The sequence below is a fragment of the Haliotis rufescens genome, unplaced genomic scaffold, assembly GCF_023055435.1.
Source record: "Haliotis rufescens isolate VD_foot unplaced genomic scaffold, xgHalRufe1.0.p SCAF_20, whole genome shotgun sequence".
NCBI classification, from domain to species: domain Eukaryota; kingdom Metazoa; phylum Mollusca; class Gastropoda; order Lepetellida; family Haliotidae; genus Haliotis; species Haliotis rufescens.
In genome coordinates this window covers 315665-602978 of record NW_025963891.1, presented here as the reverse complement: position 1 = coordinate 602978, position 287314 = coordinate 315665, and the positions used below count along the sequence as shown (strand labels likewise).

Sequence of the window (287314 nt, the reverse complement as noted above, 5' to 3'; positions counted from 1 at the left end):
ATCAACCAAATCAGCGAGCCTGACCACCCGATCCCGTTAGTCGCCTCATATACGACAAGCATAGTCGCCTTTTACGGCAAACATGGGTTGCTGAAGATCTTCACGGATCGGGAAAATGAAAAACTCACTGAATCCTCAATGTTGCTCCATCATTTCAGTATAGTAGAACACGGGTATAACGAACATGGATAGAACGAACAAACGGATACAACGAATTGTTACAAAATTATCTCCTCTATAATTCCATATAAAATGCGCATATAATATAACGAACTGACAGCGAACTAACGTGTATAGCGAACTGATATCTGATCCCTGACAAGCCCAAATACCACTTATTCGTGACGTGTATAGCGAACTGAGAAATCTCACCGAGTATCAAGTGTCACTGACAATTAGCGGCGAATCAACACACTCAGCGGGGACGACTTAACCCTGCTGAACTTGCTTTATGTTATGAATACACAAATCCCTTATAGAAAGTGCCAAGTGTAACAAATGTTATATTTGGAATAACACTTTCTTAGTAAAGTACAGATTCTAGAACATTTTGGGGGTTGAGCGATTTATTTTGTGTGCTTGCGATTAGGTGCCTAACTCTGGGAGTGTGGGTTCGAATCCCAGTTGGGACTCAACAAAAAGAAGTTCAAGAATCTGTACTTGATGAAGAAACTGTTGTCCGAAACATAACATTTGTTGCTTTATGTTAATCTTACCTGTAAAAATACTAATCATGTCTATCAAACAAACATTAAACATATAAATTTCACAACAAAGAGCAAAGCTGTCAGTGCAGTTACGAAACCGGATCATAAGTACTGTTTATGCTGGCAAAAAGAAACAAGAAAGACATTGTATTGGCATTTTATGTTCCCAAATCAGCATTGAGTATACCATCATTATGAAGAGAGAGTCCATTCTCGAATTCTGCGTGTCGACTGACTTTGGTCCCGCTCTCAAAAGGTTAAAAAACCAACCTGCCAATAACCATGTACATTTGGTTCAAGAATTTAAAAGATGTAGGGAAAGAAGTTCTTTGTAGAACATCTGTGTATTAAAGGGACATTCATAGCCCTGGAGGTGAGGTGAAGTGGGGTTTAACGTCACGCTCAAGATTATTGCAGTTACATGGTGACATGTCGGAGGCGCTGTGCAGAGTTGCGTCCCTTGGGCACGCCAGAAACCTAAGATCGTAGGTTCGAATCCCGGTTCGATCCGATTATGTTTTTAGGTTTGTCAGCACCATACCCATGCTCGTGGGTAAACGTCTAAGACCTGCATCACTTCGGGCCTTCTTCGGCAGTAAGCTGACACGCTGTTCAAAACGGTGGTAAACCCAGCTCATGCACTCTCTCACTAAGCACTTACAGGTCAGAATTCAACATACATAGCTCAGAACACAAAAAACATAGGTCAGAACTCAACAAGTATGGTATTATCATTAGTAGGAAGAGGTATGCCGTGCATGTGTAGAGCCATCAGTTCAGTAGCATCAGGGGAGATGTTAGACTAACATCTAGTTTCTGAAAATGAACGTATCGTACAGAAAAAAAACAGTTGTTAAATTATCTTAATAAAAATGTAATAAAAAGGAGCCCAGAAGCTCTCTGCATTTTCAGATACTGCATTAATCTAGACTTGCCAAACATTATAGACCTGCATGAGCTGTATTTGATATATTTGTATCAGGGTCTGTAAGACGTGAGCGGGGCAAACTGCTACAATGAAGGAAGTAACCTAATACTCCCTGGCTCATCCGCTGCACAGCTCTGCCCTGTTTACAGCCAGTATATGTCACAACCCATTAGACAGCATGTCAGGTTTGACCAGAATACAGATTTTGTTTCAAGGGAATACAATGTTTGTGATGCAAAGTCCTACTGGCAAGACACCAGATTTGTCTGTTAACATACATGATACCCCCCTATGTCAAGGTAGGTAATGGGGGCGAACTCTAAAATGTCTGCTGACCACGCACTCGCTAAGGACCTGCTGACAATTTTATTACAAACAGGAAGCTGCGACTTGCACTGAAGTACAGCACTGATGACATGCCTTTACCGACCTTGGGAATTCCGGGGCAGAAAACCATACACCCATCAGCCGATTTTAATCGTATCCCGATGGTTACACTCATTCGTCACCACTCGCCCCTTTCCGGCTTGTCCCGGAATAACACGAGTTGGTCACGAATGCGTATCTCACACCCCGATCGTTGAATGTTGCTAATGAAATGACAGTATACCATTAGTAATTCGCTTCCATTTGTTTCGGTTAGCAATGTCGTAGCGATATTGCATGTGTTCACTGCAAACCGCATCACGACCGATCACTCCGCATGTAGTTCTCCCAAAATGACGTGCGATTTTGAGAAACGCTTTAATAATTGTTACCAGAAAAGAGTTTTAATACAGAGTAACATTTATTTATGGGTCACGACTGCTGTCAGACGGCGTTGTATAATGCAGTCTGACACGTCGTCACGTGAACTAGAGAAACTAGTGAATTCAGATCCAAGAATGATTCCTCCCGCCTTCCGAAATGACGTATGAGAGGGAGCGGAGTGAACCACTGGCGTCATAGCTGATTATCGACAGACCGCTGTGGTGTAGCTATAAAAGTGGTGCTTGCTGACAACACTAATCACTCATTATGTGACGTTTATACAGTTTACCAACGGGTTTGGGTTTTAAATACATTTTAAACCATTCAATATGTTATCAAATATGGGATTATGACAACTGTTTTCGAATGAAGCGTGTTTGGGTTTATCACTTATAGAGGTCCGTGGGTTTACAAATCCTTATAATATCTATATAATGTAATGCACGCGTGTATAAACGTAAGTCAATGTGATGTTAATATCGCAGCATGAGTGTTGAAGATGCGATCTGGTTTGCGATGTTTGTTCAGATTTCTTTGGGACTGACACGAGTTGCTTCCCTTTACTAATTTAAAACCCAACACGCTCCAATGCATATGAGGAGATGGCAGGGTCGTCGTACATCTTTTTGAAACTTGGCATGTCTGGTCCAGATGTATTTATCCAAAGACGTATAGATATGTAGATCTATATTCCTCTTTGGTTTATCTTATCTTAAGTTTCCAATTTGGGGAACTAAGGCTTTGGATGTTCACTTCAATAGCAGCCCTAAAACAAATCATGCGATCATCTTGAAACTCAATGAATGTAGTAAAACTGCCCGGCACAAGAAAGCTTACAACCATGTTTGTTGGATGATGGCTAAAACTGCAACCAATAAATTATAGTTATTCGATGATGTGTTTGATAGGGGTGTCACAGGCAATGTGTCATGCACCTTTCAATGAGCATACCACAACAGGCGGCTGTTTTCAGTCTGGTAACGTTTGTCATGTTTTGGTTAAATCCAAGATTCGAGTGTATGCTTTCTTTACAGTTTATGTAGAACCTGGGGTTGGTTATTGTCATAAAGAAGGGGATTTACTTAACCTTTTTTGTGTTTTTTTCATTATTTGTTTATTTCTTCACCAAATCAAAAGAATGTCAAACTTGGGTTGCGTATGCAACAAGCTGTTTCACACTAAGAATACAACTTTTATTAAAAAATAACCGCGTCACTGTTTAGTGTTTAGGTGCAGATTTCTTAAGAATAAGGGCGATTCCTTCACTCCAACTACTGACTGAGATTTATCAATGGTTGCTGATGATAAGAATTCGCTGCATGGTACAGTACTGGGATAAAGAAATGTGTAAGAATTTAATACGATACGGCGCGAATGCATGGATCTCACAACACCCTTCTATAACCTTATTTTCCAAATAATGACTAAGTGCGGTCCGCCGGGTTAACAAGAAGTTAAACCCATTTACCCACGTCAAATTGGATTGTTGGAGAAAGTGAATAATTATTTTTATGAAACTGAATTCATTCAAATATAAACAAATGTATTTTTTTAATCTAAAAAAACCAAGTTCGTACATTTAGCATTACCAAAATACTTGCCATCTTTTTACTGACAGAACACATCATAGGACGTTCCTTTGCTAAATATGAGTCTCGATACACAGCCAATGTCCTGTTTAATATACTGGTATTTAGAAACAATTCAGCGGCCTGACTATAATCAGTATTCATCCAATGTGGAAGGATCATGGGTGGGTTGCCCAGTCGTCCGAGGCGCCGCTATTCGCTGGGCTCTTTGAGTTGCCTCTCGTAGGCGTACCAGGATTCAATGGTCGTGGTTTCGAATGCCAGATTTGTTTGACATTCTTTTTTTGCTGTAAAAAGACTTGCACTTCGGATATTCCTCCCACATTAAGCTGACACGCTGTGATGTTCTTGGAATGCAATTACAATCGGCGTTTAAAACCCATCTTACTCACTCCGTTTGTATTATGAAGACCTGGAATTTTTAATCAAGTTTTATTTGATTATAACCGGTAACCCTAAATGCACAGATAATACCCTCGTTTACTACAGTGCATCAATATTATAACAACTGTGCCAAGGAATATTGTGGATAACAACCTCATTACTTTTCACAGAGGCTGAGCGTAATAATCCGAGAAGATATCATGAGATGGACCAGCTCACAATTTTCAGACGGTCGCTCACGCCACAGAAACCACATGTAACTAGTAATAATAACACACAAACTCGCAGAAGAGTTTTTTATTAGTGTAACATCCACAACAAATAACATGAGTTATCTCCCCTTCCATGTTGCTTACTTTTCCACTGGTGGCGCTCATCCATGTGTTGTGACGTCATAGAACGACAACCCAACTAAGGCCCAGATGCAATCGAAGCATATTCCAGGTTGATTTCAGATTACTTGAGATGGCTACGTTCGCAACGCAAGCACAACAAGCTGCAGGATGGTAATTTTGTCTATGGAGAACATCACACACTATTTATAATCTTGATTACTTAGATTGTGTCGATTTAGTTGTCGATATTACTCATTCGATTTGCTTATACCATGAAAATCAAAATGGCGTCTCTCGTTTACAGTGAAGTTAATATGACGTACGAAACGCATTGTTTACTCTTTCGGAGCAACTACTGTTTCAAGATATGTTGCCAATGAAGTATTAATTTGATGTTGACCCTTGCCATAGATAACACACCATTTTCCGTTTAAAATGATCGAGGAATCGACATAATAACGCCATTCAGTTGCCATAGTAGACCACGCGGCAAATCAATATACTATATAGGATACAGTTGGGATAACCTACCAAATATAACTAACCCTGATTATTGTAAATATCTATTATATGTATATGTTATTTATATACCTGAGGCTAAATATCTTTTGTCAAGTAGAAATTTTACGTATTTAGGCAAACTTGAGAAATTCCTCTAGTAATACACTGCTGTCATAAGCACATGTGGTTTAACCTGTCCCGACAGACATTACCTGCATGGATGAACAGTTTGGGGATAACTGCAAATCACACCCGACACTGTTGACTTTGGGATAAATAATCTGAATTTTTGTGCTCACTTGATAGCAAGGTAGTTTACTGGGTGCAGCTTATACCATGTATACAGCTGGTTTGTTTATTTGTTAGATTTATGTGACCTATTTGTAAGTTGTGAGGAAAGCCCACAGTGTGATAAAGACTACAAACTCATTCAATGTTTCACACCCTCTGCTCTTGGAATATTAATGGATACAGATGGATATTTAACATGTTCAAGGCTCATATACCATATACAGATATTTTGCTATGATTGGCCAATCAAATATTACACCGCAATCTTTCTCGTGCCAGATAGTCATATCAGAACTTTTTGCAATATTTCATTTGGGAAACATGAATTTTAGTGATTGGTGTATTTCTGATCCTTTTTATCTTGCCTTTCATGATCACAACCATAGTTCTTTTCATAAAAATTTACCTCAAAATTAAAATAAAAACAGCTACTGAAGAGTGCAAGCTACATTACCTGATCAATACATTTCCTTGCTGACAACATGTTGAAAATAAAAAAATTCTAATATTGAAATTATTATTAGCATGATTAGCCGACCAGGATGTGATACACCATTTTGGTATTATGCCTTAGTGTATGATAGAATGTCCTGTGATTATCTCTGACATGCAGGCTTGTGAAGGACTAATCATGCTAAGAAGTCATCAAATGCAACTCCAAACCAAATGATTATTATTTATGATTAAAGTTATGATTGAGTTAAATTGAATTTTCAGATATTTCTTTTGTTGTAGGTCCCAACAGTATGGTGGAGGTAGTGCAGAAATGAAACCAGAATGGGAAAAAGCTAGAAAGGCTCTGGAAAATATGGGAGCAACCAGTGTCTCCCCACAGAAGGCCAAGAAGAATTCTCCATCTGTTGCACCACCCCCTCCCCCACCACCACCTACTGAATCTGATGGACCTCCAGGTCCTCCTGGGACATGGTCAATGTATGGTCACAACTACAACATGTATCAACCATATACTTACCAAAAGTGAGTTATTTTTCCAAATGGCAAACTTGAATATACAGTAATCAGGGTGAAAAAACAATAAAGTTATTTGAAGTTTTATTAAGTACCGGTTTACCTTTTAGGATGATTTTTTCATACCATTATTAACCGTATCCCTTTAATATTTGAACTGCTAGAGCTACAAAGTTTTAAAATGAAATTAAGGTACAGCTGGCAAGGAGTAAATTCAACTTGTGTAATTGTGTGTCAGTGTTGGTAGGATCAAGTTTGTTTTATTTTGCAGTTACTATGGAAATGGGATGCCTCCAGGGCCTATGTATGGTCAAGGTGCTGGACCAGGTCCCTATGATCAAAGGGTATGCTTTTTTCTATGTGATTCTTTTGAATTTTTATGTTAAATATGCTTTGGCCTATTTTAGCCAATTCAACCAGTCTATTGTACACTTATTCATCAACTTATTCACCTATCCAAATGATGTACAAGTAATTTATGTATGTTGAATGGGATGGCTTCATGATGAGCATTTGTAGTATTTGTCAGTTCTTGGATGTGTTCTCACCTCAGCCCTCACCAAACTGATGGCATGATCACACATTGAACATGCTGATAGTGTGGATTGTTTCTACCATTATTGACTTCATTCCTCGATCAGCTCATTGCCATTTCATTTTGCTGATACAGTGTGTCAGGTGTAATAACTATTGTTTTGCCATGTGTTGTAGCCTCCTTTCAATGGTTATGGTGGGCTGAGGATGTCGGATGCAAGAGTAGAGGATCAACGTCATCAGTCCATGGATGAGGACTTTAGACTAGAAGAAAGACAAGATGAAAGGAGAGAGATGGTACCAAGGCATCCCTCAGATGGCCCTTCAAATCAACAGAGGCCTTCATACCCATACCCTCATCAGAACGGACCAAGATTCCAACCTAGGACTAAGCGTGAGTAAATATGAACATATGGATACCTGGGTTAGAATAGATCCCTGTTAGTTGTCATAAGTCTAAATTGATTTGTTCTTGGTCTTGGACAGTGCCCACCGGGCCAGAATGACCAAAGGGGGATTATGTCGTGGCGCAGTCCGTCCGTCTGTCCCACATAGGGTACTTAAGCTTGTGCAATCAACTCCTCCAGCTTTTAGAGAATATCCCTGACACTCTACACACATAATGTCGACGTGTTGATGATACACATATTGCAGTCCCGTTTCATTTCGACAGTGGCGGTTGGGTAGCCTAGTGGTTAAAGCGTTTGCTCGTCACACCGAAGATCCAGGTTCGATTCCCGACATGGGTACAATGTGTGAAGCCCATTTCTGGTGTCCCCCGCCGTGATATTGCTGAAATATTGCTAAAAGCGGCGTAAAACCTCACTCATTTCGACAAATTTTGACAGAATTACTGCCCCTGTTTTACGGAGCTTCATTTGTCTAATTGTGAGAGAGGTTACTAAGTTTGTGAAATCAACTCCTCCTACAGTTTAAAAGTGCACATGTTTAGTATATCCATATCACAGTCACGTTTCATAAAATACAAAGAAAGTATAAAGAAAATATAAACTCGTTAAAAAATTCCATTTTGTTCGAAGCAAATGCAAGTGATATGAATGGTGGTATATGATTGGTCAGTAGGGGGGACATAAGTCGTAAAAGTCACTGGTGGTGCTGCAATCGAGCCCAGAAATTCCAGCCTAACCGGTAGTTTGGCAAGGGTGGAAACTGGACTTTCCTCGGGAAGATGTGATCCCCAGTGTGTCAGCATTTTTCTAGCATCATCTGTCAGCATGTTGTTTCCCCAGGCCATCTGAGTAGTCACGCTTTGTAGAAACAATGACATCACAGGGCTTAAAATATATCTTAAACTCAGTTTGCAGTGCGTGAAAAGTAGATGTTATGTTGTACTTGTCATGCAATATTTTTCCCTGTTAAATGTTTTCCTGTTGTTCTCAGTTATTATTACCATTTTCTGTAATTAGCCTTTGTGTTGAGGGTATTTATAGCAGTCACTGCCAACTACACTCATCTCTACCCATTCAGCCATGAAGATTTTGTTTTTTTAAAATTCCCTTTTTTTTGAGCCTGTGTGGTAATCAAGTTATGGTATTTTTTAGCCCTGCATCACACTCTGTGGCATTATCTTCCAGCGAATAATACCATAAACATAATACTAGTACTTAAATTTGTGTACCCTATGTGTTTCAGAGGCACCAGGAGCTGGAGGCATCAGGTTTCAGATTCCAAAGAGAAACATGCGGGGCGGAGGTGGAGGTGGGCCAATGAAACGTTTCATGGATCACCGGTCAGTTAGGTCAATTGCACCTAACAGTGAAAAGCCTGAATCACCTCGTCAATCTCAACATAATGATCGTTTATCACCATCTCCTCAAACCAATGGAATTAGCTCTAAGGCTGAGTAAGTAGTAGTCTTATCATTGAGGTTGTTTCAGAGGCGGTTTTTTTGTGCTGTGATTTTGTTGGGATGCATTTAAATCTTGTTATACTATGCTTGTTTGATGCATTTTTATCGGATATAGGGGATATAGCGATCAGCCAGTCTGTCCGTCCGTAGCTATTTCCTTTTCCAGGGCAGAATTCCAAAACCATTCAGTGTATTTGATTGAAACTTGGCAAATCTATCAGGCACATACTGAAGTGGTGCCTTTTGATATTTTTGGATTTTTCTAATTTTTATTTTTAAAATTTTTATGGAATGAAGTTGGACATAGACTCAATTTATGGGGTTTGTTTCCGGGGTGGGGTATGTCATCTTTCTGATGACTCTTGTTTAATTAGTTTAGTGCACGTTGGTGTACGTTTCCATAGGTGAACATTGTTGTTTTTCCTGGTTCATATTTCATAGGTGAACATTGTTTTTCAGGAAAGCACAAATGGCAGCTGAATGGCCACCAACCCTGAAGTAAGTAGTCAGTAATTCTCTATTAATATCTTGCTTCCTGCTTAACAATAGCCTTTCAATTGTGATGACTCATATTTTTTTAATTTCTCGGAAAACACTTCATTGATATTTTTCTTATCCAGACATTAAACTGGTGTTTTTTTTCATAGGGCATATGTACAGAGGGCGTTTGCAAGTGTGAAAAATGATGTGATGAAAGACCAAGTTGAGTCATGGTTAAAAACTCACCTCACTCAATTATTTGAGACAGGACAGGCAATGACAATGGATTGGGACAATGAACCTTTGCCAACGTACGTTATTTTTTCCCTTGATGTGTTTTACATTATTTTCATAAATGGCGGGATATCGTATGGGCTTAAGTATCTATGCTCTTATTTTATTATGTTTGCAAGAAATTGAAATAACTGGGGTTCTTGGTCTGGGATATAGTTCTGAATACTGATTTATACACATGATACAAGCGTTATGTGATGAAATAAGGTTTTGTAATGCAAAGAAAATGTACTATTGTGTTTTTTAACATTTTACTGTCTTGTATCAACTTAGATTTTAAACAATTTTTGAAGCTACAATGAAAGTGCAACACCCATCATGCCATTAACATCAGTTATACCCAATGCAGTGTGTCCAGTACCTCGCCGAGCCATGGTCCAAAGGCTAAGAGAAGTAGATGGGAGTTAGGCATGGAGCAGGCCAGAGGAAGAAGGGGGCGTGGCATCCGGGGTCCATACACAAACAATAGGGTTCCCACCTACAGAAGGTCTAGGTCAAGATCACGCTCAAGGTCCAAGAGCTTCAGTAGGTCCAGGTCACGATCAAGGTCACCACCAAATCGTAGGAAAGGACGTCATTATCGGAAAAGGTATTCCCAAGTTTTAAGGCACAAAAACACCAAATAGTTTCTCAGCAAATTTAATGTTGTCCAAAATGGTTGGCTCATTGTTTGACCGCATGGTTTACAGAAAAACTTTCATCTTTCCAGAATAGTAGTTGATACTTTACTCTTATAGAAGTGTTGCAGTGTTCATGCTGGTTGCCGTGAACTGTACGTGTCAATTTGATGAATATTGACTTCGCCTCAACGTTGAATATTGTTTCAGTGAAAGCTCCAGTTCCTTGAGTTCAGATGAAGATCGCTTTTCAAATCCTAAAGATAAGAGGAAATTTGGCAAGTTGCCAAGTAGGGGGCGGGGTCGAGGTCGGGGAAGCAGAGGTCGAGGTGACAGTAAGGATGACAAAAAAGAAAATACCAAGTCTGTTGGCAAAAAGAATAAAAAGGGCAGACTGAGGTGTGTAGTTGACATTAAAATATGCAGCCTGTTTTTGAATGTCTCAAATCAGATATAATCAGATTAGATACACAAAATAGACAAACATGAATGTTATACTTATCCTGCAATACTCCTTAATGTATATACTGCAAGATAAGTATACAAATATAAAAAATATTATGATTTTAGTTATTCGACTAAACATCTCAAAGTTACAGAGAATGTATCGAAAATGCTAAGATGTATTAATCAATTTCGGAAGTTTCATTTTTGTTTTCACTTTTTTTCTTTTTAAGTGACATCAAGTTAGATTTCCATGATCCAGAAAAAGCAGCAAGAATGCAGAGAAGAGCTGCCCGTTTTGGTGCTCAGTTAGATGATGATACAAGCAGGACGCCTCGCCAGAAGCTGACATTAACAATTAACAACCTTTATGTAAGGGCATTCTTCCATCTCTCATGTATACGATTCACAGAGTTTGTTTGCACCTTAATGACAGGATAATATGTATCAGATATACTGTGCATTCATGTGTACTGTGGGCTCCAAATTTATGAGTCTTCCAGAAGGGAACGAATGCAAAATTAAGTGGTGATGATATGTCAGTTAGCTGTGTGTATCATTGTTGACACACTTTCATCATCATACAAAGTTTCTTCTAGATTCAAGAAGGTAAGATCCAGATATGTGTGGATCAGTATTTGCTGCAATGAATGTTGGTTCCTGTTGTACGTTGTCTGGAACGTGTATTTGTACGAACATGTCAGCTTTTTTATGTAGAGCGAAGCTGTTGTACAGAATTCCATGCATTGATACTAGCTAGTGACCCATCCCTTTTACTATGCCATATAATAAGCACCAGTGATTCAGTAATTCAAGCTGTCAGGACATGACACTGTCTTCTTAAGTAACATTCATAGCATAAAACAAGAGGTCTTGAAACATTGTTTGTCACAGTGTATGTCACATCTTCTTGCATTGCTGGGGTAAGCTTCTCATATTTATACATGGTTAAATCGTGTAAATAATACTTAGCTAGTAAGTCCTTAAGAAAGGGATTCTGGAAAACCCTTTTTATAGACATGAAAAGATAATGATAGATAATGTTTCCCTATTTAATGAATTTGTTAATATTTTATGTATTTGATTGCTTGTGCATTCATGTGTACTGTGGGCTCCAATCCAATGGGTCTTCCAGAAGGGAACGAATGCAATATAAACCCGATATCGTCATTGTGGTTGTGAAGGAAATCGTCATCATTTCCATATGGTGATCATCGTACATTAACACTTTTTCTCTATCAGTTTGAATAGCATTCAATAGTACAGTGGTATCCAATCCAGTGAGTCTTCCAGAAGGGAACTAATGCAATGTAAACCGATATCATCATTGTGGTAGTGAAAGAAACACTCTTCATTCCCATATGATGATCCTCATACATGAGTGCTTTTAATGGACACTATAATATTGGCTTACAACTAAGAAGTCACAGAGCTCAAGATAAGCTGCATGTTTGCATAAACAGAAATATACAGACAAATCAAATTCTTACGGATTTGTATGCAACAATAACTATATATATGCTATTTAAATAAAACTAATGCATATGTTACAACTATTAGATAAAACGATTGCATTTATTACAACTGTGAGATAAAATAACTATCAGCTGATTACGAAAATCACTTGACATTTTTTTTTTATTAAAGTTTGTGTGACAAACACAAATAACGATTGTTTCCAATGGAAAAGCAAATCATGCCTCGTCCATGTATCTTATACAGTCGCTGATTGGTGAAAAAAAATAGGCCTTTCTTACTGTGCTAGGTTTTGCACACAAACATTGCTCCTTGGAGAGGGAGCCTCAAGGCGCAGACGGGTATACTCTTCATTTAGTTTTAAATGATTTACAGGGATTGTTATGGAACAGGTTTCGAAATTACGATACCTAAATGTCAACAAATAAGTGGGTAAAGACAATGGGATACCAAATCAGAATCCAATCAAACCCCTGGGTAACATACCCAAATATCCAAAAGCAAATTAGTCATTCACTGAAATATCTTTATTTAGCTGGTTTTACAGTTTCAATGTCTTCACCACTTTGAATGGCATTCTTTTCATGTACATCTCACATGCCTATGTTACCATATTATACCCTGGACCTAAAAGGGCGAGGGTATTAAATTATACCAAGGAATTTTGTCCGTCAATCCTCCGGAGGACATGTTATGTGTATGACCTATAGCTTGAAAAGCACAACATAGGTAGGTGCAGTGCGAAGTTTGATTTCAATATTTGGATTTTCTGAAAAAAATACAGCTTATTCATTTTTTTACTGAAACATTTGTGTGACCTATAACTTGAAAACTACTGCGTGGATTCTTTTCCAAATTTAGGGAACAGTTTCCATACTAATAGAAGAGGTGTAGTGCAAAGTTTGTCTTTGATATGTGTACTTTCAGAAAAAGTATGATCTTTTTCAAGTTTTGAGCTTGGTCTTCAACATTTGTGCGACCTATTACTTATAAACTACTTCATGGATTCTTTTCCAATTGGAGGTACATTTTCTATACAAATAGAGTTTAAGTGGATTTTCTGATAAAATATTGCTGTTTTTTTTTCATGTTTTGAGCTTCGAAATATCTTGGGAGTCGAAGTCAAGGGTATTAGTGAGCCAAACTCACTTTTTGTCTTCTTTTACAATCGTCTTTCTTTCATAAAGTTTTCTGAAGTATTGATAGTTAACTTTCTAATTCTTACTTTGAAGAGCAAATTATTTTTGCCACATTATTATTTGGGTGTTGAAAACTTAAGTGCATTTTTTGCATGGTATATTGATGTAGGATAATATGGATCGAACAGACCTTATTAACTGATGATTATTGCTAGTATTTTCGTGTTTTCAATTTTCTTTGCATTCATGTGTACTGTGGGCTCGATTTCTAATGAGTCTTCCAGAAGGGAACGAATGCAATATTAACCGATACTGTCATTGTGGTTGTGATCCATCAATGGATTATTTCCATATGGTGATTGTCATACATAAGCACTTCTGAGTGTCATAATGTTGTCTCCCCCGTAGCCTAGGAAAAGTAGGATTCTGGTTTAGAATGGACCCCCTAGCAACCTATGCTTGTTGTAAGAGGCTAGTCAATGGATGGGTGGTCAGACTGTGATTTGGATGGTGTGATCATACCCGGAACCTGGATCATTGCTCACAATATCAATCATTAGATTGTCTTGTCCAGACTTGATTATTCACTGGCCACTGTCCTATAGATGAAGTATTGCTAAGTGTGGGGTCAAGCAACTAGACAAAATTGTTGATGTTTAACCAAACAATGTATGCCATACAGACATTTTTTGTTTTAGAGGCTCTTTTATGTTTTTGTTTCCATTCAAACTGAAACCATGAAATCCAGGTAGAGAATAGATCTTCAGCAACCCATGCTTGTTGAAAGCGGTGACTAACAAGATCGGGTGGTCAGGCTTGCTGACTTAGTTGATGGATGTCATCGTATCCCAATTGCACAGATCGATGCCCATGATGTCAATCATTGGCTTGTCTGGTCCAGACTCGATTATTTGCAGACCGCCTTCATATAGCTGGAATATTGCTGAGAAACAGACTATTCAAACTGGAATAATTCTTATTGTATAGGTTCAAAATACTGATAATCTTAAGATTGTTGAAATTGTTTTTGTTGCTTTTTCTTCTAATTTTATTATGGGTACATCTTTTCAAACATTGATTCTTGCAAAACAAATTATCATTAACCTCCTAACTCAACCTTTCCTTGTATACAACATATTTTAACATCATTGTTGTTTGGTCATTATTACATTTTTGGATAAAATTTTGTTTATAACCAGGATCAGATCAGCTTTTTACATTTTACAAAATTTGGCATTCAATAGTACTGTGGGCTCCAATCCAATGAGTCTTCCAGAAGGGAACGAATGCAATATAAACTGATGTCGTCATTGTGGTAGTGAAGGAAATTGTCGTCATTCCCATATGGTGACATCATACATTAACACTCTTTAATAGCCAACATGTCTCCCATCCCTTACACCTGTGATAACAAGTTTTCGTATTTTTCCAGTCAAGTGATGAGTTTGATCTCAGTAGCTGCCGTGTTGTTGGAACATGCACAAACCTGGAGAAACAGTACCTCAGACTCACATCAGTAAGTGTTGTAACTGACAAACTGACAAGCATACAGAATACAATAGTTGAAGTATGAAAGAATCAGAATTCAAAAGAAAATCTTGTTCATGGAGTGATGTAAATGTTTTCTGGGAAATAAGTAATTTGTGTTCACACAGATGTCAGCATGGTTAAACACGCTTACAGCCTCTCTTCATGTTAGAATGATTCATGTTCAGAAAGGGATATGCCAATTCCTTATGGGATCTCATCAGCTTTCTTGGACGGACCGCACCTACTTTTGCCCATGGTCACCTCAATTTTGAACCAGTAGACCTTTACCATTTGTGCTACTAAATTGGACTTGTGTTCTACCACCAACGTATATTAGGTTAAAAAGAATACTGCCCACTTCATCATGAAGTCCACCGCTTGTTTTGTTTTTATTTCCATTTAAAAAAACCCAAACAAGCAAAAAAAACACCCCAAACCCCTGCCTGCCCATACCCCGCACTAAATTTTGGGAAGTAATGCCTGAGAACCAATTCTTTTATTTGTTAAGCCTTAACATTGTCTAAACCTGCGTGATGTGTCTCCAGGCTCCCAGTGCTGGCACCATCCGCCCACCTTCTGTATTGAAGCAGTCCCTGAGGATGGTACAAAAAGACTGGAAGGAAAAGAATGACTATAGATATGCATGTGAACAGCTCAAGTCCATACGCCAGGATTTGACAGTAAGTTGTATTCTAATTAACATTTTTTTCAAAGGCTGTTTCAGTTATAATTCATTGGACTGACTTTTTTTCTGCTCCTTTATTTTATTTTTTGGTGTGTAATTCTTGGAATTATTTGAGCTGTAATTTTCAGGTACAAGGTATCAGAGATCAGTTGACCGTAGATGTGTATGAAACACATGCAAGAATTGCAATGGAGAAGGCAAGTACCCTTATTTTCTGTCAATTTTCTATTATTTGTAATGGTTAAACTGGTTATTGTATGGAGATTGTTCAGTATTAATGTTTGTGAACACACATAGCAATTCCAGCATTTTCATTTAACAGGGTGACCATGAGGAGTTCAACCAGTGTCAGACTCAGCTCAAACTGCTGTACCAAGAGGGGATCAAGGGGAACCATCTTGAATTCACTGCTTACAGGATACTCTACTACATCTTTACATCAAACACACTTGGTATCCTTTACTGTAATCAGGCCAGATACTGTTGCGAATGGATGTCTTCAGTGCTATATTATGCTTTATTTTATGTAACGACTGATCATCTGAGGAGAAGGCAGCTTCTCCCAGGTGTGGCTTCCACTATTCTTTCCTCTAGACAGTCAAACAACATACGTATCATAGGGTAAAAAATACCAAAAAGCTAATGTATGGGCTATTTATGAGAGAATCATAATTTTCCTTAACTCCATTTTCAGATTTGACCACAGTGCTTGCGGCTTTGTCACCAGAACACAGGGCAGATGAATGCGTCAAACATTCATTGTCTGTTAGGTCGTCATGGGCACTTAATAATTATCATTCTTTTTTCAAGCTCTACAGTAATGCTCCAAAAATGTCAGGCTACCTCATGGACTGGTTTGTTGACAGAGTTCGGAAGAATGCCCTCAAGACTATTGTTAAGTCGTACGTATTTGTAAAAACATTTTTCTTCTTGGTTATATTATGTTTGAAATTGTTTTGGCAAATTTTTCAACAAAAATTAAATTTTTTACTGAAACAGCCTATCACCAATTTTAATAGAATTTTAATGCTACAAAATCCCATTTTAAGAAATGGTGGGGCAGTGGGATAGCATATTGGTTAAAGCATTTGTCATGCCAAAGGTCTGGGTTCGATTACTCACATGGGTACTATGTGTGAAACCCATTTCTGGTGTCCCCTGCCGTGATATTGCTGGAATATTGCTATTAGCGGCATAAAACTTTCCTCACTCACTTTATGGAGTGGTTCATTTGAGTCGTGCCTCATTTCAATGGGTAAGTTAAGGGTGAGTAACAAAGATACATTCAGTAGTTTGTGCTCAATAAAGGTAAGTATTCTAGAACAATATACCATGATGGAGGTTGATTTAATTAGGTTGGTAAGTACATATGTTTAAGTATCAAAATGCTCTGGTAAGTAAAAGGTAATGCAGATGCTTAATTGTTTTCTAATGCCATGAATTTGTGTTTAACTCTTTGTCCTCTCTTCTCTTTTTCATCATTGGTGTGTCTACCATCCTGGTGTAACCACATGTGTAGGTATCGTCCCTTGCTGCCTATTAGTTTCATCAAGAGTGAGTTAGCGTTCCCTGACCAGGAAAAGGTCATGGAATTTCTTAAAGAGAAGGGTGCTGTATTAAATGCTGAATCAAGCAAGGTGGACTGCAAGCAATCCAGTACAGCTGTCCAGAGCTGTTAGTGGTGGCTCATACACCCATGTGTCCGAGGATAGGGGCACAGTTTAATTGCAGGAAGTGTTTTCTCGTCAACATGGCTAACAGCTTTTGCCATGAACTTTGATTTGCCTGGAAGATACCAAAGCTCCAGGAAAGAGGAAGGGTCATTGGGTGGGTGGGTGTTTAATTGGGATAAATTGATGTTTCATGTGCAGAAGTTGAAGATGCAACAGAAGACCCACAGATGAACTTTGATATTTCTTGCAAGCGTTTGTCCCTGTTTCTTGAGGAGTGTTTGCTATGCTTACAGAAGATTTGCAATTGGGATCTTTGGTGGAAGCAAAAGACTATTCTTGTTGCATCTTTGCTCAAGAAGTATTTTTTTAGTTTTATTCAGGTGAATTATTTCTTTTTGCCAAGCATAAATCTTCCAAAGTTTAAAGAAGAGGGATAGGTGTACAGTGCATACGGTATGAACAATATCCTTTTTGAGAAGTCATGTCTGGTGTTTGGAAATCTTTTGATGTATGATTTCGGGTAAGCTAAGGCGATATTGGCCATTAAGGTTCAATCTGCAATCTTTCGTGTTTTTGATGAACTTTATGATAAAAATCGAAGAAGGATCAAATATCAAGATGAAGAGGACCTGTTTCCTTTGTTTTTCTGAAGACCAATGCTGATAAGTAGTTGGGTAAGCTGTTTATAAAGAAGGTAATCCAGTCAAGTGCCCTTAATCTTCAATGTGTTTTGGAATTAAAGTTTTGAAAATCATTTTCAAGAAGTAGGTTCCAGCCGTGCTATGGAAGTCAAGTCTTTCTGTTCCTGATGTTAAAAAGTGACTCTTAATTTTCTAAGGACTGGGCTGTACCATATATTTTTGGAAGCGATGAAGGGAATAAATCAGTCGGTTGAAGAGGATTAATCCCATGCCAGCTGTTTCATGCAAAGAATCAAGTCAGTCCTCTGGTCTTTGATGTCTTCAAGAAGTATTCTTTTATGGCTTCATTCAACAAGTTCAGGATCAGGATGGAGCCCACTACAGGGAAACAAGTTTTACGGGAGTGGTTTGGGTATGATTGGGAAGGGGGTTGGTGGGAGGGGGAGCAGCAGCAGCAGGTGGTCTTCACCGTTCGAAAGTTTCATATCATTGTTTGTTCTTAATCTTTCTTTCTGCCATGTATGTGCAGGTTTTCAGCATCAGTGAAGAAGAATCAACAGATTTTGAACATTATGAGATATCTGTATGAAGAAGTGCTAAGATTAAGTTTCTGAAATCCATAGTAAGAATGTGGACTATTTCAGATGATCCAAGATTAAATAGCCACCAGCAGTTATACATAATCCTGTGAAATGATCTACCTATCACATCTAGTTTCTTGATTAGTGAAATTGTTTTGTTAGCTTTCAAACTATGACATTAGTGATTCCTTGTGGAGTTGCCGTGTTGACATCCTGTGATATTTTCTCAACTGGAGACATAGACTCTACTTACAGCCTTCAACATTATGTATATTTATTTTACATGTATAATGTTGTAGGGTTCTTTTTCATGTACACATATTGATTATATTTATCAATAGGTATTTTTTTCCAGAGATAGATTAGTGTACATATTTGTACATAAAATAAATCGTGAAGCTAATCAAAGTGTTTTGTTGTTAAGTGTTACGTTACTGAGTTTCATGTTGATTTTCTGTTTCTTGTCAACAAGACCGTCAGAAAAAAGGCTCCGTATTGTCATGCTCATTCGTTATGGTACAGTTACCATGTTCCTGAATTGCCTCATGACTTTAACAACTGGTTTTGGTATGTACACAGACGTAGTTACAAACTATAAGCAATATTATAGTGCAACAGTTTCACCCCGGCAAATGTTTAAGTGGTACCCACCAGATGTTGAGTAAAGTTAAGCTTGTTAAAGCACCTGGTATGGGCAGACATTTCCCAGTCTAGATTAATTAACACAGTATTAAATTTATTGTTACATGAACCTTGCTTTCAGTATCAATCATATCTATATATGAAACACTTGCATCGTTGTAGACATACTTCGATATTCATAATTCCCTACCCACATAAGGTATTAATTATCCGATTCCAGCAATTACCTGTTTGTGTACAAGTTTTCAGCATTCAATGAATGTCCTGTACCAACATGTTTGTAAACGGCTCTACTACTTTGAGATGTGTGTTATTTTCAAACTCACATTTGTCCTGAAGACAACGGAAACATTGGTTCGCACATGATGAAAATGAATTATTGTGGTACAATGTCCACGATCTGCTGTAAATGCAAATAAATACGTGTAAATAAAGTAATTGAATTATTGCTGTTGTCATTTTTGAAGGTTCTAAGAATGTTGAAAACGGTGTTCAGTATTTACATTTATTGGTTTTTCATTCAAACACGAACAAAGGACTACTTGAAAACGTTTCAAAATACATGATAGAGAACTTTGTACATAAGAAACAGTTACTGTGATCAAGGAATGTAGATTGTGCCAGTGGTTTGGAAGTGAGGAACGCTATTTCAAACACTTTTATTGGTAAGGAAGACTAAATTCAAACATGTTGCTAACTGCTATGTTTGACAGGCAATGCTTTTAAGGTATTCGGCATTCATGTGTTGGTCAAATTCCTTATGTGCTTACTGTTGAGTTATTTTCGAACACAGTATACAACTCTTACAAGCTTTCTGCAGAACCAAAGCTTTTCCTCCCAATACCCAACCTTTATCATACCACATATATCACTCACAGATCAACATACCCTTCAGATCCGATTGATCATACAATGTTTATATCCGACATGTCGCCATCAGTGGGTGTGGTTGTATTACCTGACGAATGTCAATCCGTGCGAAAACGAAACCGGATTGTTCGCACTGAGATTCACATCAGCGTGGAATAGAATGCTCTATTGTCATATTTCGTCAAGGGCTTACAGATTTCTAAATGTTGAGGGCCAAATTGCTGACACATTGGATGGATCCTTGTCGACATTCAACTTTGATTTCCACATTGAGATGTGTGTATTTATGGTGGCGCAAACATGATCCAGGTGATGCCGACTACACTTTTGAAATGTTTAATGTTCCATATGGTGGTAAAAGCACACGACACAAGGCATAATTCTGTGGAGACGATATAAACACACAAGACCATGGTCCGTGTGACCACAACCTTTCATTCAATTCTGACCAGACGAAACAACCGTGATGAAATCCAGGGTCGATGTATCCGATAAGAAGATTATCACTAAGTACCTTGACCACTTTGGGCAACCATTTGATTTGGCTTACTAGCCATAATTCTCGACAAAGCGTTCATGTTTCGTTTCACCTTGAAACGATAGACCCAAGGGGCGTCTTTTCTTGGCAAGATTTTCTTTGGTGGGGGCAAACACGTTAGATCATTGTAATCGGCAGCCCTATCTGACGCAACATTCGGGTACAAAATGGGGGTTTCCATGTAGTCGGGAAGACAGAAATGTTCCTGATTTGAGTTGTTTGGCATTGCGAACCTTTCTTGAAACTTTACCCCTGACTCGGGAAATCTGACCCCAGGCTCTGGAAATCTGACCCCAGGCTCTGGAGACTTAATGCTAACTTTGATGCCCTCTTCTGCCTCTCGCTCAAAAGCAGAAGACTTATCTCTCGTTCGTGTACTCGACTTTCTTGTCCTGCTTGATCGATTTGACCTTGACGATAGACGTCCCGACGTTGACTTCTGTCGAGTACTGGATGACCTTGCTGGTTCCAATTGAAGGTCAGGAAGCTGCAAATAAAGATTTGTATTTGATATTGATGTCAAGTTGTAACCTCGAAAAGAACATTTGAAACGACCAAACAACGAATATTGAAAACAAATATAGATTAATTGGAACTTGTATTCTCAAAAGATATAACTGAATAGTTGGCTTCAAAGTTCTTGTTTTAAAGTCTCGCTCATTGTCATATTTTATAACTCGATGTTTCATTTCCATCTAACTTAGAGTGGTCCTAGTATCAAATACCAGATTGGATATAGGATTAGCTAATGATCTATTATAATAAAAGCGACAAAACCCTTCCCATAATCGTAAGAAGTCCATTCCTGTTCTACCGGTGATGCCAATCACAAACACATGGAAAGGCAAATGGTGTTCAAGATTATTGCTCTTCTTTTCACGTGTGTGGCTGCTCTACTAATGCAGGTTTTATAGTGCTAGTGCACTGAAATACCACACCCAGACACAGTAGATCTATACTGACACCGAGCCGACCAGTCCTTGTTTTATAGTCCCTTAATGGGAGCGCAAGGCATGGTAACATGTACCACTTTTAACGTCTTTTCGAACCAACGAGCAATCCCTTTCCAGGCAGATCCTCTATCAACTAGACCACGGATCCAGCACGGGAACATATAGTACAAGTCACAATAGACAATTGTCCTCCATATTTCTAGCTTAACAGTTTTGAAACGAAAGCTTTTGAATGGCGTGTTAAAGAAACATTCAATGGCTAGCCTGAATAACTTGCCTGTTTTTACCACATAGTCGGTCTCAGGAGAGATAACTTAGACAATATAAATGTCAAACTCTGACACCAACAGAAATACCCAATTTTTAACACTTTATACAAATGGGATGTTATGTTGCATTGCATGATTACACACTCGTGCGCACACACACACACACACACACACACAAATGTGGCGTCGTCATATAGTTGGAATATTGCTGAGTGCGATGTAAAACAACAAACCAACACACAAGTGTTCTGCCAGAACGTATCGTAAAATATTGATCATAATATCGCCTGGACCCTTATTTGTTTTATCTACAAGTAGTAGTATATCTACCACCGTTCTTTGACAGTCTTATACCAGAGGACGGGACGGAGATTACAACTGACATATACCACAATTCAGTGATAATTTAGTCCACCTGTTTCACTCAATGTAGTGTAGAACTCAGAGGACAGTTTAATCTTTTGTATCTGAAAATAATTATGATCTCTGATACAATAAATCCATCCGTGGAGACAGAACAAGTCTCCATTCTCCGAATGTATACATTAAGGGGGCTGGTTGTGAATGACACGGTCTCTCGAAGACTTGACCTAGTGCTCATACTGTTAACCTTTGGTTTGTTTGAGCCAGGCTCGACAAAGTGTAGATATATCAAGTTGACAACGAGTTATTTTAAAACCGACCCACAGTTTAGTTTCACTTTCAGATCATATCCCAATGGTGACTGGCAACAAATACGCATGGCTGATGTATGCTGGGCAAAAGAAAGTATACACTTGGAAAATGGATTTGACCAAAACATTACAAACGTTATTATAATGTTACTCGGATGAAAACAGTCGCCGAAACACTGCATACGGAAGGCGCAAAACACCATCAAACATGAATGGATACTTGTCTTTTGTCCGGCAGTGTATTTATGTTCATTTGCCTACTAAAAGGATGTTCTCACTGGACTAGTTTTAGCAGTATAGTTTAAGATGATGGCAGGGTCTCATCAGCCAGATACATCAAGACATCAGTGCTACGCCAGAAAGTGATTGTAAAACGTACTGTGGTAAGATGAACTGATGTGTGACACTTTAATAAAACCATTTTCTCTTTCACGATTAATTGGCTTCAACCGGGGCCTTACAGGATTTGTTAACGCACGGTAGTCAAAGGTATACACGATACCTGGTCCACAAAGAGTGGGCTGGCCCGTCACTGATGGCATTATACAAGCAAATCAATTCCGAGTGAACGAAACTGCCCAAGGGACGCCAGTACAGAAGTACGCCTACAGCTGTATGCTGTAACACATTGACTATAGGGCAGCCGGAGCTAGCCGGCTGTAGTACAAGGGAAGTATGTTCACTGAGTGTGATATATACTGAACCAAATTTAAAACTTCACAATCCTAACATTTTAACATTTTGACCAGTTATCATTGTGGGCCCTTATTGTGTATTTAAACAGTAATGGCCACGTATTGCCTTCAGATAACACCCGTTTTTGTGCAGGTGAATCGATCAAAATCATGTGCACAGCACTATAGTGGCAAAAGTGGTTTTTCACGTGCAACTGGTCACGTGGCCATACTACCGCACGTGTTTTCAGCCATACTTGTTAGCAGTCATTAACAAAAAAAGAAAACCACAAGAAAACAAAAGTCTTTACGGCCATTTGTCATGCCACGCCTTTCAAATGTGCAACGTGAACGTCCGTAGCTGAAGTCGCAAGGACGATGGGTTGTAGTCGACGGACTGTTTGTGATTTACATACGCGTCTACAGCAAACGGGTACCACCGCTGATCGCCCTCGGCCAGGTCGACCATGTGTGACGTCACATGCAGATGATCGTCAGATTGTCTTACGTCACCTCCGTAACCGATTTTTGACGGCTACATCAACCAGGAACTGTTTAGGGGTAGACTGAGTGCGCAAACTGTTCGAAACCGTCTGAGAACTGCTCACCTTCAAGCACGACGGCCATACTGCGGGCCGATTCTGACTCAATTACACAGACGTCAACGTCAATTGTGGGCACAGCGACACTTACGATGGACTCAGAGGGGGGAAACAAGTCGTCTTCAGTGATGAATCCCGATTTAATCTTCGATTTGCTGATAGTAGGGCGAGGGTGTGGAGGCGCCGTCATGAACGTTACGCCCAGTGTTGTGTACAGGAAGTTGACAGATTTCGAGCCGGAAGTGTCATGGTGTGGGGTGCTTTCTGTGGCAATGCACGTCCCAGGCTTTTTGTCATCCGTGGCAACCTCAACGCTGCTGCTTACCGCGACCAGGTACTGGCACCAGATCTTCTGCCTTTTATGGCAGCACATGGACCCGGCTTGAACCTCCAGCACGACAATGCCAGACCCCACACAGCAATTTTGACAAGGAATTTCCTTCAGAATGCGGGAGTCAACGTCATGGACTGGCCGTCAAGGTCTCCCGACCTCAATCCCATCGAACACGTCTGGGATGCTCTTTGTAGAAGTCTGCGCACTCTCCAGAACCAACCAAGATCTTGGCACCATTTTGCAGAAACAATGGTGTCGTCTTCCCAATCATGTGTTCACAAGCATCACAAGGTCCATGCGGAGGCGTTATGTGGCAGTTGTCAACGCACATGGTGGCCATACACGCTACTGAACTTGTGTGCCATCAGATTCTCGTGCTTGGGACTTATGATTTAAACTGTTGATGTTATTACCGAATACCGTAGGTGCTTGGAACAAATTATGGTTACCACCGTTAATTAAAATCCTTCTTTGGACATTAATGATTAAAAATTACCTTCTCTAATACATTTGTCTGTTGTATATCATATATGGGATTACTTTTAAAAATGTGAAGTTTTTAATTTAATATCACAGGAGTTGTTTCAGTGTTACATTCTTTTCCGTGGGACAGACATACGGGTGTGAATACCCGTGTAGGTATTGGTGTTCTGTAAAGTACACAGGAGTACTGTTGAAATCCCCCAGATTATCAAATGGTCGGTCCCCAAACACCAAAGGTAAACATGAGCATACTTCATACCTCGGTGGTAGTGTGTCCACGTACCCCGATGGCGTGTGTCGTTGCTCAAAGTCAGTCGCTGGCCAGTCGCTGGTCAGTTGTTGGTCAGTCGCTGGCCAGTCGTTGGTCAGTCGTTGGTCAGTCGCTGGCCAGTCGTTTGTCAGTCGCTGGTCAGTCGTTGGTCAGTCGCTGGTCAGTCGTTGGTCAGTCGCGGTCAGTCGCTGGTGAGTTGTTGGTCAGTCGTTGGTCAGTCACTGATCAGTCGTTGGTCAGTCGCGGTCAGTCGTTTGTTAGTCACTGGTCAGTCGTTGGTCAGTCGCTGGTCAGTCGCTAATCAGTCGTTGGTCAGTCACTGGTCAGTCGTTGGTCAGTCGCGGTCAGTCGTTTGTTAGTCACTTGTCAGCCGTTGGTCAATCGCTGGTCAGTCGCGGTCAGTCGTTTGTTAGTCACTGGCCAGTCGTTGGTCAGTCGCGGTCATTCGTTTGTTAGTCACTGGTCAGTCGTTGGTCAGTCGTTGGTCAGTCGCTGGTCAGTCGCTGGATTGTCTGGTCCAGACTGCTGCTGAGCGCGGTGTTCAACAACAACTACAATCAACTTCGGATGTGACGAATTTCCAGGGGCCGTCGTGTAAGCAACGAATTTATTTTGACGTCTCACGTCGAGGAAAACATTTATTAGCAACCATCCCTGCAGGTCAAGACAACGGCTCCTAGCAGCCTAAAATGCGTTTCTCCCAGTGTTTACTATTTCTGTCGGAACCAGATATCTTCATGTTGTAAGTCCATCTTGATAGCGATATATTGGTACAAAGCGTGGACATTATTGAAATCAATACATATGCAGTCCCGGTAGAATTCGGCCCAAGGGTTAAATATCAGTATCCTACGGATATCTCGAATATGTATTCGAATTAACGGGGTTATCTACTCTTCCCAGCACTTCGAGTGAACGGGGTTCATTTCTCTTCCAAAGCACTTCGAGTTCCATACTTCCTCTACATATCTCCAGCTGGTGTTGTCACAGCTAGACAACTAAGTCTGTCGGAGGACGCCACGGACGGTTTGTTCACTTGTGCTGTTCTGTGAAGCCCCTTTCAGCTGATTACAGTAAACCCTTCCACCGTGCCGCCATTAATTGGCTTTACGAAATAAGGGTATTGATGTCAACCGTCATCTATACAATAAAACGTGACGAGTAAGGTAGTCGACCGCGAACATATCTGAAAAGTACGATAGCGAGATCAGGTTTCTTAATGTCGTTACTGTGTACGTACACAGTCCTGAACATATACCTTCTTACATTAGGAGACAGGTACCCTATTTCTGGCGCTGCCAATTTCTCCCCGTGCCTGTGCCGAGTTGTCATTTGACTAATGCTCGAGATCTTCACCCAACACTGTACAAATATCTTGGGTTTTTTCTATACTATCATGTAGGGCTCGATAATGGTTTTGGAAAATGTAACATTGAATCCAAGTGTTAATTATTGTTAAGTAACTTAGCAATTGGAAATCTAAACTACAATATTCGTTATTGTCTGTGTGATTATCATAATGAATCATTAGAAATATCAAAAATGAAAGCTGTCTTAGACCAACACCATTTATCTTTCCTTGCCTTTTTAAAAATTACAGCTCGCCATCATTCATCCTCTCTAACCTTTGCTAACATAAATCCGTATCTAACAATCATTATTTTCTTAATTCGCCAATCATTAAATGAATAATTATCTCAATCAACGTACAAAACAGAGATAATACAACCCGAAAAAATGATTTAAATAATTTTAAACAACAGCTATAGCAGGCTGTTTAGCCTGGCTTTGCTCCAAAGGAAGATGGTATCACGCGAGAAATAGTCCTTAAGTTCAGTGTCACTGGTTGTTGTGATTATCAACTGTATCGTTGCTTTGGTCTCGTTAGAATCCCTCAAATACCTCCACGCCGAGCCCTGACAATACTCTACAACCCGGATCAGCTATCTGACAGGGACACAAAACAGTTTTTTCTTATAATTAGTGATTCCTATTGACTAGCTCCAACCTTGTAAATAGAACCTAAGTTACACAATAAATCAGCGGTTTAGTTGCCAACAAATCATGCTGTGGGTCCATGATCAGCTCGCACTAAATCATAGATCAAGTATAAACAGAGCGGAGTTCAATAGCAGTGACGAACTTAAGGCAATGGCACCTGGAGGGATTGCAATGACATTGTAACCGGACAAAAACGGACAACAGTGCGTCTTGAAGGAAACAGTAAACTTTTCATGGAGTTACACGATACGTTGCTTGCATTCTAGTAACACAACTCGGCAATTTATATCCTGCCTATCACTACTGAAACTGCCTTCTGAACGGGATTGACCTTTCATAAATATCTGCCAGGCAAAAGTAAACATTTGAAAATTGGAATTGACCTTAAAATTAAAATCATTATCAATACGCCACAAGGTTGAAATAAATATAACATGTATAAATATGTTTGCTACTTAACTATATATTATATAAAATACATATAAAATATCTTACATCGTCAAAATATGTCAATTAATTAAAAACGTGAATTAAAACACGTATATTGTCAGAATTATACAACTTCGCCAAAAATCTTGCTTCAAACAGAAATAACACACAAAAGGCGTGCATGTACAAAACTAAATCTCTAACACACAATGGGAACAGTCCCACCTGTGACATAAACACATGCACATAAATAACGATGTTTTTTCACTGTGTGTTTGTCTGTGTTATCTTAAGCCAGTAGACTGTCACCGAATCAGGAGTAATCCCCGGGAACAGAAAAGTCAAGCACAACATAACCACCCACGTATGCCCTGTCTTCTACAGCACACGAAACACGAGGGTGGACACTTTGGTACAAAGTCCGGACACTGACAGTGTCTTAGACTCGGTGTATGCTGATAAAACACCCCCTCTGGGGCCACTTAACTTAACTTGAATTGCCAGCACTCGAGGTTGTGGAGAAAGTAAACGCTTGACCTCATCAAACAGTTAACACAATGAGGAATGTGGATGATCTTGGATGAACTAACGTCCAGAGAACAGCCAGTCTCGATTATGCAGAATTGAATTGATTATGCACCGAAATAGATTCCATTGGGCGTAAAAGACAAAATAACGGTGGATCTTATATGTATTGGAAAATAACAACTATAGTGATGAGACCAGGTGCTCGCAGAACAGACAGACAGGATGATTCCAGTACATTGCCAGACAAGAATTCAAGATATATAGATTTTTGTCCTTTTGATAGCCTTCAAAGTCATAATTCAGTTCATGATTGTATATTGTCTAAAAACAGATTGTAACGATACGATATTGTATATAAATTTTATTCTTTGCGTTATTGAATTCGTATACTCACACTTAAAATATTGGATTATTGGTGTGTCGCAAACTTACTATTTATTCATTACTATTGTACCAATGGTTGTCATGGTTTCCAGATGTGTTTATTGGATTCTGATCGGGCTGACCTAATACTTTGTTCCATATACAATAAGGCATTTTGTCGCTGGCCCATGTTATACTAATGAATGAGTGTTTGTGTAAAGATGGTCTGTACTCTACACTCTCTGGTACATGTTATCGGTTGGTTGTTTCGATAGGAAAATATCAACAGCTGGACACTCAGAAATAGGATAGAACTGTTATAACTGATTATTGTACTGAAAACATCAATCAATTATTGAGTTGTTAAATATAATATATAACTTAATATGAATGAAGAAACAGTGAATGAAACCATGCGCCTTATTTGGAGATGGTGCATCGGAACTGCACACCACACCTAAACAAAAGTACTGACAAACTTTTTCTATAAGATGTTTGAATAACATATGAACATGTAAATGTATTTTTAATACACCTCAAAGCAATCCTTTGATGATTTGTAATGCTATGTTTGGCGTACAGACACAAGACATATTTCATGTTATATATATTTCAAAATGGAAAATATATTTAATCTCAAATATCGGCACTCCGGTTGTCTTGAAATGGTTATTGAGATGTCGACAAGAATGAATGTCTCTAAGGCCTTGTAATCAAAACTAGTTCCGGGACACGGGTTGCCAACGTCTAAGACACCGCAATTCCGTCCCTTAGACGTGCCAGAATCCTGTGATCGTTGGTTCGAATCCTATATTCACCCTATTCATGTTTCTTCTTATGTCGCCAAAGTCGCCACAATTCGCTCTGCACAGTTACGTCCCTTGGCTACACCAGAATCCTATGGTCGTGGGTTCGAATGCCGGTTTGCCCCGATTATTTTCAAGGTTTATCAGCACTATTCAAATATGTGTGACTCTCGTTTTCCATGTCCACAAAATACCATAAATAATTTGCCCCTCCTCACATAAAACAACACCACTGAATAATACAGCCATTCAACACGACTGAGGACAGTGTCGAGGTTTTGACCCCACGTGCTATGTCGGTGAAATGGGCCTCATATTCCTCTATACAGCCACACACACAGTGATTGATATAATTTCTACAGCCTAGAAACCCCATTCTTTAATATCCGACGTGTAAATTGGCCCTTTCAACGTCTGTCTTTCCCGCTTCATCATCAGCAGTGAGCGCATAGAATCCGAGCACAATATACACCAATAGGGTGTCACTGATTCTTCTCACATGATTGATGTCAGCTAACAGCACAAAGACGTCCTCTACAGGTCAACACTGAGATGTTACAGTCATAATGGTGTTTTAAAACCTGAACATGCTTATTGGACAAATCCCGCCAGACATCAGCGTCATGGAATCTTAGACAGGTTTGACACGATTGATTTAGTACGAACCAGCTAAATTTTGGCGCTGTTTTCTCGTTTCCTTTTGAGTGAGTATGGTTTTACGCCGCTTTCAGCAATATTCCAGCAATATCACGTCGGGGGACAACAGTTGTTGGGAATTGAAACAGTTTTTGTACTTCAAGGCTGTTGTACCAAGCTTGAATTTACCGGGTTTGGGTTTGTGCCAGACTTTTCACCAAGTTTCAATTTCTCGGTTTTGGTTTCTGCTGTTTAGGATTTTGGCCACTTTTTTGGAAACCACATTTTGTTTGGAAGTTGATAGCTGCGGCTGCGACTTTGACTTTTGTGGGGATTTGAGGCACCAAATTTTTGTGAGTATGAACGGAGAATGCTTTGTTTGTAGCCAATACATATTATTCTGCAGTTTACACGTTGTAAAAAGGTAAATTTTGTATATTTTATCGGCGAAAGATTTCGCTGCTTAAAATCCGGAAAATCCAACAATAATATCTATATTATGGAAACAATGCTGCCTGCATTATGCTGTAACAATATGGTATTTTCATGCTATTTTCACATTCGTGTGTTATTTCTTTTGAAGATTAATTTACTTGGTTTGAATTTTATACTCATTAGGCATTGTTTATTTTATTACAGCTTGTACCAGTCAATGTACCAGTCTCAGTCTTTCAGTCAAAGCCAACTTTGTAAACCAGTGAACGTTATGACAGTCGGTCTGTCAGTCAAGTTTGAACAGTCAAGACAGTCGGTCAACCACAATATGTTGTCAATGTCAGCCAAACTGTTTGAATGATGATTTGTAGTAATGTGAAAATTGTGACATTTTTCCTTCTGTCTGCGGTCAGTTGGAATTGTGACATGGTTCGAAAAACCATGCTTAACAGCTGCGGTTGTTGAAAAAATGACTGCGTACAGCCTTAAATTTTATTCCATACAACAACAGTAATGGGCTTCACACATTGTACCCATGTCGGGAATCGAACCCCTGTCTGGTGCTCCTCATTAAGGGGCTAAAACAAGGATTGGTCGGCTCGGAGTCGGTATACGCGAACACCTGGTGTCATCACTATTTGATAGTGATTCATAAACACATGCCCATTGCACCTCACCTCTCTTTGTGTAACTCACTCACTCACTCACTTGTGTATCGTGGGGATGTAAGGAATATGACCTGTCTGTGTCATGAAACAAAAATGCATTACGACCTTTGTGTATAGCAGAAGTATATGCAATATGACCTTTTTAGCTAGTGGAAGTATATGTCATATGACATATGTATAAAGGAAGTATATGGAATATGACCTTTGTGTGAAGGTAGTTTATGTTATATGATCTTTAAGTATTGATTAAATATATGCAATATGACCTTTGTTCATAGAGAAAATATATACATTATAACCTTTATGTATAGTGCAAGTATTTGCAATATGACCTTTGTGTAAAAAGGAAGTACATGCAGTATGACCTTTGTGCATTGTGGAAGTATATGCAAAATGACCTTTAGGTGTGTGAAGGAATTATATGCAATATGACCTTTGTGTATAGAGAACATATATGCAGTATGACCTTTGTGTATAGTGCAAGTATTTGCAATATGACCCTTGTGTATAAAGGAAGTATATTCAGTATAACCTTTGTGTATGGTGGAAGTATATGCAATATGACATTGAAGTATAGTGGAAGTATATATACATACACCTTTGTGTGTAGTTGAAGTACATGCATATGTAATCTCACGTTTGTAAATGGTCGAAGTTTTGCTATACGAAAAGTGTACACTGGAAAACTATATCCAACTGTTGATAAACATTGACTGCATGAATTAGTCTCTGAACTGACTGTACTTGTTCTGTACGCCAAACGTACAGACATATGACAGTATCCATATAACAATCATATTCAAACACGAACTTACAAAACATTGATTTTAGACTAAATTAAGTCTTGAAGGATTTCCATACTAGGTCAGTTTCCATTGCACTCGATGACTTGGTGTGTCCCTTTTAACGTGTATATTACACGTGTGAGCTGTTAAACGTCTTTATCCTGTTTTAAGATACCAAGCAAACATGTACACTTCTGTATAGGGCTTAAAGCGTGCGGTGCGTAATCCCTTGAACTAAACCTTTATTTACTATCCATTTGAAAAAATACGTACTGTTATTTACTTAAACGTGTTGTTTGAAGCTAGTTACTGGCAATCTTATACCGGTATACAAGTTATTGACATTATTGTAGAACTGCCACGTCTTACACCAACACAATAGTCCACTATAATAGACGTACAACGAAACGGATTTTTTGCTAAGATAGGCAGAACTTCTACGAATATTACATTTTATCTCGGAAATTGACTAAATGTATATAGAAAAATTTATATCCGCAACACAATTGCAATCAGTTTTTTCTTCAGTTTTCATTCCTTTTAATGAGTCATTTTGGGTTTTGTGTCTGTCATTTAAAGACACAATATGATTAGGCTTCGCAACATCTTATAGTTCTTACTTCTTGAATCAACTGAGAGCAAGCGAAGGACTTGCACTGAAGTTGTTAGTGAGTGAGTATGTCTTGTTTTACGCCGCCTTTAGCAATATTAAATAATATCATGGCGGGGACTTCACACATTGAACCCGCTTCTTTGTCGTGACGAGCGAACACTTTAACCACTAGGCTACCCCACCGTCCAGTGTAGTCATTAGCATGCACTAACTATCATGTTCTAACACTTGACTTTGTGTGACAATGAAAGGGCAGGCGGACCTTTTGTACAACAGATAACAATCGAAACAGTACAGCAATTATGCACATGAACCCCAGACTTACATCGTCCGGGGGGACACCGATATGAATGACGAGTGACTATCTATTCTCACCTCAACAGTCCTCGCACGCGGTTGCCCCGGGGGAAGCACTCGCAGTTTGACGGACGGGAGAAAACCAGGCACACCCCTCTTCTTAACACTCAAGTTGAAACTATTGCCATCGAACTCCACAACTTTAGGACGAGTCGTGGGTCTGGATTTAAACCGCTGGGCATATTCCTCTGGAGCGTTGGTAGAAACTGGCGCGGTCTTGGATCTAGATTTCCCCTGGGAGGGGTATGTCTCCAGAATGTCCGTGAACGTGTAGCTGAGGGGTCGAGGAGGAACGCTGCGGTAGATCAAAGATTGAGCACTTGTTCTCGACACCATCTTGGTTCCGAACCCTTTGGAGCCAAGTCTGTTTCTAACAGGTGGAAGAACAATCGTCGCCTTGCCCACATTAGCTGCCACCCTCACAGCGGGCTCCGCGCTCTGTTGTGTCATAACGCCGCGGTCTCGTACACAATCCGATTAACCAGTCTATCCTATTGTGATTAAGGGTGTTACAAAATATGTATTCATATTTATGCCGTCACAAAAACTGTGTGACCCTGATATCCACCAGAAAGGCTTAGCGCAACGTGAGTCTGTTACTCACGTCGCTTGTACATTGCATGCCCAACGCTATCCTCACACCGCCGATCAATAATCTATAGTCGATCATCCACGGGACACTACACTACATCTATCAACATATGACTGTCTCAAAGCATTATTCGGGCAATATGCCGGTCCTTGGCGACAGAGCGTATACATGACCTATACCTACTCCATGCGGAGACCAAATTACAAGGGCTTTTGTGCAAACGCATGAAAAGATTTTTAGAATCAGTTGTTCGTGTACATAGTGGCTTAGTGCTCTTCGCTTGGCCCCACAATATTTGACGTAGTGATTAGAACTTCCTACAACATAGAGGGTCATCCCTAGTTATTGAAGTAGTTGACAAAATGTGTGAACGCCCTTCTGGGAGGAGTTTGGGGACATGAGTGTTGGACTTTGGTTCAAAGAGAACAGGACTGCCGTCAATGTATTTTTTTTAGATATTGGCGATGTCGTGATCTGTGATCGTAAAGACTTTGTGTACTATCTATTGAACTGGCTGCAGTTCAAAGAGACTTCTGTTATATCTGTAGTGGGAAGTACTGGGTTGTTTCACAATGGACATGAACATTCAAGTTGTTACTGAGAGAGAGAGAGAGAGAGAGAGATAGAGAGAGAGAGAGAGAGAGAGAGAGTCTGATGCAGTTCCTTATTTTGAGTTGTCCCATTGTTTTCTTGTATTGTTTAAGGTGAATACAATCGGAATCGCACAATATACTCTGCTTTTAGTAGATATGTCTTATGATTATGGAAATGTAATACAAAAACGAGCTTCCACAAAACCTCAGAAACATCACTCACATTCAGCCTCCACCATATCTAGAGCCACAACTGTTCCTTTGAAGTTGGGTGTACTGTCAGAGTCCCTCTTTTGTATATCACGCAGGTTGTTCGGTCACTGTATCCGATCTAGGATAAGATTATCAGCAAAGAAGAATGCAGTTATGTCCCCTGATATGCCACCTTCAAACGTTATAATTAGGTAGTAAGACAACTCGTTAATAAACAATGAAAAAAAGAATTGCTCTCAGAGAACATCCTTGTCTGACACATGTACTTTCGAAATGTCGGGTATGTTTTTTCTGCACTCCGCTGTTGCTTTGATATCGCAATATGTGTTCTTATTCACGTTGAAGAACTTTCCATTCTGTACTAACATTCCTAGTCAACAGATCCAAGGCTTTATGAAAGCAAAGATCAATGTCTATACAAGTACAAAACAATTTACCAAATCGACTCTCTTGTTTAGAATGTTTGTTTGTTGTTTAACGGCGCACTCAATAATTGGAAGAAGGTGAGGTTGAAAAATTTGATTCATGTAACGATTTGCTGTCACATTTCCCTGAACCATAACCAAGTCAGATCTCCTGGTGTAAGATATGGCCCCCCACACCACGACACTAACGCCGCCGAAATTGTCGAATCACGTACACAATGTAGGGCAAAACGCTCATTTCGACGACGATAAACACGTTGTCTTCAATCTCGCCGGTGAAGCAGAAATCGTGAATCATTGCTAAACCACACTCGTCTCCAGTTTCTCAAATTTCAAGGCTGTAAGGTATGGCACCAACACAAACGTCGCTGTCGATGGATCTGTTGCAAAACTGGGACGATAACTGGTCTGCTGGGTCGGATTCCAGCCTCGCGAAGATGGTTCCTGACAGTCTGGTCCGATATCCTCCTCAAAACAGGGATGCGTCCTGCAGTCACCGTAGCTCTGGCATTGCGATGACGTAGGTGGAGCAGTCGAATGTAGCGATCCTGTGCAGGGGTAATAACTCTTGGTCCGCCGGACCGGTTCTCGGACGGTCTGCAGTGGAATTGAACTGAGTGTATCGGTCACAAAGGCGGCAAATGGTGCTGTGGTGGACGTTGAAGTGGCGTACAACAAAAGACTGCGATTCCCCTCTTTGGATACGTCCTATGGCTATGTTCCGATCGGCAGCGCTGAGACTCGGCATTTTCGAACTTGAAAAATGTTGACATTTTAATGACAAATTATTGACTTATGCTTGCCTTTTATAGCCACTACCACGAGTTATGAATGCCATAACTTGCACGTGCAATTTGCTTTACTGTTTTGCTCTATGACATTTTTGAACAAGTGTGAAAACAATGCCGTTTAAGACATTGCAAATCGACAATGGCTGCGTTTTGACGCACCGTTTGTCGAATATCAGGACACCAACATTTTTCAATATCATATATCCAATTTATATACCGGATTTTTTGTGTAATTTATATACCGGATTTTTTGTGTAGTCAGGTTCAATGAACTACACACTACCTGTGCGTTTCCTTTTTTGAAGAGTGTATTTTATAAAATATTATCATAAACAAAACCCTCCGTTACTAAGTTATTTGATGCATGACACTGTTGAACCAAATCTTAAAGACAATTTGAAAAAATCTGGAAATATTAATCTACCATTTTCACGCGAGTGTTTGGTAAAATACTCTCACAAGTACACACAATTCGGTAATTACGGCGTTCACATTGACAGAAACCTAAATTTATGTGGCAGTGCGAATCTCACAATAGATGAAAATGTTAGTATATTTAAAGTAGTGCATTCGTCCGTAGCCAGAACGAAAATATGTGTATAAATACCATGTTTTCTTCCCCCTCCCCCTACTCTTTCCGTGTGTTTGTTGTTTAGCGCCGCAATATCTAGCTATGTGATCTGTACACAATCCAGTGGTTGCTGTCAGTCGCCTCTTACGACAAGCAAAGGTTGCTGAAAGCCTATTTTAACCAAGGTCTTCATGCGAGGGGACAAGCAATGGTTTGCTGAAAGCCTATTTTAACCCGAGTCTTCATGCGAGGGGACAAGCAATGGTTTGCTGAAGGCCTATTTTAATCCGAGTCTTCATGCGAGGGGACAAGCAATGGTTGCTGAAGGCCTATTCTAAGCCGAGGCTTCATGCGAGGGGACAAGCATGGGTTGCTGAAGGCCTATTCTTACCCGGATCTTTGAGAGGGTCCTCTTTCCTTTCCCGAATGTTCTTCCAATCAGAAAATTGTTGCACAGGGTTCCTGTGACACCAATATTTTAGTGTATTTCTCAAACAAGTAAAGTTTGGTTTTCAATATTGTAATACATGTATGGAATCAAGTCACAAAAACGCAACTGCTACAGAAAAGCATGCATTCCATGCAAAGGTGACTTTTATGCAAGCCCCATGCATTTCACTACCCAAGAATGGGTATAAGAACATGTGCGTTAACGGGATTCAATATGCATTGTTTAGCATCGGTTCGGGGGCGACAGCGTTATTGTATGGGATGGGATTACAGCAAGACAGAGGACCCGTTTGATAGTGGTAGAGGGAAATCTCAATGGACACCGCTACCGCGACGAGATCATCAGCCCTGTTGTTCTACCGTTTTTGCGTCGTCATGGCCCAGGCATTACCTTTCAACATGACAAACGCCCGGGCTCATATTGCTCGAGCATTTTCAGGACAAAACAACGTGAATGTCGTCTCCTGGCCGGCTCGCTCCCCTGATCTCTCACCAAGCGAGCACATGTGGGATGAGATGGATCGGCGCCTTCGACGTCAACCACGTGTTCCACACTCCAGGAACTTCGAAACATGCTCATGCAGATATGGACAGATATCACACAGGACTTTGTGCGACGCCTGGTCCATTCCATGAGACGAAGACGTGTTGCTTGCAATGCAACCAGAGGTGGACACACACGCTATTGATTTGTAAATTGAAATTTTTGCATGTTCAAGTTTTTTTTAATAAAATCACGCATTTTCTGATTAAACCATTTAAACACTTACAGGAGTCTTTTATCTGTTGCAAACCGAAATTGTTCAAGATTTGGTAAAAAACATAACATTGCATTAAATCATATTCAATGTCACAGGAACTTTGGTTGTTCAGTATATAAAAAGGGATAATACAGATTCATTGAGAAACAATCCTAACACCAGTTGATTAAAACCTTTTATTGTGTACCAAATCAGTTTACGTAAAGAGGGCTGCATTTCGGTATTCGACATGTCTTTGGTAATAGCTGTTAGTTTGTTACACGAAATATATTGATAGTGTAAATCAGTAATACATCGCTGTGTATGGCGCGCCTGTCCCATCAATCCTGTGATGAGGATCATGAAATCAGTTTACAGCCAGCAGCAACACACGTGTGATTTTACGAATGTTTCTCGTGTCTCTGAATTGGCTGAAGTGACTTCAAATGTCCCGGTATTGCCATAACAGACTCAACGTCCGACCGCATAGACTATGACGCCAGGCCTGCCAGTTCATCTGGCTTAAGATACAAACAGAACCGTCCACAACAACTGCTGCTCTCCATCTTCCCGAGCCATTTCTCTTTCAACAACAAAACTGAGACCCGTGAAGATCCGGGTTAGAATTGGTCTACGGCAACCCATGCTTGTCGAAAAAGGCAACTAACGGGTTCGTGTGGTCAGGCTCGCTGACTTGGTTGATGTATGTCATGGTATCGATGTTTATGATGTCAATCGTTGGCTTGTCTGGTCCAGACTCGATTATTTACAGACCACCGTCATATAGCTGAATTATTGCTGAACAAACAACAAACAAACAATATAATCTATAATTTGTCCCCCTATCAGACTGGACCAAGCTGTAGAATGGAAGATGATAAGTTGTCTGAGAGCTGGAGATCGTTAAGATGTTACGCAAGAGAAAGCTCTGCGTGAATTAAACGTATTTAGCCCCCCCCCCCCCCCCCCCCCCCCCCTCTCTCTCTCTCTCTCTCTCTCTGTACGCTCCATGTTGAATGTAGTCTGACACATGAAGTAGCTTCGATCCCACAATTTGTTGTTACTCAAACACAACCTTATTATGTACAGGTTAGATGTGATATCGGATACTGATATTCACATTTAATTTAACCCTGCGACGGACACAGAGGAAGCATGGTTGACAGATGGGTTGATACAAAATGTCAAGCGTGATTCCAGAAGATAAAATAATGTTCGAGAACCTGAAGAAATAATAAGATCAACCCAAATGACTTGTCCTGAAATACGTGTACCCTACACCGTGCCTGGTTAAAGTCTGTCTACTATGGCACCGATGAGATAATCTCTCTCGAGGAATAAAGTGATTATAGCTGACACGTTCCATTTCTAAAACCGATGCCCATCTCACCCTGGGAACCCTGGGAACCAACAAGACAGAGATACAAGACGGAGACAGTTATTCCTGACATCCTGGTACTTGGAGGGGACTCACCATTCACATATCAGCATGTACATACACACACATGTAGTTCGACACATTACGTCCATCGGTGCATACCATAATTGTCATAGGATAAGATTAAGGTTTATCTAATAATGATGAGCCAAACGACATCCTCTACAGACAAAGGTTTTGTGTGGAATGTGTAATTGTGAAATATGGTGTATTCAATCAATAAAAGGACGTAACTTTCTTTAAAAAATATATTTTTTCTCGTACCTGATGAAAAGACAATATCTTTAAGGCCGACAATTGAAAAACGACTATAAAGTTTAGTGTAACCATTGCATATACTATAAAGAACGATATATGATATACTTACAACAAATAACATAGAAAACGACAAATAACGTGTACACATGTGCTGTGACGAACTTATGACATGCACACAACATATACTATAAAGAACGATATATGATATACTTACAACAAATAACATAGAAAACGACAAATAACGTGTACACATGTGCTGTGACGAACTTATGACATGCACACAACATATACTATAAAGAACGATATATGATATACTTACAACAAATAACATAGAAAACGACAAATAACGTGTACACATGTGCTGTGACGAACTTATGACATGCACACAACATATACTATAAAGAACGATATATGATATACTTACAACAAATAACATAGAAAACGACAAATAACGTGTACACATGTGCTGTGACGAACTTATGACATGCACACAACATATACTATAAAGAACGATATCATGCCTGCATACAGTATGTACATTGCTCGAAGTAACTTACAACGAAGTTGCTTACAACGATTACTTACAACGAAGTTGCTTACAACGAAGCTACTTACAAAGATTGTTTACAACGAAGTTGCTTACAACGATTGCTTACAACGAAGTTGCCCACAATGATTGCTTACAACGAAGCTGCTTATAACGATTGCTTACAACGTAGTTACTTACAACGATTGCTTACAACGAAGCTACTTACAAAGATTGCTTACAACGAAGTTGCTTACAACGATTGCTTACAACGAAGTTGCCCACAATGATTGCTTACAACGAAGCTGCTTATAACGATTGCTTACAACGTAGTTACTTACAACGATTGCTTACAACGAGATCTACAACGATTGCTTACAACGAAGTTGCTTACAACGATTGCTTACAACGAAGCTGCTTACAAATTCCAGGAAAGGCAGCGTTACATGATAACCTTCTTGTCCTGGGAAGCCAATTAAACTTTGATGGAAGTATGTCCGCACTCTGATCCGTCGTGTCAGTCTAATCTCTGGTACACCAGTTAATCATTAATCAGCTCAGAAATAACTTGTTTGCAGATGGATGCTCGAGGTTTTGATTTGACGTAACACCTCTTGCACTCACTAATTCATGGCGACTGATCAACTCGGGGTGAGAATCACCTGTGAAAGAACATACTCTTCATGGGCCTTTGTACAGAAGCCCGTTCAGAACGTTTACAAACATGGGCGTACATGCTTACTGCTGGTTGCTATTAAAATAAAGTGAGTGAGTGAGTGAGTGAGCGGGTGGGTGGATGGGTGGTTGAGTGAGTGAGTGAGTGAGTGAGTGGGTGGGTGGGTGGGTGGGTGGATGGATGAGTGGGTGAGTGAATGAGTGGGTGGGTGGGTGGTTGAGTGGTTGAGTGAGTGAGTGGGTGGTTGAGTGAGTGAGTGAGTGAGTGAGTGAGTGAGTGAGTAAGTGGTTGAGTGAGTGGATGGGTGGGTTAGTGAATGGGTGAGTGAGTGAGTGAGTTAGTGGTTGAGTGAGTGGGTGGGTGGGTTAGTGAATGAGTGGGTGGGTGGGTGAGTGAGTGAGTGAGTGAGTGAGTAAGTGGTTGAGTGAGTGGATGTGTGGGTTAGTGAATGAGTGAGTGAGTGAGTGGGTGGGTGGGTTAGTGAATGAGTGGGTGGGTGAGTGAATGAGTGAGTGAGTGAGTGGGTGGGTGGTTGAGTGAGTGGGTGGGTGGGTGGGTGGGTGGTTGAGTGAGTGAGTGGGTGAGCGAGTGAGTGAGTGAGTGAGTGAGTGAGTGAGTAAGTGGTTGAGTGAGTGGATGGGTGGGTTAGTGAATGGGTGAGTGAGTGAGTGAGTTAGTGGTTGAGTGAGTGGGTGGGTGGGTTAGTGAATGAGTGGGTGGGTGGGTGAGTGAGTGAGTGAGTGAGTGAGTAAGTGGTTGAGTGAGTGGATGTGTGGGTTAATGAATGAGTGAGTGAGTGAGTGAGTGAGTGGGTGGGTGGGTTAGTGAATGAGTGGGTGGGTGAGTGAATGAGTGAGTGAGTGAGTGAGTGAGTGAGTGAGTGGGTGGGTGGTTGAGTGAGTGAGTGAGTGAGTGGGTGGGTGGGTGGGTGGTTGAGTGAGTGAGTGAGTGGTTGAGTGAGTGGGTGGGTGGTTGAGTGAGAGTGAGTGAGTGAGTGAGTGAGTGAGTGAGTGAGTCAGTGAGTGAGAAATTCCAAACATTTAACCAAGCTTATGAAATTTGTCGTCGACGGATCCTTAAATCAAATAATTATAACAGCCTGATGTCCACTAACGGTTATGTCATTCAAGTAATTAAATTTGAGATTGTACAGACAAGAGATTGTCACAATACTTTCTTTTAAAACCCTAACTAAATATAGTCTCATATTGTAGCCACTTGAGACAGGGAAATATATCCCAGGAGACCTCGACACTAGCATGTCTGTAAGCTTCGTTAATGACGAATCCCATGGGTAGAGGTCACGAGTAATACGGCCACGTGTACTAACATGTTTGATCTACATGGACTTAAAAGATAACATCGTGTCAATTTCCAACTGTCAATGGCGTCAAGGGTTGACTCTGAATAGACTCCGACTTAAGTACGATAATCTTAGCGCTAAATTAGCTCTGTGGAGGACCGTAGTCGGGTGGATTTGCAAGGGTTGTGACCTTTACTAACTTTTAACTGGTTCCACTGTTGGTACACGCATATAAATATGCGCATTTAGCTTTTACATCATAAACACCATCGCAGCAAAATCAGTCTAACGAGTTACCTCGTTTAAATGTGGGTGGTTCACAATAGATATGTAATAGACGGGTTCTCGGAACCACCGCTTGGAGTCGCTGATGTTACTCTGCCTGCCAAGGAAAGAAAGAGAACCAGTCTTTAAGTGTGACGGCATGAAAGTCTGACGTCATTGTAATTGTGGCAACTGCAAATTAAAAAAAAACATATACTGCGACGAGAATGGAATCGAAACAAAGAGTGAGTATGAGTGAGTGAGTGAGTGGTTGGGTTGATGAGCGAGTGAGTGAGTGAGAGAAAGCGTTTCAGTTGATAATCGAATACATTTAAGGCAAATACGTTATTTTAAATGAAACATAACATGGGCATACACCTGCACAAGCGTTGTTGAAATAAATAACATATGTGTGTTGCACTGACTCGTACGATGTCTGTGTAATACATTAAGCAGTTACCCGTGAAGATCCGGGGTAGAATAGGTCTTTAGCAACCCATGCTTGTCATAAGAGGCCACAAACGGGATCGGGTGGTCAGGTTAGCTGACTTGGTTGATGCATGTCATCCTATTCCAATTGCGTGGGTCGATGCTCATGATGTCAATCACTGGATTGTCTGGTCCAGACTCGATTATTTACAGACCGCCGTCATACAGCTGTAATACTGCTGAGTGCGACGTTAAACAACAAACAAACAAACATTAGGCAGTACAATGTGAGTCCTAAATGACCCTGATGTTTGGTCATGGGTAGACTAGGTCAGGTGACAATCATTTGAATCAAACGAGAGAGAAGGTCATTTTTATAAGCCCGCAAAACGCATACCTTGTCTTGGACAGACAAACCAGTGGTCGATAACTTGAACATCCATTCACGCCGTTGGAGAACGATGATACACAATCAACAGTATCGCCACTGAGAGTTGGATTCCCTGTTTTGTCTTATACATACACAACCGCCATTGTAGCCACCGAATCCCCATTTCAGTCCCCTCTCGGGGGGAGTTCAAACTGGTAACTTAACTGCCTTTGGTTACATTTTCAACAAGGGACAGTATGCATACTTTAAAATATGGCGTTTGGACGCTTTGTTTTAAAGATATATAACAGGCCAGCCTTGTGATAAAAAGGTTATTTGGTCACACGGAATACCTGGTTCCCCCTCCCTGATACAACGTGTGAAAGCCACTCTTTGGTAATATGACTACAAAATACTAAAAACAAAGGTAAAGTTCTGTGATCGTATTCTTATTTACCATACACTGGATACTCGTAATTAGGACTGCGGCGTTAAACAACAAACAAATAAATATTCCTAATTAGCGGTACAGAAGTTTGAAAAGGTAAGACAATTTGAGAAGTGTTTTTACTAATTTATATGATCACAATTCTGCAGGAGTGATCAATACCATTATTTACAGTTAAGTGTTCTAATGGATCACAAGGACAATGGTTTACTGATTGTCTTAATCGGAGCCTTTCAGGATCATATAATTACCTCCCTTGGTGTCCTCGGGGGTCGGGATTAGTTAGGGTCGTTAATTATGTTTCCTTGGCGTATCTTAATGAGCTACCTCGTTTGTTGCCAAGGAAGATTGACAATGTAATTATTTTAATCTTTACCAGTGTGGCTATCGTCCGTTTGTGAAGTGATAGATCGAATTTTGAAAAAAACAAAACATTTGCAGTTAATGTTAACTGATTTGAGTAAAAGTTTGTTTTTTTTAATTGTTACAGGCGTTGCGGAGTTGTAAATGGCAAAGATATACATCAATATACGTAGTTTATGTTATATTATTCATCATTGTACTTTTCGACCAATATGAAGTATCGACATTTTGAGTGACGCTTTGAACAGTATTCCAGTTATATCTCGGCGTGTCAGCTTGATGTGGGAGGAAAGCTCAAAGTGATGCAAGTCTTAGCCGTTCACTTAGGTGAAACCCACGAGCACGGTTATGGCGCTGACAAACCAAGAAACATAATCGGGGCGAACCGGGATTTCAACCCACGATCACACACACACACACACACACACACACACACACACACACCACACCACACCACACCACACCGCACCACACCACACCACACACACACACACACACACACACACACATCGCTATATAAGTGCAGTAATCTTGAACACGACGTTACACCTTACTTCACCTCACCTATTGTTAGGATTGTCGGAAGTAACACACGACATGAGGCTTTTCATGTGACCAGTGCCGTTTAAGCTCCCAAGTTCAACAACATAAATACAGAAGGCTCCTTGTGTGCCTTGATTGGGAAGTTGTTCTGAAATGCCTTTCTTTGTAATTAAATGTGGTTTTATCTCTATATGTCTGTTTTCACGGACCATTTCCACCATGCTGAGCCTAGGAAGTAGGTCTGTTTTACGGCTCTTTCATTTCAGCAATATGTCTTGTGTCAGTTGGTTGTCAGTTGTAATTTCCGCTCCGTCTTTTGGTGTATGAATATATAAAAACGGTAGTATATATACCACGGAAAATAAATTAGGGTTCAGGTGATATTATGATCAATATGTTGAGATAAGTTCTGGCGTAACAATTGTGTGTATAATCTTGTATGTAATCATGCAATGCAAACTGGGGGTGAAACTTTACCGCAAGGCCACAATACGATACGTATCGCGATACATAGGTCACGATACGATACGTATCGCGATACAAAGGTCACGATACGTATCGCGATACATAGGTCACGATACGATACGTATCGCGATACATAGGTCACGACACGATACGTATCGCGATACATAGGTCACGATACGATACGTATCGCGATACACATATTTGCGTCTAATCGCGTGGAAACTTCATGACTTTTAATATTTCAAAGCAGGTTCAAAAGGGAAAAAATCTAGCTGTAGACACATGTTCGTGGAGGCTATTTGTATTAGTGAACTAATGCTAATTACAACACATTTTGCTGAATGTGACTGACAAAAACGCTGTGGTGTGTGTGTGTGTGTGGAGGGGGGGCATTAAATGAGTAGTAAGTTATATGTTTTAACAAGTATATCGTCTTGTATCGATACAGAGAAAATCGTATTGTGTATCGTATCATCGCATGAAAACTCACGATGCGCCTACGCACCGATGTACGTATCGTTTCACCCCTAATTATTGCAAATAGTACAAGAAATGGTTAACAACGCACAAACACTTCTATGGATTAATTTTGAGTATCAACAAACGTTTCTAACCGCTTTGATTGGAACATGACCATTGCATAAAGTTGTAAATGCATGTATAATAGGGCTGTGTAAGATGTATAGACCCATGTTTGATGAAGGCTAGAAATGAAACAAACAAGAAATGGTTATTGGATGATGATGTATTGGATACATGTATCATAGTTACTTACGTTTGCAGTGTTTCGGCGACTGTTTTCAGCCTAGTAACGTTTTGATAACGTTTGTAATGTTTGAGTCAAATCCATTTTACAACTGTATAGTTTCTTTAGCCTGGCATTTTGATAGAATTAAGTAGCGACTTTCTAAGTCACCAACGCTGTCCCTATGGCGTTATGTCGTATGTTGCCTACGATGGTTGAGGGTATATAGACTTCAACAAAAGGAGTATCTACTGGAGTCATATCAAAATACATTTTTATAACTAAATCATATATATTATACACTATTAACAAACTGCCTTCATTGTATACTATATATTTCAATATATTTGAACAGAGCAGACTGTGGATAAGTATGGTATATGAATGTAAAACACAATACATTGTATTAATAATACATTGTTTGCTACACGTATCATAAAAAGGTAATCATTATTGATAACGATTAATTTTTCCCGAAAGCATGTTTTAAACAAATACAATATGATCTTACATCGGTGAGTTATTCTCCTGCTTCCAAAACTTGGTCAGTTCATGGTTGTTTTCTCTACAGACAACGTCGGGTATAAGACGATACTGGGACTTATTATCTATTGTGCCCGGAAATCAAGACAGAGGTTTACACCTTTGTAGAATTGTTCTCTAAGCCCAGAGATAATCGTAGCTATATAACATCACTTCATCAATAACATGCAAAATACATAATTTTAATAATGTTGACTGCTTGTGACGGCGATTACAACGAAACATTTAGTTATCAATTTCCTGTGTTTAACCAAACTGCCGTATGCAGCTGTCCAGAATGTGTGGGTTCTGGAATCACGAGGTTCAAGTGTACACTAACAGTAAGGTTATCATACATAGCCGCGGCTGACATGTTCCCTGTTAATCTAAACTTGCCAACCATCAAACACTCAAAAATAGAACGAATGGTAAAGTAATACAATAAACACTTCGTAAGTGCATACAATTCCCCTCGACAGTGATTGATGATAATACCTCCCTGGACTTTTACTTATATGTTTCTCATGACTGTGTTGTGGGTATATGAACTTGAAACTACCCCACCCTAACCCTTGGGTGTTGTACTCCAGCCGTGCAAGACTTAATCTTGTATGTTATTGTGTAACCACGGCTGTATTGATTAAGTTGTGGTGCGCATGCATGTGCAGGCACCGTCTGTGGTCCCCCGCCTGTTGGAGCGCGAGACGGGATTAGTACAGTATACATCATAACGGAGCAGCCTTTCACCACTAGCTTAGTAATCCCCGACCACCCGCTAAACGTTAGATTAGAGTTACGTAGGTTTCTAAACTCTATTGTTCTACGTGAATCGGCAGTAAGGACGTAAGCCCGGGTAATACAAGGTGTGTGAGCGGGATCTATATAAAGTGGTTGGCGTGATTCCCCTTCAGCATTGCGCGTATACCAGGCAGGTCAGCGCAGACGTTGCCAACATTCCGTAGTGTCGTCTGCTATTACTGAAACGTTCATGGACTTACTGCTGAAGGACAAAACAGAAACAAGTCTGGATTTGACACGAGAAGGCGGCATTGCAAGCCTTGTAAGATTTTAACTCAAGGGCATTCAACCAGTTACCAACCTGGCATCCTGGTGCGAAATCGGCCTCCCTTCCCACAACCCCTTGCAACTTGATTACCCTCGTCCTATTCCCAGTAGCAGACGACAAGTTGCCGGCTTTGTTGAAATGTCGTACACGTCTATGTTTACAATATCTCCCCACGAAGTGGGGAAAATGGTGCGATTGAGACTAAAAAGCGAGGAAGATGAAAAACAGTGTTATATGCTACAAATCGTTCTGCAACCAGTGTATAGTGACTCCGACGTCCCCAACTCGTGTTTTAAAAAACTCCCTCGACTTGTGAATGGGATTCCTCTGGGAGCTGGACTGATGTCGAAGGATCAGCTGGGAAGTATACGATGGAGATACATAGAGGGAGGGAGGAAGATTCAGACATTCATATCGGAACCTATACACAAGGACGAAGCCGAGGAGACGAAACGGACGCTCAAGGATCGACTTGCAAAACAGTCGCAAGCCATTTTTGGCGATATGACGGTAAAAGCAACGATTGTGTTATCCCAGTGTTTGGACTATGACGATGATTTCATCATCAACGACATTGCAGTTTCCTTGGAGGAGGGTTTACATTTCCGAGACTGATACTAGCACTACACTAGTGCGTGATAGTGTATATCCATGTGTGTATGTGCCACTGTGATGGAGGTACGTGTGTAAACATAGCCTATATATGAAGTTTCTCGTGCGTGCATCACGTCCATGCACGCGCTGGTTGAGCCAGTGCCAATATAACATCTGTTTCTTCTATTACCGTCGTGGAATGCCACTTCCTAGTGATACAGATACCCAGACATCCCTGCTTGCTTACACACAGCCGCATCACCGGATCTCACTATATTGTGTCATGCCACCCAAACCGAGTTCTTCAAATCAAGCTGCTGATGTCATATTGACATATTTTTACCTTTTGTCATGTTTTCGTGTTCACAATGTTCTTTGTATTCTGTGCATTGTATTCTGTTAAAAGAAGAAATATCAGTTCGTTCAATAATTAGGGTTATTTTATCTAAAAAAATATTATAGTTGATCATATACGGGGGGTTTTCTTTTTAGGATACCGTTTTACATTTGTATACAAATCTACACACTTGTGAAGAACATTTCTCTTGAACGTTTTAATTAGATTCACGAGCTTATTTAGGCTTCTCAAAACCCATGTTACAATTGCATATCCAGGTTTGGTTCAACGATTAGCCTGAGCATGTACCGACACAGATGTTTGTAAACCCGATGCATTCGTGACCAACTCGTGTTATTCCGGGACAAGCTTGCAGCTCACGGAAAGAGGCGAGTGGTGACGAATGTACCCGATGATTTGGTAGTCGATGTACATTTCTTTATAATGTGTTTAGCGTGAAGGTCACCTTGGCCCGCAGTGAGGTCCCTAGACGCAACGGTCAAAACGCTTTGTCAAACATACATGAACTGTTGCCTCCTGGCTACAGGAATTTCACTGTAAGTTATAATTTAACTGTATGTATATGGAATGGTACTGAGACTTTCAAGCGCTGGCTTAAAGAGTGAAAATGTGTTAAAGTTTAATATAATATGTCAGATTTTATATTTATTATCAGTATTACATCATATTTGCATTTGAATAAAATGTTTTTGAAGCAAAGGCAGTGTATGGAAATATACGATCAAATATGAATTGTTTCATTAAATCTAAATTGCGTCAATGACACCACTTGAAATAGAATCACGAACTATCGCGATGATTAATAAACGAAGACAGCTGCATGTGTGCTAATACTTGTAAAGTGAAAACAAGCAATTCCGCCCATGGTGGATATTACTTACAGTAATAAGAAAAATTGCAAAGTGCGCTTTTCAAGAAATATTCAAAGGCAAGCGATAAACATCATCATTGAGTTTTGATCACGTGGTTACAACCCGGGTAAGAATCGGCAGTCAGGTGACTGCAAGCGGTCACATGACTTCGCAAGCTGACCCGGATAGTAGTCACGTGATCAGAACCAAACGATGATGTTTCTCGCTAGCAAAATGAATATTTCTTGAAAAGCGCACTTTGCATTTTTTTACATAACTGTAAGTAATATTCCTTATCGACGAAATGGCTTGTTTTCACTTTGTGAGCATATTTGCAGCTCACCTCGTTAATCAATAATCGCGATATGTCGTGGCGAGGACTATAATCCTATCTGTTATTGAAGTTCTTTGAAATTCTGGGATTCATGTCTGGCCTGATCCATACACTGACAGATGTGGTAAAACGTAGAATGGAAGAAATCCATCGTTGATATTTAATTGGATTTTATTTATTCATATACTTTGTTCAGGTCTGTGGAGCTCGCCGTGGCGTATGAATAGATTACTTGTTAAGCGTCACACGAAAGTGCTGAGTAATCAGTTATTCATGTCTTGTCGAAAACTGACATGATAGAATCACGTCACGTAGATGTATGCCATTTGTGGGGTCCACGTGATGTACATAATGTGAGAAATGAGGAATACCTTTACAAATCAGTATGAAAATTATCTGATGTGTTCAATTGAACTATTGCGTGTTTTGTACTTTCTAAAACACTAAGTCAAGGTTAAAATGTATTAAACTGGCTGATTTGAGAGGTTTTCAGGAAGCGTTTTTTTATATTTGAACACGAGCAAGTATTTTAGATAAATAATAAAGACAAAACCCTTTCCATATTCACAAGAAATCTTTGCTAAAAGCAGGGTCGATTGTACAATTCACAAGCCTCCACGATCATTTGTACTTCAAACAGTGCATGTGGCAAAATATTCATCTCGGGACATGGACGCGCTCATTGTTATAATCGTTCTTATGTCCCTAATTTTAGCCAAACTTATGTATTTGAAGGGGGCACGGGTGGCCAAGTCGTCAAAGGCGCCGCGATTCGCTGTGCAGAGTTGCGTCCATAGGGCACGCCAGAAACCTATGATTGTGGGTTCGAATCCCGGTTCGCCCCGATTATGTTTCTAGGTTTGTCAGCACCATACCTGTGCTCGTGGGTTTCACCGAAGTGATAAACGTCTGAGACCTGCATCTTTTCGGGCTTTCCTCCCACATTAAGCTGACACGCCACGATATAACTGGAATACTGTTAAAAGCGGCGTTAAACCCAACTCACACACTCATGTATTTGAACATGTCTTATACTTTCTACTCCAATAGTTAAACATTTTACGCAACTTTGATTTGACATTTTCAGTGGGTCAAATAGAGCCCTTATCCTACCTCGTTTTTTCCACCAAATCTGAAATTATGTAAATGTGTTGGTTTGAAACGATATACATGTATATACATTCGCCTATGCTTACGGTACAATGTGTTTTCCTTACACGCAAAATGGACGCGTAAATTCATCCCATGATATTCTTAGTCCAACCGGATCATTGTGAAGCAAATGACATATGTTTTGACGCATTCTATGTGATATGAATGTATACTAGTATACAGTACAGAGAGCTCACATCCTTGTAAATGGGTACAATAGGCCCTCAGCAACCCATGCTTGCCGTAAAAGACGGCTATGCTTGTCGTAAGAGGCGACTAACGGGATCAGGTGGTCAGGCTCGCTGACTTGGTTGATGCATGTGGCCTCCATCCTCGTTTATCCAGTGTATCAAATCGCCAAATCGCCATTCTGTTATGATTAATAACGTAATTGAATGGAGATGTAATTCACTAGATAATCGAGAATGCGGCGGTATGGCTTTAAATAGGTATCGATCAGGTCAGAACGACATTACGTGGCTACATTTCTTGGCCCTCTGAAGACGTGTTTACGCATATCTAGGGTAAACAAAACGCCACACTCAAAATATATTCCCCCGAAACTCCTAAATTTTTATTAGGAATGTGTGCACTGTTAATCTTCTGGCGCCTTACAAGCAGCTTTGGTACTATACTCCTCAGGGAGTTGAGAATGACCGGGGATATAATCAAGCACTTTGAGCATGATTTAGGGTGTGAATTTGGAGCATTATGAATACATGGATATCATTATTATTATTATTATAATTACTATTATTATTGGTAATCAGGTTGTGGATTTGAAATTTGATTATTTCAATTTTCATGTAAACATCAATGAAAAACTAACGGGGTTCTTCTTAAATAGGGCAAGGTCGAGGATGTACGTGTGTGTATGTGTGTGCGCGCGCGTGTGTCAGGCAGAGTGTGTGTGTGTGTGTGGTGCCCCTAGACAATCCCACTATGATAATGAAGCACATAACACAGTTACCCCTTCCACAGTCTATTCACCCAAGTCGGTCAGTGTGTGAGGCCAGAGTGTGTCAAGAAATGTTCCATTGTAAATAACCGCTGTATTGATATACATATTGCGTTATTCACCAGCATACAGCACCGTGACATCAGCGGAATACCGAGCACCTGGTTTAACCCCAACTCAACCGTCACCACAGACAGGGTAGACCAGGGCCCTTGCCTCCCTTAGGCGTGCCAGAATCCCATGATCGTGGGCTCGAATCCCAGATACGCCCTGATTACCTCTCTATGTTCATTAGCACCATGCCGGTGTTCGTGGGTTTCACCTCCAAGACCCACTCACTTCCGGTTTTCCTCCCACGTTACCCTGATACTCAGTGATATAACTGACATACTGTTCAAAACGGCGTTAAACCAAACTCCCTCACGTACTCAAGTCGGGCTTTAGCCCAGTTGGAGTATTTGTATATGTTGGTGTTAATATTTTTACTGTGTGTTGTGCTTTAAGTTATTGATACCGTGTGATACTGCTTAACATATGCATTATATCCTATGACTTGTTTTTAATGATTTTACAGATGTTATTTCTATTTACATATTGGAGAACGAAATATAATCTACGTTTGTTAACTCAGGGTTGATGCGAGTAGCATACATTTATATATACTGGTGTGTGCTCGCATGTCATGCGGTGTTCAAGATGACATTGATCTCTGGTCATAAATGTGTGAAATCAAACTCTGGAGTTGGTTTTGAGTTTATTATTCTGCACAGAATGCAAAGCGACCCTGACTCTTCACTATGTCGCCATATGTCAGTTCAAGAAGCCATCAACCTATACCCAAAGGCCGGAGGATCGAACGTAAGTCGTGACCTACATACGTCACAATGTTATTCAATTTTTGCACACGACATGAGCGTTATATATTGTTTATAAACACCTCGCGCAAGGACCTATGGGTAGAAAACACCCATGAATGACGTTCGCTCGTCACGCCGAAGACCCGGGTTTGATTCCCGACATGGGTACAATGTATGAAGCCCATTTCTGGTGTCCCCCGCTGGAATATTGCTAAAAACGGCGTAAAACCATACTCACCCACTCACCCATGAATGAACGCTCGTTGGCTACCGTTAGCGGGAAGAGACCTACCTCTGTGTGTACACGTGGAAGTATGCGTGGGGATCAACCTACCGTATTACCTCATCACAAAGACCGGGATTTGTTGGAGATCCGGCGTTTGATATTTCCGGTCCTGCAATACCCCTACATTTACACATATAGCTATAGACTGGTGTTATTCAGCAATAAGATATGCGAATGTAACCCACTTACATGGCTTCTGGGGCGGCTATGATTGTCGCAAGAGGCGACTAACGGGATCGGGTGGTCAGCCTCGCTGACTTGGTTGATGCATGTCATCGTATCCCAACTACGTGGATCGATGCTCATGATGTCAATCTCTGGATTGTCTGGTCCAGACTCGTTTATTTACAGACCGCCGTCTTAGAGCTGGAATATTGCTGAGTGCGGCGTTAAACAGCACACAAAGATAACAAGATGTGTGCTTTGAGAAAGTGGTTAATGTCAGTTTAAATATATACTGTTCCCTGAAACGTGCATACCTTACTGTCCCATCACACAATGTGACATCCTACATACATCTCAATGTACATATTTATGTATACTACTCAAAAAAGTTCAAGAATACCCGATTTGTTTCACATGACAACGGCGTTAAACAACAAACAAAAATACATGGCTTCTGACCTGACGGTACTTCCGATATTTATAGGTATCAGTCCAAATTAATGATAGTGAACTGTTTAAACGTATCGTATGATATAACGTTGTTGGAATACCACCATGTGTAGCGCTTTGAATTTGTAATCGTGGCTGTTGGCCAGGGCACTCCATCAGTACAGTTCTCTCAATGTGTACAGGTCCTATCTTCAATGATGCAACTGTATGGAGCTCATGTTTTCTCGAAGTGGGACTGATCGATGTGGAAATTTCAGAGAATCGGGGCTTCGATATAGACAAACATACATACAGAGAGACAGACAGACTGATAGCTGCCATCGAGAGACAAGAGGGTAGGATACGGCGATGCCTCCGCGATACCGGAATGAGTGAGTGAGTACGGTTTTACGCCGCTTTTAGCAATATTCCAGCAACATCACGGCGGGGGACACCAGAAATGGGCTTCACACATTGTACCCATGTCGGGAATCGAACCCGGGTCTTCAGCGTGACGAGCGAACGCTTTAACCACTAGGCTACCCGGCCGCCCTGATACCGGAATGAACTGTATTAAGGTGATCGGACAGCAGAACGAGTGGGCGAGATGTTTTACGCCGCACTTAGCAATACTAGTGGGCTTCACACACTGTACCCATGTGGGGAATCAAACCCGGGTCTTCGGCATGACAACGAAGGTTTAAACCACTAAGCTACCCCACAGCCCCTCCAGAAACGAATGGACACTATATGATACCTATATATTGTGTAGCAGGGCGTGGAGTCATCCCACAGATGACATCCTTACCTTGTCTGCTTGCTGACGGGGCTAACCTCTTTGGTCATGTGGACAAGGCGTCCGACCTCTGATCAGAAGGTCCGTGGTTCGAATCCCATCACGGGACTCGGAAATTTTATGGCCGCTACAATTGTATTATTATATTACACGCTACGATATCTATCAACCATTAAAAAAGTACGTCTCGATTATCAACAACATTTAGATGTGCCGTGGTTTTCTTTTTGGTCGCCATAATCAATTGAAACGGCAGTTTTGTACAGCTACTTCTAACCAGTTGGGTCAAACGAGGGCTTCTTTTCGAGCAGAGACTAGATCTCGCTGATAACTAATAACTCAATACTGCTGACGTCACGCACGCAATCCTCACGTGGCATGCATACATATTACCTTACACGACCTCAGCATTTGGGTACACTTAAATTGCAATAGACCGAATCATTACCTGCACGTGTCTCAGTTGACTGAAAGATCCCTTTTCAGCGCCAATAACCGATCTAGTGTTGAGATTCGTATCTTAATCTACAGTTGTCCAAAACGTCTATTGATGAAGATTTAGATATGATTACCTGGCGAGAGCAAGTGGAGACGAATACCCAAGTTCCTCCTATTTCCGCCTTGTTGTCCGGGCACACAGTCGTCTCAGCAGACAAATCATACCTGCTGCAAAAATACACTGTTCATGACGGTCTGAGTCCCCAAGGGTATCCTGCGCTACCTAAAAGGCATCAGTCACAATGCAAATAATAAAATATTCACATTTAAAACAATAATAAAACAATACAATATGTAATTTATATATCAAATGTACCCCCCCCCCCAAAAAAAAAAAACAAACCCAAAAAACCCCAAAACCCCAAAATAAATAAATAAACAGCAACAAAAAACAAACAAAACAAAAACGAAAGAAAAGAAAAAAAGCGCCACTCAATCGTATTAATAATAGAACCTCGAAGACCAACGCTAAGAAGATCCTGGCACTGATCCAGAGCTTTATCCGGCTAATCCAAGGACTGTGATTGTCTGAATATGAAGGCAACTTAGAGAGTTTATCGGCTGGCCATAACAACTATATTCATAAGGGTAGAGGGAGTAAAGGTTATAACACATTATAGTTAACCCCTAGCGCCACAAACTGCAGCCTGTGTTATTGTAGATGTTTCTCACACTTGTTATATACTGATAACCAAAAGTTGAGCGTAGGGGGATTTTTCTTCGCCACAAATATTCAATTTCAAATTTTACAAAGTTTTGTTGCAGCCTCGGTGACTGAGTGGGTAAGATCGCTAACTTTGTGTGCTGGCGATTAGATGCCTCACTCTGGCAGTGTGGGTTCGAATGCCGGATGGGACTCAATCCCCAAAGTACTAGAATCTGTACTTTACTAAGAAAGTGTTGTCCCAAATATAACGTTTGTTACATTTGACCACTTTATAAATGGCATTTTGTGTTCACAAAGTTAAAGCTAATTATTCATAAATTAAACAATGACCAGTACTGAATGGAACATTGTATCAGATCACCATGTGACAGAAAGAATGTCAGCTTGAAAGAGCATTATTTGGTAGTGTTTTCACATCCAGTAAATCACTCACAACGCTACCTTTTTCGTTCTGTAATCTGGCAATTTGGTAGTGATTGAACAGTGTTTCACCAAGTGGTTGGTCACTGTTTCGGCCAAATGAGTGAGTTAGTATGTCGATTGCCCTTTGGGTGTCAGACAAGGCTGTGTACTTAGCCCGTTCTTGTTCCAGTTCTTCATAAATGAAAACGTTCCGGAGATGGAAGAGGAGTGTCCGTTTGGTGTACAGCTCCATCCAGACATTGTCCACATCCCTTTACTTCTATTTGCAGATAATTTGATACTCGTTGGTGATAGTTTTTCTAACCTCCAAGAGAAATTAAGCATCCTTGAGATTTTGTGTAACACTCGGAAAATGTCAGTTAATATGTCTAAGACCAAAGTTGTTGTATTTAAAAATTGGTGGTTGTTTGTCACGTTTCGATAAGTTGTTTTACAAAGAGAAAAGGGTTGAAGTTGTTTGCGGTTATACTTACCTGGGTTTGTATTTTAATAATAGGCTTAACTGGTCTAAAACTCTTGATAAGATGGCATGCAGGCGAAAAGGGTATGGATAACTATCCTGAGAGGTATACATTCACTACAACCTTTTTCACCAGATTTCTACTTTCAAAGTTTCGGTGCGAAGATCATGCCAGTGCTTCTGTATGGTGCCGAGGTCTGGGGGTTTGAAAATGTTGAAAAATTTGAAACTGTGCAGTTATTATGCTTGTAAACGGTTTTGGGGATTAAAATTATCTGCTTCAAATAATGCTGTAGTAGGCGCGTGTGGCAAATACCCTGTTCGTGTATATGCTTTGATCAGATGTGTCACATATTGGCTGAACATACTAAAGATGCCAGACTTCCGTTTACCCAGAAAGTGCCACAATATGTTGTGCCTGTATGATGAACATGGTCGTGTCAATTGGGTAACTAAATTAAGGAACTGTCTTTGTAAACTTGGGTTTGGAGATATATGGATGTTTCAAATGTATGGAAACCGAAAGGTTTTTCTTAATATGTTTCAACAACGTCGAAAAGACAACTTTCAGCAGATCTGGCATAGCGAACTTCTTGCAAGTTCAAAAATGTCATATTGGGCGGGATGTACACATCTTACACATCCCGCCCAATCAACACCAGAATGAAAGAGCACAAAACCTCCACCATTAAATCCGACAGCAAATGAGCCATCTCGGACCATATCAGCAACTGTCCCAATCACAACATCAACTGGGACAACGTCCAAATCCTCGCCAACAACCTCCATGATTTCACTAAAAGAAAACTCACAGAAGCAGTCCACATTCGCTGCCACAAGCCATCAATCAACAGAGATCAAGGCTATTTCATCCCATATCCCACTCATTTATGCAATTGTTGTTACTGTTAATCCTCTACTGTTAATCCTCCACCTACTATATATCTTCTGTACAATGTCCCTCATTCAGACTTGCTTGACAACGGTTTAAGGATCTATACCGAAACGTCCCTTTTCACAGTATTAAAGAAGTTGTTATCCATCAAATTGTGTCTACCTTGTTATCATAGTTTGGTTTGGTTTGGTTTTGGTTTAACACCGCATTTAGCAATATTCCAGCTATATGACGGCAGTCTGTAAATAATCGAGTCTGGACCAGACAATACAGTGATTGACATCATGACTATCGATCCACGCAATTTGGATACGATGACATGCATCAACCAAGTCAGCGAGCCTGACCACCGATCCCGTTAGTTGCCTCTTACAAGCATAGCAGCATTTTACGGCAAGCATGGGTTGCTGAAGACCTTCTCTTCTTCAGGAGTCCCTTATCATAGTACTCACACTCTTTGCGAATATGCAGTATATGCATGCATACTGGTTCGAATCCACATGGAGCATTATCAGCCCAAGGAGTGAGTGAGTGAGTCAGTTGGAGGTTAAATGGGTATTTCAGTTACACCAGGGCATGTCTGCTTGATGTGGGAGGAATATGGGGGGAATGTGGAAAGTGATCAGGTCTGATGCTTATCACTTTGGTGAAACCTATAAATATAATCAGAGCTAACCAGATTCATAGGTTTCTGGTATTTCCTGGGGATGCAACTCTGTGAATTTCAGTGCCTTAGACAACTGGGCCACCCGTGGCCCCCCTCCCCCCAGCCAAACTGCATACCATGGGTACTGGTGCAGGTACAAACCAGACCTATCACCATATGCATTACCAAGTAGGATTCAAGGTGAACAACCTAGGTCTGTAGTACCAGGCAACTTAACGTATCAGGTGACTGGTTGAATGGTGTGGGTTGTGGTTCTTAATATCAACCACTGTTTTGTCTGGTTATGTCCGTTATTTACAGACCTCCATCATTTCAGCCAAAATATGAGACATGTTGTAAGGGCACCCATGTAATCATAGGATGTATATCACAAATAATATAATTCTTCATATGTTGGTATTCAGTCAGGAGGGCTAATGTATGTGAGTGAGTGAGTGAGTGAGTGAGTGAGTGAGTGGGTGAGTGGGTGGGTGGTTTGTTGTTTAACGCCGCACTCAGCAATATTCCAGCTATATGACGGCGGTCTGTAAATAATCGAGTCAGGACCAGACAATCCAGTTATTGATATCATGAGCATCGATCCACGCAATTGGGCTCGATGACATGCATCAACCAAGTCAGCGAGCCTGACCGACCGATCCCCTTAGTCGCCTTTTACGACAAGCATAGACACCTTTTTACGGCAAGCGTGGTGAGTGAGTGAGTGAGTGAGTGAGGGAGGGAGGGAGGGAGGGAGGGAGGGAGGTTTTACACAGCACTATTCCAGAAATATCACTGCTTGGAACACCACTAATGAACTTCACACATTTTACCCATGTGGGGAATTGAACCTGGCCTTCGGTGTGACAAGTGGCAACCCCAAAGAACAGGCATAAACAGGCATAAACATTATACAACACAGATACAAAACATTTTATAAAATATTTATTCAAAATAAATACAGTAGTTTGTGATATTACATGGCACTACCCCTTATCACTACTATGTCCTCCATCTTTTGTTCCATCGTCTGTAACGACACAATCTTTCTGAACACCGGATACAGCGGTGTTTGTCTCTGTATTCCTATGGGACAGCTCTGGTGAAACACCACCATGACTACTAGTGTCGGCCATTTTATCCACCTTGGCTGAATCTGACAGACTTTCTAATTCACCTTCATCGTTGCTTTTAATCTGTAGGTTCTTAACATCTGGAATCTTCTCCTCTGTGTCACTCTCCTTTTCTTCTCCATTCTCTTCATCTAATTCTGTCCCCTCCCCTTCACCTTCACCTTCTCCAGCTTCATCTTCTCCGTCTTCATCTTCTCCCTCTTCTTCCTCTTCATCGTCAGTTTCTTCTTCATCCGAGCTGGAAACAGGAACACTTACAGAGGTGTCAAACTGTTTCTTTAAATAAGGTGAGATACTGGCTTTAAACTCTATTTGTTCAGCAGTTTCACGGTTTCATAAATTTTCGCAAAACCACAAAAAAAGACAATAAACAGTTGAACAGTAATTTGTCATGTACACAAAATTACATTTTGTATATCCTACAAATGCATTGAGATTGTAATCTTGGGTACCGTATATATAATGGTAGCAAATAAATATTACATGTTATTCCACTGCAGACATGTTTTTACAACGTATCAGACAACGTGACAGACATCGATGCTCACCTGTATCCTGGAGGGAGGTCAGAGCCTCTGTTTGGATTGCACATATCTACATCCATGTCAATATCCGTGAAATCTGAAATATACAAACATCCCGCTAAGGCTGTTCATCATCCAGTGATATCCATCCCACACAGACTGAGAACTGTCTATTAATAGTTTGTTATCCCTTGAACAAAACTTTCATCCACCTATGCATCCGGCTTTTGACAATATTCTTATGAAGTATACAATAAAGTAATAATTCAACATAAAATCAGTTAGCTGGTTCCTTGCATTTTGTGTCAATATTGATGACTTTTATTTCCGTTCCTAGTTTCAAATTATTCATGACTCACAAATGCATCACAAGTTACACTGTACTTATATCTGACCATCCTCTATTATACAGGATGTTATATTTCTCCATTCCACGAGAAATACCCTGGACCCATTCACAACCATAGCTTCGTTTTGAGTTCAGTTCCAGTGACACAACAAAAAAACGGACACCCAAACAAACAACACAATATCACCAGTCTTTGTCATGTAGCATAAAGTCTTCCTCCCCACTGCCTTACCTCTCACAAAAACATCTGTCGAGCTAAAACTTAATTAATAACAGACTTCTGGCTCGCACAGTAGAGGTCATGATTTTGAATGTAGATCCTAGCCAAGCTATGGTCATGATTGGGTCCAGGGTATAATTATATCATTATAGAAGGGAGATAATCGAGGAGGATATCTGACTTCCACTCTTACCTGTGTCTTTCCTTGAGAGTTTTTCCTCTGCAATTTCTGCCAGATAATCTTGCTGGACTTGCACAATCTCGGCACTGGTTTTACAGGCGACGTATCTCTCCAACAGAGCTTTGTTCACCTTGTAGAAGTTACTTCCCCACTTGAACTTGGACAAGAGAATTGTTCCTAGTTCCTTAAATCCTGAAACGTGGAATTTAACCAGATCCTGCAATTATTCTAACAAATAGTCATGGTAGATACTTTTGAAATAATTACAGTTTTTCTCATTCACAATCGGCAATTTACATGACATAACTTTAAAACTGAAGTTAGTTTCAATATGAATTACAATAAAAACATCCCTAGTGTTTCCTGTGGCCATCATCCCTGGCATGTATGAACATGCCAAGAGTTACTTCCCTTAGAACGTACACCAAAGCAATGAAACGTGTTTACATGAACTAGAGTCCTCCTTCTTTAGCAATGTAAAATGTAAAGTAAGACGGTATCCCGTAAGTAAATAGTGGGATGAATATGGTGTAAAGTTTTAGAACAAGGATATAGCACACACATTAACTGTGAGGCATCACTGGGGCTGTATACCTGAGAATGCCTGCTGAGTTCAGGCAGATAGTCCCCAGTATCCAATGCTTGTCATATTTGTGAGTGAGTGAGTTTGGTTTTAACACCTCTTTGAACAGTATTTCAGTCATATCATGGTGTGTCAGCTTGATGTGGGAGGAAAGCCTAGTGATACAGCTCTTAAGATGCTTACCATATTGGTGAAACCCTCGAGCATGGGTATAATATTGTCATATAGGAACATAATCACCAGGAGTCTGGCATAGGTACCCACGATCACAGGTCCTTCTGTGCCAATTTACGAAGCGATCTTAGCACAAAGGTGAACATAACTCCCATACCTAAAAAGACTTACGACAGTTGTAGCGCCAACGTTGTTGTTTACAACGGCTCCCTGGTGTTCCACAGGGACAGAATTGCTTGTCATAATAATCATCTACCTGTTGGGATAGAGCTGTAACAATGTGTCACCTAGTCCACCGGGGATAATCAGATCTGTATGGACACTGTTGTTTGTGCTATAAACTAAAGGTTTATCTGATCCAGACATGATATTCACCATTACTATACATGCTGCCAGGATATACATGACTGCAGAATATAACACTCATTCACTCACTCACTCCTACCTGTGAGATAGAAAGCAGCTGCATATGCCTCTACACAAGACAGTTTGCATGGACGGCCATAGTTGACCGGGTTGGTAGCTATGAGATAGGGCAGCAGACGAGGGTGACCGGCCTTCATCTTGGAAAAGGGAGTGTCCTCCAATCTAGCCCAGGAACAGTCTACCACAGCCAAGCCGCTCTGCGCAATGATGTCACTGTAACCGAAAACCAAGAGATCATAAATATTTTTGAGAACTACAGTTATATGGATGAATGGTTTGTTTGTTGTTTATTGCCACACTCCGCAATATTCCAGCTATAAGATTGCAACCTGTAAATAATCACATCTGGACCAGGCAATCCAGTGATTGACATTGCTGTGGTATGATGACACACATTCCATCAAGTGACTGAGCCTAACTACCGGTCCATTAAGTCACCTGACTCACCTCTGACAACCAGCATAGGTTGCCCCGGACCAATCCTAACCTGGAATTCCTACTGGAGTCATATGGATGAATAGATGATAAGGTCTACTAGTTCACAGTTAATACGGTCCATCTATGTGAAGACAACATCTTCCACATCGGCAAATATACAGTGAAGTCTCATTAATCCGACAATCGGCTTTATCCATCACTAATGATGGGAACCAATTAAATCAGTGTAATTTGGACCCTTGACTCAGACAGCCTAGCACTCCAACTCCGACACACCTAATTTGCAACAAATTACCGAAATCACTCATTAATCAGTCTTGTTAATATTTCTTCATGACTATCAATTAGATTATGTACCAGGAAAAAGAACCACCTTACAATGGTCCCATCACAACATAATATTTCAATGTTCTTGACTGAAACATGTAAACAATACACACCACTTACCTATCTTCTGGGGAGACACATCTCGTACCAACTGGTGTAAGCACTATTCCATCAAAGCGCTGCTGAAGTCTCAGTGTGCGGACATAGCCAAGTCGTCCTAGCTTCCTGCCCGAGCATTTCTTGGGGTCACACTGCTCCAAGTCCCACATTGCCAGGGGACACGGGAATTTGGCCTGAGCAGTGTCTGTAAGATGAACATGACATGATTCATGGACAAATTGCTAAAATAATAGTTAAAAGTTAGCAAAATTCTAAACGGAATTTCACATCTTTGCATACATGGTATAGTTTGCAATACAGTCCAGCTTGATGCCAAGATATATGAAGAAATATCCTTATTCAATAAAGAACACATCATCCCTTATCATTTTTTAAATATCAAGAATGAGCTGAATTTGTGATAATTCTTCACAATCTAATGTCCAGTTAAATGCATAATCTAAGTTCGTTGTCATTATGATAACGATTATGATCAAAGAATTATGAGAGTCTACAACACTCTTAATAAGAGTCTACAACACATGATCATTATCAGAAATCATGGCACCAATATTATTTAGCTGCATATTTGTTTGCAAACATTTTATTCACATAAATCACAAGATTTTTCATGTTAATAAATCCTATACTTATAAATCTATAAGTATTACCATCAACAGCAGCTTGAAGATTTTCGGAAAATCTTTCTGGGTCAAATTTTGAAGTTCTGTTTTTCCGATGATCATTTTTATAGTGGTGATGACTACCTCCCTTGCCTTGCTTCCCATGTGGTTTATCCTGCTTGTGACCTTTGCTCTTACCCATGATGACTTTTATATAACCTTCAAAATAAACGCATGAAAAACCAAGATAAACAAAAAAGTGACAAAACAGTATTTCCGGAGAATAAAAGTAATATGTAACGTTACATAAAATCCATGTGATATAAACTCACTGTGCACTCAATAACGGTACAGAGGGCCATGCAGAGTATGTGTGCTTAATTCTCAGCACAGGTACTACAGAGAGTATACCCTGCATACACAAAATAAACACCAAAATCAGAAATGTACCCTGGCATGCTAATTTTGTGGGGGATTAGACAAACAGCACAATTGTGTCATACTGCTAATGCAACTCAGTTTATGTCACCGTCAAAATGAAACTGGTTGTTATGCAATAATGCATTGTGAAAATATTTGTTTACAGGAAGGTACCAGTGATACATTCTGGAGTACGTGTACCAATAACGACCCTAACCGGCTCTGATAATAGCATAGAATAGCAAGAGCGAGCAAGAATAGCATAGGTTCTTTAACCTAAAATCTTTCAGCGGGAATATGAATAAACATTTTGGTTTAGAATGAGGGTCTGTCATGTCATGCATGGTCTGTCTAAATTATGTTTACCCAGTGTAACTAGATTCCTCCTTGTCAATTTCCTGTTATCATCTGCTTATGTTGTTAAATATCGTAGATATGTGACAAACAAACGCTAAAGAGGGCCACTGTTGTTGTGCAATGTGATCAGTGGTTGATAAAAAATATGATCACATTTCAACACTATGCAACATCGTGTTTGGGCAACATGGGCGCCGCCATCTTTACGTCACGTGACAAAACATTACCTGAAAGATAACAAAAATACAAACTAGGTTGAAATTTAACGTGTCATGCATATGTATATATTCTTCAGATAAAATCAATTGTAAATATACACTACAACATGATTGTTAGGGTTTACTCATAGATCTCGTAAAATATCGTTTAGTCGTGATGAAAACAAACGACGAATTCTGAATTTTCCGTACAGGGGTGATAGGATTCACATAAACATGGAAATCAGTAGTTATTACCTCTATGAATGAAGTTGAGAGTTTAGAAATTGGCCACATGACTGACTGAACACGGTCGAAGCAATGGGGCTTAGATTTGTTGTGACGTTAATGTTTATTTTATCCTTTGTTAAAAAAGGTATTTATAATGTTCATTATTCCAACTTTGCTATCTGGCAAAACTCCGTCTCGGTGCAATTATTGTCACGTGGATTACTGAGTACTTTGATTATGCTTGTTGTTGTGATTGTGTTTGTGATGCTGGCTTACTTTAAGTTTAACCATGTGTAAACACACACGCACGCACACAAACACACACTTGAAATTTCACTTCCCCTCAGCTCTGCTGTGAGATAGCAGTATATACCGCTTACCGAATTTAAACACCATGTACACACTCTGGGAAAGCAGATAATAGTAATATGTTAAAAGGGTTTTGTGCAAAAGGTTACTCACTTTCTAAGTATCCACTTTAACCTTTCAAGTTTTGGTTGTTTCATAATTTTAATTCCCATGGTTACAATGATATTTCTTCCTTACCAGATGTCTTCGGTAATATGGTCAGTATGAAGATAGTCGATGAACCCTCAAGCTATGGGTGAGTACCAGAACTACAATGTTGTATTTGACTTTTTGACGAAGTATTAGTGTTAATGTGCTGTATTAATAATTGCATCATTCTTCAAGTGACATTCAGTGACAACCATCCCCAAGCCCCATGTTGTTAATTGCTATTTGACCCGTGAAGATCCGGGATAGAATAGGTCTTCAGCAACCCATGCTTGCCGTAAAAAGTGGTTATCATGTCGTAAGAGGCGCCTAACGGGATCAGGTGGTCAGGCTCTATGACTTGGTTGATGCATGTCATTGTATCCAAATTGCGTGGATTGATGCTCATGATGTCAATCACTGGATTGTCTGGTCCAGACTCGATTATTCAAAGACTGACGTCATATAGCTGGAATATTTCTGAGTCAGCGTTAAACAACAAACAAACAACAGACAAACCATGGCTAGTGACATGTACTGTATTATCTACCCTTCCCTTTTCACAGTTTAAGCAACAGTTTTGGTGGCCTGTACCAGTCCCAGGAAGACAAGCTGCAGATGAGGGTTCATCCAGCCAACTTCTCGGGGCCTGCTCATCTCAAGAGGCTGGTGGGGAAGTGCTTCAGTCTGGTGGACAACAGGTCAGTTCTCACATCCTGTACATTGATAGCATTGGTCATGTCTTTGAGCATGAACCCACCACCTCTTCATGTATTTTGGATCTCAATTTTAAATCTAAACACCAGTTTGAAAAAAATCTCTTTGTGATCAATGAGCTTTGAATGTAGCTCACCTGGACCAGCCTAGATGGCAGCCAAGTCGCCCAGTAACAGCTGTCATAAATTAGACAATTAGCGCCTTATTAGTTATTCTTTTTTTATTGTTTGGTATATATCAACGGGAGGTCAGTGGTAATTTAGTCTAATGCCCAGTTACATAGATAGAGACTTCAGCATTATCATGATGATTTATGTTTAATAACTTGGCACCAAATTGTTTTCATGACAAAGAAATTTATTTCATACACTTCTCAAGTATGTCAGCTGTGATTTAGACCTGTCATTACAGTCCTATGATGTCTGTTGGACTATTGTAATTTTGTGGAAGTTGAGTCACCTCATTGTCAGCCACAGCCACTGTCCATGCAGTCATGGCAACAATTGTTGTCTTAAGGCCACAGTTTCCGTTCTGTACATTTCCTTGTGTCTGTTTCCAGCTATAAGTATGAGTTCTGTCCCTTCTACAACGTGACCCAGCATGAGCAGAGCCTGAGATGGAATCCATACAGTGGAGTTCTGGGGTAAGCTGTGATGTGGAGCTTACACCAGTGCACAGTACTGGCATGGGAAATGTTCTACAGTATCATACCATATTAGTCATGCCCTGTTCCAATAAACACCCCCTGACTAACTTCTAGACCAATCTGTAAGTAATCTTTAGAGTATCACCTGCAAAGACCAAAAAGATACAAGACAGTCTTTATTTCTTCAGTATATTACAGGTTATTTTTTATAGAAGACTGTGCAGAAGGGGTATATAATTATATAATTGCTTTGTAACTGTTATCTAAAATGTTTTTGTGTCATCAACATTTGAATCTCTGAAAACAGATTTAGCTTGTTGAGTATGGTTTTAATAAGCGCTGTGTTGCTAAGCAACCTGAAATAATGCCGATGTGACGTTAAATTTTAAATCACTCTAAGCAACCTGGGCACTTATTATGACAAATATGGTGTTTAGTATTCAAATCATTGACAATATAGACCTGGTAAATGTGTGTCTTGTTTGCAGTGTTGACATGATTCGTTTAATATAAATTTACAAGTTTACATGCAGTTGTTTAGGACTTGTAAACAGGATCGAATTACCTGTATGTACATGAATCTCCTGTTCACAGTACTTGTTCTTCAAGTGTACAGAAGCTTTGCATCAATGATGATTACAATATAGGGTGGTACAATACATGTAGCTAATTGTTTTGTATGTTATATCATGTGATAGGAGTGAGTTACAAGTTTAAATGTCATTTCCACAACGATGTGCTTTAAATCAAATTCAGTAAAGGGTGAAAAAAGATACTTTTTCTGATTTATCAATAAGAAATAAAGTGAGATTTAACTAAGTTTAAGCAGTGAAATAAATAAATATTTAACCCAAAACTAAGTCTAAGAAAAAATGCCTCTGGTAAGAAAGGCATTGCAGTTGTGTGAGTCCATGAAGTGTTGATGATATTTGTTTGTTTGACTGACAGAGGGTATCAGGAGTGGGAGATCGAGAACAACACATTCCACGCCATGGTGATGAGGGAGGGCGATGCATGTGGGGAAATATTCAGATCAGTGAAGGTTAGTGTCACGTGCCACACAGGGGACGGAAGGAACTCTGTGATGTATGACCATGTTATTGTCCGTCCCCAGTTACAGTAGGCTCACATGACACATCACTAGTGTAACTCTGCTCACATCTCTCTCATAGATTCTAGACAAGAAATAACATCCTGACTTGCGGACAACTTTTAGAACTAAAGAATTCAAGGTCACATGCCCATAGAAGACTGTAATAGTCGATACAGGACACCTATCAATATGTTCAAGTAGAACGTTCATTCATGAACTGTTACAGTGTTTATGTGATGGAACATGTTGCATGTTATTCTCATGATTCCTAGAGTGACACCTGGTGAACTACTTTGGCGACATTTTTTTTATTTCTTGGTTTACGGATGCGCTACTCTTTCAAGGTCCAAATGCGAAAAAACATAAAAATACATATTACTCCTTTTTTTGATACCGCCAATCTTTACTTTAAGAAATGCATATAAAGGTTAAACAAAAAAGATTTTGTTTCCTTGTCGAGTGTAAAGCAAAGGGAAGTCACTCTAATATTTCTAGCTGGGATCCTTCTCTGATACCATCAGAGCTTGTCAATCCAAAGTGCAGTGGTGACCAGTTTAGTCATCGCCCATACTGCCAAAATGGCGGCGTCTTTCATGCATTTCACCATAACATGAACATTGTTATATTGCCATTTGTGCACAAGCTGTGTGCCAGGGATATAATAAAATGTACTTGAAAAATTGAGTTGTTTTTCTTTTGTTACTCCTGAATATTTTTTTTTATACCTACCTAACATTTTAGGATTTAAGTCGAGTAAAAAAAATCGAGGTTTTTTTTTTTTTTTTTTTAATTTGCCAGCTCACTTTTGAAATGAGTTTGAAATCCGTAAACCAAGAAATTAAAAAGAATGTCGCCATACTGGTGTTTGAAATGTTGAATTGCAATAAGCTCGCAATTCCTAACATAAGTTTTACAAATATATCCAATGTCTTCCCCTGCTTGTTGTCAGGTGTTCTTCAGGTGCAGCAACCACAGCCACGTGACTAAAGTGTCCGAGCCTCACACCTGTCAGTATCACATGGACTTCCTGACCCCCCTGGTCTGCCACAACCACTCCATGCTGGTGTACCCCACCCTAGCGCGGGAACTGCAGGGGGAGTGGGACAGGGTTGAGGGGGAGCTTGTCAGGGAGGAAATTACTCAACAGGTAAGACGTGTTGGTATGCATCATGGTGCAGGAATATTGGGAATTCTTTGTCTAGAGTTCTGTCCCTTAGGCATGCCAGAAACCTGTGATTGTTAGTTTGAATCCCAGATTTGCCATGATTATGTTTGGAGGTTTGTCAGCACCATACCTAGGTTTCTACAGAGTGATAAATTGACTTAGGCCTTCATGCCTCAGCTCTTCCCTCCCCCATACTTCCACATCAAGCTGACACGCCGTGATGTAACTGAAATACTTCCACATCAAGCTGACATGCCGTGATATAACTGAAATACTCCCACATCAAAAGCTGACATGCCGTGATATAACTGAAATACTTCCATGTCAAGCTGACATGACGTGATATAACTGAAATACTTCCACATCAAGCTGACATGCCGTGATATAACTGAAATACTTCCACATCAAGCTGACACGCTGTGATATAACTGAAATACTTCCACATCAAGCTGACATGCTGTGATATAACTGAAATACTGTTCAAAGCAGCATTACTCCAAAACTTGATAACTCTAAGAATTTGGATGTTGAACATTTGAGCACAACACAATTTAGATCAATATGTTTGCTCTATCAGTCTATAGGTATTGTTGTTATTTTTTATGTTTCTAAAATAAGATATTTTTATTATGGTATTCATTGTGAATGGTCAATGGTGTGTCTGTTTCAGGGCTACAAGAAAAAGTTACGAAAAATATTTGAAGATGCTGGATATTATCTGTCAAAAGAAAAACATAAAATACTTTCCAAAGTACCAGAGATTAAAAAGGAAGAACCAGCTAAGCCTGTGGAGGAGCCAAAGGGAGAGTTCTCATCGATGCAAAAATGTACAGAGGTAAGTATGTATAACTTACACAACATGCTCTACGTTGACCAACTGTGACAGATTGCTGACCTGTGACATGACCGACAGATTGCTGACCTGTGACATGACAGACAGATTGCTGACCTGTGACATGACAGACAGATTGCTGACCTGTGACATGACAGACAGATTGCTGACCTGTGACATGACTGACAGGTTGCTGACCTGTGACATGGCTTACAGATTGCTGACCTGTGACGTGACTGACAGATGGCTGAAAGACTCTGTGAGACAAAGGTGTGACATTCTGTTTTACAGGAAGTCGCCAAGTTACGAGAGGAGCTTGCCCAGCTGAAGGAAGGGCTGCTAGTACGAGGGATCAAGGAGTTCGAGCTAAGTAATAAAAAAGGTGAGGTGGTCAAGGGAGGTGATACCACCAGCATATTCTGTGTGTAAGCAGAACTCAGATTCCTCAACATCACTAAGCTGTACCATTCCTCCAGCATTTCTATGTAGTAGACTAATTATCACATTGGTAATATCTCGTTTAATTCTGAACTCAAAACGGGGCATGTTTGTTTGTGTTACTGCTCCAGGACATACAGCTTGTTTCTCTGCAAGGAGCAGCCTAGGTGTTGTCCAGCATTTCTAAACGGGTTTTGTTAAAACCCAAGACATAATTACTCCTTTTCTGGAACAAAATTTAAAAAAAACAACAACCCCATTATAACTCTTTTCCTAAAACTAGACCCAACACATGATGTGCAGGTTGTTTGTGTTTGAGTGGGATGTGGAAACTATTTTTTGTTGAAGAAAGTTACAGATCAAATGTTTTGTTTCGATTCAGCTGAAAAATAACATGATGCAGTGTATGTTACCATGGTTACTGTGTAAGTATATCACGTGTTGTCAAGGTTGTTGTACAGTGTCCTTATTATCAATCTTCTTATTGATCTACCATTTAAACATTTATGTATCAGAAACATGTTTGCATCTGTTTGCTATGCAGTGTTCCTTATTAAGCATAACATGAAAGGGGTCCTGGTCTCTGATTTAGGGGTCCCTAGATTCCGGTAGTACAGGTGCAGGCTTCCAGGACCCCAGGACCCTTCTTCATGTGTAGGGGCGGTCGGGTAGCCTAGTGGTTAAAGCGTTCGCTCGTCACGCCGAAGACCCGGGTTCGATTCCCGACATGGGTACAATATGTGAAGCCCATTTCTGGTGTCCCCCACGTGATATTGCTGGAATATTGCTGAAAGCGGCGTAAAACCATACTCATTCACTCACTCACTCTTCATGTGTAACTCTCTATGCAGTCTGTAGTTCATGTGAGCTTTCATATACGTCATGTACCTCTCTGTGTTGGACATGGACTACCAAATAGAAGCTAAGAACATACCATGACAGATTAACTATAGTAATATGAAACAATCTGGTGTTCTTTAACATCTTTTGAGTAGTATATACGAGGCTTTGTATGGATGATTCTTTAGGGATGCTGCCATGGAGGCACTATTGGATACATCGCTTTTCGTACATATTGTGATGGTTAATATGCAGTTGTAAATATATAACAAAGGAAGTGTTTTCACTTTGGTCTTTGTTTATTTCATGACCTTTGATCCTCTTCTACTGAGTTGTGTACCCTAGAATCTATTCTCTGAAATCATAGGTTTGGAAGCTGAAATATTCAGTATTTAAATTTCAATCCTAGTAACACTGTCTCCAACATATTTTGACTAATCTGGTTTTGAACATTGGCCCAATTTACAACTTTTGAAAGAATTTCAATCCCGACTTCCAAACATCCAAATGAAACCATTCTGGTGAGGAACCTGTTTGATGCTATGTTACCATGGTTACCCCTTGTTCTGTTGTGCTTGTGTACGTGTCACACTGTAACCCTGTGTAATGATGTCGTATGTTAGATACATATATACATTCATCATACAATATTTGTATGTTGAGTAAATAATGAATGATTTTGTAGTTCATTTTCAATCACTTTCCTGTACACAGATTCTACACCAGTTTGTACACAGCAATGTTTCAGTAGTTTTAGTTTTGTTGTGATGTGTCTGTTACAACACAGTGTTGATGTATTGCTCCAAAATATTGTCATGGTATTTCTAATGGTGAATGTATTTGAGGAGTCATTATGCCATAACAATTTCATATCTCATGTGAAGTGTGTCTGTGTCAGATGCTGGGTGTGACCTTGACCTACAAAAGTGGGGATCTAGGGGATCCAGGGGATCCCAGGTATTAATTTTAAAGGTCCTTGCAAGCAGTATGATGGTCCTGTAAAGTAATGAAGTGGTGTTGTGTACTGTACATTTTGATAATTACTTTAGAGTCTGGAATTAATAGTAGTCATGATTTGTGGATGAAATAACAGACACTCCTAACTGCTCTTGATGTGCTGTAGGTACAATGACTATTACTGTGGGTCCTTTGGGACGTAGTATGTGTTTTCTCGGTGTCCAATCTCAACATTACTGCATACTGGACTCACATTTGTGTGTAACGTAAAACCCTGCAAAACATAACTGATTGAGTATTGAGATAACAGCGGCAGGGGACTTTTCTTGCAGCAATAATATAGGCACATTCAGATACATTACATTTTGTTTGTTGGTTGAAGCCTCACTCGGCGGCCTGCTTATACGATACATTGGATACTATGTGGATGAGGATGACAGGTGAAACTAGCTATGCAAGTCAATTGTTTAAATGTATGCCATGTTAGGTAACCATAGCAACACTACATCTCAATATTCAGGGGCCGTGTGGTAAGCTAGTGGTTAAAGCGTTTGCTTGTCATGCCGAAGACCGGGTTTGATTCCACACATGAGTACATTGTGTGAAGCATTTCTGGTTTCCCCTGCTATGATATTGCTGGAATATTGTTAAAAGCTGTGTAAAACCATACTCACTCACTCTCTCACTCACTTTTCAATATTCACAATTACTGTTATCATATTATTGACTTTAACACGTCAGTATTTCTGAATGTGTGTGTATGTATATAATACATAATTGTAGAAAAGAGTAATACTTTTTGTATGCAACATTAAGATGATAGCAGTGAAGGTTTACTGATACATTCCAGCTCTGTGTAGGGCATTTTTCAGTGGATTGTTGTTGGGATTGTGATGACAGCTTTAGTTGTATACTCCCCAGGGGGTTCAGAATAAAAAACCAACCTGAATGTACACTGACCCATTGACTGAGGTAATTGTAATAGTAACATGAGTAATGCAGTGCTTCAATGGTACATTGCCTATGGAGTTACATGCTGTACTATTGGATTATTATTATTATTATTGTTGATTGATGATGATGATGATGATGATGATGATGATTTATTATTATTATTATTATTATTATCTGTCAACAATGACAGTAGACCCAGACAACAAGCATGGCAGTGTAGCGGACTGCCTTATCTCTAGTTATTTTTGATGCCATTTCACCATGTTGGCCTTTGTTTTCATTTCCACATTGTTATTTCAGGATCACGGCTTCCGGCTTTGAGAGTCAATCCACCAATACAAGATCACCAAAATGTCACCGCAATACAGAATGGAACTGAAGAAAATAAACATGAATCGTTGTGATCTCAATTCATCAACATCATAATCATCATTTTCAATTGAAATCCACAGACATCCACGTGAAGCCGGTGTTGTTTATATGTGTTGTGTGACATCTGGAGAACAGTTCGTGTTGTTCCCATCTCCTACCCAGAGTTCCAAGTAGCCAGCCTGGTACCTCCGCCACAGACCAGAGACATGGGATGATCTGTCACATTTTACACAGTCCATTCAACTGAAGATACTGCATCTGTTTTTCATCGGTTTCATTTTTCACAAGTCTACACATTTAGATAAAGATATATCATAGCGTGGTTGACATTCATTGAGAAAATATCCTTAAACATGAAAAACTATTTGCATACTATCCTTTGTTTACATTGGTTGTACGTCTCCACGTGCTATCATCGAAGCGCTACTTCGATGTTTAAAGATACATTTCATGCAACTCACTGTTGCAGTTGTAGCAGCATATCTATATAATTATGCAAAACAATATCTAAAGTGCACTGAAAAGCTCCCATGAGGCCTGTACTGATTTCAGAATTAGCATGTTTGTTTACAAACAAGAAAGTCAAATTAGCCTGTGGCAATGGTGTAATGCTGTCATCACTGCACCCTTGTCATGGCAAGGAGCCAGTGGATGCATACAAGTTGGCCCATATTTTGAGAGGAACATGAAATTTGTCACGTTATTACATACAACTAAAAAGTTATGTAATGTGAAAGAATTGGGTAATTTTTTTTGCGTCATATATGTAGAATTGGTTTTGATTTGTTGCTAAGTTATTGTGTATTTTTCCTGTTATACTGACCTGTTGTCTGTCAGTAGAGCATCATGTGAGACCACTGTGGGAATTCCAGGTTAGAATAGGTCACCAGCTACCTATACATGATGCATAGGGTGGTATCATAACCCAGTGACGTGACGTTGCTCTTATTATCAGTCACTCAATTGTCTGGCCCAGACTCAATATATTTTGTTGTTTAACGCCACACTCAGCAATATTCCAGCTACATGACAGTGGTCTGTAAATAATCGAGTCTGGACCACAGATTCAGTGATTTACATCATGAGCATTGAGTTTGAGGCCAGTTTCCAGGTCAGGTATTGTGATTGTACATATTTTCAATGCAAAATCCTAATGATGTGTGGAAACTTGATTCTTTTCATGACCTTGTGATGACTCTACTTATAGTTGATAACCCTGTTAGGATGATTTTGCACCTTTAAGTCATGACTTTAATACATACAGCAGAATACATTCCAGTTTTTAATTATTAAATAGAATTTGAGTTTGGGGGGACAGTATTCTGCATTCATCAGGGCTGGATACCTGGTAATCCAGATTAATCAGGTTCCACTACTTGTACAGAGATGGGATATTCATATTACTGTGGGAATAAATATTTTGTTTACTGGGTTTCATCTAGTTCGGTTCTACTTTGATGTCTCAAGAGCGATGTCTCCAGATCCCTCTGATCATTATTGGGTATATCCTTGGTCACCAGTACACACCACTTGTCATACTAAGGTGATTATTTGGGGGCCTAGGATTTGTATGGAGACTAGATTTTTTTTCATCTACAGCTGCAAAACCAAATACATATTTTTAATTAAACCTATGAGACTAAGTATTTTTCTCTCAAAGGACACCTTGTAACTAGGTAATTTTTGTGGCAGATATTTCAAGCATTTTTGATTTTTGGGGACTATTTATTTTATTCCATAAAATTCCAGCTCCCCTGACCACACCCTAGAATATTAAAGGCTTGCCGCCTTGTTCTGTAGCTAATCTGCTGCATGCTTACTCATGCAGATCATGGATATGTATGAATATTTATCACACAACGCTGGAGCTGGAGAGGAGGTGGATGGGTGACTTAACCTTCTAGCGCCTCTTTAGGCAGCTTGGGTTGTATACTCGCTAGGGAACTTAAAACAATTGTCAAGTGAAGGCTGACACCATAATCAGGGATGTGGATTTGGCACATTATAAATATGGACATTTATTATTATCATTATCTGCAAAAGGAACTGTTAGTTTCCACAACTATAGAGTTAAGACACTTTTAGCCATATCATGGTGGGGAACATAGAAATGGGCTTCGTACATTGTATCCATGTGGGGAATCGAACCTGGGTCTTTGGCATGGTGAGTGAATGCTTTAACCACTAGGCTACCCAACCGCCCCTTTTCATTATGACAATTGATATCAAATGCTTGATGATGAGCATATGTTCACACTGAAGCAATCCTTAATGATGGTAATCCATGAATGAAAAGAAACACATTGAATTAGAATTGATTTTATGTTGTGAAAATATATTGTTAGACATGACATGTTTACAGATGATAAATCAAGAATGAATTGCGAGCACTAAGATCTGTTTTTAGTGAGACTGGATCTGGGGTAGCACACCCATACAAATACGGTCACATCCACACCAATTATTCACACGCCACTGCTTGAGAACCAGTTGTTTTGCACTAGTCAACCAAACAGCTCAAAGACTATCTGTGTGCCAATCCCTGCTTCTGATCATCAACATACAGAGATATTAGATACGGACATTGTGAAGCCATAAGATAATTTTATAACCAGCTTACCAGATGACCGCTGACCTCAAGTTTACACATTCATATTTGAAACAATGCAAAAATATGTAAACGGAAAATGAAATACTTAGGCCATTTAAGAAATTGATCCCACTTGATAAATTGTTGAGCTTTTGCATCTTTTTGAAAATTTGACAATCAGATGAAACGGATCTAATAAATATGCAAATATATTTGAATTCATCGATAAACAAAAACTGTTCCAATCAGTGTGGTTAATTTATACAGAGATTACAAATATCAGCCAGTCAGGTGTCACCTCATTTACTATGCCTAACAAACATATCCTGCTCAATCATGCTAGGAAGAGTTTTTTGGTGTGAGAAAAGTCTTTTTGGAATGACAAAGACTACTGCTATTTGTTGCTTTGGAATACCTAGTTTCAATCCTACCAGAAGGTGAAAATGGAGCAGGTTTGGAGACGACATCTATCCTGTAACGGTGGTCATCAAGCACCCATTCCAAGAGCTGCTCAATCCGGGATTAATGAGCTGTAAATTATTGTGCTCATTTTGGTACCTCAGGGTTTTCTACACACATACCAACTGGTAGTAACACCAGTGACCTGTGATGACAGGGAATTCCATTGTTCATTGTAAGGTCACATGTTACTTTAGTTCTTCAAGCCCTTGGGTATTGCTTGATGGCTTCCTTTTACTGAGCTGCCTTCTGGGAGCCTTTAAAGGTTTCCACTTGGATGGACTGTGCAGCGCCATGACTGTCTACTTCACCGAACAGAGGTGAAGTTCTCAGAAACCATAGCAACTACAAATTCAATGTTGTATTTCCGCCAGAAGTGGTTTCCAGTGTGTAGCACCGTAGACCAACCATGTTCACCGTCAATGGTTGATTTAATCCCATGACCAAACTGAGGTACATCAGGGCAGAATAGAACACTGAACTATACACATATGAACACGCCTTGTGTTATCTAGCTGACTTGGATGTGCTTGGTTCGGTATCTTCTGACATATCTGAAAACATACATACAGGCATTAATCTCATGTAGACAAGGCTGGTATATGCCTACACAGTCATCACTGATCATTGTTTAAACCGCTGTTACAATGAAAGATCATTGTTTGATCATATAAAGTACATTCACATCCCCTAGAATGTTCTGTAGACCACTCATGTCATAGAATTGGAGGCAGCATGTTCATTTCAGGCAACAATTCTAAACAGCATTATTAAATGTTGTAAATTTGTCATTAACATAATAACAATCTGGCTGTGGAAGTCTGATGGAAACTTGTGAACTTGTTTTGAGCAGCAGTACTATCAGTCATTCTCGATCTGATACTTATGTTCCTGTATCAAGATAATCGGTTCCACCTTTTGTGTTGTCAGGTCGTCGTTTCCTACTTTTCAGAAATGGCTGATGGAACACGTCATGGAGGCGCTGGGCCTGAAGTAGATATAAACACTCACTAGACAAATGAAGTAATAAATAATGAAGCTAGCAAATACTGATCTAAGAGACAAACATTACTGTACTCATTAAGCGCCCAGCTCCAATTACGCCTCTGACCCACTTTTACATCAAAACGTAAGAAATCTTTATAAGCACCCTTACAAATACCAAATATTTATATGACACTCCATACTTTCTTGTGGATATTACAGATTTATATTATAAAAAAACTGCAGCAATATATTTGCCTAGTAACTATTATCAAAAAGGTTTTAGTATCATCGCCGTTTGAACTTAGTTTGTTCGATCTCTGAAAACAAATTTAACTTGTTGCGTATAGTTTTAATAGGAGCCCCCTTTGTCAATTTTCTATGTGACTGAGGTACAGCCTCACAGCTTCTCACAGTACATACATGACTTAGAGTAGTTGATGCTTGGACCAAAGATGTAAACAGAACAACTTGGGCAGGAGAGCTTCCAAGATTGATAAATGTTAAGAAGCTATCTGCTGACAGACATCTGTTTGCCTCATACCTTCTGAGGCCCGAACCCTGGACACAGTGACAGCTCCTCCCTTCCCGCCTTCATCACCTTCTCCAGGCTCTACCATATAACAAGTAATTGAAGTTCAAGGTCATCATATAGCAAGTTCAAGGCCATCATAGAGCAAGTTCATGGCCATCACATAGCAAGTTCATGGCCATCATAGAGCAAGTTCAAGGCCATCATAGAGCAAGTTCATGGCCATCACATAGCAAGTTCAAGGCCATCATAGAGCAAGTTCATGGCCATCACATAGCAAGTTCATGGCCATCACATAGCAAGTTCATGGCCATCACATAGCAAGTTCAAGGCCATCATAGAGCAAGTTCATGGCCATCATAGAGCAAATTCAAGGCCACCATAGAGCAACTTCATAGCCATCATAGAGCAAGTTCATGGCCATCACATAGCAAGTTCAAGGCCATCATAGAGCAAGTTCATGGCCATCATAGAGCAAATTCAAGGCCATCACAGAGCAAGTTCATGGCCATCACATAGCAAGTTCAAGGCCAGCATAGACCAATTCATAGCCATCATAGAGCAAGTTCATGGCCATCATAGAGCAAATTCAAGGCCATCATAGAGCAAGTTCATAGCCATCATAGAGCAAGTTCATGGCCATCACATAGCAAGTTCAAGGCCATCATAGGGCAAATTCAAGGCCATCATAGAGCAAGTTCATGGCCATCACATAGCAAGTTCATGGCCATCATAGAGCAAGTTTATGGCTATCACATAGCAAGTTCATGGCCATCACATAGCAAGTTCAAGGCCATCATAGGGCAAATTCAAGGCCATCATAGAGCAAGTTCATGGCCATCACATAGCAAGTTCAAGGCCATCATAGAGAAAGTTCATGGCCATCACATAGCAAGTTTATGGCCATCACATAGCAAGTTCATGGCCATCACATAGCAAGTTCAAGGCCATCATAGAGCAAGTTCATGGCCATCATAGAGCAAGTTCATGGCCATCATATAGCAAGTTCATGGCCATTTTGAAACAACACAGCTAGTAACACTTCAACTGCACATTCAAAAAGTTACGATTTCGTTTACTCATCAGATCTTAAATAATTTATGGGAAAGAATAACCTGATCTGAGTAAAGGAAGGCAGTCTGGATGAACTTGTGAAGCTATCAATGTTGAATATATCGCATGACAAGATTAATCAACTCACCCCAAACGTGGTCATGAGAGTCATACAGTCTGTTTTGTTGACGGACTTCACAGTCGTCAGGCAATCTGTCATCTGTCAACAACAAATCAAGCATGAAATACTCACATCCCCCGCCAATATGACATGTCAAGTGTGTGCACTGCATTAGCTCCTGTGAACTATGTTCACTGGGCCTTTTTGTAAATGGCCTAATTGCAGCACTAAAAGTTATTACTGGTGTTGTTTTTCCATCTGCAGTTTATGATAGAATATGTTACTGTATTTGTAATGAGTAAGGATGAGACATATGGACGAACAACTTCTTTATTACAATTAGGAGCGATGGTTTCGGTGTAGGTTCTAACACCATTATCAAGCAAGTGAAGTACAGAGTATGGTTGACAAGAATATATATTGTTTATACAGTTGAGTAGGTTTAAGATCAGTTACACTGTTGTATTTGTAATGAGTTGTGTTTCTGTATGAAGTTAGTCAGTGAATGCAACAACTGTGTCCATGACACTTTTGGGGGAACATACACTCAAGCAATGCAGAACTTACCAACAAGAAAGGAAGTGTATTCAATACTATGAGATGACATTATGTGCCAAGTTTGGTAAAGAAATATAGTACGGTTTTCAAGATCTGCTCCGGAAACGAGGACTACCGCCATTTTCAGTCTAAATCAAAGTCGTTGCCATGGAAACTGGAGTATTTTTTTGTTGAAAAATCCCAAACTATCAAAAGGCACCAGTTCACCACTAGACCTATCTATGTGCCAAGTTTGATGAAGAAATATGGTATGGTTTTCAAGATCTGCTCCGGAAAGGAGGACTACCACCATTTTCAGTCTAAATCAAAGTCGTTGCCATCGAAACTCGAAAAAATTTTTTTTTAAAATCCCAAACTATCAAAAGGCACCAGTTCACCACTAGATCTATCTACCGGTATGTGCCAAGTTTGGTGAAGAAATACGGTACGGTTTTCAAGATCTGCTCCGGAAACGAAATGTGACGGACGAACGGACGGACAGAAGGACCAGAAGGCACCCATTCCTATATCCCACTTCCACTTCGTGGCAGGGGATAATAACGGGAGGTGGAAATGATAACACCTATGAAAAACTGATAAAAATTGTGCCATGTCTTTCAGTCCTTAATGGGTTTCATGGGTTTTGAACTATTTCCAGACACACACCCTGTGGGGATTAGAATAGGTCCCTACCATCAAAGCTGGTTGTAAGACGTGAAATATGGATTTGGTGGTCAGACTCGTGACTTGTCGATAACGTGTCAGCCTACCCTGATGGACTGGGTTGTCATAACTGGGTTGATATATCATAACATCAATCACTGGACTGTGGTAATTAGACTGGACTGGAGTGATAATTTAAAACAAACACACAAACAGTTACCTTAGCCATGAAGTTGTTCTCTGTTCTCTCCATGATGGCTTCTGGTGGTTTGTTCTCATACACCTTGTACGTCTCCAGATACCTCCCTGCCTCCTCCGGGCTGGCCATCACAAACAGAGATGGAACCTTTTAGCCACTTATGAAAACATGTCTTACAAACACTTTCAACCACTAGTGGAGATAACACATCTTTAAAAATCTTTCAGCAATTACTGGAAACGCTTCACACTTTATGCACACTTTCAGCCACATACCACTGAAAAAGGATCCAAAAAATGTTTTAAATCATATCTATTGAAATTCAGCGTAGGCCTTTCTGGGTGAACAAACAAGGAAATGCAATGCCAGATCATGCATCTGATCTAGAGACTGATCTAAGACTAGAGGACCCATGGAGATCTGGGCTACAATAGGTCTTCAGCAACCTATGCTTGCCGTAAGAGGCGACTAGCGGGATCGGGTGGTCAGGCTTGCTGACTTGGTTAATGTCATTGTATCCCAATTGGGTGGATAGATGCTCATGATATCAATTACTGGATTGTCTGGTTCAGACTTGATTATTTACAGACCGCCGTCAAATGGCTGGATATTGCTGAGTGCAGTGTTAAACAACAAACAAATCTAAGACTACAGTCACCTGAAAGCCAGCATGAGCGTGCAGTCGGCCAGAATACACATCTTGGCCAGGTCCTTCAACAGGTGGTGAGGGTCTTTCTGAAATAAACAGGAAGTGAGGAACTATTTACTGAAGGAAATTCCTGCCATGGATCAGTTCATTGGTGTACGTATCTCATAATGTCAACACATGCACATGATACAGTACAATAGGTGCTGGGAATTGGTTATAAAATCATGATCATCATCGAAATTATTCGGTTAGCGACATGTTGCTGTTTTTCAATGTAAAGTTCAGTAACATTAGCAGGTCTAACCTGTGACTCGGGTTGAAGACTGCAATACCTACAAGTTTAAGGGAGCAGTTCAGAAGTTCTATGTTCTTTAAAAATCATAATTCCCTAAGATTGGGGGTGAAGGGATAAAATTGTTTTCAATTTTCTATTGCAATTTTTTCAGGGAATCAACAGTTCAAGTCAACACTAACAGCTCTTATCCTATATATTTTCCCATTGAAAATGAGTGAGTAGCCAAGCATACACCAAAAGCTCCGCCCAACCACCTTAAGGTAAAGGACAGGAGTTTCTGAGGATATCAACAAATCTTTTTTTTTGGGAATGTCTCAGTTTTCTCAAATATAACGATTGAAAGTAGTTGTAGAATGAGGCTCGCCAAGACACCAGTCAGCCAGTTTCCATCACATTTCTACATGGATATGTTCAACTCACAGGGATTACAGTTGCCTAACTGTGATCAACTCACAATATCAACTTGGACAAGCAGTACCCTCAGATCAAAACTCTTGCCCAGAAGGTTAAGCCGTTTGTGGACATATTCTGGGTTAAGTTGATGATATCGAAGACTGAAACATAACAAACTGTGTTGATAAACATGTCACAAACACCTGGTAATAGGATTTCATTGGTTTGTTCGTTGTTTGTAAGTAAAATTCCAGCTATACAACTGTGGACTTATACAACTGTGGACTGAAATAATGGAGTCACCAGACAATCTAGTGATTCATAATATGAGCGATGCCCCAAGCCGTCAGGTAATATGACATGCGATAAATTAATGATAAACATAATAGTTTTGAGGTCAGGGATCAGCTTTATCATTTAAAGTTATGCCATCAGGATTACTAATTTCAGGATCAACGAACTCGAATGATGGGTACTAATAGAATCCCTTTGATTAAGTATAGACACTCCAGTTGTAGATGCCCAGTGTCTTGACTGACAAGGCCCAGACTAACAAGGTGACACTAAACTATCCACCACGTCCTCTACATCTACATCTGAAAATCTCAAAGCCCTCCCTAAATTTATTACAGTGATCCCTAGCTACAAAGCTACCCTTGGGGTCTAAAGACAATCAGCGGTTTAACCGAGGTGGAGTCATAGGGGGTACATGACCAACAAAACAGTATACATGCTCTGCCTACCTAACACCATCTAGGTTTCACGTTTCAGCATTTGAAAAAGATTAGAATAGTAGTTGTTTATGATTCATAGTGTAAACAAAACATTTATCGAGTGTTATGGGCTTACAAAAACTACATTGTACAGCAAATTTTGGTGAACGAACTAGTATAACAAACTAAATGTCTGAGATATCTGCTGTAAAGACACACCTGAGGAACAGCGCACATGTTGATTGCCCCATAACGTAATCTGGTACAATGTTCCCGTATTCCCAGGGTATGTTTCTCACATGCTTCAATATGGGGTTTCCTCTCTGAAATAATATTGAAACACTCATAGATTTACAGAGAGAGAGAGAGAGAGAGAGAGAGAGAGAGAGAGAGAAAGAGAGAGAGAGAGAGAGAGAGAGAGAGTTTACAGCAGTCACAAGTGTTACTCCCATATGTGTGTCAAATTATCAAGTGAGTAAGTGATTGAGTGAATGTTGTTTTACTCTGCAGACAACAGTATTCCAGTCATCTCATGGCATCCTGTAACTAGACAAGTCTCAAATTAGCATGAGGAATGATGACACTGAATCAGCCAGGGTACAAACTATAACTACCTGATTATCATTTCAGGCCTAGCTTTCAATATCACAATAGAATGGAGAGTTAATACACTGGACAATCGAGGATAGCAATGTTCTAGCTAAGGCATAAGCAATGATCCATGATGATGCTGTGACATCAGCCAGGTAACACTGAACCATCCAACCCCCCTTTTGAGTCTCTTACAACCATGATGAGGTGGCGTCACATAAACAAAGATTATTATGAATTTGGAAATGACTCAATTCTGACTGAACACAGTAGGTTTATCTCCTAAATACTTACCTGTCTCTGGTTAACAATCAGGGAGTTTGTTTTTCCTATTTTAGCAAGTGTTGGTAGAGATCTGTAAACAGAACATAACAATGATAGCAACTGAATGACCAACCACACTGAACGTACCTTGCTGTTTCAGTACAACATAATGCTGACATCAGCTTCATGGTATTTCAAATGATATTGGCTATGGTATTTACTTCTTCAAAAGTCATGGATTATCACTGCAGCTGCAACACAAATACTAACATGGTCAGTACCTAATGTGAAAGATACCTACTCTACAGGTTGTTCTTCTGCTAATTTCTCTGCTTCCTTTTGTAAACTTGTGGATTTTGCTGCAACATCCAGCTTACTAGCTGTCACTTTTGTCAAATTGTTAGCTGTTTGTGATTTGCTAACACCTTCTTTTGCAGAATTTATATTTTTATCTGAAACAAAATTGTTAAGTAATGTAAAGCAGTCAATAAATCATTATGGCTGATACATGATGGTATTTAATCAGTTACCTGTATCAGTTTTGTTTCAAAAAGAGGTCAATTAGCAAGATTAGCTTTAGAGTACACAATTCAATATGAATAAATTATATATGATGAAAAACATGATAAAGAAGGTTATGGATTGGGATTTCAGGTATAGCTGGCTTTGAATTTGTTATGCATGGGAAGAGATTTTTTCGACATTGTGAATAGAATAACATAGAGGATGATTAACAGCTGTGTTTATTCTCTTAATCTGCAGAAGGATATCATGTAAATACATAACATAAGATGTAGATGGATTGATCTCCTAGTGCAGGAAAACATGTGGACTTTTCAGAGTTTTATTGTACCATTACTGGATGCAGCCTTTGTGTCTGTTGAGACTGAGCTTGATGGGTGTGTGTTGGAGTTGCTACTGTTGGTTGGCAGTCTTTTCTGTGGTAAGCTGGAAGCTACTGATGGTACGACTTGCTTGGGCAATACACCATCACTCTTAGACTCCTTGACAGTCTTAAAGAGAGGCTTGACTCCTTTCTGTAAAGAATACATAGTGACACTGATCATTAGTGCAACTGCGGACTCACCAAACAATGTACACTGAACTTCTATATTGTCTTGTTTACTTCTCAGATTAGCAACTGCACTCATTTGCTTGGGTCATACTATATTACAATACGACTGTCCTGAGTGCATATTTAACACCCTGACTCATTATTATGTCATATTTAATGTTTTTGATAGGATTATTCTTGTTTATCTTTAGTTACAAATGCTTTCAGTTTAGTGACAGCAGTGCACAGATACCAGACAAACGTAAACTACCCTAGAGCCATTTAGCTAATTTTGCAATACTGTGTAGAAATTAATTTATGTGATGCACTATTATAAACGAACCACAGATTTCAATCAGTTTTGTGTCAACCAGAAAAAGAGGAATTAGTGTGTTACGTAAAGGGGGAATGGTAGCGGCTATAAAATGTTCTTGCCCCGTGATGGGATTCGAACCACGGTCGGACGCCTTGTCCACATACTCCGTCAGTAGGCCGACAAGGTGAGGATGTCATCTGTGGGATGACTCCTCGCCCGACCCTGCTACATCAGCAAAATGATACAGATAAACCTGTACTGCTGACTGTTGACACTCACTTTCAAACCTGATTCAGCTTTGTCTTTCTCATCTAGAGTTGGAATTCTAAACCTTCCTTTTCCAGCCATGTTTTGACATTCATGCGCTACAAGTAGATACACCTAAGGTTGTTGATTTCTGTTGAAAATACACGACTATGGTCAACTCTATTGCAACAAATTGAAGTATCAAAGGGGGATAAGTCGCTCTGTTAATAGCCTTTGGGATACCACAAAACAAAATTCAGATCATGTTGTCACCGATTGATCGATTGGTTTTAAAACTAATTAACGTGAACATGGTGAAGAAATTACATCTGGTATAATAAAATTGAAAAATCTTAAACGTTAAAAATTTTAAAGCAAAACAAAATACAACAACACGGTTCATTTGTCGAATCGTTCACCAAACAATCATAAATGTTACGAATGTTAGATATTTAACGAGCGCTTCCATCGAAGGTGATTTCTCTCTTTGTACCACACTTGTACAAAGTAAAAAACTATATGAAATATTCAACCATTTTGAGCAATTTATCCACATATACAATGAACTCGGATCCACCTAAAGTTGATCAACTCAGAAATAATAGATGTTTGATAATCGTAAGCATATAAAGAAATACGAGGTATTGGTTTTTGAGTTGTTACGAAAGTTGGGTAATATATAACACTTAATCCTTGTTTATACAAAACATTTTAATTTAACGGGACACAGGTTCTTTTTCTATTTAAATCAAAACAAAACAACAAAAACAACAACAACAACAACAGTATCTTACTTCCACAGGTCCGGTGACCAAAATGTCCCAAATGTTGAACTAATAATACTTTCGTCTTCCCATAGAGCCTATTTCCCAGCATCCTTCATTGTATAATTCTCTGGGTATTCCATGGCGTTCTCTCCGAACAACACGTTTCTATTATCTAATTTGTTTATCCCAATACCGATACAGTCTTAAAATACCCAAACGTGATTTTGCATATATGATAAAACAAGTAATATGAACATGTATTAGACAAGCACTGTCTACCATGATAAACGTACAATATTATGTGGTAGTATTATTGGATGCCGTGTTGCTGCATCTAGTTTGTAGTCATTCTTGACATTCTGCGTGCGCAATAAATATAAAACGTCACCGCTAGAGAAAGATCAGTCTCGACAGACAGTCTCGGCGCAAAAGGCAAGACAGCGGTGAAAATTATATGAAGGGATAACTGAAAATCAGTGATAACACCAGGGCCCAATTGCACAAAACGATCTTAGCGCTAAGATGATCATGACTCCCATACATTAACATAGGCTAGTCTGTCTTACAGACCCTGATACAAATATATATCAAATACAGCCCATGCAAGTCTATAATGTTTGGTAAGTCTAGATCACTGCAGTATCTGAAAATGAAGAGAGTCACTGGGCTCCATTTTATTATATTTTTATTAAGATAACTGAACAACTGTTTTTTTTATGTACGATATGTTCATTTCAGAGACTAGATTTTAGTCTATAACATAGGCTTGCGATAGTCGTAGCGCCAAGATCGCTTCGTGCAAGTGGGCCCAGGTGTTTGTTTGTTTTTGTTGTCATTGTTTAACGTCGCACATATGGTACAATGTGTGAAGCCTATTTCTGGTATCCCCCGCCGTGATATTGCTGGACTATTGCTAAAAGCGGGGTAAGACCTCACTCACTCACTCACTCACTCACTCACTCACTCACTCACTCACTCACTCACTCACTGACTCACATATGAGAATCACTTTTGTGCAGCATGGAAACATACAAATATCCTTATCTCAAGTGAAGTAGCATATATACCCTTATATATGTGGTTCCTCAGCGGTATATATCCATGTACAGGACGTTACCATGAGCACTTAAGCAGGTATATTGAAATAATGGATATTCTCATAGCAGATGCAGCTTCAATCTGAACCCAGATGCCAAAGATGATTGGTTAGATTCCACTGGGTCATATCAGCCCTAGTATCAGCAAGGAAATATGCCTGTGTTTGATCGCCAGATAAACGTTGACCTCAAACATTTGCACCCACCCAGCCATGTGGATTTCAAGTCATGCACAGATATGTAATCTCTGCTTCTTGTTGCATTCATTGCCTGTTCCTCATCCCATGCTACCTGTGTGTACATAGTGGAATGACTTTAACATCTTAACATTTATAGTTTGTTTCTGAATACCTCAAGTTATGTTTACTGTTAAAGCATTGGGCTGTTGTATTCTGTTATGAGGTGGTGTATGATGTTGAGGCCATTCAGTAGTACAGTGGATAGTGCCATCTCTTATCATTCTGCAGTCCTAAGTTTGATTCTTTGAGTTGGTGCAGTCTGAGATGTCACTTAATAGTGACAATAGTTTAACTTAGCGACAGTATCTTCTCAGATATAAAGAGCCCTACACTGTTTGAGGTATCATTAATCTTCAGCATTTTTCTGCTTTGGGCAAAATATTATTGTTTGTTTGTTGTTTAACGCCTCACTCAGCAATATTCTAGCTATATGACGGCGGTGTGTAAATAATCGAGTCTGGACCAGACAATCCAGTGATTGATATCATTTGCATCGATCCACGTTATTGGTATACGATGACATGCATCATCCAAGTCAGCGCGCCTGACCACCTGATCCCGTTAGTCGCCTCTTACGACAAGCATAGTCGCCTTTTACGGAAAGCATGGGTTGTTGAAGACCTATCTAACCCGGATCATCACGGATCTACACACGGTGTTAAAGTATGTAACGGGGTAATTTTGAAGACATTTTTACAGGATAACTTACATTATTAATCATTATTTCACATTTCATAATAGATTTGTTTTCTCCCGCCACGTTATTGCTGGAATATTGCTAAAAGCGGAGTAAACCATACTCACTCACTGATATACAGAAGAACACGGAGGCGTCTGTATTTCCGATGAAACGTGTATACTTATCATTATGTGTCGAGTGAGTGAGTGAGTTGGGTTTGACGCCGCTTTTAACAGTATTCCCGTTATATCACGGCGTGTCAACTTAATGTGGGAGGAAAGCCCGAAGTGATGCAGGTCTCAGACGTGTACCACTTCGGTGAAACCCACGAGCACGGGTATGGTGCTGACAAACCTAGAAACATAATCGGGGCGAACCGGGATTCGAACCCACAATCATAGGTTTCTGGCGTGCCCAAGGGACGCAACTCTACACAGCGAATCGCGGCGCCTTAGACGACAGGGCCACCCGTGCCCCCCCCCCCCCCCCCCCCCCCCCCCCCTTATGTGTCGAGAGTGGCAGTGGTGAGCCAGGTGTGGTTAAGTTTAGTATACGTGTTGATTCTTATCTTGAGTGCCAAGATGGCAGGAATGAGTATATAGATATCTACACAACAGATCATGCACCATCACGATCTCGCACTGAATTACACTCTGGCAGCATTTATCTTCAAGGTCAAGTAACAGGACAAGTAAAGTAGGTCAAGGTAATGTCGGCACCTTTCGTTTCTAATGTCACAACTTACCGTAAATATTATTCGTTTAGAGGCCACGGATAAAAAAAGCATACCTGCCGGATATATTCCCTGTAAATGCAGCTCTGTGCTGTCACTAAATGTGTAGCTATTACACAGTCATTGACCTTCTATCCCCTTTGTTTACCTGGCTGAAACTAAAAGATGCCGACAGGCATTAAATCAGGCCAACGGTAGAAGTCAGGGAATTACTGGTAAGGTGAGGTGGAATGGAGTTTAACGCCGCGTTCAAGATTATTGCACTTACATAGTGACGTACATGCACGTATATGTGTGTGTGTGTGGCTGCTTGTCTTAGTCCGGATTAATGCCGATTTTTTAGTGCTAGCACCGCTGAGATCCATGAGATACCATGTCTCAATTTAACATGAATACCCCACACAGACACAGTCCTTGCTTTAGCCGAGCGCCAGACAGGATAGCAACAAGTACCATTTTTTTTACGTCTTTTATAGTATACGCTAACGGGGATCGGACCGACCTACCGCTCTCCGGGCAGACGCTCAATCCACTAGACCACGGATGTAGTTTGACTGGTAAGGAATAATGTTATTGGATGATGAACTTATAATCGAGGAAATAAGGTACTGATAATCTTATCTCGTCTCGTTCATCTAGATGTGTTGTAGTTCAGAGTGAAGTTCTGTTATTTGTGAGCTAGCTTTCACTTTGAAGAACGATGTCTGGAAAAGCGCGAGAGTTCCCCCGCGTCAAGGCAGTGAGGGCCTATACAATGGCACCTAGCATGAAGGATCAGGGATCCGACTGCCATGACGTTGTAGATGATCACTGGATTAACGGAGGACTGGCACCAATCGCCAACCCTATGTCAGGATATCTTCAATACAGAGCTTTCAGGAAATCCTGGGGAATCAACGCACTTGGAACTTTGGTAGTTGAAGTTGAAGCAGACGATGGAACTACGGGCGTTGGCGTCACCATCGGCGGAGAACCCGGATGTTACATCGTCGAGCGGCATCTAAGTAGATTTGTTGAAGGTCAAGATCCTCGTGATGTGGAACTTATGTGGGATCAGATGTTCCGAGCTACACTGAACTATGGGCGGAAGGGGTTGCCAATACAAGCTATAAGTGCCGTGGATTTAGCTCTGTGGGATCTTCTGGGCCGTTTGCGGAATGAGCCAGTGTATGCGTTGCTTGGCGGGAAAACTAAAGATCGTCTGCCAGTCTATTCAACAACGGGTCGTCCTGATCTCGCCAAGGAATTTGGGTTTGTCGGAGCGAAGATTCCATGTCCATACGGTCCTGATGAGGGAGATGAAGGATTGAGGAAAAACGTCGAGTTCTTCAAAGGATGGAGAGAGAAAGTTGGACCCGATTTCCCATTGTCTCTGGACTGTTACATGGCTCTGACAGTTCCTTATGCTATTCGTCTAGCAAAGGAATTAGAGCCACTTGGTCTGAAATGGATTGAAGAATTTCTGCCTCCAGACGATTATGAAGGCTACGGCGAGGTGAGGAAGGCACTGAGAGGTTCGAAAGTTCTTCTAACGACTGGAGAACACGAATATACAAGGTATGGATTCAGGCAACTTCTTAGTTCAAGATGTGTCGATGTTATTCAACCAGACATCACATGGCTTGGAGGGATTACAGAAGCCAGGAGGGTGGTTGCCATGGCGTCAGCGCATGACATCTTGGTCATTCCCCATGGTTCAAGCGTCTACTCGTATCATCTTCAGTATGCCTTCAGGAACTGTCCACTAGCGGAATTCATCAATCTGAGTCCGAAAGCCGACAAGATTACGCCCTATTTTGGAGGGATATTTCCTGACGAACCTCTACCTAAAGATGGCTTCATTGACCTTCGACCAAGAGCTGGATTTGGTGTGACATTGTGTAAGGACAATCTGACCAGACCGTACCAAAGGTCAGAGAAAGAGTCTTCCCAACAGGCAAACCAGAACATAGAGAGAAAAGTACCAGAGAAGGCCTCTTTTCCATTTTAAGATTGACAGTTGGATTGCTCGGTTCATTGCCTGTGTGTCATCATCTATGCTCAATACTTTGTAAAATAACAGATGTTGAGACTACCATTCGATTATGATATAAAATGAAAGCATACTGCAGCTTCTAAAATGCCACTTAAAGACATCATAAAATAAATGTCAAGAAATTGTAGTCTTTGTTTTGTTGCACATCTATTAGTGAAGACAACAGCAATTCCTTTACACATAAAGCATCAACACCATAGTTGGTGTTCAGTAAACAGGAGTTTGAATATATGTGATAGTTGTTTATAAGAACTCTCTTATAGCTTTGACCCTGTTACAAACTAGGGTCCTTATTACTATTCAACAGACCTGTGGTGATAAGGGGTAAGAATATAGGAGCTTGCAAGACACGACAAAATGGATAATGTTGTTGGGCTTGGTGACATCGTATCGTATATTGTGTGGATCCTCATGACATCAATAACTGGCTTGTCTGGTCCAGACTCGATTATTACATCGTGTGGCATTTTGCTTTAAAGCGGGGTATGCGATTTATTCCCCACTGAATAATTTATTCCCCTCCAAGGCGGGATACACAGTATTTTATCAAGATCATATGGACTAATCAAATCTCATCATTCTGACATGGAGGTGTGATAATAAACTATTATCCCCATCTCCCATACAGAGGGTAAAACTGGTGTTTTGACCTGAATCAACTCAGGAAGACGTGCAAAGTGTTTGGTCCAATCAGAGTGGGTGAGTTGGGTTTGACACCGTTGTTAACAGTATTCCAGTTACATCTTGGTGTGTCAGCTTAATGTGAGAGGAAAGCCCGAAGTGATGCAGGTCTCCGACGTTTACCATTTCGGCGAAACCCATGAGCATGGTATGGTGCAGACAAACCTAGAACATAATTGGAGCGAACCGGGATTTGAACCCACAGTCATAGGTTTCTGGCATGCCCACAGGATGCAACTCTGCACAACGAATTGTGGTGCTTTAGACGACTGGGCCACCTGTGGCCCCTGGTCCAATCAGAAGGACTAGCACAATGTCTAGAGGTAACAAGACACCTGTAGAATAGGTCTTCAGCAAACCATGCTTGCTGTAAAAGGTGACTATGCTTGTCAGAAGAGGCTACTGACAGGATCGGGTGGTCAGACTTACTGACTTGGTTGATGCATGTCATCCCAATTGCATGGATCGATGCTCATGATGTCAATCACTGGATTGTCTGATCCAGACTTGATTATTTACAGACTGCTGTCATATAGGTGGAATATTGCTCAGTGCGGTGTTGAACAACAAGGAAAGATTACAAGATGTGTGCTTTGAGAAAGTGGTTAATGCCAGTTTAAATATATACTGTTACCTGAAACAAGCATATCTCACTGTCCCATCACACATCTCAACGTACGTATTGTGTAAACTAATCAAAAGAAGTTCAAGAATATGTGACTTGTTTCACATGACAAAACTGAATCTGTCCTAGCTGTATTGCAATGCCCTCCAACTGTTGATGTTCTTTAACTTATATATTGAATGTGTCTGGGATACTGGGAATGTGCAACAGTAGAAATACTACTTATCAATATAAGCCTGGCACAGGACATCTCTTATATGCAGGAAGATACAGAGCATCCTGACACATGGAATATTGTTTGTTTGTTTGTTGTTTAACGCCACTATCAGCAATATTCCAGCAATAAGAGGACGATCTGTAAATAATTGAGGCTTGACCGGACAATCAAGCGAGTGATATCATGAGCATCGATCTATACAATTAGGATATCATGACATGCATCAACCAAGTCAGCAAGCCTGACCACACGATCCTGTTAGTCGCCTCTTTTGACAAACATAGTCGCCTCTTACGACAAGCGTGGGTTGCTGAAGACCTATTCTAACCCACATCTTCACGAGTTGACAGATGGCATTAGTACTACAGTTTAACGATTATGAGTGGATGAAACCTACCACTGTCTTCTCATGTGCACGTTCCACAACGATACAGTCTCTAAAAGGGGGACTAGGCAGCTTATTCTAATACTTCAGTCTCATTACAATCATATCTTATTACACACTCCCGCTACACAGATGTGAAAACATCCCATTACAGGTCAAGCCAGATCAAGATTGCAAATACCTGACACACCACTTTGCTCGTCTGCTGGGTCTATTTTTCGGATGTTGATTGATGCAGTCGTTAATGATTACCCTTATGACACAGAGACGGCCACAAGTGGATGTAAATACGTATGGGTCAAGGAAAAAACTGCATCAAAGCTTGGACATTATCTCCCACTGAAAGGCAATGCTCATTGATTGCTCATTTTTTTTGTGAAACCCCCAAACTAACTCACTCACTCTTGAGGATTAATGAATGAATAGGAACACTCACACACTGCTTGTATAAATCATAGTTTATTCATGTGATTCCAGCATTATATTTAAATATATATATGTTGTAAAGTGACTGAAATATTTAGGCTTTTTGGAAATTGCCTTTGTGAAAATTCCAGTCATTTTACAACTTGACTGTAACATATACACTTGAACAAATGAGCCCATATTTGAAGACTCAAATTGTAGATTTAGGACAAAGCTTTGCTTGCAAAATAATTCTTCCAAGTTCAGTATTTCCAAAAAAAGTGAAAAAAGGAGCAAATTTGGCATTTTAAAAGGAAATAATCTGTTAAAAAAGAAATGGACGGACAAACACATTAACATATCACAATACCTAAATTTAACTTAATAACTTATATACAATAGATAACTTTAATGTACAGAACAAAATATACAGACATTTTCATTGTACAGATTATTTCACACAAGGTCTTGACCATAGCATTCAAACCAGAATGATATTTATAGAACATAAATCTCAAACAGACCGTCAACTACAAGCAATGCATTAAACAGTAGGTGATGACTTGCTAGAAAAACTGTTCCAGATATTGATTGGCAAGCAAAAAATCAATCCTGTAGGTCCTCGATTACATGCATCGATGCTGGTGAATACATTAATCCTCATCATGGGGCACTCCCCGGGAGCTGAGAGCGATGGTGACGTTCCTCAATGCTGGTTGTACGTGTGGGAACTCCTGGTTGAGCCTGTCCACGATGGTGCTGAGCGCCTGCATGCGATCTATCTGCTTGTTGTGTTCTGTCTCCAGGGAGGACTCCGACTTGCACAGCATGGTGTACTTGCCATCCTTCACTTGCTGGTAATATTTGTGTTTCTGCTGTTTGGCAACAAGGTCCTTCATATTCTGGAACATATTCAATCATATTGGAATTACATTTACTTACCATATTTTCTTGAGTATAGAGTACCCCTTACCCCCTCTAGGTGATGCAGTATTTTGGAAAAAAGGATTTTTTTAGCCTTATGCGCAGTCAGATATTTTCGACTCGTTTCAGGTGCAGTCATGATATGAAACATCAATTAAGAACTTTGCCATTGTGCCATTGTGTGAATAAAGGCAACTGCAAATTGCAGATTCAAATAAATATATTATGCATTTGAATATTAATGATATTGTAATTACATCCGAATTGACTCCATGATCTATGACATTGTTTGTTTACCTCTCTCCTGTGAACAATGGATGCAATCACTTTATTTCATTATATATTTTATATTTTTGGATGATAATTGCTAAATCAATTTTCATTCATAACGTATGCAGGTTAATCTGTGTCTATTTACCTAGGAATCTCCACATCAAACCAGTGATGATATCCTATTCCTTACACAATATCATTGAGGTAAATTCTCAGCCAAATCAATTACTTTTCATTGCAGCAAGCTTTAATTGTTGTATTACTTTACGATTGATTAAAATAACAACACTGTCAAAACATGTGAATAATAAAGTCTCACAGTGGAGTGCTGACTGTGACTGGACATGTGATCATTTCCTCTATATAAAACCTTTGTGACACAACTTAATTTTTCTCTGCCCTGATACAGGATGCAGTCACAGACAATTTTATTAATAATTAGATATGAATGTGTCTGCTTTGAAACATACTCCCTGGAGCTGAAAACACGATATATTCATATATTTCTTAGATAATGAGAGTTGGCACTATAACAATTTTTATTTTAAGAATATGCTAATCAGGGTGGGGAAAATGAAAAATTGATACGAAAGAGGGGTGGCCAAACAAAATTCACAACTATAGGGGGAATGAAAAAATGAAATTTGAACATTATTTTGAGTCTGGTCATTTGTTATAGGCAGGGAGGGGGGAAAATATGATACAGATCTACAACCAATTCCACCAGCCCACACACCCTCTATAAAAAATGACCAGTCCCTTAATTCAATTCAAACACTTTCATGCATAGTTCAAATACAGTACGTTCAACTGGGGCTGGGACGAGCCCAAATTTACTACCCGGGTACCCGATCCCCTATTACCTGGCCCTACCCAGGTACCCACTGCAGGTCTCAAGAGTTGGGAACAAAATGTCTGATTGGGAATTGTTTTATAGCAGCCCTGGCCAAAACTATTTAGATACATGTATCAAAAGATCAGATCAGGCGTACACTGAAGTTGACTGAAGCTTTATCTTTACTCAGACATATACAAGTCAAAAGGATTGTGTCACATTAGCGAACATTAGCGAACATTAGCGACTTGTGGTGTAACCACTGAGCTATTGTGAGTTTTTGTCATCAAACAATATATCATATGTGACTAACCACGGGTCTGGGTAGTCCTGTGGGTACCCGGGTCCTACTCAGGACCCCCTGACCCGAGTACCCGAGTTACCCGTCCCAGCCCTACGTTGAACCCTTACATAAAGTGCTATTTCCATAGGCTGAATGCTTTAAGCCTACATACACACTAATCAACAAGAGGATAAATATCAATGTTCCCGACTCAGCAGCCACGACACCATGATAAGACACAATCCACACCTTTAACTTGACATCAAGGAGCCTCTCGATGTCCCCATCCAGGGTGTCTGCAGAGCCCTGGAGTTGCTGACAGTTCACCTGCTTCTCCTCGAGCTGCCCACTCAGCTCCTGCTGGTGATCGCGCAGCTCATGAATGTCACTGTCACAGCTTGAAGCATCCTGTAGTATAGAGAGGGCACACAGAGTGAGTGAGTGACTAGGAGAGAGAGGGAGGGAGGGAGAGTGAGTGAGTGAATGATAGAGGGAGTTTAACGCCACAGTCAGCAATATCCCAGATATATGATGGCAACCTGTACATAATTAACCTGAACCAAACAATCCAGTGATCGATATTGTGAACAATGATTCACGCTGTTGGGTATGATGACACGCTATACACTAAGTCACCAAACCTGACCACATGATATACTTGGTCATCTCTTATGACCTGCATGAGCTGCTGGGACCTGACCACACGATATACTTGGTCATCTCTTATGACCTGCATGAGCTTCTGGGACCTGATCACATGATATACTTGGTCATCTCTTATGACCTGCATGAGCTGCTGGGACCTGACCACACGATATACTTGGTCATCTCTTATGACCTGCATGAGCTGCTAGGACCTAACCACACGATATACTTGGTCATCTCTTATGACCTGCATGAGCTACTGGGACCTGATCACACGATATACTTGGTCATTTCTTATGACCTGCATGAGCTTCTGGGACCTGATCACATGATATACTTGGTCATCTCTTATGACCTGCATGAGCTGCTGGGACCTGACCATACGATATACTTGGTCATCTCTTATGACCTGCATGAGCTGCTGGGACCTGTTCTAACCCGGAATGGTTAAAGTGGTAGTCAACAAGGAAATGTCATCAGTGCTTCCTGAATCTTAATTCTGATCCCTGGTCAGTGATATATCACTTTCATGTCTGCCTGTATTAGTGTGACCCAAGCAATCCAGCAACTGACGGCATGAGCAGCGATCTATGCAACTGGGGTACCATGACACATGATAGCCAGGTTACATTCTTGTAATCAACCGATCCTCGCTGGTCAGCTTTTAGTACAATCATGGGGTAATGGCGAGTTCATTGTAATCAGCCCTAGAACAGGCAAACAATCTAACAGGAGCACTGTTTGAGTGAGTGTGAGTGTGAATTGGGCTTAACACTGCTTTTAACAGTATTCCAGTCATACCACAGCGTGTCAGCTCAATGTGGGAGGAAAGCCTGAAGTGATGCAGATCTGGCATTTACCACTTTGGTGAAACCCCAAAACCCACAAGCATGATGCTGACAAACCTGGAAACAAAATTCAGCTTGTCAGCTCAATGTGGGAGGAAAGCCTGAAGTGATGCAGATCTGGCATTTACCACTTTGGTGAAACCCCGAAAAACCCACAAGCATGGTGCTGACAAACCTGGAACCAAAATTGGGCCGAACCAGGATTTGAACCCACAATCATAGGTTTATGGCTGGCCCAAGGGACACAACTCTGCACAGTGAATTACCGCGCCTTAGGTGACTAGGCCCTCTATGCCCCCAGCACTGTTCGAAGTAATCATATGTGTTCAATGACACATTTTCAAAGTGACCCATTCTAGTACCATCATCTCAGCCGCCATTATGGTAATCTTTACAAGCACTAGGGATCTAATGTGCACAAGGCTACCAACTTAGTCACATCTGAATGACTTCCCTGATTTGCATTTTCAAACAAAATTGACAGAGGAAGAAACAAAACTTACATTTGTTGTTTGTTTTATCTTTCTACGATGCTCAGCCATCTGTCGTTCAAACGTTCCCTTGGTAACAACTTTCTGCTTCATCTTGGACTGAGAGTCACCTCGGGTTACAATGGTGTCTCTCCTGAATATATAGATGGATGTATTTAACAGGAAATATAAACAACATACTAACTGGACACCGAGTATGTCATGAACAAGTAAAGTATTGTTTTAAAGCCACTTTTAGCATTATTCCAGGATTAACCAGTGGACTTCCACAAACACCCCCTGGCCATCCCCCCCTCAAACCCAAACCATCAACATCAAAAACACAACTTCGCAACATTGTCATATTTACTGTTACAGCAAATGTGTAATAAGATATCTAACAGGTGATGAGAACTCCTACAAATACATTACACAGCTGACATACCTGGAGACGGCCTTCTCCATGTCCTGGATCATCTTCTCCTGCTGCTTCATCAGCTGACTGTACCTGACCTGCATCCGATGGATCTCGGACTTCATGGCTCTGATCTCCCCCTGTCCAATCTCAGAGTCTACAGCTGCCCGGGTCTCCCTAGCCAGCTGGGTCTTCTTCTCCCACAACATGATTTGACGCCTGAAACAAGAAATATTGGATACTTGAAAAAACTATATTTTTCCTTTAGCAGAGGATGTTAAAATATGAATAAAATTGCCAACCATCTGTCTCTACTCACTCTGCCTCCACCAGACTGTTCAGTAGCCTCTCTACCACCTGTCTCTATTCACCAGACTGTTAAGTAGCCTCACTACCCCCTGTCTCTACTCAGGCTGTTAAGTAGACTCCCTACCACCTGTCTCTACCCAGGCTGTTAAGTAGACTCCCTACCACCTGTCTCTATTCAGGCTGTTAAGTAGACTCCCTACCACTCGTCTCTACTCGGTAGCCTCACTACCACCTGTCTCTACTCAGGTTGTTCAGTAGCCTCCCTACCACCTGTCTCTATTCAGGCTGTTCAGTAGCCTCACTACCACCCGTCTCTACTCGGTAGCCTCACTACCACCTGTCTCTACTCAGGTTGTTCAGTAGCCTCCCTACCACCCGTCTCTACTCGCCTCCCTACTACCTGTCTCTACTCACTCTGACTCCACCAGACTGTTCAGTAGCCTCACTACTGCCTGTCTCTACCCACTCTGCCTCCACTAGACTGTTCAGTAGCCTCACTACCCCCTGTCTCTACTCAGGCTGTTAAGTAGACTCCCTACCACCTGTCTCTACTCAGGCTGTTAAGTAGACTCCCTACCACTCGTCTCTACTCGGTAGCCTCACTACCACCTGTCTCTACTCGGTAGCCTCACTACCACCTGTCTCTACTCAGGTTGTTCAGTAGCCTCCCTACCACCTGTCTCTACTCAGGCTGTTCAGTAGCCTCACTACCACCCGTCTCTACTCGGTAGCCTCACTACCACCTGTCTCTACTCAGGTTGTTCAGTAGCCTCCCTACCACCCGTCTCTACTCGCCTCCCTACTACCTGTCTCTACTCACTCTGACTCCACCAGACTGTTCAGTAGCCTCACTACTGCCTGTCTCTACCCACTCTGCCTCAACTAGACTGTTCAGTAGCCTCACTACTGCCTGTCTCTACTTACTCTGCCTCCACCAGACTGTTCAGTAGCCTCTCCTTCTCCTCCTTCACAGAGTCCAGATTGTCCTGCATCTCTATGGATGATCTCTCTGCTTCCTTCAAGTTGGCGATGAAGTCATTCTCAAGCAACGATGTGCCCTGCTCAAGTTCCACCTCATAGCCCTTCTCTCTGTGTAGCAGTGTGTTCAACTTGATCATGTCATTCTGCATGTTGCGGATGTGGCGGTCAATATCATATGTCTCACGTCTCTGCTGGTCAATGTCATCTGTTGATTGATATCACAAAGTATGTATCAATGTCAACTGCCATGTTTGGTGCCAAGTTTGGTGCCATGTTTGGGCAACTGTCATGCTTAGTGCCATTTCTGGCAACAGTGAATACAAGTTTACACAATGTTTTTCACAACAATGTAATTGTTCCAATTTAGAGCAGATAGATGTTGTTCGTAAAAGTATTGTGAATCATTGTCTTGAGCACAATATTATGATATGATGACACAATTACACTAGTGTTCCCACAGGGTCACACAAGCCACTGTGCGCATCTATTTCCCTTATCATTAGTAGGATGTAGTTGACAAGGGTGCACACAGAACATCAACAATGAATGACATGGGTTTCTTGTAGGCACGTACAGCAACACTATATAATGATCAGTTAAAAATTATATCCAACAGTTAAAGATTATATCCAACAGTTAAAGATTATATCCAACAGTTAAAGATTATATCAAACACATTCCATCAACAACCCATATAACGTCTATCCCAACGTACGCTCAGTCCTGATCTTCTTCTGTAAGAGGATGGTGAGCTGCTTCTTGTGCTTCTCCACGTCCTGCGACTGGTCTTCCTTGTCCTTGGTCAGTCTGACCAGCTCACTCTGCTGCCGCAGCCACATCTGCTGCAGTTCTGTGATCTCCTGCTGCGTTCCGTCTATCGTCTTCTGCAGGGAGGTGATGGTGACCTCCAGCGGACCCAGCTCCACACCCTGACAAACAAGGCATGAGGACTTATAGGGAGAGACACAGTTGGGGCTAATGCCAATTTTAACAGTACATCAGTTACATCACAATGTGTCAGCTTAGTGTGAGGTCAAAACATAAATTCTGAATTGGACAGATTCCACTGTACATCTAAATACACTCCTGGAAAGGAAGTCTATGAACATCTCCAGTAGACAGTACCCCAAGTATTGAGAACTTGCCCCAGCAGAGACATGTCCAGTAGACATCCCCCCAGCAGAGAAATGTCCAGTAGACATCCCCCCAAGTATTGAGAACTTGCCCCAGCAGAGACATGTCCAGAAGACATCACCCCAAGTATTGAGAACTTACCCCAGCAGAGACATGTCCAGTAGACATCACCCCAAGTATTGAGAACTTACCGCAGCAGAGACATGTCCAGTAGACATCACCCCAGCAGAGACATGTCCAGTAGACATCACCCCAAGTATTGAGAACTTACCCCAGCAGAGACATGTCCAGTAGACATCACCCCAGCAGAGACATGTCCAGTAGACATCACCCCAGCAGAGACATGTCCAGTAGACATCACCCCAAGTATTGAGAACTTACCGCAGCAGAGACATGTCCAGTAGACATCACCCCAAGTATTGAGAACTTGCCCCAGCAGAGACAGGTCCAGTAGACATCACCCCAAGTATTGAGAACTTGCCCCAGCAGAGACATGTCCAGTAGACATCACCCCAAGTATTGAGAACTTGCCCCAGCAGAGACATGTCCAGTAGACATCACCCCAAGTATTGAGAAATTGCCCCAGCAGAGACATGTCCAGTAGACATCACCCCAAGTATTGAGAACTTACCCCAGCAGAGACATGTCCAGTAGACATCACCCCAAGTATTGAGAACTTACCCCAGCAGAGTTGATCATGTCCAGTAGACACCACCCCAAGTATTGAGAACTTACCCCAGCAGAGTTGATCATAGACACCACCCCAAGTATTGAGAAATTGCCCCAGCAGAGACATGTCCAGTAGACATCACCCCAAGTATTGAGAACTTACCCCAGCAGAGTTGATCATAGACACCACCCCAAGTATTGAGAACTTGCCCCAGCAGAGACATGTCCAGTAGACATCACCCCAAGTATTGAGAACTTACCCCAGCAGAGTTGATCATGTCCAGTAGACACCACCCCAAGTATTGAGAACTTACCCCAGCAGAGTTGATCATAGACACCACCCCAAGTATTGAGAACTTACCCCAGCAGAGTTGATCATGTGCTCGAGCTTCTTGTTGAACTGATCAATCAGATTCTGTTTGCGTTCAATGATAGCATTTCTCTTGATAATCTCATTCTCACTCTTGGAGATGATGTCATTCTTCTGGCGGATCTCATCGTCTAGACCCTGCAGGATCTTCTTCAGTCTCTCAGTCCTGGCCTTCACATTGGACGTGTCCAGAGCATTCCGGGCAATGGTGTTCTCTACCTCTGCCATTTGGGTCTCCTGAAAACACAAACACATAAGTTGATAAAATAGATGCAAGTTACATACCAATACAACAGCATCAGCACCTTTCTCAAAGGCTTTAGAAAAAAGTGCATCATCAGTTAGTGATTTGGTGCTATTTACAGTGTAAAATAGCTAATATTTGTGACCTTTTCAAATACACAGGGTGAGTGTGAGTGTGAATTGGGCTCAACACTACTACACTGAACTGCAGAAGAATGAGGAGAATTGATGCAGACATTTGACATTTACCACTTCTGAGAAACAATTACAGGTATATATGGTTCTGACAAACCAAGATTCATACTCAGGGAAAATCCAGTGTTTCTTGCAAGCCTCAAACCCAACACTTGTGGTGCCTTAGTCAACAGGGCAACCATTTGTGAATTATTATTGCTTATAAGAGAATAACTGCTAACTATTATCATGATCATAATTCATATGATTACCAATCGATTGTCTGGATGTAAAAGCCATGAGGCTTGCCAGTTGTCTGATGGGAAGCATGTGGTGTGTGACATCTGTATTTGTATTTTGGTGGTTGTTAGAAATAAACTTGAATGAACATTATAGACAAAAACTTTGTTGGTCTTTGTCTAAACCTAAATACTATCCAGGTGAACTCACCAGACTCTTGGTGAGGTCCCTCATCTTTTTGGTCAGTTTCTTGGTGTACTGGGAAGCCTTGTCCATGGTCAGCTGGTCCCGGATCTTCTCCATGATCTCATCCTCCAGCTTCACCTTCTCCTGGTACTCACGCTCGATCTGCTTCCGCAGGCCATTCAACTCATTCATGCGCAGGGTCTTGTCCTGGGACAGAACAGATGGCGATAAGGTACGATTCCACAGTTTTATTCTCACAATCCTGATACTGCCCAGCACACAGTCATGAAGAGATTGTAACTGAATAATTGTTACTAACAAGTACCCTAATAAGAATCGTAGCATATCATAATTAATATCTATTTCTTTATTTAAGATGACTTTAGAAATGTTCAACACTTTAATTATCAAATGACTCAGCAATGGACGAATATTGGTAAATGAATGATTGCTAAATATTTTTGATCACATCAAAGTTAATCTTTCTTAGCATAGTTCAAAACAATATCAACAAAACTGCCAGAATGAAAGTAAATCTTTGATTTGAAATGTTATTATTTTAGTGTTACACACAAATGCCTTGAGCCATCATCTCAACCTACTGTTGTGGCCTTGTTGAGTGTCTGCTCAGTCTCATGCAACATCCGGGTGAAGGTCGTGTACTCGGCCTTGAGAGCGTCGTGTTTAGCCTGGCAGGTGGTCAGCTGCTTCTTGACCATGTCGATGTCCCGGTTCGTCTTGGCCAGGATCTGACACAGCTTCTCATTCTGCTCCTGCTCCTTCTGAATGGATTTCTTGAATCCCTCGATCTCAGTCTCCAGTGACAGGATCTTCTGCTGCTGCTGACTGCAATGCAGGGTTAGAAACTAACTGTGTTGGTCCACTAGTCCTTGTGATGATAACATATAGCAAAACCCTTAATAATGGCCAATTTCTACTAGTCCTTGGGATACCTTAACTATTGGCCAGTTTGGCAAGGACTATAGGACTAGTGCCAATTTCTAACGCTGCAATGGTGGGCAACAGTCAGGTGACCCATAAAATCATATTCATCCCAAACACCTTAGTGACCCATCATTTGCTGTTGGGGGGAGCTGGGATTTTGTATGGAGATATTTTCAGCTAAAGCTGTAATACCAGATATTTTGTTAGTTAAAGTTATGAGCCTGAATATTGATCTAAACTAGCTAGGACTGCAAGTTTACCGAACCTAGTGCCCCTGTGTAAAATTACCTGCGTGTACACCTTGCACATAATAAGACCCTCCTAGCTCTGGGACTAAAAATCTCCCCAATTCCTGAATTCACATTCTTACTTGAGAGCCTCCTGCATGGCAGAATGCGCCTCGTCTCGGCGCCTCATTCCAATCAGACTGCTATTCCACTGCTGAAACAGCTGCTTCTTTTCAAGGGTGATTGCCTGCAGGGAGACATTTTCAATTCAAATATACGTATCAATAACTTCAATTTTCTAAAAGATTTCAATCAAATTACAATCCTTGCCATTCTAATACCCTCCTACTGACTCACCTCAATTTCCATGTGTGCTTCCATCAGCGCTTCCTTTGCTGCCTTTGTCTCGTCCGATTGGGCGATGATCTGAGCTTCAAACATGGCCATCTCCTCCTTCAGCTTGTCCACCCTCTCCACCAGGCGGTCCACGTACAAGTCCTAGGAAGAAAATAGAACAATTCTTCAGAAATCATTACCTGAACCAAATTAGTCGATATTAAATCTTGTTAATCCTAGTTCCTTATATCATACATATTATTCATTATGCTTTCAAGAATTTGATTTTTTTTTGTAAAACTAATATATCTGACCTGTTTCTGCTTCTCCATCTCGACCTTGGCCACTTCTGACTCTGCCTTTTCCGCAGCGCGTCTCATGATTGCGATGTCACCACGCACATCCTCCTTAGCATTGTCCATGTAGAAGAGACGCAGCGCCAGGTTCTCAACCTCAGCCTGGAGTTCAGCACCTACAGGACAGCCCAGATACAGTGAGTGAGTGAGTGAGTGAGTGAGTGAGTGAGTGAGTGGGTGGGTGGGTGGGTGAGTGAGTGAGTGAGTGAGTGAGTGAGTGAGTGAGTGAGTGAGTGAGTGAGTGAGTGAGTGAGTGAGTGAGTGAGTGAGTGAGTGAGTGAGTGGATGGGTTAGTGAGTGAGTGGGTGGGTGGGTGAGTGGGTGAGTGGGAGGTTGGGTGAGTGAGTGAGTAAGTGAGTGGGAGGTTGGTTGGGTGAGTGAGTGAGTGAGTGGGAGGTTGGCTGAGTGAGTGAGTGAGTGAGTGGGAGGTAGGGTGAGTGAGTGAGTGAGTGGGAGGTTGGTTGGGTGAGTGAGTGAGTGAGTGAGTGAGTGAGTGAGTGAGTGAGTGAATGAGTGAGTGAGTGAGTGGTTGAGTGAGTTGTTGAGTGAGTTGTTGAGTGAGTGAGCGTGCATGCGTGGGTGGGTGTCTTGGTGAGTGGATAAGTGATCTGGTGTTCAACATGCATCAGCAGGTTTTTAATTAACAACTGTAAAACAAAATAAAATGGTCTAGATCCCATTCCACAAAGCAATCTTAGCGCTAAGGTGATCATAACTCCGGTACTTTAACATAAGCTTACGACAGTCTTAGTGCCACGATCGCTTTGTGGATCCTTTGTGGAACCCTGCCCTTACAGATGTTGATGTTCAGCTTAGTAGCTTCACACATAACTATCTTCCTCCCTTACCCCTCTTCTTCTCCTTGTTGACAGCCAGCTGGTTGTCCTTGTACAAGGAACGGACCTCATCCAGCTGCTGCTCTTCGTGCTGGCGATCCTGGTTGAGTGTGGAGTATTCGTCGTGGTTCTGTTCCAGCATCATCTGGTACCGAGCCAACTCCTGCTGGACTCCATACAGCTCCACACCCAGGTCCTCACGGTTCCTCTTCTTGGAGCGAAGGTTCTCCTCCTGCACACAAAATAATTATCATAGAATCAGAGTGTACCATTTGAAATATTTTGGTTGTGTTATATTGAAATATATTAGTTTCAATTTTATAAGATCCAAACCTGAGAGACTAGTCTTGATTTCACGTCAAATTTGACTAATTTGTCTATTAAAAGTTTTGGAATAATTTTCTGAGTGCTCAACATTACCATTCAAATATGCACTGATTATTCTTACCAATTCCCTCAGTTCAAGAGAGACTTTCTCGTTCTGCTTCTCCAGGTGATTCTTCAAAGCATTCTGAAATCTTCTCATCAGGGGCTGAAAAAGAGATTGTTTTAAAGTTAGAGAATGATTGAAAGAACAAAAGAATTTTGTTAATAAATTAATGTTTTAATTTTATTTACTATTTTAAAATATATCTGACATGTTGAAAACCGTAAACATTTTTGCAACAATGCATTCACATTATTCATATTTTACAAACAAATGGCAAACTTTTACCAAATATTATTAAAAAGGATTACAGAAGCCATTTATGGTCCAAACCTTACATGAACAGCTATCAAGATGATAAAACATGACCACCTTGGAGCGTATATATACAATCAGCTGTTGAAACGTACATGAACAGCTGTTCCTATCAACACTTACATGATCAGGGTCCAGGACCACCATATCAGTTTCATTATCGCTGGCATCATCAGTGTCTGCGCCAACTTCATCTACAGCTTCCTCTTCATCATCACTCCCTCCATCACTGTCGTCCCCCTCAGGGTCGGAGGGTGGGCGGTCCAGGATGTCAGTGATATTGAAATGGGTCTGAGGTGGCTCAGAGGGCATCTTGGGCTCAGGGTAGTCACCAGGTTCACCGTCATCATAAACTCCAAAATCATACTTTTGGGGGTCATCCTCATCTTCAGCTGTATCAATGCAACAACATTTCAACATTAAGTGAGTAAGATGAGTTTAAGGAGCCATGTAAGTTATATTTTTTAGGATAGCCCAAATTAAACAGATCCTTGTGCTACCACTTGGCGAAACCAATGAGTGCTGTTATTCAAGTAAAATTTCCATGACCCAAGGAACCCCTATATGTCACACTCTCACAGAGGCATAGGTGGCCCAGCGTCTAAGGTGCTGCGATTCACTGTGCAGAGTTGCGTCCCTTAGGCATGCCAGAAACCTATGATTGTGAGTTCGAATCCCGGTTCACCCCGATAATGTTTTTAGGTTTGTCAGAACCATACCCATGCTTGTGGCTTTCACTGAAGTGGTAAATGTCTGAGACCTGCATCACTTCAGGCTCTCCTCCCACATTAAGCTAACACGCTGCGATATAACTTGAATACTGTTAAAAGCGGCATAAAACCCACCTCACTCACTCACACTCTCACTGGTGGTGAGCGGATATAGGCCAGGTGACTTACCTGCCAACTCTAAGGCCATTGTATTGTCTGGTTCTTTCTCATCAGCTACATCTGTAACAAGGGCAATTTTCATCAAATCAAGGGTCAAGCAATCAAGTAATCAACACCATTACACATTTGCTTCGTTCTCCTTGATTATCCATTCTAAGATGCTTCGCTAAAAGATCAAAGGTGCTGACTGTACTTTATCCGATAAAGTACACTTTTTGACTTACGTCATAATGGACTCATGTCAGCAAGTGTCCTCATGCTTGAACTACAAAAGTTCAGGGCAAACTATACTTCATTACACTACACATGGGGTAGAGCAAACTTTATTTCTGAGTAATGTATATCCCTATTCTATTCTCTATGTACCTCTGTAACTGTAACTGTTAGCCAGTTGCTGTAACCTGTATAATGGGCCTCTTAACGGAATACACGGTGGCATCGTATAAGCGGGCCCACAATACATTTAATCAAATCAGAAGACTGTTAATTAAATTTCAGTGTAAAACATGTTTTCTGAGCACATAGACCGGGTAAGGATAGTCCTGTTGCAACAAGAATTGTATTTGTATTTTAAGATGGCACGCAAATGTCAAGTCAAATACTGGCAATATCGTCACTTGTTTCAATTACCAAAGAACTGTGTAATTTCCATATCTTATTCCTTGATCAAGAAGATTAAATAATGCAAAGAGCTCACTGGTCAGGCCTGGGTCTAAAGTGGGCTTTGTGTGCATTCTGGAGCCCTAGTCTGTTTTCTTAACTAGTTCATTACTTTGGATACATTTAACTACATAGCTCTCTCGTAGTATTAGCACAAACCTTTCTGGTACATCGTGTTTAAGTCTCACCCCTACAAGGTCACGTTTCCCCATGTTTCATGTTTTCTACTCTTGTGATGTGAGAGTGATGCTCTAGGGGTAATTGCCCTGCTAATCAGTGTTGGCTTTCTCCTCATTGTTTAAGTCCCTGGCCTTGCAGCAATATTGTAAATTTCACAATAAATTGTATATTAATAATACTTATCCAATCTTACATTATGAATTTCTTCCTTCTTCTTTTGATCCTATGTGGAAACATGCTTGAACAAAGTTTCCGGTTTCTCAAAAACAATTCACCTGAACACATCCCAACATCACCATGGTTACCACTCAAACAAATCAACTACACATTACAATCATTCTCTTTTGCAGAGCTTACAGGCTAGAGGAACTGTGATGCAGGGTTGGTTGGGAGGGCATATAGCGTGATATACTTATCCTATCTCACACTATACATTTATACCACAGTTAGGTGGTGGGGCGCAGATACAACCATAAGACATACACAAGGAAGCTGGTGCTAAACACTGGAATAAAAAATCTATCACACTGCCTAGACAAAAAAATGGTGAGTGGGAAAAATACACTATAACAGGTGATATGATCCCTATACGTTAGTTGGACATTTAAGAGTTGACTTTCTCTTTGTGTGAGTTCATTGGAGTATGAACCTTCATAGAGCGAGGGCCAAACTGTATGAACGTCGAAGCTTGCGACGATGTTCATACAATGTTTGGCCCTCACTTTATGCAGGTTCATAATCCAATGAACTCACACAAAGAGAAAGTCAACCCTTATAAATTTTTATATCACTATTTTTACAGCAAATAATGTAGACCTAGATCCATACACAATGATATTTAGTAATGGATACATGTGATTTAATGTTTACAGACACCAAAACAACAAACCGCTGTATTGCGGAATAAAATAGTTCTCAAAACAAGAGTTGACATGAGCGTATGTATGCTTAACATGCTCTACAAGAACAACTTTTGTAGTTTCTTTACAACAAAATTATTCAAATCATTGGACGAGAAAGATCTGTTAAGAACTACCTCAGTAAGTCAGTCACAATGACAGCACATTGTAATACGTTTACTTCAAGGACCACCGTCAAAATGGCCGACACGATAAACGTGACGGGAAAGATTTCGGAAGTTGTTAATGAACCTGTGGCGGTTACTGTACATGTTTTAGTCATCATTGATCAATTGGCCGGTCATTGAAAGATGATTGTAAAGATGTGTCCAATAGATACTCAGGTAAATTAATAGATTACTGTAGACTGTCACTGTAGTCTAGCCACAGATCGAGCCAATACTACAATACTTTGGATGTGCGTTAGTTTGTTTTGTTCACTAGCATGGGTCGTAGTGAGGATATTTGTTAATGATCATGCAGTCAAACTCTATGACTTTGATCAATGTAAACTAAAACACTGAGTTCAAGATTAAAGGATCTAAATGATCGGTAGAACGCTTCTGTATTTATTCGTGCTACGGAATTCCTAGGGGATCCCCTAGGAATGTGGAAGCAGTCCATCAGTGTTTACGTCATTTCAAGATTTCGTGTAAAATGTATGAGCGTCAAATAGTGTCATTCATACACTTATGAACGTCAATTTTGGGGTCATGTGACTGACCTCTCGTCCAATGGAAAAGCCGTATATCGTGTAAACTTCAAAATAAAAAATTATAACAACATGAATTTGGGTAGATCATGCGTTACATCGTTACATGAATGGCTGCATAGCTGTAAATAATAATTGATACAGCGTACGACTTATAATCGATGCGGAATGGGTCTCCAGCCAATCAAGTCTACCAGACAAGAATTGGTGAAGACCCTAGAGGTCAGTAACAGAGATGTCAAGGAGGGAGTGGGAAGCGAAGACCATATTGGACTTCCAGAAACAGCCTTCCATAATGGCAGAGAGAGACAAAAGTTTGAAAATACAACACAACACCATTAAACCTAATACTAATAAGCACATCTGCATATGTCACCTGGGTTTCCTTCCACAAAGCAATCTTAGAGTTATGACTATTGTAAGCCTATGTTAAAGTATGGTTACAATCATATCAGTGCTAAGATCACTTTGTGGAATGGGCCCCTGGACAGGATACTAATATAAAGCTTGACTCACCGATCTCTTTCTCAGTAACTGAGTCTGTCCTCTTGATACCTGATCCAGGTCGGCTACCTGCGTTAGATGCAGGTCGACTCCCTTGACCTGACTTGGCTGCAGATGCAGGTCGACTCCCTTGACCTGACTTGGCTGCAGATGCAGGTCGACTCCCTTGACCTGACTTGGCTGCAGATGCAGGTCGAGACCCGTCCTGTGGGGAGACCTTGCCTTCTGCTGTGGGTGTGGTTGACCCTACCCTCTCTCCTGTGACAGCAAGGGGGCTAGTGGGGCTGACTGACTTAGCAGCAGATGCAGGTCGACCTGCAGCTGAGGATGGTCGAGCTGTGGCTGATGATGGTCGAGCTGTAGCTGATGGAGGGCGGTCGCTTGTGGGCGTGGGTGTACGTCCAGTCTTGGCTGCTGATGTTGGACGTGAATCAGCCTTAGGGGTAGCTGATGTTGGACGTGAATCAGCCTTAGGGGTAGCTGACGTTGGACGTGAAGCAGCCTTAGGTGTAGCTGACGTTGGACGTGAATCAGCCTTAGAGGTAGCTGATGTTGGACGTGAATCAGCCTTAGAGGTAGCTGATGTTGGACGTGAATCAGCCTTTGGAGCAGCTGATGTTGGACGCGAACCTAGTCATTAAAGGATATTTTAGAACAACCACCAGACTATCAAACTCCTCCAGCTAAAAGGGACAGTATGGAAACATTCAGAAAAGAATGTACAACTGCCTTCTACAGGCATATAGTTATGTGCCATTTTTGTTGCATATTTAGCAATATTTACTGCAATATTCAGTATTTGGAGATATCCATATCCAAAATAACAAGATCAGACAGCTGCAAATCATTATGTTCATCCATGTTATCAATATTATGAGCCATGATAAAGATTATCATTAAGTGGTTAAGAGGCAAGGGTTACACAAGATGCCATTGGTTTGATAACAATTTCTGCAATTTTCCTCAAAATCCTTGACAATGGCGTTGTGAGAGGTAGAACATTTTAAGGCAACTGAAGGCAGTTTGTATGTGTTAACACATTAAAAAAAGTGTAAAAAATATTTATTAGCTTACAGATTTAAAAAAACAACAATCTTGGTTAGTAGGTGGGAAAAAATAATGTAATGGCACTGCTAGTAGCTCACCTAGATATGTAGTCTACAATTAAAATGTCAACAGAAACAGACACTCTACAAAAGTTGCTGTCGGCACTGCTATTCAAATATTGTCGGCATAAATAGTATCAACGAATGTGAAACAAGTAACTAGCTACATGTCTTCATGATGTTTGTATATCTTCAAGAATAAATGTACAATTACAGAACATTGTTGAATAACATCTGCTTGTCTACATAAATAGAATTAAATACAAAATGGTTACCCCCAGCAGATTTTCTCCCTGACTGTGGTCTTGAGGAGGGTTTGGCTGACCCTGGTCGGGACGAGGGTTTGGTTTCTCCACCTTCCTCCATGGCGTCTGTTTCAAACTGTGGATAAAAGTCTCCATTACTGAATGTCACACTTCAGGTTCGTCACACTCCCATTAGACGTTAGTCTTCAATCAGTATGCCCATCAAGGAGCTCTTCAGCCAAAGGGAGGGTTTAGCATTGTGCTATTACTACTTACTGGACCGCCTCCGTGGGCGGCTAAGGGGCTAAAACAAAGACTGGTCGGTTCGGAGTCAGTATATTGTGTCTGAGTGGGGTATTCATGTTAAACTGTGGCATGGTATCTCAGCGAGCTAGCACTATAAATCTGCATCAGTCTGAACTAGTACAAGCAGCCACACAAACATACACACGTACATGCACGTTGCTATATAAGTGCAATAATCTTGGACGCGATGTTAAACCCAATTTCACCTCACCTCACCTATTACTACTTACTGACTTTTATTAACATGATTAGTAATTTAATAGTTTGGTTTACAGGACAATAATTCAACAACTGTATCATTCATGATTATCATTTGCTCATCATACTGTTGTACAAATCATACATTACAAAGTAAGGCATATCAAAGTCAATACGACTATTTAGACCAGTGATGCTGTTCAGATTGCTTGGAAAATATCAAAAATGTAATACCTCTTTTAGAGCTTCTGTTGTCACCTTGGAGACAACATCCTGAACTTTAGAAGAAGAGGGTCTGGAAAACAGGAAATTATAAAAGATGAGAATGAACATGAAATTGAAAAATATAATGGAAACATAAAAACAAAGATCGTGGGAGTGAATTGGTGTTTTATTAGGGTTTTATCAGTCCCTTGATTTCCACTTGCATGGAGTCAGGGAAACACATTGAAAAAATACATGAAAGATCTGACGTCAAAGTAATGAGAGTAACATTGTGAACACATTAACACCATGCTCTGACAGTTAAATGGTATTGAACACAATGCGCCTGTTTAGAAGACTCAAGCAGTGATAGAAACTAACATATTAGTCCACTAGTCCTTCTACTCAGTTGACGATGTAACATGTACGTGAGACAGGTTTTGTTACTTGTAAGAGTACCTATCTGACTGCATGTGCATGGACAACGGATTTCTGGACAAAAAAAGGGTCTACAATAATGATAACGTGATGATGATAACATATAAGAAAACCCTTAAATATTGCAAATTTCTACTTGTCCTTATACCTGTTGGGCAGTTTGGCAAGGACTATAGGACTAGTGCCAATTTCTATCACTGGTGTGTCATCAAGTTCTAGGTTGGGAAGAATGTTTAAAAGGGTGTCATCAAGTTCTAGGTTGGGAAGAATGTTTAAAAGGGTGTCATCAAGTTCTAGGTTGGGAAGAATGTTTAAAAGGGTGTCATCAAGTTCTAGGTTGGGAAGAATGTTTAAAAGGGTGTCATCAAGTTTTGGTCTGAGAAGGATGTTTCAGGGGGTGTCATCAAGTTCAATGTTTGTCATTATCTGTACAATACTGAACATCGGGCAATTCTTCTACCCTTAAGACACAGCACGAGAGTTATGGATTGTAAACAAACAGCAGAGGTAACCACTTCATCATATGCACTACATGGTAAATACACTGTTATTTATGTTTGTTAGCCAAGTGGTAATGGAACATTGTGAAATGAAAAGTATGCCATCCACAGATTTTCACAATGGCAGATGCCATGCTGGGTTGTTTTTTTTGTTTTTGTTTAACCCCCACTCAGCAATATTTCAGCTATATGACAGCGGTCTGTAAATAATCAAGTCTGGACCAGACAATCCAGTGATTGGTATCATACGCATCGATCTAGGCAATTTGGATTCGATGACCACGCAATCCCGTTAGTCTTTAATATTTTCAAACCTAAGTCCTTGTTTATTAGGTTGGACAGTGTGAAAACCACTTGCCAAATATTCTTTAACCTTACTAAGTTTTGTGAGAATCAGATGGAAAGAAAGGTAACAGCAGTAAGATGTACCTAGCTCTTAGTCTTACATTATTTACTGTGATAATCAGAAAGTCAGTTTCTTGGAAAATAAATTCATCACTATCTCCGTCGCCCATTAGTCATAAATTTTACCTTTGACACAGATCTGGACACCATTATTATTGAAAAAACAAACCTGCATAGTTTCAGATTTAAAGCTATAAACAAATGCAAGATATTTTCGTAAATATATCCGCAATGAGTTCACAACAAACCTTTCCTGTTTGTCCGCCATACTGTAAATTGTTGCTATGCGTCAACAACAACCTGTTGTGGAATTGTGGGTAAAACTGTCGAACCAATAGAAATCGTCGTTACAACATTCACTGGGAATTATTCAAGATGGTGGCGTGTGACAGACGGTAAGTAGTTGAACGCCGATTTTCTAACACAAAGTTTGTTTTGCGCTCTCATTGTGTTATCAGCGATTTTTCAAGACATTTAGAAATTATGTTAAATATTTTTCTGTTCAATTCATCATAAGTATGTGTATATACGTGTGAATTTGCCGCTTTGGCGACAATACTGTGTGTTGTTTTTATTCCTTATCCGCCCCCGTCAATGCTGACTTGTTTGACATCAATGGGCAGTTAGATGAGAATGCAACATTTTTTTTATTTAACTCGGAGCTTTCGAATTCTTAACTTCGGGAATCTAAACTGTTTACTATGTTTGTTCAGAGGGAAATAGGCATTGCTGAACGGACCAATCAGTTCATGTAACTTGGAAACAATTTCACCCCAAGCACAACTGTTGTCTTATGCTAGGTGCAAAGATTATAACTTGTGTTTACATTGCAAGGTATTCAAGCTGGTAAACTAAAGATTGGACCCCAGCCAATATGTAGTTTCAGTAAGCTGAATCAGGTCATTCAAACAACACTTTACACATCTGCTGACGCAAATGTTATGATGAAGATCAATCTACCACTGAATAATCCATTTCCCTTGTATTACAGAGAGACAATGTCCCATTTTCGCACAGGAATCTATTACTATGTCTAGACCTGCACAGAAATTGGAAACCAAACTTTGTAGCCTAGTCACCATTTATGTGTCACTTAGTGAATTACTTAGTGGAATAACAGTAGGTTGGGTTGAAGCAACATTCATATTGATGATGATGATCACATCAGCTCTGTTACCAATGTAGAGTACACATCATAGGGTTCAACACTGATTATCTATCTGTTTAGGAGACTCAACACCCGTCACATTTGAATATTAGTCTAGAAACTCTGCCTTCAAACACATTATTGGTCAATTTCAACAAAAATGAAAACAACAGCAGCATAATACTTATAAATACCTATCAAAAACTCATGTACTATACTGTTAAAATACTCTTTGCTATTTGAGAATGTAACAAATATGTCATAAAATAACCAATGTATTTTTTATTTAATCATAATTATTTGTGTTTAGTCTTCTACCTTGTTTTGGTCAGTCTTTTGTATTGGACAGGTATCTGCCGGTGGATTATAAGTCCACTCAACCATGACCTATGTGATTATTAGCTGTCTGACAAGTGGGGTGTCTGACAAATGAGGAGACACCTGATATCGCTGTTGTAACAGCTTAATTGACCTTTGACTTTTAAGCCGACAATCAATTACCTTAATTGCAAATGAGACTTCATGGCTCACTGCTCACATGTGTTTCTATCAGGTTTAATTTGTCTGTTTACATTCCACTATGCATGTACCATGTAAGCTGCTAAGTTGTTACTGGCAATACTCTTTGTCTTATATAATTATGGTAATTGACACGAATTTGATTACCCCAAGCAATGTGTAGAAATGATTTAATCTGATAAGATATAATATCCTGAAGTGATATATAAAATACAAATGTCTGCTAGCCGGAGCAGAATGTTGTTTCAATTAATCATTATAATTCATAATTAAATGGTTTAAGTTTCAATCAAAGAATCAATCAAGTAATCTGTGTAATGCTTATGCTTTTTAATTTTTTTAATTTGTGGGAGATAATAAAACAGAATGTTACATGAATACCAAGTGTCCCAGTGTATTGCTGTTGCAACAGTTCTTATAGATAAATGGTAGATGTATTTGTGTTAAAGAATAGAGCAAACTATCATTTGAAGGGTTTTCTATTATTGTCATGACAAATAAAATGAAACATTGCTTTGAATTTATGATTTTTTTCACTCCATCATGAGAAATCATTAATTGATCATTGATTGCTTTTTAAACCAAATGGCAATGCTAATTTTAAAAGTGTTAACCAGTTCCCAGCACTTCTGAACATGTCTATATTTGTTCTAATCCCCATGAAATACCAGATGTTTCAGATGAACAGGGTTTCACTGTAAATGTTCTAACCCTCACTCTACATGGACACTTGAGATACTGGTTCCTGTGTATACAACTACTATTTGGTGCTGATGAAGTTCTTGTTGATTGCTCCATCATTTCATTATGTTAATTGGATTATTGAGGTCGCCACGTTACACAAAGGGTAGTTTTCTACCTACCATACACTGCTTACACAATTTGTCAATCTACCCTATCAAAATATTTATCAATCTACTTACCTGACAAAGAGCAAGATGTTTATGAAATTGAACTTTACTTTTAAATACTAACTATCATGCTTATTTCTTGTCCTGTATTCATGGTATTAGATTATCGGACATTTGGAAAAATGTTGTTCTTCATCAGGAATCAAAGTTTGTCATATGAACCTCTTTGGGTTTGGATCCATCTGCTTTATGAGAGCAAGGAACCAGTTATTTAATTTTATTACTGTTTCAAATTGACTGAGGAGAGGTGAAGACTGTCAGAGTACTGATCCACCTGACAAGTTGACCGAGTGATAGACAAGTCCTGAATTCTTTTCCATTGTATCAACTGAAAAGGCTGGTAATTGGTGACTAACTTTCAGTATGAATACAATACTTATATTTAGTCTATATGTGATACAAGGAAAGAATTACCAACTATTGTAATGCTAGAAATAGAATGGAAATGGTTTAAACATAACATCTGTGACAAACGTCCTTGTTGTCGCATCAGGGAATAGGGATAAACATATTCTGGTTTTAAGTGTTCTACTTTTAGTTCATCTTTACCATATTAACCAGTTTCCCCTGACATTAAAATCATATACATTTGTATGCATATTAAAAAACTGAGGAATTGCATGAGGGGAGGTGAAATGGAGTTTAACATTGCATTATCAGATTATTTTCACTTCATATTGTTTCGTTGTTTAATGCCACACTTAGCAGTATTCCAGTTATATGACAGCTGTCTGTAAATAATCGAGTCTGGACCAGACAATCCAGTGACTGACGTCATGAGCATTGATCTACACATTTAGGATACAATGACATGCGTCAACCAAGTCAGTGAGTCTGACCACCAGATCCTGTTAGTCACCTTTTTTGGCAAGCATGGGTTGCTGAAGACCTATTCTAACCTGGATCTTCACGGGTCTTCACTTATGTAGTGATGTGGATGTATGTTTGTATGGCTGCTTACAATGCCATTTATTGCAAGAGGATGATGGGGAATTGTTGCTTTGTGACAGTAGTATTCATTGCGAGACAATACATGGCACTAGTGCAGAAATGGCAAGTAAACAGGCATCATAAGGTAGGGGAACTTATTCAGACAAATTGCTAATGATTTCAACAATCAGTTTGTATGATGAACACGGGAGATGGTACTATGGATATACAACATTTTTATTACAATTGATACAATGTTTCGATGTAGATATTAACACCATTATCAGGCAAGTGATGTGCAGTTAAGTGAAGAAACTGTGTGCATTTCACATACAGCTGCAGGATGAAGAAGTTGCACCCACTGAATCTTCATGACAAATTCAGGAGTTTGTTGTTGAGGCAGAGGCCATATACAGAGGGACAGGCGTCAGCAGTAGATTATCACTTATGGCCACTGCTGTGCCCATGAGTGAAATTGATACATTGGGTCGTCCTGCTGCTTTTCTCCTGCCAGTGGTCAAGATGCACGACTCATGTGCAGATGCTCTTATTTGAGGACTTCCATAGTCTGGTAAACAATCTTACACAATGCTTGAATGCTGAGAGTTCATTCCCTTAGCTTCCCCTCAAGTGCACATGCTGACATAACAATGATATTTCAAGTATTAGGCTGAGTGCAGTTAAAATCAGATATACTTTCTGATGGATGCCCTTTTCAAAACACCCAAATAAATAAGAAATAAATTATGCAACCACAAAGAAATATAATAAATCTTCCGATTGACTCCTGTAAAAGAACTTTGTTTCATATTTAATGGAGTATTTTCATTTGCAGGCGCCATTTTCTTTTTGTGAGATAGAACACTGGGATGTGGTACAATCTAACCGTTCGTTAATTCGCAAGAATGTTAATGTATACATATAGTTACTTATATGTAATAAACGCCCTTTAACAATTAGGAAAACTAACATAACTCAACTTAGTAAAGGGTTGGACAGCTGATTAGTCTATTCACGAAAAGCCTCTCATGTAAATCTTCAAATCAAGTCTCGTGTGAAAGTGCTGCTTGGTCTCGCACGGCAGTGATCGGTCTCCCAGCTAGTCCTGAGGCCGGTTCCTTGGTAAATGGTCTCTGGATGAGGTTATGAGGCCAGTCCTTGTACCCTTTGCACATAGGATTGATTTCAGTTTGAATTCCAACAGGATAATGCCCATCCAAACAAAACTTGTCTTTCAATGGATATTTCGAGAAATGGGAACACCTGTATGCTGCCTTGGTCAATTATGTCTTGACTTTAACTCTCAACCCCCTTGAATGTCTGTGGGAGGAACATGATGAACTTTGATATCACATGCACCAATGTCCTGTAGCGCTTCACAATCATGACCAACCCGTTGCAGCTCTCCAAGAAAAGTGGACCGGGATCCCCGTGCTACCATGATGTCATGCAGTTGCCTCATGCTAACACTTATGCCAGTCGATCAATCAATGATCAGTAAGTGGTCAGACAACCAATGAACATTTAGACCACATAGATCTCTTAACTGGAGTTACGAAAAAACAATTCTGCTTACATATCTCCCACTGAAGTCAGGGCCCTGTTCCACAAAGCGATCGTAGCGCTAAGATGATCGTAACTCCTATACTTTATCATAAGCTTATGACAGTCGTAGCGCTATGATCGCTTTGTGGAACGGGGCCCTGGACTGGATAATATATTGTGATACACAGTCACTGTATTGCTGGTATTGATGAAGTTTGTTGAAACTGCTGTGGATTGAATGTTTTTAGAATATGCTATGTGTATGATACGTTTGCTTCCAAATTTGTCCATAAAAATTGAAAACTGTGACTTAATCATTCAAATGTAACTCTTAAACATCGTGAATGTCAACAGTCATTTCAACTTCAGATTAATTGTAAACATTTTCTGACTGCTGCACGTGGCAAACACGCTGCCTTCTGTGTGAAATAAATGACTTATTTGTTACTAATTAAACAAGAGGGTGAACCTGGAGCAATAGTCATTGTAAAATGAACTGTCACTTCTAATTAATTCAAAAGTCCATATTGATAAGATTTCATTTGATACGGTCAGAGACCCAAATAATATATTTTATGCCAACAAACTGTAAAACCATTTACAACAGTTGCTATTTCATGTCATGACTCTATATATATTGAATTACTGGATGTCTGGAAGAATGTTTTTATGGTTGCTGTCAACATTTTCATTCATAAATTTAAATTCTTTTCCATATGAACACAGTGAGATAGTATGTCAGCAAATTCAACCTGTCAACCATTACGAGTGACGTCTTACACAATGACCTATGACCTTGCATGAAACATCACAAGATTGTGTACACAGCACATGGTCTATGAACTGCTTTGGGGCATGAGAACAGACTTGTTTACGTTTTTATTTCCAGGAATTGATTTTAATCTGATACACATGATAGGAGTAGACATTATTTACAGTAAAGTTATACGATAAAACTGCTGCCATTCACTTGTGGTAGGAAATGTTACCTGCACTGGGTGCAACCTGACAATAAAGGTTACCTGCACTGGTGCAGCTTGGATATAGCGAAATCGATCCCTGGTATAGCATGGCTTTGTAATTTTACACATAAACCAAAAGTGTATCACATATGTAACACACTATTTGATAAGCCAGGGTATGAAACTCCCAAAGATTTCAACCAGACCACAGGACTGGCTAGCTGAAATACTTGCCCGCCCTGACCAAAACCTGCCTGCCCACTATAATCATATGTTTCTCAGGATAAGCTAACGGGGTTTCTTTTTGGTTACATTTTATCATTCATCTTTACATGTGAATTAATGCTTATCATCGGGAAATATTTTGAATATTTTCACATATGAAATATAACCCGACTGTCGGGCAGGGGGATTTGAAAATCTGGCAGCCCGAGTTGAAATCAACCCGTCTCGGACGGTCGGGCAGGCAGGTATTTCGAACACTGGATAAGCACTTGCCATTAGCTATGGCTTTTTAACTTATTCTTTGATAATTTTAGTTTATTTTGTTGACTCAGTGGTTTATTATCTTCTGTGCAGTTTGAAACAGTTGTTATATTCTATTGTTGTAGCAACACATTATTGGGGAATAATCAATTGCAGTTGTTGCAGGAGACATGTCATGTTACGCATGGATCATTGTGCATCATTGACGAGCGTAATGAAAATGTTCATTGATCTGCTCAATATTGCAATACTACACCTACTGACAAGAAATTCATGTTAGCTATTGATGTTTTTTTCATGTTTACAAGACTGAAGTAGTAATTTGTCATAATTTCACGGCACATCTGTCGTGTTGGATTATTGATGAACAGGTAAAGATAAACATATCTTGAAATTGGATGCTTTGTTTTTTTCATGACAATGCCAGAACAAGAATCGTGTGTAACCAATTGACGTCGAGATGATGAGTTTGTTTCTATGAAAACAAGAGTGAAGCTTATCAGTTGAACCGATTCTTAGATTCATATTGGCAATGGAATCGGTCAAGTATTTTCATTTAGATTTCTGTATTGTATTTTTGTATGAACATGATCAGAATATCATCAATAATTCTGATAGAATAAGAAAATAACAAATCCATGCAAAACTTTCTTTTTTGTGTGATATATACTATGTACATCTGGTATTATCATGAGTATTGCATATGTTGTATTACGAGATGAATATGACTGAATATGTCAAGTTTTGTATTGTAACCCATCTAGTATATATCTAGTGCAACAGAATCTGGAAGATGTACAGTAAACTAAAGTTGAATCATATCGACATGGTCAATGCATAGTTCAATGTCATCTCATTCCACATGATTCAAGACAGTTCATGGCAAATGACAGGAAATATTAAAAATAATTCCACGTAAACATGTTAAAAGCAGATAAACATGGTAATATGGTGAACTATTCTCAACAAGACAGGTTTGTCTATGCATTTATACCAGGTGGGAGGCAACATTGGGAAATAGGGAAATATGTATTTCGTTCAAATTTCCGATACTGTATCATGATAATGATGATGCATGCATGCAATGTGTAAAGCTAAGTATCTTGTCTAGTTTATTATTCCAGTTATAAGTGAAATACAAGTCACATTTGCAAAGCTTAAATATTTATTGTTATGATAATTGTGGTAATGATAACATGAATTGAGAATAATTTTATGCAAATTTGGGGCTTGATACTACATTTTGCCAGCATAGCACAACATATTGCTGAGTATCATGTACAAGTATGATCTTGTCCCTTTTCTCAAGTGTGACATTTTCCATATTAGTTTGTTTTTAGCCAAGTGTCAGAGTTTTGCCACAACAGCTGTGTGTACTGTGTGGTGTATGTGTATTCATAGCCAATCAGTCAATAGTGGTGCGGCCAGTTGACAAATGCAGCGGCAGAATATGCTGTAACATGTTTTAATTGTACTTCGGACCGAGTTCTAAGGCAGACTTACAACCACCTTCGACCAGAAATTAAAATTTTGATGTACATGTCAATTGATATTCAACGTAATAAGCGCCCCTCTCTAATAATATAGATATTTGCTAATATATTGGCTAGTGAATAATCCCAATTATTCCGATTGATCAATGTACACAAGAGTTATTTATTCGCGTATAATACACACTCTAGTGTTATATGTACCCTTAATTATGAGCAATTAAATTCTGGAAAAATATATCTGTAGTATATAAACATTTCAGGCTGTCAGCATAAACCACGAAATTTATCTTTCAACACAAATAAGATTCTAATAAGAGCCCCCTATTTCTAATTTTCAGAGTGCCCTGAGTGCTTATTACGTCGAATACGGTATTATATGTCAGAATAAATGACTGAAAATATTCGACACTTGCCTACTTGCCAGTAGCAATCTGCACTTATGAAAGGTATACATCCATACAGTCAAGTCTCAAGTCAATCCGACACTCGTTAATCCGACACTCGGCTTTATCCGACACAGATGATAGGAACCGATTGATTCAGTGCTATTTAGTCCCGTTAATCCGACATTCTTGCACTCTGACTCCGACACACCTAATTTGCAACGAATTACTGAAATCACTCATTAATCAGTCTCGTTAATCCGACACAGTGGTCAGCGTACTCCGTGGTCATCTCCCCGCGAGTACACAACCCCGTGTTTTGACACGCACTGGCTGCAGAGATTAACTTTAACATATAACAGGAAAAGCTATTCAAACCTGTATGTACAAAGCTATACAAATGTAGTTTACAGATTGAAGCCAGATAAATGTGCATGAAGCCAGTTTAAAATACGAAGAGGTATATAAATCATGGTCGACTGGTATGTAAACAAGAAAGCATGGATGACTTCATTAATATTCAAAGCCTGGCTACTGATCTTGGATCGGCAAATGCGATTGGAGCGACGCCACGTGATATTGCTGTTGGACAACGCCCCATCCCATGCTACTGTCGACACAACTAATGTGAAATGTCACTTTTTGCCACCAAACACCACATCGCACATTCAGCCACTAGATGCCGGGATCATAAAGAAGTTCAAGCTTTATTATAAGAAACAGCAAATGAAATTACACCTCGACAATGCTGATGCTGAAGAACCACAAGCCCTAGACGTCAAGCGAACAGGAGACTTTGAGAAATGTGCCTTCAAAATGTGAGAAACAGAAAACACTGACAGACTATTTTAAGTAGATGAAGCAAGTTGTTAAGACAGTAGCACTTGCATTTACACGAGGAAACGTGTGTCGTTGATGTGATATATTCAGTGAGTAATGTCTCTATTGTTACGTATAAATGGGAAAATTATTATTATTATTGCAATGTCATTAATTATAAATTAAGGAATGAATGAATAAACAACATAACAATATAAATATTTCGTTTTTAATGATTTTATTACAAGGTACACACGGTTATTATCTATCGTGAAGATGTCCGATTTTCGATCACAAATCACTTAATTTCGTTAACATGGTTAATCCGACATACTCGTTAATCTGACACAATCATGTGCAACCAACGATGTCGGATTAACGAGACTTGACTGTATATGTATAGTGCACAGGTCACAAATCAGGTGACGTTAAGCAAGTTTGGTCATGGAGAGTAGTTGGATGGGTGACAGTGTTGGCAGCTTGACTCATAGAGTCATAGAGAGTTTCTAAGGCTTGGTCCTACCCCACACGGAAGCACATTTAGCACATGTAGCATGTGGTGTCTCCTTTGGTGAATGACTTTGTTCTAAATATGTTGCTAATCATGCAGCAGTGAATGGGTACCCGGTAGGATGAAATAGCAATGTGACTGTTAACCTTCTAGTAGACTACTTTAAGTTCTTAGTAAGTGCCTCACAGGCTGCTTTGGTTGTATACTCCCCAGAGAGTTGAGAATGCAAATCGAATGTTCACTAATCCACTGACCAGGGTAGTAATAATGTTGCCCCATCATCATTCACTTGGGGAATTTGGCACATTATAAAGGGATTTATTATCCTTTGGGCAAGTGTAAACTTGTTATTCATAGTTTGCCTAGATATGTTGTCATTATTGGGATGAGTTCTAAGCAAGTTGAATTGTTAACATGTAAATGTGTTTCATGTTGCAGAGAATTGTTAATGTTTACTTGTTAAAGAATGTAGCTTTCTTAACAATCTGTCGCTGTCTTGTATAGACCCATAAAAGTTGGTTGGCAGGCCTAAATGGATATCAAGATGTCATATTGTTTAATCTTTAGTCACAACACAAATGTGTTACCTTGTGTTACCATGTTGAGAGTCTGATGGTGATCAGAAGCTAGATCTAATCATCATCCCTAAATGTTTCACCCAAAATAAGTCTTGCAGTGGTTAATTTGTTACATGTAACACTTGTGGGATGCACAGGATTTTACTGACTAATCACTGACATGGGTTTCACACCCCTCGACCTTTTGGCCTCATGGTGTACATGCCCATTCAGCTTGTACAATCCAATACAGCCCGCAAGTGACACATGTATCTCAGCGTAATCCCTGTAATGTGAGTGTTGAGGATATGCTCTGGATGGCTGCAGCATCCTGACTCCAGCTGTTGCACAGTGTGTTGTAATGCTTTATGTGTCTTCAATTGCTCTATGTATGTAGTATGTGTAATGGGGTTGGATTACCATTGATTATAATGATGCTGATACACCTTGTGTCATGTGTATGAATTTAAGAAGGCATGTGGCAGGTACCTGAAGGCCTGGTCTAGTTTGTTTGGAAGTAAGCAATCGTAATTATGATACAATGATTTATAGCTGAAGGTTATTCAACAATATGTGTATTATTAAAGGGGGCGCTGGTGGCCCAGTTGGCAAATGTTGCTGTAATAAGCATGCCAGATTCCTATCATCACAGGTTTGAATCCCAGTTTTACCATGATTATGATTCTTGGTTCCTCAGCGCCATACCTGTGATCGACGACGCGTTGATTTCACCAAAGAAGATGTAACATCTTGAGACCTTTATCACTTTGAACTTGCATGCCACATTAACATGATTTAGCTAACATGCCGTGACATTTTTAAGATCTAACTTATTCTCTCAACATGCTGAATGATTAAATTACTGCTACAGTGGAAACCCGCTTATCTGGACCCCAGATATCCAGAAACCTCGCCTACCGGACAATATTTACTACATAAAATGCTTTATTTAGCCGGAATCCTGGTTCCCCGGATCCAGAGAGTGAATTTCAATTACCAACAATTTTACTGGGTATAATACTCCAATAATCTTATAGAGGTTTGTTTGCCTCAGTAGAATGTGGGTAGAGGAGGGAACAGACAAGGGATTCATATATCCAGACCGTATTTGAGAAAATGCAAGTGTTCTGATAAACAAGGTTTGACTGTATATCCAAAGCATGAATAGCTATGTATGCAATATTTGCTGCTGTCTGCTTGCCTTGGGTGGAAGTGAAAGAGCTGAAGTATGTACATGATGTAGGCCAGAGTAACAGCTGTTGTGGCACATCAGACAGATAATTGTATTACCATTTTAATGTATTCAAAACAGTATCACAAGTACCGGTATACCAGCATTTGTTTCATGCCTGTAGTATTAAGTATAATAATTTAATGGCAAATTCATTAGTTCTGAGTATTCTGTTATCAGAATGGTTTATGCATCATATTAATTGTGTATGAAGTGTGATGATAAAGAAAATGTATTGGAATTGTATCACAAATACAGTCTTGGCTAAGCAGTTTAGGTTTCTGGACACAAAAGTCTCCTTTCTCATCTTTTCTGACTGCGTGCATGTTGGATGTCATTAAATATACACAATAGCCTTTGCAGCGTTAGAAATTAGCACTTGTCCTATAGTCCTTGCCAAACTGCCCAATAGTAAAGGTATCCTAAGGACTAGTAGAAATTTGACGTTTTTAAAGGTTTTGCTATATGTTATCATTATAAGGACTAGTGGACTGAAACTGTTAGTTTCTACCGCTGCTTTGCTGAACTGTCAACTCAGGCTTTGGACGAGTTGCTAAGGTCAGTAACTCAGTTTGATGTTGAATGCAGCACTTCTTAATATGCCAGCTACAATACTGCATTGTAAATGACAATGTTTTAACCTGACAAACCAGTGATTGAAATTATGAGCAATATTCCACATTGATGGGGGTACGATGACATGTTATCAACCAACGTTCAAATCACAAAGCCAACCTCATCCATTAAGTTACCTCCTGTGACTAGCATTGGTTGCTGGGGACCAACATTCTAGCCCGGAATCCCTAGTGGGAAGCATAGTGATCCCTCGCTACCACGATACCTTCGGGGTACAAATAATTGATGAGAGTTATAGACGATCAGCAGTGTAACCAAGGTGGAATCGTATGGGGGAGATGACCAACAAAGCAGTATACATGCTCTGCCTACCTAACGCGATCTACGTTGCTCGTTTCAGAGTTTAGATTAGAATAGTAGTTGTTTATGATTCATTGTGTAAAAAAAAAGATTTATCGAGTGTTATGCGCTTTATAAAAAACACAATCATATCCCTTCAGCGAATTCAGGTGAATAAACATGTATAACAAGCTTGGTCAATAAAAATATGAAATTTGATATAAAGTCTAAAAGCTAAAGGTGGTATGGAGAGAACAAAGAGTGAACTTCTTTGCCATGTTTACAGGAAGATGATGTATGGGCAGTGATTTTGCAAGAAACAGATTTTTTAAGACATTTTCATGATTTTAGCAAATTTCTATATCATTATCAAAATTGCAAAATGTCACAGACTTTAGGCTATTTTGGATGACAATTTGTCCTAGTAATTGAACTAATGACATTTGGCATCTATAATTAGGGGTAGGAGGAGAGGAGTATTCACCTATAGATTATGACATCACTTTAAGTAGTGTTCTAGTTGTACCTGTATGCCTATGTGGTCAATGGGTCTATTGTTTTTTAAGTTAATAACTAGGTCCTTGATTTAGCTACTATTGCAGAAAATCCAATTTCTAACACTGACCTTGTATATTCATGAGAACAAATGAAGCATCCAAACGTTACAGTAGCAGCAATTAGTTTCAGTAAATAATGATTGTGAACACCAGTGAACATGGTAAATGACAGTGTTAGGCCTGTACCATGGCAGTGTGGAAACAATGAGTCTGACATCACAATTTATTTACAAACAAGAGGTTGATAGCATGTGCATCAACCCCACTGCCAAGTACAATGACAAACAATCAGCCAATTTACGTATTAAAACACTTCATCACCTTTTAATCACAATTTACCAAATGGGTTACTTGTGATCTATTCTGCATTGGAATCCCAACAGACCTTCAAACCTTTTTGAAATGATCACATCATATGAATGTAATAGAGGCTCCTGACACTACATTTGATTGATTAAGTCATGATGAGGCCCGTACATGATGATGTTCTGTACTGGAACGAGGTCTTGGACAGTCATTCCCAACACTCACAATATATATTGTATGGGTAGTTTAGCATGTTGAGGTAACTCATCCCTTGTGTCCATGAGGCTCCTTTAGTCTGAGCAGGGATGATGTTTCTCCGTATTCACCATCAGCTAAATATATTTGTACTTAATTCATTGTCTCATATAATGTTTTGAAGGAAAACAGGAACCAGGCTTCCATTATTCCTTTGTTCTTCTGGGAATGTGTCCCTGAGAAGGGAAATCTCATCATATGCCATCTTAGTTATTGATCTCTAAAGTGTATGGGCTATTACAGAGTTATGAGGCTGACGATTTTATCCCGTAGTGAAGGACACTGGTGGGTTTAATCAATCTTATCGGTCATATTGTCCATCACACTGGGTTCAGAGAGACTCCTTGCTTCCTAAAAGTCTGCCATTAGCATTCCTGTGGTTTCTCTACATCCTAGCAGTGTCTTGTCATATTGTTTATATGCTTCATAAATCCATAACGGGGAGCTGCTGGGGAATGAAGTTATCTTCTTGTAACTACCCTGTATGTCACCATTGCCATGTTTATTGATGCACGTTCTAGGCTTGTGTTTGTATTTAGTCTGGTCATTGTTTGGAAAGGCTTATTTTAAACATTTACATATTTCAGTAAAGACAAGATATTATTATCCTTTACAACTCTATGTCAGGATCTATACCAAAACTTCACATCATAATAGAATAAAGAAGTTGTCATCCATGAGAATGTCCTGTTTTTACTGTTACCAACTTCTGAAAGTAAAAATGCCAAACAAACAGTTCACCTATCTATTTCCTTGACAACTGACTTTAGTTTCACATCCAACTGACACATCGGTGTTATGACTGCTGTTAATGGTATGATCATTCATTTTCACATGTTGATTGTTCATTGTCATGTGTTGATTGTTCAGGGTCACGTGTTGATTGTTCTGTTATCACATATTGACTAAACTGTTAACGTCTTCATTTGATGGATTATCTTAATGTAATGTAGGTTAAAAGTCAGGTAGGTATTACTTTCAGTGTATAACAAATATGTGACTAATATGGCGCTGGTCTTGTTGACTGGTGATTGAGACCAAATTGACAATCAGGGACCAGGACAAACTGTTAGGATATTTATTATCATTATCAAAGTAACAGTTTAAGATACTAAAAATCACCAACGCTCGCTAAATACAATGTTTATATTCCTAATACAGGATGTTTACCATCCCAAAAGATACTCACGTGATAACGTCTATATGTCCACTAGCCTGAGACTAGTAAAATTCAGGACAGGTGACATTTCCTTGTGGACAACCTCTTTACCATAAGGTTAATGGCACCACTGTAGCAGATCATTTGGTGGACTGGTGAAAATAATTATTTATTTCAAACTCTGATGCATGTTGTGTATTGCTATGTTATCTATAACTGGAACTGCATTGTCAGATTGTAGATGTGAAACAGTAAATCACTGATAGAAACTAACATTTTTAGTCCACTAGTCCTTATAATGATAACATATAGCAAACCTCTTAAAAAGGGCAAATTTTTACTAGTCCTTATGATACGTTAACTATTGGGCAGTTTGGCAAGGACTGCAGGACTGGTGCCAATTTCTAATTTTGTATTCATATGTATTCATAATTTCATGGACATAATGCATTTTGCAATAATTATGATTGTGATGACTTATCCTTTAAAATCCTAAGTTACATATTTGACAACTTATGGTGATTTGGAACATACCCACAAGAATTGTTATTATTCATAAATCTGTCCTACAGCTCCTGTTCTGACATTAACATGTTGAATATGGATGTGATTTACAGCAAGGTTTCAAAGGACTTCCACATGTCAGTAGCTTCAGCACTGCATCACTATCTTTCTTCTTCATTGATAAACCAGTGTCTCCGAACACTTATATATAAATGCACAGCTTGCTCCGGCCACTCCCCCGCGGAACTCAACCCTGCTTTGTATAGTACAGAAATACGGAGCGAGCTTTTTCAATTAAGTTGGCCGTTGGAAGAGTATTGATTTTCCTATGGACCGACAGTAATGGTGGCTAGCGATAGGGAAAAGGCCTTTGCTTCATGCATCATGTTAGGTGTGTGTCCATAGTCGTCTTTCCGTTTTCTCTCAACTGCCACATGGTGTATTATGTGTAGATGTTTTCGGATCTATGTGACACTGAGATATGTATACAGGAAGACTGCTTGTCCATTGGAGGTAGGTATGTCTATGTAATGCTTCATCCATCAGTCAAGGCACATGGGCCTGTTTATAGGAGACTTGTATGGGTGATTATTTCTGTCAAGTTGTCTTTTATCTTCAATTACACAGAAGAGGCTCTGTCATGTGTCTGGGGAAATATCAAAGATGATGTATATGTAATGATTTCAGAAGGAGCCATGATGAATGTGTTATTAATATGACTGGGCAGTGATGGGTCAGTTCCTGTAGAGGTGCAATCAATGTGTACCTGGATCTTGCATGTCCAGATGTTCACAAGTCTATCAAGGTTAAGTGATATTGACAAGTGCACTCATTACCAGCTCCTCTGTCCAAGGTATTGATGGTCCCAGAAGGGCAGCCATATTCCTGCATGGATACCATGGTATTACATAAGGTGTATAAATAGTCACAGATGTTCTCATGAAGTTATTTATGGTGTTTGTAGTCACCATTGCTATGGTTTGGTTGGTTGAGCATGTTTACTATGTTCACTGTTAGTTTTATTCTGTTTATGTCAGTAATGTTAGCACTGAGGAGAGACCAACTTTGGTTATCGCTCATTACGTACATATGTTTTCTGGCAATATTCATGATACAGTGACAGTAATTTTTTTTTGTTTCAGAGTATTAATCAGAAAATGTTCCTTATTTCTGTAAAAACAAACTAGTGGTCCGAGGGATTTACTTGGGTCTATATATTTTCAAGTCCCGCGGACTTTCAGGTATGATCTTGCTGGCGACATGTGGCACTCTTCTTTAGATTTCCAATAATTCTCTTTATGTCACAATATCGTTCATGCTCAGAAGCCTATAATATTGGGATTTCAAAGTTTGATTGAAGAAAAACAATCATTGATACATTGCTTGAATAGAACTGTCAGTTATATGTAACATGCATTCTTATATTTGGATAGGTTTTCATTAAATTATGAATTATTTCCATCCATTGTCAATTTGTATTTGTAAATATGTTGCATCCAGTATATCCTGTAGTGGAAAAGATTTTAATTTCAGTATTTCTTTTCATGGAAACAAATTGTAGATTTAACTGGCCATGCTGATTGTGGGATTTGTGTTCAGAATTGAACTAAATACCAATATTTCTTAAAGAAACTTTGTGAACGACATAAAACATATTGATGAGGTGGTATCATCCTTAATAGACATTCACACATTACTGGTGTGATATATTTCAAGTATGCCTTCAAGAGCAGAAATGTACTTAAATGGAACATATGAACCTACTTGTACACTGATCCTGCACTGTATAGTATGCACTTCGTGTATTTAGCGTGTTTAGGTCCAAGGCATTTCATACAATAAACATTTGAACATTTGAATTTTGCCGTATTTTCTTTTTGAGGAATTTCGTATTTTGCACTTTCAGTATGTTCAGTATCTTATATGGCACCAAGAGGGCCATAAACTCTTGAATTTAAGCTTTCTTTCTGAAGCAGAAACAAAACTTCATACACATATCACCTTTGCAGATTAGGTAAAGTTTGAAGTATTGAATTTTTAGTCATTTCCAGAGACAGGTGGGTGAGCATGAGTTGAACTTGGCGTAGGCTGCTTTTGTTTCTGGAACTTATCTCAACATGCTCAGAATCATTGAAACATCATGCCTCTTGAGAAGGAGCCAGTCTGATACATCATCTTCTGATGACCAGGATTAAGTGGCGGATAGCAATAGTTTATCTCTCCTACACACAACATGTCTGCTTAGCATGCTGTTCCAGTCTGTGTTTATGTGCTTTATATATTTACAGTCCATCAAATAGGTAACATGAGTAAACAAGATAAAGTTGTTCCCATGGTGACAGAACTTGTCTAGACATCAGTGAGCCGGAAGATGGTCCATTGTCCCGTGTGTCTATATAACCCCATGTAACACAGACAAATGTGATGTAGAAGATGTAGAAAGCATTTGTAAGTTACTAACCAAGGTATGCTATGTTGCATCATGCTTTCTTGAGGAGTATTTCATGTCCTGGCATCAGACCTCTGATGATGATGATTATGATGATGATGATGATGATGATGATGATGATGTACAGATTAAAATAAAAAATGCAGCAAAGAAGGTTTGGGTGATCCTGGCACAGTCAGGATGGTTAGGCTCATCATCAGCTCAGGGCTCTTGCCCTCTACACGCAGCCCAGACAGCGAATTGGACTTCTCCCAGAAGGCCTAGTCAAACCCACCCAGAACTTTTTGAAAATGTGAAGACTCCCCAACACTTCAGACTTCTGAAGGTTTGTTGGCCTGGACAGGTCTGAGGCTGAATATGGGCCTATTCCAAAGAATTTTGTATTTATCATTTTCCATGACATATTATTGTTGTTGTTATTATTATTATATGCTGAAGAGAAAAAGACAGAACATTGTGAGAGAAATCTGAAAAGCCTTAATTGTTTATTGTCATTAATAGAAGTGTCATATTCATTCTGTTATTTGATAGGATTGAGCTTGGTTGAAATGTTTTCTTTATTTCAACACATTCAAATACCAAGTGTGGAATAATGCCTTTGAAAAACACATGTTGATTATACATGTTCTCAGCCTGCAAACAAGTCTAAAGCCTGAGAGTTTTATAAAATCACAGTTCCTTTTCTTTGGTTAAACTTCTTAAGGGACTGTAGTCTGTAGTATGATGTGTGTGTTCAAGCATAATATCCTACTTATGGTAATAACCTGTCAGTTTGATAGGAGCATGTCATGTGTAGTATCTTGGGGACTTTCACACGTAATTACAATTGACAGTTAACATAGTTACTGGAAATCAATTTGGTTTTGACTTGATGCTTGCATACCAATACTTATAATTTCATTGTCTGATGGCTTAATCTCAACATGCTCACAGGGTTAGAAACTAACAGTTTTGTCCACTAGTCCTTTATAATGATAACATATAGCAAAACCCTTAATATGGGCCAATTTCTACTAGTCCTTAGGATACCTTTACTATTGGGCAGTTTGGCAAGGACTATGGGACTAGTGCCAATTTCTATTGCTGGCTCAACATGAAGCATGAAGAGAAACTGTCAGTTGTCTCCTGGCACTGAACTGTATGCTTTCTGTAGCTTGACTTACTGAAGTGACTTCAAATATGTTATTGTCACAAATACCCCAGCAGATAGTTGTACCTTTTTGATATCCCCCAGTTTTGAAAAATGGGGGGGGGATATTGCAATCACCATGTCCATCCAGTTTCCCTTTCTGGAGCAGAACTGAATAATTGTTAAATAGTTCTTGTTGAAACTTTCTATATAGATCATGAAGTGTGTGTGTGTGTGTGGGGTGGGATCGTTTGTCATGCTTGGTTATAGTCAGTGGGTGATAATGTTAAAAGACTGATAGAATGCCACCATGGCCAAATTGAAGGCTGGCTTGAAGGTCATCAGTATTTATGATGTGAACCAGTTGAACAATGAAGCATGAATGGTGGAATGATAATTGATACAGACTTGAATGAACCCTGAAACTGAAGCTTAATGTGTTAATTATTGTTAGGTCACTGATGTTATTATTTGTTATGCCAGCTGTATTATGTTAACAGAAACAAGGAAAATAAATGATGATCAAGAAGAAAAACAAATAGAAGCAGCATAAGACAGCTGGATACTTCCTTCAGTAGGCTCAAGGACTAGTGATCACATGTTATAAACTAGTCTGTAAGATAATTCACTAGCCTGAAAACTTTCAGATTTAAGGACTTTTAGAGTAAAAAATCTTGGTATGATGCTAAGAGTTTAAGGAAGCCTTGTTCTGAATTCCAGATGTTCAGTGTCACTGTTGCATTTTGTTTCGGATCACAGAAATGTGAAAGTTGAACTAAGATTTTAATGCAAAATGATCATGTGTAATGACAGCAATATCTGTGATTCTCCACATATTTATCCTGAGTTTACTTGTGTGTACATTTATCACTGACTCCTTATAATAAACATTATCACAATGTACTTTTGTGAGAGATTTTATTTCTATAAGTGTACTCTTCCGGCACCAGGAATTATTTTAACTGAGCCATTGGCACACTAATACAAGGAATTTCAAATCCTGAATCAGTGGATTCAGATAATTTCATGCTATAGACAGGTTCATGCTGGGTTCTAAATCATGCAGATATGTGTGCTTCCAGCATGCACAAAAGTGTCAGTGGATGCACAGGAAAATAAAGTTTGCTTCCCAAGGGACACACAGTGGTATTCTTTGTACTAATTCTTGACAAGAAATATTAGGGTCCTGTAATTAAAATGATTATTAAATTATACAGTACAGTCTGCTACAATATTCAAATACTTTACAGGATCCTCATATGTTCTGTAAGACCCTGAAATTAAATATTAGGGGTCCACTTGGTTATGTTTCTAATTGGTCACAACCAGAACCCTTCCTTATATCTCTCCTTGATTATATGAGGACTGGCTATTCATGGTTCTGTTCAGTTCTGATATTCTCTGAGAAAAACCCACCACTGGTGGTACATGAGAAAAACATATAAGTTAAATTCATATATGATAATATATTATAATAATAATAATAATAAAAATACATATAGAGATTGAAAGTTTCAAGGAAATATGCCAAAATTAAAGTCACAGGAATCTCTTACATAATTTTTAACCGCTTCAACATTTCAAAAATGGTATTCATGAATTTAGACAACTTTAGAGATCTTCAGATATGCACATAGACCGTGACTGAAAAGGTACCTATCAAAACTTGTCACTAACCGTTGGAAACTACATAAATTACACAAATGTTCCTCTCGATATATCAGACCAGCATCTGGTTTCAATTGGTAAGTTATCGGGTTATCAGGTTGTCAAATATTTCACAGAGTCACTGTTGTTTAATATTTTCTTAACAAATGTTGTCCATGGAAGTTTTTCAGAGATGCCAGTGTAGTTATGTGTGATAAATTTATAAATAATGTTTGTTAATTTTGGAGTTTGATAATAAATTGCCATTTTATATCAGAATAGAATAACACCTGTGTACATTTTGATATAGAGGGCTTCCCTTCCGAGGTCTCCATAACTCAGAATATATTTTGGTGTTGCATTTTGAGGACCTGCTGCCAGTTTAGGAAGTTTCAAATGATGTCTTTGATTAGTTTAATGTTTGCAGTCATGTCGGTTAGTGAACTGATGCACAGAGGTGTGAGCTCACAGTGCACTTCAGCAGTAGAAACTAACATTTTTATAATGATAACATATATGATATAGCAAAACCCTTAAAAATGACAAATTTCTACTAGTCCTTATGGTATCTTAACTATTGGGCAGTTTAGCAAGGACTACAGGACTAGAGCCAATTTCTAAGGGTTCACTGCTCAATCCAGGATCTGCCAGTGGATGCTTGTGGTGCATCACCTTATTTTTAAACATAATCTATGAAAATGTTGAAGCTCTATTTACCATATTTTTCCTATGACCACATTGTTAATTTTTTTACTAAAGCTGTTATGTTGGTAGCAAGATTTATTTTAAATCTTTTGCACAGATAAGAAGATAATTTTCTCTGGAAAAATTGTTTATTTTGTTTCATCAGCCAAATTACAGTCGACTTTTGTTATATCAAACATTGTTATTGGTTCCAATCAAAACAGTGCTTGTCATGACTCAACATTATCATGATGATCTTAAATCCCAGCTTCATCATCAATATTCATATTGATGTGTTAGTTACACCCTCTGGAGGATAACACTAACAGGGCACCAATAAAATAGGATATTTCTATGAGACTTGTCGAGTCATCTGAGAGTAACATGTGAAAAAAATTACAGCTTATAAATTTCAGTAACCATGGTAACAGAACAGTTGATAAAATATACATCCATTTTCTAGTCTTCAAAGAGAATTAGTTCAATTATGCATTGTGTTTGTGATGTCATGCATGTGTCATGCAATTAACAGGCAGGAAATGGCCTGACACCAGAGAAATCAAAGAACCTTAAGAGCTGTTCCGTTTTCAATGATTTAGTCATGTTAGTTGGTATCTGTCTTTTTTTTGACGGAGGTGACTGCGTCACCGTTTGCTTTTTGCCTCTGTCACTGTCTCAACATCCTCTGACTTAATACCAATTTGCATTTGAAATATTAGGATTGATCATTTGGAAAACTGATGCTAGTTTTCTCACCAAGCTACTCATCACTAATAAAAAAACCACTAGCCACTTAAGCGTGTTATCCAAAGTTGTGATGTGAAAAAGGTTTTGTTTTTTAATCTCTTAGTCACGTTGCTGGCAATCGATCACTGTCAACTGTTGGTGTCATACTCCCACTGATAATGGTGATGAGGCATTCCTATTAGTTATTGGAATTTATTTTTGAAAAAGTGAGATTTTAAAAATGTATAATAAAGTCTGGGAATCTTTTGTGATTGTGTCAAGAATGGCTCTTTGTTGTAGGGCTCTGAATTGGGTTGTTGTTTTAATGGGCAATTAACATATTGCTTAAAACCTGGCAAAAGACCCTAGAAGATTAAAAGTTGATGCTAGGAATTAGAATGTTTTTACCACTAGTGACTTGTTTTCAAGCTTTCTTGACCTTTTCAGATGTACAAAGCAACTGATGAAGCATAATAGGTGTTGTATGTCTCATAAGAATATATAAAGGTGACTAAGCTTGTCGTGTACAGTGACTAATTGTAATGGGTGGTCAGGCTCGCTAACTTAGTTGATGAATGTCATCATATCCCCATTGCATAGATTGCTGTTCATGATGTCAGTCACTGGATTGTCTGGTCTAGGGTTGATTATCTACATACAACCCTCATGTAGCTGGAATGTTGCTGAGTGCAGCGTTAAACAAACAAACAAACAAACAAACAAACAAACAAAAGAATATATGACACATGGCACTTACTGTAACCTAAAATGACTCAGCTATATAATTAACTACTGACTACATCGTTAGAGGGTGAATTGTGATCTGCTAACGAGCAGGAGAGGGCATATTTCGTATTGATGGCTCAATGGGGTTTGTTTCCTTGATTCCCATGATTAGTAGTTAATCCAGACAGATGTTAACTAAACTCTAGTATGTATGCTTGACTTGGCTGCTTCATCCCAACCATTCAACAAGCCTTGTTGCTCCCTCTTGGAAGAGAACAATTGAGTTATGGCATTGATTCTGGACACCGAGATGTTTGGGAATACACTTAAATGCAGCAGTTGTCAGTTGTGATGTATTTTGTGGCTGTGTTGTAAAGGTCAGTAACTCACACAGGGATTGTTACATTCATGAAGGGCATTTAGAACAGGCCAGGAAATCACTGAACTAAGTCTTTATTTAGTGAGAGATTGTTGTGGGTATTGAGACCTTGGTGTTATATACCCTAGGCTATGTTTTAGCTGACACGGACAGATATTTGTGAATTATATTTTTTGGTTGGACTTGTGTTGTTTTCCATAAATGGTTTTTGGTTGTTATGGCAACCAGTCATTCTCCTTTCAGTGCCTTATGTGTAGAATATAAGGTTTGTGCTTGGGACTCTCTGAGAACCAAATATGCATGAATAATCTTTGTTCATTTAACAGGTAGGAATTGTATATTGTTATGCTGATATATAGTGTTATGTATATCAAATACACATGTAGTTACATTTTGTGATCATGATGTTAATACTAAGATGATTTTGACATTATTGTAGAAATGAGTTGTATGAACCTCCTGTTCACCAACTACAATTACAAATTGGCACATATTTAATGAAAATCTACCATTTGATTCGTCATTTTAGTATTAACAAGAATATGTTCATGCAGAACATCAAAGTTCCCTGCCATATGTGATGCCTCAGAAATGCACAATTATGATGTTACTGAGGTAAGAAATTAATATTTAATGTATGGAAAATTAATTGGGAGTCAATGTAGGTTGAATATGCTACACAGAGCTTCTTCATGGCAGAAGGGAAACGCATGAAGCTGCATAATTATATTTACCACAAACGAAACAAGGCTGGTATGCAAAAAATAATATATATTACTAGTCTTTCTCAAAATAGTTGCTCCATTTGCTTAGGGTAGGTGTATTTTAAAAAAGGTAAATTGTATGACATGGATGTGGAAAAGGTAAACTTTGACCTATCTGCTACCATATGTCATACAACCTATGCTTGTTGTACTTAACAGACCCTGTGTCAGACCTGGTTGATTGTGTAACATGATACCCTGACTGCGTGGGACATGAAATATCAATTGCTGGATTATCTAGTTCAGACTAAATTATTTTCAGGATGCCTTAATATTGCTAGAGTATTGCTCGCCATGCTTAGTGTGGTGTTGTTTAACAAACAAATTTATTTAAAAGGGTGGGGATATTGATGATTCTACCATGAATTTGGAATTTACTCGATTCTGATTGGTCAATCAGAGGCTATTAAATCACAATAAACCCACTCTGATTGAAACAGCTGGTTTCATGGCCGCATCACCGCGGAAGCTAATATTCATAGAATAGTACTATTTTCAGTCATTGTCGGTAGGCATATTTAAATAATTATATCTACAATTACAGGTTACAAAATGCACAGATGCAGTTACTACAATATTCAAAGAATGTGTGGCAATATATTTCATGCTGAAAACACGGTAGAAATCAACAAAGGGAATGTATTTACGTTTGGGAGACGAGAGAGCTTGGAATTTTGACGCTTTTCTATATACGACTGTGACGTCATATCTTTTGCGTCACAATGAGCGATATGATGTCATAATGGTGACGTGCGATGTGGAGCGAAAGCCTTGCAAAGATTGCTTTGTTTTCTTTAGGTATGCCCACCTCATGTTAGCTTACCAAGTTGCCGTGCTTATATGCTTTCAATTCCTGTCATATGTTCGAGTGAAGTATTACGGTGTAAACAAACTGCTTGCGTATATACAGCGCCATATTTTGTTTCGATGATTCCGTAATTCAGATCGATAACCCACTCAAAACACTGGACTCAACCCATGCCGCTTCACTCAGTATATTTGCTAACACTAAAGAGTTCGCGTTTTATTTTGTCATGGTAGAATGGAGATAAACATACTGTGTTTTTAATGTAGAGCTAGGTTACCTGGAGATTTAAACGTGCTAAATTTAACATTTGAAACCACACGCTGCGCGTTCGGTTCCAAATTCAATTTAGCGGAGTTAAATCTCCAGGTAACCTAGCTCTACATTTAAAACACAGTATGTTTATCTCCTAATTATCTTCTGACTTCGCTCTTCTTGTTATCATAATGATCAAAGGCGAAACAGAAATTAAATTTCAGTTAAAAAACCCCACAATGTCATTTACATCAGACCTTTTCCTCCAAAATGATACCCCCTACGTGAAGATCATAGGAAACTCGATTATTAACATGCTATAATCAGCAGTATAAAACAAGTCTCTCTCATGCCCAAGAAATGTATTACTGCATTAAATGCTAACTACTGTGTTTATAACTCTACTGATTCTTCATGATGGATCTGTTTATCACATGGTAAAGATGTTTACCTCTTCTTAAACATGTCAATGTTAAACAGCAGCAGACAGCTATATGTCATTACAATGTGAAAAGGTTTCCTTTGCATTTCTAGTTATTAGTGCTGAGGAATAAGGTCTAGACAATATTGATCTCTGTAGTGGAAGGAAACTCAGTGTAATGTATCTGAATTAGACAGATCTTTTGTCGTACAGCTGCAAGTGCTTCATGCTTGTCTAAAACTTGGTTAATAGTACATCATGGTACATAAAGGTGAATGGTGGTGGTGGGGTAGGCTTGCTGTTGCCAGGTTATCCTGCTAAATGGGGACATTATCACATTGGGAATACACAGTTATTTTCAGTAGGACTGATATTGAACAGTGGTTTATGATGTGTATTTCCATTTTGAAATAGAGGTCTTTACTCGTTGTCACCCATGTCAGTTGTGCAAGGTATTTAGGAGATACATATGAACTGTTGTTTATTATTAAAATGGCTTCCACTGGTTCAGTACTCTAGTCTCCTAGGAGCACTGATTGTGAAGATATTGCCAACATGGCCAAGTATACCATGGGTTTAGAGGTTATTTGACTAGAAACAGTCTGTGGCTTAATCCACTAGTCTGAAGCTTGAGTCAAGTGGAAATTCTGTTTAATTCATTTTAATATAAAACTAAAACTTACTGAAATGATATTATAAAGAGCCATATTTAAACTAATAGACACAGATTTGTTTTGTAAAGAACACAAGACAATGAGACTTTTTGCCTTTAACATACCCAATTACATTGTATTTTGGATTATTTTTAGTTTTGATATTGGTTGGGTATGTTGGTATCTATGTAACAGTTATCTTTGTCAGACAGTTATAATCAGATGATGTTCAGTTGTAATTGTTGCCATCATAAGTCTCATTTGCAAATACTTACATTGGATGAAATGGACACCAGATATATTATGTGCAAGTCGAGAAGCACCATTTCTGGTGATCCTTGTTTTTGTCTGTCCTGGACCCATCAGATCCACGATAAGGTACTGACCAGGGTCCACTTGCACATTTGAAGCGATCTTAGCGCTACAATTATCGTGAATCTATGTTGATGTGTGGGAATTACGATCGTCGTAGCACTAGGATTGTGTTGTGGGATCCAGTAGCAAGTGTTCAGATTGTGGTTGTGTATTGCTGCAATAGTGTAGTTTGTTAGGCTTTTTATTGTCATTATACCAAGAATGGCCTGAAATATCAAAACCTAATATATGTTCTGTCTTTTGCAGGAAGTAGAACAGTTCCTCTTGGATTGGTCCACTTTGATGGGTTTATATTGGAAACCTGAATCCCCTGTTCATGGAGATTGGTACATTCCCAGCCATGGCCTTCAGCAATATATTCAAGAAGGCAACAAGTCTGCTGGGGATTGGGGGTGATGCACTCAAGCCTCCACCCCTAGATGGAGAAATCATCTACTGTAAGAACAATGTGTGTGTTCATCCGCCCGCTCCTCTCTCTTTGGATGCAGAGCATTATCCAGGATACCTCACCCTCCGGGCACATGAAGACAAGGTACTCGACTTGTCTGATCTATGCTTTGGTTTGAACATGTTAAAACTTCATAAAGTTTCGCAAGTCTTCAACATTATGTTTATGATCATTTCTTTATTCTGTGGCATTTGATACAGAGGTTGTATGGTACAATCCATGTTATCCCCGCAAAAAACTTGAAAAATAGAAAATTAGCACAAATTCAAATAATAATCTCAACACTATTACTTGTTGTGAGAGGTGGCTATGTTGCATGGGGTGGTCGGACACAGCGACTTGGCTGATTGTCTCATTTACCCAGGCTGCATGGTAGAGCTGAGTATCGCCTGGTGATACGATTCGTATCATGATACAGACTGATGATACTACCGGTGTCGCAATACACCACATCAAAGAGTAAGAAATGGTGAAATCACTGAAATACAGCTCTACAACCTCTTTCGTCATTCATTTATTTGTTGTCATTTCAAAAGAAAACCATAAGAACAAAACAGTTTTAAATGAAGGGATGATTATTAACGTAACAGTTAGACTGCACGTCCTCGTCCTTGTGTGTGTTCTGCCATGCTTACAGGTGGTGCTATGCTACTTCTTCTAATATGGGAGGTAACTTTTACTTCCCGGTTTTAGTGTATCGCGATCTCACAAACTGACGATTCAAGCATCGTGTGTACCTTAGTATAGATGATATTGAAGGTATCGTGAATCGTTACAGCCCTACTGCATAGTATGTTGCTAATTCTATTGGTCACTGGTTTGCTAGCCTCAATTTGATCATTTACCAGCTGCTGTGGATAGCTGGAATATTGCTGACTTGTGTAGAACAACAAACAATTCAGACAACATGTTGGAGAGGCTGGAGTGATTGATTTAACAACTGACTGTCATATTTTATAGTAGTAGTTTATATTCATGATATTTTAACTATGCTACTCATTTCATGGGGATATTCCTATTCAATCACATGTCCACCTGATTGCTTTTGTTCCATGAAATATGAGCAGTGATGAGTTTGTCAATAGCAGTGAATTATATGTGTATAATATTTCACTATCAATTTCAACAGATGAATAGTATATTTACAAAACTGATTAACAAATGATGACATGTTTTGAAAAGAATGAATTAATATCTTTTGCATTGTTACTTATAAAAACAATTAAATGGCAATTAGAGCTAAGTCCCCATCAGAAAGTAGATGCAGCACATATTACTAAGGGTAATAGATTGAGTGTAAAAAACTTTCGGATCATTGCACATATGGATGTCAGTGCTGATCATGCTGATTGGTCAATGAAATTATATGACATCACATTGCTTCATGACATCACAGATTGATTGCATTATGTCACTTGAACATATATAAACTTCCTATTTATGGTGGGAATTTCAGACACTTTTCTTCATCTTGAGTATTGTGAAGAATAATCTACTTGAAATTCAGAAGTAGAGATTATCTGTCACTTGTGGATGCATGGTGTAGTACCTAACCACAGGCACCATTGAATCATCACTCATTGTAGCTCATTGGTTAGTCTCTCTATAGCTTACAGCTAGCTTCCTCACCTTGGCTATCATGGTTACAGTGGTGAGTTGTATGAATCAAGTCGTTGTCAGTATAGACAATATGATCACGATATGAGTGATAGCCAGCACCACTAGCTGCTCAAATTTTCATTTACCTTTGCTCATTTTAAGGACAAAAAAGACTGCATGTAAACAAGTGTAAGACAAAAAATAATTACTTCTTGCTTTTAATTAGTTTCCATTTTGAGCAAATTGTTGAATCATTTCTGTCTGGGAATTATTAACTTGTATTAATTTCATGGTGTCCTGTCCATAACTTGTTAAATCTACACATTAATCTATGATTATTTCAGGCATGTGGGCCAACTCTGATTCTCACCTGGATACCTAATGCAACACTAAAAAAGAACCCAAGGAGCATTGAAAATAGCCCCAACAAGTCAAAGGGCAATACACCCCGAGCCAGTCCAAGACGAACACCCAAACAAGAGTTTGCCAAACTCGACCACGGTTCTCAGCTCACCCCTTCTCCCAGCGAGTCGCAGTGTGACTCAGGAATTCTGGGGGGATCGGACATTTTCGAGCGACTTGAACGTTCCCTACCTCGTAGAAAGAAACACAGTACAGACAACACGAGTCTGAGCTCTGAGATATCGGTGGGATCCCGAGATGATAGTGTTGAGAGCTGGAACCCAAGTGAAGAGTTCACCCGGGATGGTCATCGTCTCAGCACGAGCAACAAGTCGCAAACAGATTCAGGCATCGGACCAGAAGAGATTATGACGAGTCAAGGTTATGTGCAGAATAACGAGAAGTCCCTGCCAATAGGAACAAAGCCAAACAAGGTTGGGATTAATGTTAATGATCTGCATACTGAGAAAGGGAAGAGTAATATGGAACAAAGGAATCTCATGAATACCACTGTTAAGGAGGAAGAACTCTCTTCTCCTGATAGTGATGGACTTACATCAGAAGAACAACTGGCAGCCATGTTGAAACGAAATAAACTTCATACAAAAGCTAGGGAGAGAACAGACTCCAATAAATCTGTCAGTATTGAAATGGATGGGGATAAGTTGGTTGTTGTTACAGAAGAAGTTGGTGATGATGCATTTGTTGATAAGAATACAGATCTTTCCGAGAGGAATCTAAACAAGAATGAGAGCAAGTTTGATATGAGTAGCTCCCCTTCCACTGACGTAGATTCTGCCAGTCTTAGTTCCGACTCAACCCATCCTTCCCCTTCAGGGGCCCACTATGACACTATGCTGTCTGAACTGAAAAAAGACCTGGAATCACAAAATGGTTTAAGATCCGGTGAATATCCCTCGAAAGAATACCCCTTGAAAGAATACCCCCCTAAAGAAACAGTACAAGTTATGCCAACTGCGAGTAAGACTCCCAATGAACTTGATTTGAGTGGGTTTACTCACCCGCCACCAAATACCCCAATTCTTACTCCTGATATTTCTGTTACGCGGTGTCGGAACACATCTTCCTCTTCCACAACGACTTCTGGTCCGGATTCTCGACCTCCGAGTCCGTACACGTCCGATGACTCGGCCCCCAACTCCCCTGGTAAGGAGTACTCATCTTCCAGTTCCTCCGCAAGTGTGTCCCACAATCTCACCTTCCCGGAAAACTCGGTGGCCTATTCTTGTAATCGGAAAGATAAGAAATCAGCCAAAGAACAGATCTGTGGAGTCTTCTCAGTTGATTTAGGTAAGTATAGATCTGTATTCATATATTGTGGTTTCGATAATAATCAGTGAATGTAACAACTGCAGGGCCTGCTCTACCTCCATAAACATGATGCAGCTGAAATGTATATTAGCTGCATGAGCAGTGATAAGTCAAACAAGAATTTTTGTTACCATTTTATGGCAATTAATGTTGGTTATGTCAAAAGTGAATGAAAGTTGTATGACATCATTCTTTTGGTGGAGTCATCACTCTGTGCAAACTTGTGGGATGGCTGTGGAACAGTATCGTTTTTTATATTCATTAGAACAGCATCATTATGATTTATTTTAAAGATGTGGGTTTGGTGTGTATGTAGTAAATATAATCAAAATAATTTTACTGTAAATAAAGGTAGTCTCTTCGTCTAGTCTCTAGTCTACCTAAGTTATTTTTGTTGAGACTATGAATAGCGTATGCACATTTAAGAAATACTTGTTTCAAAAAAATGTAAATACTTTTGATTTAGACCTGGTGACATACTTTAACATAATTTACTGGAACTAAATGTACCAAGTAATACATGATCAAAAAGTTGTTGCTCTGAAACAAATAATTGATATCATTTGGTTTATTGTTGAACAGCATCGGGTTTTTTGAGACATTTGATAAGTTACTGATTCTTCTGTTCTGTTCATGTGTACCATGTGCCATGTGTCACTGTAGCAGTTCTACACCATGGTAGGGACCATGAGAGTGGCTCAGTTGTTGAAGGCAGCACAATTGCCTGTGCAAATTGCCCCATTAAGCAATTGCTTATGTATTCCAGAAACCTATGAATGTGGTTTCGAATCCCAGTCTCCCAGATTATGTTTCTAGGTTGTCAGTCCTATGCTCATGCTTGTGGGTTTCACCATAGGGGTAAATGTCTGAGACCTGCATCACTTAGGGCTTTCCTCCCACATCAAGCTGTAACACTGTAATATAACTGGAATACTGTTGAAAGTGGTGTTAAAACCCAACTCGCTCGATCTCTCCCTCACTCCCTCACTCACTCACCCACCCACCCACTCACTCACTCATGGGTATGATACAGAAAGCCGCCAAGACCTGCATCCCTTTGGGCTTTCGCCTAGCATTAAGATATGTATGTTGTATGTGTGGTGTTATGAGCAGTGTTCCCGCTGGCTTTTGAAACTGCCAGTCCTTGTGGACTGGCAACTCTAAAAAATACCAGTCTCCCCTAATTTTTGCCAGTCCCAACTTTCAACAAATAGAAAAATGTATGAAAATTATTTGGTTTTAATTCTTTCAACATAATGTTCAGTGCAAAGATGTCATCTCTGAAGGAACTTAGTTATATCTGTACGTCATTCACACAAACTTCAGTCACAATTTTCTCTCTTTTTTTTAATATTACCAGACGAGGTTGCTACAAAAGGATATTTAACCTAGAAATAGACCAGGGGAACCCTGATGGTAACAGACAAGCTGACTTTGTTCTAAAAATATACTTATACAAATATCACCGATGTTTTGTTCAACAAAGAAGGATTTATAAGGTGCTGTATTTGCTGGTCCACATGGTCCAGTCCATGGGGACTGGCAGTCACATGAATTACTGGTCCAAGCCTTATTTTACCGGTAGAAAACTGGTAATTACCGGTAAACAGGAACACTGTATGAGTCTGTTGTGTACAGGTCAGATGCGGTCTCTGCGGCTGTTCTACAGTGACAAGGAGTGTACACGGGGCCAGGTGGTCATCGCCAGCAGGGAGAGCCAGTACAAGATCCTCCACTTCCACAATGGAGGCTTGGATAAGTTGGCCGAGATCTTTGAGGACTGGAGCTTGTTTGCCAAGGCTAAGGACAAGGTATCAAAACGAAAAGTAAATACAAAGACATGTCCAGCTACTGTATGGTGTGGCTGTGTTCGTAACAGTGGATTCATCAGTGTCATAAAGGATAGTGTCATGTAATGTGTGAACTTTAAATGTTGCTGCTGTTTGTTTGTAACAGTTTTAAAGATGTAAATGGACTTTCCATGCAGTTGTTGTCAGTCTTGTACCTTATTGTCTTTGTTCCTTGTGTGATTTGAGAACATATATCTAATCCTGACACATAATTATTCCATTGACAAATATATGTTATATTTCTAGTCCCTTTTTTACTATTTTTCACCATAACATAAGTATGATGTTTGTTTTATGTTTGATATGTCAATTTCATGGAAACTGACATGACAATTAAGGTACAACACTGATTCAACGTCATTCAGTATTGACGTACCAACCAGTGTTATTGTTCAACAACATTTGATGGTATGTCTGAACCCGACAGGTGAAGGAAGGTGAGACCCCGTACCGCCAGTTCCTCATTGTGAAGCCCCAGATCACAGACGACCAATGCCACCCCGAGGAGGGCGTGTACGCCACAGTCACCGAGGAGATCTGGAGGGTGCACATGAACAGGGAGGGCATCATTGAGGATGACTATCAGCTGAGGAAGGTTAGGATACTACATCCTTTATAAACATAGTTAGATCAAACAAATCATGTTAAAGGCAGTTATTGCAGGACAGCAGCCAAAGGGAAGTCAGTTATGTTCCTACAGCTTTGAGTTTCTAACCGCTGCTTTGAATAGCATTTCAGTTATGTCATGGTGTAAACTTTATCTGAGAGGGAAGCCCAGTTGATCCTGGCTTGAGTAAGGGATATAACTCTGCATGGGGGAATTCTGGCATCTTGTGCACCTCTGCTTGCCGCCTACTGTTCTTGTCTTGTGCCTTTCGAATGTTGGATAATCAAAAAGAAATTTGAGAGGACAATAGGTGCTGTCAGAGACTTTCAAAGAGACAATATTTGTATTGTACTACATCATTATTTTCTTTATATAAAAGAAGGGAAGGCAAAGAACCTCCAAAAATATGTTTTGGTCAAAAGAATATTATGAACTCCATACCAGGAACTGTCCTGATACATTGTTGTGCTGTTTCATGGCCACCTGCTGCTTCCTTTGAACAGTGTGAGTTTCCTGTTAACAGTCGAGTATCCTGTTTGATGATCAATGGTAGTCCGTAACTTGCATATTCCTTTCATTTTTAATATGCCAAAGTTTATCAGGCCAGAATAAAACCTTTTTGTAAATTGTTGAGTCTGACAGTAAAGTAATATGTTTCATCATTGCTGGGGGGCACAGGTGGTCCAGCTGTCTAAGGTGTTGCAATTTGCTGTGCAGAGTTGCGTCCTTGGGACACGCCAGAAACCTATGATTGTGGGTTCTAATCCTGGTTCGCCCCGATTATGTTTCTAGGTTTGTCAGCACCATACCCGTGCTCGTGGGTTTAAAAGCGGTGTTAAACCCCAACCACCCACTCAGTCACTCACTCAGTCACTTACTCAGTCACTCACTGCTGTTTTAAAATATATCAATTTCTAAAAACTTTTAAATCATGATGTTATCCTTAATTGGAACCATTTTCCAGGAGGCTATTTTTATCAGATGCATTTTTGCATACTGCTTACAAATATACAAGAATTAATGGAGGTCTGACATTATTTGTGACCAACCAGGAGGAAATGGACCTTATGGGTGCTAGGCTACAAGTGTACTGCGATGTCATAAAGATGTTTTGACATCAACTTACTTCAGTGAAGATTGCCATGTGTGATGCCATGTATCTCTGTTATAAATATGAATTGAAGCCTGTGAATTGTATTATTGTGTTCAGAAGATGCTGTAGTTTTAAAATATAATGAAAAGTAAAAATGTGATTTTTCACCCATAAGATCCCTTATCTCATGGTTGGTCACATTCGTCTTATATTTTTCTTCTTGGGTTGGCTTCTTTCTTTTTGCCATTATTGCTTCTCATAGAATTTTATTACAGGCTTAGATAATTCAGGCTGTTATCTTTGTCCACTTGTCCTGAACATTTTTGTTTTGGTCATTTTCTAGGCTATATTTTTTGGCGGCCTTGATCCGTTGTTACGTCACGAGTCCTGGCCGTACCTCCTCCACTACTTCCCCTATGACTCCAGTTTCGATGAACGGGAACAGATCCGCAATGACAAGTTCATAGAGTATCAAAATATTAGGAAAATGAGGTGAGTTACTTCTGTATTTGTTGATCTAAATGTTGACTGTTAGACTTCTATTTCCTATTGAACTGATTATGCACGAAAGGGAAGTAATTTGGTTATACAGAATATTACCTACCTTTGGCCATAGTTGAAAACTTGTTTGTTGTTTTGTCACAGGGACTCTATTTATATTAAGTCATGTATTTTTTTAATAAGTCATGGACATGTGCTCTAATATTACCTAAGGAATCGATCCAGGTTAGAATTGGTCTTCAGCAACACATATTAAAATTCAACAACAATCAAACATCCTGAATATTTTTGAAACAATATATAACAAGTACTGTCCATTACAAGAATCTCCCACTGGGAATTTTTGTACACAATGTATCTACAATTGTGATTTGCAGCTGCAAAGTTTAGATTTTTGATGTTTAAAAACAGCTTGGATGTGTCTGAAAGTGGGTTGTCCTTGTACTCCAAACAAGTGGATTAATTGTCACACTATAAACAGCCACATTGCCACTTGGGTTTGTTCACTATCAGGCAACACTTTTTTTATTTCTTGGTTACGGATTTCACACACTTTGACACGCTTTGATGGTATCAGAGAAGGATCCCAGCTAGAAATATTAGAGTGACTTCCCTTTGCTTTACACTTGACAAGTAAACGAAATCTTTTTTTGTTTGAAATTTTTATACATTCTTTTAAAGTACAGATCGGTGGTAAGAAAAAAAGGAGTAATTTAAAAAAAAGAAATTCAACATTTGGACTTTGAAAGAGCAGCAAATCTGTAAACAAAGAAATAAAAAAAATGTCGCCTAAGGTGGTAGTTGTAGTTGAGTACCTAGCTGATGCATATCACTCTGTATGTATGATTACAGAGAGTTAATGACATTCGAGGAACAGCAGCAGTTCTGGAGGATGATCCAGTGCACTGTGGAGAAGGATGTGGTGCGAACTGACCGAAGCCATCCTTACTTCCGCGGGGACGACAACCCCAACATTGAAGTCCTCAAGTCAGTACACAGATCAAAACACTTGTAGTGCAGCACATTGATATGTTTATTAATAATAAAAAGTACTCTTGTGCTTGATGGCATGAATATCTTTTCGATATCTTCAACATGATAAAGCTTGATGTGGTTTTCAAATATTGTAGCATGTGTTTTCTCTATAACAGTCAAATCCAGGGTCCATTTTAGTGCCAGGTGCAGTCTATGGTGCTGTAAAACATTATCATGTTTTTGGCTAATCAGGTCAAATCATGATACCTCTATTAACATGTTTATCGGTAACAATGGGGATTGACATTAGCAAGCTGTCATATAGCTGGAATATTGCTGAGTGTGGCGTTAAACAACAAACCAACCAACATTAGCAACTTTGTTCCCCACAATTAGTATAGCAGCTGACTATAATGGTGATTGGGTGTAACAGTGTCCCACTGAATCCTGAGTATGAACAAAGCTTCGATGACCACTAAGTAAGAAACCATTTGATTATCAAAGGTAGGGTGGGGTTAGGGGATCGTATTTGTTTCTAAAGAATAATCAAGCCCCTATTTTACTGAAAATATGTTACATGCTTGCATTGTAGGAAAAGAAATAGATGTGCCCTTTCCTTGCAGGGGTGTGTCCCAGGAACAGTTATTTCCTATTTATTTGAAAACAAATTGAGCACCTGTTGGGAAAAAATAACTGTGCTGCTAAACATAAATAAAACTGGTGTATCATGTATGTGTATCATAGCTCCTGCAAAACAGCCACACAACATCTTTATCATCTCCTTGCTGGTCTTCCATACAGGACAATGTGATTACATATTGCTATAACACTCCCCTTGTATTCAGGAACATCCTACTGAACTATGCTGTGGCCAACCCCTGGATGGGCTACACACAAGGCATGTCAGACCTGCTGGCACCGGTGCTGGCCGAGGTGCAGAATGAGGTTGATGCGTACTGGTGCTTCGTCGGACTCATGCAGAGGACCATCTTTGTCAGTTCCCCCCGAGACAGTGACATGGACAAGCAGCTGGTAGGATGTTTGACTTATGTTTACTCGCTATAAGCTGTAGGTAGTTGCTTCTCATATTACAGTGGGTTTCATTTTCTTGTCATTCCAGCTGCCTGCACATCTTATTAGTTGTTTACCATGATTACTTGGTACCCAGGAAGAAATATTTTGAATTCTTCTGGAAGAAATGTGTACCCATTTTTCCTGTTTTGTCTGGATAGCACCTCTTTGATAACTGCTGTGTAGAATTATGTGTCTGGGATGATTGTCAAATGCATTATGTATGTGATAATATCCATTGCCTTCCAGAACTACTTCCGTGAGTTGCTGCGTTTGATGGAGTTCAAGTTCTTTTCTCATCTGGTGAAGTTGGGGAGTGATGCTATGGAGCTTCTCTTTTGTCATAGGTTGGTAGCAAGTTGTTTTCATATTGTCAGGTTACCAGTAAATTACGTACTGTATTCTAAAATAAAATGATGGACTTAAAAGCAGATAAAAGTTTGATGACAGAGAGTAAGAAGCTAGAAGTTATGGTTAATTCTTCCCAAGTGATTGAGATAGAATTGATCAACTTAAGAACTAATTTCAGTTTGACTTGAATACAAATCGTTTTTTAATCATTACAATATATCAGATGTGTGGATGACCCAAAGTGTTTCATTTAGCAACCTTTTTTATTTGTAGGTGGATCTTGCTGTGTTTCAAGCGTGAGTTTCCTGAATGTGATGCTCTGCGTATCTGGGAGGCGTGCTGGTCCCACTACCAGACTGACTACTTCCACCTGTTCCTGTGTGTGGCCATCGTGTCCATCTATGGGGACGATGTTATAGAACAGAACCTGCCTGCTGATGAGATCCTCCTCCACTTCAGCAGCCTTGCTATGCACATGAATGGAGATCTCGTCCTGAGGAAGGTGAGGCAACTGATGATGAAATCAGGAATCAGAGAAGAGATGTTACAGCTCGCTCTTGGACTATTGTTGTTCAAACGTGTAACCAGTGTTGACAGTAGGTTGTTCTTGAGGATCAACATACACAACATTGCACAATCAGTGTGGTTAGGCAAAGGAGTTGTGATTGGGCGATCACTGAAGTTAAAATTGTGAAACAAATATACCGTATATGACCGCGTATAAGCCGAATTTTGAGGACCAGAAAAAAGATTTTGTAGAAAGGGGTCGGCTTATCCACGGGATACACTTTCATGATAGTATTTTTCAGATCGTGATCTGTCAGAACATCGGCTGAATGACGGTCCGATAGATTACAACTTCCCGAAAGTTTGGAAGTTGCCACGACTAGAGCCATTATTCTTTTAAATTATCAATAAAGTTATTATTATACACCAATGTTGTCATTATTAAAAAATTGTTATGCATGTTACTCCTTCCGATAATAAGTTTTCAATTGAATGTTCAAAGTTTATCGTTCTTCGTAAACTCCACAATCTTTACATGTAACAATATATGTAATTCACAGCTATAATATATAATCCCCAGATAAAATCGCCAATAGCTATTACGTACGTTTTGCAAAGTTCATAAATTGATAGTGAACAAGTGTCTACCTTTATTGAAAGAGGCAAATAAACAACTGTATCGGCAAGTTATTCCGTTCGCCATTTGCAAAAACATGTGATCAGCTGTTACCTGTGACGTCACGAACGGTGACCACTATGATTGCTTCCTGTTGTTTAAAGTAACACGGTACACAAGGAAATGAGCATTGATAATAACGGGCCGATTGGTATTGTCATGTTGTTTACACAAACATTTTCAAGTTGTGGGTGCTTAGCGATCGTGTTGGGAGTAGGGGCTTAATTCCTTTGTTTTCGAGAGATTAGTTTAATAAACTGGAGAAGCCTGTGAGTAAGTGATGGTCATTCAATGTGTTCATAGTATGATAGTTTATTTAATTCAATTGGATTAACATACAATAGTGGTGTAAAGGGGGTTATAAAAGTTGGTATATTTTTACAGACTGAATTGCCTAGGCAGAAGGCGACCTCTTAAACACCTAATGCAACAACAACAACAGACTGACATTTTCATCATGAGTTTTAAACAAAAACGCCATGCTTACGATGCTGAATTCAAACTGCGAGTCTTCGCGCCGGCTGATATATTTTCTCACGGGTTCATAATTCTATATACACCGATTCACAAAATGGCGCTTGGTTGTTGATGGCAACATATAACGATCATTATGAGATTAAAAAACCCCACGAGAAACAGCTTCCCACATTATGAAAGTGGATGACTGGTTTGTTAAATCTTTTTTAGAAATAATAATGACTTTTTCAATATAATTACAACGTTTTTCATCTTATATTTTTGAATATTTGCGAGTACCGGCACATGTCTTGCAGTCCGACTTCGCAGTGTTTTTTGTCTTTCAATTCCTGATTCGGCTTATCTGCGGGTCATATCATTTTCTTTCGTATTTCAATGGTCAAATTAACACCTCGGCTTATCTACGGGGTCGGCTTATCCGCGGTCATATACGGTAGTTGAAAATGCCTGCTGAGTACTTTCATAAAGAACCATATTTTTTTAGTGTTACCACTTGGAGAATTGCCCCTCTGTGTCTTTACTATCTGTGACTGATTTGGTGGCACCATACCAAGACAGAAAGACAATCATTTTGGTTGGTCATTGGTGTGTCTATTCCAGAGACCCTTGAAAATTTAGCCATTTAAAGTAATAATAGTGAGGGAACAGTTCCCAACATTATATGTGTATCCTATTCTTCCTGTTCCTTGTGTAATATGGTGGAACATTGCTCTCTTATCTTCTAATGGCTTGTGTTTCTCCCACTAGGCCCGAGGTCTTCTCCACCAGTATCGGAAGATGAGGAAGATCCCGTGCACGCTGTTTGGTCTGTGTTCTCGCTGTTCCCCTGGTATGTGGGACAGCGGTCACGTGCCCACCGTGGAGTGTGTGGGGCACAGGGAAGGAGATGAATGTCTCTACCAAAGTCAGCCCAGCACACCGGTCACCCCCACACACTGAGGCAGAGGGCACCTGTAGTCTGGGATATACAGAACGAATACAGTACTAACAACACTCACTCTCAAACATCATAGGACAAAAGTGTTACACACCAGAGTAGTAGGATTCAGCAATGATTGATGATAGCATCTTCTATTCTAAACAATGTCTCTCCCATACACTTATTAATGCCTTGGTCGTTCTCTTACAACACACTGAAGGCATCGCAGTGCATTTATTAATGCCTTAGTCGTTCTCTTACAACACACTATAGGTATCTCATGCAGTCATTAATGCCTTAGTCGTTTGCTACAATACACTGGAGGCATCGTCCATGCATTTATTAATGCCTTGGTTGTCCTCTTACAACATATTGTAGGCATCACTCACGCATCCATTGAAGCCTTGGTCGTTCTCTTACAACACACTAAAGGCATCATTTAATCAGGAACGGCTGTTGCAGATGGGAAACATGCTTGGTAGGTCTTTAGACCTTGGGCTGTCCAGCTGAAACTTTCTCAGCCTCTTCATCCCTTGTCATGCTGTTAATTTCACAGTCCACTATCAAATCTTGGTACTTCACTCGTGCAGTATTTTTAGAAATTGTTATGATGAAACTGATAATGGACACACCAACAGGGTAGCTATAACAGTCATCACATTGATACCCAGTTATATTTGTAAAGGGATGATACATGCAGAGAAAACATCCAGTATATGTGCTGGCTTGATATACATAGAACAGTATTGTGGTTTTGACAAACTGGATAGAGCATTCACATGTGTACATAAAAGATGAATTCCAAATACTAGATCATTGTTAGAATATTGTTCTTCCAAATATCCTACACATCATATAGACATCTCTTGATGTCTCCATTAGTGATTGTGTGTCTGGTGTTTGTGTTTTTAGAATACATATAAAGAGTACCTGATATGTTTGCATTGCTTTAAGTTACATGTAACAGAAATGCAATGTCTGTTTTTTTAGACAGGGAATTTAAGCCTGAGGCTGATCTTACATATGGCAGGGATTGACGATAACCATTAGTAACCAATGCCAAAGTAGATTTTCAGATATGAAGACATTTACAAATTGTACAACAGACAGTATTTAAATTTCACACTGTGAAGCAGTTTCATTGAATGTAGGATTTCAATCGGATATTAAAGTGTCAAAGTGTGACATCAGTTGTGAGTTATTAGAGATTATTTTGTTGTTAAGACAATGGATGTTTGTTTATGATGTATAAGCAATGATGTTGAAGTTCTTGTCAACTGTTGTGTTTCTATGGTTACTGCCATGTTATGCTGAGAGATGTTGGGATCCACTTCTCTGACAGGGGTAAAGTACACCCAGAATTACTCCCATGTTATATAGAATTATTGCTCACAGATTGTCAACATATCCAGGGTTGATTCAAGTAGCAGCTGTACATCATATTCACACTGCTGTTACTTTCTTGACTGTGGAGAACTGCGGTTTAGAAAATAATTTTGATTTTCATTTCTTTGCAAAAGCTACTGGTAAAAGTGGTATGCAATCCACAAGAAAATATCACTTGTCCTGAATGATTACTAGTCTCAGACTAGTTGAACTTAGTAAATTTCAAAGCCTGCACCAGTTGCCATGGATAAGAAGACCCTGGTTCAAGTTATAAGAACTGAAAGGACATCTTGCTCATGAAACCAAACCAACATGTATTCTGTCCATTGTATTCTTGACCAAGAGTTTTGATGACAAAAACAGATTGGTCTAGGCTTGAGTAAAACTATATAAAGCTGATTTATGAATTTTATGATTGTTTTACAGTGAGTAAAGAGGTGAGATTTTGGATGTAGAGAAGGGAGTTGTCAGTGATTGGTCCAGTCATATGGTGATACATAATTACATGTATTGTTTTGTGTATATAATGTAGATATATATTAAGGGCAGCAAATGTAAACCCGACTTGTTCACCAGTTGATCAGTGTTAGTCAATATTGATAGTTGATGTGAGAGAGTTCTCTTCCTGTTCTGAAAAAAATTACCTCTTATTGATCTTGGAGATGATAGGGGAATGTCACTGTAGAATTATTCTGTAGGAAGAAGTGTGTTTGTTCATGTTGTTTTCTTTTCAGTATACATGGTATAAATCCAAAAACAAAACTTTGTGAATATTCAACAATATACTGCTATTGGCCATGAATTTAGCAAGGTTGAGTCTTAGAGAATGAATCTTTAACATTAAAATCATAAGTTGTTTTTTTTGTAATTGAGCAAGTAGGATAATTTTGACCAGTATATATGATTAGCTACAGCTCCATACTGGTATGAATATAGTACCAGTAGTAAATGAAGATATGCATGATTTTAAAGTTTTTTTTCGTTTCGAGTTTATATTGTGGTCTAAACCTACAGTTTAGTAGATACTGCTGCCCTTGCTAGGTTTTTGGCCAGGAATGTTCAAACGTTTCATTATTGATTGTGTTGTGGTGTTTGAAACAATTTACAACATGTAACAGTATTCATGTATCATGTATTAAGATCAATTTATTGACGTAGACTAGCATGGCATATGACATGGGAAGGTGTGCAATATTATTTTATTTTGGTTCTGTGATATTCGGTTTGTGACCAACTAGATACTTTAGTTCTCCATACTATATTTATGTAGGTGCTTCATTACAAGAAGGGTAAGATGGAATGTGGTGGGAGGCATGACAATAAGCAATATGATTACAAGGAGAAAGATTGTGTTCTATATTTTCAAGGTGATATACATATATATATTTACAGCCTGCCAAAAGCTTGTTTTGTGTGACTTTTAGACTGCTCATCAACTTGTCATGATACACTGAGATTATTCATTATGGTAATCATTAAATTACAAAATACCACACACCTTGTTGAATGTATTGCTATCGGTTCATATTTAGGCCCTGTTGAAGAACTTCAGTAACATTATATTTGTACAACACAAATGAGATTATTTTGTTTATTTTGTTTGGTTGTTTATATCAATATTTGGTTGTTTGTTTTTATGCGTATTAGTTGTCGAAAATGAATATGTCTGTGTCCAAGCTTGGTTTGAATGTAAACATCCTAAAAGGATTGTCTGGTACTCTGCTGCAAATCATGAATGGGATCCTACTTGAGATTAAAATAGATTTTCAGAGTGGATTGAGAACAGAATCTCTAAAATGCCATATGCCCACAAAGTTCTTGCAGCCCATAGACAGCTAAGAAACAGTCTGTGTTAGAAGTACTGCCATTTGTTTTCATCAGTATTTCCCTGTATGAATTGCTTCGTTTTAATTAAGTCTTCTGGGCAGTTTTATTTGCAAAATAACTGTACAACCCCAGAGAAATGTTGCACATGTTGGCTTTTGAGATCTAGTTAATTTTCACTTGAGATAATTTGATACTGATAAAAAGCAATTAATATGAGTTCAGATCAAATTACCGGTAAGGATTTGTTTTTCTTAAAAAAAAATAATGTTTTATTTACATGATTGACAATCATTGTTTGCATACAAGATGTACTGCCATTAAAAAACATTCCAGGAAATTGATATCTTCGTTTGATGAATAAATTTGCACTCCAATTTGCTTTTCATTATTATATACAAGATTAAGAAAAACAAAAAAGAAATAAGAGGTTCCTGAAATCATTGATTAAGATTGAAAGGGAACATCAAAGACCACTGTGCTCAAATGTTGGAAGTAAAGAGATAACAATCTATTGTTTTTACCTTTTACCTTCAATTTGGGTTTCATAGTTAACAGTATTTTTGTGATGATTTGTGATAATATGAAATAGTGCATGTCATATATTTAGAACGAAATCCTTTACTCAATAATGCTCATTCTTGTTATTATTTGCAATTTATTTCATGTCAGGCCGTTTGTCCTGTGTCTGTTCAAGGGGGAGTTTAACTCACCAGCCATGCATTCCACTGTCCTCCTGGGACGAGGATTTCTCCACTAGTCAACTAGTCAGTCATGTCAATAAATAGAGTCACAATGTTCTGTTTCAGTAGTTTCTTTGTTCTGAATTACACAAATGCGGTCTGTGAAGTCAAAATGCAATTCACCGTCCAGAGTATTATGGTCACCTGCTGGATACACTCCAATGTTAGTCTGTTGGGCCTGCCCTTGTATGAAATGCCAATACACACGCACAAAAAACACATATTCCTCACATTTGCTGTGGTAATAATTTATCATAACACATGATGAATGATTTCAAAGCACAAGCACAAATATTATGACAAGCTGCCACAATGCTCATGGCTACACCAACAACACACTTCCAACATGCATCCCAACTTGATATTTAGATAATGAAAAACACGCAAGCCCAATTTACCATCCAGAGAATTATGGTCGCCTTCTGGATGCACTCCCTTTTTAGTCTTCTGGGCGTAGGTTTTGTTCAGATGCAATTTTATATTGGTTTTCAAGAAGGGAATGGAGGACCTGGCTTACCTGAGTTCGACCCTTGTCACTATCTTGTCACTATTTACCTCTATAGTACAAAAGTGTTGTTACTACAGCAACAAGCCCTCCAGCCCTGTTCAGCCTGCTTGCCTCTGACGTCAGCTGATTGTTGACGCAATCGCTCTGTGATTTCAACATGGGTTGTGACGTAGCTCCATTGTCTGCATCAGCGGTTTCTGCTTGGCGACCACATCGTTCCGTTCTCGGCCGTTTGCCAAACCGTGTGTATCTTGGCGTCGCTCACCAGCATTCTGATAACTGGACCGGGTAGGATACCGTTTTTATACCCATCCTGCTGGCAATGTGTTGGTTGTGGCGACGGCTATCCGAGTACAGGCACTGTACATAGCTCCAATCAGTCCCTAACAAGCACATTGAAGTCCCGGGAGGAAGAATGCAATCTCTATAACATATGCATCACACTGCCTTACCCTGTACACTCACCACTACTATGCATCAATGCCGTCATGTTTGATCAACGTCTGTGTCTGCCTGCTGCGTTTTCAAACGTAGGAACGGTGAACCGTTCAGAAAGTGTCTACTCTTTGGCACGTGGTAGTTACGACACATAGGGATTCATATTGACTGCAACTGAGTGATTTTAATTCCTTAACTGGGACGCAAATTCTCAGATAGGGATATTGGCAAACTTCGCTTCCGTTGTATACACTACTTTGTGCAATATGAACCAACTGCCAATACACACACACAGAAATATACATTCCTGACTTTAACTGTGATATCAATTTATCTTTACACACGGTAAATGATTACAAAACACAAGCGCACATATTTTGACAAGGTAGAACATAATGCTTAAATGCATGCTTCAAACAACATTGTTCAACATCTACTCCAATTAGTTGTGTCATGGGTTAGATAACTTCATTATTCCTCTATTATCTTATCAATCACCACACACGGGTTAATTTGTACAAATAACAATTAGTGCTCAACAAGTAGGAAGATCTTGCTTCCAACACCCGCTCCAATTTGTTAACACATTTAGATTTGGAAAGAAAGGCGTCAGACAAGCGCAATTGTACATCAAGAGAATTATGGCCACCTCCTGAATACACTCCCAAGTAATGATGTATGTTCTGTGTCACTATGTGTGATTTTTTTCAGAATGTATATAAGTTCTATTCTCATGTTGATCTCATGGCGAGTGGTCTTGTTCAGATGCGACTTTAAATTGGTTTTCAAGAAGGGAATGGAGGACCTGGTTTACCTAAGTTCAACTCTTGTCCCTATCGTGTCACTATTTGACTCTGTAGTACAAACGTGCACAACAGCAACAGTAACAAGCCCGCCAGCCCTTTCAGTGCCGACAGTCTGCTTGTCTCTGACGTCAGATGATTGTTGACGCAATCGCTCTGTGATGTCAACATAGGTTATGACGTAGCTCCATTGTCTGCATCAGCGGTTTCTGCTTGGCGACCACATCGTTCCGTTCTCGGCCGTTTGCCAAACCGTGTGTATCTTGGCGTCGCTCACCAGCATTCTGATAACTGGACCGGGTAGGATACCGTTTTTATACCCATCCTGCTGGCAATGTGTTGGTTGTGGCGACGGCTATCCGAGTACAGGCACTGTACATAGCTCCAATCAGTCCCTAACAAGCACATTGAAGTCCCGGGAGGAAGAATGCAATCTCTATAACATATGCATCAAACTGCCTTACCCTGTACACTCACCACTACCATGCATCAATACCGTCATGTTTGATCAACGTCTGTGTCTGCCTGCTGCGTTTTCAAACGTAGGCAAGTGTCTACTCTTTGGCACGTGGTAGTTACGACAGATAGGGATTCATATTGACTACAACTGGGTGATTTTAATTCCTTAACTGCGACGCAAATTCTCAGAAAGGGATATTGGCAAACTTCGCTTCCATTGTAAACACTGCTATATGCAATATGTACAAAGTGACAATACACTCACAAAAACACATATTGCTCACATTTGCTGTGGTAATATTTTATCATTGCACATGATGAATGATTACAAAAGACAAGCGCAAATATTCTGACAAGCTAACACAATGCTCATGGCTCCACCAGCAACACATTTCCAACATGCACCCCAACTTGATAACACATTGAGAGTTCAACTCTTGTCACTATTTACACAGAACAGAACAGTTTATTCTCAGAAAGGGATATCGGCAAACTTCGCTTCCATTGTAAACACTGCTATCTGCAATATGTACAAAGTGACAATACACTCACAAAAACACATATTGCTCACATTTGCTGTGGTAATATTTTATCATTGCACATGATGAATGATTACAAAAGACAAGCGCAAATATTCTGACAAGCTAACACAATGCTCATGGCTACACCAGCAACACAGTTTCAACATGCACCCCAACTTGATAACACATTTAGATAATGAAACAAACGCACACGCAAGCGCGATTTAGCATCCAGAGAATCATGGTCACCTCCTGGATGCACTCCCTTTTTAGTCTTCTGGGCGTAGGTTTTGTTCAGATGCGATTTTAAATTGGTTTTCAAGAATAGAATGGAGGACCAGGCTTACCTGAGTTCGACCCTTGTCCCTATCTTGTCACTATTTACCTCTATTGTACAAACGTGTTGATCACTACAGCAACAAGCCCTCCAGCCCTGTTCAGTGCCGACAGTCTGCTTGTCTCTGACGTCAGCTGATTGTTGACGCAATCGCTTTGTGATGTCAACACGGGCTGTGACGTAGCTCCATTGTCTGCATCAGCAGTTTCTGCTTGGCGACCACATCGTTCCGTTCTCGGCCGTTTGCCAAACCTCGTGTAGCTTGACGTCGCTCATCAGCATTCTGATAACTGGACCGGGTAGAATATCGTTTTTATGCCCATCCTGCTTGCAATGCGTTGGTAGTGGCGACGGCTATCCGAGTACAGGCACTGTACATAGCTCCAATCAGTCCCTAACAAGCACAATGAAGTCCCGGGAGGAAGACTGCAATCTCTATAACAAATGCATCAAACTTCATACCCTGTACACTCACCACTACTATGCATCAATGCCGTCATGTTTGATCAACGTCTGTGTCTGCCTGCTGCGTTTTCAAACGTAGGAGCGGTGAACCGTTCAGAAAGTGTCTACTCTTTAGCACGTGGTAGTTACAACAGATAGGGATCCACAGCTACTACAACCGAATGATTTTAATTCCTTAACTGGGACGCAAATTCTCAGAAATGGATATCGACAAACCTCGCTTCCATTGTATACACTACTTTGCCAATACACACACAGAAATATACATTCCTGACTTAAGCTGTGATATCAATTTATCTTTACACACGGTAAATGATTACAAAACACAAGCGCACATATTTTGACAAGGTAGAACATAATGCTTAAATGCATGCTTCAAACAACATTGTTCAACATCTACTCCAATTAGTTGTGTCATGGGTTAGATAACTTCATTATTCCTCTATTATCTTATCAATCACCACACACGGGTTAATTTGTACAAATAACAATTAGTGCTCAACAAGTAGGAAGATCTTGCTTCCAACACCCGCTCCAATTTGTTAACACATTTAGATTTGGAAAGAAAGGCGTCAGACAAGCGCAATTGTACATCAAGAGAATTATGGCCACCTCCTGAATACACTCCCAAGTAATGATGTATGTTCTGTGTCACTATGTGTGATTTTTTTCAGAATGTATATAAGTTCTATTCTCATGTTGATCTCATGGCGAGTGGTCTTGTTCAGATGCGACTTTAAATTGGTTTTCAAGAAGGGATGGAGGACCTGGTTTACCTAAGTTCAACTCTTGTCCCTATCGTGTCACTATTTGACTCTGTAGTACAAACGTGCACAACAGCAACAGTAACAAGCCCGCCAGCCCTTTCAGTGCCGACAGTCTGCTTGTCTCTGACGTCAGATGATTGTTGACGCAATCGCTCTGTGATGTCAACATAGGTTATGACGTAGCTCCATTGTCTGCATCAGCGGTTTCTGCTTGGCGACCACATCGTTCCGTTCTCGGCCGTTTGCCAAACCGTGTGTATCTTGGCGTCGCTCACCAGCATTCTGATAACTGGACCGGGTAGGATACCGTTTTTATACCCATCCTGCTGGCAATGTGTTGGTTGTGGCGACGGCTATCCGAGTACAGGCACTGTACATAGCTCCAATCAGTCCCTAACAAGCACATTGAAGTCCCGGGAGGAAGAATGCAATCTCTATAACATATGCATCAAACTGCCTTACCCTGTACACTCACCACTACCATGCATCAATACCGTCATGTTTGATCAACGTCTGTGTCTGCCTGCTGCGTTTTCAAACGTAGGCAAGTGTCTACTCTTTGGCACGTGGTAGTTACGACAGATAGGGATTCATATTGACTACAACTGGGTGATTTTAATTCCTTAACTGCGACGCAAATTCTCAGAAAGGGATATTGGCAAACTTCGCTTCCATTGTAAACACTGCTATATGCAATATGTACAAAGTGACAATACACTCACAAAAACACATATTGCTCACATTTGCTGTGGTAATATTTTATCATTGCACATGATGAATGATTACAAAAGACAAGCGCAAATATTCTGACAAGCTAACACAATGCTCATGGCTCCACCAGCAACACATTTCCAACATGCACCCCAACTTGATAACACATTGAGAGTTCAACTCTTGTCACTATTTACACAGAACAGAACAGTTTATTCTCAGAAAGGGATATCGGCAAACTTCGCTTCCATTGTAAACACTGCTATCTGCAATATGTACAAAGTGACAATACACTCACAAAAACACATATTGCTCACATTTGCTGTGGTAATATTTTATCATTGCACATGATGAATGATTACAAAAGACAAGCGCAAATATTCTGACAAGCTAACACAATGCTCATGGCTACACCAGCAACACAGTTTCAACATGCACCCCAACTTGATAACACATTTAGATAATGAAACAAACGCACACGCAAGCGCGATTTAGCATCCAGAGAATCATGGTCACCTCCTGGATGCACTCCCTTTTTAGTCTTCTGGGCGTAGGTTTTGTTCAGATGCGATTTTAAATTGGTTTTCAAGAATAGAATGGAGGACCAGGCTTACCTGAGTTCGACCCTTGTCCCTATCTTGTCACTATTTACCTCTATTGTACAAACGTGTTGATCACTACAGCAACAAGCCCTCCAGCCCTGTTCAGTGCCGACAGTCTGCTTGTCTCTGACGTCAGCTGATTGTTGACGCAATCGCTTTGTGATGTCAACACGGGCTGTGACGTAGCTCCATTGTCTGCATCAGCAGTTTCTGCTTGGCGACCACATCGTTCCGTTCTCGGCCGTTTGCCAAACCTCGTGTAGCTTGACGTCGCTCATCAGCATTCTGATAACTGGACCGGGTAGAATATCGTTTTTATGCCCATCCTGCTTGCAATGCGTTGGTAGTGGCGACGGCTATCCGAGTACAGGCACTGTACATAGCTCCAATCAGTCCCTAACAAGCACAATGAAGTCCCGGGAGGAAGACTGCAATCTCTATAACAAATGCATCAAACTTCATACCCTGTACACTCACCACTACTATGCATCAATGCCGTCATGTTTGATCAACGTCTGTGTCTGCCTGCTGCGTTTTCAAACGTAGGAGCGGTGAACCGTTCAGAAAGTGTCTACTCTTTAGCACGTGGTAGTTACAACAGATAGGGATCCACAGCTACTACAACCGAATGATTTTAATTCCTTAACTGGGACGCAAATTCTCAGAAATGGATATCGACAAACCTCGCTTCCATTGTATACACTACTTTGCCAATACACACACAGAAATATACATTCCTGACTTAAGCTGTGATATCAATTTATCTTTACACACGGTAAATGATTACAAAACACAAGCGCACATATTTTGACAAGGTAGAACATAATGCTTAAATGCATGCTTCAAACAACATTGTTCAACATCTACTCCAATTAGTTGTGTCATGGGTTAGATAACTTCATTATTCCTCTATTATCTTATCAATCACCACACACGGGTTAATTTGTACAAATAACAATTAGTGCTCAACAAGTAGGAAGATCTTGCTTCCAACACCCGCTCCAATTTGTTAACACATTTAGATTTGGAAAGAAAGGCGTCAGACAAGCGCAATTGTACATCAAGAGAATTATGGCCACCTCCTGAATACACTCCCAAGTAATGATGTATGTTCTGTGTCACTATGTGTGATTTTTTTCAGAATGTATATAAGTTCTATTCTCATGTTGATCTCATGGCGAGTGGTCTTGTTCAGATGCGACTTTAAATTGGTTTTCAAGAAGGGAATGGAGGACCTGGTTTACCTAAGTTCAACTCTTGTCCCTATCGTGTCACTATTTGACTCTGTAGTACAAACGTGCACAACAGCAACAGTAACAAGCCCGCCAGCCCTTTCAGTGCCGACAGTCTGCTTGTCTCTGACGTCAGATGATTGTTGACGCAATCGCTCTGTGATGTCAACATAGGTTATGACGTAGCTCCATTGTCTGCATCAGCGGTTTCTGCTTGGCGACCACATCGTTCCGTTCTCGGCCGTTTGCCAAACCGTGTGTATCTTGGCGTCGCTCACCAGCATTCTGATAACTGGACCGGGTAGGATACCGTTTTTATACCCATACTGCTGGCAATGTGTTGGTTGTGGCTCCAATCAGTCCCTAACAGGCACAATGAAGATGCGGGAGGAAGATTGCAATCTCTGTAACATATGCATCAAACCTCCTTACACTGTACACTCACCACTACCATGCATCAGTGCCGTCATGTTTGATCAACGTCTGTGTCTGCCTGCTGCGTTTTCAAACGTAGGAGCGGTGAACCGTTCAGAAATTGTCTACTCTTTAGCACGTGGTAGTTACAACAGATAGGGACCCACAGCTACTACAACCGAATGATTTTAATTCCTTAACTGCGACGCAAATTCTCAGAAAGGGATATTGGCAAACTTCGCTTCCATTGTAAACACTGCTATATGCAATATGTACAAAGTGACAATATACTCACAAAAACACATAATGCTCACATTTGCTGTGGTAATATTTTATCATTGCACATGATAAATGATTACAAAAGACAAGCGCAAATATTCTGACAAGCTAACACAATGCTCATGGCTCCACCAGCAACACATTTCCAACATGCACCCCAACTTGATAACACATTGAGAGTTCAACTCTTGTCACTATTTACACAGAACAGAACAGTTTATTCTCCTCAAACTACCGGCGGTGGTTCAAAAGAGTGCAGAAGAATAAACATATACAGATCACGTATTAATATGTGACAAGATGACATTATGTCATGCATGGATATATTATGTCTTTTCTGTTTTTTTGTTTTCGTACTGCTTTAATTATTTATTTCATCAATAAATCTAGATAAGTTTTTAAGATCTCTGGTATTTTCACTGGACAATTACCTCTTAAACGTATACAAATAAGACCATTTATTTTGGTAAGCAGCTGGAAAGTATACAAATCGGTGTTCCGATGTTATGCCAGAATTTAATTACACGTTTTGAGATAGTTGTGCGTAGACGTTTCCTGCCAAATAAACCATTCGGTTGATTCTATTAATCCAGTAGCAAATTTCTTCTTTTTAACATCAATAATTGTAAATTTTCGTATCCCCATATTTCTGAACCATTTGTTACAATCACGCTTTATTGAAAAAATACGAAGAGGACTAAGTGATTCCACCCTCAAAGGAAAAGGATGACGGCGGTGCCAATTCCCCCTGTATCTGCGTCTTGGCCGGATGCAGCAGCTAGCACTAACAAATGCTTGGAGGAAAGGTCACCCGGAACCAGCTTCTTTTCTTTTCCACCCTAAAAGGAAATAGTATGGTTTTGCAGTTTGCTATGACGAAAAGCCCCAAGTGGATTGAATGTGTGCACAGTATGTAATTTTTCACTGTGCCGGACACTAATCCTTCGCCATCATGCTAAGATAATAGGCCCAATCAACAGCTTTTGTCAGGCGATCATCTTGCAGTAGGACACCACTCAACGTGCAGTGACATGTGCAGCTTATTGCCGTGTCAGCGTCTCCTCTCTGTCATGAGAGTTGGCTATATTATTGGAATGCATTTGTTTGATGGACAGTTGTATATTTCCATTGCAATACAGACAACATAGGAAGAATGAAGTCCAATCAGAACGCATGCCACTTGATTCTTTGCATGTGCCTGGTGCTTGTTGGATAAACATGACTAGCACTAGCGTATGCTTGGGGTTACTCGGTAACACTCATCCTATTTCCCGTAATGGTAGCAAGAAGAGGTTTGGAAATCTCAGCAAGCAAATGGACCCTGTATGCGTCCTGCATCTGTTTTGTGCATGCTTGGATGAAAGGCTAGCACTAGCGCATGCTGGTGGTTTACATGGTCACTGATCAAGGCGACCTTTCTGAGTATTCCACATGAAGAAAATGGAAGCCATGTCTGTTTGACTTTCCCTTGCGTCTGTTCTGTGCTGGTACAAAATGAGAACTAGCACTAGCATATGCTGGGGCAAGTTGGAAGGCAATTCAACTCTCTCAAGTTCCAGCATGCTTCAATACATTTGGTTGAAACCGAGGTTACATCGCTGGTATTTGACACGTGCTTGCAAAAGTTGCAGCTAGCACTATCAAATGCTAGGGGTTTTCCAAGGTATTTTCTGCAAGGTTGTTCTGTATATTATATCATTTCAGATATTGATGGAGGTGGCCATTCCCCCTGGTATCTGCGTAGTATTGGCCGGATGCAGCAGCTAGCACTAGCAAATGCTAGGAGGAAAGATCAGCCGGAACCAGCTTCTTTTCTTTGCAGATGACGTTTATTGCAAAACATACCAAGAGGACTAAGTGATTCCACCCTAAAAGGAAATAGTATGGTTTTGTAGTTTGCTATGACGAAAAGCCCCAAGTGGATTGAATGTGTGCATAGTATGTAATTTTTCACTGTGCCGGACACTAATCCTTCGCCATCATGCTAAGATAATAGGCCCAATCAACAGCTTTTGTCAGGCGATCATCTTGCAGTAGGACACCACTCAATGTGCAGTGACATGTGCAGCTTATTGCCGTGTCAGCGTCTCCTCTCTGTCATGAGAGTTGGCTATATTATTGGAATGCATTTGTTTGATGGACAGTTGTATCTTTCCATTGCAATACAGACAACATAGGAAGAATGAAGTCCAATCAGAACGCATGCCACTTGATTCCTTGCATGTGCCTGGTGCTTGTTGGATAAACATGACTAGCACTAACGTATGCTGGGGGTTACTCGGTAACACTCATCCTATTTCCCGTAATGGTAGCAAGAAGAGGTTTGGAAATCTCAGCAAGCAAATGGACCCTGTATGCGTCCTGCATCTGTTTTGTGCATGCTTGGATGAAAGGCTAGCACTAGCACATGCTGGGGGTTTACATGGTCACTGATCAAGGCGACCTTTCTGAGTATTCCACATGAAGAAAATCCAAGCCATGTCTGTTTGACTTTCCCTTGCGTCTGTTCTGTGCTGGTACAAAATGAGAACTAGCACTAGCATATGCTGGGGGAAGTTGGAAGGCAATTCAACTCTCTCAAGTTCCAGCATGCTTCAATACATTTGGTTGAAACCGAGGTTAAATCGCTGGTATTTGACACGTGCTTGCAAAAGTTGCAGCTAGCACTATCAAATGCCAGGGCTTTTCCAAGGTATTTTCTGCAAGGTTGTTCTGTATATTATATCATTTCAGATATTGATGGAGGTGGCCATTCCCCCTGGTATCTGCGTAGTGTTGGCCGGATGCAGCAGCTAGCACTAGCAAATGCTAGGAGGAAAGATCAGCCGGAACCAGCTTCTTTTCTTTGCAGATGACGTTTATTGCAAAACATACCAAGAGGACTAAGTGATTCCACCCTAAAAGGAAATAGTATGGTTTTGTAGTTTGCTATGACGAAAAGCCCCAAGTGGATTGAATGTGTGCATAGTATGTAATTTTTCACTGTGCCGGACACTAATCCTTCGCCATCATGCTAAGATAATAGGCCCAATCAACAGCTTTTGTTAGGCGATCATCTTGCAGTAGGACACCACTCAATGTGCAGTGACATGTGCAGCTTATTGCCGTGTCAGCGTCTCCTCTCTGTCATGAGAGTTGGCTATATTATTGGAATGCATTTGTTTGATGGACAGTTGTATCTTTCCATTGCAATACAGACAACATAGGAAGAATGAAGTCCAATCAGAACGCATGCCACTTGATTCCTTGCATGTGCCTGGTGCTTGTTGGATAAACATGACTAGCACTAACGTATGCTGGGGGTTACTCGGTAACACTCATCCTATTTCCCGTAATGGTAGCAAGAAGAGGTTTGGAAATCTCAGCAAGCAAATGGACCATGTATGCGTCCTGCATCTGTTTTGTGCATGCTTGGATGAAAGGCTAGCACTAGCACATGCTGGGGGTTTACATGGTCACTGATCAAGGCGACCTTTCTGAGTATTCCACATGAAGAAAATCCAAGCCATGTCTGTTTGACTTTCCCTTGCGTCTGTTCTGTGCTGGTACAAAATGAGAACTAGCACTAGCATATGCTGGGGGAAGTTGGAAGGCAATTCAACTCTCTCAAGTTCCAGCATGCTTCAATACATTTGGTTGAAACCGAGGTTAAATCGCTGGTATTTGACACGTGCTTGCAAAAGTTGCAGCTAGCACTATCAAATGCCAGGGCTTTTCCAAGGTATTTTCTGCAAGGTTGTTCTGTATATTATATCATTTCAGATATTGATGGAGGTGGCCATTCCCCCTGGTATCTGCGTAGTGTTGGCCGGATGCAGCAGCTAGCACTAGCAAATGCTAGGAGGAAAGATCAGCCGGAACCAGCTTCTTTTCTTTGCAGATGACGTTTATTGCAAAACATACCAAGAGGACTAAGTGATTCCACCCTAAAAGGATATAGTATGGTTTTGCAGTTTGCTATGACGAAAAGCCCCAAGTGGATTGAATGTGTGCATAGTATGTAATTTCCACTGTGCCGGACACTAATCCTTCGCCATCATGCTAAGATAATAGGCCCAATCAACAGCTTTTGTCAGGCGATCATCTTGCAGTAGGACACCACTCAACGTGCAGTGACATGTGCAGCTTATTGCCGTGTCAGCGTCTCCTCTCTGTCATGAGAGTTGGCTATATTATTAGAATGCATTTGTTTGATGGACAGTTGTATCTTTCCATTGCAATACAGACAACATAGGAAGAATGAAGTCCAATCAGAACGCATGCCACTTGATTCCTTGCATGTGCCTGGTGCTTGTTGGATAAACATGACTAGCACTAGCGTATGCTTGGGGTTACTCGGTAACACTCATCCTATTTCCCGTAATGGTAGCAAGAAGAGGTTTGGAAATCTCAGCAAGCAAATGGACCCTGTATGCGTCCTGCATCTGTTTTGTGCATGCTTGGATGAAAGGCTAGCACTAGCACATGCTGGGGGTTTACATGGTCACTGATCAAGGCGACCTTTCTGAGTATTCCACATGAAGAAAATGGAAGCCATGTCTGTTTGACTTTCCCTTGCGTGTGTTCTGTGCTGGTACAAAATGAGAACTAGCACTAGCATATGCTGGGGGAAGTTGGAAGGCAATTCAACTCTCTCAAGTTCCAGCATGCTTCAATACATTTGGTTGAAACCTAGGTTAAATCGCTGGTATTTGACACGTGCTTGCAAAAGTTGCAGCTAGCACTATCAAATGCTAGGGGTTTTCCAAGGTATTTTCTGCAAGGTTGTTCTGTATATTATATCATTTCAGATATTGATGGAGGTGGCCATTCCCCCTGGTATCTGCGTAGTATTGGCCGGATGCAGCAGCTAGCACTAGCAAATGCTAGGAGGAAAGATCAGCCGGAACCAGCTTCTTTTCTTTGCAGATGACGTTTATTGCAAAACATACCAAGAGGACTAAGTGATTCCACCCTAAAAGGAAATAGTATGGTTTTGTAGTTTGCTGTGACGAAAAGCCCCAAGTGGATTGAATGTGTGCATAGTATGTAATTTTTCACTGTGCCGGACACTAATCCTTCGCCATCATGCTAAGATAATAGGCCCAATCAACAGCTTTTGTTAGGCGATCATCTTGCAGTAGGACACCACTCAATGTGCAGTGACATGTGCAGCTTATTGCCGTGTCAGCGTCTCCTCTCTGTCATGAGAGTTGGCTATATTATTGGAATGCATTTGTTTGATGGACAGTTGTATCTTTCCATTGCAATACAGACAACATAGGAAGAAAGAAGTCTAATCAGAACGCATGCCACTTGATTCCTTGCATGTGCCTGGTGCTTGTTGGATAAACATGACTAGCACTAACGTATGCTGGGGGTTACTCGGTAACACTCATCCTATTTCCCGTAATGGTAGCAAGAAGAGGTTTGGAAATCTCAGCAAGCAAATGGACCCTGTATGCGTCCTGCATCTGTTTTGTGCATGCTTGGATGAAAGGCTAGCACTAGCACATGCTGGGGGTTTACATGGTCACTGATCAAGGCGACCTTTCTGAGTATTCCACATGAAGAAAATCCAAGCCATGTCTGTTTGACTTTCCCTTGCGTCTGTTCTGTGCTGGTACAAAATGAGAACTAGCACTAGCATATGCTGGGGGAAGTTGGAAGGCAATTCAACTCTCTCAAGTTCCAGCATGCTTCAATACATTTGGTTGAAACCGAGGTTAAATCGCTGGTATTTGACACGTGCTTGCAAAAGTTGCAGCTAGCACTATCAAATGCCAGGGCTTTTCCAAGGTATTTTCTGCAAGGTTGTTCTGTATATTATATCATTTCAGATATTGATGGAGGTGGCCATTCCCCCTGGTATCTGCGTAGTGTTGGCCGGATGCAGCAGCTAGCACTAGCAAATGCTAGGAGGAAAGATCAGCCGGAACCAGCTTCTTTTCTTTGCAGATGACGTTTATTGCAAAACATACCAAGAGGACTAAGTGATTCCACCCTAAAAGGATATAGTATGGTTTTGCAGTTTGCTATGACGAAAAGCCCCAAGTGGATTGAATGTGTGCATAGTATGTAATTTCCACTGTGCCGGACACTAATCCTTCGCCATCATGCTAAGATAATAGGCCCAATCAACAGCTTTTGTCAGGCGATCATCTTGCAGTAGGACACCACTCAACGTGCAGTGACATGTGCAGCTTATTGCCGTGTCAGCGTCTCCTCTCTGTCATGAGAGTTGGCTATATTATTAGAATGCATTTGTTTGATGGACAGTTGTATCTTTCCATTGCAATACAGACAACATAGGAAGAATGAAGTCCAATCAGAACGCATGCCACTTGATTCCTTGCATGTGCCTGGTGCTTGTTGGATAAACATGACTAGCACTAGCGTATGCTTGGGGTTACTCGGTAACACTCATCCTATTTCCCGTAATGGTAGCAAGAAGAGGTTTGGAAATCTCAGCAAGCAAATGGACCCTGTATGCGTCCTGCATCTGTTTTGTGCATGCTTGGATGAAAGGCTAGCACTAGCACATGCTGGGGGTTTACATGGTCACTGATCAAGGCGACCTTTCTGAGTATTCCACATGAAGAAAATGGAAGCCATGTCTGTTTGACTTTCCCTTGCGTGTGTTCTGTGCTGGTACAAAATGAGAACTAGCACTAGCATATGCTGGGGGAAGTTGGAAGGCAATTCAACTCTCTCAAGTTCCAGCATGCTTCAATACATTTGGTTGAAACCTAGGTTAAATCGCTGGTATTTGACACGTGCTTGCAAAAGTTGCAGCTAGCACTATCAAATGCTAGGGGTTTTCCAAGGTATTTTCTGCAAGGTTGTTCTGTATATTATATCATTTCAGATATTGATGGAGGTGGCCATTCCCCCTGGTATCTGCGTAGTATTGGCCGGATGCAGCAGCTAGCACTAGCAAATGCTAGGAGGAAAGATCAGCCGGAACCAGCTTCTTTTCTTTGCAGATGACGTTTATTGCAAAACATACCAAGAGGACTAAGTGATTCCACCCTAAAAGGAAATAGTATGGTTTTGTAGTTTGCTGTGACGAAAAGCCCCAAGTGGATTGAATGTGTGCATAGTATGTAATTTTTCACTGTGCCGGACACTAATCCTTCGCCATCATGCTAAGATAATAGGCCCAATCAACAGCTTTTGTTAGGCGATCATCTTGCAGTAGGACACCACTCAATGTGCAGTGACATGTGCAGCTTATTGCCGTGTCAGCGTCTCCTCTCTGTCATGAGAGTTGGCTATATTATTGGAATGCATTTGTTTGATGGACAGTTGTATCTTTCCATTGCAATACAGACAACATAGGAAGAAAGAAGTCTAATCAGAACGCATGCCACTTGATTCCTTGCATGTGCCTGGTGCTTGTTGGATAAACATGACTAGCACTAACGTATGCTGGGGGTTACTCGGTAACACTCATCCTATTTCCCGTAATGGTAGCAAGAAGAGGTTTGGAAATCTCAGCAAGCAAATGGACCCTGTATGCGTCCTGCATCTGTTTTGTGCATGCTTGGATGAAAGGCTAGCACTAGCACATGCTGGGGGTTTACATGGTCACTGATCAAGGCGACCTTTCTGAGTATTCCACATGAAGAAAATCCAAGCCATGTCTGTTTGACTTTCCCTTGCGTCTGTTCTGTGCTGGTACAAAATGAGAACTAGCACTAGCATATGCTGGGGGAAGTTGGAAGGCAATTCAACTCTCTCAAGTTCCAGCATGCTTCAATACATTTGGTTGAAACCGAGGTTAAATCGCTGGTATTTGACACGTGCTTGCAAAAGTTGCAGCTAGCACTATCAAATGCCAGGGTTTTTCCAAGGTATTTTCTGCAAGGTTGTTCTGTATATTATATCATTTCAGATATTGATGGAGGTGGTCATTCCCCCTGGTATCTGCGTAGTGTTGGCCGGATGCAGCAGCTAGCACTAGCAAATGCTAGGAGGAAAGATCAGCCGGAACCAGCTTCTTTTCTTTGCAGATGACGTTTATTGCAAAACATACCAAGAGGACTAAGTGATTCCACCCTAAAAGGAAATAGTATGGTTTTGCAGTTTGCTGTGACGAAAAGCCCCAAGTGGATTGAATGTGTGCATAGTATGTAATTTTTCACTGTGCCGGACACTAATCCTTCGCCATCATGCTAAGATAATAGGCCCAATCAACAGCTTTTGTCAGGCGATCATCTTGCAGTAGGACACCACTCAACGTGCAGTGACATGTGCAGCTTAATGCCGTGTCAGCGTCTCCTCTCTGTCATGAGAGTTGGCTATATTATTGGAATGCATTTGTTTGATGGACAGTTGTATCTTTCCATTGCAATACAGACAACATAGGAAGAATGAAGTCCAATCAGAACGCATGCCACTTGATTCCTTGCATGTGCCTGGTGCTTGTTGGATAAACATGACTAGCACTAGCGTATGCTTGGGGTTACTCGGTAACACTCATCCTATTTCCCGTAATGGTAGCAAGAAGAGGTTTGGAAATCTCAGCAAGCAAATGGACCCTGTATGCGTCCTGCATCTGTTTTGTGCATGCTTGGATGAAAGGCTAGCACTAGCATATGCTGGGGGTTTACATGGTCACTGATCAAGGCGACCTTTCTGAGTATTCCACATGAAGAAAATCCAAGCCATGTCTGTTTGACTTTCCCTTGCGTCTGTACTGTGCTGGTACAAAATGAGAACTAGCACTAGCATATGCTGGGGGAAGTTGGGAGGCAATTCAACTCTCTCAAGTTCCAGCATGCTTCAATACATTTGGTTGAAACCGAGGTTAAATCGCTGGTATTTGACACGTGCTTGCAAAAGTTGCAGCTAGCACTATCAAATGCCAGGGGTTTTCCAAGGTATTTTCTGCAAGGTTGTTCTGTATATTATATCATTTCAGATATTGATGGAGGTGGTCATTCCCCCTGGTATCTGCGTAGTGTTGGCCGGATGCAGCAGCTAGCACTAGCAAATGCTAGGAGGAAAGATCAGCCGGAACCAGCTTCTTTTCTTTGCAGATGACGTTTATTGCAAAACATACCAAGAGGACTAAGTGATTCCACCCTAAAAGGAAATAGTATGGTTTTGCAGTTTGCTGTGACGAAAAGCCCCAAGTGGATTGAATGTGTGCATAGTATGTAATTTTTCACTGTGCCGGACACTAATCCTTCGCCATCATGCTAAGATAATAGGCCCAATCAGCAGCTTTTGTCAGGCGATCATCTTGCAGTAGGACACCACTCAACGTGCAGTGACATGTGCAGCTTATTGCCGTGTCAGCGTCTCCTCTCTGTCATCAGAGTTGGCTATATTATTGGAATGCATTTGTTTGATGGACAGTTGTATCTTTCCATTGCAATACAGACAACATAGGAAGAATGAAGTCCAATCAGAACGCATGCCACTTGATTCCTTGCATGTGCCTGGTGCTTGTTGGATAAACATGACTAGCACTAGCGTATGCTTGGGGTTACTCGGTAACACTCATCCTATTTCCCGTAATGGTAGCAAGAAGAGGTTTGGAAATCTCAGCAAGCAAATGGACCCTGTATGCGTCCTGCATCTGTTTTGTGCATGCTTGGATGAAAGGCTAGCACTAGCATATGCTGGGGGTTTACATGGTCACTGATCAAGGCGACCTTTCTGAGTATTCCACATGAAGAAAATGGAAGCCATGTCTGTTTGACTTTCCCTTGCGTCTGTACTGTGCTGGTACAAAATGAGAACTAGCACTAGCATATGCTGGGGGAAGTTGGAAGGCAATTCAACTCTCTCAAGTTCCAGCATGCTTCAATACATTTTGTTGAAACCGAGGTTAAATCGCTGGTATTTGACACGTGCTTGCAAAAGTTGCAGCTAGCACTATCAAATGCTAGGGGTTTTCCAAGGTATTTTCTGCAAGGTTGTTCTGTATATTATATCATTTCAGATATTGATGGAGGTGGTCATTCCCCCTGGTATCTGCGTAGTGTTGGCCGGATGCAGCAGCTAGCACTAGCAAATGCTAGGAGGAAAGATCAGCCGGAACCAGCTTCTTTTCTTTGCAGATGACGTTTATTGCAAAACATACCAAGAGGACTAAGTGATTCCTCCCTAAAAGGAAATAGTATGGTTTTGCAGTTTGCTATGACGAAAAGCCCCAAGTGGATTGAATGTGTGCATAGTATGTAATTTTTCACTGTGCCGGACACTAATCCTTCGCCATCATGCTAAGATAATAGGCCCAATCAACAGCTTTTGTCAGGCGATCATCTTGCAGTAGGACACCACTCAACGTGCAGTGACATGTGCAGCTTATTGCCGTGTCAGCGTCTCCTCTCTGTCATGAGAGTTGGCTATATTATTAGAATGCATTTGTTTGATGGACAGTTGTATCTTTCCATTGCAATACAGACAACATAGGAAGAATGAAGTCCAATCAGAACGCATGCCACTTGATTCCTTGCATGTGCCTGGTGCTTGTTGGATAAACATGACTAGCACTAGCGTATGCTGGGGGTTACTCGGTAACACTCATCCTATTTCCCGTAATGGTAGCAAGAAGAGGTTTGGAAATCTCAGCAAGCAAATGGACCCTGTATGCGTCCTGCATCTGTTTTGTGCATGCTTGGATGAAAGGCTAGCACTAGCACATGCTGGGGGTTTACATGGTCACTGATCAAGGCGACCTTTCTGAGTATTCCACATGAAGAAAATGGAAGCCATGTCTGTTTGACTTTCCCTTGCGTCTGTTCTGTGCTGGTACAAAATGAGAACTAGCACTAGCATATGCTGGGGGAAGTTGGAAGGCAATTCAACTCTCTCAAGTTCCAGCATGCTTCAATACATTTGGTTGAAACCTAGGTTAAATCGCTGGTATTTGACACGTGCTTGCAAAAGTTGCAGCTAGCACTATCAAATGCTAGGGGTTTTCCAAGGTATTTTCTGCAAGGTTGTTCTGTATATTATATCATTTCAGATATTGATGGAGGTGGTCATTCCCCCTGGTATCTGCGTAGTGTTGGCCGGATGCAGCAGCTAGCACTAGCAAATGCTAGGAGGAAAGATCAGCCGGAACCAGCTTCTTTTCTTTGCAGATGACGTTTATTGCAAAACATACCAAGAGGACTAAGTGAATCCACCCTAAAAGGAAATAGTATGGTTTTGCAGTTTGCTGTGACGAAAAGCCCCAAGTGGATTGAATGTGTGCATAGTATGTAATTTTTCACTGTGCCGGACACTAATCCTTCGCCATCATGCTAAGATAATAGGCCCAATCAGCAGCTTTTGTCAGGCGATCATCTTGCAGTAGGACACCACTCAACGTGCAGTGACATGTGCAGCTTATTGCCGTGTCAGCGTCTCCTCTCTGTCATCAGAGTTGGCTATATTATTAGAATGCATTTGTTTGATGGACAGTTGTATCTTTCCATTGCAATACAGACAACATAGGAAGAATGAAGTCCAATCAGAACGCATGCCACTTGATTCCTTGCATGTGCCTGGTGCTTGTTGGATAAACATGACTAGCACTAGCGTATGCTTGGGGTTACTCGGTAACACTCATCCTATTTCCCGTAATGGTAGCAAGAAGAGGTTTGGAAATCTCAGCAAGCAAATGGACCCTGTATGCGTCCTGCATCTGTTTTGTGCATGCTTGGATGAAAGGCTAGCACTAGCATATGCTGGGGGTTTACATGGTCACTGATCAAGGCGACCTTTCTGAGTATTCCACATGAAGAAAATCCAAGCCATGTCTGTTTGACTTTCCCTTGCGTCTGTACTGTGCTGGTACAAAATGAGAACTAGCACTAGCATATGCTGGGGGAAGTTGGAAGGCAATTCAACTCTCTCAAGTTCCAGCATGCTTCAATACATTTGGTTGAAACCGAGGTTAAATCGCTGGTATTTGACACGTGCTTGCAAAAGTTGCAGCTAGCACTATCAAATGCCAGGGGTTTTCCAAGGTATTTTCTGCAAGGTTGTTCTGTATATTATATCATTTCAGATATTGAGGGAGGTGGCCATTCCCCCTGGTATCTGCGTAGTGTTGGCCGGATGCAGCAGCTAGCACTAACAAATGCTAGGAGGAAAGATCAGCCGGAACCAGCTTCTTTTCTTTGCAGATGACGTTTATTACAAAACATACCAAGAGGACTAAGTGATTCCACCCTAAAAGGAAATAGTATGGTTTTGCAGTTTGCTATGACAAAAAGCCCCAAGTGGATTGAATGTGTGCATAGTATGTAATTTTTCACTGTGCCGGACACTAATCCTTCGCCATCATGCTAAGATAATAGGCCCAATCAACAGCTTTTGTCAGGCGATCATCTTGCAGTAGGACACCACTCAACGTGCAGTGACATGTGCAGCTTATTGCCGTGTCAGCGTCTCCTCTCTGTCATGAGAGTTGGCTATATTATTAGAATGCATTTGTTTGATGGACAGTTGTATCTTTCCATTGCAATACAGACAACATAGGAAGAATGAAGTCCAATCAGAACGCATGCCACTTGATTCCTTGCATGTGCCTGGTGCTTGTTGGATAAACATGACTAGCACTAGCGTATGCTGGGGGTTACTCGGTAACACTCATCCTATTTCCCGTAATGGTAGCAAGAAGAGGTTTGGAAATCTCAGCAAGCAAATGGACCCTGTATGCGTCCTGCATCTGTTTTGTGCATGCTTGGATGAAAGGCTAGCACTAGCATATGCTGGGGGTTTACATGGTCACTGATCAAGGCGACCTTTCTGAGTATTCCACATGAAGAAAATGGAAGCCATGTCTGTTTGACTATCCCTTGCGTCTGTACTGTGCTGGTACAAAATGAGAACTAGCACTAGCATATGCTGGGGGAAGTTGGAAGGCAATTCAACTCTCTCAAGTTCCAGCATGCTTCAATACATTTGGTTGAAACCTAGGTTAAATCGCTGGTATTTGACACGTGCTTGCAAAAGTTGCAGCTAGCACTATCAAATGCTAGGGGTTTTCCAAGGTATTTTCTGCAAGGTTGTTCTGTATATTATATCATTTCAGATATTGATGGAGGTGGTCATTCCCCCTGGTATCTGCGTAGTGTTGGCCGGATGCAGCAGCTAGCACTAGCAAATGCTAGGAGGAAAGATCAGCCGGAACCAGCTTCTTTTCTTTGCAGATGACGTTTATTGCAAAACATACCAAGAGGACTAAGTGATTCCTCCCTAAAAGGAAATAGTATGGTTTTGCAGTTTGCTATGAACAAAAGCCCCAAGTGGATTGAATGTGTGCATAGTATGTAATTTTTCACTGTGCCGGACACTAATCCTTCGCCATCATGCTAAGATAATAGGCCCAATCAACAGCTTTTGTCAGGCGATCATCTTGCAGTAGGACACCACTCAACGTGCAGTGACATGTGCAGCTTATTGCCGTGTCAGCGTCTCCTCTCTGTCATCAGAGTTGGCTATATTATTAGAATGCATTTGTTTGATGGACAGTTGTATCTTTCCATTGCAATTCAGACAACATAGGAAGAATGAAGTCCAATCAGAACGCATGCCACTTGATTCCTTGCATGTGCCTGGTGCTTGTTGGATAAACATGACTAGCACTAGCGTATGCTTGGGGTTACTCGGTAACACTCATCCTATTTCCCGTAATGGTAGCAAGAAGAGGTTTGGAAATCTCAGCAAGCAAATGGACCATGTATGCGTCCTGCATCTGTTTTGTGCATGCTTGGATGAAAGGCTAGCACTAGCATATGCTGGGGGTTTACATGGTCACTGATCAAGGCGACCTTTCTGAGTATTCCACATGAAGAAAATGGAAGCCATGTCTGTTTGACTTTCCCTTGCGTCTGTTCTGTGCTGGTACAAAATGAGAACTAGCACTAGCATATGCTGGGGGAAGTTGGAAGGCAATTCAACTCTCTCAAGTTCCAGCATGCTACAATACATTTGGTTGAAACCGAGGTTACATCGCTGGTATTTGACACGTGCTTGCAAAAGTTGCAGCTAGCACTATCAAATGCTAGGGGTTTTCCAAGGTATTTTCTGCAAGGTTGTTCTGTATATTATATCATTTCTGATATTGATGGAGGTGGTCATTCCCCCTGGTATCTGCGTAGTGTTGGCCGGATGCAGCAGCTAGCACTAGCAAATGCTAGGAGGAAAGATCAGCCGGAACCAGCTTCTTTTCTTTGCAGATGACGTTTATTGCAAAACATACCAAGAGGACTAAGTGATTCCACCCTAAAAGGAAATAGTATGGTTTTGCAGTTTGCTATGACGAAAAGCCCCAAGTGGATTGAATGTGTGCATAGTATGTAATTTTTCACTGTGCCGGACACTAATCCTTCGCCATCATGCTAAGATAATAGGCCCAATCAACAGCTTTTGTCAGGCGATCATCTTGCAGTAGGACACCACTCAACGTGCAGTGACATGTGCAGCTTATTGCCGTGTCAGCGTCTCCTCTCTGTCATGAGAGTTGGCTATATTATTAGAATGCATTTGTTTGATGGACAGTTGTATCTTTCCATTGCAATACAGACAACATAGGAAGAATGAAGTCCAATCAGAACGCATGCCACTTGATTCCTTGCATGTGCCTGGTGCTTGTTGGATAAACATGACTAGCACTAGCGTATGCTTGGGGTTACTCGGTAACACTCATCCTATTTCCCGTAATGGTAGCAAGAAGAGGTTTGGAAATCTCAGCAAGCAAATGGACCCTGTATGCGTCCTGCATCTGTTTTTTGCATGCTTGGATGAAAGGCTAGCACTAGCACATGCTGGTGGTTTACATGGTCACTGATTAAGGCGACCTTTCTGAGTATTCCACATGAAGAAAATGGAAGCCATGTCTGTTTGACGTTCCCTTGCGTCTGTTCTGTGCTGGTACAACATGAGAACTAGCACTAGCATATGCTGGGGGAAGTTGGAAGGCAATTCAACTCTCTCAAGTTCCAGCATGCTTCAATACATTTGGTTGAAACCGAGGTTAATCGCTGGTATTTGACACGTGCTAGCAAAAGTTGCAGCTAGCACTATCAAATGCCAGGGGTTTTCCAAGGTATTTTCTGCAAGGTTGTTCTGTATATTATATCATTTCAGATATTGATGGAGGTGGCCATTCCCCCTGGTATCTGCGTAGTGTTGGCCGGATGCAGCAGCTAGCACTAGCAAATGCTAGGAGGAAAGATCAGCCGGAACCAGCTTCTTTTCTTTGCAGATGACGTTTATTGCAAAACATACCAAGAGGACTAAGTGATTCCACCCTAAAAGGAAATAGTATGGTTTTGCAGTTTGCTATGACGAAAAGCCCCAAGTGGATTGAATGTGTGCATAGTATGTAATTTTTCACTGTGCCGGACACTAATCCTTCGCCATCATGCTAAGATAATAGGCCCAATCAACAGCTTTTGTCAGGCGATCATCTTGCAGTAGGACACCACTCAACGTGCAGTGACATGTGCAGCTTATTGCCGTGTCAGCGTCTCCTCTCTGTCATGAGAGTTGGCTATATTATTAGAATGCATTTATTTGATGGACAGTTGTATCTTTCCATTGCAATACAGACAACATAGGAAGAATGAAGTCCAATCAGAACGCATGCCACTTGATTCTTTGCATGTGCCTGGTGCTTGTTGGATAAACATGACTAGCACTAGCGTATGCTTGGGGTTACTCGGTAACACTCATCCTATTTCCCGTAATGGTAGCAAGAAGAGGTTTGGAAATCTCAGCAAGCAAATGGACCATGTATGCGTCCTGCATCTGTTTTGTGCATGCTTGGATGAAAGGCTAGCACTAGCACATGCTGGTGGTTTACATGGTCACTGATCAAGGCGACCTTTCTGAGTATTCCACATGAAGAAAATGGAAGCCATGTCTGTTTGACTTTCCCTTGCGTCTGTTCTGTGCTGGTACAACATGAGAACTAGCACTAGCATATGCTGGGGGAAGTTGGAAGGCAATTCAACTCTCTCAAGTTCCAGCATGCTTCAATACATTTGGTTGAAACCGAGGTTAATCGCTGGTATTTGACACGTGCTAGCAAAAGTTGCAGCTAGCACTATCAAATGCCAGGGGTTTTCCAAGGTATTTTCTGCAAGGTTGTTCTGTATATTATATCATTTCAGATATTGATGGAGGTGGCCATTCCCCCTGGTATCTGCGTAGTGTTGGCCGGATGCAGCAGCTAGCACTAGCAAATGCTAGGAGGAAAGATCAGCCGGAACCAGCTTCTTTTCTTTGCAGATGACGTTTATTGCAAAACATACCAAGAGGACTAAGTGATTCCACCCTAAAAGGAAATAGTATGGTTTTGCAGTTTGCTATGACGAAAAGCCCCAAGTGGATTGAATGTGTGCATAGTATGTAATTTTTCACTGTGCCGGACACTAATCCTTCGCCATCATGCTAAGATAATAGGCCCAATCAACAGCTTTTGTCAGGCGATCATCTTGCAGTAGGACACCACTCAACGTGCAGTGACATGTGCAGCTTATTGCCGTGTCAGCGTCTCCTCTCTGTCATGAGAGTTGGCTATATTATTAGAATGCATTTGTTTGATGGACAGTTGTATCTTTCCATTGCAATACAGACAACATAGGAAGAATGAAGTCCAATCAGAACGCATGCCACTTGATTCCTTGCATGTGCCTGGTGCTTGTTGGATAAACATGACTAGCACTAGCGTATGCTTGGGGTTACTCGGTAACACTCATCCTATTTCCCGTAATGGTAGCAAGAAGAGGTTTGGAAATCTCAGCAAGCAAATGGACCCTGTATGCGTCCTGCATCTGTTTTTTGCATGCTTGGATGAAAGGCTAGCACTAGCACATGCTGGTGGTTTACATGGTCACTGATTAAGGCGACCTTTCTGAGTATTCCACATGAAGAAAATGGAAGCCATGTCTGTTTGACGTTCCCTTGCGTCTGTTCTGTGCTGGTACAACATGAGAACTAGCACTAGCATATGCTGGGGGAAGTTGGAAGGCAATTCAACTCTCTCAAGTTCCAGCATGCTTCAATACATTTGGTTGAAACCGAGGTTAATCGCTGGTATTTGACACTTGCTAGCAAAAGTTGCAGCTAGCACTATCAAATGCCAGGGGTTTTCCAAGGTATTTTCTGCAAGGTTGTTCTGTATATTATATCATTTCAGATATTGATGGAGGTGGCCATTCCCCCTGGTATCTGCGTAGTGTTGGCCGGATGCAGCAGCTAGCACTAGCAAATGCTAGGAGGAAAGATCAGCCGGAACCAGCTTCTTTTCTTTGCAGATGACGTTTATTGCAAAACATACCAAGAGGACTAAGTGATTCCACCCTAAAAGGAAATAGTATGGTTTTGCAGTTTGCTATGACGAAAAGCCCCAAGTGGATTGAATGTGTGCATAGTATGTAATTTTTCACTGTGCCGGACACTAATCCTTCGCCATCATGCTAAGATAATAGGCCCAATCAACAGCTTTTGTCAGGCGATCATCTTGCAGTAGGACACCACTCAACGTGCAGTGACATGTGCAGCTTATTGCCGTGTCAGCGTCTCCTCTCTGTCATGAGAGTTGGCTATATTATTAGAATGCATTTGTTTGATGGACAGTTGTATCTTTCCATTGCAATACAGACAACATAGGAAGAATGAAGTCCAATCAGAACGCATGCCACTTGATTCCTTGCATGTGCCTGGTGCTTGTTGGATAAACATGACTAGCACTAGCGTATGCTTGGGGTTACTCGGTAACACTCATCCTATTTCCCGTAATGGTAGCAAGAAGAGGTTTGGAAATCTCAGCAAGCAAATGGACCCTGTATGCGTCCTGCATCTGTTTTTTGCATGCTTGGATGAAAGGCTAGCACTAGCACATGCTGGTGGTTTACATGGTCACTGATTAAGGCGACCTTTCTGAGTATTCCACATGAAGAAAATGGAAGCCATGTCTGTTTGACGTTCCCTTGCGTCTGTTCTGTGCTGGTACAACATGAGAACTAGCACTAGCATATGCTGGGGGAAGTTGGAAGGCAATTCAACTCTCTCAAGTTCCAGCATGCTTCAATACATTTGGTTGAAACCGAGGTTAATCGCTGGTATTTGACACGTGCTAGCAAAAGTTGCAGCTAGCACTATCAAATGCCAGGGGTTTTCCAAGGTATTTTCTGCAAGGTTGTTCTGTATATTATATCATTTCAGATATTGATGGAGGTGGCCATTCCCCCTGGTATCTGCGTAGTGTTGGCCGGATGCAGCAGCTAGCACTAGCAAATGCTAGGAGGAAAGATCAGCCGGAACCAGCTTCTTTTCTTTGCAGATGACGTTTATTGCAAAACATACCAAGAGGACTAAGTGATTCCACCCTAAAAGGAAATAGTATGGTTTTGCAGTTTGCTATGACGAAAAGCCCCAAGTGGATTGAATGTGTGCATAGTATGTAATTTTTCACTGTGCCGGACATTAATCCTTCGCCATCATGCTAAGATAATAGGCCCAATCAACAGCTTTTGTCAGGCGATCATCTTGCAGTAGGACACCACTCAACGTGCAGTGACATGTGCAGCTTATTGCCGTGTCAGCGTCTCCTCTCTGTCATGAGAGTTGGCTATATTATTAGAATGCATTTATTTGATGGACAGTTGTATCTTTCCATTGCAATACAGACAACATAGGAAGAATGAAGTCCAATCAGAACGCATGCCACTTGATTCTTTGCATGTGCCTGGTGCTTGTTGGATAAACATGACTAGCACTAGCGTATGCTTGGGGTTACTCGGTAACACTCATCCTATTTCCCGTAATGGTAGCAAGAAGAGGTTTGGAAATCTCAGCAAGCAAATGGACCATGTATGCGTCCTGCATCTGTTTTGTGCATGCTTGGATGAAAGGCTAGCACTAGCACATGCTGGTGGTTTACATGGTCACTGATCAAGGCGACCTTTCTGAGTAGCCATGGAAGCCATGTCTGTTTGACTTTCCCTTGCGTCTGTTCTGTGCTGGTACAACATGAGAACTAGCACTAGCATATGCTGGGGGAAGTTGGAAGGCAATTCAACTCTCTCAAGTTCCAGCATGCTTCAATACATTTGGTTGAAACCGAGGTTAATCGCTGGTATTTGACACGTGCTTGCAAAAGTTGCAGCTAGCACTATCAAATGCCAGGGGTTTTCCAAGGTATTTTCTGCAAGGTTGTTCTGTATATTATATCATTTCAGATATTGATGGAGGTGGCCATTCCCCCTGGTATCTGCGTAGTGTTGGCCGGATGCAGCAGCTAGCACTAGCAAATGCTAGGAGGAAAGATCAGCCGGAACCAGCTTCTTTTCTTTGCAGATGACGTTTATTGCAAAACATACCAAGAGGACTAAGTGATTCCACCCTAAAAGGAAATAGTATGGTTTTGCAGTTTGCTATGACGAAAAGCCCCAAGTGGATTGAATGTGTGCATAGTATGTAATTTTTCACTGTGCCGGACACTAATCCTTCGCCATCATGCTAAGATAATAGGCCCAATCAACAGCTTTTGTCAGGCGATCATCTTGCAGTAGGACACCACTCAACGTGCAGTGACATGTGCAGCTTATTGCCGTGTCAGCGTCTCCTCTCTGTCATGAGAGTTGGCTATATTATTAGAATGCATTTATTTGATGGACAGTTGTATCTTTCCATTGCAATACAGACAACATAGGAAGAATGAAGTCCAATCAGAACGCATGCCACTTGATTCTTTGCATGTGCCTGGTGCTTGTTGGATAAACATGACTAGCACTAGCGTATGCTTGGGGTTACTCGGTAACACTCATCCTATTTCCCGTAATGGTAGCAAGAAGAGGTTTGGAAATCTCAGCAAGCAAATGGACCATGTATGCGTCCTGCATCTGTTTTGTGCATGCTTGGATGAAAGGCTAGCACTAGCACATGCTGGTGGTTTACATGGTCACTGATCAAGGCGACCTTTCTGAGTATTCCACATGAAGAAAATGGAAGCCATGTCTGTTTGACTTTCCCTTGCGTCTGTTCTGTGCTGGTACAACATGAGAACTAGCACTAGCATATGCTGGGGGAAGTTGGAAGGCAATTCAACTCTCTCAAGTTCCAGCATGCTTCAATACATTTGGTTGAAACCGAGGTTAAATCGCTGGTATTTGACACGTGCTTGCAAAAGTTGCAGCTAGCACTATCAAATGCTAGGGGTTTTCCAAGGTATTTTCTGCAAGGTTGTTCTGTATATTATATCATTTCAGATATTGATGGAGGTGGCCATTCCCCCTGGTATCTGCGTAGTGTTGGCCGGATGCAGCAGCTAGCACTAGCAAATGCTAGGAGGAAAGATCAGCCGGAACCAGCTTCTTTTCTTTGCAGATGACGTTTATTGCAAAACATACCAAGAGGACTAAGTGATTCCACCCTAAAAGGAAATAGTATGGTTTTGCAGTTTGCTATGACGAAAAGCCCCAAGTGGATTGAATGTGTGCATAGTATGTAATTTTTCACTGTGCCGGACACTAATCCTTCGCCATCATGCTAAGATAATAGGCCCAATCAACAGCTTTTGTCAGGCGATCATCTTGCAGTAGGACACCACTCAACGTGCAGTGACATGTGCAGCTTATTGCCGTGTCAGCGTCTCCCCTCTGTCATGAGAGTTGGCTATATTATTAGAATGCATTTGTTTGATGGACAGTTGTATCTTTCCATTGCAATACAGACAACATAGGAAGAATGAAGTCCAATCAGAACGCATGCCACTTGATTCCTTGCATGTGCCTGGTGCTTGTTGGATAAACATGACTAGCACTAGCGTATGCTTGGGGTTACTCGGTAACACTCATCCTATTTCCCGTAATGGTAGCAAGAAGAGGTTTGGAAATCTCAGCAAGCAAATGGACCCTGTATGCGTCCTGCATCTGTTTTGTGCATGCTTGGATGAAAGGCTAGCACTAGCACATGCTGGGGGTTTACATGGTCACTGATCAAGGCGACCTTTCTGAGTATTCCACATGAAGAAAATGGAAGCCATGTCTGTTTGACTTTCCCTTGCGTCTGTTCTGTGCTGGTACAACATGAGAACTAGCACTAGCATATGCTGGGGGAAGTTGGAAGGCAATTCAACTCTCTCAAGTTCCAGCATGCTTCAATACATTTGGTTGAAACCTAGGTTAAATCGCTGGTATTTGACACGTGCTTGCAAAAGTTGCAGCTAGCACTATCAAATGCTAGGGGTTTTCCAAGGTATTTTCTGCAAGGTTGTTCTGTATATTATATCATTTCAGATATTGATGGAGGTGGCCATTCCCCCTGGTATCTGCGTAGTGTTGGCCGGATGCAGCAGCTAGCACTAGCAAATGCTAGGAGGAAAGATCAGCCGGAACCAGCTTCTTTTCTTTGCAGATGACGTTTATTGCAAAACATACCAAGAGGACTAAGTGATTCCACCCTAAAAGGAAATAGTATGGTTTTGCAGTTTGCTATGACGAAAAGCCCCAAGTGGATTGAATGTGTGCATAGTATGTAATTTTTCACTGTGCCGGACACTAATCCTTCGCCATCATGCTAAGATAATAGGCCCAATCAACAGCTTTTGTCAGGCGATCATCTTGCAGTAGGACACCACTCAACGTGCAGTGACATGTGCAGCTTATTGCCGTGTCAGCGTCTCCTCTCTGTCATGAGAGTTGGCTATATTATTAGAATGCATTTGTTTGATGGACAGTTGTATCTTTCCATTGCAATGCAGACAACATAGGAAGAATGAAGTCCAATCAGAACGCATGCCACTTGATTCTTTGCATGTGCCTGGTGCTTGTTGGATAAACATGACTAGCACTAGCGTATGCTTGGGGTTACTCGGTAACACTCATCCTATTTCCCGTAATGGTAGCAAGAAGAGGTTTGGAAATCTCAGCAAGCAAATGGACCATGTATGCGTCCTGCATCTGTTTTGTGCATGCTTGGATGAAAGGCTAGCACTAGCACATGCTGGTGGTTTACATGGTCACTGATCAAGGCGACCTTTCTGAGTATTCCACATGAAGAAAATGGAAGCCATGTCTGTTTGACTTTCCCTTGCGTCTGTTCTGTGCTGGTACAACATGAGAACTAGCACTAGCATATGCTGGGGGAAGTTGGAAGGCAATTCAACTCTCTCAAGTTCCAGCATGCTTCAATACATTTGGTTGAAACCGAGGTTAAATCGCTGGTATTTGACACGTGCTTGCAAAAGTTGCAGCTAGCACTATCAAATGCTAGGGGTTTTCCAAGGTATTTTCTGCAAGGTTGTTCTGTATATTATATCATTTCAGATATTGATGGAGGTGGCCATTCCCCCTGGTATCTGCGTAGTGTTGGCCGGATGCAGCAGCTAGCACTAGCAAATGCTAGGAGGAAAGATCAGCCGGAACCAGCTTCTTTTCTTTGCAGTTGACGTTTATTGCAAAACATACCAAGAGGACTAAGTGATTCCACCCTAAAAGGAAATAGTATGGTTTTGCAGTTTGCTGTGACGAAAAGCCCCAAGTGGATTGAATGTGTGCATAGTATGTAATTTTTCACTGTGCCGGACACTAATCCTTCGCCATCATGCTAAGATAATAGGCCCAATCAACAGCTTTTGTCAGGCGATCATCTTGCAGTAGGACACCACTCAACGTGCAGTGACATGTGCAGCTTATTGCCGTGTCAGCGTCTCCTCTCTGTCATGAGAGTTGGCTATATTATTAGAATGCATTTGTTTGATGGACAGTTGTATCTTTCCATTGCAATACAGACAACATAGGAAGAATGAAGTCCAATCAGAACGCATGCCACTTGATTCCTTGCATGTGCCTGGTGCTTGTTGGATAAACATGACTAGCACTAGCGTATGCTTGGGGTTACTCGGTAACACTCATCCTATTTCCCGTAATGGTAGCAAGAAGAGGTTTGGAAATCTCAGCAAGCAAATGGACCCTGTATGCGTCCTGCATCTGTTTTGTGCATGCTTGGATGAAAGGCTAGCACTAGCACATGCTGGGGGTTTACATGGTCACTGATCAAGGCGACCTTTCTGAGTATTCCACATGAAGAAAATGGAAGCCATGTCTGTTTGACTTTCCCTTGCGTCTGTTCTGTGCTGGTACAACATGAGAACTAGCACTAGCATATGCTGGGGGAAGTTGGAAGGCAATTCAACTCTCTCAAGTTCCAGCATGCTTCAATACATTTGGTTGAAACCGAGGTTAAATCGCTGGTATTTGACACGTGCTTGCAAAAGTTGCAGCTAGCACTATCAAATGCTAGGGGTTTTCCAAGGTATTTTCTGCAAGGTTGTTCTGTATATTATATCATTTCAGATATTGATGGAGGTGGCCATTCCCCCTGGTATCTGCGTAGTGTTGGCCGGATGCAGCAGCTAGCACTAGCAAATGCTAGGAGGAAAGATCAGCCGGAACCAGCTTCTTTTCTTTGCAGATGACGTTTATTGCAAAACATACCAAGAGGACTAAGTGATTCCACCCTAAAAGGAAATAGTATGGTTTTGCAGTTTGCTATGACGAAAAGCCCCAAGTGGATTGAATGTGTGCATAGTATGTAATTTTTCACTGTGCCGGACACTAATCCTTCGCCATCATGCTAAGATAATAGGCCCAATCAACAGCTTTTGTCAGGCGATCATCTTGCAGTAGGACACCACTCAACGTGCAGTGACATGTGCAGCTTATTGCCGTGTCAGCGTCTCCTCTCTGTCATGAGAGTTGGCTATATTATTAGAATGCATTTGTTTGATGGACAGTTGTATCTTTCCATTGCAATGCAGACAACATAGGAAGAATGAAGTCCAATCAGAACGCATGCCACTTGATTCTTTGCATGTGCCTGGTGCTTGTTGGATAAACATGACTAGCACTAGCGTATGCTTGGGGTTACTCGGTAACACTCATCCTATTTCCCGTAATGGTAGCAAGAAGAGGTTTGGAAATCTCAGCAAGCAAATGGACCATGTATGCGTCCTGCATCTGTTTTGTGCATGCTTGGATGAAAGGCTAGCACTAGCACATGCTGGTGGTTTACATGGTCACTGATCAAGGCGACCTTTCTGAGTATTCCACATGAAGAAAATGGAAGCCATGTCTGTTTGACTTTCCCTTGCGTCTGTTCTGTGCTGGTACAACATGAGAACTAGCACTAGCATATGCTGGGGGAAGTTGGAAGGCAATTCAACTCTCTCAAGTTCCAGCATGCTTCAATACATTTGGTTGAAACCGAGGTTAAATCGCTGGTATTTGACACGTGCTTGCAAAAGTTGCAGCTAGCACTATCAAATGCTAGGGGTTTTCCAAGGTATTTTCTGCAAGGTTGTTCTGTATATTATATCATTTCAGATATTGATGGAGGTGGCCATTCCCCCTGGTATCTGCGTAGTGTTGGCCGGATGCAGCAGCTAGCACTAGCAAATGCTAGGAGGAAAGATCAGCCGGAACCAGCTTCTTTTCTTTGCAGTTGACGTTTATTGCAAAACATACCAAGAGGACTAAGTGATTCCACCCTAAAAGGAAATAGTATGGTTTTGCAGTTTGCTGTGACGAAAAGCCCCAAGTGGATTGAATGTGTGCATAGTATGTAATTTTTCACTGTGCCGGACACTAATCCTTCGCCATCATGCTAAGATAATAGGCCCAATCAACAGCTTTTGTCAGGCGATCATCTTGCAGTAGGACACCACTCAACGTGCAGTGACATGTGCAGCTTATTGCCGTGTCAGCGTCTCCTCTCTGTCATGAGAGTTGGCTATATTATTAGAATGCATTTGTTTGATGGACAGTTGTATCTTTCCATTGCAATACAGACAACATAGGAAGAATGAAGTCCAATCAGAACGCATGCCACTTGATTCCTTGCATGTGCCTGGTGCTTGTTGGATAAACATGACTAGCACTAGCGTATGCTTGGGGTTACTCGGTAACACTCATCCTATTTCCCGTAATGGTAGCAAGAAGAGGTTTGGAAATCTCAGCAAGCAAATGGACCCTGTATGCGTCCTGCATCTGTTTTGTGCATGCTTGGATGAAAGGCTAGCACTAGCACATGCTGGGGGTTTACATGGTCACTGATCAAGGCGACCTTTCTGAGTATTCCACATGAAGAAAATGGAAGCCATGTCTGTTTGACTTTCCCTTGCGTCTGTTCTGTGCTGGTACAACATGAGAACTAGCACTAGCATATGCTGGGGGAAGTTGGAAGGCAATTCAACTCTCTCAAGTTCCAGCATGCTTCAATACATTTGGTTGAAACCGAGGTTAAATCGCTGGTATTTGACACGTGCTTGCAAAAGTTGCAGCTAGCACTATCAAATGCTAGGGGTTTTCCAAGGTATTTTCTGCAAGGTTGTTCTGTATATTATATCATTTCAGATATTGATGGAGGTGGCCATTCCCCCTGGTATCTGCGTAGTGTTGGCCGGATGCAGCAGCTAGCACTAGCAAATGCTAGGAGGAAAGATCAGCCGGAACCAGCTTCTTTTCTTTGCAGATGACGTTTATTGCAAAACATACCAAGAGGACTAAGTGATTCCACCCTAAAAGGAAATAGTATGGTTTTGCAGTTTGCTATGACGAAAAGCCCCAAGTGGATTGAATGTGTGCATAGTATGTAATTTTTCACTGTGCCGGACACTAATCCTTCGCCATCATGCTAAGATAATAGGCCCAATCAACAGCTTTTGTCAGGCGATCATCTTGCAGTAGGACACCACTCAACGTGCAGTGACATGTGCAGCTTATTGTCGTGTCAGCGTCTCCTCTCTGTCATGAGAGTTGGCTATATTATTAGAATGCATTTGTTTGATGGACAGTTGTATCTTTCCATTGCAATACAGACAACATAGGAAGAATGAAGTCCAATCAGAACGCATGCCACTTGATTCCTTGCATGTGCCTGGTGCTTGTTGGATAAACATGACTAGCACTAGCGTATGCTTGGGGTTACTCGGTAACACTCATCCTATTTCCCGTAATGGTAGCAAGAAGAGGTTTGGAAATCTCAGCAAGCAAATGGACCCTGTATGCGTCCTGCATCTGTTTTGTGCATGCTTGGATGAAAGGCTAGCACTAGCACATGCTGGGGGTTTACATGGTCACTGATCAAGGCGACCTTTCTGAGTATTCCACATGAAGAAAATGGAAGCCATGTCTGTTTGACTTTCCCTTGCGTCTGTTCTGTGCTGGTACAACATGAGAACTAGCACTAGCATATGCTGGGGGAAGTTGGAAGGCAATTCAACTCTCTCAAGTTCCAGCATGCTTCAATACATTTGGTTGAAACCGAGGTTAAATCGCTGGTATTTGACACGTGCTAGCAAAAGTTGCAGCTAGCACTATCAAATGCTAGGGGTTTTCCAAGGTATTTTCTGCAAGGTTGTTCTGTATATTATATCATTTCAGATATTGATGGAGGTGGCCATTCCCCCTGGTATCTGCGTAGTGTTGGCCGGATGCAGCAGCTAGCACTAGCAAATGCTAGGAGGAAAGATCAGCCGGAACCAGCTTCTTTTCTTTGCAGATGACGTTTATTGCAAAACATACCAAGAGGACTAAGTGATTCCACCCTAAAAGGAAATAGTATGGTTTTGCAGTTTGCTATGACGAAAAGCCCCAAGTGGATTGAATGTGTGCATAGTATGTAATTTTTCACTGTGCCGGACACTAATCCTTCGCCATCATGCTAAGATAATAGGCCCAATCAACAGCTTTTGTCAGGCGATCATCTTGCAGTAGGACACCACTCAACGTGCAGTGACATGTGCAGCTTATTGCTGTGTCAGCGTCTCCTCTCTGTCATGAGAGTTGGCTATATTATTAGAATGCATTTGTTTGATGGACAGTTGTATCTTTCCATTGCAATACAGACAACATAGGAAGAATGAAGTCCAATCAGAACGCATGCCACTTGATTCCTTGCATGTGCCTGGTGCTTGTTGGATAAACATGACTAGCACTAGCGTATGCTTGGGGTTACTCGGTAACACTCATCCTATTTCCCGTAATGGTAGCAAGAAGAGGTTTGGAAATCTCAGCAAGCAAATGGACCCTGTATGCGTCCTGCATCTGTTTTGTGCATGCTTGGATGAAAGGCTAGCACTAGCACATGCTGGGGGTTTACATGGTCACTGATCAAGGCGACCTTTCTGAGTATTCCACATGAAGAAAATGGAAGCCATGTCTGTTTGACTTTCCCTTGCGTCTGTTCTGTGCTGGTACAACATGAGAACTAGCACTAGCATATGCTGGGGGAAGTTGGAAGGCAATTCAACTCTCTCAAGTTCCAGCATGCTTCAATACATTTGGTTGAAACCGAGGTTAAATCGCTGGTATTTGACACGTGCTTGCAAAAGTTGCAGCTAGCACTATCAAATGCTAGGGGTTTTCCAAGGTATTTTCTGCATGGTTGTTCTGTATATTATATCATTTCAGATATTGATGGAGGTGGTCATTCCCCCTGGTATCTGCGTAGTGTTGGCCGGATGCAGCAGCTAGCACTAGCAAATGCTAGGAGGAAAGATCAGCCGGAACCAGCTTCTTTTCTTTGCAGATGACGTTTATTGCAAAACATACCAAGAGGACTAAGTGATTCCTCCCTAAAAGGAAATAGTATGGTTTTGCAGTTTGCTATGAACAAAAGCCCCAAGTGGATTGAATGTGTGCATAGTATGTAATTTTTCACTGTGCCGGACACTAATCCTTCGGCATCATGCTAAGATAATAGGCCCAATCAACAGCTTTTGTCAGGCGATCATCTTGCAGTAGGACACCACTCAACGTGCAGTGACATGTGCAGCTTATTGCCGTGTCAGCGTCTCCTCTCTGTCATGAGAGTTGGCTATATTATTAGAATGCATTTGTTTGATGGACAGTTGTATCTTTCCATTGCAATACAGACAACATAGGAAGAATGAAGTCCAATCAGAACGCATGCCACTTGATTCCTTGCATGTGCCTGGTGCTTGTTGGATAAACATGACTAGCACTAGCGTATGCTTGGGGTTACTCGGTAACACTCATCCTATTTCCCGTAATGGTAGCAAGAAGAGGTTTGGAAATCTCAGCAAGCAAATGGACCATGTATGCGTCCTGCATCTGTTTTGTGCATGCTTGGATGAAAGGCTAGCACTAGCACATGCTGGGGGTTTACATGGTCACTGATCAAGGCGACCTTTCTGAGTATTCCACATGAAGAAAATGGAAGCCATGTCTGTTTGACTTTCCCTTGCGTCTGTTCTGTGCTGGTACAACATGAGAACTAGCACTAGCATATGCTGGGGGAAGTTGGAAGGCAATTCAACTCTCTCAAGTTCCAGCATGCTTCAATACATTTGGTTGAAACCGAGGTTAAATCGCTGGTATTTGACACGTGCTAGCAAAAGTTGCAGCTAGCACTATCAAATGCTAGGGGTTTTCCAAGGTATTTTCTTTAAGGTTGTTCTGTATATTATATCATTTCAGATATTGATGGAGGTGGCCATTCCCCCTGGTATCTGCGTAGTGTTGGCCGGATGCAGCAGCTAGCACTAGCAAATGCTAGGAGGAAAGATCAGCCGGAACCAGCTTCTTTTCTTTGCAGTTGACGTTTATTGCAAAACATACCAAGAGGACTAAGTGATTCCACCCTAAAAGGAAATAGTATGGTTTTGCAGTTTGCTATGACGAAAAGCCCCAAGTGGATTGAATGTGTGCATAGTATGTAATTTTTCACTGTGCCGGACACTAATCCTTCGCCATCATGCTAAGATAATAGGCCCAATCAACAGCTTTTGTCAGGCGATCATCTTGCAGTAGGACACCACTCAACGTGCAGTGACATGTGCAGCTTATTGCCGTGTCAGCGTCTCCTCTCTGTCATGAGAGTTGGCTATATTATTAGAATGCATTTGTTTGATGGACAGTTGTATCTTTCCATTGCAATACAGACAACATAGGAAGAATGAAGTCCAATCAGAACGCATGCCACTTGATTCCTTGCATGTGCCTGGTGCTTGTTGGATAAACATGACTAGCACTAGCGTATGCTTGGGGTTACTCGGTAACACTCATCCTATTTCCCGTAATGGTAGCAAGAAGAGGTTTGGAAATCTCAGCAAGCAAATGGACCCTGTATGCGTCCTGCATCTGTTTTGTGCATGCTTGGATGAAAGGCTAGCACTAGCACATGCTGGGGGTTTACATGGTCACTGATCAAGGCGACCTTTCTGAGTATTCCACATGAAGAAAATGGAAGCCATGTCTGTTTGACTTTCCCTTGCGTCTGTTCTGTGCTGGTACAACATGACAACTAGCACTAGCATATGCTGGGGGAAGTTGGAAGGCAATTCAACTCTCTCAAGTTCCAGCATGCTTCAATACATTTGGTTGAAACCGAGGTTAAATCGCTGGTATTTGACACGTGCTTGCAAAAGTTGCAGCTAGCACTATCAAATGCTAGGGGTTTTCCAAGGTATTTTCTGCAAGGTTGTTCTGTATATTATATCATTTCAGATATTGATGGAGGTGGCCATTCCCCCTGGTATCTGCGTAGTGTTGGCCGGATGCAGCAGCTAGCACTAGCAAATGCTAGGAGGAAAGATCAGCCGGAACCAGCTTCTTTTCTTTGCAGATGACGTTTATTGCAAAACATACCAAGAGGACTAAGTGATTCCACCCTAAAAGGAAATAGTATGGTTTTGCAGTTTGCTATGACGAAAAGCCCCAAGTGGATTGAATGTGTGCATAGTATGTAAGTTTTCACTGTGCCGGACACTAATCCTTCGCCATCATGCTAAGATAATAGGCCCAATCAACAGCTTTTGTCAGGCGATCATCTTGCAGTAGGACACCACTCAACGTGCAGTGACATGTGCAGCTTATTGCCGTGTCAGCGTCTCCTCTCTGTCATGAGAGTTGGCTATATTATTAGAATGCATTTGTTTGATGGACAGTTGTATCTTTCCATTGCAATACAGACAACATAGGAAGAATGAAGTCCAATCAGAACGCATGCCACTTGATTCCTTGCATGTGCCTGGTGCTTGTTGGATAAACATGACTAGCACTAGCGTATGCTTGGGGTTACTCGGTAACACTCATCCTATTTCCCGTAATGGTAGCAAGAGTTTTGGAAATCTCAGCAAGCAAATGGACCATGTATGCGTCCTGCATCTGTTTTGTGCATGCTTGGATGGAAGGCTAGCACTAGCATATGCTGGGGGTTTACATGGTCACTGATCAAGGCGACCTTTCTGAGTATTCCACATGAAGAAAATGGAAGCCATGTCTGTTTGACTTTCCCTTGCGTCTGTTCTGTGCTGGTACAACATGAGAACTAGCACTAGCATATGCTGGGGGAAGTTGGAAGGCAATTCAACTCTCTCAAGTTCCAGCATGCTTCAATACATTTGGTTGAAACCGAGGTTAAATCGCTGGTATTTGACACGTGCTAGCAAAAGTTGCAGCTAGCACTATCAAATGCTAGGGGTTTTCCAAGGTATTTTCTGCAAGGTTGTTCTGTATATTATATCATTTCAGATATTGATGGAGGTGGCCATTCCCCCTGGTATCTGCGTAGTGTTGGCCGGATGCAGCAGCTAGCACTAGCAAATGCTAGGAGGAAAGATCAGCCGGAACCAGCTTCTTTTCTTTGCAGATGACGTTTATTGCAAAACATACCAAGAGGACTAAGTGATTCCACCCTAAAAGGAAATAGTATGGTTTTGCAGTTTGCTATGACGAAAAGCCCCAAGTGGATTGAATGTGTGCATAGTATGTAATTTTTCACTGTGCCGGACACTAATCCTTCGCCATCATGCTAAGATAATAGGCCCAATCAACAGCTTTTGTCAGGCGATCATCTTGCAGTAGGACACCACTCAACGTGCAGTGACATGTGCAGCTTATTGCCGTGTCAGCGTCTCCTCTCTGTCATGAGAGTTGGCTATATTATTAGAATGCATTTATTTGATGGACAGTTGTATCTTTCCATTGCAATACAGACAACATAGGAAGAATGAAGTCCAATCAGAACGCATGCCACTTGATTCTTTGCATGTGCCTGGTGCTTGTTGGATAAACATGACTAGCACTAGCGTATGCTTGGGGTTACTCGGTAACACTCATCCTATTTCCCGTAATGGTAGCAAGAAGAGGTTTGGAAATCTCAGCAAGCAAATGGACCCTGTATGCGTCCTGCATCTGTTTTGTGCATGCTTGGATGAAAGGCTAGCACTAGCACATGCTGGGGGTTTACATGGTCACTGATCAAGGCGACCTTTCTGAGTATTCCACATGAAGAAAATGGAAGCCATGTCTGTTTGACTTTCCCTTGCGTCTGTTCTGTGCTGGTACAACATGAGAACTAGCACTAGCATATGCTGGGGGAAGTTGGAAGGCAATTCAACTCTCTCAAGTTCCAGCATGCTTCAATACATTTGGTTGAAACCGAGGTTAAATCGCTGGTATTTGACACGTGCTTGCAAAAGTTGCAGCTAGCACTATCAAATGCTAGGGGTTTTCCAAGGTATTTTCTGCAAGGTTGTTCTGTATATTATATCATTTCAGATATTGATGGAGGTGGCCATTCCCCCTGGTATCTGCGTAGTGTTGGCCGGATGCAGCAGCTAGCACTAGCAAATGCTAGGAGGAAAGATCAGCCGGAACCAGCTTCTTTTCTTTGCAGATGACGTTTATTGCAAAACATACCAAGAGGACTAAGTGATTCCTCCCTAAAAGGAAATAGTATGGTTTTGCAGTTTGCTATGACGAAAAGCCCCAAGTGGATTGAATGTGTGCATAGTATGTAATTTTTCACTGTGCCGGACACTAATCCTTCGCCATCATGCTAAGATAATAGGCCCAATCAACAGCTTTTGTCAGGCGATCATCTTGCAGTAGGACACCACTCAACGTGCAGTGACATGTGCAGCTTATTGCCGTGTCAGCGTCTCCTCTCTGTCATGAGAGTTGGCTATATTATTAGAATGCATTTGTTTGATGGACAGTTGTATCTTTCCATTGCAATACAGACAACATAGGAAGAATGAAGTCCAATCAGAACGCATGCCACTTGATTCCTTGCATGTGCCTGGTGCTTGTTGGATAAACATGACTAGCACTAGCGTATGCTTGGGGTTACTCGGTAACACTCATCCTATTTCCCGTAATGGTAGCAAGAAGAGGTTTGGAAATCTCAGCAAGCAAATGGACCCTGTATGCGTCCTGCATCTGTTTTGTGCATGCTTGGATGAAAGGCTAGCACTAGCACATGCTGGGGGTTTACATGGTCACTGATCAAGGCGACCTTTCTGAGTATTCCACATGAAGAAAATGGAAGCCATGTCTGTTTGACTTTCCCTTGCGTCTGTTCTGTGCTGGTACAACATGAGAACTAGCACTAGCATATGCTGGGGGAAGTTGGAAGGCAATTCAACTCTCTCAAGTTCCAGCATGCTTCAATACATTTGGTTGAAACCGAGGTTAAATCGCTGGTATTTGACACGTGCTTGCAAAAGTTGCAGCTAGCACTATCAAATGCTAGGGGTTTTCCAAGGTATTTTCTGCAAGGTTGTTCTGTATATTATATCATTTCAGATATTGATGGAGGTGGCCATTCCCCCTGGTATCTGCGTAGTGTTGGCCGGATGCAGCAGCTAGCACTAGCAAATGCTAGGAGGAAAGATCAGCCGGAACCAGCTTCTTTTCTTTGCAGATGACGTTTATTGCAAAACATACCAAGAGGACTAAGTGATTCCACCCTAAAAGGAAATAGTATGGTTTTGCAGTTTGCTATGACGAAAAGCCCCAAGTGGATTGAATGTGTGCATAGTATGTAATTTTTCACTGTGCCGGACACTAATCCTTCGCCATCATGCTAAGATAATAGGCCCAATCAACAGCTTTTGTCAGGCGATCATCTTGCAGTAGGACACCACTCAACGTGCAGTGACATGTGCAGCTTATTGCCGTGTCAGCGTCTCCTCTCTGTCATGAGAGTTGGCTATATTATTAGAATGCATTTGTTTGATGGACAGTTGTATCTTTCCATTGCAATACAGACAACATAGGAAGAATGAAGTCCAATCAGAACGCATGCCACTTGATTCCTTGCATGTGCCTGGTGCTTGTTGGATAAACATGACTAGCACTAGCGTATGCTTGGGGTTACTCGGTAACACTCATCCTATTTCCCGTAATGGTAGCAAGAAGAGGTTTGGAAATCTCAGCAAGCAAATGGACCCTCTATGCGTCCTGCATCTGTTTTGTGCATGCTTGGATGAAAGGCTAGCACTAGCACATGCTGGGGGTTTACATGGTCACTGATCAAGGCGACCTTTCTGAGTATTCCACATGAAGAAAATGGAAGCCATGTCTGTTTGACTTTCCCTTGCGTCTGTTCTGTGCTGGTACAACATGAGAACTAGCACTAGCATATGCTGGGGGAAGTTGGAAGGCAATTCAACTCTCTCAAGTTCCAGCATGCTTCAATACATTTGGTTGAAACCGAGGTTAAATCGCTGGTATTTGACACGTGCTAGCAAAAGTTGCAGCTAGCACTATCAAATGCTAGGGGTTTTCCAAGGTATTTTCTGCAAGGTTGTTCTGTATATTATATCATTTCAGATATTGATGGAGGTGGTCATTCCCCCTGGTATCTGCGTAGTGTTGGCCGGATGCAGCAGCTAGCACTAGCAAATGCTAGGAGGAAAGATCAGCCGGAACCAGCTTCTTTTCTTTGCAGATGACGTTTATTGCAAAACATACCAAGAGGACTAAGTGATTCCTCCCTAAAAGGAAATAGTATGGTTTTGCAGTTTGCTATGAACAAAAGCCCCAAGTGGATTGAATGTGTGCATAGTATGTAATTTTTCACTGTGCCGGACACTAATCCCTCGCCATCATGCTAAGATAATAGGCCCAATCAACAGCTTTTGTCAGGCGATCATCTTGCAGTAGGACACCACTCAACGTGCAGTGACATGTGCAGCTTATTGCCGTGTCAGCGTCTCCTCTCTGTCATGAGAGTTGGCTATATTATTAGAATGCATTTGTTTGATGGACAGTTGTATCTTTCCATTGCAATACAGACAACATAGGAAGAATGAAGTCCAATCAGAACGCATGCCACTTGATTCCTTGCATGTGCCTGGTGCTTGTTGGATAAACATGACTAGCACTAGCGTATGCTTGGGGTTACTCGGTAACACTCATCCTATTTCCCGTAATGGTAGCAAGAGTTTTGGAAATCTCAGCAAGCAAATGGACCATGTATGCGTCCTGCATCTGTTTTGTGCATGCTTGGATGGAAGGCTAGCACTAGCATATGCTGGGGGTTTACATGGTCACTGATCAAGGCGACCTTTCTGAGTATTCCACATGAAGAAAATCCAAGCCATGTCTGTTTGACTTTCCCTTGCGTCTGTTCTGTGCTGGTACAACATGAGAACTAGCACTAGCATATGCTGGGGGAAGTTGGAAGGCAATTCAACTCTCTCAAGTTCCAGCATGCTTCAATACATTTGGTTGAAACCGAGGTTAAATCGCTGGTATTTGACACGTGCTTGCAAAAGTTGCAGCTAGCACTATCAAATGCTAGGGGTTTTCCAAGGTATTTTCTGCAAGGTTGTTCTGTATATTATATCATTTCAGATATTGATGGAGGTGGCCATTCCCCCTGGTATCTGCGTAGAGTTGGCCGGATGCAGCAGCTAGCACTAGCAAATGCTAGGAGGAAAGATCAGCCGGAACCAGCTTCTTTTCTTTGCAGATGACGTTTATTGCAAAACATACCAAGAGGACTAAGTGATTCCACCCTAAAAGGAAATAGTATGGTTTTGCAGTTTGCTGTGACGAAAAGCCCCAAGTGGATTGAATGTGTGCATAGTATGTAATTTTTCACTGTGCCGGACACTAATCCTTTGACATCATGCTAAGATAATAGGCCCAATCAACAGCTTTTGTCAGGCGATCATCTTGCAGTAGGACACCACTCAACGTGCAGTGACATATGCAGCTTATTGCCGTGTCAGCGTCTCCTCTCTGTCATGAGAGTTGGCTATATTATTAGAATGCATTTGTTTGATGGACAGTTGTATCTTTCCATTGCAATACAGACAACATAGGAAGAATGAAGTCCAATCAGAACGCATGCCACTTGATTCCTTGCATGTGCCTGGTGCTTGTTGGATAAACATGACTAGCACTAGCGTATGCTTGGGGTTACTCGGTAACACTCATCCTATTTCCCGTAATGGTAGCAAGAGTTTTGGAAATCTCAGCAAGCAAATGGACCATGTATGCGTCCTGCATCTGTTTTGTGCATGCTTGGATGGAAGGCTAGCACTAGCATATGCTGGGGGTTTACATGGTCACTGATCAAGGCGACCTTTCTGAGTATTCCACATGAAGAAAATGGAAGCCATGTCTGTTTGACTTTCCCTTGCGTCTGTTCTGTGCTGGTACAACATGAGAACTAGCACTAGCATATGCTGGGGGAAGTTGGAAGGCAATTCAACTCTCTCAAGTTCCAGCATGCTTCAATACATTTGGTTGAAACCGAGGTTAAATCGCTGGTATTTGACACGTGCTTGCAAAAGTTGCAGCTAGCACTAGCAAATGCTAGGAGGAAAGATCAGCCGGAACCAGCTTCTTTTCTTTGCAGATGACGTTTATTGCAAAACATACCAAGAGGACTAAGTGATTCCACCCTAAAAGGAAATAGTATGGTTTTGCAGTTTGCTATGACGAAAAGCCCCAAGTGGATTGAATGTGTGCATAGTATGTAATTTTTCACTGTGCCGGACACTAATCCTTCGCCATCATGCTAAGATAATAGGCCCAATCAACAGCTTTTGTCAGGCGATCATCTTGCAGTAGGACACCACTCAACGTGCAGTGACATGTGCAGCTTATTGCCGTGTCAGCGTCTCCTCTCTGTCATGAGAGTTGGCTATATTATTAGAATGCATTTGTTTGATGGACAGTTGTATCTTTCCATTGCAATACAGACAACATAGGAAGAATGAAGTCCAATCAGAACGCATGCCACTTGATTCCTTGCATGTGCCTGGTGCTTGTTGGATAAACATGACTAGCACTAGCGTATGCTTGGGGTTACTCGGTAACACTCATCCTATTTCCCGTAATGGTAGCAAGAAGAGGTTTGGAAATCTCAGCAAGCAAATGGACCCTGTATGCGTCCTGCATCTGTTTTGTGCATGCTTGGATGAAAGGCTAGCACTAGCACATGCTGGGGGTTTACATGGTCACTGATCAAGGCGACCTTTCTGAGTATTCCACATGAAGAAAATGGAAGCCATGTCTGTTTGACTTTCCCTTGCGTCTGTTCTGTGCTGGTACAACATGAGAACTAGCACTAGCATAAGCTGGGGGAAGTTGGAAGGCAATTCAACTCTCTCAAGTTCCAGCATGCTTCAATACATTTGGTTGAAACCGAGGTTAAATCGCTGGTATTTGACACGTGCTTGCAAAAGTTGCAGCTAGCACTATCAAATGCTAGGGGTTTTCCAAGGTATTTTCTGCAAGGTTGTTCTGTATATTATATCATTTCAGATATTGATGGAGGTGGCCATTCCCCCTGGTATCTGCGTAGTGTTGGCCGGATGCAGCAGCTAGCACTAGCAAATGCTAGGAGGAAAGATCAGCCGGAACCAGCTTCTTTTCTTTGCAGATGACGTTTATTGCAAAACATACCAAGAGGACTAAGTGATTCCACCCTAAAAGGAAATAGTATGGTTTTGCAGTTTGCTATGAACAAAAGCCCCAAGTGGATTGAATGTGTGCATAGTATGTAATTTTTCACTGTGCCGGACACTAATCCTTCGCCATCATGCTAAGATAATAGGCCCAATCAACAGCTTTTGTCAGGCGATCATCTTGCAGTAGGACACCACTCAACGTGCAGTGACATGTGCAGCTTATTGCCGTGTCAGCGTCTCCTCTCTGTCATGAGAGTTGGCTATATTATTAGAATGCATTTGTTTGATGGACAGTTGTATCTTTCCATTGCAATACAGACAACATAGGAAGAATGAAGTCCAATCAGAACGCATGCCACTTGATTCTTTGCATGTGCCTGGTGCTTGTTGGATAAACATGACTAGCACTAGCGTATGCTTGGGGTTACTCGGTAACACTCATCCTATTTCCCGTAATGGTAGCAAGAAGAGGTTTGGAAATCTCAGCAAGCAAATGGACCATGTATGCGTCCTGCATCTGTTTTGTGCATGCTTGGATGAAAGGCTAGCACTAGCACATGCTGGGGGTTTACATGGTCACTGATCAAGGCGACCTTTCTGAGTATTCCACATGAAGAAAATCCAAGCCATGTCTGTTTGACTTTCCCTTGCGTCTGTTCTGTGCTGGTACAACATGAGAACTAGCACTAGCATATGCTGGGGGAAGTTGGAAGGCAATTCAACTCTCTCAAGTTCCAGCATGCTTCAATACATTTGGTTGAAACCGAGGTTAAATCGCTGGTATTTGACACGTGCTTGCAAAAGTTGCAGCTAGCACTATCAAATGCTAGGGGTTTTCCAAGGTATTTTCTGCATGGTTGTTCTGTATATTATATCATTTCAGATATTGATGGAGGTGGTCATTCCCCCTGGTATCTGCGTAGAGTTGGCCGGATGCAGCAGCTAGCACTAGCAAATGCTAGGAGGAAAGATCAGCCGGAACCAGCTTCTTTTCTTTGCAGATGACGTTTATTGCAAAACATACCAAGAGGACTAAGTGATTCCTCCCTAAAAGGAAATAGTATGGTTTTGCAGTTTGCTATGAACAAAAGCCCCAAGTGGATTGAATGTGTGCATAGTATGTAATTTTTCACTGTGCCGGACACTAATCCTTCGCCATCATGCTAAGATAATAGGCCCAATCAACAGCTTTTGTCAGGCGATCATCTTGCAGTAGGACACCACTCAACGTGCAGTGACATGTGCAGCTTATTGCCGTGTCAGCGTCTCCTCTCTGTCATGAGAGTTGGCTATATTATTAGAATGCATTTGTTTGATGGACAGTTGTATCTTTCCATTGCAATACAGACAACATAGGAAGAATGAAGTCCAATCAGAACGCATGCCACTTGATTCCTTGCATGTGCCTGGTGCTTGTTGGATAAACATGACTAGCACTAGCGTATGCTTGGGGTTACTCGGTAACACTCATCCTATTTCCCGTAATGGTAGCAAGAGTTTTGGAAATCTCAGCAAGCAAATGGACCATGTATGCGTCCTGCATCTGTTTTGTGCATGCTTGGATGGAAGGCTAGCACTAGCATATGCTGGGGGTTTACATGGTCACTGATCAAGGCGACCTTTCTGAGTATTCCACATGAAGAAAATCCAAGCCATGTCTGTTTGACTTTCCCTTGCGTCTGTTCTGTGCTGGTACAACATGAGAACTAGCACTAGCATATGCTGGGGGAAGTTGGAAGGCAATTCAACTCTCTCAAGTTCCAGCATGCTTCAATACATTTGGTTGAAACCGAGGTTAAATCGCTGGTATTTGACACGTGCTTGCAAAAGTTGCAGCTAGCACTATCAAATGCTAGGGGTTTTCCAAGGTATTTTCTGCAAGGTTGTTCTGTATATTATATCATTTCAGATATTGATGGAGGTGGCCATTCCCCCTGGTATCTGCGTAGTGTTGGCCGGATGCAGCAGCTAGCACTAGCAAATGCTAGGAGGAAAGATCAGCCGGAACCAGCTTCTTTTCTTTGCAGATGACGTTTATTGCAAAACATACCAAGAGGACTAAGTGATTCCTCCCTAAAAGGAAATAGTATGGTTTTGCAGTTTGCTATGACGAAAAGCCCCAAGTGGATTGAATGTGTGCATAGTATGTAATTTTTCACTGTGCCGGACACTAATCCTTTGACATCATGCTAAGATAATAGGCCCAATCAACAGCTTTTGTCAGGCGATCATCTTGCAGTAGGACACCACTCAACGTGCAGTGACATATGCAGCTTATTGCCGTGTCAGCGTCTCCTCTCTGTCATGAGAGTTGGCTATATTATTAGAATGCATTTGTTTGATGGACAGTTGTATCTTTCCATTGCAATACAGACAACATAGGAAGAATGAAGTCCAATCAGAACGCATGCCACTTGATTCCTTGCATGTGCCTGGTGCTTGTTGGATAAACATGACTAGCACTAGCGTATGCTTGGGGTTACTCGGTAACACTCATCCTATTTCCCGTAATGGTAGCAAGAGTTTTGGAAATCTCAGCAAGCAAATGGACCATGTATGCGTCCTGCATCTGTTTTGTGCATGCTTGGATGGAAGGCTAGCACTAGCATATGCTGGGGGTTTACATGGTCACTGATCAAGGCGACCTTTCTGAGTATTCCACATGAAGAAAATGGAAGCCATGTCTGTTTGACTTTCCCTTGCGTCTGTTCTGTGCTGGTACAACATGAGAACTAGCACTAGCATATGCTGGGGGAAGTTGGAAGGCAATTCAACTCTCTCAAGTTCCAGCATGCTTCAATACATTTGGTTGAAACCGAGGTTAAATCGCTGGTATTTGACACGTGCTTGCAAAAGTTGCAGCTAGCACTATCAAATGCTAGGGGTTTTCCAAGGTATTTTCTGCAAGGTTGTTCTGTATATTATATCATTTCAGATATTGATGGAGGTGGCCATTCCCCCTGGTATCTGCGTAGTGTTGGCCGGATGCAGCAGCTAGCACTAGCAAATGCTAGGAGGAAAGATCAGCCGGAACCAGCTTCTTTTCTTTGCAGATGACGTTTATTGCAAAACATACCAAGAGGACTAAGTGATTCCTCCCTAAAAGGAAATAGTATGGTTTTGCAGTTTGCTATGAACAAAAGCCCCAAGTGGATTGAATGTGTGCATAGTATGTAATTTTTCACTGTGCCGGACACTAATCCTTCGCCATCATGCTAAGATAATAGGCCCAATCAACAGCTTTTGTCAGGCGATCATCTTGCAGTAGGACACCACTCAACGTGCAGTGACATGTGCAGCTTATTGCCGTGTCAGCGTCTCCTCTCTGTCATGAGAGTTGGCTATATTATTAGAATGCATTTGTTTGATGGACAGTTGTATCTTTCCATTGCAATACAGACAACATAGGAAGAATGAAGTCCAATCAGAACGCATGCCACTTGATTCCTTGCATGTGCCTGGTGCTTGTTGGATAAACATGACTAGCACTAGCGTATGCTTGGGGTTACTCGGTAACACTCATCCTATTTCCCGTAATGGTAGCAAGAGTTTTGGAAATCTCAGCAAGCAAATGGACCATGTATGCGTCCTGCATCTGTTTTGTGCATGCTTGGATGGAAGGCTAGCACTAGCATATGCTGGGGGTTTACATGGTCACTGATCAAGGCGACCTTTCTGAGTATTCCACATGAAGAAAATGGAAGCCATGTCTGTTTGACTTTCCCTTGCGTCTGTTCTGTGCTGGTACAACATGAGAACTAGCACTAGCATATGCTGGGGGAAGTTGGAAGGCAATTCAACTCTCTCAAGTTCCAGCATGCTTCAATACATTTGGTTGAAACCGAGGTTAAATCGCTGGTATTTGACACGTGCTTGCAAAAGTTGCAGCTAGCACTATCAAATGCTAGGGGTTTTCCAAGGTATTTTCTGCATGGTTGTTCTGTATATTATATCATTTCAGATATTGATGGAGGTGGTCATTCCCCCTGGTATCTGCGTAGTGTTGGCCGGATGCAGCAGCTAGCACTAGCAAATGCTAGGAGGAAAGATCAGCCGGAACCAGCTTCTTTTCTTTGCAGATGACGTTTATTGCAAAACATACCAAGAGGACTAAGTGATTCCACCCTAAAAGGAAATAGTATGGTTTTGCAGTTTGCTGTGACGAAAAGACCCAAGTGGATTGAATGTGTGCATAGTATGTAATTTTTCACTGTGCCGGACACTAATCCTTCGCCATCATGCTAAGATAATAGGCCCAATCAACAGCTTTTGTCAGGCGATCATCTTGCAGTAGGACACCACTCAACGTGCAGTGACATGTGCAGCTTATTGCCGTGTCAGCGTCTCCTCTCTGTCATGAGAGTTGGCTATATTATTAGAATGCATTTGTTTGAAGGACAGTTGTATCTTTCCATTGCAATACAGACAACATAGGAAGAATGAAGTCCAATCAGAACGCATGCCACTTGATTCCTTGCATGTGCCTGGTGCTTGTTGGATAAACATGACTAGCACTAGCGTATGCTTGGGGTTACTCGGTAACACTCATCCTATTTCCCGTAATGGTAGCAAGAAGAGGTTTGGAAATCTCAGCAAGCAAATGGACCCTGTATGCGTCCTGCATCTGTTTTGTGCATGCTTGGATGAAAGGCTAGCACTAGCACATGCTGGGGGTTTACATGGTCACTGATCAAGGCGACCTTTCTGAGTATTCCACATGAAGAAAATCCAAGCCATGTCTGTTTGACTTTCCCTTGCGTCTGTTCTGTGCTGGTACAACATGAGAACTAGCACTAGCATATGCTGGGGGAAGTTGGAAGGCAATTCAACTCTCTCAAGTTCCAGCATGCTTCAATACATTTGGTTGAAACCGAGGTTAAATCGCTGGTATTTGACACGTGCTAGCAAAAGTTGCAGCTAGCACTATCAAATGCTAGGGGTTTTCCAAGGTATTTTCTGCAAGGTTGTTCTGTATATTATATCATTTCAGATATTGATGGAGGTGGCCATTCCCCCTGGTATCTGCGTAGTGTTGGCCGGATGCAGCAGCTAGCACTAGCAAATGCTAGGAGGAAAGATCAGCCGGAACCAGCTTCTTTTCTTTGCAGATGACGTTTATTGCAAAACATACCAAGAGGACTAAGTGATTCCACCCTAAAAGGAAATAGTATGGTTTTGCAGTTTGCTATGACGAAAAGCCCCAAGTGGATTGAATGTGTGCATAGTATGTAATTTTTCACTGTGCCGGACACTAATCCTTCGCCATCATGCTAAGATAATAGGCCCAATCAACAGCTTTTGTCAGGCGATCATCTTGCAGTAGGACACCACTCAACGTGCAGTGACATGTGCAGCTTATTGCCGTGTCAGCGTCTCCTCTCTGTCATGAGAGTTGGCTATATTATTAGAATGCATTTGTTTGATGGACAGTTGTATCTTTCCATTGCAATACAGACAACATAGGAAGAATGAAGTCCAATCAGAACGCATGCCACTTGATTCCTTGCATGTGCCTGGTGCTTGTTGGATAAACATGACTAGCACTAGCGTATGCTTGGGGTTACTCGGTAACACTCATCCTATTTCCCGTAATGGTAGCAAGAGTTTTGGAAATCTCAGCAAGCAAATGGACCATGTATGCGTCCTGCATCTGTTTTGTGCATGCTTGGATGGAAGGCTAGCACTAGCATATGCTGGGGGTTTACATGGTCACTGATCAAGGCGACCTTTCTGAGTATTCCACATGAAGAAAATGGAAGCCATGTCTGTTTGACTTTCCCTTGCGTCTGTTCTGTGCTGGTACAACATGAGAACTAGCACTAGCATATGCTGGGGGAAGTTGGAAGGCAATTCAACTCTCTCAAGTTCCAGCATGCTTCAATACATTTGGTTGAAACCGAGGTTAAATCGCTGGTATTTGACACGTGCTAGCAAAAGTTGCAGCTAGCACTATCAAATGCTAGGGGTTTTCCAAGGTATTTTCTGCAAGGTTGTTCTGTATATTATATCATTTCAGATATTGATGGAGGTGGCCATTCCCCCTGGTATCTGCGTAGTGTTGGCCGGATGCAGCAGCTAGCACTAGCAAATGCTAGGAGGAAAGATCAGCCGGAACCAGCTTCTTTTCTTTGCAGATGACGTTTATTGCAAAACATACCAAGAGGACTAAGTGATTCCACCCTAAAAGGAAATAGTATGGTTTTGCAGTTTGCTATGACGAAAAGCCCCAAGTGGATTGAATGTGTGCATAGTATGTAATTTTTCACTGTGCCGGACACTAATCCTTCGCCATCATGCTAAGATAATAGGCCCAATCAACAGCTTTTGTCAGGCGATCATCTTGCAGTAGGACACCACTCAACGTGCAGTGACATATGCAGCTTATTGCCGTGTCAGCGTCTCCTCTCTGTCATGAGAGTTGGCTATATTATTAGAATGCATTTATTTGATGGACAGTTGTATCTTTCCATTGCAATACAGACAACATAGGAAGAATGAAGTCCAATCAGAACGCATGCCACTTGATTCTTTGCATGTGCCTGGTGCTTGTTGGATAAACATGACTAGCACTAGCGTATGCTTGGGGTTACTCGGTAACACTCATCCTATTTCCCGTAATGGTAGCAAGAAGAGGTTTGGAAATCTCAGCAAGCAAATGGACCATGTATGCGTCCTGCATCTGTTTTGTGCATGCTTGGATGAAAGGCTAGCACTAGCACATGCTGGGGGTTTACATGGTCACTGATCAAGGCGACCTTTCTGAGTATTCCACATGAAGAAAATGGAAGCCATGTCTGTTTGACTTTCCCTTGCGTCTGTTCTGTGCTGGTACAACATGAGAACTAGCACTAGCATATGCTGGGGGAAGTTGGAAGGCAATTCAACTCTCTCAAGTTCCAGCATGCTTCAATACATTTGGTTGAAACCGAGGTTAAATCGCTGGTATTTGACACGTGCTTGCAAAAGTTGCAGCTAGCACTATCAAATGCTAGGGGTTTTCCAAGGTATTTTCTGCAAGGTTGTTCTGTATATTATATCATTTCAGATATTGATGGAGGTGGCCATTCCCCCTGGTATCTGCGTAGTGTTGGCCGGATGCAGCAGCTAGCACTAGCAAATGCTAGGAGGAAAGATCAGCCGGAACCAGCTTCTTTTCTTTGCAGATGACGTTTATTGCAAAACATACCAAGAGGACTAAGTGATTCCACCCTAAAAGGAAATAGTATGGTTTTGCAGTTTGCTGTGACGAAAAGCCCCAAGTGGATTGAATGTGTGCATAGTATGTAATTTTTCACTGTGCCGGACACTAATCCTTTGACATCATGCTAAGATAATAGGCCCAATCAACAGCTTTTGTCAGGCGATCATCTTGCAGTAGGACACCACTCAACGTGCAGTGACATATGCAGCTTATTGCCGTGTCAGCGTCTCCTCTCTGTCATGAGAGTTGGCTATATTATTAGAATGCATTTGTTTGAAGGACAGTTGTATCTTTCCATTGCAATACAGACAACATAGGAAGAATGAAGTCCAATCAGAACGCATGCCACTTGATTCCTTGCATGTGCCTGGTGCTTGTTGGATAAACATGACTAGCACTAGCGTATGCTTGGGGTTACTCGGTAACACTCATCCTATTTCCCGTAATGGTAGCAAGAGTTTTGGAAATCTCAGCAAGCAAATGGACCCTGTATGCGTCCTGCATCTGTTTTGTGCATGCTTGGATGGAAGGCTAGCACTAGCATATGCTGGGGGTTTACATGGTCACTGATCAAGGCGACCTTTCTGAGTATTCCACATGAAGAAAATGGAAGCCATGTCTGTTTGACTTTCCCTTGCGTCTGTTCTGTGCTGGTACAACATGAGAACTAGCACTAGCATATGCTGGGGGAAGTTGGAAGGCAATTCAACTCTCTCAAGTTCCAGCATGCTTCAATACATTTGGTTGAAACCGAGGTTAAATCGCTGGTATTTGACACGTGCTTGCAAAAGTTGCAGCTAGCACTATCAAATGCTAGGGGTTTTCCAAGGTATTTTCTGCAAGGTTGTTCTGTATATTATATCATTTCAGATATTGATGGAGGTGGCCATTCCCCCTGGTATCTGCGTAGTGTTGGCCGGATGCAGCAGCTAGCACTAGCAAATGCTAGGAGGAAAGATCAGCCGGAACCAGCTTCTTTTCTTTGCAGATGACGTTTATTGCAAAACATACCAAGAGGACTAAGTGATTCCACCCTAAAAGGAAATAGTATGGTTTTGCAGTTTGCTATGACGAAAAGCCCCAAGTGGATTGAATGTGTGCATAGTATGTAATTTTTCACTGTGCCGGACACTAATCCTTCGCCATCATGCTAAGATAATAGGCCCAATCAACAGCTTTTGTCAGGCGATCATCTTGCAGTAGGACACCACTCAACGTGCAGTGACATATGCAGCTTATTGCCGTGTCAGCGTCTCCTCTCTGTCATGAGAGTTGGCTATATTATTAGAATGCATTTATTTGATGGACAGTTGTATCTTTCCATTGCAATACAGACAACATAGGAAGAATGAAGTCCAATCAGAACGCATGCCACTTGATTCTTTGCATGTGCCTGGTGCTTGTTGGATAAACATGACTAGCACTAGCGTATGCTTGGGGTTACTCGGTAACACTCATCCTATTTCCCGTAATGGTAGCAAGAAGAGGTTTGGAAATCTCAGCAAGCAAATGAACCATGTATGCGTCCTGCATCTGTTTTGTGCATGCTTGGATGAAAGGCTAGCACTAGCACATGCTGGGGGTTTACATGGTCACTGATCAAGGCGACCTTTCTGAGTATTCCACATGAAGAAAATGGAAGCCATGTCTGTTTGACTTTCCCTTGCGTCTGTTCTGTGCTGGTACAACATGAGAACTAGCACTAGCATATGCTGGGGGAAGTTGGAAGGCAATTCAACTCTCTCAAGTTCCAGCATGCTTCAATACATTTGGTTGAAACCGAGGTTAAATCGCTGGTATTTGACACGTGCTAGCAAAAGTTGCAGCTAGCACTATCAAATGCTAGGGGTTTTCCAAGGTATTTTCTGCAAGGTTGTTCTGTATATTATATCATTTCAGATATTGATGGAGGTGGCCATTCCCCCTGGTATCTGCGTAGTGTTGGCCGGATGCAGCAGCTAGCACTAGCAAATGCTAGGAGGAAAGATCAGCCGGAACCAGCTTCTTTTCTTTGCAGATGACGTTTATTGCAAAACATACCAAGAGGACTAAGTGATTCCACCCTAAAAGGAAATAGTATGGTTTTGCAGTTTGCTATGACGAAAAGCCCCAAGTGGATTGAATGTGTGCATAGTATGTAATTTTTCACTGTGCCGGACACTAATCCTTCGCCATCATGCTAAGATAATAGGCCCAATCAACAGCTTTTGTCAGGCGATCATCTTGCAGTAGGACACCACTCAACGTGCAGTGACATGTGCAGCTTATTGCCGTGTCAGCGTCTCCTCTCTGTCATGAGAGTTGGCTATATTATTAGAATGCATTTGTTTGATGGACAGTTGTATCTTTCCATTGCAATACAGACAACATAGGAAGAATGAAGTCCAATCAGAACGCATGCCACTTGATTCCTTGCATGTGCCTGGTGCTTGTTGGATAAACATGACTAGCACTAGCGTATGCTTGGGGTTACTCGGTAACACTCATCCTATTTCCCGTAATGGTAGCAAGAAGAGGTTTGGAAATCTCAGCAAGGAAATGGACCCTGTATGCGTCCTGCATCTGTTTTGTGCATGCTTGGATGAAAGGCTAGCACTAGCACATGCTGGGGGTTTACATGGTCACTGATCAAGGCGACCTTTCTGAGTATTCCACATGAAGAAAATGGAAGCCATGTCTGTTTGACTTTCCCTTGCGTCTGTTCTGTGCTGGTACAACATGAGAACTAGCACTAGCATATGCTGGGGGAAGTTGGAAGGCAATTCAACTCTCTCAAGTTCCAGCATGCTTCAATACATTTGGTTGAAACCGAGGTTAAATCGCTGGTATTTGACACGTGCTTGCAAAAGTTGCAGCTAGCACTATTAAATGCTAGGGGTTTTCCAAGGTATTTTCTGCAAGGTTGTTCTGTATATTATATCATTTCAGATATTGATGGAGGTGGCCATTCCCCCTGGTATCTGCGTAGTGTTGGCCGGATGCAGCAGCTAGCACTAGCAAATGCTAGGAGGAAAGATCAGCCGGAACCAGCTTCTTTTCTTTGCAGATGACGTTTATTGCAAAACATACCAAGAGGACTAAGTGATTCCACCCTAAAAGGAAATAGTATGGTTTTGCAGTTTGCTGTGACGAAAAGCCCCAAGTGGATTGAATGTGTGCATAGTATGTAATTTTTCACTGTGCCGGACACTAATCCTTTGACATCATGCTAAGATAATAGGCCCAATCAACAGCTTTTGTCAGGCGATCATCTTGCAGTAGGACACCACTCAACGTGCAGTGACATGTGCAGCTTATTGCCGTGTCAGCGTCTCCTCTCTGTCATGAGAGTTGGCTATATTATTAGAATGCATTTGTTTGATGGACAGTTGTATCTTTCCATTGCAATACAGACAACATAGGAAGAATGAAGTCCAATCAGAACGCATGCCACTTGATTCCTTGCATGTGCCTGGTGCTTGTTGGATAAACATGACTAGCACTAGCGTATGCTTGGGGTTACTCGGTAACACTCATCCTATTTCCCGTAATGGTAGCAAGAAGAGGTTTGGAAATCTCAGCAAGCAAATGGACCCTGTATGCGTCCTGCATCTGTTTTGTGCATGCTTGGATGAAAGGCTAGCACTAGCACATGCTGGGGGTTTACATGGTCACTGATCAAGGCGACCTTTCTGAGTATTCCACATGAAGAAAATGGAAGCCATGTCTGTTTGACTTTCCCTTGCGTCTGTTCTGTGCTGGTACAACATGAGAACTAGCACTAGCATATGCTGGGGGAAGTTGGAAGGCAATTCAACTCTCTCAAGTTCCAGCATGCTTCAATACATTTGGTTGAAACCGAGGTTAAATCGCTGGTATTTGACACGTGCTAGCAAAAGTTGCAGCTAGCACTATCAAATGCTAGGGGTTTTCCAAGGTATTTTCTGCAAGGTTGTTCTGTATATTATATCATTTCAGATATTGATGGAGGTGGCCATTCCCCCTGGTATCTGCGTAGTGTTGGCCGGATGCAGCAGCTAGCACTAGCAAATGCTAGGAGGAAAGATCAGCCGGAACCAGCTTCTTTTCTTTGCAGATGACGTTTATTGCAAAACATACCAAGAGGACTAAGTGATTCCACCCTAAAAGGAAATAGTATGGTTTTTGCAGTTTGCTATGACGAAAAGCCCCAAGTGGATTGAATGTGTGCATAGTATGTAATTTTTCACTGTGCCGGACACTAATCCTTCGCCATCATGCTAAGATAATAGGCCCAATCAACAGCTTTTGTCAGGCGATCATCTTGCAGTAGGACACCACTCAACGTGCAGTGACATGTGCAGCTTATTGCCGTGTCAGCGTCTCCTCTCTGTCATGAGAGTTGGCTATATTATTAGAATGCATTTGTTTGATGGACAGTTGTATCTTTCCATTGCAATACAGACAACATAGGAAGAAGGAAGTCCAATCAGAACGCATGCCACTTGATTCCTTGCATGTGCCTGGTGCTTGTTGGATAAACATGACTAGCACTAGCGTATGCTTGGGGTTACTCGGTAACACTCATCCTATTTCCCGTAATGGTAGCAAGAAGAGGTTTGGAAATCTCAGCAAGCAAATGGACCCTGTATGCGTCCTGCATCTGTTTTGTGCATGCTTGGATGAAAGGCTAGCACTAGCACATGCTGGGGGTTTACATGGTCACTGATCAAGGCGACCTTTCTGAGTATTCCACATGAAGAAAATGGAAGCCATGTCTGTTTGACTTTCCCTTGCGTCTGTTCTGTGCTGGTACAACATGAGAACTAGCACTAGCATATGCTGGGGGAAGTTGGAAGGCAATTCAACTCTCTCAAGTTCCAGCATGCTTCAATACATTTGGTTGAAACCGAGGTTAAATCGCTGGTATTTGACACGTGCTTGCAAAAGTTGCAGCTAGCACTATCAAATGCTAGGGGTTTTCCAAGGTATTTTCTGCAAGGTTGTTCTGTATATTATATCATTTCAGATATTGATGGAGGTGGCCATTCCCCCTGGTATCTGCGTAGTGTTGGCCGGATGCAGCAGCTAGCACTAGCAAATGCTAGGAGGAAAGATCAGCCGGAACCAGCTTCTTTTCTTTGCAGATGACGTTTATTGCAAAACATACCAAGAGGACTAAGTGATTCCTCCCTAAAAGGAAATAGTATGGTTTTGCAGTTTGCTATGAACAAAAGCCCCAAGTGGATTGAATGTGTGCATAGTATGTAATTTTTCACTGTGCCGGACACTAATCCTTTGACATCATGCTAAGATAATAGGCCCAATCAACAGCTTTTGTCAGGCGATCATCTTGCAGTAGGACACCACTCAACGTGCAGTGACATGTGCAGCTTATTGCCGTGTCAGCGTCTCCTCTCTGTCATGAGAGTTGGCTATATTATTAGAATGCATTTGTTTGATGGACAGTTGTATCTTTCCATTGCAATACAGACAACATAGGAAGAATGAAGTCCAATCAGAACGCATGCCACTTGATTCTTTGCATGTGCCTGGTGCTTGTTGGATAAACATGACTAGCACTAGCGTATGCTTGGGGTTACTCGGTAACACTCATCCTATTTCCCGTAATGGTAGCAAGAAGAGGTTTGGAAATCTCAGCAAGCAAATGGACCATGTATGCGTCCTGCATCTGTTTTGTGCATGCTTGGATGAAAGGCTAGCACTAGCACATGCTGGTGGTTTACATGGTCACTGATCAAGGCGACCTTTCTGAGTATTCCACATGAAGAAAATGGAAGCCATGTCTGTTTGACTTTCCCTTGCGTCTGTTCTGTGCTGGTACAACATGAGAACTAGCACTAGCATATGCTGGGGGAAGTTGGAAGGCAATTCAACTCTCTCAAGTTCCAGCATGCTTCAATACATTTGGTTGAAACCGAGGTTAAATCGCTGGTATTTGACACGTGCTTGCAAAAGTTGCAGCTAGCACTATCAAATGCTAGGGGTTTTCCAAGGTATTTTCTGCAAGGTTGTTCTGTATATTATATCATTTCAGATATTGATGGAGGTGGCCATTCCCCCTGGTATCTGCGTAGTGTTGGCCGGATGCAGCAGCTAGCACTAGCAAATGCTAGGAGGAAAGATCAGCCGGAACCAGCTTCTTTTCTTTGCAGATGACGTTTATTGCAAAACATACCAAGAGGACTAAGTGATTCCACCCTAAAAGGAAATAGTATGGTTTTGCAGTTTGCTATGAACAAAAGCCCCAAGTGGATTGAATGTGTGCATATTATGTAATTTTTCACTGTGCCGGACACTAATCCTTCGCCATCATGCTAAGATAATAGGCCCAATCAACAGCTTTTGTCAGGCGATCATCTTGCAGTAGGACACCACTCAACGTGCAGTGACATGTGCAGCTTATTGCCGTGTCAGCGTCTCCTCTCTGTCATGAGAGTTGGCTATATTATTAGAATGCATTTGTTTGATGGACAGTTGTATCTTTCCATTGCAATACAGACAACATAGGAAGAATGAAGTCCAATCAGAACGCATGCCACTTGATTCCTTGCATGTGCCTGGTGCTTCTTGGATAAACATGACTAGCACTAGCGTATGCTTGGGGTTACTCGGTAACACTCATCCTATTTCCCGTAATGGTAGCAAGAAGAGGTTTGGAAATCTCAGCAAGCAAATGGACCCTGTATGCGTCCTGCATCTGTTTTGTGCATGCTTGGATGAAAGGCTAGCACTAGCACATGCTGGGGGTTTACATGGTCACTGATCAAGGCGACCTTTCTGAGTATTCCACATGAAGAAAATGGAAGCCATGTCTGTTTGACTTTCCCTTGCGTCTGTTCTGTGCTGGTACAACATGAGAACTAGCACTAGCATATGCTGGGGGAAGTTGGAAGGCAATTCAACTCTCTCAAGTTCCAGCATGCTTCAATACATTTGGTTGAAACCGAGGTTAAATCGCTGGTATTTGACACGTGCTTGCAAAAGTTGCAGCTAGCACTATCAAATGCTAGGGGTTTTCCAAGGTATTTTCTGCAAGGTTGTTCTGTATATTATATCATTTCAGATATTGATGGAGGTGGTCATTCCCCCTGGTATCTGCGTAGTGTTGGCCGGATGCAGCAGCTAGCACTAGCAAATGCTAGGAGGAAAGATCAGCCGGAACCAGCTTCTTTTCTTTGCAGATGACGTTTATTGCAAAACATACCAAGAGGACTAAGTGATTCCACCCTAAAAGGAAATAGTATGGTTTTGCAGTTTGCTATGAACAAAAGCCCCAAGTGGATTGAATGTGTGCATAGTATGTAATTTTTCACTGTGCCGGACACTAATCCTTCGCCATCATGCTAAGATAATAGGCCCAATCAACAGCTTTTGTCAGGCGATCATCTTGCAGTAGGACACCACTCAACGTGCAGTGACATGTGCAGCTTATTGCCGTGTCAGCGTCTCCTCTCTGTCATGAGAGTTGGCTATATTATTAGAATGCATTTGTTTGATGGACAGTTGTATCTTTCCATTGCAATACAGACAACATAGGAAGAATGAAGTCCAATCAGAACGCATGCCACTTGATTCCTTGCATGTGCCTGGTGCTTGTTGGATAAACATGACTAGCACTAGCGTATGCTTGGGGTTACTCGGTAACACTCATCCTATTTCCCGTAATGGTAGCAAGAGTTTTGGAAATCTCAGCAAGCAAATGGACCATGTATGCGTCCTGCATCTGTTTTGTGCATGCTTGGATGGAAGGCTAGCACTAGCATATGCTGGGGGTTTACATGGTCACTGATCAAGGCGACCTTTCTGAGTATTCCACATGAAGAAAATCCAAGCCATGTCTGTTTGACTTTCCCTTGCGTCTGTTCTGTGCTGGTACAACATGAGAACTAGCACTAGCATATGCTGGGGGAAGTTGGAAGGCAATTCAACTCTCTCAAGTTCCAGCATGCTTCAATACATTTGGTTGAAACCGAGGTTAAATCGCTGGTATTTGACACGTGCTTGCAAAAGTTGCAGCTAGCACTATCAAATGCTAGGGGTTTTCCAAGGTATTTTCTGCAAGGTTGTTCTGTATATTATATCATTTCAGATATTGATGGAGGTGGCCATTCCCCCTGGTATCTGCGTAGTGTTGGCCGGATGCAGCAGCTAGCTCTAGCAAATGCTAGGAGGAAAGATCAGCCGGAACCAGCTTCTTTTCTTTGCAGATGACGTTTATTGCAAAACATACCAAGAGGACTAAGTGATTCCACCCTAAAAGGAAATAGTATGGTTTTGCAGTTTGCTGTGACGAAAAGCCCCAAGTGGATTGAATGTGTGCATAGTATGTAATTTTTCACTGTGCCGGACACTAATCCTTTGACATCATGCTAAGATAATAGGCCCAATCAACAGCTTTTGTCAGGCGATCATCTTGCAGTAGGACACCACTCAACGTGCAGTGACATGTGCAGCTTATTGCCGTGTCAGCGTCTCCTCTCTGTCATGAGAGTTGGCTATATTATTAGAATGCATTTGTTTGATGGACAGTTGTATCTTTCCATTGCAATACAGACAACATAGGAAGAATGAAGTCCAATCAGAACGCATGCCACTTGATTCCTTGCATGTGCCTGGTGCTTGTTGGATAAACATGACTAGCACTAGCGTATGCTTGGGGTTACTCGGTAACACTCATCCTATTTCCCGTAATGGTAGCAAGAGTTTTGGAAATCTCAGCAAGCAAATGGACCATGTATGCGTCCTGCATCTGTTTTGTGCATGCTTGGATGGAAGGCTAGCACTAGCATATGCTGGGGGTTTACATGGTCACTGATCAAGGCGACCTTTCTGAGTATTCCACATGAAGAAAATGGAAGCCATGTCTGTTTGACTTTCCCTTGCGTCTGTTCTGTGCTGGTACAACATGAGAACTAGCACTAGCATATGCTGGGGGAAGTTGGAAGGCAATTCAACTCTCTCAAGTTCCAGCATGCTTCAATACATTTGGTTGAAACCGAGGTTAAATCGCTGGTATTTGACACGTGCTTGCAAAAGTTGCAGCTAGCACTATCAAATGCTAGGGGTTTTCCAAGGTATTTTCTGCATGGTTGTTCTGTATATTATATCATTTCAGATATTGATGGAGGTGGTCATTCCCCCTGGTATCTGCGTAGTGTTGGCCGGATGCAGCAGCTAGCACTAACAAATGCTAGGAGGAAAGATCAGCCGGAACCAGCTTCTTTTCTTTGCAGATGACGTTTATTGCAAAACATACCAAGAGGACTAAGTGATTCCACCCTAAAAGGAAATAGTATGGTTTTGCAGTTTGCTGTGACGAAAAGCCCCAAGTGGATTGAATGTGTGCATAGTATGTAATTTTTCACTGTGCCGGACACTAATCCTTTGCCATCATGCTAAGATAATAGGCCCAATCAACAGCTTTTGTCAGGCGATCATCTTGCAGTAGGACACCACTCAACGTGCAGTGACATGTGCAGCTTATTGCCGTGTCAGCGTCTCCTCTCTGTCATGAGAGTTGGCTATATTATTAGAATGCATTTGTTTGATGGACAGTTGTATCTTTCCATTGCAATACAGACAACATAGGAAGAATGAAGTCCAATCAGAACGCATGCCACTTGATTCCTTGCATGTGCCTGGTGCTTGTTGGATAAACATGACTAGCACTAGCGTATGCTTGGGGTTACTCGGTAACACTCATCCTATTTCCCGTAATGGTAGCAAGAAGAGGTTTGGAAATCTCAGCAAGCAAATGGACCCTGTATGCGTCCTGCATCTGTTTTGTGCATGCTTGGATGAAAGGCTAGCACTAGCACATGCTGGGGGTTTACATGGTCACTGATCAAGGCGACCTTTCTGAGTATTCCACATGAAGAAAATCCAATCCATGTCTGTTTGACTTTCCCTTGCGTCTGTTCTGTGCTGGTACAACATGAGAACTAGCACTAGCATATGCTGGGGGAAGTTGGAAGGCAATTCAACTCTCTCAAGTTCCAGCATGCTTCAATACATTTGGTTGAAACCGAGGTTAAATCGCTGGTATTTGACACGTGCTTGCAAAAGTTGCAGCTAGCACTATCAAATGCTAGGGGTTTTCCAAGGTATTTTCTGCAAGGTTGTTCTGTATATTATATCATTTCAGATATTGATGGAGGTGGCCATTCCCCCTGGTATCTGCGTAGTGTTGGCCGGATGCAGCAGCTAGCACTAGCAAATGCTAGGAGGAAAGATCAGCCGGAACCAGCTTCTTTTCTTTGCAGATGACGTTTATTGCAAAACATACCAAGAGGACTAAGTGATTCCACCCTAAAAGGAAATAGTATGGTTTTGCAGTTTGCTATGAACAAAAGCCCCAAGTGGATTGAATGTGTGCATAGTATGTAATTTTTCACTGTGCCGGACACTAATCCTTCGCCATCATGCTAAGATAATAGGCCCAATCAACAGCTTTTGTCAGGCGATCATCTTGCAGTAGGACACCACTCAACGTGCAGTGACATGTGCAGCTTATTGCCGTGTCAGCGTCTCCTCTCTGTCATGAGAGTTGGCTATATTATTAGAATGCATTTGTTTGATGGACAGTTGTATCTTTCCATTGCAATACAGACAACATAGGAAGAATGAAGTCCAATCAGAACGCATGCCACTTGATTCCTTGCATGTGCCTGGTGCTTGTTGGATAAACATGACTAGCACTAGCGTATGCTTGGGGTTACTCGGTAACACTCATCCTATTTCCCGTAATGGTAGCAAGAGTTTTGGAAATCTCAGCAAGCAAATGGACCATGTATGCGTCCTGCATCTGTTTTGTGCATGCTTGGATGGAAGGCTAGCACTAGCATATGCTGGGGGTTTACATGGTCACTGATCAAGGCGACCTTTCTGAGTATTCCACATGAAGAAAATCCAAGCCATGTCTGTTTGACTTTCCCTTGCGTCTGTTCTGTGCTGGTACAACATGAGAACTAACACTAGCATATGCTGGGGGAAGTTGGAAGGCAATTCAACTCTCTCAAGTTCCAGCATGCTTCAATACATTTGGTTGAAACCGAGGTTAAATCGCTGGTATTTGACACGTGCTTGCAAAAGTTGCAGCTAGCACTATCAAATGCTAGGGGTTTTCCAAGGTATTTTCTGCAAGGTTGTTCTGTATATTATATCATTTCAGATATTGATGGAGGTGGCCATTCCCCCTGGTATCTGCGTAGTGTTGGCCGGATGCAGCAGCTAGCACTAGCAAATGCTAGGAGGAAAGATCAGCCGGAACCAGCTTCTTTTCTTTGCAGATGACGTTTATTGCAAAACATACCAAGAGGACTAAGTGATTCCACCCTAAAAGGAAATAGTATGGTTTTGCAGTTTGCTGTGACGAAAAGCCCCAAGTGGATTGAATGTGTGCATAGTATGTAATTTTTCACTGTGCCGGACACTAATCCTTTGACATCATGCTAAGATAATAGGCCCAATCAACAGCTTTTGTCAGGCGATCATCTTGCAGTAGGACACCACTCAACGTGCAGTGACATGTGCAGCTTATTGCCGTGTCAGCGTCTCCTCTCTGTCATGAGAGTTGGCTATATTATTAGAATGCATTTGTTTGATGGACAGTTGTATCTTTCCATTGCAATACAGACAACATAGGAAGAATGAAGTCCAATCAGAACGCATGCCACTTGATTCCTTGCATGTGCCTGGTGCTTGTTGGATAAACATGACTAGCACTAGCGTATGCTTGGGGTTACTCGGTAACACTCATCCTATTTCCCGTAATGGTAGCAAGAGTTTTGGAAATCTCAGCAAGCAAATGGACCCTGTATGCGTCCTGCATCTGTTTTGTGCATGCTTGGATGAAAGGCTAGCACTAGCACATGCTGGGGGTTTACATGGTCACTGATCAAGGCGACCTTTCTGAGTATTCCACATGAAGAAAATCCAATCCATGTCTGTTTGACTTTCCCTTGCGTCTGTTCTGTGCTGGTACAACATGAGAACTAGCACTAGCATATGCTGGGGGAAGTTGGAAGGCAATTCAACTCTCTCAAGTTCCAGCATGCTTCAATACATTTGGTTGAAACCGAGGTTAAATCGCTGGTATTTGACACGTGCTTGCAAAAGTTGCAGCTAGCACTATCAAATGCTAGGGGTTTTCCAAGGTATTTTCTGCAAGGTTGTTCTGTATATTATATCATTTCAGATATTGATGGAGGTGGCCATTCCCCCTGGTATCTGCGTAGTGTTGGCCGGATGCAGCAGCTAGCACTAGCAAATGCTAGGAGGAAAGATCAGCCGGAACCAGCTTCTTTTCTTTGCAGATGACGTTTATTGCAAAACATACCAAGAGGACTAAGTGATTCCACCCTAAAAGGAAATAGTATGGTTTTGCAGTTTGCTATGACGAAAAGCCCCAAGTGGATTGAATGTGTGCATAGTATGTAATTTTTCACTGTGCCGGACACTAATCCTTTGCCATCATGCTAAGATAATAGGCCCAATCAACAGCTTTTGTCAGGCGATCATCTTGCAGTAGGACACCACTCAACGTGCAGTGACATGTGCAATTTAATGCCGTGTCAGCGTCTCCTCTCTGTCATGAGAGTTGGCTATATTATTAGAATGCATTTGTTTGATGGACAGTTGTATCTTTCCATTGCAATACAGACAACATAGGAAGAATGAAGTCCAATCAGAACGCATGCCACTTGATTCCTTGCATGTGCCTGGTGCTTGTTGGATAAACATGACTAGCACTAGCGTATGCTTGGGGTTACTCGGTAACACTCATCCTATTTCCCGTAATGGTAGCAAGAAGAGGTTTGGAAATCTCAGCAAGCAAATGGACCCTGTATGCGTCCTGCATCTGTTTTGTGCATGCTTGGATGAAAGGCTAGCACTAGCACATGCTGGGGGTTTACATGGTCACTGATCAAGGCGACCTTTCTGAGTATTCCACATGAAGAAAATCCAAGCCATGTCTGTTTGACTTTCCCTTGCGTCTGTTCTGTGCTGGTACAACATGAGAACTAACACTAGCATATGCTGGGGGAAGTTGGAAGGCAATTCAACTCTCTCAAGTTCCAGCATGCTTCAATACATTTGGTTGAAACCTAGGTTAAATCGCTGGTATTTGACACGTGCTTGCAAAAGTTGCAGCTAGCACTATCAAATGCTAGGGGTTTTCCAAGGTATTTTCTGCAAGGTTGTTCTGTATATTATATCATTTCAGATATTGATGGAGGTGGCCATTCCCCCTGGTATCTGCGTAGTGTTGGCCGGATGCAGCAGCTAGCACTAGCAAATGCTAGGAGGAAAGATCAGCCGGAACCAGCTTCTTTTCTTTGCAGATGACGTTTATTGCAAAACATACCAAGAGGACTAAGTGATTCCACCCTAAAAGGAAATAGTATGGTTTTGCAGTTTGCTATGACGAAAAGCCCCAAGTGGATTGAATGTGTGCATAGTATGTAATTTTTCACTGTGCCGGACACTAATCCTTCGCCATCATGCTAAGATAATAGGCCCAATCAACAGCTTTTGTCAGGCGATCATCTTGCAGTAGGACACCACTCAACGTGCAGTGACATGTGCAGCTTATTGCCGTGTCAGCGTCTCCTCTCTGTCATGAGAGTTGGCTATATTATTAGAATGCATTTGTTTGATGGACAGTTGTATCTTTCCATTGCAATACAGACAACATAGGAAGAATGAAGTCCAATCAGAACGCATGCCACTTGATTCCTTGCATGTGCCTGGTGCTTGTTGGATAAACATGACTAGCACTAGCGTATGCTTGGGGTTACTCGGTAACACTCATCCTATTTCCCGTAATGGTAGCAAGAAGAGGTTTGGAAATCTCAGCAAGCAAATGGACCCTGTATGCGTCCTGCATCTGTTTTGTGCATGCTTGGATGAAAGGCTAGCACTAGCACATGCTGGGGGTTTACATGGTCACTGATCAAGGCGACCTTTCTGAGTATTCCACATGAAGAAAATCCAAGCCATGTCTGTTTGACTTTCCCTTGCGTCTGTTCTGTGCTGGTACAACATGAGAACTAACACTAGCATATGCTGGGGGAAGTTGGAAGGCAATTCAACTCTCTCAAGTTCCAGCATGCTTCAATACATTTGGTTGAAACCGAGGTTAAATCGCTGGTATTTGACACGTGCTAGCAAAAGTTGCAGCTAGCACTATCAAATGCTAGGGGTTTTCCAAGGTATTTTCTGCAAGGTTGTTCTGTATATTATATCATTTCAGATATTGATGGAGGTGGCCATTCCCCCTGGTATCTGCGTAGTGTTGGCCGGATGCAGCAGCTAGCACTAGCAAATGCTAGGAGGAAAGATCAGCCGGAACCAGCTTCTTTTCTTTGCAGATGACGTTTATTGCAAAACATACCAAGAGGACTAAGTGATTCCACCCTAAAAGGAAATAGTATGGTTTTGCAGTTTGCTATGACGAAAAGCCCCAAGTGGATTGAATGTGTGCATAGTATGTAATTTTTCACTGTGCCGGACACTAATCCTTCGCCATCATGCTAAGATAATAGGCCCAATCAACAGCTTTTGTCAGGCGATCATCTTGCAGTAGGACACCACTCAACGTGCAGTGACATGTGCAGCTTATTGCCGTGTCAGCGTCTCCTCTCTGTCATGAGAGTTGGCTATATTATTAGAATGCATTTGTTTGATGGACAGTTGTATCTTTCCATTGCAATACAGACAACATAGGAAGAATGAAGTCCAATCAGAACGCTTGCCACTTGATTCCTTGCATGTGCCTGGTGCTTGTTGGATAAACATGACTAGCACTAGCGTATGCTTGGGGTTACTCGGTAACACTCATCCTATTTCCCGTAATGGTAGCAAGAAGAGGTTTGGAAATCTCAGCAAGCAAATGGACCCTGTATGCGTCCTGCATCTGTTTTGTGCATGCTTGGATGAAAGGCTAGCACTAGCACATGCTGGGGGTTTACATGGTCACTGATCAAGGCGACCTTTCTGAGTATTCCACATGAAGAAAATCCAAGCCATGTCTGTTTGACTTTCCCTTGCGTCTGTTCTGTGCTGGTACAACATGAGAACTAACACTAGCATATGCTGGGGGAAGTTGGAAGGCAATTCAACTCTCTCAAGTTCCAGCATGCTTCAATACATTTGGTTGAAACCGAGGTTAAATCGCTGGTATTTGACACGTGCTTGCAAAAGTTGCAGCTAGCACTATCAAATGCTAGGGGTTTTCCAAGGTATTTTCTGCAAGGTTGTTCTGTATATTATATCATTTCAGATATTGATGGAGGTGGCCATTCCCCCTGGTATCTTCGTAGTGTTGGCCGGATGCAGCAGCTAGCACTAGCAAATGCTAGGAGGAAAGATCAGCCGGAACCAGCTTCTTTTCTTTGCAGATGACGTTTATTGCAAAACATACCAAGAGGACTAAGTGATTCCACCCTAAAAGGAAATAGTATGGTTTTGCAGTTTGCTATGACGAAAAGCCCCAAGTGGATTGAATGTGTGCATAGTATGTAATTTTTCACTGTGCCGGACACTAATCCTTTGCCATCATGCTAAGATAATAGGCCCAATCAACAGCTTTTGTCAGGCGATCATCTTGCAGTAGGACACCACTCAACGTGCAGTGACATGTGCAGCTTATTGCCGTGTCAGCGTCTCCTCTCTGTCATGAGAGTTGGCTATATTATTAGAATGCATTTGTTTGATGGACAGTTGTATCTTTCCATTGCAATACAGACAACATATGAAGAATGAAGTCCAATCAGAACGCATGCCACTTGATTCCTTGCATGTGCCTGGTGCTTGTTGGATAAACATGACTAGCACTAGCGTATGCTTGGGGTTACTCGGTAACACTCATCCTATTTCCCGTAATGGTAGCAAGAAGAGGTTTGGAAATCTCAGCAAGCAAATGGACCCTGTATGCGTCCTGCATCTGTTTTGTGCATGCTTGGATGAAAGGCTAGCACTAGCACATGCTGGGGGTTTACATGGTCACTGATCAAGGCGACCTTTCTGAGTATTCCACATGAAGAAAATCCAATCCATGTCTGTTTGACTTTCCCTTGCGTCTGTTCTGTGCTGGTACAACATGAGAACTAGCACTAGCATATGCTGGGGGAAGTTGGAAGGCAATTCAACTCTCTCAAGTTCCAGCATGCTTCAATACATTTGGTTGAAACCGAGGTTAAATCGCTGGTATTTGACACGTGCTTGCAAAAGTTGCAGCTAGCACTATCAAATGCTAGGGGTTTTCCAAGGTATTTTCTGCAAGGTTGTTCTGTATATTATATCATTTCAGATATTGATGGAGGTGGCCATTCCCCCTGGTATCTGCGTAGTGTTGGCCGGATGCAGCAGCTAGCACTAGCAAATGCTAGGAGGAAAGATCAGCCGGAACCAGCTTCTTTTCTTTGCAGATGACGTTTATTGCAAAACATACCAAGAGGACTAAGTGATTCCACCCTAAAAGGAAATAGTATGGTTTTGCAGTTTGCTATGACGAAAAGCCCCAAGTGGATTGAATGTGTGCATAGTATGTAATTTTTCACTGTGCCGGACACTAATCCTTCGCCATCATGCTAAGATAATAGGCCCAATCAACAGCTTTTGTCAGGCGATCATCTTGCAGTAGGACACCACTCAACGTGCAGTGACATGTGCAATTTAATGCCGTGTCAGCGTCTCCTCTCTGTCATGAGAGTTGGCTATATTATTAGAATGCATTTGTTTGATGGACAGTTGTATCTTTCCATTGCAATACAGACAACATAGGAAGAATGAAGTCCAATCAGAACGCATGCCACTTGATTCCTTGCATGTGCCTGGTGCTTGTTGGATAAACATGACTAGCACTAGCGTATGCTTGGGGTTACTCGGTAACACTCATCCTATTTCCCGTAATGGTAGCAAGAAGAGGTTTGGAAATCTCAGCAAGCAAATGGACCCTGTATGCGTCCTGCATCTGTTTTGTGCATGCTTGGATGAAAGGCTAGCACTAGCACATGCTGGGGGTTTACATGGTCACTGATCAAGGCGACCTTTCTGAGTATTCCACATGAAGAAAATCCAAGCCATGTCTGTTTGACTTTCCCTTGCGTCTGTTCTGTGCTGGTACAACATGAGAACTAACACTAGCATATGCTGGGGGAAGTTGGAAGGCAATTCAACTCTCTCAAGTTCCAGCATGCTTCAATACATTTGGTTGAAACCTAGGTTAAATCGCTGGTATTTGACACGTGCTTGCAAAAGTTGCAGCTAGCACTATCAAATGCTAGGGGTTTTCCAAGGTATTTTCTGCAAGGTTGTTCTGTATATTATATCATTTCAGATATTGATGGAGGTGGCCATTCCCCCTGGTATCTGCGTAGTGTTGGCCGGATGCAGCAGCTAGCACTAGCAAATGCTAGGAGGAAAGATCAGCCGGAACCAGCTTCTTTTCTTTGCAGATGACGTTTATTGCAAAACATACCAAGAGGACTAAGTGATTCCACCCTAAAAGGAAATAGTATGGTTTTGCAGTTTGCTATGACGAAAAGCCCCAAGTGGATTGAATGTGTGCATAGTATGTAATTTTTCACTGTGCCGGACACTAATCCTTCGCCATCATGCTAAGATAATAGGCCCAATCAACAGCTTTTGTCAGGCGATCATCTTGCAGTAGGACACCACTCAACGTGCAGTGACATGTGCAGCTTATTGCCGTGTCAGCGTCTCCTCTCTGTTATGAGAGTTGGCTATATTATTAGAATGCATTTGTTTGATGGACAGTTGTATCTTTCCATTGCAATACAGACAACATAGGAAGAATGAAGTCCAATCAGAACGCATGCCACTTGATTCCTTGCATGTGCCTGGTGCTTGTTGGATAAACATGACTAGCACTAGCGTATGCTTGGGGTTACTCGGTAACACTCATCCTATTTCCCGTAATGGTAGCAAGAAGAGGTTTGGAAATCTCAGCAAGCAAATGGACCCTGTATGCGTCCTGCATCTGTTTTGTGCATGCTTGGATGAAAGGCTAGCACTAGCACATGCTGGGGGTTTACATGGTCACTGATCAAGGCGACCTTTCTGAGTATTCCACATGAAGAAAATCCAATCCATGTCTGTTTGACTTTCCCTTGCGTCTGTTCTGTGCTGGTACAACATGAGAACTAACACTAGCATATGCTGGGGGAAGTTGGAAGGCAATTCAACTCTCTCAAGTTCCAGCATGCTTCAATACATTTGGTTGAAACCGAGGTTAAATCGCTGGTATTTGACACGTGCTTGCAAAAGTTGCAGCTAGCACTATCAAATGCTAGGGGTTTTCCAAGGTATTTTCTGCAAGGTTGTTCTGTATATTATATCATTTCAGATATTGATGGAGGTGGCCATTCCCCCTGGTATCTGCGTAGTGTTGGCCGGATGCAGCAGCTAGCACTAGCAAATGCTAGGAGGAAAGATCAGCCGGAACCAGCTTCTTTTCTTTGCAGATGACGTTTATTGCAAAACATACCAAGAGGACTAAGTGATTCCACCCTAAAAGGAAATAGTATGGTTTTGCAGTTTGCTATGACGAAAAGCCCCAAGTGGATTGAATGTGTGCATAGTATGTAATTTTTCACTGTGCCGGACACTAATCCTTCGCCATCATGCTAAGATAATAGGCCCAATCAACAGCTTTTGTCAGGCGATCATCTTGCAGTAGGACACCACTCAACGTGCAGTGACATGTGCAGCTTATTGCCGTGTCAGCGTCTCCTCTCTGTTATGAGAGTTGGCTATATTATTAGAATGCATTTGTTTGATGGACAGTTGTATCTTTCCATTGCAATACAGACAACATAGGAAGAATGAAGTCCAATCAGAACGCATGCCACTTGATTCCTTGCATGTGCCTGGTGCTTGTTGGATAAACATGACTAGCACTAGCGTATGCTTGGGGTTACTCGGTAACACTCATCCTATTTCCCGTAATGGTAGCAAGAAGAGGTTTGGAAATCTCAGCAAGCAAATGGACCCTGTATGCGTCCTGCATCTGTTTTGTGCATGCTTGGATGAAAGGCTAGCACTAGCACATGCTGGGGGTTTACATGGTCACTGATCAAGGCGACCTTTCTGAGTATTCCACATGAAGAAAATCCAATCCATGTCTGTTTGACTTTCCCTTGCGTCTGTTCTGTGCTGGTACAACATGAGAACTAACACTAGCATATGCTGGGGGAAGTTGGAAGGCAATTCAACTCTCTCAAGTTCCAGCATGCTTCAATACATTTGGTTGAAACCGAGGTTAAATCGCTGGTATTTGACACGTGCTTGCAAAAGTTGCAGCTAGCACTATCAAATGCTAGGGGTTTTCCAAGGTATTTTCTGCAAGGTTGTTCTGTATATTATATCATTTCAGATATTGATGGAGGTGGCCATTCCCCCTGGTATCTGCGTAGTGTTGGCCGGATGCAGCAGCTAGCACTAGCAAATGCTAGGAGGAAAGATCAGCCGGAACCAGCTTCTTTTCTTTGCAGATGACGTTTATTGCAAAACATACCAAGAGGACTAAGTGATTCCACCCTAAAAGGAAATAGTATGGTTTTGCAGTTTGCTATGACGAAAAGCCCCAAGTGGATTGAATGTGTGCATAGTATGTAATTTTTCACTGTGCCGGACACTCATCCTTCGCCATCATGCTAAGATAATAGGCCCAATCAACAGCTTTTGTCAGGCGATCATCTTGCAGTAGGACACCACTCAACGTGCAGTGACATGTGCAGCTTATTGCCGTGTCAGCGTCTCCTCTCTGTCATGAGAGTTGGCTATATTATTAGAATGCATTTGTTTGATGGACAGTTGTATCTTTCCATTGCAATACAGACAACATAGGAAGAATGAAATCCAATAAGAACGCATGCCACTTGATTCCTTGCATGTGCCTGGTGCTTGTTGGATAAACATGACTAGCACTAGCGTATGCTTGGGGTTACTCGGTAACACTCATCCTATTTCCCGTAATGGTAGCAAGAGTTTTGGAAATCTCAGCAAGCAAATGGACCATGTATGCGTCCTGCATCTGTTTTGTGCATGCTTGGATGGAAGGCTAGCACTAGCATATGCTGGGGGTTTACATGGTCACTGATCAAGGCGACCTTTCTGAGTATTCCACATGAAGAAAATCCAATCCATGTCTGTTTGACTTTCCCTTGCGTCTGTTCTGTGCTGGTACAACATGAGAACTAGCACTAGCATATGCTGGGGGAAGTTGGAAGGCAATTCAACTCTCTCAAGTTCCAGCATGCTTCAATACATTTGGTTGAAACCGAGGTTAAATCGCTGGTATTTGACACGTGCTTGCAAAAGTTGCAGCTAGCACTATCAAATGCTAGGGGTTTTCCAAGGTATTTTCTGCAAGGTTGTTCTGTATATTATATCATTTCAGATATTGATTGAGGTGGTCATTGCCCCTGGTATCTGCGTAGTGTTGGCCGGATGCAGCAGCTAGCACTAGCAAATGCTAGGAGGAAAGATCAGCCGGAACCAGCTTCTTTTCTTTGCAGATGACGTTTATTGCAAAACATACCAAGAGGACTAAGTGATTCCACCCTAAAAGGAAATAGTATGGTTTTGCAGTTTGCTATGACGAAAAGCCCCAAGTGGATTGAATGTGTGCATAGTATGTAATTTTTCACTGTGCCGGACACTAATCCTTCGCCATCATGCTAAGATAATAGGCCCAATCAACAGCTTTTGTCAGGCGATCATCTTGCAGTAGGACACCACTCAACGTGCAGTGACATGTGCAGCTTATTGCCGTGTCAGCGTCTCCTCTCTGTCATGAGAGTTGGCTATATTATTAGAATGCATTTGTTTGATGGACAGTTGTATCTTTCCATTGCAATACAGACAACATAGGAAGAATGAAGTCCAATCAGAACGCATGCCACTTGATTCCTTGCATGTGCCTGGTGCTTGTTGGATAAACATGACTAGCACTAGCGTATGCTTGGGGTTACTCGGTAACACTCATCCTATTTCCCGTAATGGTAGCAAGAAGAGGTTTGGAAATCTCAGCAAGCAAATGGACCCTGTATGCGTCCTGCATCTGTTTTGTGCATGCTTGGATGAAAGGCTAGCACTAGCACATGCTGGGGGTTTACATGGTCACTGATCAAGGCGACCTTTCTGAGTATTCCACATGAAGAAAATGGAAGCCATGTCTGTTTGACTTTCCCTTGCGTCTGTTCTGTGCTGGTACAACATGAGAACTAGCACTAGCATATGCTGGGGGAAGTTGGAAGGCAATTCAACTCTCTCAAGTTCCAGCATGCTTCAATACATTTGGTTGAAACCGAGGTTAAATCGCTGGTATTTGACACGTGCTTGCAAAAGTTGCAGCTAGCACTATCAAATGCTAGGGGTTTTCCAAGGTATTTTCTGCATGGTTGTTCTGTATATTATATCATTTCAGATATTGATGGAGGTGGTCATTCCCCCTGGTATCTGCGTAGTGTTGGCCGGATGCAGCAGCTAGCACTAGCAAATGCTAGGAGGAAAGATCAGCCGGAACCAGCTTCTTTTCTTTGCAGATGACGTTTATTGCAAAACATACCAAGAGGACTAAGTGATTCCTCCCTAAAAGGAAATAGTATGGTTTTGCAGTTTGCTATGAACAAAAGCCCCAAGTGGATTGAATGTGTGCATAGTATGTAATTTTTCACTGTGCCGGACACTAATCCTTCGCCATCATGCTAAGATAATAGGCCCAATCAACAGCTTTTGTCAGGCGATCATCTTGCAGTAGGACACCACTCAACGTGCAGTGACATGTGCAGCTTATTGCCGTGTCAGCGTCTCCTCTCTGTCATGAGAGTTGGCTATATTATTAGAATGCATTTGTTTGATGGACAGTTGTATCTTTCCATTGCAATACAGACAACATAGGAAGAATGAAGTCCAATCAGAACGCATGTCACTTGATTCTTTGCATGTGCCTGGTGCTTGTTGGATAAACATGACTAGCACTAGCGTATGCTTGGGGTTACTCGGTAACACTCATCCTATTTCCCGTAATGGTAGCAAGAAGAGGTTTGGAAATCTCAGCAAGCAAATGGACCATGTATGCGTCCTGCATCTGTTTTGTGCATGCTTGGATGAAAGGCTAGCACTAGCACATACTGGGGGTTTACATGGTCACTGATCAAGGCGACCTTTCTGAGTATTCCACATGAAGAAAATGGAAGCCATGTCTGTTTGACTTTCCCTTGCGTCTGTTCTGTGCTGGTACAACATGAGAACTAGCACTAGCATATGCTGGGGGAAGTTGGAAGGCAATTCAACTCTCTCAAGTTCCAGCATGCTTCAATACATTTGGTTGAAACCGAGGTTAAATCGCTGGTATTTGACACGTGCTAGCAAAAGTTGCAGCTAGCACTATCAAATGCTAGGGGTTTTCCAAGGTATTTTCTGCAAGGTTGTTCTGTATATTATATCATTTCAGATATTGATGGAGGTGGCCATTCCCCCTGGTATCTGCGTAGTGTTGGCCGGATGCAGCAGCTAGCACTAGCAAATGCTAGGAGGAAAGATCAGCCGGAACCAGCTTCTTTTCTTTGCAGATGACGTTTATTGCAAAACATACCAAGAGGACTAAGTGATTCCACCCTAAAAGGAAATAGTATGGTTTTGCAGTTTGCTGTGACGAAAAGCCCCAAGTGGATTGAATGTGTGCATAGTATGTAATTTTTCACTGTGCCGGACACTAATCCTTCGCCATCATGCTAAGATAATAGGCCCAATCAACAGCTTTTGTCAGGCGATCATCTTGCAGTAGGACACCACTCAACGTGCAGTGACATGTGCAGCTTATTGCCGTGTCAGCGTCTCCTCTCTGTCATGAGAGTTGGCTATATTATTAGAATGCATTTGTTTGATGGACAGTTGTATCTTTCCATTGCAATACAGACAACATAGGAAGAATGAAGTCCAATCAGAACGCATGCCACTTGATTCCTTGCATGTGCCTGGTGCTTGTTGGATAAACATGACTAGCACTAGCGTATGCTTGGGGTTACTCGGTAACACTCATCCTATTTCCCGTAATGGTAGCAAGAGTTTTGGAAATCTCAGCAAGCAAATGGACCATGTATGCGTCCTGCATCTGTTTTGTGCATGCTTGGATGGAAGGCTAGCACTAGCATATGCTGGGGGTTTACATGGTCACTGATCAAGGCGACCTTTCTGAGTATTCCACATGAAGAAAATGGAAGCCATGTCTGTTTGACTTTCCCTTGCGTCTGTTCTGTGCTGGTACAACATGAGAACTAGCACTAGCATATGCTGGGGGAAGTTGGAAGGCAATTCAACTCTCTCAAGTTCCAGCATGCTTCAATACATTTGGTTGAAACCGAGGTTAAATCGCTGGTATTTGACACGTGCTAGCAAAAGTTGCAGCTAGCACTATCAAATGCTAGGGGTTTTCCAAGGTATTTTCTGCAAGGTTGTTCTGTATATTATATCATTTCAGATATTGATGGAGGTGGCCATTCCCCCTGGTATCTGCGTAGTGTTGGCCGGATGCAGCAGCTAGCACTAGCAAATGCTAGGAGGAAAGATCAGCCGGAACCAGCTTCTTTTCTTTGCAGATGACGTTTATTGCAAAACATACCAAGAGGACTAAGTGATTCCACCCTAAAAGGAAATAGTATGGTTTTGCAGTTTGCTATGACGAAAAGCCCCAAGTGGATTGAATGTGTGCATAGTATGTAATTTTTCACTGTGCCGGACACTAATCCTTCGCCATCATGCTAAGATAATAGGCCCAATCAACAGCTTTTGTCAGGCGATCATCTTGCAGTAGGACACCACTCAACGTGCAGTGACATGTGCAGCTTATTGCCGTGTCAGCGTCTCCTCTCTGTCATGAGAGTTGGCTATATTATTAGAATGCATTTATTTGATGGACAGTTGTATCTTTCCATTGCAATACAGACAACATAGGAAGAATGAAGTCCAATCAGAACGCATGCCACTTGATTCTTTGCATGTGCCTGGTGCTTGTTGGATAAACATGACTAGCACTAGCGTATGCTTGGGGTTACTCGGTAACACTCATCCTATTTCCCGTAATGGTAGCAAGAAGAGGTTTGGAAATCTCAGCAAGCAAATGGACCCTGTATGCGTCCTGCATCTGTTTTGTGCATGCTTGGATGAAAGGCTAGCACTAGCACATGCTGGGGGTTTACATGGTCACTGATCAAGGCGACCTTTCTGAGTATTCCACATGAAGAAAATGGAAGCCATGTCTGTTTGACTTTCCCTTGCGTCTGTTCTGTGCTGGTACAACATGAGAACTAGCACTAGCATATGCTGGGGGAAGTTGGAAGGCAATTCAACTCTCTCAAGTTCCAGCATGCTTCAATACATTTGGTTGAAACCGAGGTTAAATCGCTGGTATTTGACACGTGCTTGCAAAAGTTGCAGCTAGCACTATCAAATGCTAGGGGTTTTCCAAGGTATTTTCTGCAAGGTTGTTCTGTATATTATATCATTTCAGATATTGATGGAGGTGGCCATTCCCCCTGGTATCTGCGTAGTGTTGGCCGGATGCAGCAGCTAGCACTAGCAAATGCTAGGAGGAAAGATCAGCCGGAACCAGCTTCTTTTCTTTGCAGATGACGTTTATTGCAAAACATACCAAGAGGACTAAGTGATTCCACCCTAAAAGGAAATAGTATGGTTTTGCAGTTTGCTATGACGAAAAGCCCCAAGTGGATTGAATGTGTGCATAGTATGTAATTTTTCACTGTGCCGGACACTAATCCTTCGCCATCATGCTAAGATAATAGGCCCAATCAACAGCTTTTGTCAGGCGATCATCTTGCAGTAGGACACCACTCAACGTGCAGTGACATGTGCAGCTTATTGCCGTGTCAGCGTCTCCTCTCTGTCATGAGAGTTGGCTATATTATTAGAATGCATTTGTTTGATGGACAGTTGTATCTTTCCATTGCAATACAGACAACATAGGAAGAATGAAGTCCAATCAGAACGCATGCCACTTGATTCCTTGCATGTGCCTGGTGCTTGTTGGATAAACATGACTAGCACTAGCGTATGCTTGGGGTTACTCGGTAACACTCATCCTATTTCCCGTAATGGTAGCAAGAAGAGGTTTGGAAATCTCAGCAAGCAAATGGACCCTGTATGCGTCCTGCATCTGTTTTGTGCATGCTTGGATGAAAGGCTAGCACTAGCACATGCTGGGGGTTTACATGGTCACTGATCAAGGCGACCTTTCTGAGTATTCCACATGAAGAAAATGGAAGCCATGTCTGTTTGACTTTCCCTTGCGTCTGTTCTGTGCTGGTACAACATGAGAACTAGCACTAGCATATGCTGGGGGAAGTTGGAAGGCAATTCAACTCTCTCAAGTTCCAGCATGCTTCAATACATTTGGTTGAAACCGAGGTTAAATCGCTGGTATTTGACACGTGCTTGCAAAAGTTGCAGCTAGCACTATCAAATGCTAGGGGTTTTCCAAGGTATTTTCTGCAAGGTTGTTCTGTATATTATATCATTTCAGATATTGATGGAGGTGGCCATTCCCCCTGGTATCTGCGTAGTGTTGGCCGGATGCAGCAGCTAGCACTAGCAAATGCTAGGAGGAAAGATCAGCCGGAACCAGCTTCTTTTCTTTGCAGATGACGTTTATTGCAAAACATACCAAGAGGACTAAGTGATTCCACCCTAAAAGGAAATAGTATGGTTTTGCAGTTTGCTATGACGAAAAGCCCCAAGTGGATTGAATGTGTGCATAGTATGTAATTTTTCACTGTGCCGGACACTAATCCTTCGCCATCATGCTAAGATAATAGGCCCAATCAACAGCTTTTGTCAGGCGATCATCTTGCAGTAGGACACCACTCAACGTGCAGTGACATGTGCAGCTTATTGCCGTGTCAGCGTCTCCTCTCTGTCATGAGAGTTGGCTATATTATTAGAATGCATTTGTTTGATGGACAGTTGTATCTTTCCATTGCAATACAGACAACATAGGAAGAATGAAGTCCAATCAGAACGCATGCCACTTGATTCCTTGCATGTGCCTGGTGCTTGTTGGATAAACATGACTAGCACTAGCGTATGCTTGGGGTTACTCGGTAACACTCATCCTATTTCCCGTAATGGTAGCAAGAAGAAGTTTGGAAATCTCAGCAAGCAAATGGACCCTGTATGCGTCCTGCATCTGTTTTGTGCATGCTTGGATGAAAGGCTAGCACTAGCACATGCTGGGGGTTTACATGGTCACTGATCAAGGCGACCTTTCTGAGTATTCCACATGAAGAAAATGGAAGCCATGTCTGTTTGACTTTCCCTTGCGTCTGTTCTGTGCTGGTACAACATGAGAACTAGCACTAGCATATGCTGGGGGAAGTTGGAAGGCAATTCAACTCTCTCAAGTTCCAGCATGCTTCAATACATTTGGTTGAAACCGAGGTTAAATCGCTGGTATTTGACACGTGCTTGCAAAAGTTGCAGCTAGCACTATCAAATGCTAGGGGTTTTCCAAGGTATTTTCTGCAAGGTTGTTCTGTATATTATATCATTTCAGATATTGATGGAGGTGGCCATTCCCCCTGGTATCTGCGTAGTGTTGGCCGGATGCAGCAGCTAGCACTAGCAAATGCTAGGAGGAAAGATCAGCCGGAACCAGCTTCTTTTCTTTGCAGATGACGTTTATTGCAAAACATACCAAGAGGACTAAGTGATTCCACCCTAAAAGGAAATAGTATGGTTTTGCAGTTTGCTATGACGAAAAGCCCCAAGTGGATTGAATGTGTGCATAGTATGTAATTTTTCACTGTGCCGGACACTAATCCTTCGCCATCATGCTAAGATAATAGGCCCAATCAACAGCTTTTGTCAGGCGATCATCTTGCAGTAGGACACCACTCAACGTGCAGTGACATGTGCAGCTTATTGCCGTGTCAGCGTCTCCTCTCTGTCATGAGAGTTGGCTATATTATTAGAATGCATTTGTTTGATGGACAGTTGTATCTTTCCATTGCAATACAGACAACATAGGAAGAATGAAGTCCAATCAGAACGCATGCCACTTGATTCCTTGCATGTGCCTGGTGCTTGTTGGATAAACATGACTAGCACTAGCGTATGCTTGGGGTTACTCGGTAACACTCATCCTATTTCCCGTAATGGTAGCAAGAAGAGGTTTGGAAATCTCAGCAAGCAAATGGACCCTGTATGCGTCCTGCATCTGTTTTGTGCATGCTTGGATGAAAGGCTAGCACTAGCACATGCTGGGGGTTTACATGGTCACTGATCAAGGCGACCTTTCTGAGTATTCCACATGAAGAAAATCCAATCCATGTCTGTTTGACTTTCCCTTGCGTCTGTTCTGTGCTGGTACAACATGAGAACTAGCACTAGCATATGCTGGGGGAAGTTGGAAGGCAATTCAACTCTCTCAAGTTCCAGCATGCTTCAATACATTTGGTTGAAACCGAGGTTAAATCGCTGGTATTTGACACGTGCTAGCAAAAGTTGCAGCTAGCACTATCAAATGCTAGGGGTTTTCCAAGGTATTTTCTGCAAGGTTGTTCTGTATATTATATCATTTCAGATATTGATGGAGGTGGTCATTCCCCCTGGTATCTGCGTAGTGTTGGCCGGATGCAGCAGCTAGCACTAGCAAATGCTAGGAGGAAAGATCAGCCGGAACCAGCTTCTTTTCTTTGCAGATGACGTTTATTGCAAAACATACCAAGAGGACTAAGTGATTCCACCCTAAAAGGAAATAGTATGGTTTTGCAGTTTGCTATGAACAAAAGCCCCAAGTGGATTGAATGTGTGCATAGTATGTAATTTTTCACTGTGCCGGACACTAATCCTTCGCCATCATGCTAAGATAATAGGCCCAATCAACAGCTTTTGTCAGGCGATCATCTTGCAGTAGGACACCACTCAACGTGCAGTGACATGTGCAGCTTATTGCCGTGTCAGCGTCTCCTCTCTGTCATGAGAGTTGGCTATATTATTAGAATGCATTTGTTTGATGGACAGTTGTATCTTTCCATTGCAATACAGACAACATAGGAAGAATGAAGTCCAATCAGAACGCATGCCACTTGATTCTTTGCATGTGCCTGGTGCTTGTTGGATAAACATGACTAGCACTAGCGTATGCTTGGGGTTACTCGGTAACACTCATCCTATTTCCCGTAATGGTAGCAAGAAGAGGTTTGGAAATCTCAGCAAGCAAATGGACCCTGTATGCGTCCTGCATCTGTTTTGTGCATGCTTGGATGAAAGGCTAGCACTAGCACATGCTGGGGGTTTACATGGTCACTGATCAAGGCGACCTTTCTGAGTATTCCACATGAAGAAAATCCAAGCCATGTCTGTTTGACTTTCCCTTGCGTCTGTTCTGTGCTGGTACAACATGAGAACTAGCACTAGCATATGCTGGGGGAAGTTGGAAGGCAATTCAACTCTCTCAAGTTCCAGCATGCTTCAATACATTTGGTTGAAACCGAGGTTAAATCGCTGGTATTTGACACGTGCTTGCAAAAGTTGCAGCTAGCACTATCAAATGCTAGGGGTTTTCCAAGGTATTTTCTGCATGGTTGTTCTGTATATTATATCATTTCAGATATTGATGGAGGTGGTCATTCCCCCTGGTATCTGCGTAGTGTTGGCCGGATGCAGCAGCTAGCACTAGCAAATGCTAGGAGGAAAGATCAGCCGGAACCAGCTTCTTTTCTTTGCAGATGACGTTTATTGCAAAACATACCAAGAGGACTAAGTGATTCCTCCCTAAAAGGAAATAGTATGGTTTTGCAGTTTGCTATGAACAAAAGCCCCAAGTGGATTGAATGTGTGCATAGTATGTAATTTTTCACTGTGCCGGACACTAATCCTTCGCCATCATGCTAAGATAATAGGCCCAATCAACAGCTTTTGTCAGGCGATCATCTTGCAGTAGGACACCACTCAACGTGCAGTGACATGTGCAGCTTATTGCCGTGTCAGCGTCTCCTCTCTGTCATGAGAGTTGGCTATATTATTAGAATGCATTTGTTTGATGGACAGTTGTATCTTTCCATTGCAATACAGACAACATAGGAAGAATGAAGTCCAATCAGAACGCATGCCACTTGATTCCTTGCATGTGCCTGGTGCTTGTTGGATAAACATGACTAGCACTAGCGTATGCTGGGGGTTACTCGGTAACACTCATCCTATTTCCCGTAATGGTAGCAAGAAGAGGTTTGGAAATCTCAGCAAGCAAATGGACCATGTATGCGTCCTGCATCTGTTTTGTGCATGCTTGGATGAAAGGCTAGCACTAGCATATGCTGGGGGTTTACATGGTCACTGATCAAGGCGACCTTTCTGAGTATTCCACATGAAGAAAATCCAAGCCATGTCTGTTTGACTTTCCCTTGCGTCTGTTCTGTGCTGGTACAACATGAGAACTAGCACTAGCATATGCTGGGGGAAGTTGGAAGGCAATTCAACTCTCTCAAGTTCCAGCATGCTTCAATACATTTGGTTGAAACCGAGGTTAAATCGCTGGTATTTGACACGTGCTTGCAAAAGTTGCAGCTAGCACTATCAAATGCTAGGGGTTTTCCAAGGTATTTTCTGCAAGGTTGTTCTGTATATTATATCATTTCAGATATTGATGGAGGTGGCCATTCCCCCTGGTATCTGCGTAGTGTTGGCCGGATGCAGCAGCTAGCACTAGCAAATGCTAGGAGGAAAGATCAGCCGGAACCAGCTTCTTTTCTTTGCAGATGACGTTTATTGCAAAACATACCAAGAGGACTAAGTGATTCCACCCTAAAAGGAAATAGTATGGTTTTGCAGTTTGCTATGACGAAAAGCCCCAAGTGGATTGAATGTGTGCATAGTATGTAATTTTTCACTGTGCCGGACACTAATCCTTTGACATCATGCTAAGATAATAGGCCCAATCAACAGCTTTTGTCAGGCGATCATCTTGCAGTAGGACACCACTCAACGTGCAGTGACATATGCAGCTTATTGCCGTGTCAGCGTCTCCTCTCTGTCATGAGAGTTGGCTATATTATTAGAATGCATTTGTTTGATGGACAGTTGTATCTTTCCATTGCAATACAGACAACATAGGAAGAATGAAGTCCAATCAGAACGCATGCCACTTGATTCCTTGCATGTGCCTGGTGCTTGTTGGATAAACATGACTAGCACTAGCGTATGCTTGGGGTTACTCGGTAACACTCATCCTATTTCCCGTAATGGTAGCAAGAGTTTTGGAAATCTCAGCAAGCAAATGGACCATGTATGCGTCCTGCATCTGTTTTGTGCATGCTTGGATGGAAGGCTAGCACTAGCATATGCTGGGGGTTTACATGGTCACTGATCAAGGCGACCTTTCTGAGTATTCCACATGAAGAAAATGGAAGCCATGTCTGTTTGACTTTCCCTTGCGTCTGTTCTGTGCTGGTACAACATGAGAACTAGCACTAGCATATGCTGGGGGAAGTTGGAAGGCAATTCAACTCTCTCAAGTTCCAGCATGCTTCAATACATTTGGTTGAAACCGAGGTTAAATCGCTGGTATTTGACACGTGCTTGCAAAAGTTGCAGCTAGCACTATCAAATGCTAGGGGTTTTCCAAGGTATTTTCTGCATGGTTGTTCTGTATATTATATCATTTCAGATATTGATGGAGGTGGTCATTCCCCCTGGTATCTGCGTAGTGTTGGCCGGATGCAGCAGCTAGCACTAGCAAATGCTAGGAGGAAAGATCAGCCGGAACCAGCTTCTTTTCTTTGCAGATGACGTTTATTGCAAAACATACCAAGAGGACTAAGTGATTCCTCCCTAAAAGGAAATAGTATGGTTTTGCAGTTTGCTATGAACAAAAGCCCCAAGTGGATTGAATGTGTGCATAGTATGTAATTTTTCACTGTGCCGGACACTAATCCTTCGCCATCATGCTAAGATAATAGGCCCAATCAACAGCTTTTGTCAGGCGATCATCTTGCAGTAGGACACCACTCAACGTGCAGTGACATGTGCAGCTTATTGCCGTGTCAGCGTCTCCTCTCTGTCATGAGAGTTGGCTATATTATTAGAATGCATTTGTTTGATGGACAGTTGTATCTTTCCATTGCAATACAGACAACATAGGAAGAATGAAGTCCAATCAGAACGCATGCCACTTGATTCCTTGCATGTGCCTGGTGCTTGTTGGATAAACATGACTAGCACTAGCGTATGCTTGGGGTTACTCGGTAACACTCATCCTATTTCCCGTAATGGTAGCAAGAGTTTTGGAAATCTCAGCAAGCAAATGGACCATGTATGCGTCCTGCATCTGTTTTGTGCATGCTTGGATGGAAGGCTAGCACTAGCATATGCTGGGGGTTTACATGGTCACTGATCAAGGCGACCTTTCTGAGTATTCCACATGAAGAAAATCCAAGCCATGTCTGTTTGACTTTCCCTTGCGTCTGTTCTGTGCTGGTACAACATGAGAACTAGCACTAGCATATGCTGGGGGAAGTTGGAAGGCAATTCAACTCTCTCAAGTTCCAGCATGCTTCAATACATTTGGTTGAAACCGAGGTTAAATCGCTGGTATTTGACACGTGCTTGCAAAAGTTGCAGCTAGCACTATCAAATGCTAGGGGTTTTCCAAGGTATTTTCTGCAAGGTTGTTCTGTATATTATATCATTTCAGATATTGATGGAGGTGGCCATTCCCCCTGGTATCTGCGTAGTGTTGGCCGGATGCAGCAGCTAGCACTAGCAAATGCTAGGAGGAAAGATCAGCCGGAACCAGCTTCTTTTCTTTGCAGATGACGTTTATTGCAAAACATACCAAGAGGACTAAGTGATTCCACCCTAAAAGGAAATAGTATGGTTTTGCAGTTTGCTATGACGAAAAGCCCCAAGTGGATTGAATGTGTGCATAGTATGTAATTTTTCACTGTGCCGGACACTAATCCTTTGACATCATGCTAAGATAATAGGCCCAATCAACAGCTTTTGTCAGGCGATCATCTTGCAGTAGGACACCACTCAACGTGCAGTGACATATGCAGCTTATTGCCGTGTCAGCGTCTCCTCTCTGTCATGAGAGTTGGCTATATTATTAGAATGCATTTGTTTGATGGACAGTTGTATCTTTCCATTGCAATACAGACAACATAGGAAGAATGAAGTCCAATCAGAACGCATGCCACTTGATTCCTTGCATGTGCCTGGTGCTTGTTGGATAAACATGACTAGCACTAGCGTATGCTTGGGGTTACTCGGTAACACTCATCCTATTTCCCGTAATGGTAGCAAGAGTTTTGGAAATCTCAGCAAGCAAATGGACCATGTATGCGTCCTGCATCTGTTTTGTGCATGCTTGGATGGAAGGCTAGCACTAGCATATGCTGGGGGTTTACATGGTCACTGATCAAGGCGACCTTTCTGAGTATTCCACATGAAGAAAATCCAATCCATGTCTGTTTGACTTTCCCTTGCGTCTGTTCTGTGCTGGTACAACATGAGAACTAGCACTAGCATATGCTGGGGGAAGTTGGAAGGCAATTCAACTCTCTCAAGTTCCAGCATGCTTCAATACATTTGGTTGAAACCGAGGTTAAATCGCTGGTATTTGACACGTGCTTGCAAAAGTTGCAGCTAGCACTATCAAATGCTAGGGTTTTTCCAAGGTATTTTCTGCATGGTTGTTCTGTATATTATATCATTTCAGATATTGATGGAGGTGGTCATTCCCCCTGGTATCTGCGTAGTGTTGGCCGGATGCAGCAGCTAGCACTAGCAAATGCTAGGAGGAAAGATCAGCCGGAACCAGCTTCCTTTCTTTGCAGATGACGTTTATTGCAAAACATACCAAGAGGACTAAGTGATTCCACCCTAAAAGGAAATAGTATGGTTTTGCAGTTTGCTGTGACGAAAAGACCCAAGTGGATTGAATGTGTGCATAGTATGTAATTTTTCACTGTGCCGGACACTAATCCTTCGCCATCATGCTAAGATAATAGGCCCAATCAACAGCTTTTGTCAGGCGATCATCTTGCAGTAGGACACCACTCAACGTGCAGTGACATGTGCAGCTTATTGCCGTGTCAGCGTCTCCTCTCTGTCATGAGAGTTGGCTATATTATTAGAATGCATTTGTTTGATGGACAGTTGTATCTTTCCATTGCAATACAGACAACATAGGAAGAATGAAGTCCAATCAGAACGCATGCCACTTGATTCCTTGCATGTGCCTGGTGCTTGTTGGATAAACATGACTAGCACTAGCGTATGCTTGGGGTTACTCGGTAACACTCATCCTATTTCCCGTAATGGTAGCAAGAAGAGGTTTGGAAATCTCAGCAAGCAAATGGACCCTGTATGCGTCCTGCATCTGTTTTGTGCATGCTTGGATGAAAGGCTAGCACTAGCACATGCTGGGGGTTTACATGGTCACTGATCAAGGCGACCTTTCTGAGTATTCCACATGAAGAAAATCCAAGCCATGTCTGTTTGACTTTCCCTTGCGTCTGTTCTGTGCTGGTACAACATGAGAACTAGCACTAGCATATGCTGGGGGAAGTTGGAAGGCAATTCAACTCTCTCAAGTTCCAGCATGCTTCAATACATTTGGTTGAAACCGAGGTTAAATCGCTGGTATTTGACACGTGCTTGCAAAAGTTGCAGCTAGCACTATCAAATGCTAGGGGTTTTCCAAGGTATTTTCTGCAAGGTTGTCCTGTATATTATATCATTTCAGATATTGATGGAGGTGGCCATTCCCCCTGGTATCTGCGTAGTGTTGGCCGGATGCAGCAGCTAGCACTAGCAAATGCTAGGAGGAAAGATCAGCCGGAACCAGCTTCTTTTCTTTGCAGATGACGTTTATTGCCAAACATACCAAGAGGACTAAGTGATTCCACCCTAAAAGGAAATAGTATGGTTTTGCAGTTTGCTATGACGAAAAGCCCCAAGTGGATTGAATGTGTGCATAGTATGTAATTTTTCACTGTGCCGGACACTAATCCTTCGCCATCATGCTAAGATAATAGGCCCAATCAACAGCTTTTGTCAGGCGATCATCTTGCAGTAGGACACCACTCAACGTGCAGTGACATGTGCAGCTTATTGCCGTGTCAGCGTCTCCTCTCTGTCATGAGAGTTGGCTATATTATTAGAATGCATTTGTTTGATGGACAGTTGTATCTTTCCATTGCAATACAGACAACATAGGAAGAATGAAGTCCAATCAGAACGCATGCCACTTGATTCCTTGCATGTGCCTGGTGCTTGTTGGATAAACATGACTAGCACTAGCGTATGCTTGGGGTTACTCGGTAACACTCATCCTATTTCCCGTAATGGTAGCAAGAGTTTTGGAAATCTCAGCAAGCAAATGGACCATGTATGCGTCCTGCATCTGTTTTGTGCATGCTTGGATGGAAGGCTAGCACTAGCATATGCTGGGGGTTTACATGGTCACTGATCAAGGCGACCTTTCTGAGTATTCCACATGAAGAAAATGGAAGCCATGTCTGTTTGACTTTCCCTTGCGTCTGTTCTGTGCTGGTACAACATGAGAACTAGCACTAGCATATGCTGGGGGAAGTTGGAAGGCAATTCAACTCTCTCAAGTTCCAGCATGCTTCAATACATTTGGTTGAAACCGAGGTTAAATCGCTGGTATTTGACACGTGCTAGCAAAAGTTGCAGCTAGCACTATCAAATGCTAGGGGTTTTCCAAGGTATTTTCTGCAAGGTTGTTCTGTATATTATATCATTTCAGATATTGATGGAGGTGGCCATTCCCCCTGGTATCTGCGTAGTGTTGGCCGGATGCAGCAGCTAGCACTAGCAAATGCTAGGAGGAAAGATCAGCCGGAACCAGCTTCTTTTCTTTGCAGATGACGTTTATTGCAAAACATACCAAGAGGACTAAGTGATTCCACCCTAAAAGGAAATAGTATGGTTTTGCAGTTTGCTATGACGAAAAGCCCCAAGTGGATTGAATGTGTGCATAGTATGTAATTTTTCACTGTGCCGGACACTAATCCTTCGCCATCATGCTAAGATAATAGGCCCAATCAACAGCTTTTGTCAGGCGATCATCTTGCAGTAGGACACCACTCAACGTGCAGTGACATATGCAGCTTATTGCCGTGTCAGCGTCTCCTCTCTGTCATGAGAGTTGGCTATATTATTAGAATGCATTTATTTGATGGACAGTTGTATCTTTCCATTGCAATACAGACAACATAGGAAGAATGAATTCCAATCAGAACGCATGCCACTTGATTCTTTGCATGTGCCTGGTGCTTGTTGGATAAACATGACTAGCACTAGCGTATGCTTGGGGTTACTCGGTAACACTCATCCTATTTCCCGTAATGGTAGCAAAAAGAGGTTTGGAAATCTCAGCAAGCAAATGGACCATGTATGCGTCCTGCATCTGTTTTGTGCATGCTTGGATGAAAGGCTAGCACTAGCACATGCTGGGGGTTTACATGGTCACTGATCAAGGCGACCTTTCTGAGTATTCCACATGAAGAAAATGGAAGCCATGTCTGTTTGACTTTCCCTTGCGTCTGTTCTGTGCTGGTACAACATGAGAACTAGCACTAGCATATGCTGGGGGAAGTTGGAAGGCAATTCAACTCTCTCAAGTTCCAGCATGCTTCAATACATTTGGTTGAAACCGAGGTTAAATCGCTGGTATTTGACACGTGCTAGCAAAAGTTGCAGCTAGCACTATCAAATGCTAGGGGTTTTCCAAGGTATTTTCTGCAAGGTTGTTCTGTATATTATATCATTTCAGATATTGATGGAGGTGGCCATTCCCCCTGGTATCTGCGTAGTGTTGGCCGGATGCAGCAGCTAGCACTAGCAAATGCTAGGAGGAAAGATCAGCCGGAACCAGCTTCTTTTCTTTGCAGATGACGTTTATTGCAAAACATACCAAGAGGACTAAGTGATTCCACCCTAAAAGGAAATAGTATGGTTTTGCAGTTTGCTATGACGAAAAGCCCCAAGTGGATTGAATGTGTGCATAGTATGTAATTTTTCACTGTGCCGGACACTAATCCTTCGCCATCATGCTAAGATAATAGGCCCAATCAACAGCTTTTGTCAGGCGATCATCTTGCAGTAGGACACCACTCAACGTGCAGTGACATGTGCAGCTTATTGCCGTGTCAGCGTCTCCTCTCTGTCATGAGAGTTGGCTATATTATTAGAATGCATTTGTTTGATGGACAGTTGTATCTTTCCATTGCAATACAGACAACATAGGAAGAATGAAGTCCAATCAGAACGCATGCCACTTGATTCCTTGCATGTGCCTGGTGCTTGTTGGATAAACATGACTAGCACTAGCGTATGCTTGGGGTTACTCGGTAACACTCATCCTATTTCCCGTAATGGTAGCAAGAAGAGGTTTGGAAATCTCAGCAAGCAAATGGACCCTGTATGCGTCCTGCATCTGTTTTGTGCATGCTTGGATGAAAGGCTAGCACTAGCACATGCTGGGGGTTTACATGGTCACTGATCAAGGCGACCTTTCTGAGTATTCCACATGAAGAAAATGGAAGCCATGTCTGTTTGACTTTCCCTTGCGTCTGTTCTGTGCTGGTACAACATGAGAACTAGCACTAGCATATGCTGGGGGAAGTTGGAAGGCAATTCAACTCTCTCAAGTTCCAGCATGCTTCAATACATTTGGTTGAAACCGAGGTTAAATCGCTGGTATTTGACACGTGCTTGCAAAAGTTGCAGCTAGCACTATCAAATGCTAGGGGTTTTCCAAGGTATTTTCTGCAAGGTTGTTCTGTATATTATATCATTTCAGATATTGATGGAGGTGGCCATTCCCCCTGGTATCTGCGTAGTGTTGGCCGGATGCAGCAGCTAGCACTAGCAAATGCTAGGAGGAAAGATCAGCCGGAACCAGCTTCTTTTCTTTGCAGATGACGTTTATTGCAAAACATACCAAGAGGACTAAGTGATTCCACCCTAAAAGGAAATAGTATGGTTTTGCAGTTTGCTGTGACGAAAAGCCCCAAGTGGATTGAATGTGTGCATAGTATGTAATTTTTCACTGTGCCGGACACTAATCCTTTGACATCATGCTAAGATAATAGGCCCAATCAACAGCTTTTGTCAGGCGATCATCTTGCAGTAGGACACCACTCAACGTGCAGTGACATATGCAGCTTATTGCCGTGTCAGCGTCTCCTCTCTGTCATGAGAGTTGGCTATATTATTAGAATGCATTTGTTTGATGGACAGTTGTATCTTTCCATTGCAATACAGACAACATAGGAAGAATGAAGTCCAATCAGAACGCATGCCACTTGATTCCTTGCATGTGCCTGGTGCTTGTTGGATAAACATGACTAGCACTAGCGTATGCTTGGGGTTACTCGGTAACACTCATCCTATTTCCCGTAATGGTAGCAAGAAGAGGTTTGGAAATCTCAGCAAGCAAATGGACCATGTATGCGTCCTGCATCTGTTTTGTGCATGCTTGGATGGAAGGCTAGCACTAGCATATGCTGGGGGTTTACATGGTCACTGATCAAGGCGACCTTTCTGAGTATTCCACATGAAGAAAATGGAAGCCATGTCTGTTTGACTTTCCCTTGCGTCTGTTCTGTGCTGGTACAACATGAGAACTAGCACTAGCATATGCTGGGGGAAGTTGGAAGGCAATTCAACTCTCTCAAGTTCCAGCATGCTTCAATACATTTGGTTGAAACCGAGGTTAAATCGCTGGTATTTGACACGTGCTAGCAAAAGTTGCAGCTAGCACTATCAAATGCTAGGGGTTTTCCAAGGTATTTTCTGCAAGGTTGTTCTGTATATTATATCATTTCAGATATTGATGGAGGTGGCCATTCCCCCTGGTATCTGCGTAGTGTTGGCCGGATGCAGCAGCTAGCACTAGCAAATGCTAGGAGGAAAGATCAGCCGGAACCAGCTTCTTTTCTTTGCAGATGACGTTTATTGCAAAACATACCAAGAGGACTAAGTGATTCCACCCTAAAAGGAAATAGTATGGTTTTGCAGTTTGCTGTGACGAAAAGCCCCAAGTGGATTGAATGTGTGCATAGTATGTAATTTTTCACTGTGCCGGACACTAATCCTTTGACATCATGCTAAGATAATAGGCCCAATCAACAGCTTTTGTCAGGCGATCATCTTGCAGTAGGACACCACTCAACGTGCAGTGACATATGCAGCTTATTGCCGTGTCAGCGTCTCCTCTCTGTCATGAGAGTTGGCTATATTATTAGAATGCATTTGTTTGATGGACAGTTGTATCTTTCCATTGCAATACAGACAACATAGGAAGAATGAAGTCCAATCAGAACGCATGCCACTTGATTCCTTGCATGTGCCTGGTGCTTGTTGGATAAACATGACTAGCACTAGCGTATGCTTGGGGTTACTCGGTAACACTCATCCTATTTCCCGTAATGGTAGCAAGAAGAGGTTTGGAAATCTCAGCAAGCAAATGGACCATGTATGCGTCCTGCATCTGTTTTGTGCATGCTTGGATGGAAGGCTAGCACTAGCATATGCTGGGGGTTTACATGGTCACTGATCAAGGCGACCTTTCTGAGTATTCCACATGAAGAAAATGGAAGCCATGTCTGTTTGACTTTCCCTTGCGTCTGTTCTGTGCTGGTACAACATGAGAACTAGCACTAGCATATGCTGGGGGAAGTTGGAAGGCAATTCAACTCTCTCAAGTTCCAGCATGCTTCAATACATTTGGTTGAAACCGAGGTTAAATCGCTGGTATTTGACACGTGCTAGCAAAAGTTGCAGCTAGCACTATCAAATGCTAGGGGTTTTCCAAGGTATTTTCTGCAAGGTTGTTCTGTATATTATATCATTTCAGATATTGATGGAGGTGGCCATTCCCCCTGGTATCTGCGTAGTGTTGGCCGGATGCAGCAGCTAGCACTAGCAAATGCTAGGAGGAAAGATCAGCCGGAACCAGCTTCTTTTCTTTGCAGATGACGTTTATTGCAAAACATACCAAGAGGACTAAGTGATTCCACCCTAAAAGGAAATAGTATGGTTTTGCAGTTTGCTATGACGAAAAGCCCCAAGTGGATTGAATGTGTGCATAGTATGTAATTTTTCACTGTGCCGGACACTAATCCTTCGCCATCATGCTAAGATAATAGGCCCAATCAACAGCTTTTGTCAGGCGATCATCTTGCAGTAGGACACCACTCAACGTGCAGTGACATATGCAGCTTATTGCCGTGTCAGCGTCTCCTCTCTGTCATGAGAGTTGGCTATATTATTAGAATGCATTTATTTGATGGACAGTTGTATCTTTCCATTGCAATACAGACAACATAGGAAGAATGAAGTCCAATCAGAACGCATGCCACTTGATTCTTTGCATGTGCCTGGTGCTTGTTGGATAAACATGACTAGCACTAGCGTATGCTTGGGGTTACTCGGTAACACTCATCCTATTTCCCGTAATGGTAGCAAGAAGAGGTTTGGAAATCTCAGCAAGCAAATGGACCATGTATGCGTCCTGCATCTGTTTTGTGCATGCTTGGATGAAAGGCTAGCACTAGCACATGCTGGGGGTTTACATGGTCACTGATCAAGGCGACCTTTCTGAGTATTCCACATGAAGAAAATGGAAGCCATGTCTGTTTGACTTTCCCTTGCGTCTGTTCTGTGCTGGTACAACATGAGAACTAGCACTAGCATATGCTGGGGGAAGTTGGAAGGCAATTCAACTCTCTCAAGTTCCAGCATGCTTCAATACATTTGGTTGAAACCGAGGTTAAATCGCTGGTATTTGACACGTGCTAGCAAAAGTTGCAGCTAGCACTATCAAATGCTAGGGGTTTTCCAAGGTATTTTCTGCAAGGTTGTTCTGTATATTATATCATTTCAGATATTGATGGAGGTGGCCATTCCCCCTGGTATCTGCGTAGTGTTGGCCGGATGCAGCAGCTAGCACTAGCAAATGCTAGGAGGAAAGATCAGCCGGAACCAGCTTCTTTTCTTTGCAGATGACGTTTATTGCAAAACATACCAAGAGGACTAAGTGATTCCACCCTAAAAGGAAATAGTATGGTTTTGCAGTTTGCTATGACGAAAAGCCCCAAGTGGATTGAATGTGTGCATAGTATGTAATTTTTCACTGTGCCGGACACTAATCCTTCGCCATCATGCTAAGATAATAGGCCCAATCAACAGCTTTTGTCAGGCGATCATCTTGCAGTAGGACACCACTCAACGTGCAGTGACATGTGCAGCTTATTGCCGTGTCAGCGTCTCCTCTCTGTCATGAGAGTTGGCTATATTATTAGAATGCATTTGTTTGATGGACAGTTGTATCTTTCCATTGCAATACAGACAACATAGGAAGAATGAAGTCCAATCAGAACGCATGCCACTTGATTCCTTGCATGTGCCTGGTGCTTGTTGGATAAACATGACTAGCACTAGCGTATGCTTGGGGTTACTCGGTAACACTCATCCTATTTCCCGTAATGGTAGCAAGAAGAGGTTTGGAAATCTCAGCAAGCAAATGGACCCTGTATGCGTCCTGCATCTGTTTTGTGCATGCTTGGATGAAAGGCTAGCACTAGCACATGCTGGGGGTTTACATGGTCACTGATCAAGGCGACCTTTCTGAGTATTCCACATGAAGAAAATGGAAGCCATGTCTGTTTGACTTTCCCTTGCGTCTGTTCTGTGCTGGTACAACATGAGAACTAGCACTAGCATATGCTGGGGGAAGTTGGAAGGCAATTCAACTCTCTCAAGTTCCAGCATGCTTCAATACATTTGGTTGAAACCGAGGTTAAATCGCTGGTATTTGACACGTGCTTGCAAAAGTTGCAGCTAGCACTATCAAATGCTAGGGGTTTTCCAAGGTATTTTCTGCAAGGTTGTTCTGTATATTATATCATTTCAGATATTGATGGAGGTGGCCATTCCCCCTGGTATCTGCGTAGTGTTGGCCGGATGCAGCAGCTAGCACTAGCAAATGCTAGGAGGAAAGATCAGCCGGAACCAGCTTCTTTTCTTTGCAGATGACGTTTATTGCAAAACATACCAAGAGGACTAAGTGATTCCACCCTAAAAGGAAATAGTATGGTTTTGCAGTTTGCTGTGACGAAAAGCCCCAAGTGGATTGAATGTGTGCATAGTATGTAATTTTTCACTGTGCCGGACACTAATCCTTTGACATCATGCTAAGATAATAGGCCCAATCAACAGCTTTTGTCAGGCGATCATCTTGCAGTAGGACACCACTCAACGTGCAGTGACATATGCAGCTTATTGCCGTGTCAGCGTCTCCTCTCTGTCATGAGAGTTGGCTATATTATTAGAATGCATTTATTTGATGGACAGTTGTATCTTTCCATTGCAATACAGACAACATAGGAAGAATGAAGTCCAATCAGAACGCATGCCACTTGATTCTTTGCATGTGCCTGGTGCTTGTTGGATAAACATGACTAGCACTAGCGTATGCTTGGGGTTACTCGGTAACACTCATCCTATTTCCCGTAATGGTAGCAAGAAGAGGTTTGGAAATCTCAGCAAGCAAATGGACCATGTATGCGTCCTGCATCTGTTTTGTGCATGCTTGGATGAAAGGCTAGCACTAGCACATGCTGGGGGTTTACATGGTCACTGATCAAGGCGACCTTTCTGAGTATTACACATGAAGAAAATGGAAGCCATGTCTGTTTGACTTTCCCTTGCGTCTGTTCTGTGCTGGTACAACATGAGAACTAGCACTAGCATATGCTGGGGGAAGTTGGAAGGCAATTCAACTCTCTCAAGTTCCAGCATGCTTCAATACATTTGGTTGAAACCGAGGTTAAATCGCTGGTATTTGACACGTGCTAGCAAAAGTTGCAGCTAGCACTATCAAATGCTAGGGGTTTTCCAAGGTATTTTCTGCAAGGTTGTTCTGTATATTATATCATTTCAGATATTGATGGAGGTGGCCATTCCCCCTGGTATCTGCGTAGTGTTGGCCGGATGCAGCAGCTAGCACTAGCAAATGCTAGGAGGAAAGATCAGCCGGAACCAGCTTCTTTTCTTTGCAGATGACGTTTATTGCAAAACATACCAAGAGGACTAAGTGATTCCACCCTAAAAGGAAATAGTATGGTTTTGCAGTTTGCTATGACGAAAAGCCCCAAGTGGATTGAATGTGTGCATAGTATGTAATTTTTCACTGTGCCGGACACTAATCCTTCGCCATCATGCTAAGATAATAGGCCCAATCAACAGCTTTTGTCAGGCGATCATCTTGCAGTAGGACACCACTCAACGTGCAGTGACATGTGCAGCTTATTGCCGTGTCAGCGTCTCCTCTCTGTCATGAGAGTTGGCTATATTATTAGAATGCATTTGTTTGATGGACAGTTGTATCTTTCCATTGCAATACAGACAACATAGGAAGAATGAAGTCCAATCAGAACGCATGCCACTTGATTCCTTGCATGTGCCTGGTGCTTGTTGGATAAACATGACTAGCACTAGCGTATGCTTGGGGTTACTCGGTAACACTCATCCTATTTCCCGTAATGGTAGCAAGAAGAGGTTTGGAAATCTCAGCAAGCAAATGGACCCTGTATGCGTCCTGCATCTGTTTTGTGCATGCTTGGATGAAAGGCTAGCACTAGCACATGCTGGGGGTTTACATGGTCACTGATCAAGGCGACCTTTCTGAGTATTCCACATGAAGAAAATGGAAGCCATGTCTGTTTGACTTTCCCTTGCGTCTGTTCTGTGCTGGTACAACATGAGAACTAGCACTAGCATATGCTGGGGGAAGTTGGAAGGCAATTCAACTCTCTCAAGTTCCAGCATGCTTCAATACATTTGGTTGAAACCGAGGTTAAATCGCTGGTATTTGACACGTGCTAGCAAAAGTTGCAGCTAGCACTATCAAATGCTAGGGGTTTTCCAAGGTATTTTCTGCAAGGTTGTTCTGTATATTATATCATTTCAGATATTGATGGAGGTGGCCATTCCCCCTGGTATCTGCGTAGTGTTGGCCGGATGCAGCAGCTAGCACTAGCAAATGCTAGGAGGAAAGATCAGCCGGAACCAGCTTCTTTTCTTTGCAGATGACGTTTATTGCAAAACATACCAAGAGGACTAAGTGATTCCACCCTAAAAGGAAATAGTATGGTTTTTGCAGTTTGCTATGACGAAAAGCCCCAAGTGGATTGAATGTGTGCATAGTATGTAATTTTTCACTGTGCCGGACACTAATCCTTCGCCATCATGCTAAGATAATAGGCCCAATCAACAGCTTTTGTCAGGCGATCATCTTGCAGTAGGACACCACTCAACGTGCAGTGACATGTGCAGCTTATTGCCGTGTCAGCGTCTCCTCTCTGTCATGAGAGTTGGCTATATTATTAGAATGCATTTGTTTGATGGACAGTTGTATCTTTCCATTGCAATACAGACAACATAGGAAGAATGAAGTCCAATCAGAACGCATGCCACTTGATTCCTTGCATGTGCCTGGTGCTTGTTGGATAAACATGACTAGCACTAGCGTATGCTTGGGGTTACTCGGTAACACTCATCCTATTTCCCGTAATGGTAGCAAGAAGAGGTTTGGAAATCTCAGCAAGGAAATGGACCATGTATGCGTCCTGCATCTGTTTTGTGCATGCTTGGATGAAAGGCTAGCACTAGCACATGCTGGGGGTTTACATGGTCACTGATCAAGGCGACCTTTCTGAGTATTCCACATGAAGAAAATGGAAGCCATGTCTGTTTGACTTTCCCTTGCGTCTGTTCTGTGCTGGTACAACATGAGAACTAGCACTAGCATATGCTGGGGGAAGTTGGAAGGCAATTCAACTCTCTCAAGTTCCAGCATGCTTCAATACATTTGGTTGAAACCGAGGTTAAATCGCTGGTATTTGACACGTGCTTGCAAAAGTTGCAGCTAGCACTATCAAATGCTAGGGGTTTTCCAAGGTATTTTCTGCAAGGTTGTTCTGTATATTATATCATTTCAGATATTGATGGAGGTGGCCATTCCCCCTGGTATCTGCGTAGTGTTGGCCGGATGCAGCAGCTAGCACTAGCAAATGCTAGGAGGAAAGATCAGCCGGAACCAGCTTCTTTTCTTTGCAGATGACGTTTATTGCAAAACATACCAAGAGGACTAAGTGATTCCACCCTAAAAGGAAATAGTATGGTTTTTGCAGTTTGCTATGACGAAAAGCCCCAAGTGGATTGAATGTGTGCATAGTATGTAATTTTTCACTGTGCCGGACACTAATCCTTCGCCATCATGCTAAGATAATAGGCCCAATCAACAGCTTTTGTCAGGCGATCATCTTGCAGTAGGACACCACTCAACGTGCAGTGACATGTGCAGCTTATTGCCGTGTCAGCGTCTCCTCTCTGTCATGAGAGTTGGCTATATTATTAGAATGCATTTGTTTGATGGACAGTTGTATCTTTCCATTGCAATACAGACAACATAGGAAGAATGAAGTCCAATCAGAACGCATGCCACTTGATTCCTTGCATGTGCCTGGTGCTTGTTGGATAAACATGACTAGCACTAGCGTATGCTTGGGGTTACTCGGTAACACTCATCCTATTTCCCGTAATGGTAGCAAGAAGAGGTTTGGAAATCTCAGCAAGGAAATGGACCATGTATGCGTCCTGCATCTGTTTTGTGCATGCTTGGATGAAAGGCTAGCACTAGCACATGCTGGGGGTTTACATGGTCACTGATCAAGGCGACCTTTCTGAGTATTCCACATGAAGAAAATGGAAGCCATGTCTGTTTGACTTTCCCTTGCGTCTGTTCTGTGCTGGTACAACATGAGAACTAGCACTAGCATATGCTGGGGGAAGTTGGAAGGCAATTCAACTCTCTCAAGTTCCAGCATGCTTCAATACATTTGGTTGAAACCGAGGTTAAATCGCTGGTATTTGACACGTGCTTGCAAAAGTTGCAGCTAGCACTATCAAATGCTAGGGGTTTTCCAAGGTATTTTCTGCAAGGTTGTTCTGTATATTATATCATTTCAGATATTGATGGAGGTGGCCATTCCCCCTGGTATCTGCGTAGTGTTGGCCGGATGCAGCAGCTAGCACTAGCAAATGCTAGGAGGAAAGATCAGCCGGAACCAGCTTCTTTTCTTTGCAGATGACGTTTATTGCAAAACATACCAAGAGGACTAAGTGATTCCTCCCTAAAAGGAAATAGTATGGTTTTGCAGTTTGCTATGACGAAAAGCCCCAAGTGGATTGAATGTGTGCATTGTATGTAATTTTTCACTGTGCCGGACACTAATCCTTCGCCATCATGCTAAGATAATAGGCCCAATCAACAGCTTTTGTCAGGCGATCATCTTGCAGTAGGACACCACTCAACGTGCAGTGACATGTGCAGCTTATTGCCGTGTCAGCGTCTCCTCTCTGTCATGAGAGTTGGCTATATTATTAGAATGCATTTGTTTGATGGACAGTTGTATCTTTCCATTGCAATACAGACAACATAGGAAGAATGAAGTCCAATCAGAACGCATGCCACTTGATTCCTTGCATGTGCCTGGTGCTTGTTGGATAAACATGACTAGCACTAGCGTATGCTTGGGGTTACTCGGTAACACTCATCCTATTTCCCGTAATGGTAGCAAGAAGAGGTTTGGAAATCTCAGCAAGCAAATGGACCATGTATGCGTCCTGCATCTGTTTTGTGCATGCTTGGATGAAAGGCTAGCACTAGCACATGCTGGTGGTTTACATGGTCACTGATCAAGGCGACCTTTCTGAGTATTCCACATGAAGAAAATGGAAGCCATGTCTGTTTGACTTTCCCTTGCGTCTGTTCTGTGCTGGTACAACATGAGAACTAGCACTAGCATATGCTGGGGGAAGTTGGAAGGCAATTCAACTCTCTCAAGTTCCAGCATGCTTCAATACATTTGGTTGAAACCGAGGTTAAATCGCTGGTATTTGACACGTGCTTGCAAAAGTTGCAGCTAGCACTATCAAATGCTAGGGGTTTTCCAAGGTATTTTCTGCAAGGTTGTTCTGTATATTATATCATTTCAGATATTGATGGAGGTGGCCATTCCCCCTGGTATCTGCGTAGTGTTGGCCGGATGCAGCAGCTAGCACTAGCAAATGCTAGGAGGAAAGATCAGCCGGAACCAGCTTCTTTTCTTTGCAGATGACGTTTATTGCAAAACATACCAAGAGGACTAAGTGATTCCACCCTAAAAGGAAATAGTATGGTTTTGCAGTTTGCTATGACGAAAAGCCCCAAGTGGATTGAATGTGTGCATATTATGTAATTTTTCACTGTGCCGGACACTAATCCTTCGCCATCATGCTAAGATAATAGGCCCAATCAACAGCTTTTGTCAGGCGATCATCTTGCAGTAGGACACCACTCAACGTGCAGTGACATGTGCAGCTTATTGCCGTGTCAGCGTCTCCTCTCTGTCATGAGAGTTGGCTATATTATTAGAATGCATTTGTTTGATGGACAGTTGTATCTTTCCATTGCAATACAGACAACATAGGAAGAATGAAGTCCAATCAGAACGCATGCCACTTGATTCCTTGCATGTGCCTGGTGCTTGTTGGATAAACATGACTAGCACTAGCGTATGCTTGGGGTTACTCGGTAACACTCATCCTATTTCCCGTAATGGTAGCAAGAAGAGGTTTGGAAATCTCAGCAAGCAAATGGACCCTGTATGCGTCCTGCATCTGTTTTGTGCATGCTTGGATGAAAGGCTAGCACTAGCACATGCTGGGGGTTTACATGGTCACTGATCAAGGCGACCTTTCTGAGTATTCCACATGAAGAAAATGGAAGCCATGTCTGTTTGACTTTCCCTTGCGTCTGTTCTGTGCTGGTACAACATGAGAACTAGCACTAGCATATGCTGGGGGAAGTTGGAAGGCAATTCAACTCTCTCAAGTTCCAGCATGCTTCAATACATTTGGTTGAAACCGAGGTTAAATCGCTGGTATTTGACACGTGCTTGCAAAAGTTGCAGCTAGCACTATCAAATGCTAGGGGTTTTCCAAGGTATTTTCTGCAAGGTTGTTCTGTATATTATATCATTTCAGATATTGATGGAGGTGGTCATTCCCCCTGGTATCTGCGTAGTGTTGGCCGGATGCAGCAGCTAGCACTAGCAAATGCTAGGAGGAAAGATCAGCCGGAACCAGCTTCTTTTCTTTGCAGATGACGTTTATTGCAAAACATACCAAGAGGACTAAGTGATTCCACCCTAAAAGGAAATAGTATGGTTTTGCAGTTTGCTATGAACAAAAGCCCCAAGTGGATTGAATGTGTGCATAGTATGTAATTTTTCACTGTGCCGGACACTAATCCTTCGCCATCATGCTAAGATAATAGGCCCAATCAACAGCTTTTGTCAGGCGATCATCTTGCAGTAGGACACCACTCAACGTGCAGTGACATGTGCAGCTTATTGCCGTGTCAGCGTCTCCTCTCTGTCATGAGAGTTGGCTATATTATTAGAATGCATTTGTTTGATGGACAGTTGTATCTTTCCATTGCAATACAGACAACATAGGAAGAATGAAGTCCAATCAGAACGCATGCCACTTGATTCTTTGCATGTGCCTGGTGCTTGTTGGATAAACATGACTAGCACTAGCGTATGCTTGGGGTTACTCGGTAACACTCATCCTATTTCCCGTAATGGTAGCAAGAAGAGGTTTGGAAATCTCAGCAAGCAAATGGACCATGTATGCGTCCTGCATCTGTTTTGTGCATGCTTGGATGAAAGGCTAGCACTAGCACATGCTGGTGGTTTACATGGTCACTGATCAAGGCGACCTTTCTGAGTATTCCACATGAAGAAAATGGAAGCCATGTCTGTTTGACTTTCCCTTGCGTCTGTTCTGTGCTGGTACAACATGAGAACTAGCACTAGCATATGCTGGGGGAAGTTGGAAGGCAATTCAACTCTCTCAAGTTCCAGCATGCTTCAATACATTTGGTTGAAACCGAGGTTAAATCGCTGGTATTTGACACGTGCTTGCAAAAGTTGCAGCTAGCACTATCAAATGCTAGGGGTTTTCCAAGGTATTTTCTGCAAGGTTGTTCTGTATATTATATCATTTCAGATATTGATGGAGGTGGCCATTCCCCCTGGTATCTGCGTAGTGTTGGCCGGATGCAGCAGCTAGCACTAGCAAATGCTAGGAGGAAAGATCAGCCGGAACCAGCTTCTTTTCTTTGCAGATGACGTTTATTGCAAAACATACCAAGAGGACTAAGTGATTCCACCCTAAAAGGAAATAGTATGGTTTTGCAGTTTGCTATGACGAAAAGCCCCAAGTGGATTGAATGTGTGCATATTATGTAATTTTTCACTGTGCCGGACACTAATCCTTCGCCATCATGCTAAGATAATAGGCCCAATCAACAGCTTTTGTCAGGCGATCATCTTGCAGTAGGACACCACTCAACGTGCAGTGACATGTGCAGCTTATTGCCGTGTCAGCGTCTCCTCTCTGTCATGAGAGTTGGCTATATTATTAGAATGCATTTGTTTGATGGACAGTTGTATCTTTCCATTGCAATACAGACAACATAGGAAGAATGAAGTCCAATCAGAACGCATGCCACTTGATTCCTTGCATGTGCCTGGTGCTTGTTGGATAAACATGACTAGCACTAGCGTATGCTTGGGGTTACTCGGTAACACTCATCCTATTTCCCGTAATGGTAGCAAGAAGAGGTTTGGAAATCTCAGCAAGCAAATGGACCCTGTATGCGTCCTGCATCTGTTTTGTGCATGCTTGGATGAAAGGCTAGCACTAGCACATGCTGGGGGTTTACATGGTCACTGATCAAGGCGACCTTTCTGAGTATTCCACATGAAGAAAATGGAAGCCATGTCTGTTTGACTTTCCCTTGCGTCTGTTCTGTGCTGGTACAACATGAGAACTAGCACTAGCATATGCTGGGGGAAGTTGGAAGGCAATTCAACTCTCTCAAGTTCCAGCATGCTTCAATACATTTGGTTGAAACCGAGGTTAAATCGCTGGTATTTGACACGTGCTTGCAAAAGTTGCAGCTAGCACTATCAAATGCTAGGGGTTTTCCAAGGTATTTTCTGCAAGGTTGTTCTGTATATTATATCATTTCAGATATTGATGGAGGTGGTCATTCCCCCTGGTATCTGCGTAGTGTTGGCCGGATGCAGCAGCTAGCACTAGCAAATGCTAGGAGGAAAGATCAGCCGGAACCAGCTTCTTTTCTTTGCAGATGACGTTTATTGCAAAACATACCAAGAGGACTAAGTGATTCCACCCTAAAAGGAAATAGTATGGTTTTGCAGTTTGCTATGAACAAAAGCCCCAAGTGGATTGAATGTGTGCATAGTATGTAATTTTTCACTGTGCCGGACACTAATCCTTCGCCATCATGCTAAGATAATAGGCCCAATCAACAGCTTTTGTCAGGCGATCATCTTGCAGTAGGACACCACTCAACGTGCAGTGACATGTGCAGCTTATTGCCGTGTCAGCGTCTCCTCTCTGTCATGAGAGTTGGCTATATTATTAGAATGCATTTGTTTGATGGACAGTTGTATCTTTCCATTGCAATACAGACAACATAGGAAGAATGAAGTCCAATCAGAACGCATGCCACTTGATTCCTTGCATGTGCCTGGTGCTTGTTGGATAAACATGACTAGCACTAGCGTATGCTTGGGGTTACTCGGTAACACTCATCCTATTTCCCGTAATGGTAGCAAGAAGAGGTTTGGAAATCTCAGCAAGCAAATGGACCCTGTATGCGTCCTGCATCTGTTTTGTGCATGCTTGGATGAAAGGCTAGCACTAGCACATGCTGGGGGTTTACATGGTCACTGATCAAGGCGACCTTTCTGAGTATTCCACATGAAGAAAATGGAAGCCATGTCTGTTTGACTTTCCCTTGCGTCTGTTCTGTGCTGGTACAACATGAGAACTAGCACTAGCATATGCTGGGGGAAGTTGGAAGGCAATTCAACTCTCTCAAGTTCCAGCATGCTTCAATACATTTGGTTGAAACCGAGGTTAAATCGCTGGTATTTGACACGTGCTTGCAAAAGTTGCAGCTAGCACTATCAAATGCTAGGGGTTTTCCAAGGTATTTTCTGCAAGGTTGTTCTGTATATTATATCATTTCAGATATTGATGGAGGTGGTCATTCCCCCTGGTATCTGCGTAGTGTTGGCCGGATGCAGCAGCTAGCACTAGCAAATGCTAGGAGGAAAGATCAGCCGGAACCAGCTTCTTTTCTTTGCAGATGACGTTTATTGCAAAACATACCAAGAGGACTAAGTGATTCCACCCTAAAAGGAAATAGTATGGTTTTGCAGTTTGCTATGAACAAAAGCCCCAAGTGGATTGAATGTGTGCATAGTATGTAATTTTTCACTGTGCCGGACACTAATCCTTCGCCATCATGCTAAGATAATAGGCCCAATCAACAGCTTTTGTCAGGCGATCATCTTGCAGTAGGACACCACTCAACGTGCAGTGACATGTGCAGCTTATTGCCGTGTCAGCGTCTCCTCTCTGTCATGAGAGTTGGCTATATTATTAGAATGCATTTGTTTGATGGACAGTTGTATCTTTCCATTGCAATACAGACAACATAGGAAGAATGAAGTCCAATCAGAACGCATGCCACTTGATTCCTTGCATGTGCCTGGTGCTTGTTGGATAAACATGACTAGCACTAGCGTATGCTTGGGGTTACTCGGTAACACTCATCCTATTTCCCGTAATGGTAGCAAGAGTTTTGGAAATCTCAGCAAGCAAATGGACCATGTATGCGTCCTGCATCTGTTTTGTGCATGCTTGGATGGAAGGCTAGCACTAGCATATGCTGGGGGTTTACATGGTCACTGATCAAGGCGACCTTTCTGAGTATTCCACATGAAGAAAATGGAAGCCATGTCTGTTTGACTTTCCCTTGCGTCTGTTCTGTGCTGGTACAACATGAGAACTAGCACTAGCATATGCTGGGGGAAGTTGGAAGGCAATTCAACTCTCTCAAGTTCCAGCATGCTTCAATACATTTGGTTGAAACCGAGGTTAAATCGCTGGTATTTGACACGTGCTTGCAAAAGTTGCAGCTAGCACTATCAAATGCTAGGGGTTTTCCAAGGTATTTTCTGCAAGGTTGTTCTGTATATTATATCATTTCAGATATTGATGGAGGTGGCCATTCCCCCTGGTATCTGCGTAGTGTTGGCCGGATGCAGCAGCTAGCACTAGCAAATGCTAGGAGGAAAGATCAGCCGGAACCAGCTTCTTTTCTTTGCAGATGACGTTTATTGCAAAACATACCAAGAGGACTAAGTGATTCCACCCTAAAAGGAAATAGTATGGTTTTGCAGTTTGCTATGACGAAAAGCCCCAAGTGGATTGAATGTGTGCATAGTATGTAATTTTTCACTGTGCCGGACACTAATCCTTTGACATCATGCTAAGATAATAGGCCCAATCAACAGCTTTTGTCAGGCGATCATCTTGCAGTAGGACACCACTCAACGTGCAGTGACATGTGCAGCTTATTGCCGTGTCAGCGTCTCCTCTCTGTCATGAGAGTTGGCTATATTATTAGAATGCATTTGTTTGATGGACAGTTGTATCTTTCCATTGCAATACAGACAACATAGGAAGAATGAAGTCCAATCAGAACGCATGCCACTTGATTCCTTGCATGTGCCTGGTGCTTGTTGGATAAACATGACTAGCACTAGCGTATGCTTGGGGTTACTCGGTAACACTCATCCTATTTCCCGTAATGGTAGCAAGAGTTTTGGAAATCTCAGCAAGCAAATGGACCATGTATGCGTCCTGCATCTGTTTTGTGCATGCTTGGATGGAAGGCTAGCACTAGCATATGCTGGGGGTTTACATGGTCACTGATCAAGGCGACCTTTCTGAGTATTCCACATGAAGAAAATGGAAGCCATGTCTGTTTGACTTTCCCTTGCGTCTGTTCTGTGCTGGTACAACATGAGAACTAGCACTAGCATATGCTGGGGGAAGTTGGAAGGCAATTCAACTCTCTCAAGTTCCAGCATGCTTCAATACATTTGGTTGAAACCGAGGTTAAATCGCTGGTATTTGACACGTGCTTGCAAAAGTTGCAGCTAGCACTATCAAATGCTAGGGGTTTTCCAAGGTATTTTCTGCATGGTTGTTCTGTATATTATATCATTTCAGATATTGATGGAGGTGGTCATTCCCCCTGGTATCTGCGTAGTGTTGGCCGGATGCAGCAGCTAGCACTAACAAATGCTAGGAGGAAAGATCAGCCGGAACCAGCTTCTTTTCTTTGCAGATGACGTTTATTGCAAAACATACCAAGAGGACTAAGTGATTCCACCCTAAAAGGAAATAGTATGGTTTTGCAGTTTGCTGTGACGAAAAGCCCCAAGTGGATTGAATGTGTGCATAGTATGTAATTTTTCACTGTGCCGGACACTAATCCTTTGCCATCATGCTAAGATAATAGGCCCAATCAACAGCTTTTGTCAGGCGATCATCTTGCAGTAGGACACCACTCAACGTGCAGTGACATGTGCAGCTTATTGCCGTGTCAGCGTCTCCTCTCTGTCATGAGAGTTGGCTATATTATTAGAATGCATTTGTTTGATGGACAGTTGTATCTTTCCATTGCAATACAGACAACATAGGAAGAATGAAGTCCAATCAGAACGCATGCCACTTGATTCCTTGCATGTGCCTGGTGCTTGTTGGATAAACATGACTAGCACTAGCGTATGCTTGGGGTTACTCGGTAACACTCATCCTATTTCCCGTAATGGTAGCAAGAAGAGGTTTGGAAATCTCTGCAAGCAAATGGACCCTGTATGCGTCCTGCATCTGTTTTGTGCATGCTTGGATGAAAGGCTAGCACTAGCACATGCTGGGGGTTTACATGGTCACTGATCAAGGCGACCTTTCTGAGTATTCCACATGAAGAAAATCCAATCCATGTCTGTTTGACTTTCCCTTGCGTCTGTTCTGTGCTGGTACAACATGAGAACTAGCACTAGCATATGCTGGGGGAAGTTGGAAGGCAATTCAACTCTCTCAAGTTCCAGCATGCTTCAATACATTTGGTTGAAACCGAGGTTAAATCGCTGGTATTTGACACGTGCTTGCAAAAGTTGCAGCTAGCACTATCAAATGCTAGGGGTTTTCCAAGGTATTTTCTGCAAGGTTGTTCTGTATATTATATCATTTCAGATATTGATGGAGGTGGCCATTCCCCCTGGTATCTGCGTAGTGTTGGCCGGATGCAGCAGCTAGCACTAGCAAATGCTAGGAGGAAAGATCAGCCGGAACCAGCTTCTTTTCTTTGCAGATGACGTTTATTGCAAAACATACCAAGAGGACTAAGTGATTCCACCCTAAAAGGAAATAGTATGGTTTTGCAGTTTGCTATGAACAAAAGCCCCAAGTGGATTGAATGTGTGCATAGTATGTAATTTTTCACTGTGCCGGACACTAATCCTTCGCCATCATGCTAAGATAATAGGCCCAATCAACAGCTTTTGTCAGGCGATCATCTTGCAGTAGGACACCACTCAACGTGCAGTGACATGTGCAGCTTATTGCCGTGTCAGCGTCTCCTCTCTGTCATGAGAGTTGGCTATATTATTAGAATGCATTTGTTTGATGGACAGTTGTATCTTTCCATTGCAATACAGACAACATAGGAAGAATGAAGTCCAATCAGAACGCATGCCACTTGATTCCTTGCATGTGCCTGGTGCTTGTTGGATAAACATGACTAGCACTAGCGTATGCTTGGGGTTACTCGGTAACACTCATCCTATTTCCCGTAATGGTAGCAAGAGTTTTGGAAATCTCAGCAAGCAAATGGACCCTGTATGCGTCCTGCATCTGTTTTGTGCATGCTTGGATGAAAGGCTAGCACTAGCACATGCTGGTGGTTTACATGGTCACTGATCAAGGCGACCTTTCTGAGTATTCCACATGAAGAAAATGGAAGCCATGTCTGTTTGACTTTCCCTTGCGTCTGTTCTGTGCTGGTACAACATGAGAACTAGCACTAGCATATGCTGGGGGAAGTTGGAAGGCAATTCAACTCTCTCAAGTTCCAGCATGCTTCAATACATTTGGTTGAAACCGAGGTTAAATCGCTGGTATTTGACACGTGCTTGCAAAAGTTGCAGCTAGCACTATCAAATGCTAGGGGTTTTCCAAGGTATTTTCTGCAAGGTTGTTCTGTATATTATATCATTTCAGATATTGATGGAGGTGGCCATTCCCCCTGGTATCTGCGTAGTGTTGGCCGGATGCAGCAGCTAGCACTAGCAAATGCTAGGAGGAAAGATCAGCCGGAACCAGCTTCTTTTCTTTGCAGATGACGTTTATTGCAAAACATACCAAGAGGACTAAGTGATTCCACCCTAAAAGGAAATAGTATGGTTTTGCAGTTTGCTATGACGAAAAGCCCCAAGTGGATTGAATGTGTGCATAGTATGTAATTTTTCACTGTGCCGGACACTAATCCTTTGCCATCATGCTAAGATAATAGGCCCAATCAACAGCTTTTGTCAGGCGATCATCTTGCAGTAGGACACCACTCAACGTGCAGTGACATGTGCAATTTAATGCCGTGTCAGCGTCTCCTCTCTGTCATGAGAGTTGGCTATATTATTAGAATGCATTTGTTTGATGGACAGTTGTATCTTTCCATTGCAATACAGACAACATAGGAAGAATGAAGTCCAATCAGAACGCATGCCACTTGATTCCTTGCATGTGCCTGGTGCTTGTTGGATAAACATGACTAGCACTAGCGTATGCTTGGGGTTACTCGGTAACACTCATCCTATTTCCCGTAATGGTAGCAAGAAGAGGTTTGGAAATCTCAGCAAGCAAATGGACCCTGTATGCGTCCTGCATCTGTTTTGTGCATGCTTGGATGAAAGGCTAGCACTAGCACATGCTGGTGGTTTACATGGTCACTGATCAAGGCGACCTTTCTGAGTATTCCACATGAAGAAAATCCAAGCCATGTCTGTTTGACTTTCCCTTGCGTCTGTTCTGTGCTGGTACAACATGAGAACTAACACTAGCATATGCTGGGGGAAGTTGGAAGGCAATTCAACTCTCTCAAGTTCCAGCATGCTTCAATACATTTGGTTGAAACCTAGGTTAAATCGCTGGTATTTGACACGTGCTTGCAAAAGTTGCAGCTAGCACTATCAAATGCTAGGGGTTTTCCAAGGTATTTTCTGCAAGGTTGTTCTGTATATTATATCATTTCAGATATTGATGGAGGTGGCCATTCCCCCTGGTATCTGCGTAGTGTTGGCCGGATGCAGCAGCTAGCACTAGCAAATGCTAGGAGGAAAGATCAGCCGGAACCAGCTTCTTTTCTTTGCAGATGACGTTTATTGCAAAACATACCAAGAGGACTAAGTGATTCCACCCTAAAAGGAAATAGTATGGTTTTGCAGTTTGCTATGACGAAAAGCCCCAAGTGGATTGAATGTGTGCATAGTATGTAATTTTTCACTGTGCCGGACACTAATCCTTCGCCATCATGCTAAGATAATAGGCCCAATCAACAGCTTTTGTCAGGCGATCATCTTGCAGTAGGACACCACTCAACGTGCAGTGACATGTGCAGCTTATTGCCGTGTCAGCGTCTCCTCTCTGTCATGAGAGTTGGCTATATTATTAGAATGCATTTGTTTGATGGACAGTTGTATCTTTCCATTGCAATACAGACAACATAGGAAGAATGAAGTCCAATCAGAACGCATGCCACTTGATTCCTTGCATGTGCCTGGTGCTTGTTGGATAAACATGACTAGCACTAGCGTATGCTTGGGGTTACTCGGTAACACTCATCCTATTTCCCGTAATGGTAGCAAGAAGAGGTTTGGAAATCTCAGCAAGCAAATGGACCCTGTATGCGTCCTGCATCTGTTTTGTGCATGCTTGGATGAAAGGCTAGCACTAGCACATGCTGGGGGTTTACATGGTCACTGATCAAGGCGACCTTTCTGAGTATTCCACATGAAGAAAATCCAAGCCATGTCTGTTTGACTTTCCCTTGCGTCTGTTCTGTGCTGGTACAACATGAGAACTAGCACTAGCATATGCTGGGGGAAGTTGGAAGGCAATTCAACTCTCTCAAGTTCCAGCATGCTTCAATACATTTGGTTGAAACCGAGGTTAAATCGCTGGTATTTGACACGTGCTTGCAAAAGTTGCAGCTAGCACTATCAAATGCTAGGGGTTTTCCAAGGTATTTTCTGCAAGGTTGTTCTGTATATTATATCATTTCAGATATTGATGGAGGTGGCCATTCCCCCTGGTATCTTCGTAGTGTTGGCCGGATGCAGCAGCTAGCACTAGCAAATGCTAGGAGGAAAGATCAGCCGGAACCAGCTTCTTTTCTTTGCAGATGACGTTTATTGCAAAACATACCAAGAGGACTAAGTGATTCCACCCTAAAAGGAAATAGTATGGTTTTGCAGTTTGCTATGACGAAAAGCCCCAAGTGGATTGAATGTGTGCATAGTATGTAATTTTTCACTGTGCCGGACACTAATCCTTCGCCATCATGCTAAGATAATAGGCCCAATCAACAGCTTTTGTCAGGCGATCATCTTGCAGTAGGACACCACTCAACGTGCAGTGACATGTGCAATTTAATGCCGTGTCAGCGTCTCCTCTCTGTCATGAGAGTTGGCTATATTATTAGAATGCATTTGTTTGATGGACAGTTGTATCTTTCCATTGCAATACAGACAACATAGGAAGAATGAAGTCCAATCAGAACGCATGCCACTTGATTCCTTGCATGTGCCTGGTGCTTGTTGGATAAACATGACTAGCACTAGCGTATGCTTGGGGTTACTCGGTAACACTCATCCTATTTCCCGTAATGGTAGCAAGAAGAGGTTTGGAAATCTCAGCAAGCAAATGGACCATGTATGCGTCCTGCATCTGTTTTGTGCATGCTTGGATGAAAGGCTAGCACTAGCACATGCTGGGGGTTTACATGGTCACTGATCAAGGCGACCTTTCTGAGTATTCCACATGAAGAAAATGGAAGCCATGTCTGTTTGACTTTCCCTTGCGTCTGTTCTGTGCTGGTACAACATGAGAACTAACACTAGCATATGCTGGGGGAAGTTGGAAGGCAATTCAACTCTCTCAAGTTCCAGCATGCTTCAATACATTTGGTTGAAACCTAGGTTAAATCGCTGGTATTTGACACGTGCTTGCAAAAGTTGCAGCTAGCACTATCAAATGCTAGGGGTTTTCCAAGGTATTTTCTGCAAGGTTGTTCTGTATATTATATCATTTCAGATATTGATGGAGGTGGCCATTCCCCCTGGTATCTGCGTAGTGTTGGCCGGATGCAGCAGCTAGCACTAGCAAATGCTAGGAGGAAAGATCAGCCGGAACCAGCTTCTTTTCTTTGCAGATGACGTTTATTGCAAAACATACCAAGAGGACTAAGTGATTCCACCCTAAAAGGAAATAGTATGGTTTTGCAGTTTGCTATGACGAAAAGCCCCAAGTGGATTGAATGTGTGCATAGTATGTAATTTTTCACTGTGCCGGACACTCATCCTTCGCCATCATGCTAAGATAATAGGCCCAATCAACAGCTTTTGTCAGGCGATCATCTTGCAGTAGGACACCACTCAACGTGCAGTGACATGTGCAGCTTATTGCCGTGTCAGCGTCTCCTCTCTGTCATGAGAGTTGGCTATATTATTAGAATGCATTTGTTTGATGGACAGTTGTATCTTTCCATTGCAATACAGACAACATAGGAAGAATGAAGTCCAATAAGAACGCATGCCACTTGATTCCTTGCATGTGCCTGGTGCTTGTTGGATAAACATGACTAGCACTAGCGTATGCTTGGGGTTACTCGGTAACACTCATCCTATTTCCCGTAATGGTAGCAAGAAGAGGTTTGGAAATCTCAGCAAGCAAATGGACCCTGTATGCGTCCTGCATCTGTTTTGTGCATGCTTGGATGAAAGGCTAGCACTAGCACATGCTGGGGGTTTACATGGTCACTGATCAAGGCGACCTTTCTGAGTATTCCACATGAAGAAAATCCAATCCATGTCTGTTTGACTTTCCCTTGCGTCTGTTCTGTGCTGGTACAACATGAGAACTAACACTAGCATATGCTGGGGGAAGTTGGAAGGCAATTCAACTCTCTCAAGTTCCAGCATGCTTCAATACATTTGGTTGAAACCGAGGTTAAATCGCTGGTATTTGACACGTGCTTGCAAAAGTTGCAGCTAGCACTATCAAATGCTAGGGGTTTTCCAAGGTATTTTCTGCAAGGTTGTTCTGTATATTATATCATTTCAGATATTGATGGAGGTGGCCATTCCCCCTGGTATCTGCGTAGTGTTGGCCGGATGCAGCAGCTAGCACTAGCAAATGCTAGGAGGAAAGATCAGCCGGAACCAGCTTCTTTTCTTTGCAGATGACGTTTATTGCAAAACATACCAAGAGGACTAAGTGATTCCACCCTAAAAGGAAATAGTATGGTTTTGCAGTTTGCTATGACGAAAAGCCCCAAGTGGATTGAATGTGTGCATAGTATGTAATTTTTCACTGTGCCGGACACTCATCCTTCGCCATCATGCTAAGATAATAGGCCCAATCAACAGCTTTTGTCAGGCGATCATCTTGCAGTAGGACACCACTCAACGTGCAGTGACATGTGCAGCTTATTGCCGTGTCAGCGTCTCCTCTCTGTCATGAGAGTTGGCTATATTATTAGAATGCATTTGTTTGATGGACAGTTGTATCTTTCCATTGCAATACAGACAACATAGGAAGAATGAAGTCCAATAAGAACGCATGCCACTTGATTCCTTGCATGTGCCTGGTGCTTGTTGGATAAACATGACTAGCACTAGCGTATGCTTGGGGTTACTCGGTAACACTCATCCTATTTCCCGTAATGGTAGCAAGAAGAGGTTTGGAAATCTCAGCAAGCAAATGGACCCTGTATGCGTCCTGCATCTGTTTTGTGCATGCTTGGATGAAAGGCTAGCACTAGCACATGCTGGGGGTTTACATGGTCACTGATCAAGGCGACCTTTCTGAGTATTCCACATGAAGAAAATCCAATCCATGTCTGTTTGACTTTCCCTTGCGTCTGTTCTGTGCTGGTACAACATGAGAACTAACACTAGCATATGCTGGGGGAAGTTGGAAGGCAATTCAACTCTCTCAAGTTCCAGCATGCTTCAATACATTTGGTTGAAACCGAGGTTAAATCGCTGGTATTTGACACGTGCTTGCAAAAGTTGCAGCTAGCACTATCAAATGCTAGGGGTTTTCCAAGGTATTTTCTGCAAGGTTGTTCTGTATATTATATCATTTCAGATATTGATGGAGGTGGCCATTCCCCCTGGTATCTTCGTAGTGTTGGCCGGATGCAGCAGCTAGCACTAGCAAATGCTAGGAGGAAAGATCAGCCGGAACCAGCTACTTTTCTTTGCAGATGACGTTTATTGCAAAACATACCAAGAGGACTAAGTGATTCCTCCCTAAAAGGAAATAGTATGGTTTTGCAGTTTGCTATGACGAAAAGCCCCAAGTGGATTGAATGTGTGCATAGTATGTAATTTTTCACTGTGCCGGACACTAATCCTTCGCCATCATGCTAAGATAATAGGCCCAATCAACAGCTTTTGTCAGGCGATCATCTTGCAATAGGACACCACTCAACGTGCAGTGACATGTGCAGCTTATTGCCGTGTCAGCGTCTCCTCTCTGTAATGAGAGTTGGCTATATTATTAGAATGCATTTGTTTGATGGACAGTTGTATCTTTCCATTGCAATACAGACAACATAGGAAGAATGAAGTCCAATCAGAATGCATGCCACTTGATTCCTTGCATGTGCCTGGTGCTTGTTGGATAAACATGACTAGCACTAGCGTATGCTTGGGGTTACTCGGTAACACTCATCCTATTTCCCGTAATGGTAGCAAGAGTTTTGGAAATCTCAGCAAGCAAATGGACCATGTATGCGTCCTGCATCTGTTTTGTGCATGCTTGGATGGAAGGCTAGCACTAGCATATGCTGGGGGTTTACATGGTCACTGATCAAGGCGACCTTTCTGAGTATTCCACATGAAGAAAATCCAATCCATGTCTGTTTGACTTTCCCTTACGTCTGTTCTGTGCTGGTACAACATGAGAACTAGCACTAGCATATGCTGGGGGAAGTTGGAAGGCAATTCAACTCTCTCAAGTTCCAGCATGCTTCAATACATTTGGTTGAAACCGAGGTTAAATCGCTGGTATTTGACACGTGCTTGCAAAAGTTGCAGCTAGCACTATCAAATGCTAGGGGTTTTCCAAGGTATTTTCTGCAAGGTTGTTCTGTATATTATATCATTTCAGATATTGATTGAGGTGGTCATTCCCCCTGGTATCTGCGTAGTGTTGGCCGGATGCAGCAGCTAGCACTAGCAAATGCTAGGAGGAAAGATCAGCCGGAACCAGCTTCTTTTCTTTGGAAATGACGTTTATTGCAAAACATACCAAGAGGACTTAGTGATTCCACCCTAAAAGGAAATAGTATGGTTTTGCAGTTTGCTGTGACGAAAAGCCCCAAGTGGATTGAATGTGTGCATAGTATGTAATTTTTCACTGTGCCGGACACTAATCCTTTGCCATCATGCTAAGATAATAGGCCCAATCAACAGCTTTTGTCAGGCGATCATCTTGCAGTAGGACACCACTCAACGTGCAGTGACATGTGCAGCTTATTGCCGTGTCAGCGTCTCCTCTCTGTCATGAGAGTTGGCTATATTATTAGAATGCATTTGTTTGATGGACAGTTGTATCTTTCCATTGCAATACAGACAACATAGGAAGAATGAAGTCCAATCAGAACGCATGCCACTTGATTCCTTGCATGTGCCTGGTGCTTGTTGGATAAACATGACTAGCACTAGCGTATGCTTGGGGTTACTCGGTAACACTCATCCTATTTCCCGTAATGGTAGCAAGAAGAGGTTTGGAAATTTCAGCAAGGAAATGGACCCTGTATGCGTCCTGCATCTGTTTTGTGCATGCTTGGATGAAAGGCTAGCACTAGCACATGCTGGGGGTTTACATGGTCACTGATCAAGGCGACCTTTCTGAGTATTCCACATGAAGAAAATCCAATCCATGTCTGTTTGACTTTCCCTTGCGTCTGTTCTGTGCTGGTACAACATGAGAACTAACACTAGCATATGCTGGGGGAAGTTGGAAGGCAATTCAACTCTCTCAAGTTCCAGCATGCTTCAATACATTTGGTTGAAACCGAGGTTAAATCGCTGGTATTTGACACGTGCTTGCAAAAGTTGCAGCTAGCACTATCAAATGCTAGGGGTTTTCCAAGGTATTTTCTGCAAGGTTGTTCTGTATATTATATCATTTCAGATATTGATGGAGGTGGCCATTCCCCCTGGTATCTGCGTAGTGTTGGCCGGATGCAGCAGCTAGCACTAGCAAATGCTAGGAGGAAAGATCAGCCGGAACCAGCTTCTTTTCTTTGCAGATGACGTTTATTGCAAAACATACCAAGAGGACTAAGTGATTCCACCCTAAAAGGAAATAGTATGGTTTTGCAGTTTGCTATGACGAAAAGCCCCAAGTGGATTGAATGTGTGCATAGTATGTAATTTTTCACTGTGCCGGACACTCATCCTTCGCCATCATGCTAAGATAATAGGCCCAATCAACAGCTTTTGTCAGGCGATCATCTTGCAGTAGGACACCACTCAACGTGCAGTGACATGTGCAGCTTATTGCCGTGTCAGCGTCTCCTCTCTGTCATGAGAGTTGGCTATATTATTAGAATGCATTTGTTTGATGGACAGTTGTATCTTTCCATTGCAATACAGACAACATAGGAAGAATGAAGTCCAATAAGAACGCATGCCACTTGATTCCTTGCATGTGCCTGGTGCTTGTTGGATAAACATGACTAGCACTAGCGTATGCTTGGGGTTACTCGGTAACACTCATCCTATTTCCCGTAATGGTAGCAAGAAGAGGTTTGGAAATCTCAGCAAGCAAATGGACCCTGTATGCGTCCTGCATCTGTTTTGTGCATGCTTGGATGAAAGGCTAGCACTAGCACATGCTGGGGGTTTACATGGTCACTGATCAAGGCGACCTTTCTGAGTATTCCACATGAAGAAAATCCAATCCATGTCTGTTTGACTTTCCCTTGCGTCTGTTCTGTGCTGGTACAACATGAGAACTAACACTAGCATATGCTGGGGGAAGTTGGAAGGCAATTCAACTCTCTCAAGTTCCAGCATGCTTCAATACATTTGGTTGAAACCGAGGTTAAATCGCTGGTATTTGACACGTGCTTGCAAAAGTTGCAGCTAGCACTATCAAATGCTAGGGGTTTTCCAAGGTATTTTCTGCAAGGTTGTTCTGTATATTATATCATTTCAGATATTGATGGAGGTGGCCATTCCCCCTGGTATCTTCGTAGTGTTGGCCGGATGCAGCAGCTAGCACTAGCAAATGCTAGGAGGAAAGATCAGCCGGAACCAGCTACTTTTCTTTGCAGATGACGTTTATTGCAAAACATACCAAGAGGACTAAGTGATTCCTCCCTAAAAGGAAATAGTATGGTTTTGCAGTTTGCTATGACGAAAAGCCCCAAGTGGATTGAATGTGTGCATAGTATGTAATTTTTCACTGTGCCGGACACTAATCCTTCGCCATCATGCTAAGATAATAGGCCCAATCAACAGCTTTTGTCAGGCGATCATCTTGCAATAGGACACCACTCAACGTGCAGTGACATGTGCAGCTTATTGCCGTGTCAGCGTCTCCTCTCTGTTATGAGAGTTGGCTATATTATTAGAATGCATTTGTTTGATGGACAGTTGTATCTTTCCATTGCAATACAGACAACATAGGAAGAATGAAGTCCAATCAGAATGCATGCCACTTGATTCCTTGCATGTGCCTGGTGCTTGTTGGATAAACATGACTAGCACTAGCGTATGCTTGGGGTTACTCGGTAACACTCATCCTATTTCCCGTAATGGTAGCAAGAGTTTTGGAAATCTCAGCAAGCAAATGGACCATGTATGCGTCCTGCATCTGTTTTGTGCATGCTTGGATGGAAGGCTAGCACTAGCATATGCTGGGGGTTTACATGGTCACTGATCAAGGCGACCTTTCTGAGTATTCCACATGAAGAAAATCCAATCCATGTCTGTTTGACTTTCCCTTGCGTCTGTTCTGTGCTGGTACAACATGAGAACTAGCACTAGCATATGCTGGGGGAAGTTGGAAGGCAATTCAACTCTCTCAAGTTCCAGCATGCTTCAATACATTTGGTTGAAACCGAGGTTAAATCGCTGGTATTTGACACGTGCTTGCAAAAGTTGCAGCTAGCACTATCAAATGCTAGGGGTTTTCCAAGGTATTTTCTGCAAGGTTGTTCTGTATATTATATCATTTCAGATATTGATTGAGGTGGTCATTCCCCCTGGTATCTGCGTAGTGTTGGCCGGATGCAGCAGCTAGCACTAGCAAATGCTAGGAGGAAAGATCAGCCGGAACCAGCTTCTTTTCTTTGGAAATGACGTTTATTGCAAAACATACCAAGAGGACTTAGTGATTCCACCCTAAAAGGAAATAGTATGGTTTTGCAGTTTGCTGTGACGAAAAGCCCCAAGTGGATTGAATGTGTGCATAGTATGTAATTTTTCACTGTGCCGGACACTAATCCTTTGCCATCATGCTAAGATAATAGGCCCAATCAACAGCTTTTGTCAGGCGATCATCTTGCAGTAGGACACCACTCAACGTGCAGTGACATGTGCAGCTTATTGCCGTGTCAGCGTCTCCTCTCTGTCATGAGAGTTGGCTATATTATTAGAATGCATTTGTTTGATGGACAGTTGTATCTTTCCATTGCAATACAGACAACATAGGAAGAATGAAGTCCAATCAGAACGCATGCCACTTGATTCCTTGCATGTGCCTGGTGCTTGTTGGATAAACATGACTAGCACTAGCGTATGCTTGGGGTTACTCGGTAACACTCATCCTATTTCCCGTAATGGTAGCAAGAAGAGGTTTGGAAATTTCAGCAAGCAAATGGACCCTGTATGCGTCCTGCATCTGTTTTGTGCATGCTTGGATGAAAGGCTAGCACTAGCACATGCTGGGGGTTTACATGGTCACTGATCAAGGCGACCTTTCTGAGTATTCCACATGAAGAAAATCCAATCCATGTCTGTTTGACTTTCCCTTGCGTCTGTTCTGTGCTGGTACAACATGAGAACTAACACTAGCATATGCTGGGGGAAGTTGGAAGGCAATTCAACTCTCTCAAGTTCCAGCATGCTTCAATACATTTGGTTGAAACCGAGGTTAAATCGCTGGTATTTGACACGTGCTTGCAAAAGTTGCAGCTAGCACTATCAAATGCTAGGGGTTTTCCAAGGTATTTTCTGCAAGGTTGTTCTGTATATTATATCATTTCAGATATTGATGGAGGTGGCCATTCCCCCTGGTATCTGCGTAGTGTTGGCCGGATGCAGCAGCTAGCACTAGCAAATGCTAGGAGGAAAGATCAGCCGGAACCAGCTTCTTTTCTTTGCAGATGACGTTTATTGCAAAACATACCAAGAGGACTAAGTGATTCCACCCTCAAAGGAAATAGTATGGTTTTGCAGTTTGCTATGACGAAAAGCCCCAAGTGGATTGAATGTGTGCATAGTATGTAATTTTTCACTGTGCCGGACACTAATCCTTCGCCATCATGCTAAGATAATAGGCCCAATCAACAGCTTTTGTCAGGCGATCATCTTGCAGTAGGACACCACTCAACGTGCAGTGACATGTGCAGCTTATTGCCGTGTCAGCGTCTCCTCTCTGTCATGAGAGTTGGCTATATTATTAGAATGCATTTGTTTGATGGACAGTTGTATCTTTCCATTGCAATACAGACAACATAGGAAGAATGAAGTCCAATCAGAACGCATGCCACTTGATTCCTTGCATGTGCCTGGTGCTTGTTGGATAAACATGACTAGCACTAGCGTATGCTTGGGGTTACTCGGTAACACTCATCCTATTTCCCGTAATGGTAGCAAGAAGAGGTTTGGAAATCTCAGCAAGCAAATGGACCCTGTATGCGTCCTGCATCTGTTTTTTGCATGCTTGGATGAAAGGCTAGCACTAGCACATGCTGGTGGTTTACATGGTCACTGATCAAGGCGACCTTTCTGAGTATTCCACATGAAGAAAATCCAAGCCATGTCTGTTTGACTTTCCCTTGCGTCTGTTCTGTGCTGGTACAACATGAGAACTAGCACTAGCATATGCTGGGGGAAGTTGGAAGGCAATTCAACTCTCTCAAGTTCCAGCATGCTTCAATACATTTGGTTGAAACCGAGGTTAAATCGCTGGTATTTGACACGTGCTTGCAAAAGTTGCAGCTAGCACTATCAAATGCTAGGGGTTTTCCAAGGTATTTTCTGCAAGGTTGTTCTGTATATTATATCATTTCAGATATTGATGGAGGTGGCCATTCCCCCTGGTATCTGCGTAGTGTTGGCCGGATGCAGCAGCTAGCACTAGCAAATGCTAGGAGGAAAGATCAGCCGGAACCAGCTTCTTTTCTTTGCAGATGACGTTTATTGCAAAACATACCAAGAGGACTAAGTGATTCCACCCTAAAAGGAAATAGTATGGTTTTGCAGTTTGCTATGACGAAAAGCCCCAAGTGGATTGAATGTGTGCATAGTATGTAATTTTTCACTGTGCCGGACACTAATCCTTCGCCATCATGCTAAGATAATAGGCCCAATCAACAGCTTTTGTCAGGCGATCATCTTGCAGTAGGACACCACTCAACGTGCAGTGACATGTGCAGCTTATTGCCGTGTCAGCGTCTCCTCTCTGTCATGAGAGTTGGCTATATTATTAGAATGCATTTGTTTGATGGACAGTTGTATCTTTCCATTGCAATACAGACAACATAGGAAGAATGAAGTCCAATCAGAACGCATGCCACTTGATTCCTTGCATGTGCCTGGTGCTTGTTGGATAAACATGACTAGCACTAGCGTATGCTTGGGGTTACTCGGTAACACTCATCCTATTTCCCGTAATGGTAGCAAGAAGAGGTTTGGAAATCTCAGCAAGCAAATGGACCCTGTATGCGTCCTGCATCTGTTTTGTGCATGCTTGGATGAAAGGCTAGCACTAGCACATGCTGGGGGTTTACATGGTCACTGATCAAGGCGACCTTTCTGAGTATTCCACATGAAGAAAATCCAATCCATGTCTGTTTGACTTTCCCTTGCGTCTGTTCTGTGCTGGTACAACATGAGAACTAGCACTAGCATATGCTGGGGGAAGTTGGAAGGCAATTCAACTCTCTCAAGTTCCAGCATGCTTCAATACATTTGGTTGAAACCGAGGTTAAATCGCTGGTATTTGACACGTGCTTGCAAAAGTTGCAGCTAGCACTATCAAATGCTAGGGGTTTTCCAAGGTATTTTCTGCAAGGTTGTTCTGTATATTATATCATTTCAGATATTGATGGAGGTGGCCATTCCCCCTGGTATCTGCGTAGTGTTGGCCGGATGCAGCAGCTAGCACTAGCAAATGCTAGGAGGAAAGATCAGCCGGAACCAGCTACTTTTCTTTGCAGATGACGTTTATTGCAAAACATACCAAGAGGACTAAGTGATTTCTCCCTAAAAGGAAATAGTATGGTTTTGCAGTTTGCTATGACGAAAAGCCCCAAGTGGATTGAATGTGTGCATAGTATGTAATTTTTCACTGTGCCGGACACTAATCCTTCGCCATCATGCTAAGATAATAGGCCCAATCAACAGCTTTTGTCAGGCGATCATCTTGCAATAGGACACCACTCAACGTGCAGTGACATGTGCAGCTTATTGCCGTGTCAGCGTCTCCTCTCTGTCATGAGAGTTGGCTATATTATTAGAATGCATTTGTTTGATGGACAGTTGTATCTTTCCATTGCAATACAGACAACGTAGGAAGAATGAAGTCCAATCAGAATGCATGCCACTTGATTCCTTGCATGTGCCTGGTGCTTGTTGGATAAACATGACTAGCACTAGCGTATGCTTGGGGTTACTCGGTAACACTCATCCTATTTCCCGTAATGGTAGCAAGAGTTTTGGAAATCTCAGCAAGCAAATGGACCATGTATGCGTCCTGCATCTGTTTTGTGCATGCTTGGATGGAAGGCTAGCACTAGCATATGCTGGGGGTTTACATGGTCACTGATCAAGGCGACCTTTCTGAGTATTCCACATGAAGAAAATCCAATCCATGTCTGTTTGACTTTCCCTTGCGTCTGTTCTGTGCTGGTACAACATGAGAACTAGCACTAGCATATGCTGGGGGAAGTTGGAAGGCAATTCAACTCTCTCAAGTTCCAGCATGCTTCAATACATTTGGTTGAAACCGAGGTTAAATCGCTGGTATTTGATACGTGCTTGCAAAAGTTGCAGCTAGCACTATCAAATGCTAGGGGTTTTCCAAGGTATTTTCTGCAAGGTTGTTCTGTATATTATATCATTTCAGATATTGATTGAGGTGGTCATTCCCCCTGGTATCTGCGTAGTGTTGGCCGGATGCAGCAGCTAGCACTAGCAAATGCTAGGAGGAAAGATCAGCCGGAACCAGCTTCTTTTCTTTGCAGATGACGTTTATTGCAAAACATACCAAGAGGACTAAGTGATTCCACCCTAAAAGGAAATAGTATGGTTTTGCAGTTTGCTGTGACGAAAAGCCCCAAGTGGATTGAATGTGTGCATAGTATGTAATTTTTCACTGTGCCGGACACTAATCCTTTGCCATCATGCTAAGATAATAGGCCCAATCAACAGCTTTTGTCAGGCGATCATCTTGCAGTAGGACACCACTCAACGTGCAGTGACATGTGCAGCTTATTGCCGTGTCAGCGTCTCCTCTCTGTCATGAGAGTTGGCTATATTATTAGAATGCATTTGTTTGATGGACAGTTGTATCTTTCCATTGCAATACAGACAACATAGGAAGAATGAAGTCCAATCAGAACGCATGCCACTTGATTCCTTGCATGTGCCTGGTGCTTGTTGGATAAACATGACTAGCACTAGCGTATGCTTGGGGTTACTCGGTAACACTCATCCTATTTCCCGTAATGGTAGCAAGAAGAGGTTTGGAAATCTCAGCAAGCAAATGGACCCTGTATGCGTCCTGCATCTGTTTTGTGCATGCTTGGATGAAAGGCTAGCACTAGCACATGCTGGTGGTTTACATGGTCACTGATCAAGGCGACCTTTCTGAGTATTCCACATGAAGAAAATCCAAGCCATGTCTGTTTGACTTTCCCTTGCGTCTGTTCTGTGCTGGTACAACATGAGAACTAGCACTAGCATATGCTGGGGGAAGTTGGAAGGCAATTCAACTCTCTCAAGTTCCAGCATGCTTCAATACATTTGGTTGAAACCGAGGTTAAATCGCTGGTATTTGACACGTGCTTGCAAAAGTTGCAGCTAGCACTATCAAATGCTAGGGGTTTTCCAAGGTATTTTCTGCAAGGTTGTTCTGTATATTATATCATTTCAGATATTGATGGAGGTGGCCATTCCCCCTGGTATCTGCGTAGTGTTGGCCGGATGCAGCAGCTAGCACTAGCAAATGCTAGGAGGAAAGATCAGCCGGAACCAGCTTCTTTTCTTTGCAGATGACGTTTATTGCAAAACATACCAAGAGGACTAAGTGATTCCACCCTAAAAGGAAATAGTATGGTTTTGCAGTTTGCTATGACGAAAAGCCCCAAGTGGATTGAATGTGTGCATAGTATGTAATTTTTCACTGTGCCGGACACTAATCCTTCGCCATCATGCTAAGATAATAGGCCCAATCAACAGCTTTTGTCAGGCGATCATCTTGCAGTAGGACACCACTCAACGTGCAGTGACATGTGCAGCTTATTGCCGTGTCAGCGTCTCCTCTCTGTCATGAGAGTTGGCTATATTATTAGAATGCATTTGTTTGATGGACAGTTGTATCTTTCCATTGCAATACAGACAACATAGGAAGAATGAAGTCCAATCAGAACGCATGCCACTTGATTCCTTGCATGTGCCTGGTGCTTGTTGGATAAACATGACTAGCACTAGCGTATGCTTGGGGTTACTCGGTAACACTCATCCTATTTCCCGTAATGGTAGCAAGAAGAGGTTTGGAAATCTCAGCAAGCAAATGGACCCTGTATGCGTCCTGCATCTGTTTTGTGCATGCTTGGATGAAAGGCTAGCACTAGCACATGCTGGTGGTTTACATGGTCACTGATCAAGGCGACCTTTCTGAGTATTCCACATGAAGAAAATGGAAGCCATGTCTGTTTGACTTTCCCTTGCGTCTGTTCTGTGCTGGTACAACATGAGAACTAGCACTAGCATATGCTGGGGGAAGTTGGAAGGCAATTCAACTCTCTCAAGTTCCAGCATGCTTCAATACATTTGGTTGAAACCGAGGTTAAATCGCTGGTATTTGACACGTGCTTGCAAAAGTTGCAGCTAGCACTATCAAATGCTAGGGGTTTTCCAAGGTATTTTCTGCAAGGTTGTTCTGTATATTATATCATTTCAGATATTGATGGAGGTGGCCATTCCCCCTGGTATCTGCGTAGTGTTGGCCGGATGCAGCAGCTAGCACTAGCAAATGCTAGGAGGAAAGATCAGCCGGAACCAGCTACTTTTCTTTGCAGATGACGTTTATTGCAAAACATACCAAGAGGACTAAGTGATTTCTCCCTAAAAGGAAATAGTATGGTTTTGCAGTTTGCTATGACGAAAAGCCCCAAGTGGATTGAATGTGTGCATAGTATGTAATTTTTCACTGTGCCGGACACTAATCCTTCGCCATCATGCTAAGATAATAGGCCCAATCAACAGCTTTTGTCAGGCGATCATCTTGCAATAGGACACCACTCAACGTGCAGTGACATGTGCAGCTTATTGCCGTGTCAGCGTCTCCTCTCTGTCATGAGAGTTGGCTATATTATTAGAATGCATTTGTTTGATGGACAGTTGTATCTTTCCATTGCAATACAGACAACGTAGGAAGAATGAAGTCCAATCAGAATGCATGCCACTTGATTCCTTGCATGTGCCTGGTGCTTGTTGGATAAACATGACTAGCACTAGCGTATGCTTGGGGTTACTCGGTAACACTCATCCTATTTCCCGTAATGGTAGCAAGAGTTTTGGAAATCTCAGCAAGCAAATGGACCATGTATGCGTCCTGCATCTGTTTTGTGCATGCTTGGATGGAAGGCTAGCACTAGCATATGCTGGGGGTTTACATGGTCACTGATCAAGGCGACCTTTCTGAGTATTCCACATGAAGAAAATCCAATCCATGTCTGTTTGACTTTCCCTTGCGTCTGTTCTGTGCTGGTACAACATGAGAACTAGCACTAGCATATGCTGGGGGAAGTTGGAAGGCAATTCAACTCTCTCAAGTTCCAGCATGCTTCAATACATTTGGTTGAAACCGAGGTTAAATCGCTGGTATTTGATACGTGCTTGCAAAAGTTGCAGCTAGCACTATCAAATGCTAGGGGTTTTCCAAGGTATTTTCTGCAAGGTTGTTCTGTATATTATATCATTTCAGATATTGATTGAGGTGGTCATTCCCCCTGGTATCTGCGTAGTGTTGGCCGGATGCAGCAGCTAGCACTAGCAAATGCTAGGAGGAAAGATCAGCCGGAACCAGCTTCTTTTCTTTGCAGATGACGTTTATTGCAAAACATACCAAGAGGACTAAGTGATTCCACCCTAAAAGGAAATAGTATGGTTTTGCAGTTTGCTGTGACGAAAAGCCCCAAGTGGATTGAATGTGTGCATAGTATGTAATTTTTCACTGTGCCGGACACTAATCCTTTGCCATCATGCTAAGATAATAGGCCCAATCAACAGCTTTTGTCAGGCGATCATCTTGCAGTAGGACACCACTCAACGTGCAGTGACATGTGCAGCTTATTGCCGTGTCAGCGTCTCCTCTCTGTCATGAGAGTTGGCTATATTATTAGAATGCATTTGTTTGATGGACAGTTGTATCTTTCCATTGCAATACAGACAACATAGGAAGAATGAAGTCCAATCAGAACGCATGCCACTTGATTCCTTGCATGTGCCTGGTGCTTGTTGGATAAACATGACTAGCACTAGCGTATGCTTGGGGTTACTCGGTAACACTCATCCTATTTCCCGTAATGGTAGCAAGAAGAGGTTTGGAAATCTCAGCAAGCAAATGGACCCTGTATGCGTCCTGCATCTGTTTTGTGCATGCTTGGATGAAAGGCTAGCACTAGCACATGCTGGTGGTTTACATGGTCACTGATCAAGGCGACCTTTCTGAGTATTCCACATGAAGAAAATCCAAGCCATGTCTGTTTGACTTTCCCTTGCGTCTGTTCTGTGCTGGTACAACATGAGAACTAGCACTAGCATATGCTGGGGGAAGTTGGAAGGCAATTCAACTCTCTCAAGTTCCAGCATGCTTCAATACATTTGGTTGAAACCGAGGTTAAATCGCTGGTATTTGACACGTGCTTGCAAAAGTTGCAGCTAGCACTATCAAATGCTAGGGGTTTTCCAAGGTATTTTCTGCAAGGTTGTTCTGTATATTATATCATTTCAGATATTGATGGAGGTGGCCATTCCCCCTGGTATCTGCGTAGTGTTGGCCGGATGCAGCAGCTAGCACTAGCAAATGCTAGGAGGAAAGATCAGCCGGAACCAGCTTCTTTTCTTTGCAGATGACGTTTATTGCAAAACATACCAAGAGGACTAAGTGATTCCACCCTAAAAGGAAATAGTATGGTTTTGCAGTTTGCTATGACGAAAAGCCCCAAGTGGATTGAATGTGTGCATAGTATGTAATTTTTCACTGTGCCGGACACTAATCCTTCGCCATCATGCTAAGATAATAGGCCCAATCAACAGCTTTTGTCAGGCGATCATCTTGCAGTAGGACACCACTCAACGTGCAGTGACATGTGCAGCTTATTGCCGTGTCAGCGTCTCCTCTCTGTCATGAGAGTTGGCTATATTATTAGAATGCATTTGTTTGATGGACAGTTGTATCTTTCCATTGCAATACAGACAACATAGGAAGAATGAAGTCCAATCAGAACGCATGCCACTTGATTCCTTGCATGTGCCTGGTGCTTGTTGGATAAACATGACTAGCACTAGCGTATGCTTGGGGTTACTCGGTAACACTCATCCTATTTCCCGTAATGGTAGCAAGAAGAGGTTTGGAAATCTCAGCAAGCAAATGGACCCTGTATGCGTCCTGCATCTGTTTTGTGCATGCTTGGATGAAAGGCTAGCACTAGCACATGCTGGTGGTTTACATGGTCACTGATCAAGGCGACCTTTCTGAGTATTCCACATGAAGAAAATGGAAGCCATGTCTGTTTGACTTTCCCTTGCGTCTGTTCTGTGCTGGTACAACATGAGAACTAGCACTAGCATATGCTGGGGGAAGTTGGAAGGCAATTCAACTCTCTCAAGTTCCAGCATGCTTCAATACATTTGGTTGAAACCGAGGTTAAATCGCTGGTATTTGACACGTGCTTGCAAAAGTTGCAGCTAGCACTATCAAATGCTAGGGGTTTTCCAAGGTATTTTCTGCAAGGTTGTTCTGTATATTATATCATTTCAGATATTGATGGAGGTGGCCATTCCCCCTGGTATCTGCGTAGTGTTGGCCGGATGCAGCAGCTAGCACTAGCAAATGCTAGGAGGAAAGATCAGCCGGAACCAGCTACTTTTCTTTGCAGATGACGTTTATTGCAAAACATACCAAGAGGACTAAGTGATTTCTCCCTAAAAGGAAATAGTATGGTTTTGCAGTTTGCTATGACGAAAAGCCCCAAGTGGATTGAATGTGTGCATAGTATGTAATTTTTCACTGTGCCGGACACTAATCCTTCGCCATCATGCTAAGATAATAGGCCCAATCAACAGCTTTTGTCAGGCGATCATCTTGCAATAGGACACCACTCAACGTGCAGTGACATGTGCAGCTTATTGCCGTGTCAGCGTCTCCTCTCTGTCATGAGAGTTGGCTATATTATTAGAATGCATTTGTTTGATGGACAGTTGTATCTTTCCATTGCAATACAGACAACGTAGGAAGAATGAAGTCCAATCAGAATGCATGCCACTTGATTCCTTGCATGTGCCTGGTGCTTGTTGGATAAACATGACTAGCACTAGCGTATGCTTGGGGTTACTCGGTAACACTCATCCTATTTCCCGTAATGGTAGCAAGAGTTTTGGAAATCTCAGCAAGCAAATGGACCATGTATGCGTCCTGCATCTGTTTTGTGCATGCTTGGATGGAAGGCTAGCACTAGCATATGCTGGGGGTTTACATGGTCACTGATCAAGGCGACCTTTCTGAGTATTCCACATGAAGAAAATCCAATCCATGTCTGTTTGACTTTCCCTTGCGTCTGTTCTGTGCTGGTACAACATGAGAACTAGCACTAGCATATGCTGGGGGAAGTTGGAAGGCAATTCAACTCTCTCAAGTTCCAGCATGCTTCAATACATTTGGTTGAAACCGAGGTTAAATCGCTGGTATTTGATACGTGCTTGCAAAAGTTGCAGCTAGCACTATCAAATGCTAGGGGTTTTCCAAGGTATTTTCTGCAAGGTTGTTCTGTATATTATATCATTTCAGATATTGATTGAGGTGGTCATTCCCCCTGGTATCTGCGTAGTGTTGGCCGGATGCAGCAGCTAGCACTAGCAAATGCTAGGAGGAAAGATCAGCCGGAACCAGCTTCTTTTCTTTGCAGATGACGTTTATTGCAAAACATACCAAGAGGACTAAGTGATTCCACCCTAAAAGGAAATAGTATGGTTTTGCAGTTTGCTGTGACGAAAAGCCCCAAGTGGATTGAATGTGTGCATAGTATGTAATTTTTCACTGTGCCGGACACTAATCCTTTGCCATCATGCTAAGATAATAGGCCCAATCAACAGCTTTTGTCAGGCGATCATCTTGCAGTAGGACACCACTCAACGTGCAGTGACATGTGCAGCTTATTGCCGTGTCAGCGTCTCCTCTCTGTCATGAGAGTTGGCTATATTATTAGAATGCATTTGTTTGATGGACAGTTGTATCTTTCCATTGCAATACAGACAACATAGGAAGAATGAAGTCCAATCAGAACGCATGCCACTTGATTCCTTGCATGTGCCTGGTGCTTGTTGGATAAACATGACTAGCACTAGCGTATGCTTGGGGTTACTCGGTAACACTCATCCTATTTCCCGTAATGGTAGCAAGAAGAGGTTTGGAAATCTCAGCAAGCAAATGGACCCTGTATGCGTCCTGCATCTGTTTTGTGCATGCTTGGATGAAAGGCTAGCACTAGCACATGCTGGTGGTTTACATGGTCACTGATCAAGGCGACCTTTCTGAGTATTCCACATGAAGAAAATCCAATCCATGTCTGTTTGACTTTCCCTTACGTCTGTTCTGTGCTGGTACAACATGAGAACTAGCACTAGCATATGCTGGGGGAAGTTGGAAGGCAATTCAACTCTCTCAAGTTCCAGCATGCTTCAATACATTTGGTTGAAACCGAGGTTAAATCGCTGGTATTTGATACGTGCTTGCAAAAGTTGCAGCTAGCACTATCAAATGCTAGGGGTTTTCCAAGGTATTTTCTGCAAGGTTGTTCTGTATATTATATCATTTCAGATATTGATTGAGGTGGTCATTCCCCCTGGTATCTGCGTAGTGTTGGCCGGATGCAGCAGCTAGCACTAGCAAATGCTAGGAGGAAAATCAGCCGGAACCAGCTTCTTTTCTTTGCAGATGACGTTTATTGCAAAACATACCAAGAGGACTAAGTGATTCCACCCTAAAAGGAAATAGTATGGTTTTGCAGTTTGCTGTGACGAAAAGCCCCAAGTGGATTGAATGTGTGCATAGTATGTAATTTTTCACTGTGCCGGACACTAATCCTTTGCCATCATGCTAAGATAATAGGCCCAATCAACAGCTTTTGTCAGGCGATCATCTTGCAGTAGGACACCACTCAACGTGCAGTGACATGTGCAGCTTATTGCCGTGTCAGCGTCTCCTCTCTGTCATGAGAGTTGGCTATATTATTAGAATGCATTTGTTTGATGGACAGTTGTATCTTTCCATTGCAATACAGACAACATAGGAAGAATGAAGTCCAATCAGAACGCATGCCACTTGATTCCTTGCATGTGCCTGGTGCTTGTTGGATAAACATGACTAGCACTAGCGTATGCTTGGGGTTACTCGGTAACACTCATCCTATTTCCCGTAATGGTAGCAAGAAGAGGTTTGGAAATCTCAGCAAGCAAATGGACCCTGTATGCGTCCTGCATCTGTTTTGTGCATGCTTGGATGAAAGGCTAGCACTAGCACATGCTGGTGGTTTACATGGTCACTGATCAAGGCGACCTTTCTGAGTATTCCACATGAAGAAAATCCAATCCATGTCTGTTTGACTTTCCCTTACGTCTGTTCTGTGCTGGTACAACATGAGAACTAGCACTAGCATATGCTGGGGGAAGTTGGAAGGCAATTCAACTCTCTCAAGTTCCAGCATGCTTCAATACATTTGGTTGAAACCGAGGTTAAATCGCTGGTATTTGACACGTGCTTGCAAAAGTTGCAGCTAGCACTATCAAATGCTAGGGGTTTTCCAAGGTATTTTCTGCAAGGTTGTTCTGTATATTATATCATTTCAGATATTGATGGAGGTGGCCATTCCCCCTGGTATCTGCGTAGTGTTGGCCGGATGCAGCAGCTAGCACTAGCAAATGCTAGGAGGAAAGATCAGCCGGAACCAGCTTCTTTTCTTTGCAGATGACGTTTATTGCAAAACATACCAAGAGGACTAAGTGATTCCACCCTAAAAGGAAATAGTATGGTTTTGCAGTTTGCTATGACGAAAAGCCCCAAGTGGATTGAATGTGTGCATAGTATGTAATTTTTCACTGTGCCGGACACTAATCCTTTGCCATCATGCTAAGACAATAGGCCCAATCAACAGCTTTTGTCAGGCGATCATCTTGCAGTAGGACACCACTCAACGTGCAGTGACATGTGCAGCTTATTGCCGTGTCAGCGTCTCCTCTCTGTCATGAGAGTTGGCTATATTATTAGAATGCATTTGTTTGATGGACAGTTGTATCTTTCCATTGCAATACAGACAACATAGGAAGAATGAAGTCCAATCAGAACGCATGCCACTTGATTCCTTGCATGTGCCTGGTGCTTGTTGGATAAACATGACTAGCACTAGCGTATGCTTGGGGTTACTCGGTAACACTCATCCTATTTCCCGTAATGGTAGCAAGAAGAGGTTTGGAAATCTCAGCAAGCAAATGGACCCTGTATGCGTCCTGCATCTGTTTTGTGCATGCTTGGATGAAAGGCTAGCACTAGCACATGCTGGTGGTTTACATGGTCACTGATCAAGGCGACCTTTCTGAGTATTCCACATGAAGAAAATCCAATCCATGTCTGTTTGACTTTCCCTTGCGTCTGTTCTGTGCTGGTACAACATGAGAACTAGCACTAGCATATGCTGGGGGAAGTTGGAAGGCAATTCAACTCTCTCAAGTTCCAGCATGCTTCAATACATTTGGTTGAAACCGAGGTTAAATCGCTGGTATTTGACACGTGCTTGCAAAAGTTGCAGCTAGCACTATCAAATGCTAGGGGTTTTCCAAGGTATTTTCTGCAAGGTTGTTCTGTATATTATATCATTTCAGATATTGATGGAGGTGGCCATTCCCCATGGTATCTGCGTAGTGTTGGCCGGATGCAGCAGCTAGCACTAGCAAATGCTAGGAGGAAAGATCAGCCGGAACCAGCTTCTTTTCTTTGCAGATGACGTTTATTGCAAAACATACCAAGAGGACTAAGTGATTCCACCCTAAAAGGAAATAGTATGGTTTTGCAGTTTGCTATGACGAAAAGCCCCAAGTGGATTGAATGTGTGCATAGTATGTAATTTTTCACTGTGCCGGACACTAATCCTTTGCCATCATGCTAAGATAATAGGCCCAATCAACAGCTTTTGTCAGGCGATCATCTTGCAGTAGGACACCACTCAACGTGCAGTGACATGTGCAGCTTATTGCCGTGTCAGCGTCTCCTCTCTGTCATGAGAGTTGGCTATATTATTAGAATGCATTTGTTTGATGGACAGTTGTATCTTTCCATTGCAATACAGACAACATAGGAAGAATGAAGTCCAATCAGAACGCATGCCACTTGATTCCTTGCATGTGCCTGGTGCTTGTTGGATAAACATGACTAGCACTAGCGTATGCTTGGGGTTACTCGGTAACACTCATCCTATTTCCCGTAATGGTAGCAAGAAGAGGTTTGGAAATCTCAGCAAGCAAATGGACCCTGTATGCGTCCTGCATCTGTTTTGTGCATGCTTGGATGAAAGGCTAGCACTAGCACATGCTGGGGGTTTACATGGTCACTGATCAAGGCGACCTTTCTGAGTATTCCACATGAAGAAAATGGAAGCCATGTCTGTTTGACTTTCCCTTGCGTCTGTTCTGTGCTGGTACAACATGAGAACTAGCACTAGCATATGCTGGGGGAAGTTGGAAGGCAATTCAACTCTCTCAAGTTCCAGCATGCTTCAATACATTTGGTTGAAACCGAGGTTAAATCGCTGGTATTTGACACGTGCTTGCAAAAGTTGCAGCTAGCACTATCAAATGCTAGGGGTTTTCCAAGGTATTTTCTGCAAGGTTGTTCTGTATATTATATCATTTCAGATATTGATGGAGGTGGCCATTCCCCATGGTATCTGCGTAGTGTTGGCCGGATGCAGCAGCTAGCACTAGCAAATGCTAGGAGGAAAGATCAGCCGGAACCAGCTTCTTTTCTTTGCAGATGACGTTTATTGCAAAACATACCAAGAGGACTAAGTGATTCCACCCTAAAAGGAAATAGTATGGTTTTGCAGTTTGCTATGACGAAAAGCCCCAAGTGGATTGAATGTGTGCATAGTATGTAATTTTTCACTGTGCCGGACACTAATCCTTCGCCATCATGCTAAGATAATAGGCCCAATCAACAGCTTTTGTCAGGCGATCATCTTGCAGTAGGACACCACTCAACGTGCAGTGACATGTGCAGCTTATTGCCGTGTCAGCGTCTCCTCTCTGTCATGAGAGTTGGCTATATTATTAGAATGCATTTGTTTGATGGACAGTTGTATCTTTCCATTGCAATACAGACAACATAGGAAGAATGAAGTCCAATCAGAACGCATGCCACTTGATTCCTTGCATGTGCCTGGTGCTTGTTGGATAAACATGACTAGCACTAGCGTATGCTTGGGGTTACTCGGTAACACTCATCCTATTTCCCGTAATGGTAGCAAGAAGAGGTTTGGAAATCTCAGCAAGCAAATGGACCCTGTATGCGTCCTGCATCTGTTTTGTGCATGCTTGGATGAAAGGCTAGCACTAGCACATGCTGGGGGTTTACATGGTCACTGATCAAGGCGACCTTTCTGAGTATTCCACATGAAGAAAATGGAAGCCATGTCTGTTTGACTTTCCCTTGCGTCTGTTCTGTGCTGGTACAACATGAGAACTAGCACTAGCATATGCTGGGGGAAGTTGGAAGGCAATTCAACTCTCTAAAGTTCCAGCATGCTTCAATACATTTGGTTGAAACCGAGGTTAAATCGCTGGTATTTGACACGTGCTTGCAAAAGTTGCAGCTAGCACTATCAAATGCTAGGGGTTTTCCAAGGTATTTTCTGCAAGGTTGTTCTGTATATTATATCATTTCAGATATTGATGGAGGTGGCCATTCCCCCTGGTATCTGCGTAGTGTTGGCCGGATGCAGCAGCTAGCACTAGCAAATGCTAGGAGGAAAGATCAGCCGGAACCAGCTTCTTTTCTTTGCAGATGACGTTTATTGCAAAACATACCAAGAGGACTAAGTGATTCCACCCTAAAAGGAAATAGTATGGTTTTGTAGTTTGCTATGACGAAAAGCCCCAAGTGGATTGAATGTGTGCATAGTATGTAATTTTTCACTGTGCCGGACACTAATCCTTCGCCATCATGCTAAGATAATAGGCCCAATCAACAGCTTTTGTCAGGCGATCATCTTGCAGTAGGACACCACTCAACGTGCAGTGACATGTGCAGCTTATTGCCGTGTCAGCGTCTCCTCTCTGTCATGAGAGTTGGCTATATTATTAGAATGCATTTGTTTGATGGACAGTTGTATCTTTCCATTGCAATACAGACAACATAGGAAGAATGAAGTCCAATCAGAACGCATGCCACTTGATTCCTTGCATGTGCCTGGTGCTTGTTGGATAAACATGACTAGCACTAGCGTATGCTTGGGGTTACTCGGTAACACTCATCCTATTTCCCGTAATGGTAGCAAGAAGAGGTTTGGAAATCTCAGCAAGCAAATGGACCCTGTATGCGTCCTGCATCTGTTTTGTGCATGCTTGGATGAAAGGCTAGCACTAGCACATGCTGGGGGTTTACATGGTCACTGATCAAGGCGACCTTTCTGAGTATTCCACATGAAGAAAATCCAAGCCATGTCTGTTTGACTTTCCCTTGCGTCTGTTCTGTGCTGGTACAACATGAGAACTAACACTAGCATATGCTGGGGGAAGTTGGAAGGCAATTCAACTCTCTCAAGTTCCAGCATGCATCAATACATTTGGTTGAAACCTAGGTTAAATCGCTGGTATTTGACACGTGCTTGCAAAAGTTGCAGCTAGCACTATCAAATGCTAGGGGTTTTCCAAGGTATTTTCTGCAAGGTTGTTCTGTATATTATATCATTTCAGATATTGATGGAGGTGGCCATTCCCCCTGGTATCTGCGTAGTGTTGGCCGGATGCAGCAGCTAGCACTAGCAAATGCTAGGAGGAAAGATCAGCCGGAACCAGCTTCTTTTCTTTGCAGATGACGTTTATTGCAAAACATACCAAGAGGACTAAGTGATTCCACCCTAAAAGGAAATAGTATGGTTTTGCAGTTTGCTATGACGAAAAGCCCCAAGTGGATTGAATGTGTGCATAGTATGTAATTTTTCACTGTGCCGGACACTAATCCTTCGCCATCATGCTAAGATAATAGGCCCAATCAACAGCTTTTGTCAGGCGATCATCTTGCAGTAGGACACCACTCAACGTGCAGTGACATGTGCAGCTTATTGCCGTGTCAGCGTCTCCTCTCTGTCATGAGAGTTGGCTATATTATTAGAATGCATTTGTTTGATGGACAGTTGTATCTTTCCATTGCAATACAGACAACATAGGAAGAATGAAGTCCAATCAGAACGCATGCCACTTGATTCCTTGCATGTGCCTGGTGCTTGTTGGATAAACATGACTAGCACTAGCGTATGCTTGGGGTTACTCGGTAACACTCATCCTATTTCCCGTAATGGTAGCAAGAAGAGGTTTGGAAATCTCAGCAAGCAAATGGACCCTGTATGCGTCCTGCATCTGTTTTGTGCATGCTTGGATGAAAGTCTAGCACTAGGATATGCTGGGGGTTTACATGGTCACTGATCAAGGCGACCTTTCTGAGTATTCCACATGAAGAAAATCCAAGCCATGTCTGTTTGACTTTCCCTTGCGTCTGTTCTGTGCTGGTACAACATGAGAACTAGCACTAGCATATGCTGGGGGAAGTTGGAAGGCAATTCAACTCTCTCAAGTTCCAGCATGCTTCAATACATTTGGTTGAAACCGAGGTTACATCGCTGGTATTTGACACGTGCTTGCAAAAGTTGCAGCTAGCACTATCAAATGCTAGGGGTTTTCCAAGGTATTTTCTGCAAGGTTGTTCTGTATATTATATCATTTCAGATATTGATGTAGGTGGCCATTCCCCCTGGTATCTTCGTAGTGTTGGCCGGATGCAGCAGCTAGCACTAGCAAATGCTAGGAGGAAAGATCAGCCGGAACCAGCTACTTTTCTTTGCAGATGACGTTTATTGCAAAACATACCAAGAGGACTAAGTGATTCCACTCTAAAAGGAAATAGTATGGTTTTGCAGTTTGCTATGACGAAAAGCCCCAAGTGGATTGAATGTGTGCATAGTATGTAATTTTTCACTGTGCCGGACACTAATCCTGTGCCATCATGCTAAGATAATAGGCCCAATCAACAGCTTTTGTCAGGCGATCATCTTGCAGTAGGACACCACTCAACGTGCAGTGACATGTGCAGCTTATTGCCGTGTCAGCGTCTCCTCTCTGTTATGAGAGTTGGCTATATTATTAGAATGCATTTGTTTGATGGACAGTTGTATCTTTCCATTGCAATACAGACAACATAGGAAGAATGAAGTCCAATCAGAATGCATGCCACTTGATTCCTTGCATGTGCCTGGTGCTTGTTGGATAAACATGACTAGCACTAGCGTATGCTTGGGGTTACTCGGTAACACTCATCCTATTTCCCGTAATGGTAGCAAGAAGAGGTTTGGAAATCTCAGCAAGCAAATGGACCCTGTATGCGTCCTGCATCTGTTTTGTGCATGCTTGGATGAAAGTCTAGCACTAACACATGCTGGGGGTTTACATGGTCACTGATCAAGGCGACCTTTCTGAGTATTCCACATGAAGAAAATGGAAGCCATGTCTGTTTGACTTTCCCTTGCGTCTGTACTGTGCTGGTACAAAATGAGAACTAGCACTAGCATATGCTGGGGGAAGTTGGAAGGCAATTCAACTCTCTCAAGTTCCAGCATGCTTCAATACATTTGGTTGAAACCGAGGTTAAATCGCTGGTATTTGACACGTGCTTGCAAAAGTTGCAGCTAGCACTATCAAATGCTAGGGGTTTTCCAAGGTATTTTCTGCAAGGTTGTTCTGTATATTATATCATTTCAGATATTGATGGAGGTGGCCATTCCCCCTGGTATCTGCGTAGTGTTGGCCGGATGCAGCAGCTAGCACTAGCAAATGCTTGGAGGAAAGATCAGCCGGAACCAGCTTCTTTTCTTTGCAGATGACGTTTATTGCAAAACATACCAAGAGGACTAAGTGATTCCACCCTAAAAGGAAATAGTATGGTTTTGCAGTTTGCTGTGACGAAAAGCCCCAAGTGGATTGAATGTGTGCATAGTATGTAATTTTTCACTGTGCCGGACACTAATCCTTTGCCATCATGCTAAGATAATAGGCCCAATCAACAGCTTTTGTCAGGCG

The 287314-nt window shown here is 41.6% G+C and overlaps 9 protein-coding genes across 17 annotated transcripts; 5 read left to right on the top strand and 4 right to left on the bottom strand.

The window, feature by feature from the left end:
- Nucleotides 1–4728: 4728 nt before the first annotated feature.
- LOC124151050 (leukocyte receptor cluster member 8 homolog) lies at nucleotides 4729–19508 on the top strand. The gene is made up of 16 exons (XM_046523342.2): nucleotides 4729–4864; nucleotides 6221–6463; nucleotides 6726–6798; nucleotides 7166–7382; nucleotides 8642–8852; nucleotides 9318–9356; nucleotides 9506–9649; nucleotides 9982–10221; nucleotides 10460–10648; nucleotides 10927–11065; nucleotides 14741–14824; nucleotides 15384–15518; nucleotides 15652–15720; nucleotides 15846–15975; nucleotides 16218–16425; nucleotides 17043–19508. Exons 1-16 carry the CDS (start codon nucleotides 4824–4826, stop codon nucleotides 17200–17202), a joined length of 2322 nt encoding a protein of 773 aa, XP_046379298.2. The 5' UTR covers nucleotides 4729–4823; the 3' UTR covers nucleotides 17203–19508.
- Nucleotides 19509–19551: 43 nt separating this feature from the next.
- LOC124151051 lies at nucleotides 19552–33032 on the bottom strand. Its single transcript, XM_046523344.2, has 2 exons — nucleotides 32368–33032; nucleotides 19552–20955 (listed from the first exon to the last, which is right to left on the bottom strand). The coding sequence occupies exons 1-2, from the start codon at nucleotides 32797–32799 to the stop codon at nucleotides 20437–20439; spliced, it is 951 nt and encodes a 316-aa protein (XP_046379300.2). The 5' UTR covers nucleotides 32800–33032; the 3' UTR covers nucleotides 19552–20436.
- A 12726-nt stretch (nucleotides 33033–45758) lies between these two features.
- LOC124151052 lies at nucleotides 45759–48769 on the top strand. Its single transcript, XM_046523345.2, has one exon. The coding sequence runs from the start codon at nucleotides 46279–46281 to the stop codon at nucleotides 46753–46755; it is 477 nt and encodes a 158-aa protein (XP_046379301.1). The 5' UTR covers nucleotides 45759–46278; the 3' UTR covers nucleotides 46756–48769.
- An 8674-nt stretch (nucleotides 48770–57443) lies between these two features.
- On the bottom strand, nucleotides 57444–62564 carry LOC124151053 (18S rRNA aminocarboxypropyltransferase-like). Of its 2 annotated transcripts, none has more exons than XM_048400728.1 (7): nucleotides 62371–62564; nucleotides 61635–61801; nucleotides 60985–61168; nucleotides 60119–60312; nucleotides 58929–59108; nucleotides 58191–58263; nucleotides 57444–57880 (listed from the first exon to the last, which is right to left on the bottom strand). In XM_048400728.1, exons 2-7 carry the CDS (start codon nucleotides 61786–61788, stop codon nucleotides 57496–57498), a joined length of 1170 nt encoding a protein of 389 aa, XP_048256685.1. In that variant the 5' UTR covers nucleotides 61789–61801; nucleotides 62371–62564; the 3' UTR covers nucleotides 57444–57495. The 2 variants fall into 2 exon arrangements, with proteins under 2 accessions (XP_048256685.1, XP_046379303.2); XM_046523347.2 differs by having other exon boundaries at nucleotides 61635–61805; nucleotides 62373–62564.
- Nucleotides 62565–62766: 202 nt separating this feature from the next.
- On the top strand, nucleotides 62767–72732 carry LOC124151059 (N-acetylglucosamine-1-phosphotransferase subunit gamma-like). 2 transcript variants are annotated; one of them, XM_046523359.2, is made up of 10 exons: nucleotides 62767–62936; nucleotides 63341–63395; nucleotides 63853–63987; nucleotides 64563–64646; nucleotides 65598–65691; nucleotides 66692–66889; nucleotides 67578–67742; nucleotides 68031–68121; nucleotides 68560–68602; nucleotides 71229–72732. In XM_046523359.2, the coding sequence occupies exons 1-9, from the start codon at nucleotides 62882–62884 to the stop codon at nucleotides 68568–68570; spliced, it is 888 nt and encodes a 295-aa protein (XP_046379315.1). In that variant the 5' UTR covers nucleotides 62767–62881; the 3' UTR covers nucleotides 68571–68602; nucleotides 71229–72732. The 2 variants fall into 2 exon arrangements, with proteins under 2 accessions (XP_046379315.1, XP_046379314.1); XM_046523358.2 differs by lacking the exon at nucleotides 68560–68602 and having other exon boundaries at nucleotides 62769–62936.
- Nucleotides 72733–73603: 871 nt separating this feature from the next.
- On the bottom strand, nucleotides 73604–83160 carry LOC124151058 (DNA excision repair protein ERCC-1-like). Of its 2 annotated transcripts, none has more exons than XM_046523355.2 (12): nucleotides 82993–83160; nucleotides 82197–82380; nucleotides 81645–81795; nucleotides 81374–81434; nucleotides 80708–80811; nucleotides 79837–79936; nucleotides 79097–79173; nucleotides 78460–78559; nucleotides 77067–77138; nucleotides 75878–75946; nucleotides 75265–75337; nucleotides 73604–74903 (listed from the first exon to the last, which is right to left on the bottom strand). In XM_046523355.2, exons 1-12 carry the CDS (start codon nucleotides 83059–83061, stop codon nucleotides 74857–74859), a joined length of 1107 nt encoding a protein of 368 aa, XP_046379311.1. In that variant the 5' UTR covers nucleotides 83062–83160; the 3' UTR covers nucleotides 73604–74856. The 2 variants fall into 2 exon arrangements, with proteins under 2 accessions (XP_046379311.1, XP_046379313.1); XM_046523357.2 differs by having other exon boundaries at nucleotides 82203–82380.
- A 3930-nt stretch (nucleotides 83161–87090) lies between these two features.
- LOC124151057 (L-rhamnonate dehydratase-like) lies at nucleotides 87091–88636 on the top strand. Its single transcript, XM_046523354.2, has one exon. It carries the CDS (start codon nucleotides 87175–87177, stop codon nucleotides 88462–88464), a length of 1290 nt encoding a protein of 429 aa, XP_046379310.2. The 5' UTR covers nucleotides 87091–87174; the 3' UTR covers nucleotides 88465–88636.
- A 2224-nt stretch (nucleotides 88637–90860) lies between these two features.
- On the bottom strand, nucleotides 90861–110816 carry LOC124151054 (coiled-coil domain-containing protein 40-like). Of its 4 annotated transcripts, none has more exons than XM_046523351.2 (21): nucleotides 110759–110816; nucleotides 109198–109258; nucleotides 108490–108595; nucleotides 107274–107738; nucleotides 107121–107237; nucleotides 104163–104213; nucleotides 103387–103655; nucleotides 102970–103053; nucleotides 102534–102753; nucleotides 101644–101801; nucleotides 101351–101491; nucleotides 101137–101240; nucleotides 100424–100667; nucleotides 99846–100028; nucleotides 98970–99215; nucleotides 97521–97734; nucleotides 96749–97010; nucleotides 95546–95734; nucleotides 95134–95254; nucleotides 93387–93545; nucleotides 90861–91724 (listed from the first exon to the last, which is right to left on the bottom strand). In XM_046523351.2, the coding sequence occupies exons 1-21, from the start codon at nucleotides 110776–110778 to the stop codon at nucleotides 91476–91478; spliced, it is 3663 nt and encodes a 1220-aa protein (XP_046379307.2). In that variant the 5' UTR covers nucleotides 110779–110816; the 3' UTR covers nucleotides 90861–91475. The 4 variants fall into 4 exon arrangements, with proteins under 4 accessions (XP_046379307.2, XP_046379306.2, XP_046379305.2 ...); XM_046523350.2 differs by having other exon boundaries at nucleotides 107121–107243; nucleotides 107280–107738; XM_046523349.2 differs by having other exon boundaries at nucleotides 107121–107527; nucleotides 107561–107738.
- Nucleotides 110817–110870: 54 nt separating this feature from the next.
- LOC124151056 (TBC1 domain family member 16-like) lies at nucleotides 110871–153529 on the top strand. 3 transcript variants are annotated; one of them, XM_046523352.2, is made up of 11 exons: nucleotides 110871–110905; nucleotides 136960–137245; nucleotides 139105–140473; nucleotides 142133–142320; nucleotides 142772–142939; nucleotides 144388–144536; nucleotides 145398–145532; nucleotides 146366–146552; nucleotides 146841–146938; nucleotides 147216–147444; nucleotides 149350–153529. In XM_046523352.2, the coding sequence occupies exons 2-11, from the start codon at nucleotides 137030–137032 to the stop codon at nucleotides 149539–149541; spliced, it is 2931 nt and encodes a 976-aa protein (XP_046379308.1). In that variant the 5' UTR covers nucleotides 110871–110905; nucleotides 136960–137029; the 3' UTR covers nucleotides 149542–153529. The 3 variants fall into 3 exon arrangements, with proteins under 3 accessions (XP_046379308.1, XP_048256684.1, XP_048256683.1); XM_048400727.1 differs by lacking the exon at nucleotides 110871–110905 and adding an exon at nucleotides 126040–126213 and having other exon boundaries at nucleotides 142133–142305; XM_048400726.1 differs by lacking the exon at nucleotides 110871–110905 and adding an exon at nucleotides 126040–126213.
- The last annotated feature ends 133785 nt before the right edge of the window (nucleotides 153530–287314 follow it).

Bases quoted from the DNA above. Each gene is read 5' to 3' on its own strand.
- LOC124151053 (XM_048400728.1), bottom strand. From the start codon at position 61,788: ATGGGTAAGAGCAAAGGTCACAAGCAGGATAAACCACATGGGAAGCAA. The intron at 60,313-60,984 runs GTAAGTGGTGTG...TTTCGGTTACAG, and splicing joins TGTGTCTCCCCAGAAGATAG to TGACATCATTGCGCAGAGCG. The intron at 59,109-60,118 runs GTAGGAGTGAGT...TCCACGTTTCAG, and splicing joins AGCTGCTTTCTATCTCACAG to GATTTAAGGAACTAGGAACA.
- LOC124151051 (XM_046523344.2), bottom strand. From the start codon at position 32,799: ATGACACAACAGAGCGCGGAGCCCGCTGTGAGGGTGGCAGCTAATGTG. The intron at 20,956-32,367 runs GTGAGAATAGAT...CTTTATTTGCAG, and splicing joins CGCGTGCGAGGACTGTTGAG to CTTCCTGACCTTCAATTGGA.
- LOC124151056 (XM_046523352.2), top strand. From the start codon at position 137,030: ATGGAGATTGGTACATTCCCAGCCATGGCCTTCAGCAATATATTCAAG. The intron at 142,940-144,387 runs GTTAGGATACTA...GTCATTTTCTAG, and splicing joins ATGACTATCAGCTGAGGAAG to GCTATATTTTTTGGCGGCCT. The intron at 145,533-146,365 runs GTCAGTACACAG...CCTTGTATTCAG, and splicing joins CCCAACATTGAAGTCCTCAA to GAACATCCTACTGAACTATG.
- LOC124151052 (XM_046523345.2), top strand. From the start codon at position 46,279: ATGTCGTACACGTCTATGTTTACAATATCTCCCCACGAAGTGGGGAAA.
- LOC124151054 (XM_046523348.2), bottom strand. From the start codon at position 110,778: ATGGCGGACAAACAGGAAAG. The intron at 108,596-109,197 runs GTATTACATTTT...TTTTATCCACAG, and splicing joins CAACAGAAGCTCTAAAAGAG to TTTGAAACAGACGCCATGGA. The intron at 95,255-95,545 runs GTATGTCAGCTG...CTATATATTCAG, and splicing joins ATGGAGAAGGCCGTCTCCAG to GAGAGACACCATTGTAACCC.
- LOC124151058 (XM_046523355.2), bottom strand. From the start codon at position 83,061: ATGGCTGGAAAAGGAAGGTTTAGAATTCCAACTCTAGATGAGAAAGAC. The intron at 82,381-82,992 runs GTGAGTGTCAAC...TATTCTTTACAG, and splicing joins AAGCTGAATCAGGTTTGAAA to AAAGGAGTCAAGCCTCTCTT. The intron at 75,947-77,066 runs GTGAGTTGATTA...GTTATATGGTAG, and splicing joins CTCTCATGACCACGTTTGGG to AGCCTGGAGAAGGTGATGAA.
- LOC124151057 (XM_046523354.2), top strand. From the start codon at position 87,175: ATGTCTGGAAAAGCGCGAGAGTTCCCCCGCGTCAAGGCAGTGAGGGCC.
- LOC124151050 (XM_046523342.2), top strand. From the start codon at position 4,824: ATGGCTACGTTCGCAACGCAAGCACAACAAGCTGCAGGATG. The intron at 4,865-6,220 runs GTAATTTTGTCT...CTTTTGTTGTAG, and splicing joins GCACAACAAGCTGCAGGATG to GTCCCAACAGTATGGTGGAG. The intron at 8,853-9,317 runs GTAAGTAGTAGT...ATTGTTTTTCAG, and splicing joins GGAATTAGCTCTAAGGCTGA to GAAAGCACAAATGGCAGCTG.
- LOC124151059 (XM_046523358.2), top strand. From the start codon at position 62,882: ATGGGGCTTAGATTTGTTGTGACGTTAATGTTTATTTTATCCTTTGTT. The intron at 67,743-68,030 runs GTAAGTATGTAT...TCTGTTTTACAG, and splicing joins CGATGCAAAAATGTACAGAG to GAAGTCGCCAAGTTACGAGA. The intron at 68,122-71,228 runs GTGAGGTGGTCA...TTGTTATTTCAG, and splicing joins CGAGCTAAGTAATAAAAAAG to GATCACGGCTTCCGGCTTTG.